Source organism: Cornus florida, unplaced genomic scaffold (assembly GCF_030987335.1).
Source record: "Cornus florida cultivar Cherokee Brave unplaced genomic scaffold, ASM3098733v1 CherokeeBrave_3.0.0_Hap2_Chr02, whole genome shotgun sequence".
Lineage (NCBI taxonomy): Eukaryota > Viridiplantae > Streptophyta > Magnoliopsida > Cornales > Cornaceae > Cornus > Cornus florida.
This window is the reverse complement of record NW_026775572.1, coordinates 103,388,999-103,677,356: the sequence shown is the minus strand read 5'-3', so window position 1 is coordinate 103,677,356 and position 288,358 is coordinate 103,388,999. Positions and strand designations below refer to the sequence as shown.

At 37.2% G+C, this 288,358-nt stretch overlaps 2 pseudogenes; one reads left to right on the top strand and one right to left on the bottom strand.

Moving 5' to 3' along the window:
- Window positions 1-65,292: 65,292 nt before the first annotated feature.
- On the bottom strand, window positions 65,293-65,391 carry LOC132298046 (small nucleolar RNA R71; annotated as a pseudogene).
- A 14,956-nt stretch (window positions 65,392-80,347) lies between these two features.
- LOC132296582 (uncharacterized) lies at window positions 80,348-254,553 on the top strand (annotated as a pseudogene).
- The last annotated feature ends 33,805 nt before the right edge of the window (window positions 254,554-288,358 follow it).

Sequence of the window (288,358 nt, the reverse complement as noted above, 5' to 3'; positions counted from 1 at the left end):
CTTCGAGCACTTGAAACTCCCATTTTTCATTTAAGAGACTACTGCCTCAAGTTCGAGTGCTCGAAGTACACACTTCGAGCGCTCAAAAGTCCATCGAAGCTCACTACCTCAACTTCAAGCGCTCGAAGTGCACACTTCGAGCGCTCGAAACTTACTGCCTCAAGTTCGAGCGCTCGAAGGCCTAACTTCGAGCGCTTAAACCCTCCTTCCCCACTTTTTAAATCTGAACTCTCTCTCTCCCGCGTCTTTCCAGCTCCTCAACCCACGACCTCCTCCCTCCATATCCAACTTCCTCTCTCCCATTACTTCTCTTCTACCCCCCCACTCCCTCCATAAACCCACAACCTCAACCTTTCCACCTTCCTCTCTTCCTCCATTAACTCCTACCCACATCCCACTTCTCTCCTTCATTTACCCACATCCCACTACTCTCTTTCCATAATTCATCCACCCATTTCACTCCTCTCCTTCTTCTTCATCCATCCCTATATATATGACCATCACCCCCACTATTCCTCCTCATTCCATCCGTGCTTCTCTCCACTCTTCTTCCAAGGTATGTCTTTTCCCTCTTTCTCTTCAATCTTTGTGTTATTTATATTACATTTGAGGAGTATGGGCATCAAATCCTTGGAGTTTAATTATGCTTGTTGCTATGCTCTATCATAGAGAGCATCGTGTCTGAAATTTTTTGGGTTTCTTCATAGATTCCTTTCATTCTCACATCCTTTCTTTCTTTATGCATACCAGGTGCTCGCTGAAATTCCCCAACCAAGTTTGCCTCTCCAAATGTCTTGTGCCAGCCCTTCCCATCGTCCTAGACCCTCTGAGGATGTTCCCGTCATTCCTTATGAACAGCCCCGAGCCCCTTGGCTCGACAAAAAGCTCAATTATGAGCTTCTCTTCCCGCTCACGGGTGTCTTTGACACTCTTCCCACCACTTCATGGGCTGTCGCGGAGCTAGTTAACCGGCGTCTTCAGCACATTTGCCAACCCGTTGCCAAGGTCACCTACCCCCGTGTGGTGCGGCGGTTCTTCTTCCAGAATCTTAATTGCCCCGAAGAGCCGCCGGTCACTCTCACCACATCCATTGATGGCATCCCTTTTTCCTTCACTCTTGCTGACATGGTAGCGGTCTCTGGCTGTCCTCTGGAGTGCCCCGATGACATTGTCAATCGTGAGAATCTCCCTTTATATGAGGAGCCGGATACTTTAACTGTGGAACAGGTTGTCGCTGCCATTTGCAACGTGGATGACCCTCATTGACCTCGGAGCTTTACCCTCAAATCCACCCTTCCGGAGCGAGTTTCATTCCTTGACTCCATTCTCAAGCATAAAGTTTACCCCTTGGCGCACAGCACCGAGCGCCGAGGCCTGATATTGCAAGCCTTGTATGCCATGGACCAAGGCAAATGGTTCTCTGTCCCAGAACTCATTTGGGACACATTTATGCTGTTTTGGGACGAGTGTATCAACGCACGGCAGTAGCGTCTTAAAAATCGGCCTTTGCCATTACCATTCTTTGTTATCCAGCTCTTGAAGTATAAGGGCTTCATTGTTCCTCCTCATGAACCAAGGGGCAAAAAGATTCAAACTTTTACTCTCCGCCGGTGGACCAATGTTCTAAGCCATTCTTGGAACCCTCGGCTCGCTGCTCCTCCTTTGCCCCACTCTCTATCTCCTCCTTTTTCTGAGGATGACCCCATGGCGGAGGACGCTGAAAGGGACGAGCCTCCTGTTGATCTTCCACCAGACCAAGCCTTCATCCGGGCTAGTCTTGCCCGTCTTCATGAGCGGATGGATCGTTTTGAGATTTCTTTGGCCGACTACATGAGCGGATGAATCGTTTTGAGATTTCTTTGGCCGACTACACTCGGACTGTGCGTGAGGACTACTTCCGTGCCGAAGAAGACCGTCCAGACCAAGCCTTCATCCGGGCTAGTCTTGCCCGTCTTCATGAGTGGATGGATCGTTTTGAGATTTCTTTGGCCTACTACACTCGGACTGTGCGTGAGGACTACTTCCGTGCCGAAGAAGACCATCGCCTTACTGCCGACGACCGCCGTGTTGCGGCGGAGGACCGTCGCGTGGCACAGGAGGACCGGCGTGAGACTCAATCCCTCCTCAATGCCATCTTCACCCGTTTTCCCCCGGCCCCGTAGATGGTTGCCAGTGTTGAACTTTATCATTTTGTTTCGTATTTGTGTATGTTTCCTTTCTGTTTTTCTTTTACTTTTCAACTTTAGGATTGTGCTATGCGCAAGTTGCTCTGGTTTAACATGATTGACTTTCAGTTCCTTTTGTAATCATGTTATTATGAATAAAAATCCTTTAGCATTTCTGTTATCTTCTTTTCAAAAATTTTCTGTCCATATTTTACTGTTTGTTACTATTTTTGTCGTTGTTCTGCCTTTTCTTCGTGTCCCATTACAGGTGGCACATTTCAAGTTTGGGGGACGCACTTTGCGCTTTTATATAGCTGGAAACCTTTGCCTTCGTCACTCCACTTGGTATTTTTGTACCTTTTATCCCCTATGCCCTTTATTTTTCCCTCTTTGTCTCCCACATTGAGGACAATGTGTACTTCTAGTTTGGGGGTGCAACTTGCATTGTTGGTTCCATATTTTTGCTAAGCAATGACAGTATAATTTGAAACTTGTCGGAGATAAAGCATATGTTTAATACCGTGGATATAGAAGCAATTGTGAATTTTTGAAAATAAAGAAAAATGTGAATTTAAAGTGATCATGTGGATTCAAATTAGTCTGTATAAATGTCTCAATTAGATTCTCGCTGGATTTTCCACTCTTTTATGCTTCACAATGCACAGATGCACATTGGAAACTTAACCGTGAGGCATGTAACTTGATTAACTGTGATCTTGACCTAGTTAATCTGAATTGATGAACCTAATAGATGGATACCTTTGGTGTGAAAAAAAAAAAAAAATTTGACCAGTTTGAGTTTGTAGCCTTTCCAACTTGAGTTATTAAGCCCTAGGAGTGTCTCTACACTCAACACCCTAAAGCCATCTGGTTTGGGAGTTGTTGGCCTAACGCTTGCTATATGGGTTGGTCAGAAAGCTTAAAAGACTTAGACATTGCACGGTCATTCAAAAATATTTTTATAAACATGGTTCGTTGGAGTTCGTAGCCTTGCCAATTCGAGCTATTAAGCCCTAGGAGTGTCTCTACACTCAGCACCCTAAAGCCATCTGGTTTGGGAGTTGTTGGCCTAACGCTTGCTATATGGGTTGGTTAGAAAGCTTAAAGGATTTCAGCATTGCACAACCATTTTATGTATCATTTTTGAGTTAAAATAAACTGTCAACAAGCAACAAAGTTGTTTGTAAATTAATTCATGCCTTAGGGACTTCATTTAAAATGGAATTCAATGATTTGAAGACTTGTGTCTTAAAACTGGAAAAAGAAAGTAAAAGCCGCATGTTGTGAATCCAATCCACTTTCACTGAAGCTAGAGTTGATTTCCAGTCAAGAGATGACAATTGAGTTATTTATATAGACTAGGATGTTGATGCGTGTATATTGAAATGTGTTTAACCATTTTTTTTTGTATCAATACTTCATATATGCATGGTCGTCCCCTCAATGACCTCGTCTCCAGTCCTGTGTCTGTTTCGAGTTATATTCGAGTTATGTATATATTTCATTTTGCCATAGTTGATTTTGTGATAGCATTCCCATTGTTGTCATTTCATTGAGTTTTTCATTTTAGTTTTGCTAAGGGACTAGCAAAATGTAAGTTTGGGGGTGTGATAAGCGCCGAATATTGCATATTCAAGCGCCCTTAGCTGCATTAGTTAAATCCATTATTTGATTATTCTTTATAAATTATCTTTATTTGCACGTTTTTATATATTTTCAGGTTCATTGGCCAAAAAGGAGCAAAAATGGTGTTTTATTCAATCTTTGAATAGCAATGTGCTCAAGGCTAAGTTCTGGCAGTAGTGGAATCTGACTTTGCTTGCCATTTTTGACCGATCAAACTCGAGAACTGGACTTTCATTAAAACATGACATATTTAGAACTTCAAATTAACTTTCCAAATCTTCAAACGGTTTGTCATTTGGAGTTTGGAGCAGAAAGTTATGGCTGTTCTACCAAAGTAGTGCAAAGCAGGTCAAGAGGAAGGAGTTCACTGGTCCAACTTCGAGTGCTCGAAGTGCTAGTTCGAGCGCTCGAAGTGCTTAGTTCGAGCGCTTGAAGTGCTTAGTTCGAGCGCTCGAACTATGGGCAGATTCCTCTTTGGGAACCATCACTTCATCCCACTTGCACCTTGTTTCCCTCATCTCTGATTTCCATCTTTATGGGTTGGTTGGAGATGTTTTTTGGTGGTTTTTTGTGCCTTGTTTGGTGGAGAGGAATGTCTACAAAGGAGGGGAACCACACAAACAATATCATATATCATCTTAGCAAAATTGGTGGAGAGAGAAAGAGGGGAAAAAGATAGAGTTCTTGAAGCCAAGGAAAGGGAGCTCGAAAATGGAGGTTGCAACCAAGCTTCTTCCTTCTTCTAAAGCTTCCATGGGTAACTAAACCTCCATCTAGGGAGGTGATGAGGCCCCTCCCTTGTAAGCATGTTCTAATTTAGGCTATATTTTGGGGATTACAATGTATATTCTTTGGTCTTTTCATAGTCTTGAGCATTTTGCCTTTTGTAATGGATCTTTATGTATTTAAATGATTAATGTTGAGTCAATTATCTATCTTTGATGGTTTATTCTTTTAATCATGTTGCTTGCACTCTCATGGTGACAATGGTAGTGAGATCATGGAATTGTTTTAATGGCATAGAGTTGGAGGACTTTGATAGATCATTGCTTAGGTGAAACCTTTGATGATTTATGCTTATTTCTTACCTTCATGTGCTTCATCATTTTATCTAGGGCTTGATAGTTTTTAATTCAAGTAAATGTGGTTAAGCTATACCTTAGTTAGGTAGTCTAAACATGTTAACCTTTGATGGATTATGCTTGCTTCAGATTTAATGAATTTCTTGAGGATATTATAGCAACCAAGTGTGCTATGTATCATGACCATATATATATATTGTTTTCCCCCAATTTAGCTCTAATCTAGCATGTGTATAGGGATGGAAGCGGATTCACTTCCCTAGTCCTCTTTACTTGTATTTAATCTCCCTTCAACTCTTGCAAACTTTTACTTTATGCACTTTAATTTCATAGCTTAAGTGACAACCAACAAATCCTCTATGAACACCTCTATCATTCTAAAAAGACTCTAGACACTTAGGTTGCCATAGATTAGCGCAGTCCCAGTGGTTCGACTTACCCGACCAATAGCCCTATTTTACAATGATTCGTGCTATTGCGAAGGTTGATTTATAATATTAATCGACTCAACCGATCATGAACCGAGAGGCAAAAAGATTCAAACTTTTACTCTCCGCCGGTGGACTAATGTTCTAAGCCATTCTCGGCACCCTCGGCTCGTTGCTCCTCCATTGCCCCACTCTCTATCTCCTCCTTTTTTTGAGGATGACCCCATGGCGGAGGACGCTGAATAGAACGAGCCTCCTGTTGATCTTCCGCCGGACAAGGCCTTCATCCGGGCTAGTCTTGCCCATATTCATGAGCGGATGGATCATTTTGAGATTTCTTTGGCAGACTACACTCGGACTGTGTGCGAGGACTACTTCCGTGCCGAAGAAGACCGTCGTCTTGCTGCAGACGACCGCCGTGTTGCGGCGGAGGACTGTCGCGTGGCACAGGAGGAACGGCGTGAGACTCAATCTCTCCTCAATGCCATCTTCGCCCGTTTTCCCCCGGCCCCGTAGATAGTTGCCAGTGTTGGACTTTATCATTTTGTTTCGCATATGTATATTTTTCCTTTCGGTTTTTGTTTTACTTTTAAACTTTAGGACTATGCTATGCACAAGTTACTCTGGTTAGACATGATTGACTTTCAGTTCCTTTTGTAATCGTGTCATTTTGAATGAAAATTCTCTAGCTTTTCTGTTATCTTCTGTTCAGCATTTTTCCTTCCATGTTTTACTGTTTATTATTATTATTATTATTATTATTATTATTATTTTTATTTTTGTTTTTTTTATTTTTTTATTTTTGTAGTTGTTTCTGCCTTTTCTTCGTGTCCCATTTCAGGTGGCACATTTCAAGTTTGGGGGAAACATTTGAGCATTCACATAGATGGAAACCCTTGCCTTTATTAGTCCACCTGGTATTATTGTTCCTTTTATCCCCTATGCTCTTTATTTATACATCTTTGTCTCACACATTGAGGACAATGTGTACTTCAAGTTTGGGGGCGCAATTTTGCATTGTTGGTTCCATATTTTTGCTAAGCAATGATAGTATAATTTGAAACTTGTCGGAGATGAAGCATATGTTTAATACCTTGTATATAGAAGCAATTGTGAATTTTTGAAAATAAAGAAAAATATGAATTTGAAATGATCATGTGGATGCAATTTAGTCTTTATAAATGTTTCAATTAAATTCTCATTGGATCTTATACTCTTTTATGCTTCACAATGCACAGATGCACATTGGAAACTTAACCGTGAGGCATGTAACTTGATTAACCTTGATCTTGACCTAGTTAATCTGAATTGATGAACCTAATAGATGGATACCTTTGGCATGATATTTAAAAAAAAAAAAAAAAAAGGAGAATGAAAAAGAAAATAATGACCAATTTGAGTTTGTAGCCTTTCCAACTCGAGTCATTAAGCCCTAGGAGTATCTCTACACTCAGCACCCTAAAGCCATCTGGTTTGGGAGTTGTTGGCCTAACGCTTGCTACATGGGTTGGTTAGAAAGCTTAAAAGACTTAGACATTGCACGGTCATTCAATATATATATATATATATATATATATATATATATATATATATATATTGTAATAAACATGGTTCGTTGGAGTTCGTAGCCTTGCTAATTCGAGCTATTAAGCCCTAGGAGTGTCTCTACACTCAGCACCCTAAAGCCATCTAGTTTGGGAGTTGTTGGCCTAACGTTTGCTACATGGGTTGGTTAGAAAGCTTAAAGGATTTCAGCATTGCACAACCATTTTATGTATCATTTTTGAGTTATAATAAATTGTCAACAAGTAACAAAAGTTGTTTTGTAAATAAATTCATGCCTTAGGGACTTCATTCAAAAGGGAATTCAATGATTTGAAGACTTGTGTCTTGAAATTGGAAAAAGAAAGTAAAAGCCGCATGTTATGAATCCAATCCACTTTCACTAAAGCTAGAGTTGATTTCCATTCAAGAGATGACAATTGAGTTATTTATATGGACTAGGATGTTGATGCATGTATATTGAAATGTGTTTAGCTAATTTTTGTATCAATGCTTCATATATGCATGGTAGTCTATTTAATGACCCCGTCTCCAGTCCTTTGTTTGTTCGAGTTGTATTTGAGCTATGTATATATTTGATTTTCCCATGGGTGATATTTTTGTGGTAGCATTCCCATTGTTGTCATTTCATTGAGTTTTTCATTTTAGTTTTGCTAAGGGACTAGCAAAATGTAAGTTTGGGGGAGTGATAAGCGCCGAATATTGCATATTCAAGCGCCCTTAGCTGCATTATTTAAGTCCATTATTTGATTATTCTATATAGATTATCTTCATTGCATGTTTTTATATATTTTCAGGTTCATTGGCCAAAAAGGAGCAAAAATGATGTTTTATTCAATCTTTGAATAACAATGTGCTCAAGGCTAAAGTTCTGGCAGCAGTGGAGTCTGAATTTGCTTGCCATTTTTGATCTATCAAACTCGAGAACTGGACGTCCATTAAAACATGGCGTATTTAAAGCTTTGAATTTTCTTTCCAAATCTTCAAACGGTTTGTCATTTGGAGTTTGGAGCAGAAAGTTATGGCTATTTTATCAAAGTAGTGCAAAGTAGGTCAAGAGAAAGGAGCATACTGGTCTAATTTCGAGCGCTCGAAGTGCTTATTTAGAGCGCTTGAACTTTGAGCAGAATGCTCTCCGGGATCTATCACTTCAGCCCACTTGCACCTTGATTCCCTCATTTTTGATTTCCATCTTTATTGGTTGGTTGGAGATGTCTTTTGGTGGGGAGTTGAGCCTTGTTTGGTGGGAGAGGATGTCTACAAGGTGAGGGGAACCGGAAAACAATATCATATCTCATCTTAGCAAGATTTTTAGAGAGAAAAAAAGGAGGAGAAGATAGAGTTCTTGAAGCTGCAACAAGGAGCTCAAAAATGGGGATGGAGACCAAGCTGCTTCCTTCCTTTAGAGCTTCCATGGGTAACTAAACCTCCATCTAGGGAGGTGATGAGACCCCTCCCTTGTAAGCATGTTCTAATTTAGGCTATATTTTAGGGATTACAATGTATATTCTACGGTCTTTTGATAACCAAGAGCACTTCATTTGTTATAATAAATGTTGGATATATGTATGGATGATTTCTTTAAGTTGATTATCTTGTTTTAGATGATGTCTTATATTAATTATATTGCTTGAGTTTTCATGGTGAGAATGGAGACAAGGTTATGAAATGGTTTAATGGCATGTTGATAAGTACTTTGATAGATCATTGCTTAGGTGAAGCCTTTGATGGTTTATGCTTATTTCTTACCTTCATGTGCTTCATCATTTTATCTAGGGCTTGATAATCTTTCATTCAAGTTAATGTGGTTTAGCTACACCTTAGTTAGGTAGTCTAAACATGTTAACCTTTGATGGATCATGCTTGCTTGAGATTTAATGAACTTCTTGAGGATATTATAGCAACCAAGTGTTGCTATGTATCATGACCATAATATATATTGTTTTCTCCCCCAGTTTAGCACTAATCTAGCATGTGTATAGGGATGGAGGCGGATTCACTTCCTTAGTCCTCTTTACTTGTATTTCATCTCCTTTAAGTTCTTGCAAGCTTTTATTTTATGCACCTTAATTTCATAGCTTAAGTGACAACCAACAAATCCTCTATGAACACCCCGTATCATTCTAAAAAGACTCTAGACACTTAGGTTGCCATAGATTAGCGCAGTCCCAGTGGTTCGACTTACCCGACCAATAGCCCTATTTTACAATGATTCGTGCTATTGCGAAGGTTGATTTATTATAGATCGAATTCTCAACCAATCATTGCCAAGCACGGTTTTGAGAGATTTGTTTTGTGACCTTAGTTGTTAGGATTTTGATATAAGTGCCACTTAGTTGTAACGATCCGGTCATTTGCCTCCCTTTCCTTTCTCTTGAAATTTTACAAATGAATTTTTTTCGTTTAATTTTCTTTTCTGAGCTCTGTTTCGTGTCGCTTAGTGTCATTTCGAGTGCTCAGAATTGGTTTCTGAGACACTTTCATGTGAATTGACAACTTCCTTTGAGGACCGAGTCATTTCCGCATTTTTCGTTTTTCGGACACTATGCGCTATTTCGTCTTTTCCCAATTCTGTCATTTTCCCTATTTCGTCTTATCTCAGTTTGTCAGTTTTTGGCACAACCTCACTTCTCATGCTCGGAGTTGGTTTTTGACTTCACGTGCCTTCATCTTGAGTGGTTTTCTCGAAATACGTATCTTTACTTTTGTAAGAAAGTACTCTGGTTGCTCCCGGTGTCCATAGGGGCATGGATGCAAAGTTCTTTGAAATTATTTTCTTTTCTTAGGGTATTTTTTGTAAATATCTTTTGAAGATATTTTATTTTAAGGGTTTTTAAGAAAATATTTTTGGAAGATATTTTCATTCTGGGCCATAAGTGCAGTTTTTACTTTTTGGAGGGGCCATTGTGCAATTAATGAAAGTTACTACAAAATGTCTTGTTTTAAGCCTGGATCCTCGTACAAGATTCATTTTCACATTTTGTCGAGTTGTATACTCTTGGAATTTCCTCCTGGACGATGTTTTCCAGTTTCAGGGTTTCTGGCCCTAGTTAACGCTAAACTTGTTTTGGGCATAACTTTTTGCTCAGGACTCGGTTTTTGACGCCGTTTCTTCCGTTATTCATATTTTATTATTTTGAATCTTTTTCGTTCACAAAGTTTTTCCATTTGAGCACGTCTGCTCAAATTTTACTTTTTCGGACCCGGCGGGGCCCGTTCGGGGCACTTTTTGAGATTTCTATAAAAGGGGGTGAGATATTTCATTTTTCATCTTCTCCCCTCTTCATGCACGACCTGGAGCTCGCATGGCAGCCCAAGGGGTGTTTCCATCTTCTCTCTCCTCTTTTGGTTCACTTTTCCTTGATGGAAAGTCTTCGGCCTTAATGTTTGTTGTTCCCCTCGCCGTGCTCTACCTTTCCCCTTTATTAGAATTCAGTTTTGACCATTTCTTGAGTTTGGTTTTGAGGTCAAGTTATGATTTTGATGGGGCTTTGATGGGGGTTTTGTTCACGGCGTTGTCCCCGATAAAACCTAGTAGTTTCGTCGGATTCTTTCGCGTTCCATTTTGATGGCATTTGAGATTTTCATCTCAAATTGAGGTAGGGGATGCTTTAGGTTTAAATTCTTGTTATATAGCACGCTTGTGATGCTTATACTACTTGTTTGCATGATTAAATATAAAATCTAGAGATTTTATTATTTATTTTTCTTATACGGGATCTAATTTTTCCAGTTACTCATGACTTAGTTTAAACATGTAGCATGATATTATATTGCCCCTTGATATGCTCATTGTCGTGTATTAAAATTGGAACATTTGAATAAGTATTAAAGATTTTATTTAATATTTATCTTAGGTGAAAGATTAATTCACATGGCCTTAACTAGCTTAAAATCAATATGTGTTAGCATATTAAATTAGGCCTTTGCATGCTCTCCAACATAGTTGAATTTGAAAGTAATTGGAGGTGTTTTGAAAATTAGTAATTATTAATTAATTTGATTAATTAATTTGCCCCGAGTGCCCTATTCACTCTATTTAAATTCCGACTTGATATTCTTGACTTACATGCCATATGGCTTCACATATGTTTGATTTAGAATATTCGGTTAGGTTTTCAAACCTTTCATTTAATTAAATTCCTTGTTTAAGATTTAATCCTCATGATGATATACAACTTGGAATTGAATTGTGGCATGCTAGAAAATTAAGTTTTGGTGTGGTTATTCACATATATTAAATTGGGATTAATTGCATGAGAATTGCAACTTTTAATTTATATTTAACTTTAGTTAAACGTTAAGTCACATGGTCATAAATTGAATGAAATAAACTTGTAATGTGATGTTACATTAGTCCTTGGCATGCTCTCTAAGATATGTTAAATTAAGAACATTTGGTTAAGTTTGAAAATCTAGAGATCATAATTAAAAGTATTATTTAAAATCTATTTTGTGGTCCCAATAGCTTAATTAAGGTTTTAACTTGATATTTGTATTGGCCATGACTTGTTTACTAGTATATTTTAAATTGGGACTATCTGAAGTTGTTTTAGAACCTTGGGATTTAAATTAGCACGATTTAATTAAAGTTCTACTTTGTTGTTCTAACAACCTAATTGAGTTTTAGAATGGATATAGGTGATGACCTTGCCATGCCCTTTAACATTTACTAAATTGCGGTTAATTGAAATTGAATCGGAAATCTACAGAATTTAAATGTGTTTATCTATTTAAATTCTATCAATTTGCTCCATGATCTAGTTGTGTTTTAGAAGTGGTTTCTATATTCAAATCATGGACTTGAACTTGTTGTATATTCATTTGGTTATGTTTTGAACATTGGATAACATAGTTGCTATGTGTGTATTCATGAGAATATGTTTTCCTTATTGAATATATTTGTTGCCTTGTGTAATGATTTGTACACTTCGTGTTTAACATCTTTCATGCATAGCGTGTAACGAATCGCACACTGAAGATTCGACATTCATCATATCATATTAGTTGTGGATATAAAGCATGTATTGTATAGGTTTCCAAATTTGGTTGTGCTTTGTAGATTGTTAATTATCTTTCATATTCCTGTTGATATATGCGTTGTTGTACAACTTGCTGATTTTGGAAACTTGGGGATGTCGTTGTTTGACTATGGCTAGGACGTGGTTCTAGTACGGGGGATAGCCCCTCTATATATAGTCTAGTGCGCATATAGGGAGGTTACCCATGGGCTAGTAACCTGAAAGTAACTATGTTGTCGGTCTGATCCGGCATGATGTCTGAGTATCCACTTTGTTTGATTTCGCATTTCATTTTCAAGTTGATAACTAGATGATGTTGTAACTTGTTGTTTCTTATTTGTCGTTCCATTTGAAGTTACAGGATGTTAACTTTGCGAAATTGTGCTTTATGCGTTGTATTGGAAGTTCCAATATTGGTTAAATTGCATCGATATTGAAAATCGTGTTTTGACGTTCTAATAAAGCTTAGGATTGATCCTATTGATTCATTTATAACATAAACGTTAGGTGGCATGAACCACTACTGTTATTTTGTACTTTAGATTCTAAGTTGATGGCTTTGAGAACTTAAACCTTGTTGCATTGTATAACATGCTCTTTTGTTGTTGAATTGCATGGATAATGTGATTCTTGTTAACTTGTATTCAAATATGCTTTTGTTATGTTGTATGGATTACTCTAGACCTAGTTCAATTGTATTGAAAATGCAATTCATGTTAATATATGCTCAAGCATTCTTCTTGTCGTGTTCTTTAGATTATCCCAACCATGATTCATTTCATACACGTATGTATATCATGATTCTTGTTGCTTAGGCTCTAAGGTAGCTTAGGATGCTCCCCGAGTCTCACTTGGACAATGACGTTAGGTGGCATGAGCCCTTTAACATATTTTACCTTAAGGTGATAAATTTGTAAAATGCAAGGTCGATGCATGCTCATCTCCTACGAGTAGCTTTATGTTTCTCACCCCTACGATACTGGGGCATATTTCAGGTACGAAGACTTGGTTCGTGAAGCCTAGCATTCCTTGGATGTCGAGTAGCTTTTAAGTTTCCATTTCATGCAAATGTTAGCATGAACTGTCATTTTGTAGACTTTTGTAATATGTACTTAAGTACATTCCTTTCAATGTATTTGATATGTATGAGATGAGGCCGGAGGCCAATGACATGTATATTGTATTCTATGCAACTTTTTAACTTCATGAAATGTTATGAAAAACTTGAAAAATCGCAAGTCATTGCTTCACCACGGTTGCATCGGGTGTGGAAATTCCATTTTCATTCTTTTATAGGGTCTTATTAATCTTGTATGAAGTGTGGCAAGGGCCAAACGGTCATTTGATCCCGTTTTGCATTTTGGATTCTATGTTTTCCGTTCCAAGTCCACTTTTGCCTTTTTGCCCGTTGGGGGGTCGGATTTTACATCGGCTATATTTTTAAGCCATGGACCATTGTAGCACCTCTAAATAGGTAAGTTACGTTTGTGTGCATAGTCGTTTCTGGGCAAAACCTCATCGTTTGTGTTTTGAGCCTCTTGTGAATTCATTTCGCATTTTTTTTGCATATTCTGATCTAGGGGAATTATGGACCTTTCACCTTAGTTTTATCTTCTTTTTTCGACATGGTCACCTAGAAAACGTGATTTTAGGGGGGGTTTATTTTTCGTGTTTTTCCAGAAAAGGTCGTCTTAGTGCTGGAAATCGATCGCAAAATTCAGTTTTCTGTTATGCATATAGCAGCTTTTTAATCCTCTTGCCCTTTTCTGATCTAGGGGCATTCTGGGTACTTCATAGTATTTATTTTTCATTTTCATCCGTATTCCGGGTAGAAAACGTGATTTTAGGGGGGGTTTCTTGTTTGTATTTTTTCAAAAAAAATCATCTTAATGCTGAAAACAACTCGCAGATCTGGAAAATCTGGTCGTTCCAGGTTTTTTCGGAAAAAGTGCTGATCTAAGGGACATTTCGGGTATTTCACTTGTAAAATAAAATCTTCTCTTGACATGGTCATGTAGAAAACATGATTTTTGGGGCGGGAGGGGGGGGGGGGGGGGTGGTTTGTTCACAACTTTTTGCCAAAAAATGTGATTTAAGCCCTCAAACCATATTTGAAGTCCAAAAATCTGGGTAGGTCCTGCCTAAATTTGAACCTAGAAAATTATTTTTTTTGAAACTTTGAGGCTTCATATCTTCTTCGTCCTGACTCCAAATCAAGTGATTTTTGAGTCTAAGTTTATTAGTTTTTGCTGGTCTATATAACGGTATACACGATTGCATCAAATTATATCTTAAAAGACCATTTTACCCCTTGTAAAGTACCCTTGCCGCACTGATTTTAAACCCAAAAGTAGGTTTTTATGAAACTTTGACGTTTCATATTTTCTTCGTCCGGACTCCGAATCAAGTGATTCTTGAGTCTAGATTCATTAAATTTTCCCGGTATATCTAACGGTATGCTCAGTTGCATCCAAATTTGTCTGAAAGACCTTTTTACCCCTTGCGAAGTACCCTTTCTGCATTGATTTCAAACCCAAAAATGTGATTTTTATGAAACTTTGGAGTTTCATATTTTCCTCATCTGGACTCCAAATCAAGTGATTCTTGAGTCTATCTGGATTAGGTTTTCGTTGTCCTTCTAGTGGTGTGCTCGGTGGCACCTGAGTCCACAGTTTTTAGAAATGACTATTTTGCCCCTGGGGGCTTATTCGTCATATTTTTGGTCTTTTGCTTCCGCGTCGGTTCTCATTGAGTTCTACGACCTCATGGAAGGTCATTTTGATTTCTTAGAGTCTTGTTTTTTGTTTTTGCTTCCGCATATTGGATCCGTTATCGGGTCAATCTTCGGTTCATCAAAGGACACGCTGGCCTAAAAACCAGGGTCGTCACAAGTGGTATCAGAGCGTCCGGGTTCGAATACCTTGGATGATGGGTTTTGGGTGCATATCATGCTCACATTGTTTTGCTTTGATGTGTCATTTATATCTTGATAACATGCCTTCTTTGATAACATGTCTTGCATGATAACATGTTCACATGCCTACGTGTTTTGAGACATCTATTATTTGTTAAGCATACTTTATGTGTATATATTCTCTTGATAACATGTTTTGATTTGATAACATGTCTGTTTGCTTATGTGGCACCTTGAGTAGATAGTCCATTGCTATGATGCATGCTAGCTGTCTTCTTTTATGTCTGTTTTTGGCATTGTCTCTTAGGATCTATCGTCTCCCTTAGATGCATTCTTGTTTCATGAGTTTCTTCCTTAGATAGGAGAAATTCATTCTGTAAGGACCTATGTCGGGAACCTTCTTATCTGTTCTGTCGATCGATGCAAGTAAGGCTTATGCGAGCGTAGAGGATGATCGGTTGGTCAATTAACATCAACCTTCGCAATAGCACGAATCATTGTAAAATAGGGCTATTGGTCGGGTAAGTCGAACCACAGGGACTGCGCTAGTCTAATACAACCTAAATGTCTAGAATCATTCTTAGAATGATGAAGGGTTTATAGAGGTTTTGTTGGATGTCACTTAAGCTAAGAAATTAAAAGTGCATAAAACAATAATTTGCAAGAATTCAAGGGAGTGAAGTACAAGTAAAGAAGGCTAGGGAAATGAATCCACCTCCATCCCTATACACATGCTAGGTTAAGATTAATTTAAGGGGAAAACAACATATATGATAGTCATGATACATAACAATACTAGGTTGCTATAATATCCTTAAGAAGTTCATTTAAATAGAAAGGCAAGAATAAACCATCAAAGGTTCACATGATCAACTACCTAAACTAAAATGTAGCTTAGAACATGCTTACTAAGCCAAGGATTATCAAGCCCTAATTTAAATGGTGAATGCACATAAAGCTAAGAATCAAGTATAGCCCATCAAAGGGAAACCCTAAGCCATGAACTATCTAGGTTCTCCAACTCCATGCCATTAAAACCATTCCATGATCTAACTTCCATTGTCACCATGGAAGTGCAAGCAATATGATTAAGAAAAGCAACCATCCAAGACAAGATGAATAACTCACAATAATCATTTAAAACATTCAACATTTATTACAACAAAAATGAGGCTCTTGATCATGGAAAGACTATCAAAAATACATTGTAATCCCCAAAAATAAACTATACTAACACATGCTTACAAGGGAGGGGTTTCATCACCTCCCTAGATGAGGTTTAGTTGCCCATTAGTGAGCTAGAAGAAGGAAGAAGCATCATCCTCATCTCCATTTTCGAGCTCCTACTGTAGCACTCAAGAACACCCTTCTCCTTGCTCTCTTCTCTCTCCTCTATCTTGCTAAAGATGAAGCTTCCTCTATTGTGTGGCTCTTATCCCTCTTATCTACCACCCAAAAGGCCACCAACCAACATCTCCAACCACTTCATTAAAGAGGAAAACAAAATGAAGAAACCAAGGTGCAAGTGGGCTGAAATGAGCCATTTCCGAAGGGCATTCTGCCCAAAATTCGAGCATTCTAAGCAAGGCTTCGAGCACTCGAATTTAGTGTAAAAAGCTCCATGCTTCACTTGCTCCGCCCAGACCTACTTTGGTTAAACAGCCATAACTTTGCGTTCCGAACTCCGAATGATGAACCATTTGAAGATTTAGAAAGCTAATTCAGAGCTATAAATATTTCATGTTTTGGTGGAGATCCAATTCTCAAGGATGGTTGGTCGAAAATGAAGATCAAGACAGAATTTCATTGCTGCCAGGCAGTTCTGCGCACCTCTGGTAACAAGGCCATAACTCTCTGTTCCAAGCTCCGAATGACAAACTGTTTGAAGATTTGGAAAGATAATTCAGAGCTCTAAATCTTTCATGTTATGAGGGAAGTCCAGTTCTCGAGTTTGGAAGGTCAAAATGGCGAGCAAAGTCCAGGTTCTACTGCTGCCAGAATTCAGCATTGGCACCTTTTGTTGCTCAAGATTCCACAAGGCCTTATTCTTGTTCCATTTTGGTCAATGAACCTGAAAATGCATAAAAACATAGAAATGAAGATAATCTACATAAATTAACATACAACAGACTTTACTAATGCAATTTAGGGCGCTTGAATATACAATATTCGGCGCTTATCACACCCCCAAACTTACATTTTGCTAGTCCCTTAGCAAAACTACAATGAAAAACTTAATGAAAAGACAACCATGGGCTTGCTACTACAAAAATATCGTCCATGGTAAAATAAGATATATACATTGCTCAAAAATAACTTGAAATAGAAAAAGAGCTGGAGATGGAGTCATTGGGAAGACTACCTTGCATATATGAAGCATTGATACAAAAATTGGCTAAATACATTTCCACATACATGCATCAACATCAAAGTCTATATAAATAACTCAATTATCATCTCTTGAATGGAAATCAACTCTAGCTTCAGTGAAAGTGAATTGGATTCTCAACATGTGGCTTTTACTTTCTTTTCCAATTCCAAAGCACAAGTTTTCAAATCATTGAATTCCCCTTTAAATGAGGTCCCTAAGGCATGATTTTATTTACAAGACAACTTTTGTTGCTTATTGACAATTTATTGTAACTCATAAGCGAAACATAGAATGGTTGTGCAATTCTGAAGTCCCTTAAGCTTTCTAACCAACTTATGTAGCAAGCGTTAGGCCAACAACTCCCAAACCAGATGGCTTTAGGGTGTTAAGTGTAGAGACACTCTAAAGGGCTTAATAGCTCAAGTTGGAAAGGCTACGAACTCTAGCAAACCATGTTTATTACCAGTTTATTTTTTGAATGACCGTACAATGTTTAAGTCCCTTAAGCTTTCTAACCAACCCTTGTAGCAAGCGTTAGGCCAACAACTCCCAAACCAGACGGCTTTAGGGTGCTAAGTGTAGAGACACTCCTAGGGCTTAATAGCTCGAGTTGGAAAGGCTACGAACGTCAACTGGTCATTATTTTCTTTCCTTCTCAGTTTTTTTTTTTTTTTTTTGTTAGATTCATGCCAAAAGTATTCATCCATTAGGTTCATCAAATTAGATTAACTAGGCCAAGATCAAGGTCAATCAAGTTGCATGCCTCACAGTTAAGTTTCCAATGTGCATCTGTGCATTGTGAAGCTTAAAAGAGTGTCAAATCCGGCGAGAATCTAATTGAGACATTTATACAGACTAATTTGAATCTACATGATCATTTCAACTCAAATTTTTCTTTATTTTCAAAAATGTCACAATTGCTTCTATACACAAGGTATTAAACATATGCTTCATCTCCAACAGGTTTCAAATTACAATATCATTGCTTAGCAAAAATGCAAAACCAAAAATGCATAAATGCACCCCCAAACTTGAATGTCACATTGTCCTCAATGGGAGAAGACAAGTAAATGAAAATAAGAACAGAGAGGGTTAAAGAACAATAATACCAAGCGGAGTGAGGAAGGCAAAGGTTTCCATCTATGTGAATGTGGAAGTGCTTCCCCCAAACTTGGACATGAAGACCTAGCAAAACACAACTAATATACAAATGTAAAAGCATAGGCTCTTAAGGAAAAGCAAAACAAAATTAAAAACACTAACCTGAATTGTAGTGCAAGATAAAAATCCAAACAAAACACAAATGCAGACATTAGCCACAAGTGTAAAATGGATAGCAAAAGAATGCCAAAAGTGTGCCATTTTTTTTTTTTTTGAATGGCATGCATGAGGGTGTTGTGGAGGAATTGAGGATGGGGTTGATTGAGTGTGAAGGGTGGTGGGTGGTTAGGGAGTGAAGGTGCCGATAGAGAGATGGTGGCATGCATGGTGGGGTGAGGTGAGGAAGTTTGGTGAGGTTGGTTGGATGGTTGGGAAAAAAAAGGATGCCGAGAGGGGCATGCATGGGGGTTGCATGGTGTTGGTGTGTGTAGATGCCGAGAGAAAGAAGGCTTGTGTGAGGGTTGGTTGGTGAATGAGAGAGGGGTGAAGTTTGGGGTGGTGGTCGGTTTGGTTGGTGTGTGCATGGTGTTGATGTGAATGGTTGGGATTGTGTTGGGAGGGTGGCCGTGGAAGGCATGCATGGTTGAGGATGATGAGGGGTTGCCGAGAGGTTAGTTTGTGGGTTGAGGTGGTGGAAGTTGATGGTGCATGCAAGATGCCAAGAGGGTGGGGTTGGTGTTGTGTGAGGTGGTTTAGGAAGGTTGGCATGCATGTTTGGATGGTGCCGATGGTGGTTGGTTTCATAGTTGGATGCCTTGGGTGAGAAAGAGATTTCGAGCACTCGAAATGGGATTTCGAGTGCTCGATTTGAAGACAGAGAGTTCGGTATGTTGGGTTGCAGTGGGATAGCAGCTGCGAGCACTCGAAGCTTGGCCTTCGAGTGCTCGAATTGGAGACAGTGGTTGCGGGATGTTGGGCTGAAAATTTAGAGCACTCTAAATGGAAGCTAGAGTGCTCTAAATGAAGGCAGTGAGCTTGGGATTGATGGTTCACATTTAGAGTGCTCCAAATATTAGCTAGAGTGCTCTAAATGAAGGCAGTAGCTTGGGATGAGATTGGTTCACATTTAGAGCACTCTAAAATGGAATTAGAGTGCTCTAAATACAAGTAGCCTTGGAATGATGGTGGAGAAGTTTGGAGCAATCCAAATGGAAGCTAGAGCGCTCCAAACTTGGGCAGTGAGCATGCAAAATTGGTGTGGTAATTTGGAGTAATCTGAATGGGATTTGGAGGGCACGAAATTGGCTCAGTAGGCTAGGGGGTGAGCTCGGCTGTGAGGACTGAAACAAGGAGTGAAAGGGAAAACATGCAAGACAGTGAGCACCATGGAAGTTGAATTTGTTGCAATGGAATATGGAATGTGAGCAACATGGAAATGGAAGCTGTTCAAAATGGAGTCCATGCATGGAAATTCCATGCATTTGCATTTGCAATCTCATTCCATGGGAGACAGTGAGCACTATTGCATGCACTTTCATGCATTTTGATGCATTTGCAACATCATTCCAGGAATTTTGCAAGTTGGCGACTTGGAAACAAAAAATTTTGCATGTCATTCCCATGGAATGGAAGAATTTCTGAAAATTTTCAAATTGTCTCATAATGCTTGAATGAACTGAAGAAAATTTTCAAATTGCATCATCTTTGGAAAATTTCCAGACTTTGAATGAATTTAAAATTTTGGAATTTTTGAATATCTCTTCAATGCAACATCACACAATTCATGGAAAATTTTTAAAACTTGCAATGTCAATCCAATGCATGGATTAATTTTTTTGAAAATTCTTCAAACTTTGCAATTGTGCACCAATGCTTGGATGAATGTAGAAAATTTTTAAACTTGGCAACTTTTCTCTAATGCATGAAATTTTTTTAAAAAAAAAAAAAAAACTTGTCAACCTCAATCCAATGCATGGATGGAGCTTCTTCCTTCTTCTCAACATCTCCAATGCATGGAAATTTTCAAACTTTGCAACAATTTGGGAAAATTTTCAAACCATTCCACATTACTTTAAGCTTTTGCAACCTCACACGATTCATTGAAAATTTTTGAGAATTTATTTTTTTTTTTATTTTTATTTTTTAAGAATGCAATAAATTTGAGAGTTTATGCACATGAGTAGCATTCCAAAGCCAATGAAATTGCCGGATAGAGCTGAAAATTTCCAGGAGTGAAAGAAAAAGTTTCAGAAGGTCTAGGAAAGCCTAATGTGATGTTTGGAACGCAATTAGAGACACTTCCGAAGGAGGTCAAATTTTTGGCTTTCCTTAGCGAATTTCCAGAAAACTCAAGGCTCAGGTAATTTTATTGGGAGAGGGAAGCTTGAACATCGAAAGAATTTCTTCCCTTGCTTTGCTAAATTTAATGTCGATAGCTAGACGAAGTTAGAGCAGGCACTAATCCTCAAAAATCTCGATAGCTAGACACACCGAGATCAGGTTAGTCCTCCTTACCCTATACCATGTCTCTCTAGAGATTCAAGCTTCCCTAAGTAAGAAAGTTCGTTTGGAAACGGAAGAAAAAGAGCTTGAAGACAAAAGTTGGAAAGAGGTAATGGAAAGACCTCAATCCACTCTTCATCCTCAATGAAGAACTTTGGACTATGGGGCTGATTTGGATTATAGGAAGATGGATTAGGTGAACGTGCACCAAGCAACGACTTATGAAGGGTCATATTGAGCACGGGAATGCTCAACAAGTTATCCTTTAGACTTTCAACATCCTTCTCACACTTATCCGGCGGTTCGGGCTCAATAGCTTGAGATAACTCAGGAGAAGGAATGAGATGAGATGCAAGCTCCCAAGAAAGAGATACATTTGATGTTGACCAAGGAAGAGAATGAATAGGTGGATGAATATTAAGCAAAGAATTCACCTCCGAAATGGAATTATCAACATTAAAATCCTCACAATTAAAATGAGCCAAACAAGCTTTTAGAGGATCCTCCATTGAAGGAGGTGCATCAAGCAAAGGATTATTTAGGGGTTGTTCTGGAGTTTTAAAGGATGCAATCTCATCATCTTTTTCCTCATTTTTAACCACAAATTCTTCCATTTTATGAGTGGCAACAATTTGATCTTCAAGCACTATTTCATCATTTTCATATATGATGACCACTTGATCATTCTCATGATGAAAGTTACTAGGAGTAATCTCATCATTCATAGAATTTTCTTTTGGAATGGCCATAAATTCAAATGAAAATGTTTCCTCCTCTTCATGATTTTTAGCATTAATCCTTCGTTGAATTTGAGATATTTGGTCATCTATCATTGCACTAACTTGGGAATGAGAATGAGTAGTGGATTGCATGCCAACAATGTCATCCAACATTTGCTTGTTGGACTCCATCATTTGCGTGTGGAAAGACTCCATCATTTGTTCATTGGCAGCAATTAGCTCATCCAATGGAGACGGTGGAAAAGGAGAAGAGGGCGGGAAAGGATGATCATTGGGTTGAAAAGGTTGCATATGAGATTGTGGGGTTGAATTTCCTATGTCATGCCACAAGAAGTTTTGTTGGTCTCCCCAACCCGAGTTATAACCGTCGAAGTATGGATCACTACCCGGTTCAAGGAAATTTTCATTTGGTTGCTCTAGATAGAAGTCCGAGAATTGTCTCGTTGGAAGACAATCTCTTGTATGATGTGTATTACTAGAGCAAAAAGCACAAAACGCATGTGGTGTGTAGAATTGAGTTGGAAGATAACTACCCTCCATCTAGGACTTAAATATCAACAACACACAACATAATTAACACAACAATTCTTTATCATCAACTCCATATACAACAATCCCTTTCTCCTCAATTATCAACAAGATAGGAAATAAATGGTCACGACAAGGACCGATGCTTGGAATTGAAAATACACAATTGAAAAAGCCTCGACAAGGGCTTGCAATTTATCTACTTCTAAGCTTAACACATGCACGATATTCATAATTTGAAACTAGAAGTCACGAGACTTACCTGGGGTCCTCTAGACTTACAATTTGCTAGCAATTTTCCTCGGCAAGCCTTGAGTTTCTAGAATCTCACTTACAACACAAAAATGGTTAAACCACACAAGAAATATTCACAAAACACAGTATTCACAATCCAACTAAATTTAACCCTAGTACTTTGGTCGCTAAACCGTTTGCAGTTCCCCGGCAACGGCGCCAAAAATTGATCGGTTGGTCAATTAACATCAACCTTCGCAATAGCACGAATCATTGTAAAATAGGGCTATTGGTCGGGTAAGTCGAACCACAGGGACTGCGCTAGTCTTATACAACCTAAATGTCTAGAATCATTCTTAGAATGATGAAGGGTTTATAGAGGTTTTGTTGGATGTCACTTAAGCTAGGAAATTAAAAGTGCATAAAACAATAATTTGCAAGAATTCAAGGGAGTGAAGTATAAGTAAAGAAGGCTAGGGAAATGAATCCACCTCCATCCCTATACATATGCTAGGTTAAGATTAATTTAAGGGGAAAACAACATATATGATAGTCATGATACATAACAATACTAGGTTGCTATAATATCCTTAAGAAGTTCATTTAAATAGAAAGGCAAGAATAAACCATCAAAGGTTCACATGATCAACTACCTAAACTAAAATGTAGCTTAGAACATGCTTACTAAGCCAAGGATTATCAAGCCCTAATTTAAATGGTGAATGCACATAAAGCTAAGAATCAAGTATAGCCCATCAAAGGGAAACCCTAAGCCATGAACTATCTAGGTTCTCCAACTCCATGCCATTAAAACCATTCCATGATCTAACTTCCATTGTCACCATGGAAGTGCAAGCAATATGATTAAGAAAAGCAACCATCCAAGACAAGATGAATAACTCACAATAATCATTTAAAACATTCAACATTTATTACAACAAAAATGAGGCTCTTGATCATGGAAAGACTATCAAAAATACATTGTAATCCCCAAAAATAAACTATACTAACACATGCTTACAAGGGAGGGGTTTCATCACCTCCCTAGATGAGGTTTAGTTGCCCATTGGTGAGCTAGAAGAAGGAAGAAGCATCATCCTCATCTCCATTTTCGAGCTCCTACTGTAGCACTCAAGAACACCCTTCTCCTTGCTCTCTTCTCTATCCTCTATCTTGCTAAAGATGAAGCTTCCTCTATTGTGTGGCTCTTATCCCTCTTATCTACCACCCAAAAGGCCACCAACCAACATCTCCAACCACTTCATTAAATAGGAAAACAAAATGAAGAAACCAAGGTGCAAGTGGGCTAAAATGAGCCATTTCCGAAGGGCATTCTGCCCAAAATTCGAGCACTCTAAGCAAGGCTTCGAGCACTCGAATTTAGTGTAAAAAGCTCCATGCTTCACTTGCTCCGCCCAGACCTACTTTGGTTAAACAGCCATAACTTTGCGCTCCGAACTCCGAATGATGAACCGTTTGAAGATTTAGAAAGCTAATTCAGAGCTCTAAATATTTCATGTTTTGGTGGAGATCCAATTCTCAAGGATGTTTGGTCGAAAATGAAGATCAAGACAGAATTTCATTGCTGCCAGGCAGTTCTGCGCACCTCTGGTAACAAGGCCATAACTCTCTGCTCCAAGCTCCGAATGATAAACCGTTTGAAGATTTGGGAAGATAATTCAGAGCTCTAAATCTTTTATGTTATGAGGGAAGTCCAGTTCTTGAGTTTGGAAGGTCAAAATGGCGAGCAAAGTCCAGGTTCTACTGCTGCCAGAATTCAGCATTGGCACCTTTTGTTGCTCAAGATTCCACAAGGCCTTATTCTTGTTCCATTTTGGTCAATGAACCTGAAAATGCATAAAAACATAGAAATGAAGATAATATACATAAATTAACATACAACGGACTTTACTAATGCAATTTAGGGCGCTTGAATATACAATATTCGGCGCTTATCAGAGGACTGCGATTCACTTTTTTTTCCTTGTCGGGTGGATTGAGACGTAGGCCAGGGAGGCACCGTTTCATTTCTTTTTTCTTCGTGCCTTCTATGTCTAAGGCCTTAAGCGTGATGGTGCAAGTGTCATTATTGTCAAAGTTTTGGGATTAGCTACCCCAACTCTCGCAGATGCCTGGTTTCCGTAGTGCCTTTGGTAATGACCATTTTCGACATTGATGTCATTGGTATCGAAAAGTTCCTTTCTGGGGCATGTTACGAACTAGTGCCATATACTGTCAAGCTACATTGCTGACGAGTAAGTGTGGGCGGGTTCTGGTCACTATTCGTACTACCTTGTCACTTTTTTCTTCTATCATGTTTCAACGTTTCCTTGTCTTGGGATTCTCTCGGTAGTTGACGTTGAGTTAACATGCCGATTCGTATGAGGTGTTTCCTTTTTCTTGAAATTTTACGAATGAATTTTTTTTGTTTAATTTTCTTTTTTGAGCTCTGTTTCGTGTCCCTTAGTGTCATCTCGAGTGCTCAGAATTGGTTTCTGAGACTCTTTTATGTGAATTGACAACTTCCTTTGAGGACCGAGTCATTTTCGCATTTTTCGTTTTTCGGACACTATGCGCTATTTCGTCTTTTCCCTATTATGTCATTTTCCCTATTTCGTCTTATCTCTGTTTGTCAGTTTTGGCACAACCTCACTTCTCATGCTCAGAGTTGGTTTTTGACTTCACGTGCCTTCATCTTGAGTGGTTTCCTCGAAATACGTATCTTTACTTTTGCAAGAAAGTACTCTGGTTGCTCCCGGTGTCCGTAGGGGCATAGATGCAAAGTTCTTTGAAATTATTTTCTTTTCTTGGGTTGTTTTTTGTAAATATCTTTTGAAGATATTTTATTTCAGGGGTTTTTAAGAAAATATTTTTGGAAGATATTTTCATTCTGGCCTAAGTGCAGTTTTCACTTTTTAGAGGGGCCATTGTGCAATTAATGAAAGTTATTGCAAAATGTCTTGTTTTGAGCCTGGATCCTCGTACAAGATTCATATTCATATTTCGTCGAGTTGTGTACTCTTGAAATTTCCTCCTGGACGATGTTTTCCAATTTCAGGGTTTCTGGCCCTAGTTAACGCCAAAGTTGTTTTGGGTATAACTTTTTGGTCGGGACTCGGTTTTTGACGCCGTTTCTTCCGTTATTCATATTTTATCATTTTAAATCTTTTTTGTTCACAAAGTTTTGCCATTTGAGCGCGTCTGCTCAAATTTTACTTTTTCGGACCCGGCGGGGCCCGTTCGGGGTACTTTTTGAGATTTCTATAAAAGAGGGGTGAGATATTTCATTTTTCATCTTCTCCCCTCTTCATGCACGACCTGGAGCTCCCATGGCTGCCCAAGGGGTGCTGCCCTCTTCTCTCTCCTCTTTTGGCTCACTTTTCCTTTATGGAAAGTCTTCGGCCTTAATGTTTGTTGTTCCCCTCGCCGTGCTCTACCTTTCCCCCTTATTAGAATTCAGTTTTGACCATTTCTTGAGTTTGGTTTTGAGATCAAGTTATGATTTTGATGGGGCTTTCATGAGGGTTATGTTCATGGCGTTGTCCCCGACAAAACCTAGTAGTTTCGTCGGATTCTTTCGCGTTCCATTTTGATGGCATTTGAGATTTTCATCTCAAATTGAGGTAGGGGATGTTTTAGGTTTAAATTCTTGTTATATAGCACCCTTGTGATGCTTATACTACTTGTTTGCATGATTAAATATAAAATCTAAAGATTTTATTATTTATTTTTCTTATACGGGATCTAATTTTCCCGGTTGCTCATGACTTGGTTTAAACATGTAGCATGATATTATATTGCCCCTTGATATGCTCATTGTCGTGTATTAAAATTGGAACATTTGAATAAGTATTAAAGATTTTATTTAATATTTATCTTAGGCAAAAGATTAATTCACATGGCCTTAACTAGCTTAAAATCAATATGTGTTAGCATATTAAATTAGGCCTTTGCATGCTCTCCAACATAGTTGAATTTGAAAGTAATTGGAGGTGTTTTGAAAATTAGTAATTATTAATTTATTTGATTAATTAATTTGCCCCGAGTGCCCTATTCACTCTATTTAAATTCCGACTTGATATTCTTGACTTACATGCCATATGGCTTCACATATGTTTGATTTAGAATATTCGGTTAGGTTTTCAAACCTTTCATTTAATTAAATTCCTTGTTTAAAATTTAATCCTCATGATGATATACAACTTGGAATTGAATTGTGGCATGCTAGAAAATTAAGCTTTGGTGTGGTTATTCACATATAATAAATTGGGTTTAATTGCATGAGAATTGCAACTTTTAATTTATATTTAACTTTAGTGAAACGTTAAGTCACATGGTCTTAAATTGAATGAAATAAACTTGTAATGTGATGTTATATTAGTCCTTGGCATATTCTCTATGATATGTTAAATTGAGAGCATTTGGTTAAGTTTGAAAATCTAGAGATCATAATTAAAAGAATTAATTAAAATCTATTTTGTGGTCCCAATAGCTTAATTAAGGTTTTAACTTGATATTTGTATTGGCCATGACTTGTTTACTAGTATATATTAAATTGGGACTATCTGAAGTTGTTTTAGAACCTTGGGATTTAAATTAGCACGATTTAATTAAAGTTCTACTTTGTTGTTCTAACAACCTAATTGAGTTTTAGAATGGATATAGGTGATGACCTTGCCATGCCCTTTAACATTTATTAAATTGAGGTTAATTGAAATTGAATCGGAAATCTACAGAATTTAAATGTGTTTATCTATTTAAATTCTATCAATTTGCTGCATGATCTAGTTGTGTTTTAGAAGTGGTTTCTATATTCAAATCATGGACTTGGACTTGTTGTATATTCATTTGGTTATGTTTTGAACATTGGATAACATAGTTGCTATGTGTGTATTCATGAGAATATGTTTTCCTTATTGAATATTTTTGTTGCCTTGTGTAATGATTTGTACACTTCGTGTTTAACATCTTTCAAGCATAGCGTGTAACGAATCGCACACTGAAGATTCGACATTATTCATATCATATTAGTTGTGGATTTAGAGCATGTATTGTATAGGTTTCCAAATTTGGTTGTGCTTAATAGATAGTTGATTATCTTGCATATTCCTGTTGATATATGCGTTGTTGCACAACTTGTTGATTTTGGAAACTTGGGGATGTCGTTGTTTGACTATGGCTAGGACATGGTTCTAGTACGGGGGATAGTCCCTCTATATATAGTCTAGTGCGCACATAGGGAGGTTACCCATGGGCTAGTAACCCGAAAGTAACTATGTTGTCGGTCTGATCCGGCGTGATGTCCGAGTATCCACTTTGTTTGATTTCGCATTTCATTTTCAAGTTGATAACTAGATGATGTTGTAACTTGTTGTTTCTTATTTGTCGTTCCATTTTAAGTTACAGGATGTTAACTTTGCGAAATTGTGCTTTATGCGTTGTATTGGAAGTTCTAATGTTGGTTAAATTGCATCGATATTGAAAATCGTGTTTTGACGTTCTAATAAAGCTTAGGATTGATCCTATTGATTCATTTATAACATAGACGTTAAGTGGCATGAACCACTACTGTTATTTTGTGCTTTAGATTCTAAGTTGATGGCTTTGAGAACTCAAACTTTGTTGCATTGTATAACATGCTCTTTTGTTGTTCAATTGCATGGATAATGTGATTCTTGTTAACTTGTATTCAAATATGCTTTTGTTATGTTGTATGGATTACTCTAGACCTAGTTCAATTGTACTGAAAATGCAATTCATGTTAATATATGCTCAAGCATTCTTCTTGTCGTGTTCTTTAGATTATCCCAACCGTGATTCATTTCATACACGTATGTATATCATGATTCTTGTTGCTTAGACTCTAAGGTAGCTTAGGATGCTGCCCGAGTCTCACTTGGACGTGGACGTTAGGTGGCATGAGCCCTTTAACATGTTTTACCTTAAGGTGATAAATTTGTAAAATGCTAGGTCGATGCATGCTTATCTCCTACGAGTAGCTTTATGTTACTCAACCCTACGATACTGGGGCATATTTCAGGTACGAAGACGTGGTTCGTGAAGCCTAGCATTCCTTGGATGTTGAGTAGGTTTCAAGTTTCCATTTCATGCAAATGTTAGCATGAAATGTCATTTTGTAGACTTGTATGTCAAAATATGTATGTTTGATTCCATGTATGTAATGTGTACTTAAGTACATTCCTTTCAATGTATTTGATATGTATGAGATGAGGCCGGAGGCCAATGACATGTATATTGTATTCTATGCAACTTTTTAACTTCATGAAATGTTATGAAAAACTTGGAAAATCGCAAGTCATTGCTTCACCACGGTTGCATCGGGTGTGGGAATTCCATTTTCATTATTTTATAGGGTCTTATTAATCTTGTATGAAGTGTGGCCAAGGGCCAAATGGTCATTTGATCCCGTTTTGCATTTTGGATTCCATGTTTTCCATTCCAAGTCCATTTTTTATTTTTTGCCCCATTGGGGGGTCGGAATTTACATCGGCTATATTTTTAAGCCATGGACCATTGTAGCGCGTCGAAATAGGTAAGTGACATTTGTGTGCATAGCCGTTTCCGTGCAAAACCTCATCAGTTGTGTTTTGAGTCTCTTGTGAATTCATTTCGAATTTTTTTTGCATATTCTGATTTAGGGGCATTATGGACCTTTCACCTTAGTTTTGTTTTCTTCTTTCAACATGGTCACTTAGAAAACGTGAATTTAGGGGGGGTTTCTTTTTCGTGTTTTTCCAGAAAAGGTCGTCTTAGTGCCGGAAAGTGATCGCAATGTTCAGTTTTCTGTTATGCATATAGCAGCTTTTTAATCCTCTTGCCCTTTTCTGATCTAGGGGCATTCTGGGTAATTCATAGTATTTATTTTTCATTTTCGTCCACAATCCGGGTAGAAAACGTGATTTTAGGGGGGGTTTCTTCTTCGTGTTTTTACAAAAAAAAATCATCTTGATGCCGAAAATAACTCGCAGATCTGGAAAATCTGGTCGTTCCAGGTTTTTCCGGAAAAAGTGCTGATCTAAGGGGCATTTCGGGTATTTCACTTGTAAAATAAAATCTTCTCTTGACATGGTCATGTAGAAAACATGATTTTGGGGAGGGGGGGGGGTGTTTGTTCAGAACTTTTTGCCAAAAAATGTGGTTTAAGCCCTCAAAACCACACTTGAAGTCCAAAAATCTGGGTAGGTCCTGCCCAAATTTGAACCCAGAAAATTGTTTTTTTTGAAACTTTGAGGCTTCATATCTTCTTCGTCCCGACTCCAAATCAAGTGATTTTTGAGTCTAAGTTTATTAGTTTTTGCTGGTCTATATAACGGTATGCACGATTGCATTAAATTATATCTTAAAAGACCATTTTACCCCTTGTAAAGTACCCTTGCCGCACTGAATTTAAACCCAAAAGTTGGTTTTTATGAAACTTTGACGTTTCATATCTTCTTCGTCCGGACTCCGAATCAAGTGATTTTTGAGTCTAGATTCATTAAATTTTTCCGGTATATCTAACGGTATACTCAGTTGCATCCAATTTTGTCAGAAAGACCTTTTTACCCCTTGCGAAGTACCCTTGCTGCATTAATTTCAAACCCAAAAATGTGATTTTTATTAAACTTTGGAGTTTCATATTTTCCTCATCTGGACTCCGAATCAAGTGATTCTTGAGTCCTTCTAGATTATTTTTTTGTTGTCCTTCTAGTGGTGTGCTCGGTGGCACCCGAGTCCACAGTTTTCAGAAATGACTATTTTGCCCCTAGGGGCTTATTTGTCATATTTTTGGTCTTTTGCTTCCGCGTCAGTTCTCATTGAGTTCTATGACCTCATGGAAGGTCATTTTGATTTCTTAGAGTCTTGTTTTCTATTTTTGCTTCTGCATATCGGATCCGTTATCAGGTCAATCTTCGGTTCATCACAGGACACGCTGGCCTAAAAACCAGGGTCGTCACAGGTGGTATTAGAGCGTCCGGGTTCGAATACCTTGGACGACGGGTTTTGGGTGCATATCATGCTCACGTTGTTTTGCTTTGATGTGTCATTTATATCTTGATAACATGCCTTCTTTGATAACATGTCTTATATGATAACATGTTCACATGCTTAGGTGCTTTAAGACATATATTAATTTTTAAGCATACTTTATGTGTATATATTCTCTTGATAACATGTTTTGATTTGATAACATGTCTATTTGCTTATGTGGCACCTTGAGTAGATAGTCCATTGCTATGATGCATGCTAGCTGTCCCCTTTTATGTCTGTTTTTGGCATTGTTTCTTAGGATCTATCGTATCCCTTGGATGCATTCTTGTTTCACGAGTTTCTTCCTTAGATAGGAGAAATTCATTCTGTAAGGACCTATGTCGGGAACCTTCTTATCTGTTCTGTTGATTGATGCGAGTAAGGCTCATGCGAGCGTAGAGGACTGCGATTCACTTTTTTTTCCTTGTCTGGTGGATTGAGACGTAGGCCAGGGAGGCACCGTTTCATTTCTTTTTTCTTTGTACCTTCTATATCTAAGGCCTTAAGCGTAATGGTGCAAGTGTCATTATTGTCAGAGTTTTGGGATTAGCTACCCCAACTCTCGCAGATGCCTAGTTTCCGTAGTGCCTTTGGTAATGACCATTTTCGACATTGATGTCATTGGTATCAAAAAGTTCCCTTTTGGGGCATGTTACGAACTAGTGCCTTATACTGTTATGCTACATTGCTGATGAGTAAGTGTGGGCGGGTTCTGGTCACTATTCGTACTGCCTTGTCACTCTTTTCTTCTATCATGTTTCAACGTTTCGTTGTCTTGGGATTCTCTCGGTAGTTGACGTTGAGTTAACGTGCCAATTCGTATGAGGTGTTGCCTCAGTTCTTGGTTTCGCGTTCCTTCAATTGATCTGTAGACTTCGGGATTTGTCCTTCAGTGCGTTGTGAGTTGTCTTTTGATTTGACCTTTTGTTAGGTCATTATTCTGTTCTCTCTGGTAGGTTCCTAATTTCAGGGACGAAATTCCTTTAAGGAGGGTAGGTTGTAACGACCCGGTCATTTGCCTCCCTTTCCTTTTTCTTGAAATTTTACGAATGAATTTTTTTCGTTTAATTTTCTTTTCTGAGCTCTGTTTCGTGTTGCTTAGTGTCGTCTTGAGTGCTCAGAATTGGTTTCTGAGACTCTTTCATGTGATTTGACAACTTCCTTTGAGGACCGAGTCATTTTCACATTTTTCGTTTTTCGGACACTATGCGCTATTTCGTCTTTTCCTTATTCTGTCATTTTCCTTATTTCGTCGTATCTCTGTTTGTCAGTTTTTGGCACAACCTCACTTCTCATGCTCGGAGTTGGTTTTTGACTTCACGTGCCTTCATCTTGAGTGGTTTCCTCGAAATACGTATCTTTACTTTTGCAAGAAAGAACTCTGGTTGCTCTCGGTATCCATAGGGGCATGGATGCAAAGTTCTTTGAAATTATTTTCTTTTCTTGGGGTGTTTTTCGTAAATATCTTTTGAAGATATTTTATTTCAGGGGTTTTTAAGAAAATATTTTTGGAAGATATTTTCATTCTGGGCCATAAGTGCAGTTTTCACTTTTTGGAGGGGCCATTGTGCAATTAATGAAAGTTATTGCAAAATGTCTTATTTTAAGCCTAGATCCTCATACAAGATTCATTTTCACATTTTGTCGAGTTGTGTACTCTTGGAATTTCCTCCTGGACGATGTTTTCCAGTTTCAGGGTTTTTGGCCCTAGTTAACGCCAAACTTGTTTTGGGCATAACTTTTTGGTCGGGACTCGGTTTTTGACGCCGTTTCTTCCGTTGTTTATATTTTATCATTTTGAATCTTTTTTGTTCACAAAGTTTTGCCATTTGAGCGTGTCTGCTCAAATTTTATTTTTTCGGACCCGACAAGGCCCATTCGGGGCACTTTTTGAGATTTCTATAAAAGGGGGGTGAGATATTACATTTTTCATCTTCTCCCCTCTTCATGCACGACTTGGAGCTCCCATGGCAACCCAAGGGGTGCTGCCATCTTCTCTCTCCTCTTTTGGTTCACTTTTCCTTGATGGAAAGTCTTCGGTCTTAACGTTTGTTGTTCCCCTCGCCGTGCTCTACCTTTCCCCCTTATTAGAATTCAGTTTTGACCATTTCTTGAGTTTGGTTTTGAGGTCAAGTTATGATTTTGATGGGGCTTTCATGGGGGTTATGTTCATGGCGTTGTCCCCGACAAAACCTAGTAGTTTCGTCGGATTCTTTCGCGTTCCATTTTGATGGCATTTGAGATTTTCATCTCAAATATAGGTAGGGGATGCTTTAGGTTTAAATTCTTGTTATATAGCACGCTTGTGATGCTTATTCTATTTGTTTACATGATTAAATATAAAATCTAGAGATTTTATTATTTATTTTTCTTCTACGGGATCTAATTTTCCCGGTTGCACATGACTTGGTTTAAACATGTAGCATGATTTTATATTGCCCCTTGATATGCTCATTGTCGTGTATTAAAATTGGAACATTTGAATAAGTATTAAAGATTTTATTTAATATTTATCTTAGGTGAAAGATTAATTCACATGGCCTTAACTAGCTTAAAATCAATATGTGTTAGCATATTAAATAAGGCCTTTCCATGCTTTCCAACATAGTTGAATTTAAAAGCAATTGGAGGTGTTTTGAAAATTAGTAATTATTAATTACTTTGTCCCGAGTGCACTATTCACTCTATTTAAATTCCAACTTGATATTCTTGACTTACATGCCATATAGCTTCACATATGTTTGATTTAGAATATTCGGTTAGGTTTTCAAACCTTTCATTTAATTAAATTCCTTGTTTAAGATTTAATCCTCATGGTGATATACAACTTGGAATTGAATTCTAGCATGCTAGAAAATTAAGCTTTGGTGTGGTTGTTCATATATATTAATTTGGGATTAATTGCATGAGAATTGTAACTTTTAGTTTATATTTAACGTTAGTGAAATGTTAAGTCACATGGTCTTAAATTGAATGAAATAAACTTCTAATGTGATATTACATTAGTTCTTGGCATATTCTCTATGATATGTTAAATTGAGAGCATTTGGTTAAGTTTAAAAATCTAGAGATCTTAATTAAAAGAATTAATTAAAATCTATTTTGTGGTCCCAATAGCTTAATTAAGGTTTTAACTTGATATTTGTATTGGCCATGACTTGTTTACTAGTATATATTAAATTGGGACTATCTAAAGTTGTTTTAGAACCTTGGGATTTAAATTAGCAAGATTTAATTAAAGTTCTACTTTGTTGTTCTAACAACCTAATTGAGTTTTAGAATGGATATAGGTGATGACCTTGCCATGCCCTTTAACAAGTATTAAATTGAGGTTAATTGAAATTGAATCGAAAATCTACAGAATTTAATTGTGTTTATCTATTTAAATTCTTTCAATTTGCTCTATGATCTAGTTGTGTTTTAGAAGTGGTTTCTATATTCAAATCATGGACTTGGACTTGTTGTATATTCATTTGGTCATGTTTTAAACATTGGATAACATAGTTGCTATGTTTATATTCATCAGAATATGTTTTCCTTATTGAATATATTTGTTGCCTTGTGTAATGATTTGCACACTTCGTGTTTAACATATTTCATGCATAGCGTGTAACGAATCGCACACTGAAGATTCGACATTCATCATATCATATTAGTTGTAGATTTAGAGCATGTATTGTATAGGTTTCCAAATTTGGTTGTGCTTAGTAGATAGTTGATTATCTTGCATATTCCTGTTGATATATGCGTTGTTGCACAACTTATTGATTTTGGAAACTTGGGGATGTCGTTGTTTGACTATAGCTAGGACGTGGTTCTAGTACGGGGGATAGTCCTTCTATATATAGTCTAGTGCTCACATAGGGAGGTTACCCATGGGCTAGTAACCCTAAAGTAACTATGTTGTCGATCTGATCCGGCGTGATGTCCGAGTATCCACTTTGTTTGATTTCGCATTTCATTTTCAAGTTGATAACTAGATGATGTTGTAACTTTTTGTTTCCTATTTGTCGTTCCATTTTAAGTTACAGGATGTTAACTTTGCGAAATTGTGCTTTATGCGTTGTATTGGAAGTTCTAATGTTGGTTAAATTGCATCGATATTGAAAATCGTGTTTTGACGTTCTAATAAAGCTTAGGATTGATCCTATTGATTCATTTATAACATAGACGTTAGGTGGCATGAACCACTACTGTTATTTTGTTCTTTAGATTCTAAGTTGATGGCTTTGAGAACTTAAACCTTGTTTCATTGTATAACATGCTCTTTTGTTGTTGAATTGCATGGATAATGTGATTTTTGTTAACTTGTATTCAAATATGCTTTTGTTATATTGTATGGATTACTCTAGACCTAGTTCAATTGTATTGAAAATGAAATTCATGTTAATATATGCTCAAGCATTCTTCTTGTCGTGTTCTTTAGATTATCCCAACCGTGATTCATTTCATACACGTATGTACATCATGATGCTTGTTGCTTAGACTCTAAGGTAGCTTAGGATGCTCCCCGAGTCTCACTTGGACATAGACGTTAGGTGGCATGAGCCCCTTTAACATGTTTCACCTTAAGGTGATAAATTTGTAAAATGCTAGGTCGATGCATGTTCATCTCGTACGAGTAGCTTTATGTTACTCAACCCTACGATACTGGGGCATATTTCAGGTACGAAGACTTGGTTCGTGAAGCCTAGCATTCCTTGGATGTCGAGTAGCTTTCAAGTTTCCATTTCATGCAAATATTAGCATGAAATGTTATTTTGTAGACTTGTATGTCAAAATATGTATGTTTGATTCCATGTATGTAATGTGTACTTAAGTATATTCCTTCAATGTATTTGATATGTATGAGATGAGGCCGGAGGCCAATGACATGTATATTGTATTCTATGCAACTTTTTAACTTCATGAAATGTTATGAAAAACTTGAAAAATCGCAAGTCATTGCTTCACCACGGTTGCATCGGGTGTGGGTATTCCATTTTCATTTTTTTATAGGGTCTTATTAATCTTGTATGAAGTGTGGCCTAGGTTCAAACGGTCATTTGATCCCGTTTTGCATTTTGGATTCCATGTTTTCCATTCCAAGTCCATTTTTGCCTTTTTGCCCGTTGGGGGGTCGGATTTTGCATCGGCTATATTTTTAAGCCATGGACCATTGTAGCACGTCTAAATAGGTAAGTTACGTTTGCGTGCATAGTTATTTTTGGGCAAAACCTCATCATTTGTGTTTTGAGCCTCTTGTGAATTCATTTCGCATTTTTTTTTTGCATATTCTGATCTAGGGGCATTATGGACCTTTCACCTCAGTTTTATTTTCTTCTTTCAACATGGTCGCTTAGCCAACGTGAATTTAGGGGGGGTTTCTTTTTCATGTTTTTCCAGAAAAGGTCGTCTTGGTGCCGGAAATCGATCGTAAATTTCAGTTTTCTGTTATGCATATAGCAGCTTTTTAATCCTCTTGCCCTTTTCTGATCTGGGGGCATTCTGGGTACTTTATTGTGTTTATTTTTCATTTTTGTCCCCAAACCGGGTAGAAAACGTGATTTTAGGGGGGGTTTCTTCTTCGTGTTTTTACAAAAAAAATCATCTTGATGCCGAAAACGACTCGCAGATCTGGAAAATCTGGTCGTTCCAGGTTTTTTCGGAAAAAGTGCTGATCTAAGGGGCATTTCGGGTATTTCACTTGTAAAATAAAATCTTCTCTTGACATGGTCATGTAGAAAACATGATTTGGGGGGGGGGGGGGGGGGTTTGTTCATAACTTTTTGCCAAAAAATGTGGTTTAAGCCCCTCAGAACCACATTTGAAGTCCAAAAATCTGTGTAGGTCCTGCCCAAATTTGAACCCAGAAAATTGTTTTTTTTGAAACTTTGAGGCTTCATATCTTCTTCGTCCCGACTCCAAATCAAGTGATTTTTGAGTCTAAGTTTATTTGTTTTTGCTGGTCTATATAACGGTATGCACGATTGCATCAAATTATATCTTAAAAGACCATTTTACCCCTTGTAAAGTACCCTTGCCGCACTGATTTTAAACCCAAAAGTTGGTTTTTATGAAACTTTGACGTTTCATATCTTCTTCGTCCGGACTCCGAATCAAGTGATTCTTGAGTCTAGATTCATTAAATTTTCCCGGTATATCTAACGGTATGCTCAGTTGCATCCAATTTTGTCTAAAAAGACCTTTTTACCCCTTGCGAAGTACCCTTGCTGCATTGATTTCAAACCCAAAAATGTGATTTTTATGAAACTTTGGAGTTTCATATTTTCCTCATCCGGACTCCGAATCAAGTGATTCTTGAGTCCATCTTGATTAGTTTTTCATGTCCTTCCAGTGGTATGCTCGGTGGCACCTGCGTCCACAATTTTCAGAAATAACTATTTTGCCCCTGGGGGCTTGTTTGTCATATTTTTGGTCTTTTGCTTCCACGTCAGTTCTCATTGAGTTCCACGACCTCATGGAAGGTCATTTTGATTTCTTAGAGTCTTGTTTTCTATTTTTGCTTTCGCATATCAAATCCGTTATCGGGTCAATCTTCGGTTCATCACAGGACACGCTGGCTTAAAAACCAGGGTCGTCACATTAGTGGACTTGGATTTCGAGGATTAGTTATCCACGATAGGAATGCGGATCTGATGTTAGATTATAGTGTAGTCTTGTAGTTGATCTGTTTCAGGGAGATATGAAGGACTTTCGATGAAATGTCTTATCGTGATGTTCGTTTTGATTTCTGTAGGTGTTGATTTGCTTTTCAGGTTTTGGATTCCTGATTAGTGTTGTTAATAGGGGTATTTTGAGACATTGGAGATGTTGGTTTTGCTGTATTGAGGATTTGGGGCCTTAAGCATAGCGGTACCTATAACATTGTTGTCAGAGTTTTGGGATTGGCCAGCATGGTCCGGCCGGACATCTTTGGACTATATCTCAACTCTCACAAAATGTTGGTCTCCGTAGTGCTTTTGGCAATGATCATTTTTTTGACATTGATGTCATTTGTATCTAGAGGTTTCATTGGTAGACTTAGTGGGGGGCAGGTTATGAACTAGTGCCTTATACTGTCATGCTACCGTATAAAGTTGTGTGTTGTGGGCGAGTACTAGTTGCCGTCGATGCTACCTTACTGACGAGTAAGTGTGGGCGGGCACTAGGCACTGTCATTACTACCACACATTTGAGTACGTCATGGGCGGGTTCTGGTCGCTATTTGTACTGCCATGTCATCTTTATTCAGTACCTTGATTTGATACGTAGATATCTTGGAGTTCTTTTGGTGGTTGTTTTGGATCCGTTTGATAGTTCGTTAAGAGGGATGCTTACGGTTGTGGTCTTCCGTTCCTTTGTTTGACTTTGGGTTCTGTGTGTGACCTTTGACTTGTTGTGTGGCCATATAGTCACTTTTCCTTTGAGAGGTTGTCTTGTCATAAGCACGTGGGTGCAAATGACACTGGGTTGTGGGGTTCCTTTCAGCTTTGGGGTCGCTTGTGTAGCGTGTTATGTGGGATACTTAGAGATGTACTCTGTGATTTTCCTGGTTTCGCCTTTTAAGGTGGGAAGGTTGTAATGACCCGGTCATTTTCACTCCTTTCCTTTTCTCGGATTTTCACGGATATTTTTTTTTCCATTGATCTTTTCCTTTCTGAGTTCGGTTTCTCTTCCATGGATTGATGACTACCTTTGAGGACTGAGTCATTTTCACATTTTCACTTTGTAACACTATTCACCTTTCTTCTTTTTCTCGGTTGTCACTTGTTGGCATAACCTCACTTTTTGTGTTCGGATTTGATTCCAGTTTTGCATGCATCCATGATATTTAAATTCCATCCTATGTACATTTTCACTTTTGTAGAAAAGCATGCTAAGTGCTTACTTTTCTTGTAAAGGGTATAGATGCGTGACCTTTTTGTAATTTTCCAAACTTTAGGGGTTTTTGTGTAATTACTGTAAAGTAATTATTTTTCGTCTTAGGGACCATTTTGCAATTTAATTTGGAAAATATTTTCAAAAAGGACTTTTTTGTAATTTTCAGAAAGTGTGACAAGTGTCACATTCTCATTGGTCCACTTGTTGACATGTGTGTGGAAACACTTTGAGTCCTTGGATAAGGACATGTGGATGGTGGAGATTTAACCACTTGTTGGCCTAGGATTAGTGCACTTGTTAGCTTAGATGGTTGACAAGTGTAGGCTTAGGATTAAGCCTACAATGGATGCTTGGATGAGTGACAAGTGTAGGCTCACAATTTGATGTTGCATTAGTGTGTGTGTGAGAGGTAGTGTAAGAGCACATAGTCAGTGGAGGATCTCTATCCCCTCCACTCATATTTCATCATCATCATTTTTCATTTCCTTCCTCTCTTGTAAAGAAAACCCTAGCCTCCATGGATGGAGCCTAAAGCCTTAAGCTTTGACCTTGATTTTTGAGAGCCTTCCATTGATTTCCAAGACTGAACTTGGGAAACATTTTGTTCCCCTCATCTTCCTCTTCATAACCCTAGAAGGGTTTGCCATTTTGTGTTAATTTTGCCTTGGATTCTAGAGAGACACTTCTCTAGTGAGGTAGGGGATGTTTTAGGGTTGTATTTTTTGGTTATCTTGCATGCTATTGATACTTATATAAGTTGTATGCATGTCTTTTGTTAATTTGATAAATTAGTGATTTATCATATCTTACATATAACTCATTTTAGACTTGGTAAATGGCATGACCATGAGTTGATCTTTGATATATATTAATTTGGGATGATTTAGATGAGTTTTCAAGGTTAGAGATTAAATGGATTTAATTTGATTTAAATTCTAGTAAATTGTATTTTACTTGTATCCCATTTTGGACTTGAGATATGGTATGACCATGAGTTGGTGCTTGATATATGTTAATTTGGAATCATTTGAATAACCTTTGAAATTTAGAGATTTGATTAATTTAAATTAATTAAATTCTATATGATGCTATCTTGCTCATTTGATACTTTTGATTTGATATATGTAATGAGCATGTTATGTTGTTTAATATATATTAATTTGATGTTATTCGAATTTGATTTGCAATCTTGAGAATTTAACTATCTTGTTTAATTAAATTCTATCTAATGGCTCCATGGATCTAGTGGTATTTTAGAAGTTGTTTCTATATTCAAATCATGGACTTGAACTTCTTATGTATTCACTTTGTTGTGTTTTGAGCATTGGACAACTTTGTTGTTATATTTATATTCATGAGAACATGTTTTCTTTATGGAATATATTGATGCCATGTGTAGTGAATTGTACACTTTCTAATTGACATTATGTATGTCATTTTAGAATTGAACCTCTAAGGCATGGATTGTGTGGTTTCAACCTACTTGTGCATGGAAGGTGTTTTCATGCATTATATAAATTATGTATAAGTTGTGAAGTTATTTGGTTTAATTTTGGAATCTTGGAACATTGTTGAGTTGAGATGGCTAGGGTTTGTCTTTAGCACGGGGACGTGAGCCCTCTAAGTCATTGAGCTAGTGCGCACTTACGGTGGTCTTCCCTGCGGGTTAGTGCCCGGAAATGTCCAAGACTTCCACTATTTGTTTTTGCATTCAATTCCAAGTTAACAATCATGTTTATATTATAACTTGTGGTTTTGGTTATTGGCGATTTTGATGTTGTTAAGTACATCCATGTTTATGATTTTAATAAATCATTTTGATGTTGTTAAGTACATCTATGTTTTATGATTTTTGTGAATCATTTTGATGTTGTAAAGTACATCCACACTAAATTGCTATATTTAGTTGATTACACACTTTTAGATTTCTAGTAGATAACTTAGAGAACCTATGTCTTGATGTGTGATATTAGATATTCTAATTATGTTAAATTGTTATATTTAGTTGATGTTGCATTTTAGACTTCAAGTTGATTACCTTGAGAATCTATATGTTGTTGCTATGTGAAAGCATGCTCCTATGTTGTTGCCTTGTGTAAGCATGACCCTATGTTGCTAAAATTGCATGAATGAGGTGATTGATGCTAGAAATAATCTTAGGTAGCTAGGATGCTCCTCGAGTCTCACCTTTGACATAGACGTTAGGTGGAATGAACCACAATAATTAAATCATGCAAACTTGTAAAACGTAGGTCGATGCATGCTCATTTCCTACGAGTACCTTTATGTTACTCACCCCTATGATACTGGGGTATATTTCAGGTACAAGAATTAAAGTTGAGACTCCCATTATGCTTGGATGACTTGTGGAGTTGAAGACTTCCATCTTTGTGAAGGTAGGCTCGGAATGTCAATTGTAGTCTTATTTGACAAAACTGTATATTTGATTCCATATATGTAATGTGTACATGAGTACACTCCTTGCAATCTATTTGACATGTATGAGATAAGGCTGGAGGCCAATAACATGTATTTGTTTTCTATGTAGTTTTGACTTTATGAAATATTATGAAAATATTGAAAAATGTTAAGTTATTATCTCACTATGTTTGCATCGGGTGTGGGAATTCCGTTTTGATTCTTTCGTAGGATCTCATTAATCATGCATGAAGTGTGGCCAAGGGCCAAGGATTCTTTTGTAGGATCTCATTAATCATGCATGAAGTGTGGCCAAGGGCCAAATGGTAATTTCCAATCATTTGCTAATTTTGGTTTTCAAAATACCCATTTCAAATTCATTTTCGCCTCTTTGGCCGTTGGGGGGTCGGATTTTGACTCGACCATTTCTAGGAGCCGCAGACCATTCTCGCACGCTCAAAATCACTTATTACGTTTGCATGCATATTCGTTTCAGCCTAGAAGTGCATTTGGGGTTAAATGTATGTTTGCTGCAAATTCACATTTTTGCTGTTTTAAGCCTAAACTGAGCATAAGGGCATTTTGGGATTTTCACTTGAAAAATAAAGTTTTCTTTTGGCATGGTTGGGTAGAAAACATGATTTTGAGGGTAGTTTCTTCTTTGTGTTTTTCTCAAAAAGGCCTAGAAAGTCCTCAAAATTGCATTTCAAGTTGGCATTTCAGGCGCAACCTACAGTAGTTTGAGCCCTCTAAAGGGGGAGTTCGAGCGCTCTAACTTCAGGCAGAACTCTTAGGGCAATTTTTGAGTGCTTAAAGTCCTTGTTCGAGCGCTCAAGGTACTGTTCATGGGTGTATGTGTGTCTTGGTTCAGCACTGCACCTCCGACTTCAAATCATCATATCTTCTTCGTTTTAACTCCAAATTGGTCTGTTCTTAAGTCTAAATTGACCGCGTTGAAATAAGCTTTCCAATTGTACTAATTAGAGCTTCAGATTCTTCTTATGCCTCAAGTTATTCAAGTTTTAGTAAGGTTGTGTCTGTTTTTGGTTTGAACTGGGATATGGTTTCCCTTCCTTCGACTTCAGAACTTGATATTTTTGTCATCCGGACTCCGAATCATGCGATTCTTGAGTCTATTCTTGTTGATTTTTTGTTGTCTTTCCAATGGTGTACACTGTGGTACCCATTTTAGTAAGGAATGACCACTTTTGCCCTAGGTTCATTCTTATCCGTTTTTGAAACGTTGCTTCCGCATTTACTTCCTTTGGGTTTTGTGACCTTGTTGAGGGTCACATTAGTGTTTTAGAGGAGTGTTATATCTCTAGAGACCATTGTTCTGTATTTTGGATCCGTATTGGGTCATCACAGGACACACTGGGTTGATAAATCTAGGGTCGTCACAGAGTTGGTCTCAATGAATAACGCCCATACATTCACGATACAAAACACAACAAACACAAAGAATAACAAACACTATGCCTTCACAACAATGTAATTAGACTTCTTCCATAAACATTAAATTCATACTCCCATACTTTAACAATAATGATGCAAGACAATCAAAAAATAAGCCTTCACGCGGGCCGACGATTTGACTAAGGGATTGAGTAAAGAAAATCTCACAAAGGTCCTTTAGCACTTCAACTCCAAATTTTAATGCTTGGCTTAGCAATTTTAGAATTTTTAACTTTTTGCTTTCTTTGCTTGCTTAAATTGAATGCTCAATGGTTCCTTTGCTTGCTTCCTCTCCAACAATGCACCTAGTTAAGTAAGAACAACACAATAAGTAACCAAAAAGAAAAATAAAAATAAAGTAAAGACACGATCAAAATAGTACTAATCCTAATTAATCCCATAATCCGACGTTGCCAAATCTAATAAACAAATCCCCGGCAACGGCGCCAAAAATTTGACGAGTCAATCACCGTTCTTACACGCCAAAATTGATGTAGTGAATGTGCGGTTCAAGAAAAGCCTTTTGGGTCAAATTTAAATTTATAAAAACCACTACCAACACTATTGCTAACGTAGCAAGAGTGAGTAGGGATCGTCCCAAGGGATTATAAGGATCGAGCAATGTCGTGGAATCACAATTAGGGCTAGTAGGTCGAGTGATCAAACAATTGGTTAGTTGGTTGATTAAAGAGCAACTAAATTAAACTAAGTAATAACAAAAGAGTGAAATTAAGAGTAAGTAAGAGAGAGAGAGAGAGAGAGAGATCTTGGGGTTTAGAGATCACCACCAAGCAATGCATTTCTATATCATTGACAAGTGATTAATGAGGGCAAATAGTGGGTTGCAATATTGGTGTGTGTGTATTTGGTTGATTCAACAAGCAAGGATGACTAGTTAAGCATGTATTCTCTAAACATCATGTGAAAGGCACAATATATCTAAGCAATGAAGCATATATTGTCTAAACAACATGTGAAAGGCACAATAAATCAAAACAAGTCATTAATCCTTTCATTAAGCTCACAATCCAAATACAACCCAAGGATAGAGACATATGCTAATTGCATTCAAAAGCTTGGATCATCAAACAACAAGCATAGATTGTTCTCCCATTTTACACTACACTACAACTACATTACATCTACACTACTAGCATGAAAATAAACTAAGGGAGAGGCACAATCCATCAAGAGATAAGCATGAACTATCAAGAGAATCACAAAAGCATTCTTTTAAGCACAATATTTTGACAATCTCCAAATCTATAGCATCAATACACATAGACATGCATCAATAACACAAAATCTAGAGATAAGCACATGAACATCTATTCTAGCATATATAGACATATGGATAGAATGAAATGACCAATTGGAAGCATTAAACCACATAAATCATCGAATAAACAAGATCTATATATATCAAAGTGTCAAAACATCAATTACAACACTAATCCCTCAATAATGCACAAGATTAAGATATAGAAAGCATGCTTGGGGCTAATTCTAGCCCCAAGAGGGTGTCTAACCACTCATGGTGATGATGCTCTAACCCTCAAGGGCTAATTCCATGGTTGAAATCTGCTCCTTGTTGATGAAGAGTCTCCAATGGTGTCTCTAGCCTTCTCCTCCTCTAAACTTCCTCTCCAAGAGATGATATGAAAATAATGTTGGCTCTCTTTGTAAAAACAATCCTTATCCTTATATAGGTAGGTCCAAATGACACCCAAAATGAGCTAGGGTCATCCACACAATATTCCCTAATGATTGGATAAAGGACAACTTTCAATGAGATGGAATTTTAACTTTTTCGCACTGGAGGAAGTTCGATCGATCGAACCTCGAACTTGGATCGATCGAAGGTAAGTGAGATCGATCGAACTTAGGCTGGATCGATCCAATTGGCTGAGCTTTTTGGAAAACGACAAATCCGAGATATTTATGGGAGATATTTATGGGAAAAGGACAAAAGTGGTTAGTAGGTGGTACAACTGTGGATAAGATCAATCATTTGAATAAGGACAAAAGTGTTCGATCGATTGAAGGATGGTGTTGGATCAATCAAACTTTTGGAACTTTATGCTTTTGGGTCAAGGCTTGGATCTATCTTGAAGTGCTGAGATCGATCATTGTTCGATCGATCGAACTTTAAACTTGGATCGATCGAACTTTGCTGCTTGCCACCTTTGGCTTCATTTGCTTCCTTCTTTCTCCACTTTGCTCCTTTCTTTGATTAATCCCAGAATTGCTTCAATTAAGCTTTTATTTGGCTGAGTTAGCTTATTTTCAGGATAAGTGCCTGAAAAAGGAAATAATACGAAATCAATCTAAAATGGTAAAGTAAGATAGATAAAGGTACTAGAATGCCTAAGCTTAAGGGGTTTAAATCCTCACTTTTCAATGCTCTTCAATAAGCATCAATAGTATGAAATACATTAAGAATATAAAACTATAACATCCCCTACCTCAATTTGAGATGAAATCTCAAATTCCCACTGAAAGAAAAGTGCTCCGAATCTGACGATACTTCTAGGTTATATCGGGGACAACGAGGGAAAGAACTTTAACCTTTGAGGTACCATGAAAATCCAAACCCGAAATCGAAACCCGAACTCAAAAATGGTCAGAAATGGATTATAATAAGGGGGAAAGGTAAAGCACGACGAGGCCTACAATAAACATTAAGGCGGAAGACAAAATACAAATGAAATCAAGTGAGAAGAAGAAGAAGAGGTGGCAGCCCAAGGGGCAGCCATGGCTGCCAGCCAAAGAGGGGAGGAAGATGATGAAAAAGTGATTTTTCACTTTAAGACACTTTATTTATAGCAAAACTCGTTGGGTCCCGAAAAGTGAAATTTGAGCAGATGCACTTAAATGGTGAAACTCCGTAAACAAAAAGGAACTGAAATGAGAAAAGATGAGCAACAGAAGAAATGGCGTCAAAAACCGAGTCACGAGTAGAGAGATATGCCCTAAATAAGTTCGGCGGCAACCGGGTCGTAAATCCCTAAAATTGGGGAAAACGACCAGAAAGAAGTTCTAAGAGTCCATGACTCGACGAAAAGTGAAAATGAATCCCGCACAAAGATCCAGGCTCAAAACAAGACGTTTTGTAATAACTTTTGTTAATTGCACAACAACCCTTCCAAAAAGGGTTAACTGTACTGATGATCCAGAATGAAAATATCTTCCAAAAATATTTTCTTAAAAAATCCTGAAATAAAATATCTTCAAAAGATATTTACGCAAAACACCCCAAGAAAAAAGAAAGTTTCTAAAGAACTATGCATCTATGCCCTTATGGACACCGAGAGCAACCAGAGTACTTTTCTACAAAAGTAAAGATACGTATTTTGTGGAAACCACCTAGAATGAAGGTACATGAAGTTGGAAATCAACTTCGAGCACGAAAAGTGAGGTTGTACCAAAAAGTGACAAACGGGAAAAAAGACAAAAAGTGAATAGTGTCCAAAAAATGAAAATGTGAAAATGACTCGGTCCTTAAAGAAAGTTGTCAATCCAAACGAAAGAGTCTCGGAATCCATTTCCAAGCACTCGAGATGACACCCAATGACGAGAAACCGAACTCGAAAAAGAAAATTAAATGAAAAAAATTTATCCGTAAAATTTGAGAAAAAGGAAAAGAAGGAAAATGATCGGGTCATTACAACCTACCCTCCTTAAATGAATTTCGTCCCTGAAATTAGGAACATATCGGAATAGAATAGACTAAGGACTGAACACAAGGTCAAACCAAAGGACAACTCATAAAGCATTGAAGGACTACTCCAGAGTCTTAAGATCAACTGAAGGAACACGAAACCACGAATTGGGACAACACCTCATACGAATCAACACGTTAAGTCAATGTCAGCCACTGGGAGAATCCCAAGACAACGAAACGTTGAAACACAACAAAAGAAGAGAGCAACAAGGTAGTACGAATTGCGACCAGAACCCACCCACGACATACTTAAATGTGTGGTAGCAATGACAGTGCCTAGTGGTCGCCCACACTTACTCATCAGTAAGGTAGTATCGACGGCAACAAGCACCCGCCCATAACACACAACTTGGTATGGTAGCATGACAGTACGAGGCATTAGTTCATAATGTGCCCCCAACTAAGTCAGCTCGGAAAAACCCATCGATACAGATGACATCAATGTCGGAAACGATCATTACCAAAAGCACTACGGAAACAAGGCATTTTGTGAGAGTGGGGTATGGTCCAATGATGTCCGACCAGACCATATTGGCCAATCCCAAAACTCTGACAACAATGTCATAGGCACCGCTACGTTTAAGGCCTTAAATCCTCAATACTAGGAAAAAAAAAAAAAAAAAAAAAAAAAACTGACAACCCCAAGTTTTAAAACATCCAACTAACAAAACAGACAAGAAGGTTCCCGATATGGGTCCTTATAGAATGAATTTCTCCTATCCAAGAAAGAACTTCGTGAAACAAGAATGTATCCATAGAATGCGACAGATCCTAAGAGATGAGCTGGGACAACATGCAATGTCGAAACTAGACATAAGAAGAAACAGCTAGCATGCAACATAGCAATGGACTATCTACTAACACAAGTAATAAGATCACATAAAGCATGTCAGTGTATACAGGAGAAGAACGTAAAGCATGACGATATGCCGTATATAATCATGTTAAGAGGAACAAGCGTATACAATGTACTCAAGCAGACAAACATATACTATATGATAAAATAACTATCAGGTACCATGTGCTAAGGCAAACGAGTATATATCATATGCTAAGACAGTCAAGGTAAGCTCCTAAACAAGTTTCCACATAAGTAAACAGACGTGTTATCAAATCAAAATATGTTATCAAGAAACACGTAAGTACATGGTATGACAATACACGTGAATGAAAAGCATAAGGTATCTAGATATACGTCGCATACGGTCATACTAACATAAGCATGCAGACATGATATCACACTAGGACATGATAGCAACCCAGACCATGTTATTCTGGAAGTATATATACACATAAAGCATGCTTAACAAATAATAGATGTCTCAAAACACCTGAGCATGTGAACATGTTATCAAGATACAAATGACATATCAAAGCAAAACAACGTGAGTATAATATGTGCCTAAAACCCGTCGTCCAAGGTATTCGAACCCGAACGCTCTGATACCACCTATGACGACCCTGGATTTTTCAACCCAGTGTGCCCTATGATGACCGGAAACGGATCTAAGATACGAAAGCAAAAGATAAAATAACAGTTTCTAGAGATACAACACATCTCTAAGACACCAATGTGACCCTTAATGAGATCATGAAACCCAAAGAAAACAAATGCGGAAACGACGATTCAAAAACAGACAAGAGTGAACCTAGGGGCAAAATAGTTATTCCAAACTAAAATGGGTGCCACCGTGCACACCATTGGAAAGACAACGGAAAATGAACGAAGTTAGACTCAAGAATCACTTGATTCGGATTCCAAACGGAAAAGATATGAGAATAGAACAAAGAGGCATCTTCCAGTTAAGAGATACCATGCCCTTATTTCACTAAAAATGCAATAACTCTCATTACAGTTGGAGTTTTGGAGTGTAGTTGGTACCGTTGGAAAGCTAACTTCAAGCTCTTGAATATATAATCAAGAATGATCTGATTTGGATTAAAAATGAGTAAGATATGACCTTATGAAATTAGTGCAAGGAAATTATCCAAGAGAAACTGAAAAGAAAGGGTTCCAGGGAGGATCGGTCGACCGACGGCAAAGATTAGCCGACAAAAAATGCATCATCAGCTGATTGAACCCTAATCATCAGCCGGCCGAAACGATGATTTTCACTGAAAGGCTACTAGAATTGGTCTCGAGGGCTTGTCAACCAGTTGATGGCTCTCATTAGCCGACTGACACATATACTACAGCAGAAAAAGCTGCTGCAATGTGTGTGAAAGGTGCTCGGTCCTTCTTTAAGGCTATACATGCATTCTACATAATCTAAACAAGTTTAAAAACATTCGCTAGCCTCATTCAAGCATCCATAACATGCCAAAACAGTGAGGAACTTCAAATGATACCCCAATGCATGAATTTTTCATAAAAATTCATAAAAATCGTCCAAAAAATAGTTCCAAAGTTGAAACTTAAGAGTTCTTTGAAATGTGAACATGCACGCAAATGTTAAAAGACATTTAAGATGCGTCCCAATGGTCCGCGGCCTCAAAATAACTCCAATGCAAAATATGACCTTTCAAACCTCATTTTTGCATAAAATTCCTTAAAATGCAATAAATGAAACCAAAATGCAAAACCAAGAACAAAATGGTGTTTAGCCCTTGGCCACACCTCATACATGATCATAGAGACCCTATGAAAGAAAAAGAATGGAATTCCCACACCCGATGCAAACATGGTGAAGCAATGACTTGCGATTTTTTAATATTTTCATAATATTTTATGAAGTTAAAAGTTACATAGGATACAAGATATAAGTCATTGGCCTCTGGCTTTATCTCATACATGTCAAATACATTACAAAAGGTGTACTTATGTACACATTTCATATATGGGATCAAAGATATAAGTTTTGACATATAAGGCTACAAAATGACATTTCATGCTAACATTTGCATGAAATGGAAACTTAAAAGCTACAAGTCATCCAAGGAATGATGAGTATCACGAACCAAGTCTTCGTACCAGAAAAATGTCCCCGGTAACTTTGGGGTGAGTAACATAAAGCTACTCGTAGGAAATAAACATGCATCGACCTAGCATTTTACAATTATATCACCTTAAGATGAAACATGTTAAAGGGGCTCATGCCACCTAATGTCTATGTTAAAATGAGACTCAAGGAGCATCCTAAGCTATTTTAGAGTATAAATCAACAAGAATCGTGATATATATATATATATATATATATATACACACACACATATATGAAACGAATCAAGGTTGGGATAATCCAAGGAACGCGACAAGTTTATAATTTAACATGAATCACATTATTAGTGTAATTGAACAAGGTTTGGAATAATCCATACAACATGACAAGAAAGATAATTAGATACAAGAATCACATTATCAATGCAATTAACATAATTGGAACATTCCAATTTACACGACAAAAATAATACATGAAATCAAGGATATGGCATAATATCTATGCAATTAACAAGATTGGAGTATTCCACATAACACGACAAGTTTTAAATCTTCAAGGAATAGCAACTTGAAATTTAAAGAGTGAAATTAACCAATGTGGATACTTGGATATCGCCCGGATTAAAACCATACTCTTGGGATCACTTTAGGGCTACTAACCCATAGGTACCTTCCCCTAGGGCTCACCATAGTGTAGGGAGCTCTCTATCTTCCATACTAGAACCAAGTCCTAGCCATGTCAATTATTGATCGATATCCCAAGTTCCAAAATCAACAAGTTGTGTAACCAAGAGTGTATCAAGATACAAGTAACACATTAAACCACATTCCATGCACAACTAAGATTTTGGAACACATAAGTCATGCCCTAAGTCCTCAACTATGATGGCATGTGAAATGTCAAGAAATCATAGTATGCATCTACATAGACTACAACCAAGATATATAGCACATGGAGTCCATTGATGTAAATATTCCACAAGTATAAGATTAATGATTTAATTATATACTAAATAACACATGAGTAATTAAACCATTCTAAGATAATTGTGCAAGTTCATTAAGTACATTAATGAAACCAAGATACAAGGGGTCATGATGCTTGATAGAAGGATAAAAGTCCATGAAATAGAAGTCCGATTCATAAGTTTGACAAAAGTTCAATATCAAGGCATGATTAACTTGATGGAAGCATAAAAGGGAGTTTAATCTACTTAAGAGATTAAATTATCAAAATTACAAGGCAAGTCCAAATATTCTACAAACAAGAAATGTCAAGGATCATGTCAAGGACAAGTTCAATGTCAAGTTACAAGTTCATTTCATACGAGACACAACCATGTGAATTAAGTTCCATACAAAGGAAATAAATAAATATTAGTCCCAAAACTTATCCGATCATTCTCAATTTGATACACGTGAAGGAACTTGTCAAGGAAATCATGAATACCAAGTTAGAAACTTAATCAAGCTCATGGAACCACTAAATGGATTTTAATTAATTCACTTAATTAAAATCTCTAGATTTTGAAACTCATCCAATGATCTCAAATTAGTGTATGTTATATAACATGCCAAGACTTGATTTAATAACATGATACAAGTGAATTCCATGCAAGTTACAACCATGAGTATTAGACTTTAATACAAGAAAATAATTAAATGAAATGTTTCAAAACTTAATAAAATTTTCTTGATTTAATATATGTGAAAGTATATGGCATGCACATCAATAATATCAAGTCAGAAATCCAATGAAGTGAATAGTAAACTTGAATAAATTAATTAATCGAATTAATTAATTATCTCTAGATTTTAAAACATCTCCGATTACTCTCAAATTCACATATGTTAAAGAGTATGCTAGGGCCTAATATAATACGCCCTTACATTTTAATTTCAAGCTAGATAAGGCCACATGAATTAAATTTTCATTCAAGAAAAATATTAAATAAAAACTTCTATACTTGTCCAAATGCTCTCAATTTAATATATGTCAATGAGCATATCAAGGTGTGATATAATATCATGCCATATGTTTAAACCAAGTTATAACCAACCGAGAGAATCAAATCTCATAAAATAATTAACATAAAGTTTCTAGATTTGATACAAAGACATATAAATGAGTTGTATAAGCATCAATAACATGCAATACATCAACAATATAAAACTATAACATCCCCTACCTTAATTTGAGATGAAATCTCAAATCCCTACCGAAAGAAAAGTGTTCCGAATCCGACGATACTCCTAGGTTTTGTCGGGGACAACGAGGGAAGCAACTTTAACCTTTGAGGTACCATGAAAATCCAAACCCGAACTAAAAAATGGTCAGAAATGGATTCTAATAAGGCGGAAAGGTAGAGCATGACGAGGCCTATAATAAACGTTAAGATGGAAGACAAAATACAAAGGCAATCAGGTGGAGAAGAAGAAGAAAAGGTGGCAGCCTAAGGGGCTGCCATGGCTGCCAGCCAAAGAGGGGAGGAAGATGATGAAAAAGTGATTTTTCACTTTAAGACATTTTATTTAGAGCAAAACCCTAAGTGCCCCGAAAGGACCCCGCTCGGTCCGAAAAAGTAGAATTTGAGCAAATGCGCTCAAACGGTGAAACTCCATGAACAAAAAGGAACCAAAATAAGAAAAGATGAACAACAAAAGAAATGGCGTCGAAAACTAAGTCCCGAGTAGAGATATATGCCCCAAACAAGTTCGGTAGCAACTAGGGTCAGAAATCCTTAAAACTGGGGAAAACGACCAGAAAGAAGTTCTAAGAGTTCACAACTCGATAAAAAGTGAAAATGAATCCCGCACAAGGATCCAGGCTCAAAACGAAACGTTTTGCAATAACTTTCATTAATTGCACAATGGCCCTTCCAAAAAGGGTTAACTGCACTAATGACCCAGAATGAAAATATCTTAGAAAAATATTTTCTTAAAAACCCCTGAAATAAAATATCTTCAAAAGATATTTATGAAAAACACCCCAAGAAAAGAAAAAGTTTCCAATGAACTATGCATTCATGCCCCTATGGACACCGGAAGCAATTCGAGTACTTATCTACAAAGGTAAATATACGTATTTCGTGGAAACCACCTAGAATGAAGGTACATGAAGTCAAAAATCAACTTTGAGCACGAAAAGTGAGGTTATGCCAAAAAGTGACAAACGGGGAAAAAGACGAAAATTGAATAGTGTCCAAAAAGTGAAAATGTAGAAATGACTCAGTCTTTAAAGGAAGTTGTCAATCTAAACGAAAGAGTGTCAGAAACCAGTTCCAAGAACTCGAGATGACACCCAATGACGAGAAACAAAACTCGGAAAAGAAAATTAAATGGAAAAAATTTATCCATAAAATATGAGGAAAAGGAAATGAAGGAAAATGACTGGGTTATTACATGTTATACCTGTTGTGAACTAACAATGCTTATTTTTGTTGTGTTACTTATCCTCTACACTCATCTAAGGGTAGTCTACCTATTGAAGATTGGGGGTAATCAATCCTGAACTCAGAGGACAGCAACATTCTTATATGATGTGTTCAACCTCAGTCTTATTTATATTTCTATGAAGAGAGCCTTGCATTTATTTACTCTCAGTGTTGGTCCCTTAACCCTTTTGACTTTCAATATCAAAAAAGGGGAGAATTCTAGGGGTTTTAACATTAAAAGGCAAAATGGGGAGATTGTTGGTCCTAAGTGAGGTTTGCCCTATTAATGTTAAATGCATGTCAAAAGGGAATATATCTATACATTTTGATATTAGTATCTATCACATTGGTATTTTTGTCTTTACATTTATGTGTGTGAATGTATTACACTTCCTCAAGGTGCTGTAATACACCACAGTATTCATATACACAGACACATATCCTTTGTGAGGACATTCCTAGTATTTCAATTATATTTCTGGTGTAATGAAGGACTAGCAAAATTGTGCCACGTGCACAGTGGTCCTAATGAGAGAGGCAAATGACATAAATACAATCTCTTGACTGTATATATCAACATTGCACATTATCCTTTGAGGGCTACAAAAAGGGTGTATGCTAGTGTCAAGCTGAGAGCTGTACAGGGGAAGTTTAATCCATTCACAGTTTATAATGTCAGAATATTTCCCTATCTATGATTGACTAATGATGGAATATACTTATCCATTCTAGGGCAGCAATAAGGCTCATATATAAATGCTGTTATAGCAGCCGGGCAACAATGAGACTCATATATAAATGCTGTTATAGTAGCCTGCAGAAAAGTGTGCACAAGAGTGAGCCTAAAAGGAACCTTTGAGCTGAAATGAGCAAGTGAATGTAAGGGCCTCGAGAATTAAAAGTCTAAAATGATTTCAAAGAGATTCCTTAAGGATTTGAGCAGTATTTGATCATTATAATCAACATGAAAAAGGTGCAGATTCATTAAAGAAGTCAGCCTATAGTTGACGAGGCCGCTTGTATACGCCAAAATAATGTAGTGAATGTGCGGTTCAAGAAAAGCCTTTTTGGTCAAGTTTAAATTTATAAAAGCCACCACCACTACTACTACCAACGTAGCAAGAGTGAGTAGGGATCGTCCCAAGGGATTATACGTTTTAGAATTTAACTTTAACTCTAATGTATCACAAGATTGCAAAAATATTTGATGAGATGATTAAACTACTTCAATTAATGAAAATGCAATTAAAATAAAACTAAATTGAGATAGGGATTTAAGAGATATGAAGAGAGGTCTTAGGGTGTTGGAATCACCACTAAGCTCATGTAATTAACCACTTGCTTTCCATTAATGGGGAATACATTGTTGTGAACAAAATGCGACTACCAATTGTAATATTAAGCATGAACCATCAAATTCATGTATGAATTGTCTACCTAACCAGCAAATAAACTAAGTGTAGCACAACCCATCAATTCTAAGTATGACCCATCAAATTAGTAACAATTGTAGCACACATCAATCTAGAAAATCATAGAATTTGCAATAATAAGCCAAGGAATATCAAATCAAGTATAGATTGTCTACCTACCTACAAGCATGAATTAAATTGTAAAACAACCCATCAAGTATAAGAATAATCCATCAAATTAATCTACAAACCTATTCAATGAAAACCCATACTTAGCCATCACTAAATCCTTAATTAATCACACATAGACATGCAACCAACATAGAGAATCTAGTGTAGAGATTAATTCCCGAATAATCACACATAAGACAACATGTAATCAAATAGAGAATCAATAGAAAGAATTAATCCATATGAATCATGTAAGAAATAATTCCTAATTTAATCACACATAGACATGTAAATAAACTAGAGAATTAATAGGAAGAATTAAACCATAGAAATTATAGAAATATACCAAGATTCATTAAATTCACAAGGCTAGAACACTAATCACAACAATATATATAAATCCCCAAAAATAGAAATACAAGGGTTTAGATTACACAAGACTTAGGGCTCATCCAAGCCCTAAGTGTAGATCTAGCCAATCATGGAAGAGGTGGATGTGGTCATGAAACCCTCAAGAGCAAGCTCCAAACATGGCTCCGTCTTCTTCTTCCTCTTCTTCTTCTTTGAAGCTCTAGAGAGAGAGTGTGTGTGGATCTAGAGATAGGTTCTTGAGATGTGCCTACACTTCCCTCTTTTCTTTTAACCCTAATCTCTAACTTTTCTAGAGAGAGAAAGTGAAATTACAATGTAAAAATAAACTGATAAAAAGCTCATTTACAAAATGGGTTACTTCACTTTAAATGGAAGGTCCTTTTCTTTGTCATTAAGTCAGAAATATAGCCCAAAAATATCTAATCCCGTACTATGTTATAGGTGGAAATTAGGGCATTCGGGAATTAAACAGCTCACTGCCAGCACATTTTCGATCGATCAGACTTTTCTTCGATCGATCAGAGTTTGTTCAATCGATCCAACTTTTGATTGATCTGGGTTCGATCGATCCAACTCTGATCGATCTCACTTTTCTCAGATTTATCAGACTTTTCTCAGATCTATCCAAATTGGCAGTTTTTCAGCATCAGCCTCCTTTTGCTCCAAATTCTCACAAAGACTTAGTTTGACTCCAAAAGGGCCTTAAGAAACCAGTTTTAGCTCGTTTTAACTTTATTGACCTAAAAAGGGAAATAACACGAAATTAGTCTAAAACGGGAAAATAAGATAGATAAAGGTCCTAGAACACTTAAGCTTAAGGGGTTTAAATGCGCACTTTTTAGCGCTCATCACACCCCCAAACTTAAGTATTGCTAGTCCCTAGCAATGAACTACAAGTAAAGGAATGAAATAAACAACTAATTAACTATGAACTAGAAAGCAATAAATGGATAACGCCACTTTCGTAGGGAACACGATTGCATTTAGCATATGTAACAAGCCTTTGAAACCCATAGGTTTTCCCTAGTGGACGAGTGAAGTCTTGTGAGGGTTTCCAGAAATGATACCCATAAACATTAAGCTCGTTATTTCTAAAGAGGCATTAATGTTGCAAACAAGCATTGGGAGAAAACTACCTCAAGTATGCAATTTTTCAACCCTTTCCAAGCAATATCTCAAAATCTCAACATCAAGCAAACAAGTATGGTCCTCCACACATCAAGAAAATGATCATGTAAATCAAAACAACTCTAGAATCCTTTTTGAGTGGATCGGCATCAAATATGTTGCTATCTAAGCTAACTAAATAAATAATCACATCCTTACCCTCAAACTAGCACACAAATCTAGTACCAATCATCAAAATAAAGAGTCGACCTTTTATTAAAGCTTTATTGTTCTAGGTACACTTATTCTTTTTACTCTTTTTTTTTTTTTTTTTTTTCTTTTTAATCTATCCCTAAGGATCAAAGATGGAAGCATGGTGCAATGTGTTGATCTATTAAACTTTCTAGCGATCCATGAGGTCGAGCGTTAGGTCAATGACTCCCAAATCGGATGACTTTAGGGCATTAGGTGTTCAAACACCCCTAAGGACTTACAAACTCAAATCAACTAGGCTACAAATCAAAACAACCTCCGTCTAATCATTTCCCACTTCTCACCTTTTGGGAGAAGTCCTCACCTTTTTTTATTGTTTTTGCTACTTTTTTTTTTCTTTTTTTTTATTTATTTTTTATTTTTTATCAAGTTTAATTATTAACCTAGAGTTTGGGCTTTTAACCTTTCGGCGCGAGAAATTCAGTGCTTGATGAGGCTAGAATCCCGGCTACTCAATGAAAATGGTTTGTTATCCACCTTTATCAAAATGAAAGCTTTCAATGCACTACTAGTCCAATTGGGATATAACCAATTCAATAGTCAACAAAGCATGTACCCCACAAATGAATGCTAGTGTACACTTGTGCTAGTGTAGGATCCTAGAGTGAATCTTGAAATAATCACAAAATCAGGATGATGTAGACCACAAATGTAAGCAAGATATCAATCTTTCAAAAAATTTACTCTTAAATGACCTCCACAAGGCATACAAGGAGTATTGGACTGTTAAGTCAAGCAATTTTTAAATTTTAAGCAATATAGTCCTCAAAAGATCAAAATCATAGCTAACATCAATCTTAAATCTCAATCATGCATTTAAAGCTCAACTTTAAGTAGAATGCAACGAAGACACCTTACCCCCAACCTTAAACCGCACATTGTCCTTAATGTGCAATGAGAACAATGGAAAAGATGGAAAGAGTATACCGTGGTGGTGAAAGCTTAAAGCCCGGCAATGATCTAATATGAAAAGGGTCTCCCCCAAACTTGGAATCAACAACCTAGTTGAATAACCACACTAGCAAACTCACATCAAATATCAAATGGGATAAGAATAACCAAGGCATGCAATCTAAGGCAATATAACACAAGATGCAAGAGAGATATGAGATCAAGCCCTAACTAAAGCATAAAGTATACATGACGACATATAAGGGCACAATGGTGAAATTTTTTTATATTTTTCATTTAATGAAGCAAGTATATACAAAATGCAAGAAATAAAATGCAAAGATGTATAAACATCATGAAAAAAAAATAATAATAAAGAAGGTAAAAGGATGCAAGAACAAAATAATAAAAAATGAAAATAATAATAATAATAATTATTATTATTATTATTATTATTATTATTGACATAACAAGTATGTACACACACAAAAATAAAAAGGCAAGTAAATAAAAATGAAAGAAGTAAAAATGTAAGGAAATAAAGAATACAAAGAAATAATAATTTTTTTTTTTTTTTTTAGGTTGGATCAATCATAGAAAACTTGGATCGATCAAGGGAATGTTAGATCGATTATAGAAAAATTCAAACGATGGGACCGAGAGCATGCATTTTATGTTTCTAAAATTTTCATAACTTTCGATCGATCCAACATTATTTATTTTTATTTTTATTTTTATTTTTTTTGAAATTTAAGATTCAAAATAAAGTCTAAGTAAAAGTCAACCAAAAAAATAGAGATTGATCAATCCTAAATCAATCTAGAAGAGGCTCAGATCGATCGAACATGCAAAAACCTACATACAAGTTCAAACGATGCAACAAAAAGGGCTTTTTTAGGGGGTTCAAAATTTTTTCTAAGTGTTGGAACTAAAGATCGATCCAAGAGGGGGTTGGATTGATCTTGGAACTTAAGATCAATCAGATAGGAACTTCGCATGATGGGACAGAGAGTTGTTTTATGCAGGAAATCTTCGCACAATTAAACAGAGAGGTGATTTGGATGCAGGGTGGAAGTTCGATTGATCGAACCTCTTTTGAGATCGATCAAACAGACACAAAATGCCTATTTTCAACATGAAAGTGTATGCAATCCTAAACCACAGTTCCTAGCAGTGTGTATGAACCCCAAATAAATATCTAGACAGTGCAAGAAATGAAAGATAAAAAGAAATGGGAGAGGAATAGAGTTAAAAAACTCTACGAATACTAGTGTTTAACGTCTCTAGTAAGACGTTGGGACAACTCACTAATCAAAAGAATCAAAAACCGGATATGAAACATCCTTATTGACTCTCTTTTCACTTTTCTCATTTAATGTCCCACTTACAACAATGAAATCATTCTCCAAAATAATGACTTGAAAAGAAATGAAAGAGATGATATTGTTCCTTTCATCCACGGTCTCAATGGATTGGCCACTAACTCATTTGCCACTTCCTCCTCTATACAAGATAGAGTCCTAGGCATTAGCTCACTTGTCACTTCTTCTTCTTCACTCTCCTCATTCTCATCTATATACATTGAAAGTTCTTGCCATTTTTTTATTTGCCTCTTCCTTCTCCTCTTGACGAGAAAGAGTACTTGCAATTTGCTCAACTTGAGCTTCTAACTTGGCTAACATTTGAGAATGAGAATGAATAAGTGGATTTTGTGAAATATGCACATCAAGTAAAGCTAAAACTTTTTCTTCAAATCCGGGTGAGTACCTAGAAGGTGGTGGATTTGGTTCTTCATAAAATGGTGGGGGAGGGTAATAGTCATAAGAAGGATTAAAAGAGTGATTAAGTCCATGATAAAATGATACATGTTGAAATGAATTAGACTCAACCTCATAAGTATAAAAACATGGTGGAGGGACATAAGGTGAAGGAAAGTAATTTTCCCCCAAACTTGGATCAAACAATGACTCTATCTACATTCAAAATCCAAATGCAACAAAAAATTTTGGCCTCCACACAGGTCGATGCTTGGACAAAAATTTAAGCAATAAAATGAGCCTCAACAAAGGCTATCACAAGCATGCAAAGAAATGCACAATTAAAATACAAGAGTTCCAAGAATTACTCACAACGGTCCTTAAGCAACTTCAAATTCTAATGCTAGCTTTAAGCTCCAATGATTGCTTTAAGATCCAATGTTTGCCTTCTTTGTAGTCAAGTACCTAATTGACAAATAATAATGAGAACAAGAGATAAGAATATACAATAGAAAATAAAATAAAAATAGAAGCAATCAAATGAACACTATTGTCTAGTCTAATTCTAACAAAACCGTTAATCCCCGGCAATGGCGGAAAAATTTGACGAGGCCGCTTGTAAATGCCAAAATAATGTAGTGAATGTGCGGTTCAAAATAAGCCTTTTTGGTCAAGTTTAAATTTATAAAAACCACTACCACCACTACTATTAACGTTGCAAGAGTGAGTAGGGATAGTCCCAAGGGATTATATGTGTTAGAATTTAACTTTGACTCTAACGTATCACAAGATTGCAAAGAGATTTGATGAGATGATTAAACTACTTTAATTAATGAAAATGCAATTAAAATAAAATTAAGTTGAGATAGGGATTTAAGAGATATGAAGAGAGGTCTTAAGGTGTTAGAATCACCACTAAGCTCATGTAATTAACTACTTGTTTTCCATTAATTGGGAATACATTGTTGTGAACAAAATGTGACTACCAATTGTAATATTAAACATGGACCATCAAATTCATGTATGAATTGTCTACCTAACGAACAAATAAATTAAGTGTAGTACAACCCATCAATTCTAAGTATGACCCATCAAATTAGTAACAATTGTAGCACACTTTAATCTAGAGAATCATGGAATTTACAATAATAAGCCATGGAATTTCAAATCAAGTATAGATTGTCTACCTACCTACAAGCATGAATTAAATTGTAGAACAACCCATCAAGTATAAGAATAATTCATCAAATTAATCTACAAACCCATTCAATGAAAACCCATGCTTAGCCATCACTAAATCCTTAATTAATCACACATAGATATGCAACCAACATAAAGAATTTAGCGTAGAGATTAATTTCCAAATAATCACACATAAGACAACATGTAATCAAATAGAGAATCAATAGAAATAATTAATCCATATGAATCATGTAAGAAATAATTCCTAATTTAATCACACATAGACATGTAAATAAACTAGAGAATTAATAGGAAGAATTAAACCACAGAAATATTAGAAATATACCAAGATTCATTAAATTCACAACGTTAGAACACTAATCACAACAATATATATAAATCCCCAAAGTGTAGATCTAGCCAATCATGGAGGAGGTGGATGTGGTCATGAAACCCTCAAGATCAAGCTCCAAACATGGTTCCATCTTCTTCTTCTTCCTCTTCTTCTTCTTCTTCTTTGAAGCTCTAGAGAGAGAGTGTGTGTGGATCTAGAGATAGGTTCTTGAGATGTGCCTCCATTTCCCTCTTTTCTTCTAACCCTAATCTCTAACTTTTCTAGAGAGAAAGTGAAATTACAATGTAAAAATAAACTGATAAAAAGCTCCTTTACAAAATGGGTCACTTCCCTTTAAATAGAAGGTCATTTTCTTAGTCATTAAGTCAGAAATATAGCCCAAAAATATCAAATCCCATACTATGTGGTTAGTGGAAATCAGCGCGTTCGGGAATTAGACAGCTCACTGCCAGCACATTTTCGATCGATCAGACTTTTCTTCAATCGATCAGAGTTTGTTCAATCGATCCAACTTTTGATCGATCTGGGTTCGATCGATCCAACTCTGATCGATCTCACTTTTCTCAGATCTATCAGACTTTTCTCAGATCTATCTAACTTGGCAGTTTTTCAGCATTAGCCTCATTTTGCTCCAAATCAGCCTCCTTTTGCTCCAAATTCTCACAAAGACTTAGTTTGACTCCAAAAAGGCCTTAAGAAACCATTTTTAGCTCGTTTTAACTTTATTGACCCAAAAAGGGAAATAACATGAAATTAGTCTAAAACAGAAAAATAAGATAGATAAAGGTCCTAGAACACTCAAGCTTAAGGGGTTTAAATGCGCACTTTTTAGCGCTCATCAGTAGTTTTATGGTGCAAGAAGTAGGTTGTGGAGGTCCAAAATAGTTGTAGTTGTTTTTGGGGTTAGAACAGCGCTCAAGCAAGTGTGATTGGTGTTTTTACATCAACTGAAGAGGTTCACAGGTCAAGATTTAAGCTGGTGTAAGTATTCATATCTCAAGCTCATTCAATTCAGATTTTCTGGTGCATAGTTACTGTTATGAGCTTGTAGCTGAAATATCTTTATCCTATATGAACTACCAATTGATGAGCATACTTACAATGTTAAATTAAGTCTGTATAATCTAATGTTTAAGACCAAAAAGTGGTCTTAAGTGTATTGAGCTTCTAAACTCGTGTGAACTAGGGTTTTAAGCCTAAATAGGCTGGCCATGTGAAGTGGGTGTGTGTTAACTTGCTATTATTGTGTTGATAATCACTTAAGAAAGTTACACTATGTTAATCAAGGTTGAGGGAAACAACTATAGATCAGAGCATCCTTGAATTTAAATATTTGCCCTCAGTTTACTTGTGTCTGTAGAAATTTAGCTGAGACATGTTTTAAGTGGCTGAACCTTTTATTATAATGTTTACATCATTATGTTTGACATCTGAGCTTCTTTGTAAAGATGATTCAAGATTTTGATAGCATAGTTTAGGCCTGAGACACTGTAGAATTATGTTTATACCCTCAGTGTAGAGACTTGCCTGTTGCAACAAACCAAAACCTATAGTGAGTTGTTTGGCTATTGTGTTTAAGCTACATTGTTCTATCCTTGGTTGTATTACTTGATTATCCAATTAAGCAAGTTTTCTATATTGAGTTAAAGATGTGGGAGTCATTGGTTGAGCGAGAAGTTGAACTATTCTGAGCTTTGGTTGTTATACCTTTGAAAGCTGTGTTTAGCTTATAATTTGCTGAATTGAACATGAAATGTCTATATCTTGCTATATTTGTGTATATCATCTATTGAACAAGATTGGCTAGCTCTTTCAAGACCGTGGGAAGCCAGTTCAAACTTAGGTTCATGTGGGATTACAGTTTTACCCTTAAAAGGCTAAAACTAGGGTTTTGAAGATAACAAGGTTGTTGTATACTTACATTGCTATACCTTGCTGGTTTCACTGAGTTTATCTCTTAAGCAAGTATATATTAGCTATATGGAGCTCTGGAAGATAATTACAGTTCATTCCTGAAGCTACATTATGAAGTGACCTTTTTACTCTTGAATATAGGGTTTAAGCCTATTGGGAGCTGTTCTTGTGTTACCTTGCTTATCTAATTGAGTATTCCATACAATCAAGTGTATTTAGTTGAGACAAGGTTATGGGAACCTAGTTTGATCATCAAGTGAAGCTACATTATGTTTTGATAGATGTATCCTATTGATTGCAGAGAAGTGTGTACTAAGGTTTCTTTTATTGTGCACTTAGAGCTGTGTATCCATTCTTATATTGTGTAACAGCTTAAGTAAATTGTAATTGGCATGTTGAAACCTCCATTCTTTTGTTGAGAGATCTGTAAGAGCTCATTAAGACCAACCAAGGGTGCTTAGGACGGGGGAGTGTATGAGTGCACTGTGTTGAGCTAGTGTGTGTGTAGAGGCTATGAAAACTAGTGTCTTTACTAGTATAACGTGTGTATAGAGAGTGAGATAGCTGAGTGTGTAACTACTTGATGAGCGCTGAAAAGTGCACATTAAAACCCCTTAAGCTTAGGTATTCTAGAACCTTTATCTATCTTATTTTTCCGTTTTCCATTGATTTTGTGTTATTTCCATTTTCAGGTACTTATCCCTAAAATAAGCTAACTCAGCCAAATAAGAGCAGAAATGAAGCAATTCTGGGATGAATAAAAAAAAGGAGCAAAGTAGAGCAAAAGGAAGCAAAGGGTGGAATTTCAGCAACTTCGATCGATCTCAAGAAAAATTCGATCGATCCAACTTTCATCGATCTCAGCACTTCAAGATGGATCTGAGCTATGTTTGTCCCTATTCAAAGATCTCAAAGTTTGATCAATCCAACTTCATTCTCTGATCTATCGAACTATCTTGTCCTTATCAAAATGATTGATCTTATCCAGCTGTACCACCCTGCCAACCGCTTTTGTTCTTTTCCTAAAAATATCTTCAAAATATCTCAGATTTGTTTTTATCCGAAAAGGCACCGCCATAGAGGATCGATCCACCTTCAGTTCGATAGATCTCAGCCATGTTTGATCAATCCAAGGTCAATGTTCGATCGATCGAACTTTCTCTAGTGCGAAAAAGTTATATTGCCAGCTCATAAAAAGTTGTCCTCTATCCAATCATTGGGAGAATATTGGAGTACGTGCTAGATCATTTTTGGGTGTCACTTAACCTACCAAAAAGGAATATTTGAGCAACTTTTGAGAGGGGGGTTTACACACAACCATAGAGGGAGAATTTTAAAGAATTTTAGTGAGGAAGCAAAGGAGAAGAGGAGGCTAGAGACACCATTGGAAGCTCTTTATCAACCAAGGAGCAGATTTCTTCCACGGAGCTTGCCCTTGAGGGTTGGACGACATCATCCATGAGTGGCTAGACAACCTCTTGGGGCTAGAGTTAGCCCTAAACATGCTTTCTACATCTTGATTTATGTATTTTTGAGGGGATTTGTATTGTGATACATTTTTTGACACTTTTATATATATAGATCTTGTTTATTCAATGATTTATATGGTTTAATGCTTCCAATTGATCATTTTATTCTATCCATATGTCTATGTATGCTAGAATAGATGTTCATGTGTTTGTCTCTATTTCTTGTGTTATTGATGCATGTCTATGTGTATTAATGCTATAGATCTAGAGATTGTCAAGACATAGTGCTTAATGGAATGTTCTTGTGGTTTATTTGATGTTTCATACTCATTTCTTGATGGATTGTACTTCTCCCTTAGTTTAATTAGTTTAATTTCATGTCATTAGCTAAATTGTAGTGTAGTTGTAGCTTAGATGTTAAATTGGAGGATAATCCATGCTTATTGTTTGACGTCCCATACTTATGAGAGCAGGTAGCATATATCTCTAACCTTGTGATGTGTTTGGTTGTGAGCTTAAAGAAAGGATTAATGGCTTAATTTGATATGTTGTACTGTCCACCATGTTGCTTAGACAATATATACTTAATTTGTCATCCATGCTTGTTGAAACAACCACACACACACACTTTGTTGCAATACATGTTTTCCCCCTCATTAATTATTTATTAAAGGTGTAGAAAGCTATGCTTAGTGGTGATCTCTAAACCGCAAAATCTTTCTCTTATTTTCTCTCCATTACATTTAATTGCTTACTTTAGTTTAATTTGCATCTAGTGTAATTCAACCCACCAACCAATCTTTTGATCACTCGACCTACTAACCCTAATCTTGATTCCTCGACAGTGTATGACCCACTAATCCCTTTGGACGATCCCTACTTGCCTTAGTTATATTTTTAGTGAAAGGTAGTTGTGGCAATTTCTAAATGTAAAACTTGGCCACATTCATCATAGCTTTATACCACTATCTTTTGGTATCACACAAACTGTTGGGTTTCGGGGTTGACGACCCGGGACACACCAAGTTTTTAGCGCCATTGCCGGGGATTGATTGATTGGCAACGTCGTATTTGTGGAATCAATTAGGAATTAGTACTCTTTTGATTGTGTCTTTACTTTGTTTTCATTTTGATTACTTATTGTGTTGGTTCTTGTTTGACTAGGAGCATTGAGTTAAGAAGGTAAGCAAAGGAGCATTCAAGCAAAGCAGCTAAGCAAAAGAAGGAAAAAGCTAAAAATCTAAAAATTTGCAAGGCTAAAATTTTTTTTAGAGTTGAAGTGCTAAAGGACCTTTGTGAGCTTTTTCCTACTCAATCTCTAGTTAAATCGTCGACCCGCGTAAAGGCTTGTATTTCAATTCTTAGATAAATCGTGAACCCGCGTGGAGGCATTTTATTGTTCTTTGCATATTTTTTAAAGCATGGGAGTATGGGAACATTGTATGTGGAGGAAGTTTGTTGTTGATTGATTTGTTATGAAGGTGAAGTGTTTGTTTATTGCTTGTTGCTTGTTGTGTCTTTTTATGCATGCATGGTCGTAGGTCATTAAATCCTACTCTTGTCCCTCTTAATTTGAATTTAGAATCCATTGTTCGTACACCTAGGGGAAGGGGTAATTTTGATCATTTTACTTCCACAATGGAAGTAAACAATGAGGACCATGTGGAGGACCTTGGTCATATAGACCAACAAGGTATCCTCCATCCCAATGTGCATCATGATAACATGCAAGTACCATTAGGCATGCCAAGACCATTCATTCACCAACCATAACAACAAGGCCAAGTTCCATTAGGAATACCTAGGCCAATGTATGCTCCACAACCACCCATCATCCAAGGAAATCAAGGTGCCCGTGTTGCACCTCCAATTGTTAATCCTCCCCTTGATTTAAGAGATTACTACGTGCTTAATGATAATATAATGCACCCACATGCATTCAATTGCCACCATTTAGAGCACATCACTATGAGATCAAACCACAAACCCTTCAAATGCTTCCTAATTATCATGAACTTCCAAGTGAAGAACCTTACAAGCATTTGGATGAGTTTCTTGAAGTATGTTCCATCATAAGATATACGGACATGCTGGAAGAGGTTTTAAGGCTTAAAATTTTTCCATTCACCCTCAAAGACAAGGCAAAATATTGGTTTAACAATCTTAAGCCTTTTTCAATAACTTCTTGGGCAGAAATGCAACAAGAGTTCTTGAAGAAGTACTATCCGGTTTCAAAGACCAATGCCATGAGAACTTCAATTAGGGAATTTTCACATGGTTATGGGGAAAAATTTCATGAGGTATGGGAACACTTTAATGAATTACTTAGGAAGTGTCCATATCATGACATACTCAAATGGCAATTAGTTCAATATTTCTTTGAGAGCTTATCGGATAATTACAAGGGCATGGTTGATGCTTCCATGGGTGGCTTTTACATTGATAGGCATGAGGATGACGTGTGGCGTCTTTATGAAAGCATGAGTGAAAATTCTTTGCATCGAACTTTATCTTCTAAGAATAGTAGGAATTCAAGTGGAAGGAAGAGTGTTGGCTTACATCAAGTCGACCACTCCAATGAAATTGCCGCCGAGATGAACTCATTATCTCAAAGGTTTGATCAATTCTTGATCAACCAAAACTCGGCAAATCAAGTATCTTCCTTCCCTAACCATTCTCGTCATGCATCTAATGAGACATGTATGACTTGTTCAAGTGTTTTACATTTTACTTCCAATTGTCCCCATGGACATGTGCAAAATGAGCATCATGAACAAGTAAATGCAACATTTGTGAATCAAGGGAACAATCCTTATGGCAATCACTATAATCCTAGTTGGAGAAATCACCTGAACTTCTCTTGAAAAAACCAAGGGGAAGGCTCAAACCTTTCCCAAGGTGGTTTTCAAGGAAAGTACATTCCACCTCCAATGCAAGGCCAAGGTTCCCAAGGTTTTAGATCATCATACCAATCATAAGGAAACCAATTTTCAAATTCTCATTTTCCCAATCAATTATATTCCCAAGGAAATGTTAGAAGTCCTATTTTTGAAGTGAAAGTTTTGACCGCTTTGGGCACTCTAGAGGCTAACGTACAATTACTTCATTCTCACTCTCAATCCATTGCAAAGCTAGAAACCTAAGTAGGGCAAATAGCTAGCACATTAAATGCAAGAGAGAAAGAAAAAATGCCTATGAATGCCCCACAAAAGCAACAATGTGGTGTGAAGACTCATTCATCATCGGAAGGTCACACAATAGAGCATGTCAATGCGGTGACTACCTTGAGAAGTGGGAAGATTGTGGACAACCAAGTGTGTATGTCCAATGAAGAGAGTGAACCGGTGCAACCACAAGTTGACACCCGTCTCGTTTCAGACCCTATTCCTCCTTCATTGCACATGCATGATTTTTCAAACGAGAATATCTTGAAAAGTGATTTTGAAAAGAGAAATTTGTAAAATGATTTAAAAACTTCTTGTGTTGAAGAGACTTCAAAGAAAAATTCTGAAAAGGTTTTTGAACAAAAAGCTCCATTTCCGGATGCCTTAAAATGATCCATTTCAATTGACAAGTAAAAGGCCAAAACAAATGAAATTATGGATGTGTTTAGGCAAGTAAAAGTTAATCTTCTACTTTTGGATGCAATCAAGCAAATTCCGGCTTATGCCAAGTTTTTAAAAGACTTGTGCACCCAAAAGAGGAAGAATAAAAGCCAAGCACCTAGAAAAGTGGTCTTAACTGAGCAAGTAAGCTCAATTTTGCAACATAACACTCTTCCGAAGTTTAAGGACCCCGGTTCACCTACCACTTCATGCATCATTGGTGATCATATCATTAATCGGGCTTTTTTTGACCTAGGAGTAAGTGTTAACTTTCTTCCATACTTGGTATATGTCAAATTAGGCTTAGGAGACTTGAAAGCGACGTCGGTGGTTTTGTAACTTGCCGACCGATCCATCAAAAAGCCTAGGGGTATCATTGAGGATGGCTTGATTAAAATTGATAAATTCTTCTTTCCCATTGATTTCATTGTCATTGACACGGAACCGATCCCATATTCTAAGAGCCAAATTCCCATTATCCTTGGCCGTCCTTTCTTGGCAACTGCAAATGCCAACATTAATTGTAGGACAGGGATAATGAAGATCTCATTTGGCCACATGAAGGTGAAGTTGAATATTTTCAATCCAACCCCCAACTCATTTAACAAGCATGAAGAGGTTAATGTTGTAGAAAAATGTCATAATTATGAATGTGAAGGAATAGAGTCTTTGCTTGAAACCAAAATTCCAAAAAGCTCATCTTTAACCTTGAAACCAATGAAAATTGTTTTGAAGTCTTGTTTTGAAAGGGCATGGAAGCCCAAAGATTGCATTGACCAAGGACCAAAAACATCTTTTGAGCTTAATCCAACAAGTTCCTTAAAGAACTATTTGTTGGGTGGATTTCAACACACTTATCACCCCATCAAGGAGGGGATGCATTATAAGATTTTTGATCCGGGCTAAAAGAGCCCAACGTCTTGCTAGAGACCTTAAAGACTAGCAAGACATTTCGTAAGGTGTCAAAACCCTATTCCTCCCTCATTTCTATCTTTAATTTCATTTCTTGCGAAGTCTAGATATTGGCTTTGGGTTCATATGCATTGCTAGGAACTGTGATTAGGATTGCATGCACTTTTATGTTGAAATTGAGCATATTGCATAAGTTTGTTTGATCCTAAAATGAGTTCGATCGATCAAACTTCCCACCTGCATCAAACCTGCATCCAAATCACTCTCTGTCCAATCGTTCGAACAAAACCTACATATTTTAGCTCTCTGTCCCATCGTTCGAACTTGTTCCTAGATTGATCTTTAGTTCTTCAATCAATCCAACTTTATCTTGGATCGATCTACAGTTCCAACACTTAGAAAATTTTAGAACCTGCATCACCTGCATCCAAAAGCCTTTCTGTCTCATCGATCGAACATTTCTTCAAATCTTTGCATTCTCGATAGATCGATCTTGGGGAGATCAATCTTTGTTCTTTGTTTTTCAATTTTGACTTTGTTTTAAATTCTTAATTTCAAAAATTCCAAAAAAATATTTTATTATTTTTATTGTCATTTTTATTTTCCAAAAAAAAATATACAAAAATAATATATATATATATATATATATATATATAAATTATTTAAATAAATAAATATTTTTCAAAAAATCCTAAAAATATTTTTACTTTTTTATTTTATTTTATTTTTACTTTTTATTTTTCAAAAATCTCAAAAATATTTTGTTACTTAAGAGGAGAGATCGATGTCAGTTTGATCGATCTAAGGATTCAGTTCGATCGATCGAACTGGCAAGGGAATGTTTTTAAAAATCGAATTAGGGTCATTCGATTGATTCCACAAGAATCAAACTTAAACCCTCGTTTCACCCTTCGCCGCTGCATCCCAACTCTTCTCTATCTCAGGCGAGACTCCGATGACCATCCCAGGCATTGATCCTATCTCTTCCATAGTAGATCTCATTCACATCTCACCCCCTTCGCATCTCCACTTCTCTCTCGATTCCGGTAAGATCCGAGACCTCACCTCTTTGATTCAAGCTTCGATTTGATAAATACATGGTCTAAATGTTAGATCTATATTGTTTTCATGATGCCTATTGCCATGGATGAAGCTTCAACCTCTGTGTATATATATGTATATATGTTTTTGAATTGTTTTTGATTTGATTTGATTTTGGGAGTTATGGGCCTAACCAAGTGACCCATTATGTTGATTTGTTGTGTAGATGGGCCTACGACCATGTTCGTGAAGGCTCCGTGCCATCCACGTCACAGATCTGTGACTTTTCGAGTTTCACTCCACAGTTCGATCGATCGAACTTTTTACTCGATTGATCTATAACAGATCGATCTCACTTATTCTTGATCGATCGAACTTGAATCGATCCCACATTTTTATGATCAATCGAACTTCACAGATATACTTCACACATATCACACACCATCTCTTGTGTCTCATGCTATCTCATACATGCCCAATGCCTATGTTTTCCACATTGGATGCATTCCATACTTATATTGTCTAGCATGCTTCGCATCATGTCACTTATTCCTTGTCATTTGCATAGATTCATGTTCCTTATTTGTTTTGTCCATCCTATTTGACATGCATGATTCTATAAACTGTGTTTTAATTCTTTATACCGGCACTGACTCCCATTTTGCAAGTTTTCCTTTTTTTTGCAGGCCATGGGTAGGGTCAAGACTACAGCTCGCGGACACTATCACCACAGGGGTAGGTAGAGTTTGGATGGCGAGGTAGGTCCATCTCATGCTGAGGACCCATTTAGGAGGAGCCAGCAGAGCCCACTCTACCTCAGTCTCTAGCTGACAGTTGACTACAGTCTTCTACCGAAGCATCTTCTTCCCAAGCTGACGCTGAGGCTGAGCACATACCATCTCTATCACCACCGCCAGCTCAGCCAGCCCAGCACTTAGACCGGCCATTACATAGATACTCACGCCTTCGAGTGGCGCACGAGTCGGTCTTTGATACAAACTTCTTTTCCGGATCGGTACTTATCCGATCAACATATAATAATATATTACGAAGGGGCCTTATAGCCATTTTTGCCCCTGTCACATACCCGGTGTACTCGCGGCTAGTACGAATGTTCTTCCAGAACCTCCGACCTGCCCCGAGTAACCTGGCGGAGCTGAGGACCACCATTGATGGTCATTTGATCTCTATTATAATGGATACATTGTCCAAATCATGCCACTGTCCACATGTCTACCCTCCAGAGCTACAGGACACATATCCCACTCTCTACAGGCCATCATATGCAGACATGGCCGTTTTACTCACAGTTCACTATGCCGGTGGCAAGACCTTTGCCACCCACACCTATCTTCTAGATGACCTGTGGTTTTTCGACTCTGTCTTGTTCTGTAACATGTTTATGGCCGGCCACAAGACACAGAGGCGCGACGACTATCTTACAGCTCTATACGTCTTCTATATAGGGCACTGGCTGTCCATTCCTGTGCTCATCTGGAGCGTCATGATGAAGCTGTATGTCGACCACATCAGCAAAGCCAAGCCCAAAAGGGCTAAGTATCTCCCATTCGGCCATCTCATCACATAGATTCTGAGAGACCAGTGTTATCCTTTCCAGCCACGGGAGCAGACTGAGTCTAGGGCCTGTTCATTTAAGAAGAAGGATTGGGATAAGAGCTACAGTGCTCTTATTAAGAGTCTCCGGGACGACGCTGTCGAGGCAGTTGAGGAGCTAGAGAGAGAGGAGATGGAGCAGGCAGCAGCAGACCTGGCAGCGGACAATGTCCCAGTCGATCTAGCTGCTGTACACATAGACATTGATTTGGAGCAACCTGCAAAGGACCCAGAGCAACACTCTCCAGTTGGGTCACCCGTTCACGATGAGGAGCAGGCTTAGGATCATCATTCTCCCGATCCAGCCACACCTGAGGCTCCTGTTCACATACCCGACTTCGGAGAGTGACTTCAAACTCTGGAGGACACTGTGGTATCTATCCACGCAGAGACTGTTTCCATTAAAGCTGACATTGCTTCCCTCCACACGGATGTCATGACCGCATTCAGAGATCTATCCAGAGACATCCGTGGAGCGCGCCCTGCCCGTCCTACCTCCTCCACTTGATCTTTCCATTCTTCTTATTCTTCTTATATATCTGTGATATCTACATATTTTTGATACTATTATATTATTTTTGCAGCCGTGTCTGTCGGCTTTGATACTGGATGTACTGTACTTTATTTTTGGTTTATATATGCTTTCATTATGGATGTCCTATTTTCATATTCTTATATATATCTATTTGACTTCATCAGGTGTATCTCAGTGACTTCAGTGAGAGAGAGTACTGCCCAAAATTTTTAGGACCACCCTTATACCTCTCTCTATTTTTAGTTGCAATCCCATTTACACTTGCATGTCCACTGTGCACTGTTATTATCCCTTTTGTTATCTGATGAGTTTTATCCAAGTGCCAAAATTTCAGGACCACAGTTAATCCCAAGTTTGGGAGGGCTATGCCACCTACTTTGGATACTTCTGTCCCGGCCATTCTTTGATATAGTTGCACTGGTATACTATTTCCCTTTTGTTCTCTTTGCACATTGAGGACACTGTGCCATTTAAGTTTGGGGGCAATGGTGCTTTGCAGTATTGGTTTTTAAATTCAAAATTTTGAGCATGACTTGTGTATTTGAGGGATTTTCTATGATTGGTCCATAACTAGCTAAGATTTTGATCTTTTGAGGACTATATTGCTTAAAATTTAAAAATTGCTTGACTTGAGAGTCCAATACTCCTTGTATGCCTTGTGGATGCCATTTAGGAGTAAATTTTTCGAAAGATTGATATCTTGCTTGCACTTGTGGTCCACATCATCCTGATTTTGTTATTATTTTGAGATCCACTCTAGGATTCTACACTAGCACAGGCACATACTAGCATTCATTTGTGGGGTACATGCTTTGTTGATTATTGAATTGGTTATATCCCAATTGAGCTAGTAGTGCATTGAAAACTATCACTCTTGATAAAGGTAGATAACAAACCCTTTTCGTTGAGTAGCCGGGATTCTAGCCTCATCAAGCACTGAATTTCTCGCGCCGAAAGGTGGAGGGTCCAAACTCTAGGTTAATAATTAAATCCTAAAAAAAAAAAAAAGTTACGAAAGTAATAAAAAAGTGAGGACTTCTCCCAAAAGGTGAGAAGAAAGAAATGATTAGATGGAGGTTTTCTTGATTTATAGCCTAGTTGATTTGAGCTTAGTCCTTAGGGGTGTTTAAACACCTAGTGCCCTAAAGCCGTCTGGTTTAGGAGTCATTGACCTAACGCTCGACCTCATGGATCGCTAGAAAGCTTAATAGATCAACGCATTGCACCATGCTTCCATCTTTGATCCTAAAAATAAAATAAAATAAAATAAAGAAATTAAGTGAAAAGAATATGCGCACCTAGAATAATAAAGCTTTAATAAAAGGTCCACTTTTTGTCTTGATGATCGGTACTAGATTTGTGTGCTAGTTTGAGGGTAAGGATTTGATCATTTCTTTAGTTGGCTAAGATAGCAACATATTTGATGCCGGTCCACTCAAAAAGGATTCTAGAGTTGTTTTGATTTTCATGATCATTTTCTTGATGTGTGGAGGACCATATTTGCTTGCTTGATGTTGAGATTTTGGGAGATTGCTTGGAAAGGGTTGAAAATTTGCATACTTGGGGCAATATTGGTGCCTCTTTTGAAAGAATGAGCTTAATGTTTGTGGGTATCATTTCTGGAAACCCTCACGAGACTGCACTCGTCCACTAGAGGTAACCTAGGGGTTTAAAAGGTTTGTTGCATACCCTAAATGTAATCGTGTTCCCTACGAAAGTGGCATTATCCATTTATTTCTTTCTAGTTCATAGTTGTATAATTATTCATTTCATTCCTTTACTTTATAGTTTATTGCTAGGGACTAGCAATATTTAAGTTTGGGGGTGTGATGAGTGCTGAAAAGTACGCATTTAAACCCCTTAAGCTTAGGTATTCTAGAACCTTTATCTATCTTATTTTTCCACTTTACATTTATTTCGTGTTATTTCCATTTTTAGGTACTTATCCCTAAAATAAGCTAACCCAGCCAAATAAGAGCAGAAATGAAGCAATTCTGGGATGAATCAAAGAAAAGAGCAAAGTAGAGCAACTTCGATCGATCTTAAGAAAAGTTCGATCGATCCAACTTTCATCGATCTCAGCACTTCAAGATGGATTTGAGCCATGTTTGTCCCTATTCAAAGATCTCAAAGTTTGATCAATCTAACTTCATTCTCTGATTGATCGAACTATCTTATCCTTATCCAAATGATTGATCTTATCCAGCTGTACCACCCTGCCAACTGCTTTTGTCCTTTTCCCAAAAATATCGTCAAAATATCTCAGATTTGTTTTTATCCAAAAAGGCACCGCCAAAGTGGATCGATCCAGTTTCAGTTCGATAGATCTCAGCCATGTTCGATCGATCCAAGGTCAAGGTTCGATCAATCGAACTTTCGTCAGTGGGAAAAAGTTATATTGCCAGCACATAAAAAGTTGTCCTCTATCCAATCATTGAGAGAATATTGGAGTACATGCCAGATCATTTTTGGGTGTCACCTAACCTACCAAAAAGGAGGATTTGAGTAACTTTTGAGAGGGGGGTTCAAACACAACCATAGAGGGAGACTTTTAGAGAATTCTTAGTGAGGAAGCAAAGGAGAAGAGGAGGCTAGAGACACCATTGGAGGCTCTTCATCAACCCAGGAGCAGATTTCTTCCATGGAGCTTACCCTTAAGGGTTGGAAGACATCATCCATGAGGGGCTAGACAACCTTTTGGGGCTAAAGTTAGCCCTAAGCATGCTTTCTACATCTTGATTTATGTATTTTTGAGGGGATTTGTATTGTGATACATGTTTTGACACTTTTATATATATAGATCTTGTTTATTCAATGATTTATATGGTTTGATGCTTCTAATTGATCATTTTATTCTATCCATATGTCTATGTATGCTAGAATAGATGTTCATGTGTTTGTCTCTATTTCTTGTGTTATTGATGCATGTCTATGTGTATTAATACTATAGATCTAGAGATTGTCAAGACATAGTGCTTAATGGAATGTTCTTGTGGTTTATTTGATGGTTCATACTCATTTCTTGATAGATTGTACCTCCCCGTTAGTTTAATTAGTTTAATTTCATGTCATTAGCTTAATTGTAGTGTAATTGTTGCTTAGATGTTAAATGGGGGGATAATCCATGCTTGTTGTTTGATGTCCCATACTTATGAAAGCAAGTAGCATATATCTCTAACCTTGTGATGTGTTTGGTTGTAAGCTTAAAGAAAGGATTAATGGCTTAATTTGATATGTTGTGCTATCCACCATGTTGCTTAGACAATATATGCTTAATTTGTCATTCATACTTGTTGAAACAACCACACACACACACACTTTGTTGCAATACATGCTTTCCCCCTCATTAATTATTTATTAAGGGTGTAGAAATGCTATGCTTAGTGGTGATCTCTAAACCCCAAGATCTTTTTCTTATTTTCTCTCCATTACATTTAATTGCTTACTTTAGTTTAATTTGTATCTAGTGTAATTCAACCCACCAACCAATCTTTTGATCACTCGACCTACTAACCCTAATCTTTATTCCTCAACCGTGTACGACCCACTAATCCCTTGGGACGATCCCTACTGACCCTAGCCATATTTTTAGTGAAAGGTAGTAGTAGAAATTTCTAAATGTAAAACTTGGCCACATTCATCATAGCTCTATACCACTATCTTTTGGTATCACACAAATTGTTGGGTTTCGGGGTTGACGACCTTGGACACACCAAGTTTTACTTAGGGCCTCAAACAGTTCCCAAGCGTCATATAGGCTCTTATGAAGAAAACCACCATTACTAGAAGCATCTACCATGTTCCTATGTGGATCATGTAATCCATCATAGAAGATTTACACCCAATGCCATTTACCAATATCATGGTGTGGACACTTTCTCATAAGATCATTGATAAGTGCCGAATATTGCATATTCTAGCGCCCTTTCTTGCATTAGTTAAGTCCATGAATGGAGTATAATGTATAGTTTAACTCCGTTTGTGTATGTATTTCTGAGTTTAGGTATTCTACCCGAGAATGATCAATGAACCGATTTTGACATCATTTGTGTTGAAATACGTGCGCCGTTCGGGGAGTCGTTTTGGATCGAGTCTCTTCTGTTGCTGTTATTGCGCCCCTCGTGGCTTAGTGTTCATGGTGGAGCTCGCATCAATGGTCCGGCTAGGGAAGGCTTACAAAATAAAGCCTGGATTGAAATGCAGCTGCAGGCCCTCGCGGGCGCCCGCCGCACCTCCTCGGGTGCCCGCCGAACCCCTTAACTCTTTGGCCTCTTTCGCGAAGCCTTGCTGAAGCCCCCGCCGAAGCCCCCACAGGCCCCCGCGAGCACCAGCCGCGCCTTCGCGGGCGCCCAACGCGCCTTCGCGGGCACCCGCCATTCACTCCAGTAGCATCCCCTCGAAGCAAAGCCTCCGCGGGTGCCCGCTGGCGCCTCGCAGGCACCCGCCAACCTGCAGAAGGCAGTTAAACTACTCCTATTTTTCAGCATTTTTGTCCCCTTATCATTCTTTTGTGTGGTCCATCTTCATGCAGAGAAAAAGGCTCGGGATTAGGAGTATGGGGAGTAGGTTTTGCGAGGATAAGAAGGGGGTATGGTGATACATATCATGATCTCATGGATTGAAGAGCTAGAGGAGAGGTGGAGAGATTTTTGGGGTGTTCTTGGAGCTCAAGGTGCAACAATGGAGTCTTCTTCTTCTTCCTTCTCTCTACTCCTTGCATTAATGGGTAACTAAACCTCCATCTAGGGAGGTGATGATGCCTTCCCTTATAATCATGTTTTAGATTAGGCTCTATTTTGCGGATAAATATGTATAATTTTTGGTCTTTTTGTAATCTAGAGCATATTACTTTTTGTAATGAATTTCAATGTTTATAAATGATTGATGTAAGTTAATTATCTTGTCTTTGATGATCCTTATATTAATCTTAATGCTTATATTTTCATGGTGACAATGGAAATAAGATTATGAGTGGTTTTCATGGCATGTTGATAGAGAAACTTGACAGTCCATTGCTTAGGTATTCCCTTTGATGGTTTATACTTGATTCCTAGCTTCATATACTTTATCATTTGATTAATGGCTTGATGTTCTTTTGCTCAAGGTAGTAGGTTTGATGCTACACCCTAGTTTAGGTAGTTCAAATGTATGAACTTTTGATGGATCATTCTTGTTTTGATTTAATGAACTTCTTGATGATTATAGGGTAACCATGCGTTGTTATATAATTCTTGACCATTATATATATATTATCCATCCCCAATTTATTCTTGATCTAGCATGTGTTTAGGGTTTAGTGCGGATTCACTTCCCTAGTTCTTTTTAATTGTTTTTGCCTTTTTATTTCGTAGCATTACTATTTTATGCATTTCTCAATTCATAGTTTTAGTGACAAACCAACAAATCCTCTATAAACCCCCCTTGTCATTCTAAATGATGATTCTAGACACTTAGGTTGCCATAGACTAGCAGTCCCAGTGGTTCGACTTACCCGACCAATAGCCCAATTTTACAGTGATTTGTGCTATTGCAAAATGGGTTGATTTATAATTATAATCGATCCATCGATCAATTTTTGGCGCCGTTGCCGGGGGCTGCAAACGGTTTTTGCACCTAAAGTTCTAGGGTTAATTTTGGATTGATTGTTAATATTGTGATTTGTGAATATTTCTTGTGTGGTTTTGACTATCTTGGTGTTGTAAGTTGTTTGTGAGATTCTAGGGACTTGATGCTTGCCGAGGGAACACTAGCAAATTTGTAAGTCTAGAGGACTCCAAGTAAGTCTCTCGACCTTCTAGTTTCAAAATTGTTAATATCGTGCATGTGTTAAAATTAATGATACTTAAACTGTGAAGCCCTTGTCGAGGCTACTTATTGTGAATTTGCATTACAAAGCATCGGTCGTTGTCGTGACCATTTAATTCCTGTCTTGATAATTGAGGAGAAAGGGAACATCGTATGTGGAGTTGATGATGATAAATTGTTGTGATGATTGTGTTGTGAGTCGTTGATGTTTGGCCGTAAATCACTCTCCCTACCAACTCTTGAATCTCCAGTTGATATAAATTCTCTTGAAAGAACTCTTAGACGAACCCTTAGGGAATCTTCTAGCATAAGAGAGCTTGAAACTGAATTTAACACAATGGATGAAAATGTAGGAAATGTCGGAAACGAGGGAATTAATAATGATAGGGCCGAAATTCCAAATTTGGTTCCCATGACTCTTAGGGACCATTTCATCCCTACCACTTATGCTTCTCCCTCTTGCATAGTGATGCCAAACATTGATGCAGCTCAATATGAAATCAAATTCAGTACCATTCAAATGCTTCCATCCTTTCATGGCTTTGATAATGAAGATCCTTATAAGCATCTTGATGAATTCCTTGAAATCTGTTCAACCATCAGGTTGAGAGGTTTCCCTGAGAATGCACTCCATCTACATCTTTTCCCACTTTCTTTAAAATATAGGGCAAAGCATTGGTTGAACCCACTCGCTCCAAATTCCATCACTTCTTGGGCTCAATTACAGCAAGAATTCCTTAAGAAGTATTATCCGGTGAGTAAAACCAACCAAATGAGGCGTTCCATTCTTAGCTTTTCTCAAACGGATGGAGAACAACTCCACGAGACTTGGGAAAGGTTACAAGATCTTCTTAGAAAATGTCCGCATCATTTGATTCCAAAATGACAATTAGTGCAAGCTTTCTATGCTGGCTTGACCAAACCCCTTAGATTCATGGTTGACTTTTCTTGTGGTGGGATGTTTATGTCTAAGAATGTGGATGAGGCTTAGACCCTACTAGAGAATTTAAGTGAAAATTCACTTTAACATAATTCTCGTAGGGCCCCGACCTCAACCAATGCAAAGAACACCAACCCTTGTCAACCAAAATCAATAAGGGAGGAATCATCTCAAGTGGATGCCATAGCTCATAAATTCTATCAATTGATGGCACCATATCTCTCTCCTTCATTATCTCAAAATTTGGCAAGTTCGGTATGCTCATCATGTACTAGTCCATTCCATCTCACGGAAGATTGCCCCACACCGGAGCAATTTTCCAATCCAAATCAAGAGCAATCTAATGCCATGTTCTCAAGATCCGGGAATAATCCATATTCCAATACCTATAATCCGGGTTGGAGAGATCATCCAAATTTTTCGTGGAGGCAACAAGCCCCATAAAATTCCCAATTCCAACATCAAGGGTATCAAAATCAACCCTCTTCACAATATCAAGGTTGACAATTTCAAGCCTCTTCAAGCTACCGACCTCCGTACAATCCAAATGTCTCCAATCAACCTCCGGTGTACCCAACTGATGAAATTGTGGCTGCAAAAAAGTAAATGATGGAATCATTAAACAAGCCAATTATGGATTCCAACAAGGAACTCTTGACATCTTTGTAGCTTACTCTTCAAATGGTTCACTCTCATACTCAATCCATAGCTAAGCTCGAAAATCAAGTGGGCCAAATAGCTAACTCTGTGAACCAATTGCTTTAAAAGGACAAAGGTAAGCTTCTCGCTCAACCATTTGAAAATCCTAGAGGGATGCATGCGATTGATGAAACCCCTCCATCGAGTGGGCCGAGTCATGAGCATATTCAAGCAATCACCACCCTTAGGAGTGGTAGAGTGGTTGACAACAAGGTTGATCGAGACAAAAATGAAAAAGAACCTCCTTTGTAAAATCCAAATTCAAGCTCTTCCAATCAAATTCCAAGCTCTTCTCATCCAAATACCATTCAAGGAAATCTCACACATGTTAACCCAAATGTGGAAAATACTTATGAGCCAAAAGCTCCGTTTCTTCGACGTCTTCAAGAGTCAACACATATTGGGAACAAGAATTGTAAAATTCAAGACATGTGGGAAGTTTTTAAGCAAGTAAAGATCAACTTGCCCCTCTTGGATGCTATCAAGCAAATCCCTCCTTATGCAAAATTTCTCAAAGACTTGTGCACTCAAAAGCGCACTTCTGAAAATCATTTGCCAAAGAAAGTGAGGTTAACTGAAAATGTTAGTGCTATCATTCAGCACAGCACTCCTCCAAAGTATAAGGATCTGGGTGCCCCCACAATCTCTTGTGTCATTGGTGACAACAAAATCGAGAGGGCCCTCCTTGACTTAGGAGCTAGTGTGAATTTAATTCCATACTCAGTTTACTTACAACTTGGTTTGGGAGATCTAAAGTCGACTTCCGTGGTTTTGCAACTTACCGATAGATCGGTCAAGCATCCACGAGGCATTCTTGAGGATGTTATCATTAAAGTGGACAAATTCTACTTCTCGGTAGACTTTGTGGTTCTTGACACGGAACCAGTCCATGATCCAAAAAAGCACATTCCCGTGATGCTTGGTAGGCCATTCTTAGCTAAGGCTAATGCATCAATTAATTGCCGAACCGGGGTGATGGACATTGCTTTTGGAAACATGTAAGTCAAACTCCACATCTTTCTTGGAACTCAACATCCTTCCAATAAGGATGATTGTTTCCTTGTTGATGTCATTGATGAAGTGGTAGAAGAATCTCTCCCCTTCATTCTAAGCAAAGACCCCCTTGAAACTTGCATGCCTCATTTCGACTTCTCAAACTTTGACATTGATCAATCCATCCAAGAAGTTAATTCTCTGCTTAATGTTGATGCTATCATGGACATTCCCCCTTGGAAAATTCCAAAAGAGCCGCTTCCTCAGCTCTCCACTACTCCTCCGGTTCCATCTCTGAAATCTCCACCTTGAGCTTAAGCCACTCCCGGCCCATCTCAAGTATGTATTCCTTGGTTCAAATCAAACTTTCCTGGTCATCATTGCATCGGACCTTCTAAAGGACCAAGAAACCAACCTTTTAGTGGTGCTACAAGAGCACAAAGAAGATATTGGTTGGGCAGTGGCTGACTTGAAAGGAATTGACCCCTTCATTTGTATGCACCGCATTCATATGGAGGAGGATGCAAATCCCACTAGAGAGGTTCAGCGCCAGTTAAATCCTAACATGAAGGAAGTGGTAATAAAGGAAGTAATAAAATTGCTAGATGCGGGAATCATTTACCCCATCTCTGATAGCAAATGGGTGAGTCCCACTCAAGTTGTTCCTAAGAAATCCGGCCTCACCGTCATTGAAAATTCCGCGGGAGAGCTCGTGCCACAACGCACCACCACCAGTTGGCATGTGTGCATTGACTACCGGAAACTTAACTCCACCACTAGGAAGGATCATTTTCCACTCCCATTCATTGATCAAATCCTAGTAAGGTTAGCCGGCCAAAGCTTCTATTGTTTCCTTGATGGTTATTCCGGCTATAACCAAGTGGCAATTGATCCGCAAGATCAAGAGAAGACCACATTCACATACCCCTTCGGAACCTTTGTGTATAGATGCATGCCTTTTGGGCTATGCAATGCTCCGGCCACGTTCCAAAGATGCATGATGCCCATATTTTCGGATATGGTTGAAAAATTCTTAGAGGTGTTCATGGACAATTTTTCTGTCTTTGGATCCTCCTTTGACTCGTGTCTCCACAATCTATCCCTTGTGCTTCAAAGGTGCAAGGAAACAAATCTCATTCTAAGTTGGGAGAAAAGTCACTTCATGGTCGAAGAAGGCATTGTTCTAGGACATGTCATTTCTAAATGGAGAATTGAGGTGGACAAGGTAAAAGTTGAGTTAATCTCTAATCTTCTTCCTCCGAATTCTATCCGTCAAATCCGTTCCTTTCTTGGCCGTGCTAGATTTTATCGTCACTTCATCAAGGACTTTAGCAAAATTTCTTGGCCCTTGTGTAATCTTCTTGCCAAGGATGTTCCATTCAATTTTGATGAAGCCTGCATAGAAGCTTTCATTAAACTTTGTACTCTTCTTTCATCCGCTCCAATCATGAAACCGCCTAATTGGATTCTCCCCTTTGAGATCATGTGTGATGCATCGGATTATGCATTAGGTGCAGTTTTGGGCCAGCATGTGGACAAGCTTCCACATGCCATCTATTATGCGAGCAAGACTCTCTCTGATGCTCAGTTAAATTACACCACCACTGAAAAAGAATTGCTAGCTGTGGTGTATGCCTTGGATAAATTCTGCTCTCACCTTCTTGGTTCCAAGGTCATAGTCTTCTCGGATCATGCCGCTCTGCGGCACTTGTTAGCGAAAAAAGAGACCAAACCTCGCCTAATTCGATGGATACTCTTACTTTAAGAGTTTGACATCGAAATCTGGGACAAAAAAGGGACTGCCAATGTTGTCGCCGATCATCTCTCTCGCTTACTCATTAAAAAATCCTCGGAATTTGCTGCCTCCATGATTCCTTTCCGGATGAGCAACTTTTCCAGATTTCCTATTCAAGTCTCCCTTGCTTTGTAGATATTGTCAACTACCTTGCGGTAGGCAAAATTCCCTCCAATTGGTCCAAACAGGAAAGGGACCGTTTCTTCTCCCAAGTTAAGCATTTCTTTTAGGAAGATCCGAAACTATTCAAGTATTGCCCGGACCAAATCATCCGGCGATGCATTCCCGAAACTGAGACCACTAGCATTCTAAATTTCTGTCATACTCTTGCTTATGGCGGCCATTTTAGTGCCAAAAAGACAGCCGATAAAGTCTTTCAAAGTGGATTTTATTGGCCATCCTTGTTTCGGGATGCTTACAACTTCTGTAAATCTTGTGATCGCTGCCAAAAGCTTGGATCCATGTCTAGGAGAGGCATGATGCCTCTCACTCCAATCCTAATTATCAAAATTTTTGATGTATGGGGGATCGACTTCATGGGACCATTTCCATCTTCTTATGGCTATGAGTATATCCTTGTAGCAGCGGATTATGTTTCCAAATGGGTTGAAGCCAAGGCTACCAGAATCGATGATCATAAAGTCGTGATCCAATTCATTCAATCAAACATTTTCAGTCGTTTTGGTACGCCCCGAGCAATCATCAGTGACGACGGATCTCATTTCCGAGACCATTATCTTAAATCTGTCCTCTCCAAGTACTCCATCCTCCACAAGGTTGCCACACCTTACCATCCTCAAACGAGTGGTCAAGTGGAAGTATTCGATCGGGAGATTAAGCACATCTTGGAAAAAATGATTCGACCAGACCACAAAGATTGGTCATTAAGACTAAACGATGCGCTTTAGGCTTACCGAACGGCTTACAAGACACCCATTGGTATATCGCCATATTGATTTGTCTTTGGAAAAGCTTGTCATCTCCCAGTTGAACTAGAGCACCGTGCTTATTGGGCCATAAAAAGACTCTACTTTGATCTCAAATAAGCTGGCTTTACTCATAAATTGCAACTCAATGAACTTGAGAAACTTCGAAATGATGTGTATGAAAGCGCCAAAATCTATAAGGCAAAGACTAAAGCTTTTCATGACAAGCACATTGTCAAAAAGTCTTTTACCCCAGGACAAAAAGTTTAGCTTTTTAATTCTAGATTAAGACACTTTCCCTGTAAACTCCGTTCACAGTGGGATGGTCCATATGTTAACACCGCCGTCTTCGCTCATGGTGCAGTCGAACTCTAAGATACTACCAATGGATCTCTCTTCAAGGTTAAGGGCCAACGCCTTAAGCCTTATGTCGATGGCATAGTCCCTATCCAGAAAGTTGAGAAAGTCCTATTGACGGACCTAATTTATGAGGACTAGTGCGCCATGCTAAGCCTGGTTCATCTAGCTATCGACATTAAATTTAGCATTCATGAGAAGCAATTCTTCGAATTCTTAGCTTCCGTCTTCTATACGTCCAGTGCCAAGACTTTCCCGGGAAGTTGCGAAGTCGGTAATGTGCATGTTTCCTGAATTGGTACGTTGGGCATTCCGGCAATTCCATTTGGTTTTATTCATTATATCCAAATCTTCGTTCCACTTCGGGAAATATTCGAAGATATTGGGCATATTCTCCGTTCCATTCAAAGCTTTTATAGTGTTTTCATCTCTTGGCCATAGCTTATGAATTCATTCGCTCCATCTCCCTTTATGCGGTGATCAAGATCTCCGTCATACTCCATGTCATGTTGAGAGTTCACCTGATTCACTCACGGCCTTGAGAGATTTGAGGTTGTTGCGTAAGGCATCAGTTCAAGAGCCTCCGCGGGCGCCCGCCACGCTACTGCGGGTGCCCGCAAATCATGCCAGTGTACTTAGCCGAACCGCGAGGCCCCGCCAAGCCTTCGCGGGCCCCCGCAAAACCTTGCAGTAGCATTCGTCACCCCGCGGGCACCCGTCGCGCGTCCGCGGGCGCCCGTGGATTCCCTCCGCTGGAAATTAAATAGGCTTAAAAGTCCATTTGTGCTCTTATAACCCCCCTCTCTTCTCTTGTCCCACCCCTATCAAACCCTACAACCATGCCTCTCTCTCTCCCACTTTCATCTTCCAATCTCCAATCTCCATCATCATCATCCAATCTCCAATCTCCATCCTCATCCTCCATTATTCAAGCTTGAGGAGGCTTTGTTCCTCCACATTGGGTAAGTTCTCTTCTTTTTTTATTTCTTTGATTTCATGATCAATGGAGGATGGGATTGATGTGGTGAAGGTTGTAGAATTTGTTGGGATTGTGCATGGTTGATTTTAGATGCAAATTTTTGGAATTTTCACCTTTCTAACCTCATTTTGCTCTCTTCTAATTTCTGCTGCATACCAGGTGTTTGACAAAAGTCCTGAACCAATTTTCTTCATTCCGATGGCTCCTAGGGTTATTTCCAAGCATGCTAGGTCATCCAAGGGCCCTTCTAATGCTCCTCCGCCCCCAAATTGGGCTGAATGGCCAATTGAAACCGAAGCTCGTTTCGACATTGCACCTACTTTCAAGAGGAATGTGGAGACCGCATGGTCCGTCCTTAAATTAAGGGCTCATGGCCTAGCCTCTATTTTCAAACCGCGCGCTTATTCTTACTTCCTGCATGTGGTTCGTCTGTTCTATGCTAACATGGTCCACTCATGTGAGGAACCAGACAAAATCAAAACCACTATTGATGACTATGATTATGAATTCGACTTCGATGACCTTGCTATGGCTATGGATTGCCCCTTGATTTTGCCAGTGGATGAGGCGGGCCTCCCCCTTTATGTTGAAGGTCCCAATCAGCCTACCTTAGCGGACATTGTGGGAGAAATTTCTCATGGTCAATTCACTAGAAATAGAACCACAAGCACCAATAAATCATTCTTACCTTACTGGCTATGGTTTCTCGATTCGGTCCTGGCCAAGAACGTCCTACCCGTACCAGGCCATTCCGAGCGAAAGGGGAAATTTCTGAAAACCCTCTACTATGCTGAAAAGGAGTGTTGGTTTTGTATCCCACAACTTGTCTGGGACCAATTGCTAAAAATCTATAAGGAATTAATCTTGGTTCGGTCGCGCACCACCACAACCTGGGCATTCCCATTTCCATACCTTATTACAAGGCTGCTCAAAAATATGGGGTTCCAAGCTCCCCATGGTGAACAGAAAGAGAAAGATATGTTGAACTTCAACCTTAGGGTCTAGAAGTCCAGCACAGCTCAACTTCAGACGTCCCGTCAGGCCCTATTGGTGACGAGTTAGATTGGGGTGCTCCGGCCCCCCCTATGGCTCCTGTTCCTCCTCCTCCTAATGCCCCCGTTTCTCCAGCTGCCACTTTTGTCCCGCCGCCGGATGTCATGACTAGCGCTGACTATCTCGCCTTGGATGCTCGTCTCGATGCGTTTTCCTTGCGCTTTGATGCTATAGAGGGTGCCGTCCAGAAAATCCAGGAGCATCAAAAGATTTTGCAGGCTATGCTCCAGTCATTGATTGACCGAGCGCCAGGCGCACCTGGTGCTTTCTCCTCCACGCCGATGGAGGATTGATTTCCTGTTTCTCATTTTATTTCTCTTTTGCAGTAGTACTACTTTTAGACATTTTTTGGGCCGCGTTTGGCATTTCTTTTCCAGTTCTTTTAAACTTGTAACTACATCTCTTTTGTTATTTTGCATGGATTTTAGCTTTGAAAAAAATTACAGTTATCGTTAGTAATTTTTGGATTCATTTGATTCTTGCTCTGTATAGATGCTTTTGACAGGTTTTTGATTTCAAGTTTGGGGGTATGCTCTTGGAATTCACAAAGTGGCTTATTTTTGCACCGCCACTCTATTCCTCCTCAACTTGGTACTATTGTTCTTCACACTCTCCAGTTTTCTTTCTAATTCTCTTATCCTTTGTCTTCTCACATTGAGGACAATGTGACATTCAAGTTTGGGGGTGCATGTGCTTTCATTCGTATGATTTTTGCTTATTTTTTATGCTTATAAGTTAATAAAATCATGTTGTTGAAAGCAATGATAGTGTAACCATGGAACTAGTTGAAGGTTGAAGCATGTACTTAATACTTTGTATATAGAAGCCAAGATAATTTTTGAAAATAAAGAAACTTTTGAAATAAGTATGTTGATTCATAGTTGGTTTGTATAAAGTCTTCAATTAAATTTTTATCGGATTTCATACTCTTTTATGCTTCACATTGCACATTTGCACACCGAAAACCTAATTGTGAGGCATGCAACCCAAATTGACCTTGATCGGGACTCAGTGATCTGAATTAATGACCCTAGTGAATGGATACCCTTGGCATTTGATTAAAAAAAAAAAAAAAAACAAAAAAAAGGAAAAAAGGAAAAAAAGAGAGCAATCAATGACCAGTCGAAGTTCGTAGCCCTTCCAGCTCGAGTTATTAAGCCCTAGGAGTGTTTCTATACTTAGCACCCTAAAACCATCTGGTTTGGGAGTTGTTGGCCTAACACTTGTTATATGGGTTGGTTAGAAAGCTTAAAGAACCTAGACATTGCACGGTTATTCAAAAAAATAAAAAAATAAATTTGGTTCGTCAAAGTTCGTAGCCTTTCCAGCTCAAGTTATTAAGCCCTAGGAGTGTTTCTACACTTAGCACCCTAAAGCCATCTGGTTTGGGAGTTGTTGGCCTAACGATTGCTACATGGGTTGGTTAAAAAGCTTAAGGGATTTTGGCATTGCACAACCAATAGTATGCTTCCTTTTGTGTTGAACAATAGAATTCTCAATAAGCAACAACAGTTCATTGTGAATAAAATTATGCCATAGGGACCTCATTTTGAAGGAGATTTAAGGATGTGAAAATGTGTTCTTGGGATTGGAAAAAGAGGGTAAAAGCCACATATTGGGAATTCAACTCACTTTCACTGAGGTTAGAGTTCATGTTATTCAAGAGATGTTAATTGAAGTTTTTATATAGAGCTTAATGATTGATGCATTTAAGATTGAACTCATTTTTGCCATTTTCATTATTAAGGCTTCATATATGCAAGGTAGTCTATTTAATGGAACTTCCTCCAATTTTTTGTCATTCCATGTTACATTTGAGCTTCATAGATAAATTTCTTGCTTAATGATTGATGCATGTTGCCATTTTTGCTAGATTCTATATTTTGTTTTGCTAAGGGACTAGCAAAATGTAAGTTTGGGGGTGTGATAAGCGCCAAATATTGCATATTCAAGCGCCCTTTCTTGCACTAGTTAAGTCCATGAATGGAGTATAATGTACAGTTTAACTCCATTTGTGTATCTATTTCTGATTTCAGGTATTCTGCCCGAGAATGATCAATGAAGCGATTTTGACATAATTTGTGTTGAAATACGTGCGCCGTTCGGGGAGTCGTTTTGGATCAAGTCTCTTCTGTTGCCGTTATTGTGCCCCTCGTGGCTTAGTGTTCATGGTGGAGTTCACATCAATGCTCCGGCTCAGGAAGGCTTACAAAAATAAAGCATGGATTGAAATACAGCTGCAAGCCCTCGCGGGCGCCTGCCGAACCCCTCAACTCTCTGGCCTCTTTCGCGGAGCCTTGCTGAAACCCCCGCCGAAGCCCCCGCAGGCCTCCGAGGGTGCCCGCCACGCCTCCGCGGGCACCTGCCATTCACTCCAATAGCATCCCCTCGAAGCCAAGCCTCCGTGGGTGCCCGCCGGTGCCTCGCAGGCGCCTGCCAACCTGCAGAAGGCAGTTCAACTACTCCTATTTTTTAGCATTTTTCTCCCCTTATCATTCTTTTATGTGGTCTAGCTTCATGCAGAGAAAAAGGCTCGGGATTAGGAGTATGGGGAGTAGGTTTTTGGGGGATAAGAAGGGGGTATGGTGATACATATCATGATCTCATGGATTGAAGAGCTAGAGGAGAGGTGGAGAGATTTTTAGGGTGTTCTTGGAGCTCAAGGTGCAACAATAGATTCTTCTTCTTCTTCCTTCTCTCCACTCCTTGCATTAATGGGTAACTAAACCTCCATCTAGGGAGGTGATGATGCCTTCCCTTGTAATCATGTTTTAGATTAGGCTCTATTTTAGGGATAAATATGTATAATTTTTGGTCTTTTCATAATCTAGAGCATATTACTTTTGTAATGAATTTCAATGTTTATAAATGATTGATGTAAGTTAATTATCTTGTCTTTGATGATCCTTATATTAATCTTAATGCTTATATTTTCATGGTGATAATGGAAATAAGATTATAAGTGGTTTTCATGGCATGTTGATAGAGAAACTTGATAGTCCATTGCTTAGGTATTCCCTTTGATGGTTTATACTTGATTCCCAGCTTCATGTGCTTTATCATTTGATTAATGGCTTGATGGTCTTTTGCTCAAGGTAGTAGGTTTGATGCTACACCCTAGTTTAGGTAGTTCAAATGTATGAACTTTTGATGGATCATTCTTGTTTTGATTTAATGAACTTCTTGATGATTATAGGGTAACCATGTGTTGCTATATAATTCTTGACCATTATATATATATTATCTATCCCCAATTTAGTCTTGATCTAGCATGTGTTTAGGGTTTAGTGCGAATTCACTTCCCTTATTCTTTTTAATTGTCTTTGCCTATTTATTTCGTAGCATTACCATTTTATGCATTTCTCAATTCATAGTTTTAGTGACAAACCAACAAATCCTCTATAAACCCCCTTGTCATTCTAAAAGATTATTCTAGACATTTAGGTTTCCATAGACTAGCAGTCCCAGTGGTTCAACTTACCCGACCAATAGCCCTATTTTACAGTGATTTGTGCTATTGCAAAATGGGTTGATTTATAATTGTAATCGATCCGTCGATCAATCATTGTATCTCTTCCAAGCATAATGGAACTGTTCACCCGAGATTTGGGAGAACGCCATGATCTCTCTTCTTATTTTTGTGGTTTAACCCACAGTGTAATATTTTTTTAAGAACTCTTATTGCAACTTATCCTATGTGCTTCTTTAATTATTAGGTAGGGAGTGCAACCAAGTTCTGGCTTTGCCCTTGAGAGAAAATTGGAAGAGTCTCATCCTAAAAGCATCATTAGAAACAGTGGTCAACTTGGTAGTTGAACACAATTCCATAAATTTATCTATGTGCTTATAGGGATCTTCAGTAGCAAACCTGTGGATAATTGGAAGCATTTAGATCATAGCTAGCTTGATCTCAAAGTGGGTTGCATCGGATTGTGAAAATTGAAAGCAACAAGGGGATGTATATGAGGTGGAAATAATGTGATCCTTCAATTGTGGTTGTGGTGGAGGACTAGGTACTTATGGCATATGTGTTCCATTTGTATTATCACCATTATTAGACATATCTGATTTAGAGAATTCTCTTAACAATTTAGGCTAAGTTCAATGGTAACAAGTAAAAAAGAAAAATTTCAAACAAAGAAATAAATTGAAAAGAACTCACAAAAGGTCATGAAATCGTAGCTTCTTCTCCTTAAGCTTCACCGCCCTTTCTCCTTAATTCTTGTACTTGAAAAGAAAAATAAATAAGGTGAGATATCAGAAAGTCGTAAAGCTATAAATTAAACTAGAATTAATCTCAAACTCAACAAATCTGTGACAGAGTCCCCGGAAGTAGTGCAAAAAATTGATGCATGTTTTTATCTGCCAATAATAAAATACCACTCGCAATAGAACGAATCCTTATAGGATAGGGCTATGTTGAGGGTGTCGAACCTCAAGGACTGTGGTGGTTTATCGAATTTTCAATTAATTTCTATTTAAATTTAGAAGGAAGATTTGATTTGTTGTGTTGTGATGCAATTCAATAACGTAAAAGAAAATAAATGAAATAAAAGGATTGAGATCAAGAGAATAAAAACTTAAGGATTGACTTCACCACGATCCGCCTACTATGGTTAACTGTTCAACCTTGGGATTTCAAAAATTTATATACCATATGAATTAAACTCAATAACATTCATTTAATTCGGTTTTAAAGAAAGATATTTCGTTGAACTTAGCTAACTATAACCTATCAAAAGTTGGCACGAATTATCCGCCTATCTACTTTTAACTAATGTTGCACTATAACTCATCTTCCCTAAGCATAGATTATGAAAGAGTTCATCCAAGAAAAACATTTTGTCTTCTCCTCTTCTTTTATAGTGGAGAACAAGTCCTAATCCCCTTTGGATTGGTTTTACAGATTTTGGTAACAATTAGGCCCATAACAAAATAAAGAAGAGTCAAAATATATAATTCCTACATGTATTTTTAATAGGGCTGCAACTCGGGCGGGTTGGGTGGGCTGGAGACTAAATTCGGGCTCAGTCCATGTACAAAATCTTTTGCCCAAGCCCAGCCCGAGCCCGCCTAAAGCCCAATCCCAGCCACCCAAGCCCAGCCCATAATTAACTTATCCTGCCCAAGCCCGCCCATGAGCCCATGCCTCTGTATTCAGAATGTAAAAAATAAAAAATTTGTGCAGCTACAAGGACTCGAACAACATTCCTCCAATGGAAATCCCAAACACACTACCAACTAAGCTATTATACACTTGTGAAATAATATAGTTTTAAAATAAATATTCCCTTTCCGGGCTCAGGCTAGGCTTCGAGCTTTATATAATATCAACCCAAGCCCAACCCGAATTTAATTCGGGCTCAAAATATCTAGCCCAAGCCCAGACCTAGAACAGAAAAACACTGCCCAAGCCCTGAAAATTTCGGGCTGGGCTCGGTTAAATTCGGGCCCAGTCCAAGTTACAACCCTAATTTTTAACCTCCAGGACGTCAGAGCTTAAGCTCTGGAGTCATGGCTCGAGCTTAACCTATCAGTAACTTGTTCTGACGTTGTAATGCGATTTTGACACATTTAGGGCATGAATATTGAGATGACTAATAAAACAAAAACATCGAGTTTCGAGTCTTCTTTCCAGAGCTGTTAAGTTTGCTCAATTTAGAGTTTTGAGTTAAAAGTTATGCCCAAAATACTGAAGCAGGTCCAGAGTTTTCAACAATGCTCGAGCCCTAAGTGGTTGTGCTCGAGCTTTCTGAGTTAGGCTCGAGCTTTGAAGGTTGTGCTCAAGCTCTGAAAGCAAAATTTATCTAAAACATCTTTTTATTGATGGTGCTCGATCCTCTCTTCATAGTGCTCGATCCCAAGGTGTTGGGCTCGAGCTCTAAGTGTCAGTGCTCGATCCCTTGAGGTCTGGCACGAGGTCCTGGGACTTGGATCAACTCTTCAAATTTTGACGCATCATGTGCTCGAGCTCTTAAGCAAAGGCTTGAGCACTCTGTAGTTGGGCTCAAGCTCTAAGGGTCAGGGCTTAAGCTTTCTTGCCTTTGGAATTTCTTGTCTTTTTCTGCTAAGCTCGAGCCATAGAACTGGGGCTCGAGCTTTTGAACTTGAAACTTTCCAAAATTCATTATTTTGACTCTCGGCTTGCTGTGAATGACCGACAATGACTCGTTAAACTTTTTTATCATTCTTTTCATCATAAAAACCCAGTTTAACCGTTTCTTTGGGAAAGTACCTAAAAACACGAAATACACAGAAATCAGTCTAACAATGGATAGAAGTATCACTTTAGGTGTTAACATACGTGTATTTAGGGGCTCAAATATGCAATATTCAGTGCTTATCAGACCCATCCCATCAACTCCAAGCTACATCTCTATTAATTCATCTCTCTCAAGAATAACCTATGCAACTATTTCTAAAGTCCAAAATTCGACCTTAGAATCTAATGCTACATTTGGTGTACAAGAATGGAATGCGTATTCCAACCATTCCTTTGTTTGGTATGCAATTTAAAGTGAGAATGGCTATTCCACTGAAATGAAAATCCATTCTACAACTAAATCTCTGGAATAACCATTCCATTCCCAAGTAAATTTTTATAAAAAAAATTAACTTTCCAAAAAAACCTCATGTTCCAAGTCCAAAAATCACCACTACCTTCCACCATAACCATCTCCACCTTTCACCACCACCGACTTCCACCACCACCAATGCCATCAATTTTCGCCACTGTCCACCGCTTTCCACCACCACTACCACCACCATCACCACTGCCACCGCCTTTCACCACAGCCACCACCTTCCACCACCACCGCCTTTCACCACCACTACCTTCCGCCATCGCCATAGCCTTCCATTGCCACCACCACCACCGCCGCCGCCGTCTTCTACCACCACCGTTTACCACCACTGCCACCGCCACCACCACCGCCTTCCACCACCACCTTTTACCACCGCCACCACCACCGCCACCGCCACCGCCTTCCACCACCACTGCCACTGCTTTCCTCCACCACCACAGTCACCTCCATTGGCTTCCACCATTGTCACCTACACTATTATCTCCTTCCATCACCACCACCACATTACTGCCACTGCCTTCCACCAGTACCACTGCCGCTTTCCACCATTGCCACCACCGTTGCCGTCCAACACCACCACCTACACCACTACAGCTTTCTACTTCCACCACCATCCACCACTGCCACTGCCACCATTTTATTTTTTAAAAATTATAGAAGAATTCTATTTTGTTAATTTAATTTATTTGTTACTAAAAGGGATATTTTGGAAAACTCAATTTGAAATTTATTCCATTCTAAATTTTAAATTGGTCCAACCAAACACTAGAATGATTATTATCTTTCCATTCCAACAAATTTCATATTTACAATCAAACAAATGAGAATGGCCATGCCATTCCATTTCCATTCTTATTCCATTCCCATTTGCATTGCATTCCATTCTTGCATACCAAACACAACATAAGAGTTCTCAAACAAGATATTACCATATAAATTGCAACTCTTAAATAGAAACTTAGTTAGAATTGAAATATGAGCCACAACAATTCATTGCAGCTTCAATCTTCACGATCCTCATGCAAAACTTTGAATCCCTACTGTATATTGCTCGGGTAGTCAAATCTATGAGGTTCCAGCTTGACTACTCAAGCTCTATGCAATGCAACCAATCATGATTTTTTGATTGTCGCGACCAAATAAGTCGATTCATTAACTCTACTTGCAAATGAAACTCGTTGCAAAACCTATTGAAACTCCTTGTGTTTTCTAAATCTTTTTCACATAGAATGTTTCAAGACAAACCATTAAGCTCTCATACCACTTTATGGGTACCCAACGAAAATGAACAGTAAATAAACAAAGATCAATCACAACCATAATAGTTTTTAGTAACTTATTTTGAGAATTAATAAATTATTTCAAGGCTCAATTTAATACAGTGACTCTCAAAATAAGTTAATGACATTAATAAATTATTTTAATTTCAAGGATTGACATTTTGAAATAATTGTTACGTCAACAATTTATTTTGAGAATCTAACAAATTAAATCTAGCTTTGAAATAATGTAATGACTTTCAATATAAGTTATTGAATGTGTTATATAATGCTATGTTATGCATATCCAAACTCATACATATAGGGACAAAGTGAGAAAAACATCCTTATGGTTTTAATTTTGGGCAAATAATAACCATATCCTTTATTATGGGTATATAACTCCATTAAGTTTGAAAAATGAGTAAAAAAAGGCTCCAAGTCACTATTAAGATATAAATTTTGAAAACACCCTTATCTCTTTCGATAATACCCTTATAAGGGCAAAGTGAGAAAAACACCCTTAATGTTTATATTTTGGGCAAATAACTCCCCTATCATTTATTTTGAGTATATAAATCTGTTAAGTTTGAAAAAATGTGATAAAGAAGGGCTTGAAGTCATTGTTTCGTTAAAAATTTACGTTTTTAAGATATAAAATTTCAAAAATACCCTTGCCTCTTCCGATGTGTGTCAATAATAAAGACCACTCGCGATAAAATGAATCCTTGTAGGATATGGCTATTTAGAGGGTGTCAAATCTCAAGGACCGTGCTGGTATTGTTAAGTGTAAAATTATTCCCAATTTGATTCAAGATGAAAGATAATTTTTGGTATTTTTCTTCTTTTAAATTGCAATAAATTGAAATTAAACTAAGTTAATAAGAATAGGTATCAAGAGAATAGGGACTTAGGGGATTGATTTTGTCACTAGCTTCATAACATGGTCAATTGTCTCAATTATGGAGAGTTCATACTTATGTATATTCGGGAACCAAATGGTGACAATCACACTTTAATTCAATTAAAAAGGTATATATGAACAAGCACTAAGTCATAACTCATCTTCTGTTGGCAAGAATTGTATACCTAACTACTTTAATTTACTATGCAGTACAACTTGTCTTCCTTAGGTATGAATTATCAAAACATTCATTTATACATTCGTTAAGTACCATTGCATGATCACTACTCCTATAATCACAAAAAATAAGAGAAATTTGAATTCAATTATAATAAAATCAATTCTAAGATAAGAGATTAATTTCATTAAAACTGATTATTATCATTAAAACCCAATTGCTTAGTACAACTTAATCAATTGGTCACAATCATGCAAATTTTTTTTCCTAAATGTCATAATCATACAATTAATATACATAATCCAGAAAAATCCCCAAAGTTAAGAACAGTCAAATCAAGCTACTCGGCTAAGGTTACATAATGCCCTAAGAAGGGATTTAGCTAGTCATGGAGAAGGTATAAATCTTCAATGATGTGATGAACGCTATCTTCATGGACTGCAAATCTGATTGGGGTCACCTTTTGGTGTGGATCGTCGTCAAACCCAAAAAGTTTATGCAATGTGGCCAAGTTTTACATTTAGAAATTACCACTACTACTTTTCACTAAAAATATAGCTAGGGTGAGTATGGATCGTCCCAAGGGATTGAGGGTCGCACTAGGTTGAGGAATTAAAATTAGGGTTAGTAGGTCGAGTGATCAAGGTAGTGGTTGGTTGGTTGAATTAAACTAGACTCAATTTAAATTAAAGTAAACAATAATGCAATAGAGAGAATAAAAGAGAGAGAGATCTTGGGGTTTAGAGATCACCACTAAGCATAGCTTTTCTACACCTTTAATGAATGATTAATGAGGAGAAGAACATCTATTGCAACAAAGTGTGTATGTGTGGTTGTTCCAACAAGCATGGATGACAAATTAAGAATATATTGTCTAAACAACATGGTGAATAGCACAATATATCAAATTAAGCCATTAATCCTTTCTTTAAGCTCACAACCAAACACATCACAAGGTTAGAGATATATGTTACTTGCTTTCATAAGTATGGAACATCAACAACAAGCATGGATTGTCCTCCCATTTAACAACTACACTACAACTAAGCGAATGACATGAAATTAAACTAATTAAACTAAGGGAGAGGTACAATCCATCAAGAAAGAAGTATGAACCATCAAATAAACCACATGAACATGATATTAAGCATTATGTCTTGACAATCTCTAGATCTATAGCATCAATACACATAGACATGCATCAATAACACAAGAAATAGAGACAAACACATGAACATCTATTCTAGCATACATAGACATATGGATAGAATGAAATGATCAATTAGAAGTATTAAACCATATAAATCATTAAATAAACAATATATATATATATATATATATATATATATATAAGAGTGTCAAGACATGAATCACAATACAAATCCCCTCAAAAATACATAAATCAAGAAGTAGAAAGCATGTTTAGGGCTAACTCTAGCCCCAAGAGGATGTCTAACCACTCATGGATGATATCCTTCAACCTTCAAGGGCAAGCTCCATGGAAGAAATCTACTCCTTGGTTGATGAAAAGTCTCCAATGGTGTCTCTAGCCTCCTCCTTTCCTTTTCTTCCTTTCTAAGTATGAGTATCAAAGTATATCAAAAAGGCTCTCTCAAAAAGTGGTTCATATTTCTTATATAGGTAGGTCAAAAATCACCCCAAATGAGCTGAGCTCATACACCAATAATCCTCTAATGATTGGATATAAGACAACTTTTAATGAGCTGAAAGTTTGATTTTTCTCGGGATTTGGGAGGTTCGATCGATCGAACTTGAGGTACGATCGATCGAACATGGCTGAGATCTATCTAATTTAAGTTGGATCGATCCTCAATGGCGGCGCCTTTTTGGATAAAAACAAATCTGAGATATTTTGAAGATATTTTTGGGAAAAGGACAAAAGTGGTTGGTAGGGTGGTACAACTGGATAAGATCAATCATTTGGATAAGGACAAGATGGTTCGATCAATCAGAGAATGAGGTTGGATCGATCGAATTTTGAGATTTTTGAATAGGAACAAACATGGCTCAGATCCATCTTGAAGTGCTGAGATCGATGAAAGTTAGATCGATCGAACTTTTCTTGAGATCGATCGAACTTGCTAAAATTCCACCATTTGCTTCCTTTTTGCTCTACTTTGCTCCTTTCTTTGATTCATCCCAGAATTACTTCAATTATGCTCTTATTTGACAGAGTTAGCTTATTTTGGGGATAAGTACCTGAAAATGGAAATAACACGAAATCAATACAAAATAGTAAAATAAGATAGATAAAGGTTCTAGAATACCTACGCTTAAGGGGTTTAAATACGCACTTTTCAGCGCTCATCACACCCCCAAACTTAAATATTGCTAGTCCCTAGCAATGAACTAGAAAGTAAATGAATGAAATGAACAACTATACAACTATGAACTAGAAAGCAATAAATGGATAATGCCACTTTTGTAGGGAACACGATTGCACTTAGCATATGCAACAAGCCTTTTAAACCACTAGGTTACCCCTAGGAGTAGGTTATTTGGGTGTAGGAATTCTCTTGCTATGATTCAGCAATCATTGAATAATGACCATCTAAATGATGAGTTGATTGAGCTTGAAAAGGAGAGTAGGATGAATCTAGAGACTGCTATCTCTAATGAGACTATTTTACTTGCTCAGAAATCTAGAATTCGCTGGACAAAGGATCAAGATAGATGTTCTAAGTATTTTTTCCAGAAAATAAAGCAGCATAGATCGAATAATAACATCTTGGTGTTACATGATGAGGGTGAGGTGATTACTGATACTAACAGAATCAAAGATAAGTTTGTGGAGTATTATAAGTTTGCGTATGCAAATGCCCATCCTGTGCAATGTAATCCTGATGATAAGTTTATTAGGAGAACCTTGTCTATAGAGGAAAGTGAGAGTCTTGAAGCTCCTATATCTAGAGAGGAAGTGAAAAATATTGTTTTTGCAATAGGGCCTGATCGTGCACCTGGTCCGGATGGTTTTACTACCAGATTTTTTCAAAAATTCTAGAATATTGTGGGTAAGCAATTTACTGAGGCCATTATATTTTTCTTTGATCATGCTGATATGGGAAGAGGTATTAATAGTACTTTATTACTTTGATCCAGAAGAAAACAAAGGCTCTAAAGGTTGGAGATTATCGTCTAATTTCTTTATTTAACACATTCCATAAGGTTATTGCAAAGATTCTTTCCAATAGATTGGCAATGGTGTTGGGTAGAATTGTTGGTAATGAACAAACAGCTTTTGTTCAGGGAAGAAGAATTCAGGATAACATCATTATGGCTCATGAACTTCTAAAAGGTTTTGGTTCAAAATTTACTAAACATAAGTTGGCTTGGAAGATAGATTTGAGGAAGGCATAGGACACGGTTCAGTGGTATTTTCTCTTGAAAATTATGGATTTGTTTGGCTTTGGCTCTAAATGGATTTATAAGTGTATCTCTTCAGTTTGGTTTTCAGTAATTGTTAATGGATCACCTTATGGGTTTTTGCAATCTCAGCGAGGTTTAAGACAGGGTTGTCCTCTTTCCCCCTTGCTTTTTACTTTAGTCACAAAGTTATTTTCTGGAATGATTGCAAGTGCAGTGTGGTATGATTATTCCTACTCAGGCTGCAATACAAGCTGGTATTCCTTTCACTCATCAGTTTTTTGCTAATGATTTGTTGATGGTGGTGAGAGCAAATATGGGTACTGTCCTTACCTTGAAGAAAGCTTTGATTTTGTTTGAAAATACTACAGGTTTAGCTGTTAGTAAGGAGAAATTAGAGGTGTTCCTCACTGATTCTGTTCGATGAAGGGCTGGAATTATTAGAAGTCTTGGTTGTAAAGTTGGAAAATTTCCTTTTACATACCTTGGGTTCTCTATTTCATACAAAATGTTGCGTACCAGAGATTGCAATGCTTTAATTGATAAAGTGATTTCTCTTACAACTAAGTGGAATGGTATTCATCTTTCTATGGCTGGTAGCGTGGAATTGGCTACTCTTCCATCTGTGGTGATTAACTTGATAAAGAGAAGAATGAGGAATTATATTTGGGGCCATGTGGAAGAGAAGAAGATGCATGGTCTTGGAGGCTATGCCTAAGGAGGAAGGAGGTTTGGGGCTGAGATGGCTGGCTGATATTGATAAAGCTTCAAAATGTTGCCTTGCATGGGATCTCTTGCTTTCGAAAGATAGAATTTGGGTGCATTGGTTTTAGAGTAGGTATTTGGAAAAATCATCTTTTTGGTCTGTTATTCAAAAGAATGTTGATTCTTCAATATGGAAAAGTATGTTAGCAGTCCGAGATATGATCAAAGGGAATTGCAGATACAATATAGGGACTGGTTAGAATATTAAAACTTTTTTGGACCCATGGTGTGATGGTAAATGCTTAGGTGATCTTTTCAGCCACAGATTATTGAGGTTTCTTAGTAGAGACAAACAATGTCTATTGCAGGAATTCATGATTGATGGTCATTGGGATGACGACAGATTGTTAAATACAACTCAAGAGCTTAAACAGGTTTTCTATAATCATAGAATTATTGGTGGAGAGGACCAGCTTTGTTGGAAGACTCCATTCAGCTTCAAAGCTGCTTGGGAGGCTTGTCGAACACCAGGTCAAGTTGTTGTTTGGGCAGGTTTGTGTTGGAGTGGAGGGAGGCCGAGATGGTCTTCACACTCAGTGCTTGTTTTACAAAAGGCTATATTTACTCACTGCTATTTGAACTACAAAGGTTTCTCTCTTGCTTCTAGATGTTATATGTGTTACCAAAATATTGAAAACTTGGATCATTTGTTTTGTAGTTGCAGTTATTCTTGGGAGGTGTGGTCTATTCTTTCTGGAATTCTTGCTTGGGATTTACAGGAGAAGTATGAAGTGCAGGAGCTGGTTGATGTGTTTAGTCAAAGCTTTAATGGAAAGAAGTATAAATTGAGTCGTATTGTTTTCACAGTTGTTCTCTATTTTATTTGGAAAGAAATGAATGAGAGGATGCATAATGATCTATGTAGAGATGCATTGGAATTAGCAAAGAGTATTCTTTGGGAGGTTCTTGATGTAACGGGGGTTACCCTTCAGGATGTTTTGTAACCTTTTTTGTTTGCTTTGTGGTTTAATTGACCTGTGTTTGATAGGTTTTTCTTTGTAAAGCAAGGGTATGCCCTTGTTTTTTTCTCCACGTACTATATTGTTAATATTTTATAAAATCCTTCATTTAGGAAAAAAATATATATATATGTTAAAGAACAGATCAAGACATTATTTAAAATCAAGTTACAAGTTAATTCTACACTAGGTACAACTAGGTGAATTAAATTTCATACAAGAAAATAATTAAATAAAGTTTTCTAAACTCATTCAAATATTTTCAATTTAATATATGTTAAAGAACATACCACACTCATTACATATATCAAGTCAAATATCAATTTAAATGAATGTAACACTTGAATATAAATTAATTAAACTAACTAATTAATTTCTTTAGAATTTAAATCAATTTCAAATGACTCTAAATAATTATATGCCAATGGTACTATCATGGTAATCATATATATCAACTCAAAACTTAATTAAGTAAGTGGAACAATTAAATAGAAATTAATTAATTTTAAATAATTAAATCTCTAGATTCTAAAACCACTCCAAATGACTTTATACTAATACAAGTTATAGATCAAGTCATGGCCTTTAAGAATATCATATTCTAGCTTATTTTCATGCAAGATACTACAACCTATTAATTTAAAAATTAAGTATAAGACATGTAAACAATTTATTGTAAGCGATAAAAACAATTAAAACACTTAGATTAAAAACCTAAATTACCCCCTACCTTACAAGAGGATTGTTCCTCTTGAATCCAAAGCAAACAAAGGAATTTTACAATTTCCTTCAAGGGTTATATACAGGAAGGTGATGCAAGTATTTTGTGTTCCAAGCTTTTGAGTCTAAGGTGAGTGGAAGGAGGTCAAAACCAAGGTTTTAAGCCTAGGTTAATGGTTTCCTTCAATGGTGGCTAAGGTTTTATGTGAGGAAGATGATGAAATAAAAACCATGTAAAATGAAATATTAAACCAAGTCACTTACACCTAGTCCTGCACCATGACTACACATACACAAAAGCTAGACTTTAATTAGGAGCCTACACTTGTCATTAATCCAATGGTTCATTCTGGGCTTAATCTAAAGCTTACACTTGTCAACAATCCAAGCCAATAAGAGTACCAATGCTAGGCTAACAAGTGGGTGAATCTCCACCCTCCACATGTCATCATCTAAGGCTTCAAAGTATTAACCAATGAAATGCTTACAAGTGGCCCAATAAGAGCGCGACACTTGTCACACTTTTTGGTAATTACAAATAGGTCCTTTTTGAAAATATCTACCAAAATAAATTGCAAAAAGGTCCCTAAAAAGAAAAATAATTATTTTTCATAATTACAAAAAAAACCCCAAAACAAATAATGTTTCCGAAGAAACTATGCATCCATACCCTTTTAGGTAAAAGTAAGCAACTAGCATACTTTTCTAGAAAAGTAAAAATACACAAAGCATGTAATTCAAATATCATGGATGCATGCAAAATTGGAACCAAATCCGAGCACAAAAAGTGAGGTTACGCAAAGAAAATCATTCTCGGGAAAAAGACGAAAAGTGAATAGTGTCAAAAAGATGAAAATGTGGAAATGACTCAGTCCTTAAAGGAAGTTATCAATCAAAAGGAAAGAGTCTCAGAAATGATTTTCGAGCACTCGAGATGACACTAAGTGATTAGTAATCGACTCAGAAAGGAAAATTTAACGGAAAAAATTTATCTGTAAAATTTCAGAAAAAGGAAAGGAAGGAAAATGACCGGCATAAGGTCATTACAACTTTCTTGTCTTGTTTATCCCCGACACTCTCTTATGCCTTAGAAAATTTCTTTGCTCTTCGGACTCTTTGAGGCCCAAGGCTACTTTTTGTTCCTCGGCACTTTACTGTGCCTTGGAGAAAAATTTTGTTTCTAGTTGCCTTCGGATTCTTTTAGGTCTGAGGCTACTTTTTATTCCTTGGCATTCTTCTGTGCCTTGGAGGAATTTCTGCTTTGGATGTCTTCGGATTCTTTGCGGTCTCAATCTATTTTTTGTTTCTCAGTACTCTTTTGTGCCTTAGAGGAAACTTTTGTTTTGGCACCTTCGGATTCTTTGATGTCTTAGGTTATTTTTTGTTCCTCGGCACTTTTCTATGCCTTAGAGAAAACTTTGTTTTTTGGTTCCTTCGGATCTTTTGAGGTCCGAGGTTATTTTTGTTCTTCAGCACTCTTTTGTGCCTTTGAGGGATTTCTTATTTTTGGTGACTTTAGACTCTTGAGGTTCGAGGATATTTTTTGTGCCTTGGCAGTCTTTTGTGCTTTAGAGAGATTTCTGATTTTTTGGTACCTTCAGATCCTTTGAGGTCTGAGGTCATTTTTGTTCTTAGGCACTCTTTTATGCCTTAGAGGGATTTCTTGTTTTTGGTGCCTTCGGACTCTTGAGGTCCGAGGATAGTTTTTGTTCCTTGGCACTTTTTATGCCTTCGAAAGATTTCTTGTTTTTTGGTACCTTCGGATTATTTGAGGTCCGAAGTTATTTTTGTTCCTCGGCACTCTTTTGTGCCTTAGAGGGATTATTTTATTCTATTTTTTTTGCTGCCTTTGGACTCTTGAGGTCCTAGAATACATCTAAAAAGGGTTATAAGAAGGAGCATCCCCTGATATATAGGTTGCCAGCTGGATAGTCGGATTGCCACCTGGTGACCTCTTATCAGGGGATGCTTTTCTTGGCGCTTTCCTATAATGAGATGTGGTTATATTAACCGCTCCTTTGTTTTATTTGTTTTTGATGTGGGACAAGGTACACAGTGTGATTAACTTATTGGGACAATGTTCTAGGCCTGAAAATTCTCGAAAAAGAGGGTGATTATAAGGAGTGCCCACTAACATGAGGGCCTGGGCCTATCTTTCGCTGGGCTGCCCTTAGTGCCAGCAGGCCCTCCTTACAATTCACTTGTATAGTTAAGTGCTCCCTTATATAAAACGGTTATACATACTATTTTTGCATGAGGGATAAAAGAGCTTTATGTACAATGGGCCTCAAGCCTAAAAAATAGAGGATTACTATAAAAAGTGCCTTTTGGTTGCTGGGCTTGGGCCTAGCTTTTATTAGTCTACCTTTAGTGCCAATGGGCCCTTTTAACGATATGTTAATGTAATAAAGTACTCCTTAAAATAAAGGAGGTTTAAGTGCTATTTTTGTTTAATGTGGGACAAAAGAGCGTAATACTTGGGACAAAAAAGGAAGTAACATTTTCTATTCATAATTCATAATACTAAACTTTAGGGTTCTGATCCTTTCCCCGATTATGAAAAAATGTAATTTTCTTATGAAAATGATTTGTGGCTTTACTTTCTTTTGTAGCTATTTTTATGGATAGAATGAGTACTTGTAAAAGAAACAATTTCTGTCTCGCATTGATTAAAAAAGTCATGTGAACATGAATTTATGTTTGTGAGGGAAATGCTCTTCCTATTGTAATAGGGACCATCGCATACATGGGATTTGAGATCTTAACATGTATCCGATGCTTTCCATTTTGTTAAATTAAGTTTGTGGAACACCCTACATATGTGTCATATCATACTTGCATGTATACAGACGTAGGCATGTAATAAGCTACAATAAATCTTTGTAACATATTTTATAAGAAGGGCCATAAGTGATCTGATTCTCTTGAAAGAAAACAAAAAGAATTGACTTATCAATCTTTATTTACTGGTAGTACCTTTTGAGATGTATTACATTGTACAGCCATGAAAATGCTTGCCTGTTTCCTTCGGCTAGCCTATAGGCTGCTTTTCCCACTACCTCAATAACCCTATAGGGTCCGGTTCAGTTGGGCTGTAACCTCTTCATGTGTGTTGTCTATTGCTTCAGCATCCAATCATCCACTACAAAACTTTTGGGTTTGACCCGCTTATTGGAGCAGCTTCGTAGCTGCTGTTGGTATGAGGCGAGTCTTATTGTTATGGCATCTCTCTTCTCCTCTAGGAGGTCAAGGCTGTACTCCAACTATTGATCATTGCCCTTAGCTATCAACAAGTAGGTTCAAAGGGTTGGTATCTTTGACTCTTTTGGAATTATGGCTTTGGAGCCGTAAGCTATTACCGAGGGGCTCTCCCTAGTGATCCTTCATAGAGTGGTTTAATAGGCCCTCAATAGATTTGGGAGATTTTCGTACCGTGCTGCTAGAGCTTTTTCAAGCAATCGAAGATAGTTCGGTCGGTTATCTTAGCCTGTCCATTTCCTTATGGATAACTCATTGCAGCAACTTCTGATTGATCTCGTGTTCTTTGAAGAACTTCCATGTATACCTGTTGTCTAAATTCTTGCCGTTGTCTATGACGATGAATTTTGGCACTTCAAATAGATATATTATGTTATTCCACAAAAAACTTTTAACTTAGTCGTGGGTCATGTTTGAGTGAGCCTCAACCTCTATCCATTTAGTGGCTAGTAGCACATATTCCTATTGTTTAAAAGTTTTAGGTAATAGACCCATCACATAAATTCCCCATTGAGCAAATGGCCAAGGATTTTCCATCACATGCAAGTCTTCAGCCGGTTAGTGCTTTATTGGGCCATAGCACTTACACATGTCACATCTTCTGGTGTACTCTTCGGCATTCCTGGACAGGTATGGCTAAAAATAACCTGAAGTCAATACTTTGTGAGCAAGGGATCTCTAACCGGAATGGTTGTCGTAGTCCCTTTCATGCATTTTCTTCAGTATCTCAAGGGCCTCTGTAGGTGCCAAGCACTTCAAGTATGGTCTTGAGAATGACCTTCGGTACAAGTGGTAATTAACAATTGAGTACTTGGCCGCTGCATACCTTACTCTCCTAGCTTCTTCTTTTTGATTTAGAGGATTCCATTTCTGCGGTAATTCTGCAGTAGGTCCATCCAGCATGGTTTTCCTGGGACCTCAGGGATAGCCATTACCTTTAATTGGGGGATTAAGCTTGGCTCTTCAAGAATATTGATTAGCACAATTCGAGTTAAACCCTCGGCTGATTGTGATGACCTTGTCATTTTTCTTTTTCTGGCATTTTTAATTTTCTTTTATTTATTTATCTGTTTAATTCTTTTTCGTGTAACCTTAGGGTTTTGGAGACTCGAGGTAGCATTTTGTGTTCAGAAACGTTTTCCGACCTTGCATGCATTCACCTCACCTTGTTTTAATGAAATGCGTAGTTTAACTTTTGTAGGAAAGCATGCTAGCTTGTTTTCAATTTTAAGCGGTATGGATGCGTAGTTTCTTTGGAAACATTTTCACATTTTGGGGTGCTTTGTATAATTAACTTTTTGAGATATTTTTCTTTAGGGACCTTTTGTAATTATTTTTGTGAGATATTTTGGGGAAGGACCATTTTGCAATTTTTGGAAAGTGTGACAAATGTCACACTCCCATTGAACCTCTTGTTGACTTTGTGGTGGAAACACCTGGAAGCTTTGTTTGGTGACAAGTGTGGGGTGTAGATTCACCCACTTGTTGGCCTTTGGTTAGGACACTTGGAGGTATGAGATGATACCAAGTGTAGGCTTGAGATTAAGCCTTGTGAGGAAGCCTAGGATTTTGACAATTGTAGGCTTGGGATTTAACCTTAGGAAAGTGAATAGGATTGTGACAAGTGGAGGGTGAAGATTGGTGTGTGTGTGTGTGAGGTAGTGTTAGACTTGGTGAGTTGCTTTGTATCACATATTGTGAGTGGAGAAAGATGTATTCTTCCACTCACTTCATCTTCCTCCTCACATCTCTCCTTGGCCACCACTAACCCTAAGCTTATACCTTCATTTTAACCACCTTCCCCTCACAATTTCACTTCACCATAGAAGGCATTTAGCTCCCTTGGATCATCATCTATAAGGCCTTGTTCTTGGAATCCCCTTTGCACACTTTTCCTTGGAATCTAGAGAATCACATCTCTAGTGAGGTAGGGGTTGTATTATGTTTATATCCTTAGTGTTTTAATGTATTATTTGAGGTTAATATACATTGTATGCATGCTATATGAGTTTTAGGGTTACATATAGATGAATTTTGTTTATAACTAACCTAGCATTTCATTGTATTTAAGGCATGTTTATGATATTGTACTTGTACTGAGGTAGTTCATTTAAAGGTATAACTAACCAAGATTTTCTAGTTGTTGAAACTATGAGATTCTTGTGTAACGATCCGGGTTTTTCAACCCTAGAGCGTCAATGATGAACTGAAGATTGACCCGATAATGGATCCAGATGCGGAAGTAAAAGAAATAAGACAATGGTCTCTTAAGGCACAACACACCTCTAAGACCCTAAGATGACTTTCATGAGGTCACGAAACCCAAAGGAATAACCGAAAACGAAAGCTAGAATGAAAAGGGTCACTTGGTACCCTATGGCACCAATGACAACCAGAGGAGCAAGATCTAGTTCAAACTAGACCATGTATGCCATTAAATGGCTCAAGCAAGATCAACAAGGTTAAGTGGAAGTAAATCAATTGGTACAAGCTTGAAGGAGCAACAACCAAACAAAATCAACAAAGCAGCTGAAAGTGGGCTATTTCGGTTGACCGAAATGGAGTTTCGGTCAACCGAAACTCACAGAATCATTTCTGAAGTCTAAATTTTGAGGCAAGGCTGGTTTGGTAGACCAACTTGAGCCATCGGTTGACCGAAATTCCTTAAAGGGCTGCTGAAAGTCCTGTTATGAACAAAATTTGTTGAGGCTTCACCCAAGCCCAAACCCCAACATGAATGTGGACCAAAAACATGATTTTAAGCTATACAAGCATGCTCGCAAGTGTACATTATACATTGAAACATGTTACAATGGCCCATGTCCTCATTACATCTCATTTAGAAAATTTGACATGCTAAACCTCCAAAGGTTATAAAAATACATTTTCAAACAAAATAAAGCACCAAATGAGTACAAGTGCAACTATGAACATACTTGGCCCTGGGACTCATGTCATATATATCGATTACATTACAAATGAGTGTACTTATGTACACATTTCATAAATGAAATCAAAGAATATAAGTTTTGTCAAACAAAACTACAAATAGGATTTCACGCCAACATTTTCATGAAAGTGATACTTCAAGTCTACGAACTTCCATGGCTTAGTGTGCATCCCAAATCAAGGTCCCTGTACCTAAAAAATGTCCCCACTACGTGGGTGAGTAACATAAAGCTACTCGTAAGAGATGAGCATGCATCGACCTGACATTTTATAATTATATCACCTTAAGGTGAAACATGTCAAAGGGCTCATGACACCTAATGTCTATGTCAAAATAAGACTCAGGGAGCATCCTAAGCTACTCATGCAATTGAATTGAACAACGGCATACAAGTATACAACCTCAAATACACTAAACCGTAATAAAACATGATACATGACATACAAACATACATGTTCAAGTACCCTAAATCATGTTAAACAAGATAAGCAATATCTAACATATATACACAAGTATCCAATATAAATATAGAGTACTCATGAATCAAGCATACAAGCACAAGTATACTAAGCTAAACAAGTATGCATAAAACAAGTACACATAGTACAAGTATACTAAAATGAGATCCGAATACACAAAACAAGCATACTAAGCGTAAGTATACTAGATAGAGTTTAGACACTCCAACAAGGATACAAGTTCAAGTATACTAAATGAGGTCTGAAAACACATAGCAAGTATATAGTTTCAAGGACACTAAATAATATCCAAATACACAAGGCATACACCAATTTGCAAGTTACAAGTAATCCATGATTAACAACTTGGAATGGAATGCGAAATCAAATAGTGGAAAGACTAGGATCCTTGGCTACAGACCAATCGAGTCATTCTGGGTTATTAGGCCGTAAGGTACTACTTAGTGTGCACGTGTATAAGTTATTCCAGGTAATTATGACCCACAAGGTAGTACCTACTACACACTTCATATGACTTAGGAAACTCATAAATCCGTACTAGGGCCAGACCCTAGCCATTACATGAACATGATCCTTACAAGCCTCCAAAAATAATAAGTTCAAAACTTATGCAAAATCAATAAGTTAAACAAAACTTATACATCTCAAATAATGTCTAGGAATCAATTTACATGCACAAGTAAGGTTGAATCCACACAAACCATGTCCTAGAGTTCAAGTCTATAATGACATTCACAATGTCGAATCTTCAATGTGCAATTTGTTACACGTTATAACAATTTCATTTCAACATTAAAATGCAATCTCATCTAAACGATCCCTAATTCAATTATGTTAAACAACATGGTATGGTCACTACACAAACCAACTCAAAAACTAAATTGGATCATTGAGACAACAAAATAGAGTTTAATTGAAACATGGTAATTAAATCTCTAGATTTTCTAAAACAACCCCAAATGGCCCCAAATGGATATATACAAGTGAACAAGCCCAAGTCATTACCAGTATCAAGTTAAAACTCAATTAAACTAGTGGAATCATTAATTAGATTTTAATTAATTCATTTAATTCATAATCTCTAGATTTATAAACTTATCCAAATGCTCTCAATTTAACATATGTTAAAGAAATCACCAAGGCCTACTTTAATATTACAATACAAGTTGATTTCATGCTTGTTTCAACTATGTAATTTAATCTTTCACAAACAATAAATATTAAATAAATTTTGCAATTCTTATTCAAATGCCCCAAATTTAATATATGTTACACAACTCATCAAGGTCTAATCTACTAGCATGCCACAATTTAATTCTAAACTATATACCATCATTAGAATTAAATCCTAAACAAAGAAAATAAATAAATTAAATTCTAAAAACTTGAAAAAGGCATGGTCACAAGTTATATATGCTCATATAACAATTAATATAACATTAATATAAACCTAAGACATCCCCTACCTCAATTTGAGATGAAAATCTCAAAAGCCAACAAAATGAAACCGCTCTGAATTCGATGAAACTCCTAGGTTTTGTCGGGGACAACACGATCTACATGAATCTCCAAGAAGCCTCATTAAAATCACAACTTGACTTCAAAACCGAACTCAAGATTTGGCCAAAAACGGGTTCTAATAAGGGTGAAAGATGCGCGCCGTCAAGACAAACACAAAACGCGAAGGCACTATAACTTTATAACAAAAGGAATGAGGTTTACTTGAGAGAAGAAGGGTGGCAGCCCCCTTTGGACAGCCATGGGAGCTGTTGGTCGTGCTTGATGAGAGGAGAAGATGGCTATTCAATTTTATAACCTCTTATTTATAGAAAATCTCAAAAAGTGCCCCGAACGGGGCCCCGCCGGGTCCGGAAAATTGAAATTTGAGCAAACGCGCTCAAACGGCAAGACTCCGTGAACGAAAAAGATTCAAAATAAGAAAATATGAACAACGGAAGAAACAACGTCAAAATTTGAGTCTTGAGCAGAGAGTTATGCCCCGAACAAGTTTGGCGGCAATTGGGGCCAGAAACCCTAAAATTGGAGGAAAACGACCAGAAGGAAATTCTAAGAGTACGCGACTCGACGAAATTTGAAAATGAATCCCGTACAAGGATCCAGGCTCCAGACAAGATATTTTACAATAACTTTCGTTAATTACACAATGGCCCCTATAAAAAGGGTTAACTGCGAAACTGCCGCAAAATGAAAATATCTTCCAAAAGATATTTTCTTAGATACCCCTCAAATACAATATCTTCAAAAGATATTTATTAAAAACACTCCAAGAAAGGAAAAAGATTATGAAAAATTGTGCATCCATGCCCCTATGGACACCGGGAGCAACCAAAGTACTTTCTTACAAAAGTAAAGATACGTATTTCGTGGAAACCACTTAAAATGAAGATACGTGAAGTTAAAAACCAATTCCGAACACAAAGAGTGAGGTTATGCCAACAAAGTGACAAACGGGGAAAAGACAAAATAGGGAAAAGGACAAAAAGTGAATAGTGTCGAAAAACGAAAAATGTGGAAATGACTCAGTCTTCAAAGGAAGTTGTCAATCCAAAGGAAAGAGTCTTAGAAACCATTTCTGAGCACTCGAGACAACACTAAGTGATGAGAAACTGAACTCAGAAAAGAAATTTCAACGAAAAAAATTCATCCGTGAAATTCTAAGGAAAAAGAAGAGGAAGAAAATGACCGGGTCATTACAACCTACCCTCCTTAAAGAGATTTCGTCCCCGAAATCAGGAACATTCCCAGAAAAATCGATGAAGGACCATACACAAGGTCACACCAAGGAATAGATCATAAAGTACCCTAGGACAACTCCATAGGTCTCAAGATCAACGAAGAGACACGAAATTGCAACCGTGAGACACCTCTCCAACGAATTGACATACCAACCCAATGTCAACCACCCAAAGGAGATCAAGGCAACTACATAACTAAACAAGGAACACAACCAAAAGCAACATGGCAGCACGAATACTGACTAGAACCCACCCACAACGTACCCAAGGTGCGGTAGCATTAACAGCATCAAGTGCCCTCCTACACTTACATTACTAGCTAGGTAATGCAAGGTAGCATCGACGACAACCAGCAATCGCCCACCACACATAACTTGTACGGTAGCATGACAGTATAAAGCCCTAATTCATCACCTGCCCTCAACAAGCTTACCCGTGAAACCTATCGATACAAATGACATCAATGTCAAACAATCATTACCAAAAGTACCACAGAAACCAAGCATTTTGTGAGAGTTGAGATATGGTCCAAAGATGTCCGGCCGGACCATCCTGGCCAATCCCAAAACTCTGACAACAATACCATAGGTACCACTACGCTTAAGGCCTTAAATCCTCAATACTGGAAAATCTGACAACCCCAAGTCTCAAAACACCGTTGTTAACCACACCAGTCACGAATCCAAAGCCTGACGAGTCTATGCCCTCAAGCAAATGGATCGAACTTTACAAAATCAAATGATATCATCATCGCCCTAGCCACAATGACTCCCAACAAGACAATGCACCCAAAATCCTCCACATCATCCTAAAGCTGACCTACTACAAGGCTACACCTAGGAATCAAGACATCGGATCAAGCTCACACACATAATCCTGACAACCAAGGTCATACAACCCCAAGCACAGTGCGGAATGATAAATGAAATGAACTAATAAAGCAATTAGTCATGAAACATACACGTATATATATCTATGCAAGCATACATTCACAAGTATACTAAGAAATATCGATATGGAAATACAATATATATGTACATGTACAAGTATACATTCGCAAGTATATTAAGTAGTACTAAATCCATGGTAGACAAGTTTATAGGCTCAAGTATACTAAACCAAAATGAAATGAAATAAACAATGCTCAAGCATGCTAGGTATAAGTATACTAAACGTTAACAAAAATCCATGCACCATACAACTAAACACATAGTGTATAAGGGCAATCAAATATGCTGCCTATCACATAGGGGTTAAGCGTCAGAGACATATTACACATCACCTATGACGCTAGTATGACAAACAAATATAGTAAATGAAAGATGCATCATCTACACCAGTACAAAACCATCAAATAGTCACATCCCCTAACATGTTTTTAAGGCATGCTCAAAACAACAAGGCATATAAACATGTAGGAATCACTATGCAAATAACAATCTCGCAAAATCACAAGCAAGAATGGATGAAATGCCTCTCAGAAGGACAACTCACAAAAAAGAATCTGAAAACCTGGATGAGTCCGATCTCTCTTCGTAAGGAAATGAATCATCTCCCCAAAATGAACACTAAGGTTCCTAAAACAAAGAGTCTACAAGTCTTTCCCAAAACCGGCTCAAACACAAAATGGAATCCTAACACCACACAAAACAAACAACGATGTAATGGATAGTCCCAATACTAACCATTACGAGGCACCAACAAAAGAACTTAACTCAAGACACCGATGAGTTTGATAGGAACTCTACAGGATCCTATTGAAACCTTCAACACAACCCCAAGACTCTAATGACGAGGGAGAGTAATTGATTGCACCAATGCAATTAATTACACGAAACCATTCACACCCCAACCTTAGCTCATATGAGTCGTCCAAGGCAAGACAAGAAGAATTACAGGTCAATGCCCCTATTAAATCCCTAACCATCATTCAAAGAAGAAAAGACACAAGGACCCCGCCGTTAAGGCTTAAGAAAATAAACCTCCCAATCCCCAAGGAAGGACCCGAGTCAATCCAACTCATCGTCCCATGACGTTAGAAACAAGACCCCAATGATGTCATCACATCAAGGTCACCACGAAACTCCAAGAGATAATGCCATAGCATCAATCTCAACCAACCAAGCTAGGACAACCCACAATGCCTAAACAAGACATAAAAGTAAGCAGTTAACACGTAACACAACAATTGACCACGTACTCACACAAGTAGAAAAGAATCACATAAGGCATGTCAATGTAAGTGTCATACGATCATGCTAAGAATAATAAGCACATGCAATACGCTAAAGCAAATAAGCATTACCATCATGCTAAGCATACAAGCGTAAATCAATATGTTAAAACAGACAAGCACATATAATGTACTAAGACTTACAACTATATACAATGTACTAAGACAGACTAGCATATACAATATACTAAAGCAAACAACCATATATATCATGCTGAGACAGTTAAAGAAAACTTCTAAACATACGTCCACATAAGCACGTAAATATGTGTTCACATTCAACATGTTATCAAAAGTAGTTAAACACATAGAGCATGGCAACACAAGCATGATATGCACCCAAAACCCGTCGTTCTAAGGTTTTCGAACCTAAGAGTCTGATACCACTTATAACGACCCGAGTTTTTCAACCCTAGAGCGTCAGTGATGAACCGAAGATTGACCCGATAACGGATCCAGATGCGGAAGCAAAAGAAACAAGACAATGGTCTCTTAAGGCATAAAACACCTCTGAGAAACTAAGATGACATTCCATGAGATCACAAAACCCAAAGGAATAACCGGAAGCGAAAGCTAGAATGAAAAGGGTCACTTGGTACCCTATGGCACCAATGGGAACCAAAGGAGCAAGATCTAGTTCAAACTAGACCATGTACACCGTTAAATGGCTCAAGCAAGATCAACAAGGTCAAGTGGAAGTAATTCAATTGGTACAAGCTTGAAGGAACAACAACCAAACAAAATCAACAAAGCAGCTGAAATTAGGCTATTTCAGCCGACTTAAATAGAGTTTTGATCGATCGAAACTCACAGAAACATTTCTAAAGTCTAAATTTTGAGGCAAGGCTGGTTTAGTAGACCGACTTGAGCCATCGGTCGACCGAAACTCCATTTCAATTGAATTGAACAACGGCATACAAGTATACATGCTCAAATACACTAAACCATAATAAATAATGATACATGACATACAAACATACATGTTCAAGTACCCTAAATCATGTTAAACAAGATAAGCAATATCTAACATACATACACAAGTATCCAATATAAATATAAAGTACTCATAAATCAAGCATACAAGCACAAGTATACTAAGCTAAACAAGTACGCATAAGACAAGTATACATGGTACAAGTATACTAAAATGAGATCCGAATATACAGAACAAGCATACCAAGCATAAGTATACTAGATAGAGTTTAGACACTCCAACAAGGATACAAGCTCCAGTATACTAAATGAGGTCTGAAAACACGTAGCAAGTATACAGTTTCAAGTATACTAAATAATATCCAAATACACAAGGCGTACACCAATTCACAAGTTACAAGTAATCCATGATTAACAACTTCGAATGGAATGCGAAATCAAATAGTGGAAAGACTAGGATCCATGGCTGCAGACCAATCGAGTTATTCTGGGTTACTAGCCCGCAAAGTACTACCTAGTACGTACGTGTATAAGTTATTCCGGATAATTACGACCCACAAGGTACTACCTACTGCGCACTTCATATGACTTAGGAAACTCACGAATCTGTACTAGGGCCAAACCCTAGTCATCACATGAATATGATCCTTACAAGCCTCCAAAAACAATAAGTTCAAAACTTATGCAAAATCAATAAGTTAAACCAAACTTATACATTTCAAATAATGTCTAGGAATCAATTTACATGTACAAGTAAGGTTGAATCCACACAAACCATGTCCTAGAGTTCAAGTCTACAATGACATTCACAATGTCGAATCTTCAATGTGCGATTCGTTACACGCTATGACAATTTCATTTCAACATTAAAATGCAATCTTATCCAAACGATCCTTAATTCAATTATGTTAAACAACATGGTTTGATCACTACACATACCAACTCAAAAACTAAATTGGATCATTGAGACAACAAAATAGAGTTTAATTGAAACATGCTAATTAAATCTCTAGATTTTCTAAAACAACCCCAAATGGAACCATTAATTAAAACTCAATCAAACTAGTGGAACCATTAATTAGATTTTAAGTAATTCATTTAATTCAAAACCTCTAGATTTATAAACTTATCCAAATGCTTTCAATTTAACATATGTTAAAGAACTCACCAAGGCCTACTTTAATATTACAATACAAGTTGATTTCATGTTTGCTTCAACTATGTAATTTAATCTTTCACAAAAGATAAATATTAAATAAATTTTGCAATTCTTATTCAAATGACCCAAATTTAATATACGTTACACAACTCACTAAGGCCTAATCTACTAGCATGCCACAATTTAATTCTAAACTATATACCATCATTAAAATTAAATCCTAAACAAAGAAAATAAATAAATTAAATTCTAAAAACTTGAACAAGGCATGCTCACAAGTTATATATGCTCATATAACAATCAATACAACATTAATATAAATCTAAAGCATTCCCTACCTCAATTTGAAATGAAAATCTCAAAAGCCGCCAAAATGAAACCGCTCCGAATTCGACGAAACTCTTAGGTTTTGTCGGGGACAACAAGATCTACATGAATCTCTAAGAAGCCCCATCAAAATCACAACATGACTTCAAACCCGAACTCAAGATTTGGCAAAAAATGGGTTCTAATAAGGGTGAAAGATGGCGCGGTCAAGACAAGCACAAAACGCAAACGCACTATAACTTTATAACAAATTGAAGGAGGTTTACTTGAGAGAAGAAGGGTGGAAGCCCCCTTTGGGCAGCCATGGGAGCTGCTGGTCATGCTTGATGAGAGGAGAAGATTGCTTTTCAATTTTATAACCTCCTATTTATAGAAAATCTCAAAAAGTGCCCCGAACTGGTCCTGCCGGGTCTGAAAAAGTAAAATTTGAGCAAACATGCTCAAACAAAAAAGATTCAAAAGAAACGGCATCAAAAACTGAGTCTCGAGCAAAGAGTTATGCCCTGAACAAGTTCGGCGGCAACCGGGGCCAGAAACCCTAAAATTAGAAGAAAATGACCGGAAGGAAATTCTAAGAGTACGCGACTCGAAGAAATGTGAAAATGAATCCCGTACGAGGATCCAGGCTCCAAACGAGATATTTTGCAATAAATTTCGTTAATTGCCCAATGGCCCCTACAAAATGGGTTAACTGCGAAACTACCGCAGAATGAAAATATCTTTCAAAAGATATTTTCTTAGATACTCCTGAAATAAAATATCTTCAAAAGATATTTATGAAAACACTCCAAGAAAAGAAAAAGATTCTGAAGAATTGTGCATCCATGCCCCTTTGGACACCGGGAGCAACCAGAGTACTTTCTTGCAAAAGTAAAGATACGTATTTCGTAGAAACCACTTAGAATGAAAATACGTGAAGTCAAAAACCAACTCCGAACACAAGGAGTGAGGTTATGCCAACAAAGTGACAAATAGGGAAAAGACAAAATAGGGAAAAGGAAAAAATAGGGAAAATGACGAAAAGTGAATAGTGTCAAAAAACGAAAAATGTGAAAATGACTCGGTCCTCAAACGAAGTTGTCAATCCAAAGGAAAGAGTCTCAGAAACCATTTCTAAGCACTCGAGATGACACTAAGTGACGAGAAACTGAACTCAGAAAAGAAATTTCAACGAAAAAAAATTTATCCGCGAAATTCTGAGGAAAAAGAAGAGGAAGGAAATGACCAGGTCATTACACTTGTTTATATCTTATCAATGTGTTGTTGTGAGATTGATCTTATGTAGATGTTCAATTAAGGACTTGAAACTTGCTATGTAGTGGAATGAATATATTTCATAAATTGACAAGGTTGTAGTAGCTTAATTGATTCACATTGTGGACTTACATTCTTTACAAATGCCATTGTAGTTGAGGACTTAGGGCATGGATTGTATGGTTTCCAAATTCATTTGTGCATGGAAGGTGGTGTAACACATTGTTTACTTATGTGTACCTTGTTGTGTTAATTATTGATTTTGGAGACTTAGGGCATTAATCTTGTGATATGGCTAGAGTACGGCTCTAGTACGAGAGGTGCGAGTTCTCCCCATATAGTGCACACTAGGTGGTTCCTTGTGGGTTAGAAACCCTTGATAACTAATTGCATTTGGTTTTATCCGACGAAGATGTCCAAATGTTTTCATTTTATTTGATTTCGTATTCATTTTTCAAGTTGATGTTACTTTGAAGTTGTAACTTGTAGTATTTACCTTGTTGTGAATTGTATTTATCATGTTCCAAAGGTAGCTTTAGGATGTTCACTAGCTCCACTTTGAACTTAGACGTTAGGTGGTATGATCCGTGTGTTTTCAGTTTATATTACACTTGCAAATCCATTACAACTTTAGGGTATACGAATGCTCATCTTCCTACGGAGTAATCTAGATTACTCACCATAGTTGACATTATATTTTTAGGTAAAAAAGTTATTTTCTTGGATGGACATCACTCTTAGTCCTTTAGTAGCTTTAGTGTCATAGACACTCTTGGTTTTGTATGCATGTACTTGTTTAGCATGCCTCTTTTAGATGCATTTTGTAAACTATAGATGTATGATATTTGAAACTTATGTAGCTTCCTTTGAAAGATGTAATAAGTGCACTAACACTTCTTTTGTTTCAAGTTCACATGTATGTAATGAAGCCAAGGGCCACTTCTTTTTAAATGTATATCAATGTACCTTTTGTATCCAAATGTATAATTGTGGTATCTTATGTTATTTAAGGTGTTTTTACATCATTCTATGCTTTATTTCACTTGGTATGGACCTTAGAGGCATCAGGGTTAAATTTCATTTTTTTTTTTACTTCAGGCCAAAATCACTATTCATCAATAAGTTGGAATTTTGGCGACTGGTCACCCAATCTAGTGACCGGTTACCACTTATCAGGGCATGCATTGGGCATACATGGGTGTGTACCTAGGTGCTGGGCGACCGGTCTCCCAAACGGGCGACTGGTCGTACCCCTTTCTATTTTTTTTTTTTTTTTGACCATTTTCTTCAACCATTTTGTAACGAACCATATCTATTTCATCCTAACTCCAAATCAAGTGATTTTTGAGTCAAAATTTAATAACTTTTCATTGGCTATCCAATAGTATGATTGGTGGTATCCAGTTTTGTTTGAAATAACCATTTTACACATAGTTCATTACCTTGTCCCTTTTAAACCCTAGCTTCCGCATTTGTCTTTTTTTAAGTCTCGTGACTTCTCGGGAAGTCACTTTGGTGTCTTAAAGATGGTAATTATCTCTAGAAACTTCTTCTCTTTTATTCCTTCCGCATTTAGGATCCGTTATCGGGTTAGTTTTTGGGTAACTCAATAACGCACCAGGTTCTGAGAACCTGGGCCGTCACACTGATGATGAGGCTGTTGAAGCCAACTTGTCTACCTCGAAATGTTTTTCCCTTGGCACTTGATGAAATTCAATTTGGTCAAACCTACAGGAAGTGGATTCGACTGCTTCTTTGTAAGCCTTTATTATCTCCACTTTTGGCTGGTATTTCTCTGTCACCTGATTTACAATAAGTTGTGAGTCACTGTAAACTTTTAGACATTTTACCTAAAGTTATGTTACCAAACGAATAGGGCCTTATATTCAGCTTGTTTGTTAGTGGCGGGGAAATCTAGGCGGATTGATTGTCGTAGTTTGGTTCCTTCGGGTGTTTTGATGACAACTCCTGTTCCCGCACCTGTTAGTTTTAAGGAGCCATCAACATAAAGTTCCTAATTCTGTTCTGGGGGTTTTGGCTCTTCAGCCTTGTCCACGTATTTTTTATGCAATACCTTCGGCCCATATATGATGTCGAATGAGCTGAGCTTAATATCCCACTTCGTGATTCTTCCACATAAATCTAGTTTAGATAAGATGACCCGTATTAGGTAACTGGTAAGGACCACAATTCATTGAGAATCGAAGTAATGCTGAAGCTCTCTCTTAGCAGATACTAAGGCTATTATGACTTTTTTTGGCTTGCTGTATCTTGTTTCGGCATCTGTCATTGTCTTGCTTGTGTAGAAGACCGGGTGCTACTTTCCTCCCTCTTCCTGAGTCAAGGCTACGCTTGTAGCAATGCTGGAGATTGCCCAACAGATGGTGAGAGTTTCATCGGGCCTTGACACAGATAGGATCAGAGGCTTAGTTATGTAGTATTCCAGCTTTACGAGGGCCTCTTGCTGCTGGGGTCTCCACGCGCTTTTGTTTTTTGACCTCATAGCATCGAAGAATGGTTTGTAGTTGTCTGACAGTTGAGAGATGAAACAGTTGAGTGCCACTATCCTGCCTATTAGGACTTATACGTCTTTCTGGGTCTTTGGTTCCTGGCTCTGAATTAGGGCTTGGGCCTGAGCCGAACTTACCTCTATTCCTCTTTAGTTAATAATGTGGCTAGGGAATTGGCTCGAGGATACCATAAAGGAGCACTTAGAGGGGTTCGACCTCATGTTAAACTTTCTCAGAGTGTCGAATGATGACCCTTAAGCTCGAGCATAAGGTGTCGAAATTTGAAGGAATTGATTTCCAAGCTCCCAGACCTCGTTCCAAGCCTCAAGGATCGAGCACTAACACCTAAAGCTCAAACCTATAGCCCGAAAGCTCGAGCCCAACACCTTAGGATCAAGCACCATGAAGAGATGATCGAGCACCATTAATAAAAAGATGTTCTAGATAATTTTTGCTCCTAGAGCTCGAGCCTCAGCTTTAAGGCTCGAGCACGAATCAAAAGGATCGAGCATCAACACTTCAGTCTCGAGCATGGTTGAAAAATCTGCACCCTCTTTAGTATTTTGACCATAACTTTTGACTTGGAACTCTAAATTAAGTAAACTTAGCCACTATGGAAAGAAGACTCGAAGCCTAATGTTTTTAACTCTAATAGCCATCTCCAAATTCGCACTCTAAATGGGTCAAAATCGTATTGTAAAGTCAAAAAAAAGTTGCTAGCAGGTGATGCTCGAGCCTGAACTCAAATACTCGAGCCTGAACCTTAAAGCTCGAGCCTGAGACTCTGAAGCTCGAGCCTGGACGTCTTGGAAGTCCTAAATACATGCGGGAATGACCAAAAATCATATTTCTTTGATTCCTTATGGAGATTACCCTAGAAGACCTAAAAGCCCATCCAACCCTTATTAGAAGTTAATTCTTCTATCAAAAAAGGCACAAGGCCATCAGATCCGATCTCTCATCTCTCATCTCTCTCATATCTCTCTTTCACGATGGCTTTTAGGGTTTTGAAAGGAAGTCCCCAAGAGATAAGTGCAGACCTTGATGATGAAGACTACACCAACACAGATGATATCTAGCAACGTCATGAGTGGCTAATTCCTCTCTTAGGGCATTGATGTAACCCAATCTAATTACTATGGTTTGATTGTTTATACTTTGGGAATTTAATAATTTATATACTTTGATTATATAATTTTGAGCAATTAAGCCAACTCAATTGGTGTTTTAATGAATTAATAGTTTCTTAATAGTTATTACCTTATCTTAGATATAACTGCTCATAAATTATTCTCAACCCATTCTTATTGGACGATATCTGGTGGAGCCTTATTGAACATAAGAATGGAGATCATGTAATAGTATTCAAAAGTTTTTCTTAAATGAACTCTTTCATAATCTATGCTTAGGGAAGATGAGTTATACTGCAACATGAGTTAGAAGTAGGTAGACAGATAATTCGTGCCAACTTTTGATAGGTTATAGTTAGATAGGTTCAATGAAACATCTTTCTTTAAAACTAAATTAAATGAATGTTATTGAGTTTAATTCATATGATATATAAATTGTTGAAATCCCAAGGTTGAACGGTTGAATAGTTGACCATAGTATGAGGTTCGTAGTGAAGTCAATCCCTAAGTATTTCTTCTCTTGATCGCAATCCTTTTATTCCATTTATTTTCTTTTACTTTATTAATTTTTTGTTTATGTTATTGCACAACATAACAAATCAAATCTTCCTTCTAAATTAAAATAGTAATTAATTGAAGACTCGATGAACCACTACAGTCCTTGAGGTTCGACACCCTCAACATAGCCTTATCCTACAAGGATTCGTTCTATTGCGAGTGGTATTTTATTATTGATTAATAAAAACACACATCATCGAATACCTCTTGAAGATGTTTGGGGTGATCCTACTTCTTCTCATTCTTGACCACCACATTTGAAAGCCATTGGGGGTATTATACTTCTCTAATGAAGCCTACCTAAAATAACTTGTCTACCTCTTTGGTGATTATCCAGTTTCTTTCAAGGACAAATCTCCTCTATTTCTGTCTTATAGGTTTGAATGAAGGATCCATGCCGAGGCTGTGGCATGTTACCAAAGGGTGGATCTATTAATCAACATCTACCTTTCTTCTGGCAGGTAAGAGGACCCAATATAAGTGACTTTTTCTAGATCACCTAGGATAACCTCGATAGTTTCGAGTGGATCTTCGGTAGGCTTATGTTCTTCCTTCTCTACCACCAAGTGTCTGGGCAAAGAGTTCTATGATTGCCATTTTGCGATGTCCTCGGAGGCTGTATCCAATTTGGGTGGTGTCTGGATTAGTGCTAAGTTCTCATCCCTAAAATTGATTCTGGTCGTAACTTGGTTAACGGTATTGACCTCACCCAGTTTCCTTAGTTTATAAACTTGCCTAACTTTGGACCTGTTATTATCTCCAGATTCTATTTCTCCCTCGGGCTTGCCGTGTATGACATTGATTATCCGCACGGGGTTCCCCTCAGTGGTGTTCGTCTTCGGTATTGTAACTGTTTCCCACACTTTCGATTGGTCTTTGCCCAATATGTACTCTGCTAGGTCCCCCCTCATAATTAATGACTCCACCTGTCGCTTGAGAGTTTTGCATTCGTTGGTGGAGTGGCCGTATTCCCTGTGAAAAGTGCAATGCTTGCTTTTATCCCTCTATTCCAAAGGTTGCTTGAGTGTTTTCTTGGAAAAGCCTGGCCATTGTTGTTCTTATGGGCATGATCTTTTCTTTGGTCTTCTACTTTTTATCCGAAGCCAGAAAGGCTAAAGATGAAGATGGCCGTGGGGTTTTGCTTTTGGCGCTTTTCATTTTAGACTTCTCTTCCACTGAAATTAAGATTGACTGCATTTTTTAGTGGGCTTCATTTTCTTCTATTCTGATATAGCTCTAGAGGAATATACTTGAGTAATGAATTATGAAATTTTGATCCCTGAAGGACGACAATTTTAAAGGCTTCCATGGCCAATGGCTAATGGCAAACGAGTGTGCCTGCTGCCTCTAAATTAAATCTCGTGTGAAATGTTTGCAGGCTCTCACCCTCTATTTGTTTTGGGGAAAAAAGGGTGAAAATGGTCATCTTCTGCTTTTTATTTTGCGTAAGACTTTTGAGCCCGGGCAAAAGGTTTGGTTGTTTAATACATGACTGAAACTTTTTCCTGGAAAGCTTAAGTCAGGTTAGGAGGGTCCATATGTGATTATTTCTGTTACGCCCCATGGCGCGGTAAAGATACAAGATTGCAAAACTGGACAATCGTCCAAAGTCAATGGACAAAGACTAAAACCCTATATAGAGGGTAGTGTGCAGAGAAGTACAGTGGAGACCATAGAACTTCATGATCCTATTTACTTGGACTAGAGAGGTCACTTATCGTCGAGCTATCGACGTTAAACTTAGCATTCTGTCGAGCTATCGACATTAAACTTAGCATTTATATGTTATACTTTAGTTTCGTGTGTTTTTGTTTTTGTTTTTATTTTGTTTCTGTTTTTAATTTTCTAGGATTTTGCTTTATTTTCTAGGTTTTTTGTTTCATTCCAGTAATTTTGTTTTTTATTTTTATTTTTAGACTAAGATTAGTTTAGGAAAATAAAAATTAAAAAATATAAAAATTTGTTCTTCAGAGCTCGAGCTTTATTTCTAGAGTTCGAGCTTTAAGTCTTAGGCTCGAGCTTCAGCTATCCAAAGCTTGAGCTCACTACTGCTGAGCTCGAGCCATACTTTATCGCTAACTTTAGGGTTTTTAGCTGCAAAGCTCGAGCTCCAGTCCTAGGGCTCGAGCTCTATGTTTTAAAATATAAAGAAACCCTCGTGCCGAGCTTTAAACCCTCGTGCCTTCAATCGTTCTAAGCTTTCTCTCTTTCTCAATCTCTTGAACTTCTTCAGATTCATCTTCCTCATCATCTTAAGCATCAAATCATACACTAAGGTAAGATCAAAACCTCTCTTCCTTTCGGTTTATATATATATATATATATATATGTATATGTGTAAATATATATATATTTTGTATATAAATTACCGAATTGACCACCAACCCCTTCCAATATTCACCTAAATCATATATAAATCATCGAAATCATTTAATCTAACCTTAAAATCATACTATAAATTGCAGATATTCCGGATCTATATTGGGTTCAATGAACACAATTTTGGATTTTGATTGAGGTTATGATTGGGTTATTGCTTAAAAGGGGTGTTGTTAGGAGGTGTGGGGGATATTGAGAAGGCTTTGGGGTTGGATTTGGAGTCGTTTGGTGTGCTTTTAGATGAGTTTGGCCATGGGCTCAACCTAGAAAGCTCAAGTTTTGCCATTAGAGCTCGAGCTATTGCTTACAGGAAGCTCGAGCTATTGCATATTAAACTCGAGTTATAGAGTGCAGAGAGCTTGAGCCATAGTCCTTTAGGCTCGAGCCTTGGGTTGCAGAGTAAGCTTGTAGGAGGTAGTGTTCTTGTTGATTGTACTCTATTCGAGGATATATATAGCGACGGAACAAGGACCATAGAGGAAAGCCGGCTGCGGCATTAACAGATGCTTGGAGATTCAATATCATATAGCCGGAGATAGAATTTGTAGTTGTTGATTTTGAGCATCATATGCATACATTCTGGGCGGTGGAGGCCCTACAAACTCATTAGTTGATAGGATTTTTTATAGCCACTTTTGAGGGGACGGAGCTGACAGTGGATTGTGCAGCTATAACGAGAGCTATAGGCTGCCATCACAAGTGTCCCCCTGCTGTACAGAGGCAATTTGCACTTATTCCCCCTAGGCTAACTAGAGTTGACATAGTTAGATCATTAGCTCAAGGGCGACATGCATCTACGCTGGAGTCCGTGAGGAAGTCCCAACTGCCCCATAGATTTTGGTTCCTTGATACGGTCTTAGTGACCAATGCTCGCCCTATCGGACATAAGATAGGGCGATGTGCAGAGATGGTGGATGCTCTCTATGCCTTTCATACAGGCCATTGGGTATCTATTCCTAGGTTTATGTTCATTTAGATGGAGAGGCTATATGATGAGATGGGTGAGACTAGATGGCCCCCTGACCACCCTCTCTTATTCCCTAGGCTTATTACACATGTGATGGAGATCGTGGGAGTACAGTTGCCTCAGGGTGAGGCGATGATGCCTGTTGTTACTATCTATCATTCCATGCAGTGGAACCTAAAGTACGAAAACATGAGTGGGGGTTGGACGATGAGATTGGTGAGGATCGACAGCAGCTCAACGCAGAGGCTCGGGGCATGCCGTATGTTATATATGGCCCACCTTTTTCACCTGCCCCCACTATGATTATAGTCGATCATACAGAGGCAACAACTAGTGATGATGAAGTCCCTCTTGCAGATGATGCTGAGGATGAGGATGATGAGGATGGCTCCGATGAGGAGGAGGATGAGATGGATACCTTTGATAGCCAAGCCTAGAGGAGAGATGTAACCCCTACAGCGCAGTCTAAGAGTTCTTCTTAGTCTGAGATTCTTACGCTACATGCCAGGGTGGCAGAGCTACAGGCTAGGCCGAGTTGCTACAGGAGATGCTGACTAAGCAGCGGTGCATACTTGATGAACTGTTATGCCGCATTCCATCTGTTGCTTTTACATCTACTGATCTTCCACCATCCTATACAGATTAGCTGTTTAGGGCTAGTTTGTATTTCCTTTTATATATAGGCATACTCTTGTTGACTAGGGCAGTATTTTTTATGTATTTCATTCTCTATGTTGTATATCTGCCCTAAGTCTTTTCTTTAAAGCATTGTACTGACCTTGATTATATATACATGTTTTTTGCTTATTATACGTTTGTGTTGATATTTTTGCCATATATGTCATATATGATGATCTTTCTCTATTTTTTCTCCATATACTTGTTACTCTAATGTGCGTTGGAGTGTGATAATTTTGCCAGGTACTAAGGACTAAGTTTAGGGGTGTTTTCCTATTTTGCCCTTTTGAGCCACATATTGATATATCTTTGCTAGTCTGGTGTAGTATGGTAAAAAATTTCTAACTCTGCTTTGTTTTCACACATTGAGGACAATGTGCATACTAAGTTTGGGGGTAAGGGAAATTTTGAATTTTTGTTAATGATATATTGAACACAAGGGAATGAATGTTGATGTTCATGTATGTAGTTGAGTCTGTTGATTGTTGTGATATCTCTTTTTAGTCTGATGTTGGTTAAAGATGGCTTGTATGCCAAATTTATGTTGAAAATGAATTTTTAAAATTTTTTGAAATCAGTTGGTGGCCTATCCACTTTGCTAGGATGATTACTGTTTGATGATTTTGATCTCTGAAATACTTCACTTTGCACATGTTCACACTTGCATGAATTCTGTAGGATATAAACTTTAAGTCTTGTTCTATTTTATGCTAAACTAAGATGAGTAGGTGAATTTAATAATTTTGAGGACCAAAGTATAAAAAAATAGAAAGAAAAAAAAATAGTATGTATGCAATAAATGAAAAAAAAAAAAATCTTCACCAATGTGAAAGAAGTAAGAGGAAAAGAAAAAATAAAAGGGTCAAGTTCAGGTTTATACCTAGATTGCTTAAGCAATTAGGTCCTTAGGGGTGCTTCAACACCTAATGCCCTAAAACCATCTAGTTTGGGAGTCATTGACTGAAAGTTCGTTACATAAGAAGTATATGTTGCCTAGATTACTTTAGTAATTAGGTCCTTAGCGGTGCTTCAACACCTAATGCCTTAAAACCATCTGGTTTGGGAGTTATTGGTTGAAAACTCATTACATAAGTGATTTAGAAAGCTTAATAGACCTGAGCATTGCACAGTACCCTTTTGAAAAAAAGTGATGAATGAAAAGAATGCATACCTGTAAAGTAGGAAAAATAGCTTGGGAATTGGAATTTGAAAAGTTTGCATGTGAATTGAGGGATAACATGGAATAGATATAAGTATGGAGAGTACGCCACATGTTTAAAATTGTCAGTTCACTTTTAAAAAGGATTTTGAAGATTGAGATTATTGAGTAAGTGATTAAACTGATATATGGGGACCATGGTGGATAAATTGAAATTGGAAGTTTGAAATTTTTCCTAATTGATGTAGTTTATTATACTTGTTGTATTTGACTGATTAATGAACTATTGGGACATTATGACATGAAAACAGCCTTGAATGAGCTTATTGTGTAATTAAGGCATAGTTGAGATGTTTATGGGTACCATCACTAAAAACCTTATGAGACTACAACTTGTCTACGAGGGGTAACCTAAGAATTTAAAGGCTTGTTGCATAGGCTAAATGCAACCGTGACTCCCACGAAAGCGGCTTTTTAGTTCTGTTTTGCTAAGGGACTAGAAATATGTAAGTTTGAGGGTGTGATAAGCTCTGAATATTATATATTCAAATCCCTAAATATACGTATGTTAAGACATTAAGTGATACTTTTATCCAGTTTTATACTGATTTATGTTTATTTTGTGTTTATAGGTACTTTCCAAAAGAAACGGTTAAAACTGAGACTTTATGATGAAAAGAGTGATAAATGTGTCAAGAGGTATGCACTCATTGAATATGAGACCTTTGGAGTTGTACATAGCCATTGCTGGTCATTTAAAGCAAGCCGAGAGTTAAAATGCTGAAGTTTGGAGTCATTCAAGTGCTAAAACTCAAGCCTTAGAACTGAGGCTCGAGCCTTGTAGAAAAGCTAAAAATTCAACTAAGGCAGCAAAGCTTGAGCCTTGACATTCAGAGCTCGAGCTCTACCTAAGGGTGCTCGAGTCTTTGCCTAAAAGCTCGAACCTTTGAGGCATCGGAATTCAAAGAGTTGATTTCAGAAAACCATGCTCCCAAGACCTCGTGCCAAGATCAAAAGGATCGAGCACTGTTCCACAAAGCTCAAGCCCTGAGCCAAAAGCTCGAGCACCATGAAGAGAAGATCGAGCACTGTTAAAAATGAAAAACCCAGAAATATTCTAAGTGTTGATGGAAAAGACGCTTCGGAAAATAGTTGAAGAAATTTGGCTAAGTATAAAAGTAAAGCTCGAGAACCATTTCATGAAGCTCGAGCCATGTTCCAGAAAGCTCGAGCCCATGCTAAAAAGCTTGAGCTTAAGCTTTTAAAGCTCGAGCCCTCTATGACAAATTAGAATTATAAGCTGCGGGATTTGTCCTTTTCAAGTCTAAATTTCATCCAAGATGGGCTAGAAGACATCAGAAGACCTAAAAGCCCATCAGAACCTTAATTCTTCTATAAAAGAAGGCACAAGGTCACAGAAGAATTGTTTTTTTCTCTCGTATTATTTAGAATTCTTTCATATTATAGTGGCGGCTTTTAGGGTTTCCATAGACTTAGAAGGTGAAGATCCTGAGAAGAAAAGTGCCGTCCATGACAATGAAGACCAGAATAGCATAGATGATAACTTGCGTCGTCATGAGTAGCTAATTTCTCTCTTAGGGCATTGATGTAACCCGATCTAAGTACTATGGTTTGATTGTTCTAACTTTGGGTATTTTAATAAATTATATATTTTGATTGAATGATTTTGAGCAATTGAGTCACATCAATTGGATTTTAATGTTTAAATAGTTTTGAATATTTAATACCTTGTCTTAGATTTAAGTATTCATTAATTATTCTCAACCCATTCTTATTGAACGATATCTGGTGGAGGCCTATCGGACAAAAGAATGAAGATCATGCAATGGTGCTCCAATGTTTTTTATAAATGAATATTTTCATAGTCTATGCTTAGGAAAGATGGATTATACTTCAAAATTAGTTAAAGTAGTTAGAAGTAGGTAGGTGGGTAGTCCATGCTAACCGCAGATAGGTTATAGTTAATTAAAATTTATAAAATATCTTTCTTTAAAACTGAATTAAATGAATGTTATTGAGTTTACTTCATTTAATATATAAATTGTTGAAATCCCAAGGTTGAACAGTTGACCATAGCATAAGGTTCGTGGTGAAGTTAATCCCTAAGAATCTTTCTCTCTCTGATCTCTTAATTTTAATTTTGATTTAATTTTATTTTATGTTCATGACAACAAATCAATCAAATCAAATCAGTTACCTTTAAACCAGAAAAATTAGATTAATTAGAAATATAACAAAGAACACTCATCTTCCTGTGGGATCGACACCCTCTATATAGTCCTATCCCACAAAGATTCGTGCTATTGCGAGTGGTATACATTTAACACACATTAGTCTCCAGTTTCATCAAATGGAGTGAAAGTTGGTACCCTAAATTTCTCCGGGATGTCCATTAGCTCAATAACATCAGTGAATAAAGTCTTGGTAATCGAAGCAGTGAATTCTCTCGCCATCTCTTCTGGGGTCTAAATTCTGAAACCTTTAAACAATACTCCTGTTGCACCCATAATTAAGGTTGGGTTGGGCTCATAAATGTTTCTCCGGTTTGACTCAGCCTGATTCTACATTTTTTTTTTTTTTTTTTTTAGCGCTATTATGAACTTACCAGTATAGAGGCCTCTATCCAAGGGTAGATCCTGAGGCTTCCCTTGGGATCCTCCGGATGTTGCTAATCGACTTGGAGCCTTGGCTCCTGTGTGGTGTTAGGAGGGACTCCTTGGCCTCCATTTAGGAAGTTGACAACGGCTGGCCATGGTTGTGCTCCCATCTATCCTACGGCTGTTTACAGGTTGTCATTCCATTGCTAAAGCAATGTGATCTAAGTCGTACTGGCTTCGTTTGCTTGTTGGGGTGTCTCAAATTTTTGTAGGAATTCTTTACGCATCTTCTGCATTAATTCCATATGTTGATCAGTTGCAGCTCCTCCTATCGACATTCCAGAACGTAGTTGCATAAAAATAATAATCACTCGTGGGGGTATATTTTTATACGTTTCCCACAGACAGTGCCAAAGTGTATGTGTAAAAGTTAGTTCAACTTTGAAAAGTTAACGAGTTATCACACAAAACTCAAGAATATAATTTAACAAAGAAAAAGAACGATTAACTTAAAGCTAAGATTGATAAAACAAAGCTTGTATATCCTTTATTCGAAGTCTTGGCTTCTATTTATAATGAATTATAGGTGGTTGAGTCTTTTTAAGACTCGCATTGCTTGTCCCTCAAATATCTTAATTACATTACACTTCCTTTTGATAAGGACTTACATGATTCAGTTTCCTTGGATAATCATCCTTCTTCTAATAAAACTGTTATAAAAAATGGGTTTTAGAATGTTCATTCGTAATTGGGCTTGAAGTCCTATTTGCTAGGGCCTTCTTAGTGAGTTTAGCCTACCATGCTTGGTGAACCCGACGTACAATTCATATGGAAGCCTAAGTTGGAAGTTAAAAAGTCTTCACATTTTTGGTGGTCCCCTCTTATGCTGATATGTCAACCTTTTATTGGTGGGGGAGTATTTTCCCTCCACAGGGGACCTTAAATTTTCATTTACAAAATCACCATTAACAACAATAAATAAGCACCATTAATAGAGCTTGGGAAAAGTTTAGGGGGTAGTTTTACTTTTCCTATACAAAATTAATAAGAATAAATATCACCATTAATAAATTTTGAGATTTTTCTTTCTCTTTTTTTTGGGGGGGGGGGGGGAGGGGGGGGGGGTTGAGGTAGATTTATTTTTCCTATAAAAAAATCACTATTAAAATCAATAAATAAGCACTATTTATAGAGTAAGAGAAAATCATGGTCTTTCAAGTAAAAATCCAGGTGTAAAACATGCTCATATAAAACTAATATGTTTTGTTTTCATTGAGTTGTGATAAGCGCTGAAAAGTGCGCATTTAAACCCCTTAAGCTTGAACATTCTCAGACCTTATTATATCTTATTTTCCCGTTTTAGTCTAATTTCATGTTATTTCCCTTTTCAGGCACTTATCCCCAAAATAAGTCAATTCGGCTGAATTAGAGCATAAAAGATGCAATCTCAAGCTTAGTGGAAGAAAAGAGCAAAGTGGAAGCAAATTGGTGAAAGGAAGCCTTCTTCGATCGATCACACAGTGATCGTTCCAACCATGCCAAGATGAATCGAGCGTTTTGTCCTTATCCTAAAAAAATTTCCTTTTCAATTGATCCAACATTCCTTCGATCAATCAAACATTTTTGATCTTATCCCTACTTACCACTTTTGTCCTTTTCCCAAAATATCCCGAAAATATCTCAGTTTTGTCATTATTCCAAAAAGGCAACGCCATAGTTCGATCGATCGAAGCACCCTTGTGATCGATCGAACTGCCTCAAGTGCGAGAAAAACAGAGTTCCAGCCAATTAAAAGGTGTGCTCGTGGTACAATCATTGGGAGGTCCTAGTGCTCGAGGTATGACCTTTGGGTGTGACATTTGAGCTACCTATATAAGGATTTTGGCCATTTGGAGGAAAGGAGAGAACGATAAATACAATTAGAAAGGAACCACATTCAACATAGAGGTTGGGGGGAGTCTAGAGAAAAAGAGAGAAATACACACCATTTGGGGAAAGTTCTTCCACTCATCTAGGGTTTTCACCAAGGAGAAGAAGATCATTTCTACCATGGAGATAGCCCTTGAGGATTGGATGATAACATTAATGAGTGGCTAAACCATTCTCTTGCGACTAGAGATAGCCTTAAGCATGCCTCCTAGACTTTGATGTTTTTGTAATTAAAGGTGATTTGTGTTGTAATTCTTGTCTTGACATCTTATATATATAAATCTTGTTTCTACAATGATTTGTGTGGTTTAATATTTTCAATTAATCATTTAATTCTATCCATATGTCTATATATGATAGGATGAATGTTCATGTGTTTGTTTCTAGATTTTGTGCTATTGATGCATGTCTATGTGTGTTGATACTATGAATCTAGTGATGGTCAAGGCATGATGCTCAAATAGATTATTCTTGTGGTTTATTTTATGGTTCATACTTATTTCTTGATGCATTGTGCCTCCTCCTTAGTTTAAATAGTTTAATTTTCATGTCACTAGCTTAGTTGTAGTGTAGTTACCTTAGTTGTAGTGTAGTTGTAGTGTAGTTTGATGTTCCATGCTTATGAATACAAGTAGTATATTTCTCTAATTTGATGATGTGCATTGATTGTGGGCTTATGGAAGGAATAGTGGCTTAATTTGATATGTTGTGTTATTCACTAGTTTGGCCAGACAATATATGCTTACTTGGCCATCCATGCTTGAGAATTCAATTATTGGAACATACTCTCCTTTGCAACATATAATCCACCTAATCCATCAAAAATTGAATGTCTAGGCAGGTGGTGCTTAGTGGTGAACTCTAAGTTCCAAGACCTTTCTTTTATATTCTCTACACCTCACTTTACTTTAATTGTCTTACATTGCATTCATTTAGTTTAAATTGTAGTCTAAATCAACCACCAAACTATCATTGATCATTCGACCTACTAATCCGACATTGATTTCCCAGCAAAAATACACATCATTTCCCTTAAGACGATCCCTGCTTACTCTAGCTACATTAATAGTTAGTAGTGGTAGTGGCATTCTATAAATTCAAACTTGGCCACACTACACACTTTTCTTGCAACTAGTACGAGACACACCAAGTTTTGGCACCGTTGCCAGGGATTGGCACCGTCGTATTTTGGAAACAATTAAGAATTAGTACTCTTTTGATCGTGTCTTTATTTTATTTCATTTTGGTTACTTATTGTGTTTGTTCTTGATAGGCTAGGTGCATTGAGCCAAGAGAAGTGTAGCAAGGGAACTTCTAGAGCAAAAAAGCAAGCAAGCTAAGTTAAATACTACTTTTATCCCACTTAATTTTCATCTTGAATCGGTTGTTCGTAATCCTAAGGGAATGGGTAAGTCTTGTAACTCTATTTCATCAATGAAGGAGCAAAATGAAGACTGTGTGGAGGACCTTGGTCATATCGACCAACAAGGCATTCTTCACCTTAATGTGCATCATTACAACATTCAAGTACCATTAGGCATGCTAAGACCATTCGTTCCACAACAACAAGGGCATGTTCCATTGGGAATGCCTTGGCCAATTTTTGTTCCACCACAACCTCCCATTATTCAAGGAAATCATGGTGCTCGCGTCGAGCCATCAATTGTGAATCCCCCTATTGTCTTGAGAGATCATTATGTGCTAAATGAGTACAATGCACCGATATGCATTCAATTACCTCCATTTAGAGCACACCATTATGAGATTAAACCACAAACAATTCAAATGCTTCCCAATTACCATGGCTACCAAGTGAAGAACCTTACAAGCATTTGGATGAGTTTCTTAAAGTGTGTTCCATCGTGAAATACACTGACATGCTAGAAGAGGTTTTGAGACTCAAACTCTTTCCTTTCACCCTTAAAGATAAAGCAAAATATTGGTTCAACAATCTAAGACTTTTTTAGATAACTTCTTGGGTAGAAATGCAACAAGAGTTCTTGAAAAAGTATTATCCGGTTTTAAAGACCAATGCATTGAGAAACTCAATTCGAGAGTTTTCTCAAGGGGATAGGGAATTGTTTCACGAGGCATGGGAGCGCCTAAATGACTTGCTTAGGAAGTGTCCACATAACGACATTCCTAAATGGCAATTGGTCCAATTTTTCTTTGAAAGTTTATTGGATAATTATAGAGGAATGGTAGATGCTTATATGGGTGGTTCTTATCTTGATAGGCATAAGGACGATGTATGGCATCTATATGAGAGCATGAGTGAGAATTCAATGTATCAGTCTTTATCTTCTAAAAATGGTAGAAATCTAGGAGGAAGGAAGAATGTCGGCTTGTATCAAGTTGACAATTCCAATGACATAGCTGCCGAAGTCAAGTCTTTATCTCAAAGGTTTGATAAATTTTTTATCAACCAAAATTTGTTGACTCAAGTGTCTTCCTCCCTTAGCCATTCTCATCATAATTCCAATGAAACTTGCATGACTTGTTCTAGTGTCTTACATTCTACTTCCAATTATCCCCATGGACATGTGCAAAGTGAGCATCATGAATAAGTGAATGCCGCATTTGTCAACTAAGGGAATAATCCCTATGGCACCCATTACAATGCCGAGTGGAGGAACCATCCAAACTTCTCTTGGAAAAGCCAAGGGGAAGGCTCAAACCCTCCCCAAAGTGGTTTTTAAGGAAAGTATGTTCCGCCCGCATTGCAAAGCCAAAGTTCCAAAGGTTATAGATCATCATACCAAGCACCACATGGAAACTAATTTTCAAACACTCACTTTCCAAATCAATCTTCACATTCTCAAGGAAACTCAAGAAGTCCCGCATTTGAGGAAAAAATGTTGACAGCTTTGGGTACTTTAGAGGCAAACACCTAATTACTTCATTCTCGTTCCCAATCCATTGTGAAGCTAGAAACCCTAGTTGGGCAAATAGCTAGTACATTGAATGCTATGGAAAAGGGGAAGATGCCTTTGAATCCACCACCAAAGCAACAATTTGTTGTGGAGACCAATTCCTCTTCGGAAGGTTACACAATTGAACATGTTAATGCGGTGACAACTTTGAGAAGTGAAAGGATTGTCGATAATCAAGTTGGTATTCAAAATGAAGAGAATGAACCGGTGCAACCAAAAGTTAACACCTGTCCTGTCTCACATCCTATTCCTCCTTCATTGCATTTGAAAGATTCTTTTGTTGAGAATAATTTGAAAAATGATTTGAAAAATTCTTGTGTTGATAATGTTTTGACAAAGTTTTTGAGCCAAAGGCTCTATTTTTGGATGCCTTAAAAGGATTCAATTCTCTTGAAAAGCAACAAGGAAAAGTAAATGCGATAATCGATGTGTTTAGGTAAGAGAAGATCAATCTTCCTCTCTTGGATGCAATTAGACAAATTCTAGCTTATGCCAAGTTTTTGAAAGATCTTTGCACCCTTAAGAGGAAGAACAAGAGCTAAGCACCAAAAAAGGTTGTTTTTACCGAGCAAGTAAGCTCCATTTTGCAACATAACACACTTCCAAAATTTAAAGACCCCGGTTCACCTACTACTTCTTGATTCATTGGTGACCATGTCATTAATCGAGCTCTTCTTAATTTAGTAGCAAGTGTGAACCTTCTTCCATACTCGGTGTATGTTCAATTAGGCTTAGGAGATTTAAAATCGATGTCGCTAGTATTGCAACTAGCCAACCGATCCATTAAAAAGCCCTTGGGTGTTATTGAGGATGTGTTGATAAAAATTGATAAGTTCTTCTTCTCGGTTGATTTTGTAGTCATTAATATGGAACCGCTCACAAATCCCAAGAGCCAAATTCCTGTTATCCTTGGTTGTCCCTTCTTGGCAACCACTAATGCCAACATAAATTGTAGGATAAGGATAATGAAAATTTTATTTGGGCATATGAAGGTGAAGTTGAACATTTTCAATCCAACCCCTAATTCTTTGGACAAGCATGAAACTTCAAAGGGGTTATCTTTTAAAAAGTTTAAAATATGATATTTTTAAACCAAGTGTTGCAAGGGCCTGGAAGCCTAAGGATTTGTTTGACAAAGGGCCATCAACTCCATTTGAATCAAATCCAACAAGTTCCCTAGGAAATAGTTTGTTGGGTGGGGTTTAAAGTTCATTTCACCCTATTAAGGATGGGATGCATACCAAGATTTTTTATCCGGGCTAAAAGAGCCCAACGTCTTGCTAGATACGTTAAACACTAGTGATTCGTAGAGTTTACAACCTTATTCCTCCCTCATTTCTATTTTATTTTCATTCCTTGTGTCGTCTAGATATATTGTGGGATCATAAACATTGTTTCGGACTTTAATAGGGAATGCTTGCACTTCCATCTTTGAATTAAGCATTTAGTGCTTGTTCGATCGATCACAAAAGAAGTTTGATCGATTGAACATCATCTCTGCATATTCCCATCTCTCTGTTCCATCGTGCGAAGATTTTCTGCATATTTCATCTCTATGTGTATCGTGTGAACTTTCTTTCCGATTGATCCAAGAATCCCTTGATCGATCCAGTTTTTCCTTGGATCGATCTCAATTCTATACTTAGAAAATTTTTTGAAACTCTGAAAAATCACTTCTTTGTGTATTATTCAAAGATTTCTATAGGTTTTCACCTGTTAGATCGATCGATCGATCATTGTCTGATCGATCTGTGTTCTCCCGTTTGACTTTGACTTTTTCAATTTCAAATTTCAAAAATTTTAAAATATTTTTCAATTTATAGGAAAAGTATATTTTTCAAAAATCCAAAAATATTTTAAATTTTCAAAATTCAAAAATTCTCAAAAATATTTTGTCGTTTTGTGGGTTCGATCGATTTGATCACCTTCATAATCGATTTATATTCGATCGATCCATTAACCCACGTGATCGATCGAACATGTCGGGATCAATTTTTAAACAATGACCCAAGGGTCATTTGGATCGATTCTTACATCAATCCAAAGCCCTTTCTCTCTCCCGGTGTCTCTCCTTCGTCTTCTCTACATCCGGCGAAACTCCGTCGAGTTCCAAGGCTTGATTTCTTCCATCCCTGCTCTCGATCTACTCTTCTTTCTCTTAGTCCTCTTCTCTCATCCCTTTTTGGTAAGTTTTTCATTTTGTTTCCATTTTTGATGTTCAATCAAGTGTTATATGTTGCCATGCTTCGATTTTGAGCTTCCATGTTTGATTTCATTGCCATATTTAAACTTGCAAGCATGAGTATATATATGTATATATATAAATTTTATTTCTAAATTTGATTTTGGGGGTCACGTGCCGTTTCAAGTGACCATTGTTGCATTGTTGAGGTGTATAGGGGGTCACAAGCCTTAAAGTGACCATTTGGCCTCGCCCCATGTCTTCCACGTAACGAACGGGTGATTTTTCATTTCTCAGTAGGTTCAATTGATCACACCAGTGCTCTGATCGATCAGAGCACGATCGATCCAATACATATCATGATCGATCCAACTTGGATCGATCACATTTTTCTATGATCGATCAAACTTCACTGTTTTTGTATATTGATGCCCTTGTACCCTCATTTGTGTCTATGTTATTATGTTTATGCCCGATACCTGTGTTTTCCACATTGGTTGCATTCCATACTTATCACGTCTAGCATGTTTCACATATTTAACCATTCACTGTCTATATTTGGCTGCATTACCACTTGCATAGATAGGTTCATATGCTTATATACTGAGTTGTCTATCTTAATTTGACAAACATTTTTCTATCTGTTGTGCTTTCAATTCTGTATCTCGTATACTATTTCTTGTTACTGACTACATTTGCAAATGTTTCTTTATTTTTGCAGACCATGACTCGGTTCAAGACCACGGCCCACCGGGCATATAACCACCGAGTTCGGCAGTGAGTAGAGGAGCCTACAGAGCCAACTCCTGCTTAGTTCGAGCTCTCCTCATCTTCTGCATCTGCCTCTTCATCTTCATCATCTTAGGAGGCCGAGCACACGCCACCTCCTTCACCTATTCCAGTTTCACCACCGGCATAGCCCGACATGGTCTATGATTGGGTTGAGAGCAGATATTCACGCCATTCAGTGGTGCACGAGTCATTTTTTTATGAGACATTCTTTGCTCGATCGGCCATGACCAAGTGGGCCTATGACGAGATTTACCGGCGTAACATCTTTCCTATCTTAGCCCTAGTGGCTAATCCAGTTTATCCGAGGCTCATCTGATTGTTTTACCAGAACCTCCGGCTGGCCTTGAGTAACCTGGCGAAATTGCAGACCATTATAGATAGGTATCTCATCCGCATCACAGTTGAGACATTAACTATAGCCTCCCAGTGCCCACATGTCTGCCCTCCAGGTGTAAACTATCCGATTCTTTAGAGGCCCTCAGACGTAGACATGGCTATAGTTCTTAATGGCCCTGCCAGTGCCGACGATACTTTTGCCACCAGAACCTACTCGCCTGACAGACTATGGTTCTTTGATTCGGTTTTATACCGAAATATTTTTATGGCGGGGCACAAGATTCAGAGGCGGGCAGAATTTTTGGCAGCCCTTTATGCTTTCTACACTGGCCATTGATTCTCAATTCCAACACTCTACTGGAGTGTAATGATAAAGCTATACACAGACTATATCAGCAAGAGCAAGCCCAAGTGGGCCAAATTCATCCCCTTCACACACTTGATCACTCAGATCCTCCGGGACCAGCATTATCCTTTTCACACGGAGGAGCATCCTAAGACTGGGCTTGCCACTATGGCAAGAAAGACTGGAATAAGAGCTACACTGCTCTTATAAAGAGTCTAGAGGAAAAGGCAATCCTGGCAGCCGAAGAGGCCGTAACAGCAGTAGCAGTGACGGATGAGAGTGCATTTATGGATATTGACTTGGAGCAGTAGCCTCCAAGGGGGTCACCACATCACTCTACAACAGGGTCACCACTTCATTCTTAGGAGCAGATTCAAGGTAAGCATTAGTTTCCCGATCCTGCCATTCTTGATGCTCCAGCTCAGACACCTAGCTTAGGGGAGCGTAGCCAGACACTAGAGGATGTAGTCGTCTCCCTCTGAGCGGATGTGGCCTCTCTCAGCACCGATGTGACTACTCTACGCACAGATGTGCTGACTGCGCTGTAGAGTATTTCCAGAGATATCCAGGGTTCACACCCCGCTAGACCGACTTCATCTGCTTGACCTCTCTCTTTCTCATTATCATCTTTATAACTGTGTTTTTGACTGATACTTTGATACTGTGATCCTATATTTTTGCGGCCAGTATGTTGGCCCGGCTACTGTGATGTACATTACACTATTCTTATGTATGATATTTTGGATATCAGATTATTATATTGATATATCTATTATTGAAAAAAACTCCATTATCAAGTGCATCCCAATGACTTCAGTGAGAGAGTGCAGTCCATACTTTTTCAGGATGACCCTTATCTCTCTCTATATTTCATTTACTATCCCACTTACACTTGCATGTCCACTATGCACCATTATTATCCCCTTTGTTATCTGATGAGGTTTTATCAAAGTGCCATCTTTTCAGGACCATAATTAATCTCAAGTTTGGGGGGGTTATACTACCCACTTTGGATACTTGTGTCCCGACCATTCATCACCATAGTTACACTGGAATACTCTTTCCTCTTCATTCTGTTCTCTTTGCACATTGAGGGCACTGTGCCATTTATGTTTAGGGGTACTGTGTGTTCTTTGCAGTATTTGCATTCAATTCAAGATTTTGAGCATGACTTATGTATTTGAGGGATTTTCTATGATTGGTCCATAACTAGCTATGCTTTTGATCTTTTGAGGACTATATTGCTTAGAATTTAAAAATTAATTGAGTTGAGAGTCCAATACTCCTTGTATGCCTTGTGGATGCCATTTAGGAGTAAATTTTTTGAAAGATTGATATTTTGCTTGCATTTGTGGTCCACATCATCTTGATTTTGTGATTGTTTTGAGATTCACAATAGGATTCTACACTAGCACAGGCACACACTAGCATTCATTTGTGGGGTACATGCTTTGTTGATTATTGATTTGGTTATATCTCAATTGAGCTAGTAGTGCATTGAAAGCTTTCATTCTTGATAAAGGTAGATAGTCGGGATTCTCGCCTCATCAAGCACTGAATTTCTAGACCAAAAGATAGAAGGCCCAAACTCTAGGTTAATAATTGTTAAAAAATAATAATAATAAATAAATAAAATAAAATAAAAAAGTGAGGACTTCTCCTAAAAAGGTGAGAAGTGAGAAATGATTAGATAGAGATAGTTTTGATTTGTAGCCTAGTCGATTTGAGCTTGTAAGTCCTTAGGGGTGTTTAAACACCTAATGCCCTAAAGCCATCCGGTTTGGAAGTCATTGACCAAACGCTCGACCTCATGGATCACTAGAAAGCTTAATCGATCAACACATTGCACTATGCTTCCATTTTTTATCCTTAGGGATAGAAAAAAAAAATTGAGTGAAAAGAATAAGTACACAAAGATCAATAAAGCTTTAATAAAAGGTCCACTTTTTATCTTGATGATCGGTACTAGATTTGTGTGCTAGTTTGAGGGTAAAAGTGTAATCATTTCTTTAGTTGGCTTAGGTAACAACATATTTGATGCCGATTCAGTTAAAAAGAATTCTAGAGTTGTTTTGATTTGCATGAGCATTGTCTTGATGTATGGAGGGCCATACTTTCTTGCATGTTGTTAAGATTTTGGGAGATTACATACTTGAGGTAGTTTTCTCCCAATGTTTGTTTGTGCAATACCCCTAATTTTAAAAGGATAGTCTCAGCATTTTAATTTTTTTTTTCTTTTATTGCATTTTTATTTATGTGCTTGTTTAAATGGTTATTTGTTTACTTATTGAATTATTATTTTAATTATCTGAATTATTGAATTATTGTTTTAATTATCTAAATTATTGAATTGTGGTTAATTATCTGAATTATTGAATTGTGGTTTTAATTATCTGAATTATTGAATTAAGTGTTTTAAATGATTGTTTTTTTTACCTATGGGTATTAATTACACTAATGGATTTAAGTTGGTAATTTAGTTATATAAATAAGTTAAGAGGAGGATGTATGTTTTTAGGTTTCATGGTTGGGCCGACTAGAGTTTTAGTTAGATTCTCTAGTTATACACAAATTAGGATTTATTATTCTGAGCCTATAAATATGACATTTTTGTGGTTTAGGGTTGGAGATAACTTAAACCGTAATTTCTGTAAAACAGAGAGACAGTGAGATACAAAGAGAAACTGAGAGAGATAGAAGAGGAAGGCTAGGTTGGACCAAGGAGGAGGAAGGTGAGATTGTTCGAAGGTGAAACCAAGAGCAACAGAGGTGGAACATCAGTAGGGGATTTCATCAAAAAATTCAGAGACGGTGGATTAGAGTTTCAAAACTGAAACTCAAAGCAAGTCTCTATTCTACTCTTTCCCTTTAATATGTGTTCTGTGCATGCCTAGGGAAACTCCAGGAAATTTAAGTTATTAAAATCAACCATGTATACATATTAAAACTTGAATTGCAGTATGTTAATTCTATATGTAGATGTTTGATTTATGTTTAAAGTTTATTGCATGTTTTATGATTTTAACTTGCTTAAATTATGTATAAAGAACCAAAATAATGTTTAGCGTTGATTGGGACGTAAACTGTACCATTAGTAACCTTAATAGAGGAGAACAGAGTCATCAGAATCGGAGAAGAGACAAATTACGAGGCTTCACATTGACGTTTATAGACTAGATGTCAACCGATTTAGAGAAACCAGTTGACATCTGAAATTTTACATCAACCGGTTTGTGTAGACCGGTTGACACTTGGTAATTTTACATCAACCGGTTTGTGTAAACCGGTTGACACTTGGAAACTTTACATCAACCGGTTTGGGTAAACCGATTGACACTTGGAAACTTTACATCAACCGGTTTGTGTAAACCGGTTGACACCTAGAGAGAAAACATCAACTGGTTTGGGAAATTTGTCAACAGTTTGATCCAGTGTTGTGTTGTTCATGTAGAATGCGTTTGGGGTTATTTTATTAACATCAGAGTATGTAAATTAGCCCAATAACTTACTTGATTACATAGTATACCTAGATATGCTAAGTATGGGATTTAATTAACTAAAAAGTTAGTTAGTGGATGTGTACTAAACTGTTTTAAGTTTAAAAAAAAAACTTGAGGTTAAATAGTTTAATTTTGCTATGGAGATTAAATCAATCTTTTTGATGTGCATAATTAAAGTCTTTATGCTAACGGATGTATCAATAGGGAAGTTTAAACAACTTTGCATGCTGTTAACGGATGGAAGGAAATTAGTTGCTTAATTTTAATTTGGCGATTTAACGGATTATAGCATGATTATAAATCTTGTTTTGGATGCATAATAGGGTCATTTATTTGTCAGACTTGATCTATGCATACTCTGGATTAATTGTTGAACTATTAAACTCTGTTCTGCAATTGCATGGATTATTGTTTTGGTTATTAATTCCTGAACTATTAAACCATGTTCTGTCAATTACATGGATTTATGTGTTAGATTTTAATTACTGAATTATGATATTAAATTCTGTCAATTATATGGATGTTGTGGATTGTATGCACCGGTATGGGACGGTGGCATACTAGGGAAGGATTAGTTCAATTACTAAGTCCCACCTAATTTGGATTAGGGTATGGATTAACCTCAAAGGTTAAATCCTACTCATATTTGTGTCATGTCAATAAAATAATTGAATGACCTACCTTGGTTTCAGGATGGATTGTTTTACATATATCAGACCACTATACAGATGGATGATATTTTTTATTAGGAGTATGCAGACTTTATATATTTATGATATGGTGCCATGGTATGAGCTTGAGTCCTAGGACCATGGTTAGGGTGCGTATATCGCCTAGAATGGATAACTAGACAGTAGTTGATGTTTCCTGGTAGGTCTAGGTACACATAACCACATTATGTGCGATTTGTATGGTATCTCTACACAAGCTGAGACAGACGTATTGGACTAGTGAATGTCCTATAGTGCGTACTTATACATATATGTTCTACTTTAGATATTGTTGAGTCTATCTCAGATGTATCTGCGTATCGGATTCCTATTTGGATAGTAACAGAATTGGACTTGCATGTGGGCCTGACCCACTCTCTCTTTTTTTCAGGTGCTCGTCAGTTCCAGGGTTAGAGCTTAATCGTGCAGAGCAGATACAGACTTCCATTCCACCAACTACATAAGACTGCTTCCTTATTAGCTTTGGATTTTAATTACAGTTATTTTATTTTACAGTTGGGATTTTTATTAGGGGTCCACTAGATGGATTCCCGAGTTGTTAAATGATTGGAGGTTTTGGATTAATGGATTTGAACAATTATATTTTAAGGATTTTCAATTAGAATTCTTTCCAGCCATTTATTATCATTTCTTAATAATCCATTTTGTTTTCTGTATTTTTAAATATTAATTGTTTGATATTTCCCTCGGGTTCAGGCCTGGGCCTAATCAACCCGTGTCTCGGATCCGAGGGGTATCACAGTTTGGAATATTGGTGCCTCTTTTGTGAGAATGAGCTTAATGTTTATGGGTATCATTTCTGAAAACCCTCATGAGACTTCACTCATCCACTAGGGGTAACCTAGGGGTTTAAAAGGCTTGTTGCATGTGCTAAATGCAACTGTGTTCTCTACGAAAGTGGCATTATTCATTTATTGTTTTCTAGTTCATAGTTGTTTAGTTGTTCATTTCATTTCTTTACCTTGTAGTTCATTGCTAGGGACTAGCAATATTGAAGTTTAGGGGTGTGATAAGCGCTGAAAAGTGCGCATTTAAACCCCTTAAGCTTGAACGTTCTAGGACCTTATTCTATCTTATTTTCCCATTTTAGTCTAATTTTATGTTATTTCCCTTTTCAGGCACTTATCCCCAAAATAAGTCAATTCAGCTGAATTAGAGCGAAAAGATACAATCTCAAGCTTAGTGGAAGAAATGAGCAAAGTGGAAGCAAATTGATGAAAGGAAGCCTTCTTCGATCGATCGAAACAAGCTTCGATCGATCACACAGTGATCGTTCCAACCATTCCAAGATGAATCGAGCCTTTTGTCCTTTTCCTCAAAAAAAATTTCCTTTTCGATTAATCCAACATTCCTTCAATCAATCGAACATTTTTGATCTTATCTCCACCTACCACTTTTGTCCTTTTCCCAAAATATCCCAAAAAAATCTCAGTTATGTCATTATTCTAAAAAGGCGCCGCCATAGTTCGATCGATCGAAGCACCCTTGTGATCGATCGAACTGCCTTAAGTGCGAGAAAAATAGAGTTCTAGCCAATTAAAAGGTGTGCTCGTGGTGCAATCATTGGGAGGCCCTAGTGCACGAGGTATGACCATTAGGTGTGAGATTTTAGCTACATATATAAAGATTTTGGCCATTTGGAGGAAAGGAAAGAACAATAGATACAATTAGAAAGGAACCATATTCAACATAGAGGTTGGGGGGAGTCTAGAGAAAAAGAGAGATACACACCATTTGGGGAAATTTCTTCCACTCATCTAGGGTTTCCACAAATGAAAAGAAGATCATTTCTACCATGGAGATAGTCCTTGAAGGTTGGATGACAACATCAATGAGTGGCTAAACCATTCTCTTGGGACTAGAGATAGCCTTAAGCATGCCTCCTAGACTTTGATGTTTTGTAATTAAAGGGGATTTGTGTTGAAATTCTTGTCTTCACAACTTTTATATATAAATCTTGTTTCTACAATGATTTGTGTGGTTTAATACTTTCAATTGATCATTTAATTCTATCAATATGTCTATGTATGCTAAGATGAATGTTCAAGTGTTTGTTTCTAGATTTTGTGCTATTGATGCATACCTATTTGTGTTGATACTATGAATCTAGTGATGGTCAAGGCATGGTGCTTAAATAGATTACTCTTGTGTTTTATTTGATGGTTCATACTTATTTCTTGATGGATTGTGCCTCCTCCTTAGTTTAATTTTCATATCACTAGCTTAGTTGTAATGTAGTTGCCTTACCTTCTTAGATAGGAGGATAATCCATGCTTGTTATTTGATATTCCATGCTTATAAATACAAGTATTATATTTCTCTAATTTAATGATGTACATTAATTGTAGGCTTATGGAAGGAACAATGGCTTAATTTGATATGTTGTGTTATTCACTAGTTTGGATAGACAATGCATGCTTACTTGACCATCCATGCTTGAGAATTTAGTTATTGGCACACACTCTCCTTTGCAACATATAATCCCCCTAATCCATCAAAAATTGAATGTCTAGAAAGGTGGTGCTTAGTGGTGAACTCTAAGTCCCAAGACATTTCTCTTATATTCTCTACACCTCATTTTACTTTAATTGCCTTACATTGCATTCATTTAGTTTAATTTGTAGTCTAAGTTAACCACCAAGCCATCTTTGATCATTCGACCTACTAATCTGACATTGATTTCCAAGAAAAAATACACCTCTTTTCCATTGGGACGATCCCTGCTTACTCTAGCTACATTAATAGTTAGTAGTGGTAGTGGCATTCTATAAATTCAAACTTGGTCATACTACACACTTTTCTTGTAACTGTTATGAGACACACCAAGTTGGTATATTAATAATGTGAGAATCATAATAGGGATTACGAGTTAAGTCCAATTATATTGATGTGAGTAGTGAGTGTGAGGTCTAACATTGTCAACTTACATCAAAATAGTCTGACTTTAAGGCCCAGTTTGGTTGGACGGTAATGAAATGTTGTGTTTTGTATGAATTTTTAAAAGAATAGAAAGGAAACAGAGGGATTCGGAACGAAACAAATTATATATGATATGTTGATTTTGTTCTTTGGGAGGAAATGGAAGGAAAGGGAATAAAAGGCTAACTTTTTTAATAAAATTTTGTTAATACTTTTCTATAAATTTTATTTTTAGGAAAAACAAAATTTATAGAAAAAGGTATGGTAGTAAAAATTCATTAAAATACTTTCCTTTCATTCTCATTATTTCTGTCATTATCCTTATTTTCCTTTACTTTCTCTTTTCCAAAAAATTTGTTTGTCACCATTCCTTTCTTCTTTTTTTTCCTTGGATCTTTAGCTGTGAATTCATCATTATGCAAATTCACGCCCTGTGATCCAAAATAAAGAAAGAAAAGAGGTTCATTCAATAAATTGACTGCAAGTGTTTCACATCTAAATCATGTGACCATGTTTAATTGTGTAAAAAAAAAAAAAAAAAAAAAAAAAAAAAAAAAAACCCACCCTTCATCATGTTCATTAGCAAAATCAATTTCTCTCTCTCTTAATATCTCTCTCTCTCTAACTGGACAGGCTTTGGAAGGGTCTCATGGATGCCTTTATCTATTCAATTGGTCTGTAAAGAAAGACTAGCATCCATAGATTTATGTCACTTGCACTTCCAAATTTTACAAGTTGTTTATGATTCCACATCAAGGTGGTTATTTGCCATGCCATCATCTATTTGGTTGGTCTTCCATATTTTCTGGTAATCATTCCACAATCTTGTATCCAATTTTTCTCTTTTTTTTTTTTAATTTTTAAATCATTTGTTTAACCCACCAAATTGTTCATGATGCTAAAGGTGGTTATATCTTAAAATAGGGGTCACGGGTTTGAAACAACAAAATAGTCCTTTTTGCATACGAAAATAAAGTTGTGTACATCTCACCATTCTAGACCCTATAATGCGGAGATTACAAGTTTGGAAATTTTTTTATTTTCTAAACATTTTGGTTAGGAAAGTAATATACACTAAGGGTGCACACGGTTCTGACCGGAACCGGAATCGTTCACAACGATTCCGTAAAAATGGAACCAGAACTGGAACCGTATAGGCATGGAACCGAACTTCTGGTTCTGTTCCATAGAACCGTTCACTGGCTATTTTGTAACTTCAGAGGCTTGACTGAGGAAGATGATGAAGCCAGAAAAGCCGTGTCACGACTGAGATGGTGTGCGGGTGTAGATCGGAGAAGTCGTGTGACCATGTCGCACTTTTCTGTCACTGACTAATGAGAAGATGAGAGGATAAGGTGGGATGATGAGGAAGCTTTAAGCCTTTGATATGGGAGATGGCGATGAGGAACAGAGGAAGCCTTGAAATGAGGAGGGGCGATGAAAAAGCTTTGAGACTTTGAGATGGGGAGGGGCGACTTAGGTTTAGGTTTTGATTGAGAATGACTGATGAGATGAGGGTGATGAGATTTAGCCACTTAGGTTTGTTTTGTGGTTTAGTATGGGACCACGTGGCTGCCTCTACCTCACCAACTTTAGATTGTTTAAGTGTTTGGTACCTTTAGACTTTAGTTAGTATTGGACTAAGCTGAAAGCTGTAAGTAATTAATAATATATATAATTATATATATATATATATATATACACGATTTCGGTTCTTATCGGTTCCAATGGGTCTAGAACAAGAACCAGAACCGTACACTCATAGTTTTGAAATTAGGAACCGGAACCGGAACCAAAGCCCACAGTTTGGTTTGGTTCTCATGGTTCCATGATTCCACAGTTCTTTTGTGCAAATCTAATATGCACAAAACTTATATTATTATTATTTTATTGGGTAAAGTACAGCAACACCCTCTAAAGTTTGCAAAAAAAGATACTTAGAAGAAAGTTACTTTTTTTTGGGACAATTACACCCCTTGAAGATTGAAAAGTGGACTAAGGCACCCCTTGAAACCAACTGGCATGAAAATTTGACCAAATTACCCTTTGACCATTTACTTGACCTTTTTAACTTTAAAAGTTAATAAATTGGATGAAACTACCCCTTATGAGCAATTTATAGACTATATATATATATATATATATATATATATATATATATTCCTAGTTGGTACTCACATACACATGCCTCCATTGAGGCTTGAACCCCTGACCTCTCTTAGTTGGTACTCACATACACATGCCTCCATTGAGGCTCGAACCCCTGACCTCTCTTTATATATATATACACACACACACACACACACACACACACACACACATCCCTAAAACAAATTAATAAATTGGACGAAAGTACCCATGTGTGAATTAATAACAAATTTTTTGGTAAAAAAAAAAAAAAATACCATTTGTTTTTATTCCGCCACAATTTCTCAAAATAACAAAATTGATAACCCACAATTTCTAAAAATAACAAAATTGCATATTTCTTTCATTGTAATAAATTTTAAATTTCTTACAAAAAGATGAAAGTTTGGCCAATTTAAAAGGGTGTCTGTGGTGCTACTTATATCTGTCAATGTTATTCAGTTTTGCCTGAAAAAAATTGTGAGAGATTATGAATGTGTTATCCAACTTCTGAATGATGTCTTTTATGAGCTAATTGATGCTACTGGTTGCGTAACCCACACTTGATTCACTATTTTAGTTATTTAGTTATTTTCCATTTTGTTTTTATAGTAATAACAAAATTGATAACCCCTATTTGTTAAACAAAAATTTAATTTCATTCATATTTAGAAAATCGCATAAAGAAAACTCCATATTTTCTTTACAATATTTTTTTGTAAAGAAACCCTGTTTTAGTAATGAAAACAGGAATGAAATTTTTTATTAAAAAAAAAAAAAAAAACCTATATTTTTTTTTTAAAAATTAATAGATAATATAGTAAATAAAACAGGAACAAAATTTTGGTAAAAAAAAAAAAAAATTACGCGTTTGATATTTTGCAATTCACGGGTTGTTAATCTAGCGCCAAGTAGTGTTAATTTGTGGCCCTAAACTTGCAGGGGTAATTGCATCATTTTGACAGGTCAGATATTTTGCAAAAAAAATCTAAATTTAATATTAAGGGGTAATTTTGTCTTTTCATATGACTTAAAGCCTTATTTGGATGGAATTTCTTTAAGGGGGTGTCATTGTCCCAAAAATAGGTAACTTTTATCTGAGTGTCCTTTTGGCAAACCTCAATAGGTGTTCCTCTACTTTACTATATTTTATTTTATTTTTTCCTGGCAAAGAGAGCACGAAACTTGTATTAGAGGGACTCCTTTTTGAGTTAATAATTTATAGAAAATGTTATGATTTTATAATTTTATTAATGAAAGTCTTTCTCATAAATAAGGAACTAAAAATGCTAAAAATTACAAATTATTATATCACAAAAATAATTTGAATTAGGTGGCAAATGACCGTGGTTAATGATTTGATAACTTATGTATTGTGAAAGCAATTTATATGGTGGGTGTGTGTATATATATATATATATATATATATTTATTTATTTATTTATACACTATTTTTTATTCAACATCCACAAAATTCATGTTAATAATGATTAAGTTTCCCATAATTTCATCTTCAATGCTGGTTGTACCCAATTTCTCTTCAACATTGACATTTCTGATGAGGGGATAGTAACCTAATTTCCTTTCCCTTGCGAATTGTTACAAATTCCACCTAAAAGTTTTCATTCAGTTTTAAATCACTATTACAGTAAACACGGATTTAAAACTGAAACATAAAATTATAAAGAAGTGATTATATATCCTGTAAAAATGGTGGAAAGACAGAAAGAGAGACTAATTAAAATCCATGGAAGGCATATAGATGAAAGCATTTTTTTTCCTTGAACTAGCACTGATCTTGTTGATTGTAGGGATATGTTCGCCCTTCCAGCAATTCGAGACATCTAGCATCGCTCATAAGGAATTACTAGCACAAAAAGAGCAGTCTTGCACATATCGAATTTTAATTCGAAAACCCGAGATGTGATATTGAATCTAACATGGTAATAACAAAAAAGATATTAATATTTTCTATTTTAATACATATTACACTTTATTATTTTATGCATGAGCACTGTTATTCCACACGACTCTAAAAAACTAACTCCAAATTATTGTACAAGTGTCATGCGACTAGTGGAGCCCAATTTAGAAACGTACATGCAATCTCTCTCTTCTTCGCCTCCAATCTCTCTCTTTTCGCCCCTGCAAATCACACACCACCGCCACTCGTCACTTTTCGCGGCTCTGGCTTAACGTCGATTACGTGACCGTTTGTATGGTGACCTTGTGGGTTGGTGTGTGAGCGTGTGCAGGTGGTACCAGTAGACTACCACATTGAACGAACTACAGGTGCACAATCCCACATTGCCTGGGCGTGGATGGGGCAAGTGCTATATATAGATTCAACACCCTTCTATGACACAATGCGTTTTAAAGTCGTAATAGCCGTGAACCCACCAGAATTCCAAAGTTAAGCATGCTTAACCTGCAGTAGTAATAGGATGGATGACCCCTTGGTAAATATCTCACCTGGGTGAGCCAAAAGCAGACAATATTGTGTCTAGTTAGGGCGTATGTCTTTACAAATGGCATCAGAGCCTGACCCAACCGAAATTGTGGCCAACAGGGAGGTGATTAGGGCGACCTGAGCGTGTACAGGTGACATCAGTAAGCTACCAAATTAGGCGAGCTACAGGTGGTGGCACTAGTAAGTACGATACCTCGCGATCCCGGAACACGGGTTGATCAGATCTACATACGAAACCAAGGGAAATCAAAATAATAAATATTTTAAAATGACCACAAAATACAAAAAGATAACCAATAAAGAAATAATATCGTTGAAGGGAAATCGAATTAATAAATAATTAAATAATAAATCCTTTGAATAAATCCATTTATTTCCAAATATAAATAATCCTCTGAAGAAAATTCCACAAATTCCCAAATATAATTAATTCACTAAAAATACAACTTGGGAATCCTCAACGTGGACCCCTAATAAAAATCTCATATTTTCTAGGAGGGACTTTTGTACAATTAAGAAAAAGTTGTGCAAGGTGTCACTTGTTGATTGGGACATGTGTTAGCATTTGATTAGAGACATGTGGGGATGTAGGATGGTGACAAGTGTAAGGCTTGGATTGAAGTATATGTGTAAGAGATGGTGTTGGTGTTTTGTAAGTGATATGTATCACCCTTGTCTTTCATCTTTGCAAGACAATTTTTCTCTAAACTTCATCTTCTTCCTCTCCCAAACCCTCCACCATTGTTAGCCAAGCTTAGAGCTTGATTTACCACACATTCTACTCATTTTCTTGACTTGCCATAAGAGGGAGTATTGTTGGGGACGCTAAGGGCTACATAACCCTTGTCCCTATTTTCATTTTCGAATACCTTTGAGTGTGGGGTAGCCTTGACCTCTGATTCATCTCTTGTTATGGAAAGGTTTTATGTCAGCCTTGCCAAGGGCCATCTTTCCATCCTTTTTTATTTTCATTTGGAGCATTTTTAAAATCTAGAGATTTGCTCGGGGTTGGATTCTTAAGTTTCCGGAAAGGATTTGTTGTTCTACTTGTTGTCCCCGACGTAACTCCGAAGTTGCGTCACTTTTGGAGTGGTTTCCTTTGGGGTCTTTGAGGTTTTCACCTCAATGTGAGGTAGGGGTGGCTTATGCTTGTAATTTACATTTTTTAGGGGTCTTTTAGGATGTGGAGAATTGTAAAGCATGTATATTTGTTAAATGGAAATGTTAGCCTAATTATTTACTTAGTGTATGTTTGATGTTTATAATGTTTAAGTGTGGAATTATTATTATCTTGCCTTGGGCTTACATTGGATTTTAGAAATGCCAAACATGATAAGAAGAAGTAAATTTTGAGTATTTGATTGATATATATATATATATATGTGTGTGTGTCTGTCTGTGTGTGTGTGTGTGTGCGCGCGCGCGCGCGTGCGCCTAATTATGCTTTATGTGTAAATGATATCATTGTGGATATTTGTGTGCATATGTGTTTATATGCATTTAGAGGATTCGGTTAACTGTCTACTTGTGTAGTTTAGACATCCTTATTATATTTGAGATTTTTTTCATCATGTGTGTCATGGTGTGTGTGTCACTTTGGCCATGGGTTTATTGTAGTTATTGATGCACACCTTAGGTGTCTATCAAAAATCAGATGTTTATATGTGGCAAATGGGACATCAACTTTTATATTTATAGAACCACTAAATAACTATACGTTAATATAGTTAGAAGGGATCGTCCAGGGATTATTGACTTAGAATTTAACTTAACATCAATGAGCGTGAGACTGAAAAGATAGTGATTGGTTTGATTACACTAATGATGATTTTACTATGTAGAGCATGCAAATGAAATAAAGTTAAAGTAAACTTGGATTAAAGTAATAAGGAGAGAGGCTTAGGGCATGGATTACACCACTAAACTCATGCAATTATAACAAATGCTTTCAATTAATGGGGAAAATACATTATAATAGAAATGTGGCTACAAACGCACATCAATAATCAAGAAGTGTGACGACCCTGGATTTTACAAACTAGTGCGTCCTGTGATAACCCGAAGGTTGATCCGAAACGGATCCGAAATGCAGAAGCGAAAACATAAGCAAGGTCTCTAGGGGTGTACATCGTCCCTAAGACACCTAAGCGACCTTCCATGAGGCCACGGAACTCAACGAGAACGTAAACGAAAGTAAGGGTTGAAAATAGACCAAGTATGGCCCCAAGGTCAAAATGGTTCTTTCAAAAAAGATGTGGGTGCTACCGAGTACACTATTGGATAGACAACGAAAAATTAATAAAGATAGATTCAAGAATTGCCTGATTCGAAGTCCGGACGAAGGAGATATGACCATTTGAAAACGGAGCATCAAGGCTGGCCAAACGGGGGCACCATGGGTGCACACAGTGCACGCTGCCCGAGCGCGGGCACTGCGGCCCCCTTGACAGTGAAATACCCAAAATGTCCCTTAAATTAGACTTTTCCCTAGAAAAAAACGCGCACACCAGAAAATCCAGATCTGTGACTGATTTCGGACACTCAAACGATTTTTTTTGAAAAAACACAAAGAATAAACCACCCTTAAAATCACATTTTCTATATGACCATGTCAAGGCTGGAATTTATTTTCTATAGTAAAAACCCCGAAATACCCCTAAACCAGATTTTGCAAAAAAAAAAATGCAAAATGAGTCCATAGAAGACTCATTTCACCCAGATGGGGTTTTGTGCAAAAACGAACATGCACGCAAATGTAATATGGATATTTTAGTGCGCTAGAATGGTCCACGACTTCAAAATACCCCTAATACAAAATATGACCTATCAAACCTCAAATTTGCAAAATAAGTCATTTAAATGCAAAACTTGCAACCAACGAATATAGATGCATTCAAAAGACCATTTGGCCCTTGGCCACACGTCATACATATTAAAAGAGTCCTGAAGAGTGTGCTCATGCAGACTTTGCACAACCCGAATTGAAAATAACATGCTAAAACCTCGAATTTCTTAATATTGCCTTCAAAAGCAATTTACAAATCCAAAGTGCATAAATGAAAACAAAGTAGTGTTTGGCCCTTGGCCACACCTCATACATATTAAATGAAGTAAATTTACATACACAATGCATACTCCGAAGTAAAAACGACATGTCAAAACCCTTAATTTCATAAAATTCCCTTTAGAGGCAAATTTTTACTTTAAGTGCATACATATAATTTCAAATAAAGTTTGGCCCTTGGCCACATATCATACATACAAAATAAGTGCAAAAAAATGTACTTAGGTACACGTTACATGTTTCAAGGCAAAAGTGACATTTTAAGCTTAACTATGAATTACAACTTAAAAAGGCAAAACGATACATGCTAACACTTGCATGCTCGTTAAAATGCATCAAAGTACTCCAAAATAAACAAGGTGACCAAGGGATGTTGTGCATCCCAAACCAAGGTATCCATACCTGAAAAATATCCCAATAATTAGGATGAGTAAACAAGTTACTCGTAGGAAGAAGTGCATGCGTATACCCTAAAATTTCAAGTGTCATGCAAGTTCAATATAGATCATTACAAGTGATCATTCCTCTTAACGTCTATGTTCCAAGGTGAATTATGGGATCATTTCAAGCTACACAAGCAATTGAAATGAAAGACAATATACAAGTATACATGCTTAAGTATATAAGGCAATATTGAAACGCAATGCACCACATATGAGTATAAACTTACAAGTATACTAAACAATATTGGAACAAGATATTCAATATACAAGTATACATACACAAGTATACATTTAATATTGAAATACACGTAAATTAAGTATACAAGGCACAAATATACAAAGTTAAAACGAAATAGGCACGAAACAAGTATACAAGACACAAGTATACTAAACAATATTGAAACTAAATACTCAATATAAACAAGTATACACCCACAAGTATACTAAGCAATATTGATACTAAATATTCAATATATGCAAGTATACGTCCATAAATATACTAAACAATATTGAAATGAAAACGCAATATATATACAAATATACATCCACAAGTATACTATGCAATATTGACATACATGGCATATAGGTATACAAAATCAAGTATACTAAACCAAAAATGAAATCTCATGCACCAAATCACAAGCTATAAGTAATCCATGATTAACAACTTGGAATTTAATGCAAAAACATGTGGTCACTAGACCAAATAAGTGTTTCCGGGTAATTACCACCCACAATGCACTACCTAGTGTGCACATGTATAAGTTATTCCAGGTAATTACGACCACAAGGTACTACCTAATGTACACTTATGACATAGGGAAACTCTTGTCTCCCGTACTAGAGCCAAACCCTAGCCATCACATATTTTATGTCCTCACGAGCTTTCCAAAATCAACAAGTTCAAAACTCGTACACAAATAAATAATGCAAGAAATCACGTTCCAAACACAAGTAAGGTTGAAGCCACACAAACTATGTCCTAAAGTTCTAAGTCTAAATGGCATATAAAATGTCACAACTTTAATAGGCAATTTATACATAAACAAGAATATTGTATAACAACTAAATCAAGTTACCATCATAAGCCACAAGTATTAAATGTGCTACAATGTAGTAATAACCTTTTAAGGTAAATATTAGTGATATTCTAAATAAACAATATACCTATACAATATATATTATACAAGCTATACAAGATAATGATATCATGTATCATGCTAACCCAAATTACCATCATACGAAGCCACAAGTACTAATTTTACCACAAGTTAGTTAAGCCCATTATTTGATCTATGAGTCAGCTTACCAAATCATTAAACCATTTATCAATTGGATTTATAACCAGAGAAATATTGTCAAAACACCACAGGGGTGCAAAGCTGAGTTTTGCCACCTAGCAGCATGTTGATATCCTCTTGCTCTTTATTTTTGACATCTGAAATGTGAGAATTAGACTTCCATTAAAGCATACCAAATATAGAGCTCTAAGTTCTCTTTCTATAGAATCAAACGATTTGTCATTTGGAGTTCGGAGTAGAGAGTCATGGCCTTTTTACCGAAGGTGCACAGAGTTGATGACATGTGCGTGCGCGAGACAAGGCTTCGCGTCAGGACGCAAGAACTCGCATTGGGATGCCAGAACTCACATTGGGACACCAAAATGGCTAGAGGCTAGAATTTCATAATTGCCAAACTTATAAAAATGGACTAAGATATGCAATTTAGGGTGCTTGAATATAAAATATTCAGCGCTTATCACACCCCCAAACTTACATTTTGCTAGTCCCTTAGCAAAACAAAATAGAACACATAATGAAATAACACATTTCTCCTCTTTCATGGGAGTGACGATTGCATTTAGTATATGCAATAAGCCTTTAAAACCCCTAAGTATCCCTAGAGGACGAGTGAAGTCTCGCGAGGGTTTACCAGAAATGATACCCATAAACATTAAGTAACAAGACTCATTCTAGTATAAACTAAAACATATGACTTTGGGGAAAGACTTTATCATGAAAACTACAAGTATGTATACACTGATATCTCAAAACAATATTCAATTACCAACATTCATACATCAACAAAATAGTACACATAAATGATCTTTAACATCTCATTTATAATAAAATTTCATCTCAAGTCCCTTAGAAGTGAGCCGGAATTTAATTTTCTTTTTATAATGCACTTTTAACGCTTTTATGGCTCATACAATATCTTCCACATCCTTAATTCATCTTTTGAAATAAAAATCCAAGGCATGAATTTATTTGAACACATTTTGTGTGGTTTTATTTTTTATTTTTTTTACATGACCATGTGCAATGTCTAAGTTCCTTAAACTTTCTAATCACCCCATGTAACAAGCGTTGAGCCAACGACTCCCAAACCAGATGGTCTTAGGGCGTGACATGTTGAAAGAATGCTGTTTTACTCATTTTTTTTTTCAATGCCAAGGACCATTTCATTCATCCGACTTACTAATTCAGGGAGCCAATTAAATAAGATCACAAGGAAGGGAATGCAATTTTTGGTGTGCTCAATGTGCATTGTGAAGTCACTTAGAGATGAAAAACTCCAAATTAAAACATTTAAATCGTGCAATGGACCTTTTTCATTTGAACAATCATGCTAGCAACTTTCAATCATTTCTTGATGTTATATATAAACATACAAGTTGTATTAATCACATAAATTCCCCCCAAGCTTAGTTCCAACAACACCAAAAATTATTTACCTAAACATACAATATTTGTTTTTTTTTTTTTTTAGACATATCCACAATAGAAACACATCTAACAATGACAATATGCGTATGAATAGTTAACTCTCAACACCCCTAAACTTAAATGATACACTGTCCAGAATGTATGAAAACAAGTATAGAAACTAAGCATGAATAGAAGTGTAAAAAGAGAGAAACTACTGAGTGCGAAACAGTGACTCCATTGCATCCAATCGCATTCAAAATGCCAAAGTTTTTCCCCTAAACTTGTACCTGATAATCTGTCCACATAAACTAGGTACCAAGCATAAAAGCATAGACATAGATAAGTATATAAATCTGAAATAACATGTCATGCTTTATTAAAACCGGGAAAGAAATCAAAATTTGTGCACATTAAAAAGTGCACCCACAATTATTGATGAGCGCTGAAAAGTGCGCATTTAAACCCCTTAAGCTTGAACATTCTAGTACCTTATCCTATCTTATTTTCCCATTTTAGTCTAATTTCTTGTTATTTTCCTTTTCAGGCACTTATCCCCAAAATAAGTTAATTCAGCTGAATTAGAGCATAAAAGATGTAATCTCAAGCTCAATGGAAAAAATGAGCAAAGTGGAAGCAAGTTGATGAAAGGAAGCCTCTTCAATCGATCGACCCAAGCTCAAATCGAACTCGCAGTGATCGTTCCAACAATGCCAAGATGGATCGAGTCTTTTATCCTTATCCTTAGCAAAATACCTTCTTCGATCGATCCAACATTTCTTCGATCGATCGAACTTCTGTGATCGTATCCTCACCTACCACTTTTGTCCTTTTCCCAAAATATCTAGTGTGGTCGTCTATGCAACAAGCTAAATGTGTGTAAAGTGGCCAAGTTTGAATTTGTAGAATGCCACTACTACCTCTAACTACTAATATAGCTAGGGTAAGTAGGGATCGTCCCAAGGGAAAAAAAGCAGTATTGATATGGAAACAATGTTGGATTAATAGGTCAAGTGATCAAAAGATGGTTTGTTGGTTGAGTTAAAGTACAAATTAAACTAAACAAGTTCAATATAAAACAATTACAGTAAGTAAAGTGTATAGAATAGAAGAGAGGAGTCTTGGGTCATAGAGTTCACCACTAAGCACCACCTTCCTAGACATTCAACTTTTGATGGATTAAAAGGGAAATTGTGTTGTAAGTGAGAGTGTGTGCCATTGATTGAAACATTAGCATGGATGGCCAAGTAAGTATATATTGTCAATCTAGTGAATAGCACAACATATCAAATTAAACCATTAATCCTTCCATAAGACCATAATCAATGCATATCATCAAATTACAAAAATATACTACTTGCATTCATAAACATGGAATATCAAATAACAAGAATGGATTGTCCACCTATCTAAGAAAGTAAAGCAACTACACTATAACTAAGCTAGTGACATATAAGTTAAACTAATTAAACTAAGGTTGTGGCACAATCCATCAAGAAATGAGTATGAACTATCAAATAAACCACAAGAGTGTTCTATTTAAACACCATGACTTGACCATCACTAGATTCACAATATTAACACACATAGACATGCATCAATGTAATAAAATCTAGAGATAAACACATAAACATTCATTCTAGCGTACATAGACATATGAATAGAATTAAATAATCAATTAGAAGTATTAAACTACACAAATCAAGGTAAAAACAAGATTTATATATATCAAAGGTTAACACAAAAATTACAACACTAATCCCCATTAATTACAAAACATCAAGGTCTAGGAGGTATGTTTAAGGCTAACTCTAACTCCAAGAAGATGTTTAGCCACTCATTAATGTTGTCATCCAACCCTCATGGGCTATCTCTATGCTAGAAATGGTCTCCCTCCTCCTTGGTGGAAACCTTAGAAGAGAGGAAGAACTATCCCTTTTATGTATGCTCTCCCTAATCTCTAGCCAAGTCTCTTACTAACTAATCTCCCCCTTTACTCCAAATAGCCAAAATCCTTATATAGGTAACTCAAATGTCACACCCAATAATTGGACCTCGTGCACTAGGGCCTTCAAAAGATTACACCACGAGCACACCTTTAAATTGATTAGAACTCTATTTTTCTCGGACTAGAGGAGGTTCAATCGATTGAACTATGGTGGCGGCTTTTTGAAATAATGACAAATCTGGGATATTTTGGAGATATTTTGGGAAAAGGACAAAAGTTGTAGGTGGGGATAAGATCAAAGAAGTATAATTGATCGAAGTAATGTTGGATCGATCAAAGATGGAAATTTCCTAAGGATAAGGACAATAGGCTCAATCCATCTTGGCATGGTTGGAACGATCACTGTGAGATCGATTTAAGCTTGGTCTAATCGATCGAAGATTGTTGTTTTCCACCACTTTGCTTCCACTTTGCTCCTTCCTTTCACTAAAGCTTGAAATTGTATCTTTTATGCTCTAATTTAGCTGAATTGCCTTTTTTTGGGGATAAGTGCCTGAAAAGGGAAATAACATGAAATTAGACTAAAACGGGAAAATAAGGTAGGATAAAGTCCTAGAATGATAAAGCTTAAGGGGTTTAAATGCACACTTTTCAGCACTCATCACACCCCCAAACTTAAATATTGCTAGTCCCTAGTAATGAACTACGAAGTAAAGAAATGAAATGAACAACTAAACAACTATGAACTAGAAAACAATAAAAGGATTGTACCACTTTCGTAGGGAACACGATTGCATTTCGCATATGCAACAAGCCTTTTAAACCCCTAGGTTACCCCTAGTGGACAAGTGAAGTCTCATGAGGGTTTCCAAAAATGATACCCACAAACATTAAGCTCATTCTCACAAAAACAGCACCAATATTGCAAACAAGCATTGGGTGAAAACTACCTCAAGTATGAAATTTTTTAACCATTTGTAAGCAATCTCCCAAAATTTCTACATCAAGCAATCAAGTATGGTCCTCCACACATCAAGAAAATGATCATGAAAATCAAAATAACTTTAGAATTCTTTTTAAGTGGACCGGCATCAAATATGTTGCTATCTAAGCCAACTAAATAAATGATCACATCCTTACCCTAAAACTAGCACACAAATCAAGATAAATAGTGGACCTTTTATTAAAACTTTATTGATCTAGGTGCGATTATTCTTTTAACTTGATATATATATATATATATATATATATATATATATATATATATATATATGTTTTTTTTCCCGTCCCTAAGGATCAAAGATGGAAGCATAGTGCAATGTGTTGATCTATTAAGCTTTCTAGCGACCCATAAGGTCGAGCATTAGGTCAATAACTCCCAAACCGGACGGCTTTAGGGCATTAAGTGTTTAAACACCCCTGAGGACTTACAAGCTCAAATCAACTAGGCTACAAATCAAGACAACCTCTATCTAATCATTTCCCACTTCTTACCTTTTGGGAGAAGTCCTCACTTTTATTTGCTTTTTGCAAACTTTTTTTTTTTTTTTTGTTATCAAGTTATTAACCTAGAAGTTTGGGCCCTCCACCTTTCGGCGCGAGAAATTTAGTGCTTGATAAGGCTAGAATCCCGCTACTTAGTGAAAAGGGGTTGTTATCCACCTTTATCAAGAATGAAAGCTTTTAATGCACTACTAACTCAATTGAAATATAACCAATTCAATAATCAACAAAGCATGTACCCAACAAATGAATGCTAGAGTGCACCTGTGCTAGTGTAGAATCCTAGAATGAATCTCAAAACAATCATTAAATCAGGATAATGTGGACCACAAATGCAAGCAAGATATTAATCTTTTGAAAAATTTACTCCTAAATGGCATCCACAAAGTATACAAGGAATATTGGACTCTTAAGTCAAGTTTTTTAAAAATTCTAAGTAATATAGTCCTCAAAAGATCAAAATCATAGCTGACATAGATCTCCAATCTCAATCATGCATTTAAAGCTCAATTTTAAGTAGAATGTAACAAAGTCACCTTACCCCAAACTTAAACTGCACATTGTCCTCAATGTGCAATGAGAACAATGAAAAAGATGGAAAGAATATACCGTGGTGGTAAAGACATGAAGCCCGACAATGATCCATTGGGATAAAATACACCCCCAAACTTGGAATTAATAACCTACTTGAATAACCACACTAGCAAACTCACATCAAATATCAAATGGGATTAGAGGTAAATGAAATGATACACTCTGAGGCAATATAGCACAAGATGGAAGAAATAAGAGAGCAAGCCCTACACCAAGCATGGAAGCATGAATACATATGAGGGCACAATGGTAAAAAGTTTCTAAGTTTTATTTTATTTTATTATTATTATTATTATTTTTTATAACACATGAAAAGAAAAACGAAAAATATAAGAGATATGCAAAATAAGTGCTAAGTTTAACGTCTCTAGCAAGACGGAATGCCATTTTTGAAACAAAATAAATTTAATCTCTTTTTTTTACACAATCCTGATCGATCTAAGAATGATCGATCAAACTTTGATCGATCCAAACTCTGAAATTCTGCAAAAAGCTTCGAACGAAAGACAGAAAGATGAAGTATGCAGGGATCCAAAAATTTTCTAAGTATAGAACTCCGATAAATCCAAGGGAAACTAGATCGATCTAAGAAAACTTTGATCGATCTGGAAGAAAGTTCGCACGATACACAGAGAGATGAAGTATGCAGGAAAATGTTTGATTGTTGGAACTGAGAGATGAAAGTATGCAGAAATATGTTCAATCGATCGAGCTTCTTTTGAGATTGATCGAACATGCAAGGATTTTTTCATTTTGCATTGTACAACTACTCCAAGCAAGTTGATGATGATGGAAACAAAGGGGATGAATTACACCAAAGGAGAAACAAATTGAACTGCCCTTGATAACATTGAGTGCATCACTATATCTCTTCATAGATAGGGTCCACCAAAAGGGCAGCTTCCATATGTCTTTGAAAAACTTGCCCTTCAATGTAGGGTTTCAACCTTTGTCCATTCACCTTAAATGTAGTTCCATCTTTTAAGCTTTGTATTTCAACCGCCCCATGAGGCGCAACAAAAATGATCTCATATGGACCTTCCTATTTGGTTCGTAACTTCCCAGGAAAGAGTTTTAATCTAGAGTTGAAGAGCTTCTCAGGAAAGAGTTTTAATCTAGAGTTGAAGAGCCAGGCTTTTTGACTGGGTTCCAAAGATTTCTTCATAATGTGTTTATCATGAAAAGCTTTAGTTCTTTCTTTGTAGAGTTTGTCATTATCATAAGCATTATGTCTCAACTCTTCCAACTCATTCAATTTAAGTGAATGGTTCTCTCTGACTTTATCAAGGTCAAGATTGAGCTTTTTAACCGCCCACATAGCTTTGTGTTCTAACTCAACTGGAAGGTGGCAAGACTTTCCATATATAAGTCTATAAGGAGACATACCAATAGGAGTCTTATATGCCATCCGGTAAGCCCACAAGGCCTCATCTAATTTTCGTGACCAATCTTTCCGGGTTGTGTTCACTGTTTTCTCAAGTATATGCTTAATTTCCCGGTTTGAAACCTCTACTTGCCCACTTGTTTTAGGATGATAAGGGGTGGCGACTTTATGTGATACAGAGTATTTAAGAAATAGTTTCTTCAAGAATTGATTGCAAAAGTGCTTTCCCCCATCACTAATCATTGCTCTTGGTATACCAAAATGAGTAAAAATGTTGGATTTAATGAATTGAACAACCACGGAGTAGTCATTAGTTTTGATAGCACAAGCCTTCACCCACTTAGAAACATAGTCAACGGCAAGTAAGATGTATTGAAATCCATAGGACATAGGAAAAGGACCTATGAAATCAATGCCAAAAGATCAAAGATCTCAACAACAAGAATATTTGTTATAGGCATCATGTCTCTTCTTGACATCGATCCCATCTTTTGACATCTCCCATGTGACGACCCTGATTTTTAAGCCAGCGTGTCCTGTGATGAACCGTATGGATGATCCGATAACGGATACAAAATGTGGAAGCGAAAACAGAAAATAAGACTCTAAAAAGTCAAAGTGACCTTCCATGAGGTTGTGGAACTCAATGAGAACTGATGCGGAAGCAAAAGATAAAAAATATGACAAATAAGCCCCAAGGGGCAAAATAGTCATTTTTTAAAAATGTGGATTTGGGTGCCACCGGGCACATCGCTGAAAGACAACAAAAAAAAAAATAATCAGGATGGACTTAAGAGTCGCATGATTCAGAGTCCGGACGAAGGAAAAACGGCCTGACGAAGAAAAACGAGCACTTAAGGCTAAAAGGGTAAACTGATAATTATCTAGGAAGATCCAAGTGCAACTGAGCACACCGTTGGAAAGATAGCAAAAAATTAGTCAAGCTAAAAAAAAAGTTCACTCGATTTGGAGTCCGAACGAGGGAGAAACGAGGGTTTGAAGTTGAGACGTCGCGGCGGCCCGACGAAGGCCAGGCGCCCATGCACGAGCCCACCGGTGCCCATGCCGACACCCGATGGCATGCACATGCCGACACCCGATGGCATGCACATGCCGACAGCAATAGAAAAAAAATGAGCTACTAGAACTAAGGCTTGAAACGGAGGTCAAGACGAGTTTTTCTGGAAAAACACAAAGAAGAAACCCCCCCTAAAATCGAGTTTTCTACGTGACTCTCAAGAGAATTCAAAAAAAAAACTCACTGTAAAATGCCCCTAAATCGGAACTGGTCAAGAGAGGTAAAAAACTGCTAAAATGCAAACTGAAAGCTGAAACTTCACGAGGGATTTTCGGTACTAAGATGACATTTTCTGAAAAAATACGAAGAAGAAACCCCCCCTAAAATAACATTTTCTATTAGAGCATGTCGAAAGAAGAAATTAAAATTGATGTGAAAGGTCTACAATGCCCCTAGATCAGATTATACAATAAAATTTCAAAATGAGTCCATAGGAGGCTCATTTCACCAAAGAAGAAGGTTTGCCCGGAAACAACCATGCACGCAAATGTAACTTACCAATTTGGACGCGCTACGGTCCATGACTTAAAAATACCACCGCTATAAAATACGACCCCCCAACGGGCAAAAAGGCAAAAATGGAACTTGGAATGAAAACTCGGAATCCAAAAATATAAAACGGAGTCAAATGACCATTTGGCCCTTGGCCACACTTCAAACATGATTTATAAGACCCTATGAAAGAATGAAAACGGAATTCCCACACCCGATGCAATCATGGTGAGACAATGACTTGGCGTTTTTCATTATTTTCATAATATTTCATGAAGTTAAAAGTTACATAGGATACAAATTAGATATCATTGGCCTATGGCCTCATCTCATACATGTCAAATACATTGTAAAGAGTGTACTTAAGTATACATTACAAAAATAGAATCAAATTTACACATTTTGACATATAAAGCTATAAATGGCATTTCAAGCCAACATTTACATGAAATGAGAACTTCAAGTCTACAAATCATCCAAGCATGATGTGAATCCCAAATCTTGATCCCGGTACCTGAAAAATGTCCCCACTACGTGGGTGAGTAACATAAAGCTAATCGTAGGAGTTGAGCATGCATCGAACTAGCATTTTACAATTATATCACCTTAAGGTGAAACATGTCAAAGGGGCTCATGCCACCTAACGTCTATATCAAAATGAGACTTAGGGAGCATCCTTAGCTACTCATGCAATTTAAAGTGAACAACGGCATACAAGTATACATGCTCAAGTATACTAAACAATGTTAAACACGTTATACAACATACAAGCATACATTTCCAAGTATACTAAACCACATTAAGACAAGTCATGCAATGTCTAAGCATATTTACACAAGTATGCATTTTATATGAAAATCTCGCAAATCAAGTATACGAACACAAGTATACTAAGCTAAAAGAGATATGCCTAAGACAAGTATACACGGCACAAGCATACTAAATGAAATCTAAACTCACAAAGCAAGCATACAAGTTTAAGTACACTATATGAGATCTAAATGCACAAAACAAGTATATAGTTTCAAGTATACTAAGTAAGATTCAAATATCTAAAGCAAGCATTAATTCTCAAGCTACAAGTAATCCATGATTAACAACTTGAAATTGAATGCGAAATCAAAGTAGAAAGACTAGGACATGTGGTCACTAGATCAAGCAAGTGTTTCCGGATAATTACGACCCACAAGGCACTACCTAGTGCGCACATGCATAAGTTATTCCGGACAATTACAACCCATAAGGTACTACCTAGTGCGCACTTATGACTTAGAAGACTCTTGTCTCCGTACTAGAGCCAAACCCTAGCCATCACGTGAAATATATTCTTACAAGCTTTCCAAAATCAATAAGTCCAAAACTTATACAAAAATCAATAAGTTAGACCAAACTTATACCAACTCCACTAATGCATAAAGCCATCTTCCATGCACAAATAAGGTTGAATCCACACAAACCATGTCCTAGAATTCAAGTCTAGATAGCATATGACATGTCAAGCTTCCAATATGCAATTTATACACCAAAACAAAAATATTTTACAATAATTGAACCACATTACCACACTAAGCCACAAGTACTAAATAAGTCCCAATTTAGTAACTAGCTTCCAAGGTAAACAATTGTAATATTCTAACAAGCTATACACCCACACAAGATATATCTAAACAAGCTATGCAAGTCAATGATATTCTATATCTTGCTAAGTCCAATTACCATTTCGAGATACCTCAAGTACTAATTCTACATCAAATTTGTAATATGCTCACAAGGTGATTAAACGGACTACGTTTCAAGGGATTAATAACCTATTACCTCCGATATCAATTTAAGTGACCAACACACTTAAAATAAAATTCATTAAGCTCATTAATTAATTTTTCTCTAGATTTTCAAACATATCCAAATGTCCTCAATTTAATATATGTTAAAGAACTCACTAAGGCCTACTTTAATATCACATTATAAGTTGATTCCATGCTTCATACAACTTGGTGAATTAAACTTTTACAAAATATGAATATTAAATAAAATTTGCAATTCTTATTCAAATAACCCCATTTTAATATATATCAACCACCATACCAAGGCCTAAATTTCTAGCATGCCACAATTTAATTCTAAGTCGCCTAGCATCATGAGAATTAAATCTTAAACAAAGAAAATAATTAAATTAAATTCTATAACATGAACAAGGCATGCTCACAAGTTGTATATGCTCATATAACAATCAATACAACATTAATATAATCCTAAAACATCCCCTACCTCAATTTGAGATGAAAATTTCAAATCCCCACCGAATTGAAACGGCTCCGAATCCGACGAAACTCCTAGGTTTTGTCGGGGACAACACGATCTATATGAATCCCCAAGAAGCCCCATGAAAATCCAAACTTGACCTCAATCTTGAACTCGAAATTTGGTCAAAAATGGTTTCTAATAAGGGGTAATGGTGCGTGTAGTCAACACGAACACAAAACGTAAAGGCACTTCAACTTTTTAACAAAGGAATGAAGTTCAAAAGAGGAGAGAGGTGGTGGCAGCCTCCCTTGGGCTGCCATGGGAGCTCTGGTCGTGTAAGGTGAGTGGGGAAGATGAAAAATGAAATATTTCACCCCCCCCCCTTTTAAAGAAATCTCAAAAAGTGCCCCGAACGGGCCCCGCCGGGTCCGGAAAAGTGGAATTTGAGCAAACGTGCTCAAATGGCAAAACTCTATGAACAAAAAAGATTCAAAATGAGAAAATATGAATAATGGAAGAAATGGCGTCAAAAACTGAGTTCCGAGCAAAGAGATATGCCCCGAACAAGTTCGGAGGCAACCGGGGCCAAAAAGCCTAAAATTGAAGAAAAACGACCAGAAGGAAATTCCAAGAATTTACGAGTCGACAAAAAGTGAAAATGAATCCCTTACGAGGATCTTGGCTCCAGACGAAGTATTTTACAATAACTTTCATAAATTACAAAATGGCCCCTCTAAAAAGGGTTATTTGCACTAATAAATGAAAATATTTTCCAAAAATATTTTCTTAAAAACCCCTGAAATAAAATATCTTCAAAAGATATTTATGAAAAACACCCCAAGAAAAGAAAATAATTTCAAAGAACTTTGCATCCATGCCCCTATGGACACCGGGAGCAACCAGAGTACTTTCTTGCAAAAGCAAAGATACGTATTTCATGGAAACCACTTAGAATGAAGACACGTGAAGCCAAAAACCAACTCCGAACACAAGGAGTGAGGTTACGCCAACAAAGTGACAAACGGGGAAAAGATAAAATAGGAAAAATAACAAAATAGGGAAAAGAACGAAAAGTGAATAGTGTCAAAAAATAAAAAATATGGAAATGACTCGGTCCTCAAAGGAAATTGTTAATCCAAAGGAAAAAGTCTCAAAAACCATTTCCGAGCACTTGAGACGACACTAAGCGACGAGAAACTGAACTCAGATAAGGAATTTCAACGAAAAAAATTCATTCGTGAAATTCTGAGGAAAAAAAAAAGGAAGGAAATGACCGGGTCATTACAACCTACCCCCGAAATCAGGAACATTCCTAGAAGAACCGAAGAAGGACCGTACACAAGGTTACATGAAAGGACAGATCATAAAGTACCTAAGGACAACTCCGAAGGTCTCAAAATCAACAAAGAGACACGAAACCGCGAATAGTGAGACACCTCTCCAACGAATTGACATACTAACCCAATGTCAACCACTCAAAAGAGATCAAGGCAACTACATAACTAAACAAGGAACACAACTAGAAGCAATATGGCAGTACGAATACTGACTAGAACCCGCCCACAATGCACCCAAGGTGTGGTAGCATCCACAATTTCAAGTGCCCGCCCACATTCACATTACTAGCTAGGTAATGCAAGGTAGCATCGACGGCAACTAACACTCGCCCACACACAACCTATACGGTAGCATGACAGTATAAAGCCCTAATTCATCACCTACCCCCAACAAGCTCACCCATGAAACCTATCAATACAAATGACATCAATGTCAAACAATCATTACCAAAAGCACCATGGAAACCAAGCATTCTGTGAGAGTTGCGATATGGTCCAAAATGTCCGGCCGGACCATTCTGGCCAATCCAAAACTCTGACAACAATGTCATAGGCACCGCTACGCTTAAGGCCTTAAATCCTTAATACTGAAAAAACTGACAACCCCAAATCCCAAAACACTATTGTCAACCACACCAGTCACGAATCCAAAGCATGACAAGTCTATGCCTTCAAGCCAATGGATCAGACTTTACAAATCAAACAACATCATCATCACCTTAGTCACAATGACTCCCAACAAGATAATGCACCCAAAATCCTCCACGTCATGCTAAAGCTGACCTACTACAAGGTTACGCTTAAGAGTCAAGACATCGGATCAAGCTCACACACACAATCCTGACAACCAAGGTTATACAACTCCAAGTACAGTATAGGAATAATTAAAGAAATGAACTAATTAGGCAATCAGTCATGCAACATACACGTATATATACACAAGTATAGATACACAAGTATACTAAACAATACTAAATCCATGGTGAACAAGTATACAGGCTCAAGTATACTAAATCAAAGTGAAATGAAATAAACAACGCGCAAGTATGCTAGGTACAAGTATATTAAACGTAAATGAAATTCTACGAATAATTTCACAGAAACAATATCGCACCATACAACTAAACACATAGTGTACAAGGGTAATCAAATATGCTACATATCACATAGGGGTCAAGCATCAGAGACATACTATACATCAACTATGACGCTACCATGACAAACAGATATAGTAAATGGAAAACACACCATCTATACCAGCACATAACCATCAAATGGTCACATCCCCTAACATGTTTCTAAGGCATGCTCAAAACAACAAGGCTTATAAACATATAAGAATGACTATGCCAATAACAATCCCACAAAATTAAAAGCAAGAAGGGATGAAATGCCTCTCAGAAGGACAAACTCACTGAAAGTGAATCCCAAAAACCCGGATGAGTCCAATCCCTCACCGTAAGGAAGTGAATCATCTCCTAGAATGAACACTAGGGTTCCCGAAACAAAGAGTCTACAAGTCTTTCCCAAGACTGGCTCAAATACAAGGTGGAATCCTGTAACGACCCGGATTTCTCAACCCGGTGCGTTAGTGATGAACCGGAAGTTGACCTGATAATGGATCCAAAATGCGGAAGCAAAAGAAGCCAAATGACCTCAAGAGATATATGTTATCCCTAAGGCCCCAAAGTGACTCTCCATGAAGCCACGGAACTCAAATGAGCCAAGCAAATGAACCAAGAATGCTTAACCCGAAAAGAGATGAACTAAGGGCAAAATGGTCATTTCTCATTGAAAAGGGTGCCACCGTGCACACCATTGGAAGGACAACGAAAAATGAATGAAATTAGACTCAAGAATCGTCTGATTCTGAGTCCGAGCAGAAAAGATATGAAATTCCAACACCCGATACGAAAGTTATGAAGCAATGACTTAACATTTTTCAATATTTTCATAATAAACTTTGAAAACAAAAGTGCATAGAAAATAAGATACATGTCATTGGCCTCCGGCCTCATCTCATACATGTTAAATACATTGAAAAGAGTGTACTTACGTACACTTTACATATACAAATCAATGAATACAAGTTTAAACAAATAGGGCTACAAAGAGGCATCTTATGCTAACACTTGCATAAAATAGAAACTTAGAAACTGTATGCCATCCAAGGAGCAACGGAATCTTCAAATCCTGAATCCTGTACCTGAAATATGCCCCAGTATCATAGGGGTGAGTAACATAAAGCTACTCGTAGGAGATGAGCATGCATCGACCTAGCATTTTACAATTTTATCACCTTATGGTGAAACATGTTAAAGGGGCTCATGCCACCTAACGTCTATGCCCAGGGAGTATCCTAAGCTACCTAGATCATTTATATCATAATCACATTGTTCATGTAATTCAAACAACATGGAAACATGTTATACAAGGCAACAAGATATAGATTCTCAAAGTCTTCAACTTGAAATCCAAAATACGAAAACAACAAGTGTGGGTCATGCCACCTAACGTCTATGTTCAAAATGAATCTATAAGGTCATTCCTAAACTACATTTGAACATCAAAACACAAATTATGATATCAATGCAATTTAACCAATAATGGAACTTCCAATACGACGCATGAAGCATGCTTTCACAAAGCTACATCTTAAGCTCAAAATAGGACATCAAATAAGGAACAATAAGTTACGATATCATCTAGTTATCAACTTGAAATGAAATACGAAATTAAACAAAGTGGATACTCGGACGTCACGCCGGATCAGACCGACAACATAGTTACTTTAGGTTTACTAACCCATGGGTAACCTCCCTATGTGCCCACTAGACTATATAGAGGGACAATCCCCCGTACTAGAACCAAGTCCTAGCCGTAGCCAAACAACGACATCCCCAAGTTCCCAAAATCAACAAATTGTGCAACAACGTATATATATCAACATGTATATACAAGATATCAACTATTTACCAAGCACAATCCAAATTTTGAAAACTTATACAATACATGCTCAAAATTCACAACTACTATGGCATGTAAGATGTCAAATATAAAGTGTGTAATTGCTTACACATAGCAACAATATATTCAATAAGAAAAACATATTCTCATGAATATAAAAGTAACAACTATGTTATCTAATGCTCAAAAGTAATCAAGTGAACATACATCAAATCCAAATCCATGATTTAAATATAGAAACAACTTCCAAAATGCAATTAAATCCATGGAGTAATAAAGTATAATTTAATTAAACATAAATAGTTAAATTCTCTAAATTCCAAGTTAATCCAAATAACCTCAATTTAATATATATTAAAAGACATGTCATGGTCATCATATATATAACATCAAATAACAAATTAAGTGATTAAAACACTTAAAACAAAATTAATCAAGCTAATTAATTAATTTCCTCTAGATTTTTAAATAATTCCAAATACCCTTAATTTAATCTATGTTAGAGAACATGCCAAGGCCTATTTAAATACCACATTACAACTTGATTTAATGCTTGATACAACCATATGAATTAAACTTTCACTAAAGATAAATATTAAATAAAAGTTGTAATTCTTAATCAAATGATCCAAATTTAATATATGTTAACCAACATATCTAAGCATAATTTCCTATCATGTTACAATTTAAATCAAAGTTATACATCATCATAAATTTTAAATCTTATACAAAGAAATAAAAATCACTAACTTTCTAGATTTGATACAAGGCATACATAGATGTTGTATAATCATGGCAAACACACAATACAACACACAAACAATCCTAAAACATTCCCTACCTCAATTGGAATGAAAATCCCAATTACCACCGAAATGAAATCGCCCCAAATTTCGGTCTGCAAAACAGATTTTTCAGCTTGCTACCTTCAACTTGTAAAATTCATAAAAAAATTCAATTCTAACCTAAATTGAATGAATGCAAAGCCCAATGAAAGCTTAAACACTGTAATTTGATAATATCAATTTAGTTTAACAAAATATTTTCCCAATTGAAACAGTTTTGACCCACAACTTTGAAACAAATTCTGCCCAGAAAACACATTTTCAGCCTGTAGCTTCCAACTTTGAAAATTCATGAAAAATTCATTTGACATCCAAATTGGGAAAACCTAATTTATTTTGGAACTAAACATATGAGAGTGTAAAACTTGAAATTTAAGCCAGGATCCAATTTCAAAAGGTTAGTGAAATAAATCATCTAAAAATATGTTTTCCAGCCGCAATAAAAACATGGACAACAGATAGTTTCGAATTTTTAAAAAAATTTAGAAATGCTCTAAAATCGTGAAAATATTCTGAGTAGTGTAAAACCCATGGAGGAAGTTCTAGTAAAAATTTTGAAGGTAATTGAAGCACCACAGCTCCATATAAAATTTCATTTCCGGACCAAAAAGGAAAAGCTTCAAATTTCCAGCAACTAGTTTGCAACTTCAAAAATTCATAACTAATTCATTTTAAATCCAAATTACATGAAACCAAAACTAAATGAAAGCTAATTGAGTATATTTTCATATTCTATATTTAATTTGACAAGATTAATTTTAAGTTAAAACAGTTTAAGGGCAAAATACAAGTCCTTCTCTTCCATGCATGTAAAATACTCAATAATGACATAAAAATACTTCAAAATAATAGATCAATACTTCACTAGAGAATTGAATCTCTAGATACCAAAGCAAAACTAGGAGTTAGGCTAGATCCTTCAAGGGTTTTGAAGAGGAGGATGAGGGGAACAAAAAGTATTCCAATCTTTATGGTCTAAAGTAAGTGGAAGGGCCTCAAAGATCAAGGTCAATGCCTAAAGCTTCAAGCTCCATCCATGGAGGCTAGGGTTTTCTTGTAAGGAAGAGAATGAAATAATGTGGTTAAGTGTGAGTGGAGGAAATAGAAATCCTCCACTCACTATGTGCTCTTACACCATGGTCAACACACACATCTATGGTTAATGTAACACCCCCACATTTTCCACGAATAAGTTGATCAGGCTTATACACGAAAAACGAGGGATATCAAAAACAATTGGCAATATACAAGCATGGAATACAAAATGATGGAAATAAAAGAATTTAGACAGGAAAGAAACATTAAATAATACAACATCCATCCATCCTTTATTTAAATACAGTCCTCCATTACAACTTGGAAATCCTATGTCAAGGATCCCTAAATATAAACCTGAGAGTTCGACGTCAAAAGTAAACAAAAACTGAAACTGAAGTAATACGTAAAACTTCTACCCTGAACTGGATCGTAAGAGTAGATGAGTTCGGATGGTGGTCCCACACTGCCAACCTCAACCTTGGAACGGGTACTGACCGTATCCTGAAATAACAACAATGGTGGGTCAACCCCACGAGCAAGTCCTCTCTACTATGACCCAAATCAGAGAATCAAATAAATTAATCATTATGAATCGGTTGAGTACTATATCTGTATACATCCTAAGGGAACTATCCAATGTATAACATGACCTCAACCAGAATAGACGGTGATCACTTAGACTCACACTAGGTGGTTAAGTGTCGCCTTTCCCTACCCGGGAAATCAGCTATTATACATGGTGCACGTTACTGACAACACAGACTATAACGAACTACACCGTGATAACACCTCGCAAAGTACTGATGAATATACTGAGCATATAAAGTAGACAACACATGCCATCAATATTAATAAATATACCGAGTATGTCAATTAGGCAACACATGCCAATAATATTAAACCACATACCCCGACAGCCACACATCTGTCTATTGCAACGAATGCATAAGGTATAAATGAGTCTAAACTTATTAGCCAGCTCACATGGTTCTATATGGCAACACATCCATATAATATAAATGCGACATAATTTGAACAGTCCATTTATTCTCTGAAATGCACACAGCATAATAATCATGGTTGATATATGGTTAACAGTATAAATATCCCATAATATATGATGGATAATTTATATGACGATAACCGTGACATTATTATATTTGAACAGTAATAATGAATACCATAAAATAATAACGCCATCTATGGTAATGTTGATAAATAAATCACATTCATATCCGTACGGTAAACGGGCCAATTAAGGTTTAGAAATATTAATCGGCCATAATAATACTTAACGGGTATTACAATAATAATTTCGTGGCCCGTTAAACCCGTAAATACCAACACAGTACCTAAAAATCCAAGTTTAAGGTTCTGGAATTTACAAAACAGTCCCTAGGGGTATTCTGGACTTTTCCAGTCGCTGTAGAGACCCCACACGCGCCCTCACGCGCCTCCCAGAGCCTCCTCACACGCGCCGCCACTTTTCTCACACGCGCACGTGCTTACACGCGCCTTCACGCGCGTCTAGAACCTCCCACGCGCCTCCACGCGCGTCTGGCATCAGCCACGCGCGCGCACGCACTGCCACGCGCGCACTAATGGTTCCTGCTGACGTGGCGTATGCTGGTTGGTCGGTTGCACCGATTCTCCGTGGGCATGCTGCATTGGATTAATCTACTTAATCCAAAGGTTCTTGATCCGGGTGTACTGCAGTATCATGGACTGCAATGCAACGGATCAATCAGACTCTACCAATGGCCAGGATGCACGCGCGCACTAACCTACCATGCGCCGCAGCACACCGGATCACTCCGGTCATCTTCTTCACTGCCGGTGGCCGGAATCCTCGCCGGAGGCTCGCCGAAAATTGCAGAAAAGCCCCGGAAAAATCTAGAAAATTCTAGAAAAATCCCTAAAGCCTTATTTAATTATTTTCAGCTATATTTTAATTACATAGGCTAATAAATAAATAACTAACCTCTTTAATAATTAAAACACATTATTTTAATAAACTAAAAATAATTTATTGAAACTCCTAGCATGGTTTCTAGTCTCTAAAAACCCGAAATAAATTAAATGAATAATTTATGGATTCAAAGGGGAAAAGTAGATAATAACTTGCCTTTTTGGATTTAAAATAAATCCGCCGGTTGCGCGTAGTCGGGTAAATTCCCTACACCGGTCCAAGCTCCTTTCTTTCTCTCTAAGGTAGGCTAGCTAATTTATATACAAATTATATAATATAAATATTACAAATATCTATTTTTGCATTTAATTAACCACATTTCCAACCATAAGGATTTAAGGCTAGCAAGCCAAGTCAAGCAAGATGTCCTAAGGTAAATCCTATCCTAAGATTTAATTTTTCATCATTACATTGATTTAATACTAATATTATTATTAATAAAACTTTTATAATTATTATTATTATATTATTATTATTATTATATTATTAAACTATTATTATTATTATTATTATTATTACTTAAGAATACATTATAACATTATAATACTTTATAACACAAATATAATACTTTAATTAACCAATAATGATTAATATAAGCATAACCAACAAATAAAATTATTAATAATAATACATGCATAATTAAATGAATAAATTTACTATTTTAACATACACAATTAATTTACATGCACATTTAAATGAACTTAATATAATAATGTAGCATGCACAATAATAAGTAAAGAAATCCTCACATAAATGAATTTTTTTTTTTAAATAAACTAAACTCTGAAATAAAATACGGGGTATTACATTCTCCCCTCCTAATAACGGAATTTCGTCCCCGAAATTCACTACATACCTGTATTAAAAAGCTCTGGATACTTGGCACGGATAATATCTTCCCGTTCCCAAGTAGACTCTGTAGCATTATGATGACTCCACTGTACACGTACCAATGGAATAGTCTTCGTGCGCAGTATCTGATTCCTACGATCGAGAATACAGTAAGGTTGTTCCAAATAGGTTGTATCGGGTTGCAACTCAATCTCACCCACATCAATGTGTTGATATCGATCTTCTTCCCGTAGAAATTTTCGCAGCATAGATACATGAAAAACATTATGTACCCTATGAAGATTATCTGGTAGAGCCAGACGATAAGCTACTGCCCCAATCCGATCTGTAATCATAAAAGGACCCACAAACCGAGGCGATAACTTACCCTTTGACCCAAACCGCATTACTCCCTTCATAGGAGAAACCTTAAGCAAAACCTGATCTCCAACCTTAAACTCGAAAGCACGAGTTCGACGGTCAGCATAACTTTTCTGTCTGCTTTGAGCTGTACGCATCCGATCCCTAATGATAGCGATCTTTTCTGACGTGTCCTTAATAAATTCAGGACCCAAAAAGCTGTTCTCACAAACTCCAAGCCAACAGACAGGAGACCTACACGGTCTACCATACAAAGCCTCAAATGGTGCCATACCAATAGTTTTCTGATAACTATTGTTATAAGCAAACTCTGAAAGCGGCAAATATTCCTCCCAATTGCCCTTAAAATCAAGAACACATGCCCGCGACATGTCTTCTAAAATCTGATTAACTCGCTCAGTCTGTCCATCTATTTGAGGACGATAAGCAGTGCTAAGATAAAGTTCTGTACCCAAAGCCTGCTGAAAGCTCCTCCAAAATCCTGATACAAACTTCGGATCTCTATCTGATACGATGGACAATGGTACTCCATGAAGTTTCACCATTTCTGCAATATACAGCTTAGCATACTGTTCTGACGTAAAGTTTGACCGAACAGGCAGAAAGTGAGCGGACTTGGTCAATCTATCAACAATGACCCAAATAGAGTTGTGATTATGCTGTGAAGTAGGTAATCCCTTTATGAAGTCCATGGAAATACTCTCCCATTTCCACTCTGGTATGGGAAGTGGCTGTAACGATCCTGGCGGTCTCTGATGATCAATCTTAATCATCTGACAGGTGCTACATTTAGAGACAAAGATAGCTATGTCTCTCTTCATGCCGGCCCACCAAAACTGGCGTTTCATGTCCTGATACATCTTGTCTCCCCCTGGATGTACAGAGAACTGAGAAGTGTGTGTCTCTCTCATCACAACATTTCTCAAATTGTCAGCTGAAGGCACAATTAAACGTCCCTTGTACCTCAATCCTCCATCAGTCCCTATAGAATAACAAGGAACATCTCCGGAGGCTAACTCCGAAACCCGATCAATACACTGTTGATCTGAGAGTTGCGCTTGAATGACCTGATGAATGATAGAAGAAGTTACTACCACACATGCCATAAAAGCGTCTGCTAACTCATCAACAGTCTTCAAAGCATCCCACTCTGTTGCAAACAAAGCTGAAAGGCTGACATAGGGTCGACGGCTGAGTGCGTCTGTTACAACATTCGCTTTCCCTGGATGATACTGAATAGAGAAGTGATAGTCTTTCACGAACTCCAACCATCTGCGCTGTCTCATATTCAGTTCCCTCTATGTGAACAAATACTGTAGACTCTTATGATCGCTAAACAATCAAAAAGTCTCCCCCAAAAGATAATGCCTCCAAATACGCAAGGCAAAAACCACTGCTGCGAGCTCTAGATCGTGTGTCGGGTAATTAAGCTCATGAGGCTTAAGCTTCCTAGACCCATAAGAAACTGGTCGCTCTTCTTGCATCAACACACAACCCAAACCCTTCAGAGAAGCGTCAGTAAATACTAAATACTCGATTCCACTCTGAGGTGTGGCTAAGACAGGTGCAGAAGTTAACTTACTTTTCAACTCAGCAAAAGCAGTTTGACAAGAATCATCCCATACAAATGGTACATTCTTCTTAGTCAGATGAGTAAGTGGACCCGAAATTTTGGAAAATCCCTGGATGAACCTGCGATAATACCCCGCCAATCCCAGAAAACTGCGAATCTCTGTCGGTGAGGTAGGCTGTCCCCACTCCATAACGGCCGCAACCTTGGCTGGATCTACTGCTAACCCTTCTTCTGACACTACATGTCCCAGAAATTTGACCTCTTTCCGCCAAAATTCACACTTCTCAAACTTCGCAAACAACTGATGTTCTCGAAGTGTCTGCAATACTGTGCGTAAATGTCTGGCATGGTCCTTCTCCGACTTAGAGTAAACCAGAATATCATCAATGAAAAGAATGACAAACTGATCTAAGTATTCTCTGAATACTCTATTCATCAAGTCCATAAAGACAGCTGGAGCGTTCGTTAAACCGAACGGCATAACACGAAACTCATAAGATCCGTACCTTGTGAGAAATGCTGTCTTTGGAACATCTTGTTCTCTGACTCGTAGCTGATGATAACCAGACCTCAAATCGATCTTTGAGAAGTAAGTAGCTCCCTTCAACTGATCAAACAGGTCATCAATTCTGGGCAATGGGTACTTGTTGCGAACAGTGACCTTGTTCAGTTCTCTGTAATCAATACAAAGACGAAGAGATCCATCCTTCTTCTTTATAAACAGTACTGGTGCTCCCCATGGTGAAGTACTCCTACAAATAAATCCCTGGCTGAGCAACTGCTGAATTTGATCCTTCAACTCTCGCATCTCCACTGGTGCCATTCTGTACGGTGCCTTAGCAATAGGCGTAGTGCCTGGAGCTAAATCAATGACGAAGTCTATGATAAGCGCCGAATAATGTATATTCAAGCGCCCTAAATTACATTAACAAAGTCCAGTTATTAATTATTTTATGTAGATTAACTCCAATTCTATGTTTTTATGCATTTTCAGGTTCATTGGCCAAAATGGAACAAGAATAAGGCCTTGTGGAATCTTGAGCAACAAAAGGTGCCAATGCTGAATTCTGGCAGCAGTAGAGCCTGGACTTTTCTTGCCATTTTGACCTTCCAAACTCGAGAACTGGACTTCCCTCATAACATGAAAGATTTAGAGCTCTGAATCAGCTTTCCAAATCTTCAAGTGGTTCATCATTCGGAGTTCGGAGCAGAGAGTTATGATCTTCACAACAGAGGTGCGCAGAACTGCCTAGCAGCACTGATGTACTGCCTTTCTCCCCATTTTCGACCAACCAGACTTGAGAATTGGGTCTTCATCAAAACATGAAGTTTTTAAAGCATTGAATCAGATCTCCAAAGCTTCAAACAGATCGTCATTCGGAGTTCGGGGCACAAAGTTATAGCAGTTTTCCCAAAATAGGTCAGCACTGAGCAAGAGGAGCATGTTGCACATTGCACTAAGTTAGAGTGCTCGAAGTCACCAAGCGTGTGCTCGAAAATCAGGCAGAATGCCCTTCGGAAATGGCTCATTTCAGCCCACTTGCACATTGGTTTCCTCAATGCCATCTTCCTTCTTTATGAAGTGGTTGGAGGTGTTCCTTGGAGGAGAGAGGGTATTGTTGGAGCATAAAAGGCTACCCAAAGGCCACATATATGATCAAGCTTTATCTTGAGCAAGAGAAAGGAGAGAGAAGAGAGCAAGGAGAAGGGTGTTCTTGAGTGCTACAGTAGGAGCTCGAAAATGGAGATGAGGATGATGTTTCTTCCTTCTTCTAGCTCACCAATGGGTAACTAAACCTCATCTAGGGAGGTGATGAAACCCCTCCCTTGTAAGCATGTGTTAGTATAGTTTATTTTTGGGGATTACATTGTATTTTTGATAGTCTTTCCATGGTCAAGAGCCTCATTTTTGTTGTAATGAATGTTGAATGTTTTAAATGATTATTGTGAGTTATTCATCTTGTCTTGGATGGTTGCTTTTCTTAATCATATTGCTTGCACTTCCATGGTGACAATGGAAGTTAGATCATGGAATGGTTTTAATGGCATGGAGTTGGAGAACCTAGATAGTTCATGGCTTAGGGTTTCCCTTTGATGGGCTATACTTGATTCTTAGCTTTATGTGCATTCACCATTTAAATTAGGGCTTGATAATCCTTGGCTTAGTAAGCATGTTCTAAGCTACATTTTAGTTTAGGTAGTTGATCATGTGAACCTTTGATGGTTTATTCTTGCCTTTCTAATTAAATGAACTTCTTAAGGATATTATAGCAACCTAGTATTGTTATGTATCATGACTATCATATATGTTGTTTTCCCCTTAAATTAATCTTAACCTAGCATGTGTATAGGGATGGAGGTGGATTCATTTCCCTAGCCTTCTTTACTTGTACTTCACTCCCTTGAATTCTTGCAATTTATTGTTTTATGCACTTTTAATTTCCTAGCTTAAGTGACATCCAACAAAACCTCTATACACCCTTCATCATTCTAAGAATGATTCTAGACATTTAGGTTGTATTAGACTAGCGTAGTCCCTGTGGTTCGACTTACCCGACCAATAGCCCTATTGTACAATGATTCGTGCTATTGCGAAGGTTGATGTTAATTGACCAACCGATCAATTTTTGGCGCCGTTGCCGGGGACTGCAAACGGTTTAGCAACCAAAGTTTAGGGTTAAATTTAGTTTGATTGTGAATATTGTGTCTTGTGAATACTCCTTGTGTGTTTTGACCACCTTTGTGTTTTAAGTGTTGTAAGATTCTAGGGACTCGAAGCTCGCCGTGGGAATGCTAGCAAATTGTAAGTCTAGAGGACCCCAGGTAAGTCTCGTGACTTCTAGTTTCGAGTTGTGAATATTGTGCATGTGTTAAATTTAGTTTTAGTTTAGTTGTGAAGCCCTTGTTGAGGCTCTTATCCTGTTTAAATTTTGTGTTAAAGCATCGGTCCTTGTCGTGGCCATTTACATTTTCCGTCTTGATAATTGAGGAGAAAGGGAACATCGTATGTGGAGTTGTGGTTGATGAATTGCTTTGTTGAGTATATGCTTTGTTGTTGATGTTCGGTCGTAGGTCACTTTCCTTACCCACAATCGATTCGCCCATTGATATCAATTCTCTTGAAAGAACTCTTAGACGGAACCTTAGGGAACCCACTCTTACAAGGGACCTTGAAACTGAATTCAATATAATGGGGGATAACGTAGGAAATCCGGGGAATGAAAGGGCTGAAATTCCTAATATCGAGCCAATGACTCTTAGAGATCATTTCATCCCTACCACCTATGCTTCTCCATCTTGCATAGTGATGCCAAACATCGATGCAGCTCAATATGAGATCAAGTCTAGTACCATTCAAATGCTTCCATCATTTCATGGCTTTGATAATGAAGATCCATACAAGCATCTTGATGAGTTCCTTGAAATCTGTTCAACCATCCGGTTGAGAGGTTTTCCGGACAATGCACTTCATCTCCATCTCTTCCCATTCTCCCTAAAGGATAGGGCAAAATATTGGTTGAACTCCCTCGCTCCCAACTCTATTACTTCTTGGGCTCAATTGCAACAAGAATTTCTTAAGAAGTATTATCCGGTGAGTAAAACCAACCAAATGAGGCGTTCCATTCTAAGCTTTTCTCAAGTTGATGGAGAACAACTCCACGAGACTTGGGAAAGGTTACAAGATCTTCTTCGGAAGTGTCCTCATCATTTGATCCCAAAATGGCAATTAGTGCAAGCTTTCTATGCCGGCTTGACCGAAACCCATAGATTCATGGTTGATTCTTCTTGTGGTGGGATGTTCATGTCCAAGAATGCGGATGAGGCTTGGACCTTACTTGAGAATTTGAGTGAAAATTCACTTCAACACAATTCTCGTAGGGCTCCGACCGCGACCACTCCAAACAACACCAACCCTTGTCAACCAAAGTCAATAAGGGAGGAATCATCTCAAGTGGATGCCATCGCTCATAAATTCTATCAATTGATGGCACCACATCTTCCTCCTTCATTGTCTCAAAATTCGGCAAGTTCAGTTTGTGCTTCATGTACTAGTCCATTCCATCTCTCGGAAGATTGCCCCACATCGGAGCAATTTCCTAGTCCCAACCAAGAGCAAGCTAATGCCATGTTCTCGCGGCCCGGGAACAATCCATATTCCAACACCTACAATCCGGGTTGGCGTGATCATCCGAATTTCTCATGGCGGCAACAAGCCCCACAGAATTCCCAATTCCAAAACCAAGGGCAGCAAAATCAGCCCTCTTCTCAATATCAAGGTAGACCTTTCCAAGCCTCTTCAAGCTACCGTCCTCCTTACAATCCAAATGTCTCCAATCAACCTCCTGTGTGTCCAACTGACGAGATAGTAGCTGCAAACAAGCAAATGATGGAATCATTAAATAAGCAAATAATGGATGCCAACAAGCAACTCTTGACATCCTTGCAGCCTACTCTCCAAATGGTTCACTCTCATACTCAATCCATAGCTAATCTCGAAAATCAAGTGGGCCAAATAGCTAACTCGGTGAATCAATTGCTTCAAAAGGACAAGGGCAAGCTTCCCTCTCAACCTTTTGAAAATCCTAGAGGAATGCATGTGATTGACGAAACCCCTCCTCCGAGTGGGCCGACTCATGAACAAGTTCAAGCTATCACCACCCTTCGGAGTGGTAGAGTGGTGGACAACAAGGTCGATGGAGACAAAAGTGAAGAAGTTTCGCCGTTGAAAAATCCAAATTCAAGCTCTTCTAATCCAAATTCTTGTCCCAATACCATTCACGGATATCCCACACATGTCTCCCCAAATGTGGAAACTACTTATGAGCCAAAAGCTCCGTTTCCTCAACGTCTTCAAGAGTCGACACACTTTGGGAACAAGAATTGTAAAATTCAAGACATGTGGGAAGTCTTCAAGCAAGTGAAGATTAACTTGCCCCTGTTGGATGCTATCAAGCAAATCCCCCCCTATGCAAAATTTCTCAAAGATTTGTGCACTCAAAAGCGCACTTCTAAAAATCATTTGCCAAAAAAAGTGAGGTTGACTGAAAATGTTAGTGCTATTATTCAGCACAGCACTCCCCCGAAGTATAAGGATCCGGGTGCCCCCACAATCTCGTGCGTCATTGGTGACAGCAAAATCGAGAGGGCCCTCCTTGACTTAGGAGCTAGTGTGAATTTAATTCCATACTCGGTCTACCTACAACTCGGTTTGGGCGATCTTAAGCCGACTTCCGTGGTTTTGCAACTTGCCGATAGATCGGTCAAGCATCCACGAGGTATTCTTGAGGACGTCATCATCAAGGTGGACAAATTCTACTTCCCGGTAGATTTTGTGGTTCTTGATACGGAACCAGTCCATGACCCAAAAAAGCACATTCCCGTGATCCTTGGTAGACCATTTTTAGCTACGGCTAATGCATCGATTAATTGCTGAACCGGGGTGATAGACATTGCTTTTGGAAACATGCAAGTCAAACTCCATATCTTTCATGCAACTCAACATCCCTCCAATGAGGATGATTGTTTTCTTGTGGATGTCATTGATGAAGTGGTCGAAGAATCTCTCCCCTTCATCCTAAGCAAAGATCCCCTTGAAACTTGCATGTCTCATTTTGACTTCTCAAACTTTGATGTTGATCAAGCCATTCAAGAAGTCAATTCCTTGCTTGATATTAATGCTATCATGGATGTACCTCCTTGGAAAATTCCAAAAGAACCACTTCCCCAACTTTCCACCACTCCTCCGGTCCCATCATTGTTATCTCCGCCACAACTTGAGCTTAAGCCGCTCCCGGCCCATCTCAAGTATGTGTTCCTTGGTCCAAAGCAAACCCTTCCGATCATTATTGCCTCGGACCTTCAAAAAGACCAAGAGACCAACCTTTTAGCGGTGCTCCAAGAGCATAAAGAAGCTATTGGTTGGACAGTGGCAGATTTGAAAGGAATTGACCCCTCCATTTGTATGCACCGCATTCATATGGAGGATGACGCAAAGCCTACTAGAGAGGTCCAGCGCCGGTTAAATCCAAACATGAAGGAAGTGGTCATGAAAGAGGTGATCAAATTGCTAGATGCGGGAATCATCTATCCTATCTCTGATAGCAAGTGGGTGAGCCCCACACAAGTTGTCCCCAAGAAATCCGGGCTCACCGTTGTTGAAAATTCAGCGGGCGAGCTCGTGCCACAACGAACCACCACCGGGTGGCGTGTGTGCATTGACTATCGTAAACTCAACTCATCAACTAGGAAGGATCATTTCCCACTCCCATTTATTGATCAAATCCTAGAAAGGTTAGCCGGCCAAAGCTTCTATTGTTTTCTTGATGGTTATTCCGGCTATAACCAAGTGGCCATCGCCCCCCAAGATCAAGAGAAAACAACATTCACATGTCCCTTTGGTACTTTTGCCTATCGACGCATGCCTTTTGGTCTATGCAATGCACCGGCAACGTTCCAAAGGTGCATGATGTCCATATTCTCCGATATGGTTGAAAGGTTCTTGGAAGTTTTCATGGATGACTTTTCCGTATTTGGCTCCTCCTTTGACTCGTGTCTCAAAAATTTATCTCTTGTGCTCCAAAGATGCAAAGAGACGAATCTCATTCTAAGTTGGGAGAAAAGCCACTTTATGGTCCAAGAAGGCATTGTTTTAGGACATGTCATTTCTAAGCGGGGAATCGAGGTAGACAAGGCAAAAGTTGAGTTAATCTCTAATCCTCCTCCTCCGAATTCCGTCCGTCAAATCCGTTCTTTTCTTGGCCATGCCGGATTCTATCGTCGCTTCATCAAAGATTTTAGCAAAATCTCACGGCCTTTGTGTAATCTCTTAGCCAAGGATGTTCCGTTCAATTTTGATGATGCTTGCATGGAAGCTTTCATCAAACTTCGCATTCTCCTCTCCTCTGCCCCGATCATGAAACCCCCTAATTGGTCTCTTCCCTTTGAGATCATGTGTGATGCATCCGATTATGCATTAGGGGTGGTTTTGGGCCAACGTGTGGATAAACTTCCGCATGTCATTTATTATGCTAGCAAAACTCTCTGCGATGCCCAATTGAACTACACCACCACTGAAAAAGAATTGCTAGCTGTGGTGTACGCCTTGGATAAATTTCGCTCCTATCTTCTTGGCTCCAAGGTCATCGTCTTTTCAGATCATGCCGCTCTTAGGCATTTGTTAGCGAAAAAAGAGACAAAACCCCGCTTAATTCGATGGATCCTCTTACTTCAAGAGTTTGACATTGACATCCGGGACAAAAAAGGGACCGACAATGTTGTCGCCGATCATCTCTCTCGCTTACTTATTGAGAAATCTTCAGAATTTGCAGCCATCCGTGATTCTTTTCCGGATGAGCAACTTCTTCAAGTTTCACATTCTACTCTTCCGTGATTTGCGGATATTGTCAATTATCTTGCGGTTGGCAAAATTCCAGCTCATTGGTCCAAACAAGAGAGGGACCGGTTTTTCTCCCAAGTCAAGCATTTCTTTTGGGAAGATCCGGAATTATTCAAGTATTGCCCGGACCAAATCATCCGGCGATGTATTCCTGAAACCGAGGCCACAAGCATTTTAAATTTTTGCCATACTCTTGCTTGTGGAGGCCATTTCAGTGCCAAAAAAACCGCTAACAAAATCCTTCAAAGCGGATTCTTTTGGCCTACCTTGTTCCGGGATGCATACAATTTTTGCAAATCGTGTGAACGATGTCAAAAACTTGGATCCATGTCCCGAAGAGACATGATGCCCCTCACCAACATTTTAATTGTTGAAATTTTTGATGTGTGGGGGATTGACTTCATGGGACCATTTCCATCTTCTTATGGCTATGAGTACATCCTTGTAGCGGTGGATTATGTGTCTAAATGGGTTGAAGCCGCGGCTACCAAAACCGATGATCATAAAGTCGTGATCCATTTCATTCAATCTCACATCTTTAGTCGTTTTGGTACACCCCAAGCAATCATTAGTGATGGCGGATCTCATTTCCGAAATCGTTATCTCAAATCCGTCCTTGCTAAGTATTCAGTCATTCATAAGCTTGCTACACCTTACCACCCTCAAACGAGTGGTCAAGTAGAGATTTCTAACCGGGAGATTAAGCACATTTTAGAAAAAACGGTTAGACCGGACCGCAAAGATTGGTCATTACGGCTAAACGATGCACTTTGGGCTTACCGGACAGCTTATAAGACACCCATTGGCATGTCACCATATCGACTTGTCTTTGGCAAAGCATGTCATCTCCCGGTAGAATTAGATCACCGTGCTTATTGGGCCGTAAAAAGGTTCAATTTTGATCTCAAACAAGCCGGCTCTAATCGTGCGTTGCAATTAAATGAACTTGAGGAATTGCGTAATGACGCGTATGAAAATGCAAAAATTTACAAGGCAAAGACTAAAGCTTTTCATGACAAACACATCGTCAAAAAGTCTTTTGCCCCGGGACAAAAGGTCTGGCTTTTCAATTCCCGCTTGAAGCTCTTTCCCGGTAAACTCCGGTCAAGATGGGATGGTCCATACATTGTCACTACCGTCTTTCCTCATGGAGCAATCGAACTTCATGATCCTGCAAGTGGATCACTCTTCAAGGTAAATGGCCAAAGGCTTAAGCCTTGCATTGACAGCACAATTCTAACCCGAAAAGTTGAGGAAGTCCCCTTGACGGATCCCATTTATGAGGAGTAGTGCCTGCTCTAGCTTGGTCTAGCTATCGACATTAAATTTAGCAAAGCAAGGGAATAAATTCTTTCGATGTTCCAAGCTTCCTTCTCTTTGAAATTGCTCGTGCCTTACAAAAAAATTTTTTTCTGGGAAACGGTTTAGATAAGCCAAAAATTTGATTTTTTTCTGAAATGGTCTTCAGTTGTGTTTCGCAATTTTAGACTGGCCTCTTAGACCTTCTCAGCTCTAATTTTCATTCCCGGAAATTTCCATCGCTTTCGAGCAATTTCATAGGATCTTTGGCATGCAACTCATGTGCAATCTCTCATTTTTAATGCATTTCTGAAATGTTCTTAATCTCATCCATGCATTGACGAGATGTTCCAAAGCTTGAAAATTTTCTCAAAATCATCCATGCATTATGTGAGGTTGCAAAAGTTGGGAACTCTTCTTGAAATCATCCATACACTCATTGAAAAAAAAAAAAAAAAAAAAAAAAAAAAAAAATATCTCAAAACAAAAAAATAATAATAAAAAAAAAAATTTTTTTGCACCATTTGAATTTTTTTTTTTTTTTTTTTCTAAATTTCCATGCATTGTATTGAAGCTTTGAGCTTGGCGATTTTTCCATCCCTGCATTGCATTAGAATAGTGTGCCAAGTTTCATAATTTTCCATGCCAAGTTTCACTTTCTATCCATGCATGCAAGGTGCAGCTATTCTATCCATGCATTGATTTGGAAGCATATTTCAAAGTTGTATCAATTCTTCAGCTCTCAGTTGATCATATTCACATTCACAATGCATAAGAATGAAGCACATAATGTTCCAAGGCTTTAACCAAGCTTCCATGTGCCTACTGCCTTCAGTTAGAGCACTCTAACTTCCAATTTGAGTGCTCCAAATTCTTCAACCCATACTGCCGACCCTGCTGCTCTCATTTCGAGCACTCTCAATTCTAAGAATGAGTGCTCGAATTCTATGCACCATCCAACCCTCACTCTCTGCCACAATGTCGAGCCCTCGAGAAGGCCATTTCGAGTGCTCCAACATCCACCCTCTCGGCCATGCAACACATCACCACCCTGCATGCATGCATGCACGCCCATGCATGCATGCCACCCCTCACACCCTCACCACCCCTCTCACCTCATCACCCCTCCAACACCATCAACCTTCCTGCATCCACATGCATGCACGCCCATGCATACATGCCACCCCTCACACCCTCACCACCCAGCTCACCACCCACCCACCAACCCTCTCAATCCAACTTTCCTATCTCTCGGCAACCTCAACAACAAACCACCCAACCCAAACCATGCAACCCCACTTCTCGGTTCCTCTCTCTTCCATACACCAACCATAACCACCTTCCATGCAACACCCTCACCACCCCTCCACCTTCACCCCCTCACACCACCCAGCTCTCGGCACCCCTCACCCTTCCCTGCAACCCACTGCTCAAATTTCGAGCACTCGAAGACCAAGCTTCGAGTGCTCGAACTCCTCATGCCCACACCCTATGCCAAACCCAACTCTCTGCCACAATTTCGAGCACTCGAAGTGGGCCTTCGAGTGCTCGAACCAAACTCTCTTTTCTCTCTTTTAAAACCCCTTCTCTCCCTCGCAGCTCCCTCCCTCTCAACCCACAAAACCACCACCAACCCCTCTTCCACCTCACAACCACCTCTCTCTCTCTCGGCTCCTTCCCTTCCCCAAACCAACCAACCAACCTCCCCACTCCATCTCCCTCTCAACCCACCAAACTCCCACACCCTCACCCCCTCACACCACCCAGCTCTCGGCACCCCACCCACCAACCCCTCCATGCACCAAATGCATGCAACCACTTCCTCTCTCTACCCAAACCACCCAATCCATCTCTCATCCACCACCAGCCCACCCACATTGCCACCACCCCTACATCTCTGCAGTTCCCATTTCCTATTCTGTCCCAAGGTATGTGAGCTTCCTATTTTTCTCATTTCCTTGTCTTTATTTCATCATAAGGAGGATGGGATTGCATGTCGGTGATTTTGTTGATGCTTGGGTTGCTTGTTGTTGATGTTGCTCTATGCTAGAGCTTGTTATCTTGCCAAATTTTTTGGGTTTGCTCCTCCATCCCACTCACTTCCATCTTCTCCTTTTTGTGGTGCACGCCAGGTGTTCGCTGAAATTCCTCAACCAAGTCCACCTCTCTAAATGTCTCGTGCCGGTCCTTCTCGCCCTCCTCGACCCTCTTCAGGTGCCCGTGCTGTCACTCGTGAGCGACCACGTGATCCTTGGGATCGCAAACAACTCAACTACGAACTCTCATTTCCGCTCACGGATGCCTTTGACATTCTACCCACAACTTCGTGGGCTGTAGCCGAATTGACTAACCGGCGTCTGCAACACATTTGCGCACCCCTTGCCAGGGTTGCCTACCCCCGTGTAGTGCGCCTCTTCTACCAGAATCTCCAATGCCCTGAAGAGCCACCCATTTCTCTCACTACATCTATTGATGGCACCGCCTATGCTTTCACTATGACCGACATCATTCAGGTTTCTGGTTGCCCCATTGAGTGCCCCGATGACATTGTCAATCGTGAGAATCTCCCTTTATATGAGGAGCCGGATACATTAACTGTGGCGCAGATTGCCGCTGCCATTTGCCCTATTGACGATCCTACTCGGCCCCGGTCTTTTATCCGCAAAACCAATCTTCCGGAACGCCTATGGTTCATTGACACTGTCTTCAAGCACAATGTTTGCCCTTTGGTGCACAGCACCGAGCGTCGGGGCCTCTTTCTGCAAGCCTTATATGCCATGGACCAAAGCCAATGGTTCTCCATCCCAGAGCTCATTTGGTCCACCTTTATGAAGTTTTGGCATGATGCTCATAATGCACGGGCTCCGCGAGTTGAAAATCGGAAATTGCCTTTGCCGTTTTTCATCACTCGACTCCTTCAGCACAAGGGTTTCGTTGTTCCTCCCCACGAACCAAAAGGCGACAAAATTAAAATTTTTACCCAGCGCCGGTGGATCAATGTTCTGAGCCATTCTAGTACCCCTCCGCCTCCTGCCCCCCTGTTCATCCACGCTCCACCTCCTCCTCCTTCTGAGGCAGTTTCCACCGCCGCAGCCACTGCGAGGGTAGAGCCTTCGGTCGACTCTCACCAGGACCAGGCTTTCATCCGGGCTTCCATTGCCGGTATTCATGCGCGACTAGATCGTTTTGAGCATTCTTTGTCCGCGTGCACTCAGGCTCTGTGTGAGTCTTCTTCACGTGCTGAAGAAGATCGTCGTCTTGCTGCTGAAGACCGCCGTGTTGCTGCTGAGGACCGTCGTTTGGCTTCCGCTGAACGGCGTAAGACTCAATCTCTCCTCCATTCCATCCTCGCCCGTTTACCTTCTGGCCAGTAGCTTGTTGCGCGTGTGGACCTTCTCTTTTGTTTCCTCTATAACTATTTCTCTTGTATATTTTATTTTCCTTTTATACTGTAAGAATTTGCTATGTATAGGTTGCTCTGGTCGACATGATCCCTGTACAGCTCTTTTTGTCATCATGTAAACTCTTTTTGCAATGCAAATTCTTTATGTTCTGTTAACTTTCGATACATTCGTTTTCTGTCTTTATGCTTGTGCTATTAATGCTGTTTGTGCTTGTTTCTTTTGGTTCTTCATGTTGCTTTCCAGGTTGCGCAGTCCAATTCAAGTTTGGGGGTTTTTGTCTCAAAATGCCGTTCCCTCCCCCTGGGTATTGTTGTTCCTTTTATACTCGTTGTCATTTTTGTCTCTCACTTGCATCCATGTCCACATTGAGGACACTGTGTCGTTTAAGTTTGGGGGTGCATCAAGCATTCTTGGCATATTTTTGGTTCCATAATTTTTGCTAAGCAATGATAGTATAACTTGACACTTGTCGGAGATGAAACATATGTTTAATACCTTGTGTATAGAAGCAATTGAAAATTTTGAAAATAAAGAAAAATTTGAGTTGAAATGATCATGTAAATACAATGTAGTCTGTATAAATGCCTCAATTAGATTCTTGCTGGATTTACACTCTTATAAGCTTCACAATGCACAGATGCACATTGGAAACTTAACTGTGAGGCATGCAACTTGATTGACCTTGACCTTGGCCTAGTTAATCTGATTTGATGAACCTGATAGATGGATACCTTTGGCATGTATCATCTAAAAAAAAAAAAAATGACCAGTTGACGTTCGTAGCCTTTCCAACTCGAGCTATTAAGCCCTAGGAGTGTCTCTACACTTAGCACCCTAAAGCCATCTGGTTTGGGAGTTGTTGGCCTAACGCTTGCTACAAGGGTTGGTTAGAAAGCTTAAGTGACTTAAACATTGCACGGTCATTCAAAAAAAAATTAAACTAGTAATAAACATGGTTCGTTGGAGTTCGTAGCCTTTCCAACTTGAGCTATTAAGCCCTATGGAGTGTCTCTACACTTAGCACCCTAAAGCCATCTGGTTTGGGAGTTGTTGGCCTAACGCTTGCTACAAGGGTTGGTTAGAAAGCTTAAGGGACTTCAGCATTGCACAACCATTCTATGTTTCGCTTATGTGTTGAAATAAATTATTAACAAGCAACAAAAGTTGTCTTGAAAATAAAATCATGCCTTAGGGACTTCATGTAAAAGGGAATTCATTGACTTGAAAACTTGTGCCTTGGAATTGGAAAAGAAAGTAAAAGCCGCATGTTGAGAATCCAATTCACTTTCACTGAAGCTAGAGTTGATTTCCATTCAAGAGATGATAATTGAGTTATTTATATAGACTTTGATGTTGATGCATGTATGTAGAAATGTATTTAGCCAATTTTTGTATCAATGCTTCATATATGCAAGGTAGTTTTCCCAATGACCCCATCTCCAGTTTTTGTCTGTTTCAAGTTGTATTTGAGCTATGTTTCTATCTCATTTTACCATGGAGGATATTTTTGTAGTAGCATGCCCATGGTTGTCTTTTCTTTATGTTTTTCATTGTAATTTTGCTAAGGGACTAGCAAAATGTAAGTTTGGGGGTGTGATAAGCGCCGAATAATGTATATTCAAGCGCCCTAAATTACATTAACAAAGTCCAGTTATTAATTATTTTATGTAGATTAACTCCAATTGTATGTTTTTATGCATTTTCAGGTTCATTGGTCAAAATGGAACAAGAATAAGGCCTTGTGGAATCTTGAGCAACAAAAGGTGCCAATGCTGAATTCTGGCAGCAGTAGAGCCTGGACTTTGCTTGCCATTTTGACCTTCCAAACTCGAGAACTGGACTTCTCTCATAACATGAAAGATTTAGAGCTCTGAATCAGCTTTCCAAATCTTCAAGTGGTTCATCATTCGGAGTTCGGAGCAGAGAGTTATGATCTTCACAACAGAGGTGCGCAGAACTGCCTAGCAGCACTGATGTACTGCTTTTCTCCCCATTTTCGACCAACCATACTTGAGAATTGGGTCTTCATCAAAACATGAAGTTTTTAAAGCACTGAATTAGCTCTCCAAATCTTCAAACAGATCGTCATTCGGAGTTCGGGGCACAAAGTTATAGCAGTTTTCCCAAAATAGGTCAGCACTGAGCAAGAGGAGCATGTTGCACATTGCACTAAGTTAGAGTGCTCGAAGTCACCAAGCGTGTGCTCGAAAATCAGGCAGAATGCCCTTCGGAAATGGCTCATTTCAGCCCACTTGCACATTGGTTTCCTCAATGCCATCTTTCTTCTTTATGAAGTGGTTGGAGGTGTTCCTTGGAGGAGAGAGGGTATTGTTGGAGCATAAAAGGCTACCCAAAGGCCACATATATGATCAAGCTTTATCTTGAGCAAGAGAAAGGAGAGAGAAGAGAGCAAGGAGAAGGGTGTTCTTGAGTGCTACAGTAGGAGCTCGAAAATGGAGATGAGGATGATGCTTCTTCCTTCTTCTAGCTCACCAATGGGTAACTAAACCTCATCTAGGGAGGTGATGAAACCCCTCCCTTGTAAGCATGTGTTAGTATAGTTTATTTTTGGGGATTACATTGTATTTTTGATAGTCTTTCCATGGTCAAGAGCCTCATTTTTGTTGTAATGAATGTTGAATGTTTTAAATGATTATTGTGAGTTATTCATCTTGTCTTGGATGGTTGCTTTTCTTAATCATATTGCTTGCACTTCCATGGTGACAATGGAAGTTAGATCATGGAATGGTTTTAATGGCATGGAGTTGGAGAACCTAGATAGTTCATGGCTTAGGGTTTCCCTTTGATGGGCTATACTTGATTCTTAGCTTTATGTGCATTCACCATTTAAATTAGGGCTTGATAATCCTTGGCTTAGTAAGCATGTTCTAAGCTACATTTTAGTTTAGGTAGTTGATCATGTGAACCTTTGATGGTTTATTCTTGCCTTTCTAATTAAATGAACTTCTTAAGGATATTATAGCAACCTAGTATTGTTATGTATCATGACTATCATATATGTTGTTTTCCCCTTAAATTAATCTTAACCTAGCATGTGTATAGGGATGGAGGTGGATTCATTTCCCTAGCCTTCTTTACTTGTACTTCACTCCCTTGAATTCTTGCAATTTATTGTTTTATGCACTTTTAATTTCCTAGCTTAAGTGACATCCAACAAAACCTCTATACACCCTTCATCATTCTAAGAATGATTCTAGACATTTAGGTTGTATTAGACTAGCGTAGTCCCTGTGGTTCGACTTACCCGACCAATAGCCCTATTTTACAATGATTCGTGCTATTGCGAAGGTTGATGTTAATTGACCAACCGATCAGTCTATCTCTCGACTTGGTGGCAAGCCTGGAATTTCCTGGAATACATCCTGGAATTCCTGTACTACCGGGATACTGTCCCTAGATACCGCAGCCGCTTCCTGTGAGTCCTCCTCAAGAACGAATAAATAAGTGCTAGGCCCTCTATCAGGTTATGGTACAACAAGAAGATACATCTCCTGTCCTGGTATAGAAAATACAATAGACTTTTCGTAACAGTTAACCTGAGCATGGTACTGAGATAACCAGTCCATCCCAAGTATAACATCATACGAATGCATATCTAACACTAACAAATTTGCAAGAAATCGAAGCCGGCCCATATCTATAAGGATATCACCGCTACACTCTCATAAAATTGCGCCAACTCCCAATGGTGTATAAATATTAAGAGGTTGGTCACATAACTGAGTCGTCATACCAGATAAGATAACAAAAGATCTAGACACAAAAGAATGTGATGCACCAGTGTCAAACAGTATACGAGCAGTTCTACCATGTATAGAAAACATACCCTCAATAGCCTGAGGAGCCTGCGCATTATGTGGCATGAAGTTATAAACTCTGCTGTGATGCAACTGCTGTGGAGGTTGTCCCGGAGGAAATGGTGGTGCTGGAAGTGCCGGAACATTTTGAACTTGCCCACGTGGCATCGGTGGGGTCGGTAGAGGTAACGGCTGATTAGGTCTTGGCTGCCCATACTGTCCCTGCTTAGCTTTGGGACACATCTTGGCCGGATGCCCAATCTCTCTACAGTGATAACAACGTCCCGTAAAAGGACTTGCCTGCCTTCTCTGTTGATTTCCCGACCACTGTTCCTGTCCGGTCTGAGGTATCCCACCTTGTCTACCCTGATTAGGGACTCCATCCCTCTGCACATCTGGGTTTCCTTTGTTTTTCTTCCAAGGTTGATGTCCTTGAAATCTGCCCCGATCATTGGACTTGGCACCACTGCTGCTTCCTTTCTCCACTGTCTGGTAGTCTCGGTTAGTCCGCTTATCTCCCTTGGACTTCCGGTAATCACTCCTCATCTGGCAGTGCTGTAAAGCGGCATTAACCACCTGGATATAAGTAGTATATGCAGGACTCCCTATGATCACCACTTTAATCGGCCATATCAACCCCTTCACAAAGCGGTCTCGCTTCTTTTCTTCCGTATTGACCTCCTCTGGTGCAAATAATGACAAATTAATGAACTTCTGTTCATACTCAGCCACAGTCATATCCTCCTGTTGCAGATCCAGAAATTCAGTCTTCATCGCTGATCTTATTGACATAGGAAAATACTTGTCGTCAAAGCGAGTCTGAAATTCAGCATACGTCAATCTGGTCCTCTCTTCGACAGTAGTAATAGACTCCCACCACTGTAATGCATTGCCTATCAGCATAAACGTAGCTAGCATCTGTTTCTGCACTTCGGTACAGATTACCATTCGAAGATGACGCTCGCTCTCCTGTTTCCACTGATATGCTAACAGGACATCTGTGGACCCTGCAAATGTCGGTGGATTCCCCCTGATAAACGAGTGACGAGTTTTGTCCCATGACATTGGCTGCGCCACTGGTTCAAGAACAGGTACTATCGGAGGAGGTTGCTGGTTTCGTAGAGCAGATGCTACTCCTGCTGCCACAGCTCGTGCAATGATATCAGCAACTTGAGGGGAAAATTCCTGATTCTCATTTTGAGTTGGGGAAATACTGCGATGCTGGTTCGCATTCCTTGTCCCACGCCGAGACATCCTTCTTTTAAATTCAGAAAAATCTAACGTCAGTACATTATAATGGACCGACTAAAAGAATACAAAGAACCCTAATACTTAGGCTCTAATTATCAGAATACACAACGCGGAAGTATAGTAATCACAGATCCCTAAGACACTCGAACCTGGAATGCTCTGATACCAACTGTAACACTCCCACATTTTCCACGCATAAGTTGATCAGGCTTATACACGAAAAATGAGGGATATCAAAAACAATTGGCAATATACAAGCATGGAATACAAAATGATGGAAATAAAAGAATTTAGACAGGTAAGAAACATTAAATAATACAACATCCATCCATCCTTTATTTAAATACAGTCCTCCATTACAACTTGGAAATCCTATGTCAAGGATCCCTAAATATAAACCTGAGAGTTCGACGTCAAAAGTAAATAAAAACTGAAACTGAAGTAATACGTAAAACTTCTACCCTGAACTGGATCGTAAGAGTAGATGAGTTCGGATGGTGGTCCCACACTGCCAACCTCAACCTTGGAACGGGTACTGACCGTATCCTGAAATAACAACAATGGTGGGTCAACCCCACGAGCAAGTCCTCTCTACTATGACCCAAATCAGAGAATCAAATAAATTAATCATTATGAATCGGTTGAGTACTATATATGTATACATCCTAAGGGAACTATCCAATGTATAACATGACCTCAACCAGAATAGACGGTGATCACTTAGACTCACACTAGGTGGTTAAGTGTCGCCTTTCCCTACCCGGGAAATCAGCTATTATACATGGTGCACGGTACTGACAACACAGACTATAACGAACTACACCGTGATAACACCTCGCAAAGTACTGATGAATATACTGAGCATATAAAGTAGACAACACATGCCATCAATATTAATAAATATACCGAGTATGTCAATTAGGCAACACATGCCAATAATATTAAACCACATACCCCGACAGCCACACATCTGTCTATCGCAACGAATGCATAAGGTATAAATGAGTCTAAACTTATTAGCCAGCTCACATGGTTCTATATGGCAACACATCCATATAATATAAATGCGACATAATTTGAACAGTCCATTTATTCTCTGAAATGCACACAGCATAAAAATCATGATTGATATATGGTTAACAGTATAAATATCCCATAATATATGATGGATAATTTATATGACGATAACCGTGACATTATTATATTTGAACAGTAATAATGAATACCATAAAATAATAACGCCATCTATGGTAATGTTGATAAATAAATCACATTCATATCCGTATGGTAAACGGGCCAATTAAGGTTTAGAAATATTAATCGGCCATAATAATACTTAACGGGTATTACAATAATAATTTCGTGGCCCGTTAAACCCGTAAATACCAACACAGTACCTAAAAATCCAAGTTTAAGGTTCTGGAATTTACAAAACAGTCCCTAGGGGTATTCTGGACTTTTCCAGTAGCTGTAGAGACCCCACACGCGCCCTCACGCGCCTCCCAGAGCCTCCCCACACGCGCCGCCACTTTTCTCACACGCGCACGCGCTTACACGCGCCTTCACGCGCGTCTAGAACCTCCCACGCGCCTCCAAGCACGTCTGGCATCAGCCACGCGCGCGCACGCGCTGCCACGCGCGCACTAATTGTTCCTGCTGACGTGGCATGTGCTGGTTGGTCGGTTGTACCGATTCTCCGTGGGCATGCTGCATTGGATTAATCTACTTAATCCAAAGGTTCTTGATCCGGGTGTACTGTAGTATCATGGACTGTAATGCACCGGATCAATCAGACTCTACCAATGGCCAGGATGCACACGCGCACTAACCTACCATGCGCCGCAGCACACCGGATCACTCCGGTCATCTTCTTCACTGCCGGTGGCCGGAATCCTCGCCGGAGGCTTGCCGGAAATTGCAGAAAAGCCCCGGAAAAATCTAGAAAATTCTAGAAAAATCCCTAAAGCCTTATTTAATTATTTTCAGCTATATTTTAATTACATAGGCTAATAAATAAATAACTAACCTCTTTAATAATTAAAACACATTATTTTAATAAACTAAAAATAATTTATTGAAACTCCTAGCATGGTTTCTAGTCTCTAAAAACCCAAAATAAATTAAATGAATAATTTATGGATTCAAAGGGGAAAAGTAGATAATAACTTGCCTTTTTGGATTTAAAATAAATCCGCCGGTTGCGCGTAGTCGGGTAAATTCCCTACACCGGTCCAAGCTCCTTTCTTTCTCTCTAAGGTAGGCTAGCTAATTTATATACAAATTATATAATATAAATATTACAAATATCTATTTTTGCATTTAATTAACCACATTTCCAACCATAAGGCTTTAAGGCTAGCAAGCCAAGTCAAGCAAGATGTCCTAAGGTAAATCCTATCCTAAGATTTAATTTTTCATCATTACATTGATTTAATACTAATATTATTATTAATAAAACTTTTATAATTATTATTATTATATTATTATTATTATTATATTATTAAACTATTATTATTATTATTATTATTACATAAGAATACATTATAACATTATAATACTTTATAACACAAATATAATACTTTAATTAACTAATAATGATTAATATAAGCATAACCAACAAATAAAATTATTAATAATAATACATGCATAATTAAATGAATAAATTTACTATTTTAACATACACAATTAATTTACATGCAAATTTAAATGAACTTAATATAATAATGTAGCATGCACAATAATAAGTAAAGAAATCCTCATATAAATGAATTTTTTTTTTAAAATAAACTAAACTCTGAAATAAAATACGGGGTATTACAGTTAATTGCATAAAAACCCTCCTTTAAAATCATAATCCCAAAGTGGCCCAAAGATATTTGCAAGACTAAATTGTGAACCTACACTTGTCACCAATTCATGGCTCCTTCCTAGGCTTAACCCACACCTACATTTGTCAACCATCCAAGCCAACAAGTGCACCAATCCTAGGCCAACAAGTGGGTGAATCTTTACCCTCCAAATGTCATCATCCAATGCATTAAAGTGTTTCCACACAAATGTTAACAAGTGGACCAATAAGAGTGTGACACTTGTCACACTTTTCAAAAATTGCAAAAAGGTCCTTTTTGAAAATATCTTCCAAATTTAATTACAAAATGGTCCCCAAGATGAAAAATAATTACTTTATTTAATTACACTAAAACCCCACAAGTTAAGAATAATTACACTAAAGTATGCATTAATGCCCCTTTATGAAAGAAGTAAGCAATCAACATGCTTTTCTAGAAAAGTAAAAATACCACTATCATGGAAATCAAATATCATGAATGCATACAAAACCAGAATCAAATCCGAGCACAAAAAGTAAGGTTGTGCAAGGAAAAAGGATAAACGAGAAAAAGACAAAATGTGAATAATGTTTGGAAAAATAAAATATAAAAATGACACAATCCCCAAAGGAAGTTGTCAATCCAAGGAAAAGAGTCTCGGAAATCATTCCAGAGCACTCGAGACAACATCAAGTGATGAAAAACCGAACCCAAAAAGGAAAAGACAACGGAAAAAAAATATCCGTTAAAATCTGAGAAAAAGAAAAGGAAGAAAAATGACCGGGTCATTACAAATCCTAACGCCACACAAGATAAAACCACCACTCTAAGAAGAAAGGGCACGGGAACCTCATCGTTAAGGCCTACAAAGACAAAACTTCCAATCCCTAAGGAAGGACTTGAGCCAATTCGACTCGTTGTCCCACGACGTTAGAAACAAGACCCCAATGACGTCACCACATCAAGGTTACCACGAAACCCCAAGAGATGATGCCCTAGCATCAATCTCAACCAACCAAGCTGGAATAACCCACAATGCCTAAACAAGACATAAAAGTAAGCAGTTGACATGTAACATAGCAATAGACTACATACTCACACAAGTAGTAAGGTCATATAAGGCATGTCAATGTATGTATCATACTATCATACTAAGAATAACAAGTGTATGCAATACGCTAAAGTAGACAAGCATAACCAACACGCTAAGCAGACAAGCGTAAGTCAATATGCTAAAACAAACAAACATATACAATGTACAGAAGCCGACAAACATATACCGTATGCGAAGGCAGACAAGCACATACAACATGCTGAGATCTACAAGTATATACAATGTACTAAAGTAAACAAGCATATGTATCATACTGTGATAGATAAGGTAAACTTCTAAACATACGTCCACGTAAGCACGTAAATAAGTTATCAAGAAGCAACTAAACACATAGTGCATGGCAACACAAGCATGATATGCACCCAAAACCCGTCGCCCTAAGGTTTTCGAACCTAGAAGCTCTGATACCACCTGTGACGACCCTGGTTTTTAGGCCAGCGTGTCCTATGATGAACTGTAAGGATGATCCGATAACGAATCTGAAATGAGGAAGCGAAAATAGAAAACAAGACTCTAAGAAGTCAAAGTGACCTTCCATGAGGTCGTGGAACTCAATGAGAACTGATGCGGAAGCAAAAGATAAAAAAATATGACAAATAAACCCCTAGGGGCAAAATAGTCATTTTTAAAAAATGTGGATTCAGGTACCACCGGGCACACCGCTTGAAAGACAACAAAAAAAATAATCAGGATGGACTCAAGAATCGCATGATTCGGAGTCCGGATGAAAGAAAAACGGCCTCACGAAGAAAAACAAGCACTTAAGGCTAAAAGGGTAAACTGGTAATTATCTAGGAAGATCCAGGTGTAACCGAGCACATTGTTGGAAAGCCAGCAAAAAATTAGACAAGTTTAAAAAAAAGTTCACTCGATTTGGAGTCCGGACGAGGGAGAAACGAGGGTTTGAAGTTGAGACGTCGCGGCGGCCCAACGAAGGCCATGGTGCACGCGGCACCCATGCATGAGCCCACCGGCACCTGATGGCATGCACATGCTGACAACAATAGAAAAAAAATGAGCTACCAAAACTGAGGCTTGAAACGGAGGTCAAGACGAGTTTTCCTAAAAAAACACGAAGAAGAAACCCCCCCTAAAATCGAGTTTTCTACGTGAATCTCGAGAGAATTAAAAAAAACTCACTGTAAAATTCCCAAAATGCCCCTAGATCAGAACTGGACAAGAGGCAAAAAGTTGCTAAAATGTAAACTGGAAGCTGAAACTTCACGAGGGATTTTCGGTACCAAGAGGACATTTTCTGAAAAAACACGAAGAAGAAACCCCCCCTAAAATCACATTTTCTATTCGACTACGTTGAAAGAAGAAATTAAAACTGATATGAAAGGTCTAGAATGCCCCTAGATCATATTATGCAACAAAATTTCAAAATGAGTCCATAGGAGGCTCATTTCACCAAAGAAGAAGGTTTTCCCAGAAACGACCATGCACGCAAACATAACTTACCTATTTGGACATGCTACGATGGTCCACAGCATAAAAATACCACCGCTACAAAATTCGACCCCCCAACGGGCAAAAAGGCAAAAATGGAACTTGGAATGAAAACTCAGAATCCAAAAATACAAAACGGGGTCAAATGACCATTTGGCCCTCGGCCACACTTCAAACATGATTTATAAGACCCTATGAAAGAATGAAAACGGAATTCCCACACCCGATGCAATCATGGTGAGACAATGACTTGGCATTTTTCAAGATTTTCATAATATTTCATGAAGTTAAAAGTTACATAGGATACAAATTAGATGTCATTGGCCTATGACCTCATCTCATACATGTCAAATATATTGTAAAGAGTGTACTTATGTACACATTACAAAAATAGAATCAAATTTACACATTTTGATATATAAAGCTATAAATGGTATTTCAAGCCAACATTTACATGAAATGAGAACTTCAAGTCTACAAATCATCCAAGCAGGATGTGAATCCCAAATCTTGATCCCGGTACCTGAAAAATGTCCCCACTACGTAGGTGAGTAACATAAAGCTACTCCTAGGAGATGAGCATGCATCGACCTAGCATTTTACAATTATATCACCTTAAGTTGAAACATATCAAAGTAGCTCATGCCACCTAACGTCTATATCAAAATGAGACTCAGGGAGCATCCTTAGCTACTCATGCAATTTAAAGTGAACAACGGCATACAAGTATACATGCTCAAGTATACTAAACAATGTTAAACACGTTATACAACATACAAGCATACATTTCCAAGTATACTAAACCACATTAAGACAAGTCATGCAATGTCTAAGCATATTTACACAAGTATGCATTTTATATGAAAATCTCGTAAATCAAGTATACGAACACAAGTATACTAAGCTAAAAGAGATATGCCTAAAACAAGTATACACGGCATAAGCATACTAAATGAAATCTAAACTCACAGAGCAAGCATACAAATTCAAGTACACTATATGAGATCTAAATGCACAAAACAAGTATATAGTTTCAAGTATACTAAGTAAGATTCAAATATCCAAAGCAAGCATTAATTCTCAAGCTACAAGTAATCCATGATTAACAACTTGAAATTGAATGCGAAATCAAAGTAGAAAGACTAGGACATGTGGTCACTAGATCAAGGAAGTGTTTCCGGATAATTACGACCCACAAGGCACTACCTAGTGCGCACATGCATAAGTTATTCCGGACAATTACAACCCATAAGGTACTACCTAGTGCCCACTTATGACTTAGAAGACTCTTGTCTCTGTACTAGATCCAAAACCTAGCCATCACGTGAAATATGTTCTTACAAGCTTTCCAAAATCAATAAGTCCAAAACTTATACAAAAATCAATAAGTTAGACCAAACTTATACCAAATCCACTAATGCATAAAGCCATCTTCCATGCACAAATAAGGTTGAATCCACACAAACCATGTCCTAGAATTCAAGTCTAGATAGCATATGACATGTCAAGCTTCCAATATGCAATTTATACACCAAAACAAGAATATTTTACAATAATTGAACCACATTACCACACTAAGCCACAAGTACTAAATAAGTCCCAATTTAGTAACTAGCTTCCAAGGTAAACAATTGTAATATTCTAACAAGCTATACACCCACACAAGATATATCTAAACAAGCTATGCAAGTCAATGATATTCTATATCATGCTAAGTCCAATTACCATTTCGAGATGCCTCAAGTACTAATTCTACATCAAATTTGTAATATGCTCACAAAGTGATTAAACGGACTACGTTTCAAGGGATTAATAACCTATTACCTCCGATATCAATTTAAGTGACCAACACACTTAAAATAAAATTAATTAAGCTCATTAATTAATTTTTCTCTAGATTTTCAAACATATCCAAATGTCCTTAATTTAATATATGTTAAAGAACTCACCAATGCCTACTTTAATATCACATTACAAGTTAATTCTATGCTTCATACAACTTGGTGAATTAAACTTTCACAAAAGATAAATATTAAATAAAATTTACAATTCTTATTCAAATAACCCCAATTTAATATATATCAACCACCATACCAAGGCCTCAATTTCTAGCATGCCACAATTTAATTCTAAGTCGCCTAGCATCATGAGAATTAAATCTTAAACAAAGAAAATAATTAAATTAAATTCTATAACTTGAACAAGGCATGCTCACAATTTGTATATCCTCATATAACAATCAATACAACATTAATATAACCCTAAAACATCCCCTACCTCAATTTGAGATGAAAATTTCAAATCCCCACCGAATTGAAACGGCTCCGAATCCGACGAAACTCCTAGGTTTTGTCGGGGACAACACGATCTATATGAATCCCCAAGAAGCCCCATGAAAATCCAAACTTGACCTCAATCTCGAACTCAAAATTTGGTCAAAAATGGTTTCTAATAAGGGGTAATGGTGCGTGTAGTCAACACGAACACAAAACGTAAAGGCACTTCAACTTTTTAACAAACGAATGAAGTTCAAAAGAGGAGAGAGGTGGTGGCAGCCTCCCTTGGGCTGCCATGGGAGCTCTGGTCGTGCAAGGTGAGTGGGGAAGATGAAAAATGAAATATTTCACCCTCCCTTTTAAAGAAATCTTAAAAAGTACCCCGAACGGGCCCCGCCGGGTCCAGATAAGTGGAATTTGAGCAAACACGCTCAAATGGCAAAACTCAGTGAACAAAAAAGATTCAAAATAAGAAAATATGAACAACGGAGGAAACGACATCAAAAACCGAGTTCCGAGCAGAGAGATATACCCTGAACAAGTTCGGCGGCAACCGGGGCGAGAAACCCTAAAACTGAAGAAAAACGACCAGAAGGAAATTCCAAGAATTTATGAGTCAATGAAAAGTGAAAATAAATCCCGTACTAGGATCCAGGCTCCAGACGAAGTATTTTACAATAACTTTCATTAATTGCAAAATGGCCCCTCCAAAAAGGGTTAATTACACTAATACCCCAGAATGAAAATATCTTCCAAAAATATTTTCTTAAAAACCCCTGAAATAAAATATCTTCAAAAGATATTTATGAAAAATACCCCAAAAAAAGAAAATAATTCCTAAGAACTTTGCATCCATGCCCCTATGGACACCGGGAGCAACCAGAGTACTTTCTTACAAAAGTAAAGATACGTATTTCGTGGAAACCACTTAGAATAAAGACTCGTGAAGTCAAAAACCAACTCCGAACACAAGGAGTGAGGTTATGCCAACAAAGTGACAAACGGGGAAAAGACAGAATAGGGAAAATGACAAAACAGAGAAAAGAACGAAAAGTGAATAGTGTCGAAAAACAAAAAAATATGGAAATGACTCGGTCCTCAAAGGAAGTTGTCAATCCAAAGGAAAGAGTCTCAGAAACCATTTCCTAGCACTCGAGACGACACTAAGCGACAAGAAAATGAACTCAGACAAGAAATTTCAACGAAAAAAATTCATTCGTGAAATTCTGAGGAAAAAGAAAAAGAAGGAAATGACCGGGTCATTACATCTCACATCTCACACTCCTTGCAAAAATTGTAGGCATCTATGGATGGTGGGCCAAAATAGCCCACTTTGAAGCACCTTCAAAACGGTCTTCTTTATACTAAAATGCCCACCACATGCAAGGGTATGACAAAACATAAGGACATTAGGAATTTCACTCTCTGGGATGCATCTTCTCACAATTTGATCTGAGCAATATTGATACAAGATAGGATCTTCCCAATAGTAATTCCGGATGTTGGCAAAGAAATAGTTCTTTTCGTTCCTTGACTAATTAGTTGGAAGCTTGCCAATTGCCAGAAAATTCACAATATCGGCAAACCACAGCATTTGTCCATTAGAAATTTGGAAGAGTTGTTCATCCGGAAATGAATCATGAATTGATAGATTTAGGGAAGATTCCACCGTTAACCTCGAAAGGTAATTGGCAACCACATTTTCGGTGTCTTTCTTATCTTTTATCTCAAAGACAAATTTCTGAAGAAGCAAAATCCATCTTATCAAATGAGGTTTTGTTTCCTTCTTGGTTAAAAGATGCCTTAAAGCAGCATGATCAGAATAGACAATGACTTTAGACCTTAAAAGATAGGACCAAAATTTATCGAGAGCATACACTACGGCAAGTAATTCTTTCTCGGTAGTGGAGTAATTCAATTAAGCTCCTGGGAAAGTCTTGCTTGCATAGTATATAGCACATAGAAGTTTTCCTACTCTTTATCCCAAAACTGCTCCCATGGCATAATCAGAGGCATCACATATGATTTCAAACAGTAATGACCAATTGGGAGGTTGTATAAGAGGTGATGAGTGCTCAAATGTGACGCATTTTATCACCTAAGTGAGGGTATTTTAGTCTATTCGTCTATCTTACTTTCATGTCTTAGATACTTATTTGTGTTTTTGTCTATTTTAGGTCAATAAGGTTCAAACGGGCTAAAAATGGTCTATTACAACCTTTTTGGAGTGAAACAAAAGTTCCTAGAAGATTTTAGAAAAATCCGAAAAAGGTCAAAAATGCTGAAAATTTGAATGGATCGAAGATTTCTTCGATCGATCAAAGATATTTTGGATCAATCAAAAATGTACTGGGAGCGAGCTGTTTTATTCCCGCTCTCCCGAACTCCACCTACTACATAGTTACGGGATTAGATATTCTTTGGGCTATATTTCTGACTTAGTGACTAAGAAAAGGACCTTGTATTTAAAGGGAATTGAATCATGTTGTAATATATCAAGCTATATCTTTAGTCTTCAATTTTATTTCATTGTAATTTTTATTTTCTCTCTCTAGAAAAGTTAAAGATTAGGGTTAGAAGAAAAGAGAATAGTGAAGGCACCAAGAATACATCTTAAGATCTACACACTCTCTCTCTCTAGAATTCAACAAAGAAGAAAGGGAAGAAGATGGAACCATGTTTGGAGATTACCCTTATGAGTTCCAAGATCACACCCACCTCCTCCATGATTGGCTAGACTTCTCCTTGGGGCTTGGATGAGCCCCAAGTTTATAATCTAAACCTCTATCTCTTTCATACTTTTTGGGGAATACTATCTTATGATTAATGCTATAGCCTTGTGAATAAAATGAATCTTAGTATATTTCTATGATTTCTATGGTTTAATTCTTCCTATTAATTCTCTAGTCTATTTACATGTCTATGTGTGATTAAATTAGGAATTATGTCTTACATGATTCATATGGTTTAATTCTTCCTATTGATTCTCTTTGTGATTACATGTTGTCTTATCTGTGATTATTTTGGAATTGATCTCTACACTAGTTTCTCTATGTTGGTTTCATGTCTATGTGTAATTAATTAAGGATCTAGTGATGGCTATGCATGGTATTCATTGAATGGGTTTGTCAATTAATTTAATGGATTATTCTTATGCTTGATGGGTTGCTTTACAATTTAATTCATGCTTGTAGGTAGGTAGACAAACTTTACTTGATTTAATATTCCATAGCTTATTATTGCAAATTCTATGATTCTCTAGATTGATGTGTGTTACAATTGTGACTTGTTTGATGGGTCATGCTTAGAATTGATGGGTTATTCTACACTTAGTTTAATTTTTGATTAGGTAAATGATTCATTATTGAATTTGATGTTCCATGCTTATTATTGCAATTGGTAGTCGCATTTTGTTCACAAGAATGTTTTTCCCAAATTAGTTGAAAGTATGTGGTTTGGTGAACGAGCTTGGTGGCAATTCCAATACACCCCAAGACCTCACTTCTAATCTCTTAAATCCCTATCTTAACTTAGTTTGTTTTAATTGTATTTTAATTTCCTTACATCTTAGTTTAATCAACCAATCTATCTCTTTGCAATCATTTGGTACATTAGAGTCGAAATTAAATTCCAACACGTATAATATCTTGGGACGATCCCTACTCACTTTTGCTACATTAGTAGTAGTGGTGGTAGTGGTTTTTATAAATTTAAACTTGACCTAAAAGGCTTTTCTTGAACCGCACATTCACTACATTATTTTGGCGTATACAAGCGACCATCGTCAATAGGGGCAGATGACAATAAACTATGCAGTTTATGGAAAGCATCAAGGCATGCTTAATCAAAGATGAATGGTGTCTCCTTGGTAAGAAGATTGCACAAGGGTCTAGCAATTTTGATAAAGCCTTTGATGAAACGGCGATAGAAGCCGGCATGACCTAAAAAGGAGTAACCTCTCTCACCGTAGAAGGTGGAGGCAATTCAGAAATGAGCTTAACTTTTACTTTATCAACTTCAATACCCCTTTTTGAGATGATATGATCCAAAACAATACCTTCTTGAACCATGAAATGGCTCTTTTCCCAACTAAGAATGAGGTTTCTTTCATAACATCTTTTAAGCACCAAAGATAGATTTTTAAGGTATGTATTGAATGAAGACCCAAAGATTGAAAAATCATTCATAAAAACCTCTAGATACTCTTCCACTATGTCTGAGAAAATTGACATCATACATATTTGGAATGTGGCGGAGGCATTGCACAAACCAAATGGCATCTGTCTTTAGGCGAATGTGCCAAAAGGACAAGTAAAGGTGGTTTTCTCTTGGTCGAAGGGGTCAATGGGTACTTGATTGTAACCCGAATAGCCATCAAGGAAACAATAATACTATTGCTAGGCCAATCTCTCTAGAATTTGATCAATAAATAGCAAAAGGAAGTGATCTTTCCTAATGGCAGCATTTAACTTTCGATAATCAATGTATACACACCATGAATTGGTGGTAAGCTTAGAATTTGCCTTACGTTTCGAATTCTCAACCACCGTAACCCACTACTTCTTGGGAACTACTTGAGTTGGACTCACCCATTTGTTATCAGAGATTGGATAAATTATACCAACATCTAAAAGTTTTACAACTTTTTTTTTAACCATTTCTTTCATGTTTGGGTTCAATCTTCTTTGGGCATCTTTAAAGGTTTTTCATCTTCTTCCATAATAATGCGATGCATACAAATGGAAGGGTCAATCCCCTTTAGGTCGGCTACACTCCAACTAATAGCTTCCTTATTTTCTTTAAGCACATTCAAAAGATCATTCTCATGGTCTTTTTTGAGACGTGAAGAAATGATGACCGGAAGAATCCCTTTCGGGCCTAAGAAGGGATACTTAAGATTAGAAGGTAGAGTTTTAAGTTCAAGAGTTGGTGGAGAGATTAGAGACGGAACTGGTAGAGTGCTAGAAAATGGAGGAAGAGGTTCTTTAAAGTTTTCCAAGGTGAAAAATCCAAGCTTGCAACAAATTCCATTAGATTGCTCACTTCACTCATTGATCCCTCATCATCAAACCCACAATTACCATACATTTCAAGAAGACAAGATACAAGAGGATCATCGGATAGGAGAGATGAAAGATTTTCCTCTGTTGGCTTTTTCATAATCATGGAAGGAATGGATTCCTCAACAACTTCATCTAATACATCTATAAGACAACACTCGTCTTCATGGAAACGATGTCAACTTGCATTGAAAACATTGAGTTTAACTATCATGTTACCAAAAGAAAGGTCCATAACACCGGATCTACAGTTAATGGTTGCATTTGCGGTGGCAAAGAATGGCCTTCCTAAGATGATTGGGATGTGATTTGTAATAACCCGGTCATTTTATTTCCTTTCCTTTTCTCAGATTTTCACGGATATTTTTTTTCGTTGATCTTTTCCTTTCTGAGTTCGGTTTCTCGTCACTTAATGTCATCTTGAGTGCTCAGGGATGGTTTTCGAGACTCTTTTCCTTGGGTTGACGACTTCCTTTGAGGACTGAGTCATTTTCACATTTTTACTTTTGTGACACTATTCACCTTTCGTCTTTTTCTCGGTTGTCACCTTATTGGCATAACCTCACTTTTGGTGTTCGAATTTGATTCCGGTTTTGCATGCATCCACGATATTTAAATTCCATGCTATAGGTATTTTCACTTTTGTAGAAAAGCATACTAAGTGTTTACTTTTCTTGTAAAAGGTATAGATGCATAACCTTTTTGTAATATTCTAAACTTTTGGGGTTTTGTGTAATTACTGTAAAGTAATTATTTTTCATCTTAGGGACCATTTTGCAATTTAATTTGGAAGATATTTTCAAAAATAACCTTTTTGCAATTTTTGAAAAGTGTGACAAGTGTCACACTCTCATTGGTCCACTTGTTGACATTTGTGTGGGGACACTTTGATACTTTGGATGATGACATGTGGAGGGTGGAGATTCACCCACTTGTTGGCCTAGGATTGGTGCACTTGTTGGCTTGGATGGTTGACAAGTGTAGGCTTAAGATTAAGCCTAGGATGGAGCCTTGGATTTGTGACAAGTGTATGCTCCAAATTAAGTCTTGCAATTGTTTTTGGGCCACTTTGGGATTATGGTTTTAAGGAAGGGTTTTTGTGCAATTGACCATAGATGTGTGTGTTAACCATGGTGTAAGAGCACATAGTGAGTGGAGGATTTCTATTTCCTCCACTCACACATTTTCTCATTATTTCATTCCTTCCTCACCAAAAACCCTAGCCTCCATGGATGGAGCTTGAAGCCTTAAGCTTTGACCTTGATTTTTGAGAGCCTTCCATTAATTTCCAAGCTTGAACTTGGGAATACTTTTTATTCCCCTTATCCTCCTCTACATAACCCTTGAAGGGTTTGCCATTTTGTGTTGATTTGCCTTGGATTCTAGAGAGACACTTCTCTAGTGAGGTAGGGGATGTTATAGGGTTATATATTTTTTTGTTTCTTGCATGTTATTGATGATTTTATAAGTTATATGCATGTCTTTTGTTAATTTGAGAAATTAGTGATTTATCATATTTTATATATAACTCATTTTAAACTTGGTAAATGGCATGGCCATGAGTTGATCTTTAATATATATTAATTTGGGATGATTTAGATGAGTTTTCAAATCTAGAGATTAAATGGATTTAATTTGATTTAAATTCTAGTAAATTGTATTTTACTTGTATTCCATTTTAGACTTGAGATATGGTATGACCATGATTTGGTGCTTGATATATGTTAATTTGGGATCATTTGAATAACTTTTGAAATCTAGAGATTTGATTAATTTAAATTAATTAAATTCTATATGATGCTATCTTGCTCATTTGACACTTTTGATTTGATATATGTAATGAGCATGCTATGTTGTTTAACATATATTAATTTGAGGTTATTTGAATTTGATTTAAAATCTAGAGAATTTGATTATCTTGTTTAATTAAATTCTATTTAATGGCTCCATGGATCTATTGGTATTTTAGAAGTTGTTTCTATATTCAAATCATGGACTTGAACTTGTTATGTATTCATTTGATTGTGTTTTGAGCATTAGACAACTTTGTTGTTATATTTATGTTCATGAGAACATGTTTTCTTTATGGAATATATTGATGTCATGTGTAATGAATTGCACACTTTGTAATTGACATTATATATGCCATTTTAGAATTGAAACTCTAAGGCATGGATTGTGTGGTTTCAATCTACTTGTGCATGGAAGGTGTTTTTCGTGCATTATATAAATTATATATAAGTTGTGAACTTATTTGATTATTTTGGAGTCTTGGGAAATTGTTACAAGTGACATGGCTAGAGTTTAGTTCTAGTGCGGGGGGTATGAGTTCTCCCTAATTGAGATAGTGCGTATTAGGGTGGTCTTCCCAGCGGGTTAATGCCCGGAATAACTATTTAGTTCTCAGCAGAAATCCGAGACGTGATGTCCAAGTCTTCCACTATTTGATTTCGCATTCAATTCCAAGTTGACAATCATATTTAATTGTGACTTGTGGTTTTGGCTATTAGCAATTGATGTTGTTAAGTACATCCATACTAAATTGTTATATTTAGTTGTTTTCACACTTTTAGATTTCAAGTTGATAACTTAGAAAATCTATGTCTTGATGTGTGGTATTAGAAATTCTAATTGTACTAAATTGTTATATTTAGTTGTTGTTGCATTTTAGATTTCAAGATGGTAACCTTGAGAATCTATATCCTGATACTTGTGTAGCATACTTCTATGTTGGTTAATTGTGTAGATATTGTGATTTGTGCCTTGTTGTTCAAATGTGACTTTGGAATGATCCTATAGATTTATTTGGAACATAGACTTTAGGTGGCATGATCCACTATAGTTGTTTTAGCATTTTAGATTTCAAGTTAGTGACCTTGAGAATCTACATCTTGTTGCTTTGTATAGCATGCTTCCATGTTACTTGAATTGCACGAATGATGTGATTTGTGTTAGAAATGATCTTAGGTAGCTTAGGATGCTCCCTGGGTCACACTTTAACATAGACGTTATGTGGCATGAGCCCCTTTAACATATTTCACCTTAAGGTGATAAAATTATAAAAAGTTAAGTCGATGCATACTCATCTCCTACAAGTAGCTTTATGTTACCCACCCACGTTGTGGGGACATTTTTCAGGTACAGGAATTAAAGTTGAGACTCACATTATGCTTGGAGGTTTCCATCTTGGTGAAGGTTGGCTTGGAATGCCATTTGTAACCTTATTTGTCAAATGTGTGTATTTGATTCTAAACTTGTAGTGTGTGCCTAAGCACACTTTTTTATTCTCATTTTATATATATGATATAAGGCCAAGGGCTTAACTTCTTTTGAAATCACATATATGTCATGGATGTTAAATTTTCCCTTTAATGAGAATATATGAAAATTTTGCATTTTAGTATGTTATTTTACACCAGAGTGTGCATTGTGTATGAGATTCATCCATTAGCATTCATTAATCATGTATGAAGTGTGGCCAAGGGCCAAATGGTAATTTTAAATCATTTGTAAATTTTGGTTTTCAAAATTTTCATTTCAAGTTCATTTTCGCCTTCTTGGCCGTCGGGGGGTCAGATTTTGTATCGGCCATTTTCGGGAGCCGCGGACCATCCCCGTGCGCTCAAAATCACTTATTATGTTTGTGTGCATATTCGTTTCAGCCTAGAAGTGCATTTGGGGTCAAATGTATGTTTGGTGCAAATTCACATTTTTGCCGTTTTGAGCCTAAACTGAGCATAAGGGCATTTTGGGGTATTATCATGAAAAATAAAATTTTATTTTGGCATGGTTGGATAGAAATCAGGATTTTGAGGGGGGTTTCTTCTTTGTGTTTTTTTCAAAAAGGCCTAGAAAGTCCTCAAAATTGCATTTCAAGTTGGTATTTCAAGTGCAGCCTACAGCAGTTCGAGCACTCCAAGGGGGCTACGAAAGCTCAAAGATGGGGCAGAGAGTTTTAGCCCTTGGTTGTGTGCCGTTCGAGCACTTGAAGACCTTGCACGAGCGCTTGAGGTATTGTTCGTGTGTGTGTGTGTTTGTGTCTTGGTTCAGCATTGCACCGCCAACTTCAAACTATCATATCTCCTTCGTTTTAACTCCGAATTAGTCCGTTCTTGAGTCTAAATTGACCACGTCGAAATAATATTTCCAATGGTATCAATTAGAGCTTCATATTGTTTTTGTAGCTCAAGATATACAAGTTTTAGTAAGGTAGTGTCTGTTCTTTGTTTGAACTGGGATAGGGTTTCCCTTCCTTCGACTTTAGAACTTCATATCTTTGTCGTCCGGACTCCGAATCATGCAATTCTTGAGTCTATTCTTGTTGATTTTTCATTGTCTTTCCAATGGTGTGCACGGTGGCACCCATTTTAGTGTGAAATGACCATTTTGCCCTTGGTTCATTTATTTTTGGGTTTGGCATTCTTGCTTCATTTCTTGGCTCATTTGAGTTTCATGGCTTCATATGGAGTCATTTTGGTGCCTTAGGGATGACGTACATCTCTAGAGGTCACCTTTCTTCTTTTACTTCCGCATTTTGGATCCGTTTCGGGTCATCATAGGACACACTGGGTTGAAAATCCAGGGTCGTCACATGATTAGTAAGGTTGGCAATCGATTTGGTGTCAAGAACCACAAAATCAACTGGGAAATAGAACTTGTCAACCTTGATGAATATGTCCTCAACCATGCCCCTAGGTGTTTTGATGGATCTATCGGCCAATTAAAGCACCACCGAGGCTGGCTTCAAGTCATTCAAACCTAGTTGGACATACACGGAGTAAGGAATCAAATTAGCACTCGCCCCTAAGTCAAGAAGAGCTCTACGAACTTTATGGTTTCCAATCACACATGAGATGGTCGGAGCACTGGGATCTTTGAACTTAGGTGGAGTGTTATGTTAAATGATGGAGCTCACTTGCTCTGTTAGAAACACTTTTCTAGGGCCTTGTCCCTTACTTTTCCTCTTTTGTGTGCAAAGGTCTCTCAAAAATTTTGCGTAAGGCGGAATTTGTCTAATTGCATCCAAGAGAGGAAGATTTATGTTAACTTGTTTAAAAACCTCTATCATATCATGGATTTTTCCTTCTTGCCTCCCGAAAGGCGAAGTCTCTTTTAAAACATATAAATGAAGCTTTTGGCTCATGAGACCTTACAACTTGAGGAGATGATGAAAAGGGATGAAAATTCTTGAAGGTGACATTTTCATCCAAGGAAGTAGGAGTAGGATCGGAGACGGGACGGGTGTCAACTTTGGGTTGCACCGGTTCACTATCTTCACTTGGTTGTTCAACCCTATTGTCAACTTGCCTACCATTTCTAAAAGTAGTAATTGCTTGTACTTGCTCTTGGGAAGGGCACCTCGATGTAGGGTTTGCTTCCACAAAGTATTAGGCTTTTGGGTTCCTTTCGGGTCGGCTAGGTAGTTTACTAAGTTCTCTCGCATTTAATGAATTAGCTATCATCCCAAATTGGGATTCAAGCTTTGATATCGATTGAGAATTAGAATGCAACAATTTTGCATTCACTTCCAAACTACCCAAAGCCACCAAGACCTTATCTTCCAATGTGGAATTACTAGAAAGTGCATGAGGATGATGAGAGCAAGCTTGAGAGTTATAAGCATGAGGATTGGTGTGACCAAGTGTGTGCACAAAATAATGTACAACACTTAAGGTTTTGAAAAAATGTCAAGTGGGCACCATATTTTATAATTTATAAAACCATTAAACACTTATACTATGGAGTATGAAGCGAGTAGGGATCGTCCCAAGAGATCTAAACAATTATTGGTTTTCATAATTGAATTCTACTTTAGTGCATATGTGACTGTTAAAAAGGGTTTTGTTTGTGATTAAAACTAATATTAAACTAAATGATTTCAATAAAGAAATAGAGTTTAAAAGATTGGAAAGAGACTTAGGGTGTAGGATTCACCGCTAAACACATTCCCTAACTCACTAACTTTCAACTAATTGGGGAAATAATACTATATAATCTATATGTGGCTAACAATTGCAATGAGAAGTGTAAACCATCAATTTCAAGCATGAATCAATTACCTAATGACAATTAAACTAAGTGTAGTGCAATTCATCAATTCAAAGCATGATTCATCAATTAAAATTACAAATTTAAACACATTAATCTAGAGGATATGTAATTGTAACAATAAGTATGGATTTCATACAATTGTATGGATTGTCTACTTACCTAATAATTAAATTGCAATTAACAAATTTACTTTAAATTAAACTAATCAAACCTAAAATTAAACTATTTAAATTAGACATTAACCTAATTGTGTAGTCCAACCCATCTAATATAAGCAATTTCCATTAAATTAGAACACAATTACATCAAATTAATACAATGCATAGCCATCACATGATTCAATTCACAAAAAAATCAAGTGTAAAGATCAATTATCATTCAAAAACATATAAGACAATATGAGATTGACAAAGATAATCAATTGAAAGAATTATTATATATATATCAAGGCTATAACAAAAATTACATAAATTAAATCCCCAAAATAGTAAAAGAGAGAAAAGTTGGGTTACATGCGTAGGGTTTATCCAACCCTAAGTTGAAGAATTAGTCGCTCATGGTTGATGGATGCAAGATATCAACAAGCCCCATTCTTTGATTCATCTGGCTCCTCTTCTTCTTCTCTGAACTTTTCTCTAGATTCCTAGCTTTTCTCCTCTTCGTGTTTTCCAGAGAGAACGTAATATCCCGATACAAAAAAATAAAACCTAATAAAAAAATAACTCTCTCAAAACTAATGAAAAACTAACCCTAAAAATAATGGGCTTATTTCCCTTGAGTAACAAACTCTATTAAAGCCCATAAGTTACAAAAATAAGCCCAAAAGACAAAATCCCGTATCCATCAAAACATAAATCCCATAAGGCTGCCAAAGGCTGGGGGATCGATCCCCCAAGGGCATTTTTAGTTCTGTGAATAGTGGGGGATCGATCCCCCACTCTGGGGAATCGATCCCCCAGAGTTGGAAATTTCCTTTAAGCCTTATTTAGCTCCATTTTGACCTCGGGCTAATTGGTTTCCTTCTTGATCTTTGGGAACATCATCAAAGGTCCGAAAAAGATAGAATTGACCGCTTTTGAAGGATGAGCACACTATACGAACAATGGGTTGCGACCTCTTTTTGCCATTTTCTGAACTTTTTCTGAATGTCTTTGCTTGTCTCTAAAAAGGCTTTAGTGAACCGAAATTAGTCCATTTGAACCTTATTGACATGAAATTAACAAAAACATAAATTAGAACTAAAATATGAAAATAAGATAGATGCAATGACTAAAATACCCTAGTTTAGGTGCTGAAATGTGCAACATTTAAGCACTTATCACGCCCCCAAACTTAGATATTGTTAGTCCTTAGCAATGCACCACAGTATATGAGAATGAAACAAACATATATACAACTATGAACTAATAAAGCAAATAAAGATAACACCACTTTCGTAGGGATCACGATTACATTTAGCATATGCAACAAGCCTTTTAAACCCCTAAGTTACCCATAGTGGACGAGTGAAGTCTCGTGAGGGTTTTCAGAAATGGTACCCACAAACATCAACAGCTCTTTCTTACTTGAGAAGTAACGACACATATCAAATAAGTGTTGAAACTAGACTACTTCAAGTATGCAAATTTCTGCCAGTTCTAAGTTATTCTCAACATTTCAATATCATGTAAGTAAAAATGGTCCTCCACACATCAAGGAAGTTAATCATGTAAATTGAATCAATTCTATCATCCTTTTTGAGTGAACCGGTATCAAAATGTGTTGCTATCCTAGCAAATCAAAGTAATGGCATAGCCTTACCCTTAAACTAGCATACAAATATAGTACCAGACATCAAGACATTGAATGAACCTTGTTATTCAATCAAACATTCTTTTTTTATTGATTTCATTTTTTTTTTTTTATTTTATTTTATGTATGACCATGTGCAATGTTCAAGTTCCTTAAGCTCTCTAATCACCCTATGTAACAAGCGTTGAGCCAACAACTACCAAACCAAATGGTCTTAGGGCGTTAAGTGTAAAAACACTTCTAAGGGCGTAATGACTCGGAATGGCTAGGCTACAAACTCAAACTAATCATACATGTTACATTCTTTCCTTGTCTTCCTTTTTAATCAGTTGATATGTTGAAAGAATGCAGTTTTTTTTTTTTTTTTTCTTTTTTTTCTCACCTTTGGTGAGTGCTTTTATTTCTTTTCTTTGCAAGGTCATTTTATCAAAAATGAAAACTTTCAAAGCATGCTAGCTCAATTGGGATAAACAAAGACAATAATCAACTAAGCATGTACCCCACAAATTGAATGCTAGTGTGTGCGCAAGTGTAGAATTCTAGAATCAACTCTCAAAGCATTTTCAACCAACAAGATGATGTGTACCACAAGAGCAAACATGATATCAAAAATTAAAAATTTACTCCTAAATGGCATTCTAGAGCATACAAGAAGTATTAGACTCTAACAACTTACTTTTCAAAGGTACTATGCTTCAAAAGTTTAAAATCATTGCCAAACACATCTTAAATCCAATCATTGTAGTGACCCGAGTTTTTCAACCCGGTGCGTCAGTGATAAACCGAAAGTTGATCCAATAACGGATCCGAAATGTGGAAGCAAAAGATAAAACCAAAGCCTATAGAGATATAAATCATCCCTAAGACACCAATGTGACCTTCCATGAAGTCATGGAACTCAAAGGAAACGAAAGCGAAAACAAAGGTCAAAACGGGCAAAAACTATTAACCAAGGGTAAAATGGTAAATTCACAAATAAAAAGAGAAACTTGACTCTAAACAAGTCAAACAAGGTGAATACAACCTAATCTAATCATTTCACAATATTTCAAAAGGTTCTAAGAACTTTGGACAAGAATCCCACAAAATACCCTTTTCCGGTTTAAGCGAAAACTGACACTATCTCACTAAAACATGAATAACTCCAACTTTGATTGGAATCTGAGAATAGCATTGGTACCATTGGAAAGCTGACTCAAAATTCATAAATTTAGGCTTAAGAATCACCCCAATTGGATTAGGAATGAAGGAGATATGACCATTTGAAGTCGGAACAACAGTGTTGAAAGAGAACTGAAGAAGCTGGAGTGTGGAAGTTATTTAGGTCGACCGAAATGGCATTTCGGCTGGAGTGTGGAAGTTATTTAGGTTGACCAAAATGGCATTTCGGTCAACTAAAATGACCAGAAATTTTCTTGAAATCCTGAAAGTGAAGAAAATTCACTTAGGTTGACCGAAATGATGAATTGGTCGACCGAAATAAACCTGAAACTTGATTTTGGCTATTGGAATACATGTTTTACTGTACAAATGAAGTCCCGAAAGGCTTTGGTCGACCAAAATGGCATTTTGGTTGGCCGAAATGACTCGAGAAAGAACTGAAACACTTGCTAAATGCCAAAACTTAATTTAATAGCATATCACAAGTTAATTTCATGTAAGGCACGTCCATGAGAATTAAACTTTCACAAAAGAAAATTATTAAATAAAAAGTGCAATTCTTATTCAAGTTATCCTAATTTAATATATGTTAACAAACACATCAAAACTTAATATCCTAGCATGCCACAATTTAATTTTAAGTTGAATACCATCATGAGAATTAAATCTTAATCATAGAAAATAATTAAATTAAATTCTAGATTCTTAACAAAAGTATGTATACAAGTTGTATAAGCATCAAAAACATGAAAAACAACAAAAATATAAAATTATAACACCCCCTACCTCCATTTGAGATGAAATCTCAAATTCCTACCAAAACGAAACCGCTCCGAATCCGACAAAACTTCTAGGTTTTGTCGGGGACAACACAATGAACAAGAATCCCAAGGAAGCCCCATCAAACTCACGACTTGACCTCAAACCCAAACTCAAGAAATAGCCAAAAACGGATTCTAATAAGGGGGAAAGGTAGATCACGGCAAGGTGAGCATAAAACATTAAAATACTACACCTTTTTACCTAAGGGAAGTGGCCAGAAAAGAAGAGAGAAGGGTGACAGCCCCTTGGCTGCCATGGCTGCCTTCCAAGAGAGAGGAGAGAGAGAGAGAGAAAAATCTGATTTTTCTTCTTAAGACCTCCTATTTATAGAAAAACCCTAAAAGTGTCCCAAACGGGCACCGCCGGGTCCGGAAAAGTGGAATTTGAGCAGACACGCTCAAACGAAAAAACTTTGTGAACAAAAAAGAAGCAAAATGAGAAAATATAAACAACGGAAGAAACAGTGTCGAAAACCAAGTCCCGAGCCGAAAGATATACACCAAACAAGTTTGGCGCAAATCGGGTTTAGAAACCCTAAAACTGGAGAAAAACAACCAGAAGGGAAATCCATGAGTACACGACTTGATGAAAAGTAAAAATGAATCTCGTACGAGGATTCAGGCTCAAAACAAGGCATTTAGTAATAACTTTCATTAATTGCACAATGGCCCCTCTAGAAAGTGAAAACCGCACAACTGGCCTAGAATGGAAATATCTTCCAAAAATATTTTCTTAAAAACCCCTGAAATAAAATATCTTCAAAAGATATTTACGAAAAATACTCCAAGAAAAGGAAATGTTTCTGAAGAACTGTGCATCCATACCCCTATGGACACCGGAAGCAACCAGAGTACTTTTCTGCAAAAGTAAAGATACGTATTTCATGAAAATCACTTAGAATGAGGATACGTGAAGTCAAAAACCAACTCCGAACACAAGAAGTGAGGTTATGCCAACAAAGTGACAAACGGGGAAAAGACAAAATTGGAAAAAGGACGAAAAAGTGAATAGTGTCCAAAAAGTTAAAATATAGAAATGACTGCGTCCTCAAAGAAAATTGTCAATCCAAAGAAAAGAGTCCCGAAAACCATCCCCGAGCACTCAAGATGACACTAAGTGATGAGAAACTGAATTCAGAAAGGAAAAGATCAACGGAAAAAAAAAATATCCATGAAAATATGAGAAAAAGGAAATGAAGGAAAATGACCGGGTCATTACAATCATCCATTTAAAGCTCAACTTAAAATAGAATGAATCATGATGACCTTACATTGTCCTTGTGACGGCCCAAGTTTTGTAAACCCGGTGCGTCAGTGATGACCAAAAGATGACCCGATAATGGATCTGAGATGCAGAAGCGAAAGGTGAAACAACGGTTTCTAGAAATACAATGCGTCTCTAAGACACCAATGTGACCCTCAATGAGATCACGGAACCCAAAAGAAACAAATGCAGAAGTGTCGTTTCAAAAACGGACAAAAAGAACCTAGGGGCAAAATGGTCATTTTGCAAAAAGTGGATTCAAGTGCTATCGAGCACACCGCTAGAAAGACAATAAAAAATTAATCATAATGGACTCAAGAATTTCATCATTCAGAGTCCGAACGAAGGAGAAAGATCAAAAACAAAAATTATGTCGTGGCGGCCCGACGAGGACAACCCACCATTGCTGCAACTGAGAGTAAAAACGGGCTTCTAAACGGACTTTTTTGGAACCCCTAAAATCAAGTTTTCTACCCCGATTTCAGATGGAAACAAAAAAAATGCATTGTAAAATGCCTAGAATGCCCCCAAGAAAATCAGGTCAAGAGGAAAAAAACTAATCCGAGCTACTGCCCAAGTTTTGGAAATAGGGCTTCAGGAGGTTTTTAAATTACCTAAATTGAAAATGCAATCTTAAAATACACCCACAAGACCTCTGGAAGTTTTGGATCGGTCGTGACGATTTTCAAAAAAAAGTCGATGAATAGTACTAACTACATTTGTACTAAAAATTTGCAAAATCTAGCAGCAAGGATTTTCTGGAAAAATATGGATTTTTGAGGGCCAAGATGATGTTTTCTGGAAAAACACAAAAAAGAAACCCCCCTCAAAATCAAGTTTTCTATGTAACTTGTGGGAAAAATGAAAAAAAAAAACTCATTATGAAATACCCAAAATGCCCCTATAACAGAATAGGGTCAAACTCAAAAATATGCAACTTTAGGTTTTTGTTTCATCAAGGAAGGTATTGTTTGCCAAAGTGCGCATGCAAGTGTATATAATATGATAAAATAGATGTGCTACAATAGCCTATGGCCTCATTACAATACATTTACAACATTTGACATGTCAAACCTCCAAGTTAGAAAAATTACATTTCATAGACAAATCATGAACATGCTAACACTTGCATGTGAACAAGAATGCTTCTAAAGAAGCTCAACTCAGCAAATCACCCAAGCAATTGCAATCTCCAATCTTGTATCCTGTACCTGAAATATGCCCCAGTATCGTAGGGGTGAGTAACATAAAGCTACTCGTAGGAAATGAGCATGCATGGACCTAAAGTTTTACAAGTTGCATGATTTAATTATTGTGGTTCATTCCACCTAGGGTCTATGTCAACGGTGAGACTCAGGGAGCATCCTAGCTACCTAAGATCATTTCTAACATAAAACACATCCTTTATGCAATTTCAAGAACACAAGAGCATGCTACACATAGCAACAAGAGATAACATGCTTACACAAAGCAACTAGTTAGAAACATGCTTACACAAAGCAACCAGATAGAAACATGCTTGCACAAAGCAACTAGATATAGATCCTCAAAGTTATCAACGTGAAATCTAAATGCTAAATCAACTAAATATAGCAATTTAGTATGGATGTACTTAACAACATCAAATCGCCAATAGCCAAAACCACAGTCACAATATAAACATGATTGATAACTTGGAATTGAATGCGAAAACAAATAGTGGAAGACTTGGACATCACGTCTCGGACTAAACCAAGAACAAATTGGTTATTCCGGGCATTAACCCGCTGGGAAGACCACCCTAGTGCGCAGTATCTCAATTGGGAAGAACTCATACCTCCCGCACTAAAGCCGAACTTTAGCCATATCACAGTAACAATGTCCCAAGACTCCAAAATAAATAAGTTAACAACTTATATACATATTAAACAGTACACGAAACTACCTTCATGCACAAGTAGGTTGTAACCACACAACACATACTCTAAATCCACAACAGCTATTGGATGACAATGTCGAATCTTCAGAGCGCGATTCGTTACGCGCTATAATAACAGTACATGTCGAATCTTCAGAGCGCGATTCGTTACGCGCTATAACAATATAATCCAATATTGAAACATAACTCATAAATCCATTATAAGTCAAAAGTCATGCTTTAAATATACTATCAATGTCAAATACATGAGTTAATCAATAATACAATAGAAACGGAATTTAATCAATAAACTAATTAAATTCCCTAGGTTTCAAATCTCAATCAAATGACCCCCAATTAATACATGATAAACAATATAGCATGATCATTACATACACCACATCAAAACTCGATTAAGCCATAAGAACAATAAAGTGGAATTTAATTAAATCATGATAATCAAATCCCTAACTTCTAAAACAACATCAAATGGTTCCAAATTAACATATGCTAGAACATAAGTCATAGTTATCACAAATATCAAGTTAAACACTTAATTAGGCCAATGGAACCCTTAATTAGATTTTAATTAATCATTTTAATTAAAATCTCTAGATTTTCATACTTGTCCAAATGCTCTCAAATTAAAGTATGTTAAACAATATGCCAAGGCATAATTTAAAAGCATATCACAAGTCAATTTCATGCAAGGTACGGCCATGGGATTTAATCTTTCACAAAAGATAAATATTAAATAAAATATGCAATTTTTATTCAATCAATACCAATTTAATATATGTTAACAAACATATTAAAACATGATTTTCTAGCATGCCACAATTCAAATCAAAGTTATATATCATCATGAATTTTAAATCTTATACAAAGAAATAAAAATTACTAACTTTCTAAATTTGATACAAGGCATACATATAAGTTGTATAATCATGAGAAACACTCAATAAAACACATATAAAATCCTATAACATTTCTTACCTCAATTTGAGATGAAAATCTCAAAAGCCATCAAAATGGAACGGCTCCGAATCCGACAAAACTACTAGGTTTTGTCGGGGACAACGCCGTGAACATAACCCCTATGAAAGCCCCATCAAAATCACAACTTGACCTCAAAACCAAACTCAAGAAATGGTCAACTAAATTCTAATAGGGGGGAAAGGTAGAGCACGGCGAGGGGAACAACAAACGTTTAGGCCGAAGACTTTCCATCAAGGAAAAGTGAACCAAAAGAGGAGAGAGAAGATGGCAGCACCCCTTGGGCTGCCATGGGAGCTCCAGGTCGTGCATGAAGAGGGGAGAAGATGAAAAATGAAATATCTCACCCCCCTTTTATAGAAATCTCAAAAAGTGCCCCGAACGGGCCCCGCCGGGTCCGAAAAAGTAAAATTTGAGCAGACGCGCTCAAATGGCAAAACTTTGTGATCAAAAAAGATTCAAAATGATAAAATATGAACAACGGAAGAAACGGCGTCAAAAACCGAGTCCCGAGCAGAAAGTTATGCCGAAAATAAGTTTGGCGCAAACCACCGCCAAAAATCCTGAAACTAGAAGACATCGACCAAGAGGAAATTCCAAGAGTACACAACTCGACAAAATGTGAAAATGAATCCCGTACGAGGATCCAGGCTCAAAACAAGACATTTTGCAATAACTTTCATTAATTGCACAATGGACCCTCCAAAAAGTGAAAACTACACTTATAGCTCAGAATGAAAATATCTTCCAAAAATATTTTCTTAAAAATCCCTAAAATAAAATATCTTCAAAAGATATTTATGAAAAACACCCCAACAAAATAAAATAATGTCAAAAAACTTTGCATCCATGCCCCTATGGACACCGGGAGCAACCAGAGTACTTTCTTGCAAAAGTAAAGATACGTATTTCATGGAAACCACTTAAGATGGAGATACATGAAGTCAAAAACCAAGTCCGAACACAAGAAGGGTGGTTATGCCAACGAAGTGTCAAACGAGAAAAAGACAAAATAGGGAAAAGGACGAAATAGGGAAAATAACGAAAAGTAAATAGTGTCAAAAAATGAAAAATGCGGAAACAACTCGGTCCTCAAAGGAAGTTGTCAATCCACAGAAAAAGTCTCGGAAATCACTCCAGAGCACTCGAGACGACACTAAGCGAAGAGGAACTGAACTCAGAAAGGAAAGACAACGAAAAAAAAAAAATCCGTGAAAATCCGGGTCATTATAACCTTCCCACCTTAAAGGGATTTCGTCCCCGAAATCCAGCCTAACCAAAACAAAAAGGCAAAACCAGGATAACTACGGAGTACATCTCCAAGTATCCCACACAACGCCATACAAAAGCAATCCCAAAGCTGAAAGACAACGCACAGACAATTGTTATTCGCACCCACGTGCTAATGACAGGACAACCTCTCAAAAGGAAAGTGACTAAATGGCCACCCAACAAGTCGGAACTCACTCACAGAACCCAATGTTAGACAAAGGAATGGAAGACAACAACCATAAACATCCCTCTAGATGAACCATCATACCGATCCAACAACGACCACCAAAACATCTCCAAGATAACCACGTATCATATCAGGGTACCGAACAAGATGATGCGGCAGTACGAATAGCGACCAGAACCCGCCCACGACGTACTCAAATGTGTGGTAGCAATAACAGTACCTAGTGCCCGCCCACACTTACTCGTCAGTAAGGTAGCATCGATGGCAACTAGTACTCGCCCATAACACACAACTTTGTATGGTAGCATGGCAACATAAGGCACTAATTCATAACCTGCCCCCCCACTAGGTCTACCCAAGAAACCTCTCGATACAAATGACATCAATGTCAAAAATGATCATTGCCAAAACCACTACGGAGACCAACATTTTGTGAGAGTTGAGATATGGTCCAAAGTCTGGCCAGACCATCCTAGCCAATCCCAAAATTCTGACAACAATGCCATAGGTACCACTATGCTTAAGGACTTAAATCCTCAATACGACAAAGCCAACATCTCCAATGTCATAAAATACCCCTATTAACAACATTAATCAGGAATCCAAAACCTGACAAGCAAATCAACGCTTACAAAAATCAAAACGAACCTCACAATAAGACATTTCATCGAAAGTCCTTCACATCTCCCTGAAACAGATCAACTACAAGAATATACCGTAATCAAACATCAGATCCACATCCCTATCATGGATAACTAAATCCTCAAAATACAAATCCACCAAGTGGCACACACATCAAAATGCCAACAACTAAGGTCACAAGATGAATCTCTCAAAACCATGCTTGGCAACACCAAGCTAAATCAAAATTCCTCAATTTCTATCGATCCATAAACAACCACTGGAACTACGATTCCTCAAAACCATGCCTAGTTAGAACTAAGACGAGAAAATCCACAACAAGCCATATCCAACAGGGATCCTCCAAAACTCCTCCTAAAAGTTAACCACATCCAGACCTCCAAAATGGAAGCAAGTCTCTAAAAGACATTCTCAAAAGAGCATCGAGGTCACCTCACAATTAAACAAATCCTCAATGATATGGACACAAGTCCCCAAAAAAATGATCTCACACCAATCAACTCACTCCGAGCACCACAATTCCGTCAACAACCACAGCAAAAACTCCCCAAGGAAGACACGAAAGAAAGGGAACCACCAGTCCTAAAAAGACAACACCACAACCCATCTCTGAAATGAAAGACAATAAGGTCAAAGACTTCACCCCCTACATGGAAGTAAGTCGACCAAAATCCATCAAATCCTCACCAAGGACTCAAAACAACAATGGTGATCCTCACGGACCAACCAATCAAGAACTGTGTAGAACGCAACGAAAAGAAAAGACTCACTCCTTGTGAAGTCCTTAACACGAACAAAGAAAAGAGAAGAAACCCTATCCTCCTACAAGTGTCGATATGACAAACATGAAAATGAAGCATCCTTCCCACCTTAGGGAAGTGGACAGCTCAAGATGGAACAAATGTGACAATTCCTCTACAAGGATTCTCACAACGAAACTCTTACGGAAACCCACATACACACTACGTGCGACTAAGGAGAAACAAAAGGGAACCCAAACCTGGAAGTCATGCATATGACAAGGAATGCAACTACCAGAAAGAAATCTACTCACATAGATAAAAATCAAAGGTACATGCAACACGTCTCCACGTAAGCACAAAAGCATGTCATTAAAGTGTAATAACAGTATGGCATCTCTAAGCATATAAGGAAGGCATGCTAATGCCACACAACAAGAAGGCAAATGTGGATACACCTCCATCTACTTATACATCACAACATCATAAATCATACTACTAACATGGTAGTAAACGAAACTGCAAAAGACAAAATGATGCAACAATGAACCCTATGGACATCGTGTCCTAGAGTGTCTAAGTAAAAGGACGGACCAGTCCTAGCCATAAACTGTCTCAAAAACCAATATGACATCAACCTGTCTCAAAACAAATGTGAGCCCTTACCACAATGGTAAGACTCTAACAATCTAACTCCAAATCTAGAGGTGACACTACAAGTGACGCTAACAATGCAATGCTCTCTCTACCCGAAACATCAATCAATCAACTTGATCCCAAAAACGTCATCACTCAAGGAGAACTCCAAAGAAAATGGCAACTATAGCCATGCCAACAACAACCAAATCAATCACCACGACTGATCCCCAAAACAAACACCATCATCATCGATCAAAAGGACAACGCCTATCAAAACAAAATCGATGCTGATTCCATCCGAACTGCACATGTAGCATGCCGGTACGGTAGTATGACAGTGCCATGCACCCGCCCACAACGTACCCATCCACGAAAAACGCAAGTTCTAGAGGAATCACCCTGAACAATTAAGGATCCTAAGAGGTCCATAACCTCATAATGGCCCCAAACCAACAAATCCAGCACCATGGTAATGCCAAACAACTCATCTCACGAGAGCCTAAACAAAAGGTGACCATCCACCTACCTTAAAACCAATACTAGGTCGACAATAACTTATATTACCATGAAACTGTGACTACAATCACCATCAACCTCAACTCGTGCCTCAATGACCAATCTCGTGTCATGCAAAATATGCAACATAATTATCTATATACAATTCTAATCTAGCATACGTCACATGTCATGCTCTTTACATTAGAATAAAACAATGCTAAACGAACGGAATACAACATGTAGCACGTAAGCACATAAACATGTTATTAACCAAAACATGTTATCATAAAGCATATAAACACATAGAGCATGGCAACAAAAGCATGATATATACCCAAAACCCGTCATCCTAAGGTTTTTGAACCTAAGAGCTCTGATACCACCTGTGACGGCCCAAGTTTTGTAAACCCAGTGCGTCAGTGATGACCAAAAGATGACCCGATAATGGATCCGAAATGTGGAAGTGAAAGGTGAAACAACGGTTTCTAGAGATACAATGCATCTCTAAGACACCAATATGACCCTCAATGAGGTCACGGAACCCAAAGGAAACAAATGCAGAAGTGTCGTTTCAAAAACGGACAAAAAGAACCTAGGGGCAAAATGGTCATTTAACAAAAACTGGATTCAAGTGCTATCGAGCACACCGCTAGAAAGACAATAAAAAATTAATCATAATGGACTCAAGAATTTCATCATTCAGAGTCCGAACGAAGGAGAAACATCAAAAACAAAAATGATGTCGTGGCGGCACGACGAGGACAACGCACCATTGCTGCAACTGAGAGTAAAAACGGGCTTCTAAACGGACTTTTTTGGAAAAACTCAAAGAAGAAACCCCCCCTAAAATCAAGTTTTCTACCCCGATTTCAGATGGAAACAAAAAAAAATGCATTGTAAAATGCCTAGAATGCCCCCAATAAAATCAGGTCAAGAGGAAAAAAACTAATCCGAGCTACTGCCCAAGTTTTGGAAATAGAGCTTCGGGAGGTTTTTAAATTGCCTAAATTGAAAATGCAATCTTAAAATACATCCACAAGACCTCCAGAAGTTTTGGATCGGTCGTGACGATTTTCAAAAAAAGTCGATGAATAGTACCAACTATATTTGTACTAAAAATTTGCAAAACCTAGCAGCAAGGATTTTCTGGAAAAATATGGATTTTTGAGGGCCAAGATGATGTTTTCTGGAAAAACACAAAAAAGAAACCCCCCTCAAAATCAAGTTTTCTATGTGACTTATGGGAAAAATGAAAAAAAAAACTCATTATGAAATACCCAAAATGCCCCTGTAACAGAATAGGGTCAAACTCAAAAATATGCAACTTTAGGTTTTTGTTTCATCAAGGAAGGTATTGTTTGCCAAAGTGCGCATGCAAGTGTATATACTATGATAAAATAGATGTGCTACAATAGCCTATGGCCTCATTACAATACATTTACAACATTTGACATGTCAAACCTCCAAGTTAGAAAAATTACATTTCATAGACAAATCATGAACATGCTAACACTTGCATGTGAACAAGAATGCTTCTAAAGAAGCTCAACTCAGCAAATCACCCAAGCAATTGCAATCTCCAATCTTGTATCCTGTACCTGAAATATGCCCCAGTATCGTAGGGGTGAGTAACATAAAGCTACTCGTAGGAAATGAGCATGCATGGACCTAAAGTTTTACAAGTTGCATGATTTAATTATTATGGTTCATTCCACCTAGCGTCTATGTCAAAGGTGAGACTCAGGGAACATCCTAGCTACCTAAGATCATTTCTAACATAAAACACATCCTTTATGCAATTTCAACAACACAAGAGCATGCTACACATAGCAACAAGAGATAACATGCTTACACAAAGCAACTAGTTAGAAACATGCTTACACAAAGCAACCAGATCGAAACAATGTTACACAAAGCAACTAGATATAGATTCTCAAAGTTATCAACTTGAAATCTAAATGCTAAATCAACTAAATATAGCAATTTAGTATGGATGTACTTAACAACATCAAATCGCCAATAGCCAAAACCACAGTCACAATATAAGCATGAGTGATAACTTGGAATTGAATGCGAAAACAAATAGTGGAAGACTTGGACATCACGTCTTGGACTAAACCAAGAACAAATTGGTTATTCCGGGCATTAACCCACTGGGAAGACCACCCTAGTGTGCACTATCTCAATAAGGGAGAACTCATACCTCCCGCACTAAAGCCGAACTTTAGCCATATCACAGTAACAATGTCCCAAGACTCCAAAATAAATAAGTTAACAACTTATATACGTATTAAACAGTACACGAAACTACCTTCATGCACAAGTAGGTTGTAACCACACAACACATGCTCTAAATCCACAACAACTATAGGATGACAATGTCGAATCTTCAGAGCGCGATTCATTACTCGCTATAATAACATCACATATCCAATCTTCAGAGCGCGATTCGTTACGCGCTATAACATTATAATCCAATATTGAAACATAACTCATAAATCCATTATAAGTCAAAAGTCATGCTTTAAATATACTATCAATGTCAAATACATGAGTTAATCAATAATACAATAGAAACGGAATTTAATCAATAAACTAATTAAATTCCCTAGGATTCAAATCTCAATCAAATGGTCTCCAATTAATACAAGATAAACAATATAGCATGATCATTACAGACACCACATCAAAACTCAATTAAGCCATAAGAACAATAAAGTGGAATTTAATTAAATCATGATAATCAAATCCCTAACTTCTAAAACAACATCAAATGGTTCCAAATTAACATATGCTAGAACATAAGTCATAGTTATCACAAATATCAAGTTAAACACTTAATTTGGGCAACGGAACCCTTAATTAGATTTTAATTAAAATCTCTAGATTTTCATACTTGTCCAAATGCTCTCAAATTAAAGTATATTAAACAATATGCCAAGACATAATTTAAAAGCATATCACAAGTCAATTTCATGCAAGGTACGGCCATAGGATTTAATCTTTCACAAAAGATAAATATTAAATAAAATATGAAATTTTTATTCAATCAATACCAATTTAATATATGTTTACAAACATATTAAAACATGATTTTCTAGCATGCCACAATTCAAATCAAAGTTATATATCATCATGAATTTTAAATCTTATAAAAGAAATAAAAATTACTAACTTTCTAAATTTGATACAAGGCATACATATAAGTTGTATAATCATGAAAAACACTCAATAAAACACATATAAAATCCTAAAACATTTCTTACCTCAATTTGAGATGAAAATCTCAAAAGCCGTCAAAATGGAGCAGCTCCGAATCCAACGAAACTACTAGGTTTTGTCGGGGACAACTCCGTGAACATAAGCCCCATGAAATCCCCATCAAAATCACAACTTGACCTCAAAACCAAACTCAAGAAATGATCAAATGAATTCTAATAGAGGGGAAAGGTAGAGCACGGCGAGGGGAACAACAAACGTTAAGGCCGAAGACTTTCCATCAAGGAAAAGTGAACCAAAAGAGGAAAGAGAAGATGGCAGCACCCCTTGGGCTGCCATGGGAGCTCCAGGTCGTGCATGAAGAGGGGAGAAGATGAAAAATGAAATATCTCACCCCCCTTTTATAGAAATCTCAAAAAGTGCCCCGAACGGGCCCCGCCGGGTCCGAAAAAGTAAAATTTGAGTAGACGCACTCAAATGGCAAAACTTTGTGAACAAAAAAGATTCAAAATGATAAAATATGAACAACGGAAGAAACGGCATCAAAAACCGAGTCCTGAGCAGAAAGTTATACCCAAAACAAGTTTGGCTCAAACTGGGGCCAAAAACCCTGAAACTGGAAGACATCGACCAGGAGGAAATTCCAAGAGTACACAACTCGATGAAATGTGAAAATGAATCGTGTACGAGGATCCAGGCTCGAAACAAGACATTTTGCAATAACCCTCATGGGCAATCCCCAGACATGGCTCCATCTTCTTCCCCTTCTTCTTTGATGAATTCTAAAGAGAGGGAGTTTGTAGATGTTAAGATGTGTTCTTAGAGCCTCCACTCTTCTCTTTTCTTCTAACCCTAATCTCTAACTTTTCTAGAGAGAGAAAATAAAATTACAATCTAAAAATAAAATGATAAAAAGCTCTCTTACAAAATTGTTCAATTCCCTTTAAATACAAGGTCATTTTCTTAGTCACTAAGTCAAAAATATAACCAAAAAAATATCTAATCCCGCAACTATGTAGTAAGTGGAATTCAAGCGCTCGGGAATAAGACAGCTCGCTGCTAGCACATATTCGATCGATCAGACTTTTCTTCGATCGATCAGAGTTTGTTCGATCGATCCAACTTTTGATCGATCTAGGTTCGATCGATCCAACTTTGATCGATCTCACTTTTCTGCGATTTATCTCACTTGGCAGTTTTTCAGCATCAGCCTCCTTTTGCTCCAAATCAGCTTCCTTTTGCTCCAAATTCTCACAAAGACTTAGTTTGACTCCAAAAAGACCTTAAGAAACTATTTTTAGCTCGTTTTAACTTTATCGACCTAAAAAGGGAAATAACATGTAATTAGTCTAAAACAGAAAAATAAGTAGATAAAGGTCCTAGAATACTCAAAGTTAAGGGGTTTAAATGTCTACCTTTCAGTACTTATCACACCCACAAATTTAAATATTGATAGTCCCTAGCAATGAACTACGAAGTAAATGAATGAAATGAACAAATATACAAGTATGAACTAGAAGGCAATAAATGGATAACGCCACTTTCGTAGGGAACACGATTGCATTTAGCACATGCAACGAGTCTTTTAAACCCCAAGGTTACCCTTAATGGACGAGTGAAGTCTCGTGAGGGTTTCCAGAAATGATACTTATAAACATTAAGCTCATTCTCACAAAAGAGCCACCAATACTACAAACAAGCATTGAGAAAAAACTACCTCAAGTATGCAATTTTTCAACCATTTCCAAGCAATCTCGCAAAATTTCAACATCAAGCAAACAAGTATGGTCCTCCACACATCAAGAAAATGATCATGCAAATCAAAACAACTTTAGAATCCTTTTTGAGTGGATCGGCATCAAATATGTTGCTATCTTAGCCAACTAAAGAAATAATCACATCCTTACCCTCAAACTAGCACACAAATCTAGTCCCGATCATCAAAACAAAGAGTGGACATTTTATTAAAGCTTTATTGATTTAGGTGCATTTATTCTTTTCACTCGAATTTTATTTTATTTTATTTTTTTTAAAGGATCAAAGATGGAAGCATAGTGCAATGTAGTGATCTATTAAACTTTCTAGTGATCCATGAGGTCAACCGTTTAGTTAACGACTCCCAAACCAGACGGCTTTAGGGCACTAGGTGTTCAAACACCCCTATGGACTTATAAACTCAAATCAACTAGGTTACAAATCAAAACAACCTCCATCTAATCATTTCTCACTTCTCACCTTTTGGGAGAAGTCCTCACTTTTTATTACTTTTGCAACTTCTTCTTCTTTTCTTCTTCTTCTTCTTCTTTTTTTTTTTTTTCAAGTAGTTCAATTATTAACCTAAAGTTTGGGCCCTCTACCTTTCGGCACGAGAAATTCAGTGCTTGATGAGGTTAAAATCCCAACTACTCAATGAAAAGGGATTGTTATTCACTTTTGTCAAAATGAAAGCTTTCAATGCACTACTAGCCCAATTGGGATATAACCAATTCAATAATCAACAAAGCATGTACCCCACAAATGAATGCTAGTGTGCGCTTGTGCTAGTGTAGAATCCTAGAGTGAATCTCAAAATAATCAAAAAATCATGATGATGTGGACCACAAGTGCAAGCAAGATATCAATTTTTCAAAAAATTTACTCCTAAATGGCATCCATAAGGCATACAAGGAGTATTGGACTCTCAAGTCAAGTAATTTTTACATTTTAAGCAATATAGTCTTTAAATGATCAAAATAATAGCTAACATGGATCTCCAATCTCAATCATGCATTTAAATCTCAATTTTAAGTAGAATGCAACAAAGACACCTTACCCCCAAACTTAAACCGGACATTGTCCTCAATGTGCAATGAGAACAATGGAAAAGATGGAAAGAGTATACTGTGATGGCAAAAGCATGAAGCCTGGTAATGATCCAATATGAAAAGGGTCTCCCCCAAACTTGGAATCAACAACCTATTTGAATAACCACACTAGCAAACTCACATCAAATATTAAATGGGATAAGATAAGTAAATGAAGCATTCTAAGGCAATATAGCACAAGATGCAATAGAGATATGAGATAAAGCCCTAACTAAAGCATAAAGGTAGCATGATTACACATAAGGGCACAACGGTGAACAGTTTTTATATTTTTCATTTAATAAAAGCAAGTATATACAAAAAGCAAGAAAAACAAAGAATAAAATGCATGAACAAAATGCAAAAAGAAAAATAAAGAAGGTAAAATGTAATAAAAGAATATGTACAATGCATGAAATGAAAAACAAAAACTAAGAAAGGATGCAAGAACAAAATAATAAAAATAAAAACTATCCCCCCCCCCCCCCCCCTTTTTTTTAATGAAAGTATGTACAATGAAACAAAATGTAAGAAAAATAAAAAAATAAGAATGAATATGAACATGTATGATACAAGAGCTAAATGACACAATGTGTCATGTGGGTGCTAAGTTTAACGTCTCTAGCAAGACGGAATGCTACTTTGAAAAGCCGTCTTCTTCCTTTTTTTATTTATTTAATTTTTTTTTTTTAGACAAAACAAATATGTACATAAACAAAAACAAAAATAAAAAGACAAGGGGCAAAATTGTGATTGATCTTGATTTAGATCGATCGCACCATGATCGATCTCAATGCTTGCACAATGGGATAAAGGGCATGAAATTTACAGAGCTTTGAAAATTTTTCTAAGTATAAAAGTGAGATCGATCACAAGGGTATCCCGATCAATCGAAGAGTGTTGGTTCGATCGGAGAAAAAGTTCAATCGATACACAGAGACCTGAAATATGCAGAGAATCTTCGAACGATGGAATAAAGAGATGAGAACATGCAGAGATGGTGTACGATCGATTGAATGTCTCTTGTGATCGATCGAACTAGCACCAAATGCCTCATTTTGAGATGAAAGTGCAGAAAATCCTATGCTAAGCCCCAATGATGGTAACAAGAATAAAAATTGAAAATTGGATGTAAGAATGTACACAAGAATGAAAAATAAAAAGAAATGAGGGAAGAATAGAGTTTTAAAACTCTACGAATACTAGTGTTTAACGTCTCTAGTAAGGCGTTGGTTCGACTTACTAGTCGAATGTATCAAAAACTGGATATGAAACATCCTTATTGACCCTCTTTTCCATTTTCTCATTTAATGCCTCACTTACAACTATATAAACATCCTCCAAAAGAATGACTTGAAAAGAAATTATGAAAGATGCAATTTGATTCCTTTCATCCACGGTCTTGAAAATGAAATCAATAATGGGCGGCCTTGCACTTGGCAAGGCAAAGTCTTTCAAAGACTCAATTGGATTAATAAGAATTGCACTCTCTTCATCCCCTTTCTCTTCCTCAATTATCACCATCTCCTCACCATCCAAGTTAGCTAAAGAGTCCATCAGAGAGTTCACTTCATTTTTGGAGCTTTCAAGGTCAAAACCACAAATTTTATACATTTCAAAAAGGTATGTCTCAAGAGGGTCCTTGGAGATAATAGAAGGAAGGCCCTCTTCAACAAGTTCCTCCTCCTCCTCTCCTACCTCAAGTGTGGTCAACATCTCCTCACTCTCTAAAGTAGTAATGACATAGATAAAATCATGATCAAAACAAGGAAAGTCCTCACTAATCATGTTGTGCTCTATTGAATTAGCCATTGGTGGACTCATTAATTCCTCAAATTGTTCACTTATCTCATCCTCCTCTTCACTCTCATCATCCTCATCTATATAAATTGAAGTTCTTGCCATTTTTTCATTTGCCTCTTCCTCATCCTCTTTACGAGAAAGAGTACTTGCAATTTTCTCAACTTGAGTTTCAACCTTGGCTAAAATTTGAGAATGAGAATTAATAAGTGGAGTTTGTGAAATATACACATCAAGTAAAGCTAACATTTTCTCTTCAAATCTGGGTGAGTACCTAGAAGGTAATGGAGTTGGTTCATCATTAAATGGTGAGGGAGGGTAATAGTCACAAGGAAGATAATGAGAATAGTTAAGTCCATAATAAGATGATGTATGTTGAAATGAATTGGACTCAACCTCATAAGGATCAAAATATGGTGGAGGGACAAAAGGTGAAGGGATATAATTTCCCCCCAAACTTGGATCAAACAATTCCTCTATTCACAATTAAAATCCAAATGCAAGAAAATATTGGCCTTCACACGGGCCGATGCTTAGACAAAAAATTTAAACAATATAATGAGCCTCAACAAGGGCTATCACAAGCATGCAAAGAAGTGCACAATTAAAATTCAAAAGTTCCAAGAATTGCTCACAACGGTCCTTAAGCAACTTCAAATTTTAATATTAGCTTTAAGCTCCAACGATTGCTTCAAGTTCCAAAGTTTACCTTTCTTGTAGTCAAGTGCCTAATTGACAAATAATAATGAGAACAAGAGAAAAGAATATACAATAGAAAATAAAATAAAAATAGAAGTAATCAAATGAACACTATTGTCTAGTTTAATTCCAACAAAATCGTTAATCCCCGGCAACGGCGCCAAAATTTGACGAGCCCCTTTCCAAGCGTTTAGAAAAATGACTTTTTAATGCGAGAGATCGCTTCGTAAGGTCAAAATATGAATGTGGTTTAGGAAGTCTTTTTAGTCAAATTTACATTTATAAAAACCACTACTACAACTAATGAAGTATAGCGAGTAGGGATCGTCCACAGAGATTATACGTGTTGGAATTCAACTTCGACTCTAGCGTATCAAAAGATTGCAAAGAAAGGGTTGGGTTGGTTGATTACACTAGAAAATAATTAAATTAAAATGCAATTAAAGTAAACTAGTGAGAGATAGGGATTCAAGAGATGAGAAGTGAGGTCTTGGGGTGTATTGGAATTGCCACCAAGCTTGTTCACCAAACCACATACTTTCAACTAATTTGGGGAAAACATTCTTGTGAACAAAATGCGACTACCAATTGCAATATTAAGCATGGATCATCAAATTAAAGAATGAATTGCCTACCTAACTGACAAATAAACTGAGTGTAGCATAACCCATCAATTCTAAGTATGACCCATCAAACTAGTCACAATTGTAGCACACATCAATTTAGAGAATCATGGAATTTGCAACAATAAGCTATGGAATATCAAAGCAAGTAAAGATTGTCTACCTACCTACAAGCATGAATTAAATTGTAGAACAACCCATCAAGTATAAGAATAATCCATCAAATTAATTGATAAACCCATCTAATAAAAATCATGTCTAGTTATCACTAGATTCTGAATCAACTACACATAGATATGCAATTAATATAGAAAAATTATTGTAGAGTTCAATTCCCAAATAATCACACATAAGACAACATGTAATGATATAGAGAATCAATTGAAAGAATTAAACTGGTGTTCGTCAAGCACCAAAGCCTAAAGATGTGTAAAAGATAGTGAATGTGTAATGTAGCCAAGTTTCACATTTATAAATGCCACTACTACCATTAACTAAAAATATAGCAAGGGTGAGTAGGGATCGTCCCAAGGGATTGAAAGGCTACTAGTAATGGAACAATGCTTAGGGTTAGTAGGTCGAGTAATCAAAGGTAGGTTGTTTAGTTGATTAAACTACAATTAAGATTAAATAAGATCAATGTAAAACAAGTAATTAAAGGATAGAGAAAACAAGAGAGAGATTTTGGGACTTAGAGATCACTACTAAGCATCACCTTTCTATAAACTCAATTCATAATTAATAAGGGGGAAAACATATGTTGCAACAATAGTGAGTGTGTGTGGTTGTTTTTACAAGAATTGATGACCAATTAAGTATATATCGTCTAAACAACACAATAAATAGCACAATACACCAAACTAAGTCATTAATCATTCTTTAAGCTCACAATCCAAACACATCACATAATTAGAGAAATATACTACTTGCATTCATAAGTATGGAACATCAAACAACAAGCATGGATTGTCCTCTTATTTAACAACTAGGGTACCTACACTACATCTAAGCTAATAACATGGAAATTAAACTAAGGGAGAGGCACAATCCATTAAGAAATGAGTATGAACCATCAAATAAACCACAAGAGCATTCTTTTAAGCACTATGTCTTGACAATCTCTAGATCTAGAGCATCAACATACATAGATATGCATCAACAACACAAGAGATAGAAATAAACACATGAACATCTATCCTAGCATACATAGACATATGGATAGAATGAAATGATCAATTGGAAGAATTAAACCACACAAATCATTGAATAAACAAGATCTATGTATATAAATATGTCAAAACATGTATTACAACACAAATCCCCTCAAAAATATATAAATTAAGGTAAAGAAAGCATGTTTAGGGCTAACTCTAGCCCCAAAAGGATGTTTAGCCACTCATGAATGGTGTCCTCCAACCCTCAAGGGCTATCTCCATGGTACAAGTGCTCTGCTTCTTGAAGAAGATGGAAAACATCTCAAGAATGTCTCTAGCCTCATCTTCTCTTTTCTTCCTCTCTAAGAATTGTATCTAAGACTATTAAAAACTATTTATCTATAAAAGTGGCTTATATTCCATATATAGGTAGCTCAAATGTCACACCCAATGGTCCAGGCTCGTACACAAGGGCTCCTCCAATGATTGCACAATGCGACAACTTTTAATGAGCTAGAGATATATTTTTTTCGGATTTGAGAGGGTTCGATCAATCAAACCTGTGCTATGATCGATCAAACATGGCTGAGATCTATCAAACTTTGGCTGGATTGATCTTCCCATGGCGGCGCCTTTTTGGATAAGGACAGATCTAAGATATTTTGGGGAATGAGACAAAAGTGGTAGGTAGGGTGGTACAATAGGATAAGATGGAATCTTTTCGATCTATCTGAGAATTTTTGGATCGATCAAACTTTGTGGGATCTTTGGATAAGGACAAAAGAGCTTGGATCCATCTTGGAGAGTCTAGATCGATGAACTTTCGATCGATCGAAGTATTGGTAGGTAGGGTGGTACAATAGGATAAGATGGAATCTTTTCGATCTATCTGAGAATTTTTGGATCGATCAAACTTTGTGGGATCTTTGGATAAGGACAAAAGAGCTTGGATCCATCTTGGAGAGTCTAGATCGATGAACTTTCGATCGATCGAAGTATTCTTGAGATCGATCGAACCTGCTGAATTTCCACACTTTGCTTCAATCTGCTTCCACTTTACTCCTTTTTCCATCTAGCTTGAGTTAGCTTCTTTTAAGCTCTTATTTGGCTGAATTAGCTTATTTTGGAGATAAGCACCTAAAAAGGGCAATAACACGAAATTAGTCTAAAATAAGAAAGTAAGATAGATAAAGGTTCTAGAATACCTAAGCTTAAGGAGTTTAAATGCGCACTTTTCAGCACTCATCACACCCCCAAACTTAAATATTGCTAGTCCCTAGCAATGAACTACTAAGTAAAGGAATGAAATGAACAACTATACAAGAATGAACTAAAAAGCAATAAATGGATAACGCCGGAACACGATTGCATTTAGCGTATGCAACAAGCCTTTTAAACCCCTAAGTTACCCCTAGTGGAAGAGTGAAGTCTCGTGAGGGTTTCCAGAAATGATACCCACAAACATTAAGCTCATTTTCACTAAAGAGACACCAATATTGCAAACAAGCATTGGGAGAAAACTACCTCAAGTATACAATTTTTCAACCATTTCTGAACAATCTCCCAAAATTTTAACATCAAGCAAGCAAGTATGATCCTCCACACATCAAGAAGATGATCATGCAAATCAAAACAACACTAGAATCCTTTTTGAGTGGATTAGCATCAAGTGTGTTGCTATCTAAGCCAACTAAAGAAATGATCACATCTTTACCCTTAAACTAGTACACAAATCTAGTACCGATCATCAAGACAAAGAGTGGACCTTTTATTAAAGCTTTATTGATCTAGGTGCGCTTATTCTTTTCACTCAAATTTTTTTTTTTAATCCTAAGGATCAAAGATGGAAGCATAGTGCAATGTGTTGATCTATTAAGCTTTCTAGCGATCCATCAGGTCGAGCGTTCCCAAACCGGACGACTTTAGGGCATTAGGCGTTCAAATACCCCTAAGGACTTACAAGCTCAAATCAACTAGGCTACAAATCAAAACAACTTACATCTAATCATTTCCTACTTCTCACCTTTTGGGAGAAATCCGCACTTTTTTTTTTTTCTGTATTCAATTATTAACCTAGAGTTTGGGCCTTCCACCTTTCAGCGTGAGAAGTTCAGTCCTTGATGAGGCTAGAATCCCAGCTACTCAATAAAAAGGGTTTATTATCCACTTTTATCAAGAATGAAAGTTTTCAATGCACTATTAGCCTAATTGGGATATAACCAATTCAATAGTCAACAAAGCATGTACCCCACAAATGAATGCTAGTGTGCACCTGTGCTAGTGTAGAATCCTAGAGTGAATCTCAAAACAATCACAAAATCAGGATGATGTGGGCCACAAATGCAAGCAAGACATCAATTTTTTGAGAAATTTACTTCTAAATGGCATCCACAAGGCATACAAGGAGTATTGGACTCTCAAGTCAAGCAATTTTTAAATTCTAAGCAATATAGTCCTCAAAAGATGAAAGTCATCACTAATTATGGACCAATCATAGACAATCCCTCAAATATACAAGTCATGCTTAATATTTGGAATTGAAAGCAAATACTGCAATTAACACCATTACCCCTAAACTTAAATAGCACAATGTCCTTAATGTGCAAAGAAAACAAAGAAAAGAGTATACCAGTGTAGCTATAGCAAAGAATGACCGGGACATAAGTATCCAAAGTGGGTGGTATAACACTCTCAAACTTGGGATTAAATGTGGTCCTGAAAAGATGGCACTGGATAAAAGCTCATTAGATAACAAAGGGGAATAATAACAGTGCACAGTGGATATATGGTGGTGTCGGGACCAAAGCTTGCAAAAAGATGAGATATTGGACTAAGATAAGTGTGGCCAAGTTTTACATTTATAATATGCTACTACTACCTTTCACTAAAAATATAGTTAGGGCGAGTAGGGATCATCCCAAGGGATTAGTGGGTCGTATTAGGTTGTGGAATCGAGATTAGGGTTAGTAGGTTGAGTGATCAAAAGATTGGTTGGTGGTTGAATTACACTAAGATGAAATTTAAACTAAAGTAAACAATTAAATGCAATAGGGAGAAAATAAGAGAGAGAGATCTTGGGGTTTAGAGATCACCACTAAGCATAGCTTTTCTACACCCTTAATGAATGATTAATGAGGGGGGAAAAATGTATTACAACAATAGTGTGTGTGTGTGTGGTTGTTTCAACAAGCATGGATGACTAATTAAGTATATATTGTCTAAGTAATATGGTGGATAGCACAATATATCAAACTAAGCCGTTAATCCTTTCTTTAAGCTCATAATCCAAACACATCACAAAGTTAGAGACATATGCTACTTGTTTTCATAAGTATGGAACATCAAACAACAAGCATGGATTGTCCTCCCATTTAACATCTAAACTACAACTACACTACAATTAAACTAATGACATGAAATTAAACTAATTAAACTAAGGGAGAGGCACAATCCATCAAGAAATGAGAATAAACCATCAAATAAACCACAAGAGCATTCTATTAAGCACTATTTCTTGACAATCTCTAGATCTATAGCATTAATACATATAGACAAGTATCAATAACACAAAATCTAGAGACAAACACATGAACATCTATTCTAGCATACATAGACATATGGATAGAATGAAATGATCAATTGGAAGCATTAAACCACATAAATCATTGAATAAACAAGATCTATGTAAATAATTAAATCAAAACATGTATCACAATACAAATCCCCTCAAAAATACATAAATCAAGATGTAGAAAGCATGCTTAGGGCTAACTCTAGCCCCAAGAGGATGTCTAGCCACTCATAGATGGTGTCCTCTAACCCTCAAGGGCTAACTCCATGGTAGAGATTGCTCTTTTTCTTGGTTGATGGAAGAACTCCAAGCTTATGTCTCTAGCCTCCTCTCTTTTTTTCTTCCTCACTAAGAATATGATATATCAATTGTGTCTCTAGTGTATGTATGTCTCCTATCTCAAGAATGGCTCATATTCCTTATATAGGTAGGTTAAATGTCACCCCCAATGAGTTGGGCTCGTACACCAATATTCCTTCCAATGATTGGATATGAGACAACTTTTAATAAGCTGGAAATTAAATTTTCTTGGGCTTGAGGAAGTTCGATCGATCGAACTTGTGGTGAGATCGATCAAACATAACTGAGATCTATCGAACTTAAGCTGGATCGATCCTCTATGGCGGCGCCTTTTTGGATAAAGAAAAAATCTGAGATATTTTGGGGAATGAGACAAAAGTGGTAGGTGTAGTGGTACAACTGGATAAGATGGAATCTTTTCGATCGATCGGAAGAAAGTTGGATCGATCAAACTTTGTGGGATCTTTGGATAAGGACAAAAGAGCTTGGATCCATCTTGAAATGTTTAGATCGATGAACTTTCGATCGATCGAATACTTCCTAAGATCGATCAAACTTGCTGAATTTCCACCACTTGCTTCCTTTTGCTCCCACTTTTCTTCAATTATGCTCTTATTTAGTTGAGTTAGCTTATTTTGGGGATAAGTACCTGAAAACGAAAATAATACAAAATCAATCTAAAGCGAAAAAATAAGATAGATAAAGGTTCTAGAATACCTAAGCTTAAGGGGTTTAAATGTGCACTTTTCAGCCCTTATCAGACCCCATGAAATGAACAACTATACAACTATGAATTAGAAAGCAATAAATGGATAGCGCCACTTTCGTAGGGAACACGATTACATTTAGCATATGCAACAAGCCTTTTAAACCCCTAAGTTACCCCTAGTGGGCAAGTGAAGTCTCATGAGGGTTTCCAGAAATGATACCCACAAACATTAAGCTCATTCTCACAAAAGAGGCACCAATATTGCAAACAAGCGTTGGGAGAAAACTACCTCAAGTATGTAATTTTTCAACCCTTTCCAAGCAATCTCCCAAAATTTTAACATCAAGCAAGCAAGTATGGTCCTCCACACATCAAGAAAATGATAATGAAGATCAAAACAACTCTAGAATTCTTTTTGAGTGGACCGGCATTAAGTATGTTGATATCTTAGCCAACTAAAGAAATGATCACATCCTTACTCTCAAACTAGCTCACAAATCTAGTACCAATCAACAAGACAAAGAGTGGACCTTTTATAAAAGCTTTATTCATCTAGGTGCGCTTATTCTTTTCACTCGTTTTTTTTATTTTTTTTTATTTTTTTTTATCCCTAAGGATCAAAGATGGAAGCATGGTGCAATATGTTGATCTATTAAGCTTTCTAGCGATCCATAAGGCCGAGCGTTAGGTCAATGACTCTCAAACCAGACGGCTTTAGGGCACTAGGTGTTCAAACACCCCTAAGGACTTACAAGCTCAAATCAACTAGGCTATAAATCAAGACAACCTCCATCTAATCATTTCCCACTTCTCACCTTTTGGGAGAAGTCCTTACTTTTTTTATTACTTTTGCAACTTTTTTTTTTTTTTTTTGAATAAACAAGTTCAATTATTAACCTAGAGTTTGGGCCCTCCACTTTTTAGCGCAAGAAGTTCAGTGCTTGATGAGGCTAGAATCCCGGCTACTTAGTGAAAAGGGGTTGTTATCCACCTTTATCAAAATGAAAGCTTTCAATGCACTATTAGCTCAATTAGGATATAACCAATTTAATAATCAACAAAGCATGTACCCCATAAATGAATGCTAGTGTGCGCCTGTGCTAGTGTAGAATCCCAGAGTGAATCTTATAACAATCACAAAATCAGGATGATGTGGACCACAAGTGCAAGCATGATATCAATCTTTCAAAAAATTTACTCCTAAATGGCATCCACAAGGCATACAAGGAGTATTGGACTCTCAAGTCAAGCAATTTTTAAATTTTAAGCAATATAGTCCTCAAAAGATCAAAATCAAAGCTAAAATGGACCAATCATAGAAAATTCCTCAAATACACTAGTCATGCTTAAAATTTTGAAGTTAAAGCAAATACTGTAATTAACACCATTACCCCCCCCCCCCTAAACTTAAATGGCACAATGTCCTCAATATATAAAGAGAACAAAGGAAAAAGTATACCAGTGCAACTAGCAAAAATGACCGGGACAGAAGTATCCAAAGTAGGTGGCATAGCCCCCCCAAACTTGGGATTAACTGTGGTCCTGAAAAGATGGCACTGGATAAAAGTTCATTAGATAACAAAGGGGATAATAACAGTGCACAGTGGACATGCAAGTGTAAATGGGATAAGAAATTGAAGTAAAGAGAGAGGAAAAAGGGTGGTCCTGAAAAATTTAAGCAGTACTCTCTCTCACTAAAGTCACTGGGATGCACCTGATGGAGTCAATCACAGACAGATATATCAATACGCATATATGACATCCAAAAACAAAGTATGCATGAAAGAGAAATAAAGCATAGTATAGTACATCCAGTGTCTAGGCCAACAGACTGGCCATAAGTATATAACAGTAGCAAAAATATGGCAGATATCACAGATATATAATAGGAGAAGAAGATATGGAAATATCAAGTGGAGGAGGAAGGACAAGCAGGGCGTGCTCCGCGGATGTCTCTGGATAGATCACATAATGCAGCTATGACATCCGTACGGAGTGAAGCAATATCAGCCCAGATGGAAACCATGCCATCCTCCAGAGTCTGAAGACGCTCTCCGAAGCTGGGTATCTGAACTGGAGCCTCAAGTGCTGCTGGATCGGGAGAATGATGATCCTGAGCCTGCTCTTCATTATGAACGGGCGACCCAACCGGAGAGTGATGCTCTGGGTCCTCTGCAGGCTGTTCCAAATCAATGTCCATATGCATGGCAGCCGGATCGACTGGTACATCGTCCGCCGGCTACTCTGCTGCTGCTTGCTCCAACTCATCTCTCTCAAGCTCCTCAGCTGCCTCTACAGCGTCGTCCTGTAGACTATTGATAAGAGCCTTGTAGCTCTTATCCCAATCCTTCTTCTGGAACAAGCAGGCCCTAAACTCAGTACGCTCCCGTAGATGGAAGGGATAGCGTTGGTCTCTCAGAATCTGTGTGATGAGATAGCCGAATGGGAGATACTTAGCCCGTTTGGGCTTGGCCTTGCTGATATGATTAACATATAACTTCATCATAACACTCCAGATGAGCGCAGGAATGGATAGCCAATGCCCTATATAGAAGGTGTACAGAGCTGTCAGATAGTCTCCGCGCCTCTGTATCTTGTGGCCGGCAATGAAAACATTTCGAAATAGCATCGAATCAAAGAACCAAAGGTCGTCTGGCAAATAAGTGTGAGTGGCGAAAGTCTCGCCACCTGTATAGTGACCTGTGAGTGCCATGACCATGTCTACATAAAAAGGCCTCTACAGAGTAGGATATGTAGTCTGGAGATCGGGAGGGCAAACGTGTGGACATCGGCCTGATCTGAATAGAGTGTCCACAGTAATACTGATGGGGTAGCCGTCAATGGTAGTCCGCAGCTCCGCCAGGTTACTCGGGGTAGGTTGGAGGTTCTGGAAGAACATCCGAACCAACCTCGGGTACACTGGATAAGTAACATGGGCTAATATGGCTGAAATGCCCCTCCGATCTATGTCGTCATATGCTGCTCTGGTAAGAACAAACTGGGAGAAAAAGTCTGTATCGAAGACCAACTCATGCGCCACCTGAAGGCGTGAGTATCTCAGTAATGGCAGGTCTAAGTCCTGGGCTAGCTGAGCTGGTGGTGGTTATAGAGATGGTATATGCTCAGCCTTAGCGTCAGCCTGTGAAGAAGATGCCTCAGCTGAAGATTATAGTCTACTATCAGCGGATGGAGACTGAGGTGCATCTGCCTCTGGCTGGTCCTGTATCTGATCTGGCTCTAGCTCGGGAATGAGGTCTTGGACGTGAGATAGACCTGCCTGGTCGTCTAATCTCCGCCTGACTCTACGGTGATAATGTCCACGAGCAACAGTCTTGACCCTAGCCATGGCATACAAAATAAAAAGGAAAACTCAAAAAGGAAGTCAGTGCTGGTATAAAGAATTAAAGCACAGTTTATATAATCATGTATGTCAAGTAAGATAGACAAAACAGATAAAGAACATGAATTTATGCAAGTGACAAAAAATAAGTGACATGATGTGAAGCATGCTTGACAGTATAAGTATGGAATGCATCCAATGTGGAAAACACAGGCATTAGGCATATATGAGATAGCATGAAACACAAGAGAAGGTGTGTGAAGTGTGTGAAGCAAATCTGTGAAGTTTGATCGATCACAAAAATGTGAGATCGATGCAAGCTCGATCGATCTTGAATAAGTGAGATCGATTATAGATCAATCTGAGAAAAAGTTCAACCGATCGAACTATGAGGTGAAATTTGAAAATTCGTAGATCTGTGACGTGGATGGCACGGGGGCCTCACAAACAAGCTTGTGGGCCCCTCTACACAACAAATCAACAATCTTAGTCACTTTCCTTGGCCCGTGACCCCCAAAATCAAAAATTAAAATAAAAAATATAAAACGATATATATACACATATATACATAGCTTCAAAGCTTCATCAATGGCAAGATTCATCAACAAAACATCATAGATCTAGCATATAAAGCATAAATTCATGAAGATAAAGCTTGAATCAAAAGAAGGATCTCGGATCTTCCCCAAAACCGAGAGATGAAATGAGAGGGAGATGAAATATGAGATCCGAGATGAGGGAGAGAGATTTGAGATGAGATGGAGTTGCCGGAGGGTTCGTCGGAGGTGGGGAAGTGAGTTTGCAGCGGCGAGGGACGAAGACGAGGGTGTTAGATCGATCTGTGGTATCGATCTAATAACCTTAGGTTTGATTTTTAAAAACATTCCGTTACCAGTTCGATTGATCGAACTGAAATCTCAGATCGATCGAACTTGAATCAATCTCTTCTCACTAAAAGACAAAATTATTATTATTTTTTTTTTGAAGCTTTTGAATTTTTGAAAATTAGAAATCAAAAATTAAAAATTAAAAATGAAAAATATTTTATTAATTTTTTTTTTTTTTGGATTTTTGAAGAATAAAACTAAATAAAATAAAAATAAACAATAATAATATAAAATAAAATAATTTTGGAATATAAAATAATATATATATATATATATATATATATATTTAAAATTCAAATCAAAAGTCAAACTTCAATCAAAACAGTAAATCAAAGAGCATAGATCGATCTCTCCAAGATCGATCTCAGAAGAACTCTGATTGATCGAACATGTAAAAACCTACAGATAGGTTCGATCAATGGGACAAAGAGGCCTTTTGCAGAGGGTGGATGCAGGTTCAAAATTTTTTTAAGTGTTGAGACTGCAGATCGATCCAAGATGAAGTTGGATCAATCCAAGAACTAAAGATCGATCTAGGAACAAGTTTGAACGATGGGACAGAGAGCTGAAATATGTAGGTTTTCTTCGAATGATTGGACAGAAAGGTGATTGGATGCAGGTTGGATGCAGGTATGGAGTTCGATCGATCGAACCTCCTTGGAGATCGATCGAACTAATGCAAAATGTCCATTTTCAACATGAAAATGCATACAATCCTAATCACAGTTTCTAGCAATGCATATGAACCTAAAGCAAATATCTAGACTTCGCAAGAAATGAAATTTAAAATAGAAATGAGAGAGGAATAGGGTTGTGACACCCTATGAAATGTACTAGTCTTTACCGTCTCTAGCAAAACGTTGGGCTCTTTTAGCCCGGATCAAACATCTTGTAGTGTATCCTTTCCTTGATGGGGTGATAAGTACTTTGAACTCCACCCAACAAATAGTTCCCTAGAGAACTTATTGGATTAGGCTCAAAAGAAATTTTTGGTCTTTGGTCACAATGATCTTTGGGCTTCCATGCCCTTTCAAAATAAGATTTTGAAACAACTTTCTTGGAATTTAGGGTTGAAGATAAACTTTTTGAAATTTTGGTTTCAAACAAAGACTCTATTCCTTCCCATTCATGGTCATGATATTTCTTTACAACATTCACTTCTTCATGCTTGTCAAATGAATTGGGGGTTGGATTGAAGATATTCAACTTTACCTTCATGTGACCAAATGAGATCTTCATTATCCCCATCCTATAATTAATGTTGGCATTCGCGGTTGCCAAGAAAGGACGGCCAAGAATAACGGGAATTTGGCTCTTAGGATTCAGGACCGGTTCCGTGTCAATGACAACGAAATCAACGGGGAAGAAAAATTTATCAATCTTAATCAATACGTCCTCAATGATACCCCTAGGCTTTTTGATGGATCGGTTGGCAAGTTGCAAAACCACCGACATTGGTTTCAAGTCTACTAAGCCTAATTTGACATATACCGAATATGGAAAAAGATTAACACTTGCTCCTAAGTCTAGGAAAGCTCGATTAATGACATGGTCACCAATGATGCATGAAGTAGTAGGTGAACCGGGGTCCTTGAATTTTGGAAGAGTGTTATGTTGCAAAATTGAGCTTACTTGCTCGGTCAAGACCACCTTCCTAGGTGCTTGGCTTTTGTTCTTCTTCTTTTGGGTGTAAAGATATTTTAAAAACTTGGCATAAGCCGGAATTTGCTTGATTGCATCCAAAAGTGGAAGATTGACTTTCACTTGCCTAAACACATCCATAATTTCATTTGTTTTGGCCTTTTGCTAGTCAATTGAAATGGATCCTTTTAAGGCATCCAGAAATGGAGCTTTTGGTTCAAAAACCTTTTCAGAAATTTTCTTTAAAGTCTTTTTAACGCAAGAAGTTTTGAAATTTTTTTGCAAATCACTTTTCATCAAATCAGTTTTCAAATCGCTTTGTAACACTTTCTCACTTGAATGATGATGCGTATGCAATGAAGGAGGAATATGATAAGAAATGTGACTGGTGTTAACTTTGGGTTGCACCAGTTCATTTTCTTTATTGGACATGCCCACTTGGTTGTCCACAATCTTCCCATTTCTCAAGGTAGTCACTACATTGACATGCTCAATTGTGTGACCTTCCAATGAGGAATGAGTCTCCATAACACATTGTCGCTTTGGTGGGGCATTCAAAGGCATTTTCCCTTTATCTCTAGCATTTAAAGTATTAGCTATTTGCCCTACTTGGGTTTCTAGCTTAGCAATGGATTGAGAATGAGAATGAAGCAATTGAGTGTTCGCCTCTAGAGTGCCTAGAGCAGTCAAAACTTTCTCTTCAAAAGCGGGACTCCTAGAATTTCCTTGAGAATATAATGGTTGATTAGGAAAATGAGAATTAGAAAATTGATTTCCTTGTGATTGAAATGATGATCTAAAACCTTAGGAACCTTGGCTTTGCATTAGAGGTGGAACATACTTCCCTTGAAAACCACCTTGGGGAGGGTCTGAGCCTTCCCCTTGGTTTCTCCAAGTGAAATTCGGGTGATTCCTCCAACTAGAATTATAATGATTGCCATAAGGATTGTTCCCTTGATTAACAAAAGCTGCATTGACTTGTTCATGATGCTCACTTTGCACATGTCCATGGGGACAATTGGAAGTAGAATTTAAAACACTTGAACAAGTCATATGATTCATTAGATGCATGATGGGAATGGTTAGGGATGAAAGATACTTGATTTGCCGAGTTTTGGTTGATTAAGAATTGATCAAACCTTTGAGATAAGGATTTCATCTCAGCGGCTATTTCATTAGAATGGTCAACTTGATGTAAGCCAACACTCTTCCTTCCACTTGAATTCCTACCATTCTTAGAAGATAAAGTTCGATACAAAGAATTTTCACTCATGCTCTCATAACGACGCCACACGTCATCCTCATGCCTATCAATGTAAGAGCCACCCATGGAAGCATCAACTATACCCTTGTAATTATCGAATAAACTCTTAAAGAAATATTGAACTAATTGCCATTTGGGCATGTCATGATTGTTTTGTGCATCTGGTGTTAAGACGGTGATTGATGGTCATTTTGGGGATGATTTTGGAGATTGATTTGATTGTTCTATTGTATGGCTAGAGTAGCCATATCATTTGAGTTCTCCTTGCGTGATGACGCTTTTGGGATCAAGTCGATTGATTGATGTTTCGGGTTAGTGAGAGTATTGCATTGTTAGTGTCACTTATAGTGTCACCTTTAGATTCAGAGATGGATTGTTAGAGTCTTACCATTGTGGTAAGGGCTCACGATTGTTTTGAGACAGGTTGTTGCCACATTAGTTTTTGGAGTCAGATTATGGCTAGGACTAGTCTTCCTTTTACCTATACACTCTAGGACATAATGTCCATAAGGTTCATTATTACATCATTTTCATTTTTATTTTCTGCAGTTTCGTTTACTACCATGTTAGTAGTATGATTTATGATATTGTAATGCATGAGTAGGTGGAAGTGTGTCCACATTTGCTTTCTTATTGTGTGGCATTAGTATGCATTCTCTATATGCTTAGAGATGCCATGTTGTTACTGTATTTTAATGACATACTTTTGTGCTTACGTGGAGACGTGATGCATGTACCTTTGATTTTATCTATGTGAGTAGATTTGCCTTCATGGTAGTTGCATTTCCTTGTTATTTGCATGACTTCCATGTTTCGTTTTTCCTTTTTGCTCCCTTTTTGCTCCATTTTCCTATGTGTCGTGTTAACATTTGTGGGAGAATATGGTTCCTTTTCTTTTCTTGGTTTGAGTAAGGGACTTCACAAGGAGCGAGTCTCTTTTCTTCGTTGCGTTGTGCACAGCTTTGGGGTTAGCTGGTCTGTGAGGATCACCATTGTTGTTTTGAGTCCTTGGTGAGGATTTGGTTGATTTTGGTCAACTTACTTCCATGCAGGGGGTGAAGTCTTTGACCTTATTGTCTTTCGTTTCAGAGACAGATTCGTGGTGTTGTTCTTCTTAGGATTGGTGGTTTCATTTATGTCGTGTCTTCCCTTGGGGAGTTTTTATTGTGGTTGTTGATGGAGTTGTGGTGCTTAGAGTGAGTTGATTGGTGTGAGATCAATTTCAGGGACTTGTATCTATTTGATTGAGGATTTGGTTAACTCGTTGTGTGAGCTTGACGCTGTTTAAGGATGTCTTTTGGAGACTTGTTTTAGTTTTGGAGACCTTGTTGTGGTTGACTCTTAGGAAGAGTTTTGAAGGATTGTTGTTGGATCTGGCTTGTTTGTGGAGTCGTCTTATCCTAGTTGTGAGTAGGTATAGTTTTGAGGAATCGTAGTTCCAGTGGTTGTTTATGGATCGATGGAAAATTGAGAAATTTTTATTTAGCTTGGTGTTGCCAAGCACGGTTTAGAGATATTCATTTTGTGACTTTAGTTGTCAGGATTTTGATGTGGGTACCACTTGGTGGACTTGTATTTTGATGAGCACTGAAAAATGCATATTTAAACCCCTTAAGCTTAGGCATTCTAATACCTTTATCGATCTTACTTTACCGTTTTAGATTGATTTCGTATTATTTCTTTTTTCAGGCACTTATTCCAAAAATAAGCTAACTTAGCCAAATAAGAGCTTAATTGAAGCAATTCTGGGATTAATCAAAGAAAGGAACAAAGTGGAGAAAGAAGGAAGCAAATGAAGCCAAAGGTGGCAAGCAACAAAGTTTGATCGATCCAAGTTCAAGGTTCGATCGATCGAACAATGATCGATCGAAGCACTTCAAGATAGATCCAAGCCTTGACCCAAAGGCATAAAGTTCCAAAAGTTTGATCGATCCAACACCATCCTTCGATCGATCGAACACTTTTGTCCTTATTCAAATGATTGATCCTATCCACAGCTGTACCACCCACTAACCATTTTTATCCTTTTTCCCATAAATATCTCAGATTTGTCTTTTTCCAAAAAGCTCAGCCAGTTGGATCGATCCAGCCTAAGTTCGATCGATCTCACTTACTTTCGATCGATCCAAGTTCAAGGTTCGATCGATCGAACTTCCTTCAGTGCAAAAAAGTTAAAATTCCATCTCATTGAAAGTTGTCCTTTATCCAATCTTTAGGGAATATTTTGTGCACGACCCCAGCTCATTTTGGATGTCATTTTGACCTACCTATATAAGGATAAGGATTGCTTTTACAAAGGAAGAGCCAATTTTAATTTCATATCATCTGTTGGAGAGGAAGCTTAGAGGAGGAGGAGGCTAGAGACACCATTGGAGACTCTTCATCAACAAGGAGCAGATTTCAACCATGGAATTAGCCCTTGAGGGTTGGAGCATCATCACCATGAGTGGCTAGACATCCTCTTGGGGCTAAAGTTAGCCCCAAGCATGCTTTCTATATCTTAATCTTGTGTATTATTGAGGGATTAGTGTTGTAATTAATGTTTTGACACTTTTATACATATAGATCTTATTTATTCAATGATTTATGTGGTTTAATGCTTCTAGTCAATCATTTCATTCTATCCATATGTTTATGTATGCTAGAATAGATGTTCATGTGTTTACCTCTATTTCTTATGTAATTGATACATGTCATGTGTATTAATGTTATGGATTTAGGGATTATCAAACATTGTGCTTAAAAGAATGCTCTTGTGATTTTCTAGATGGTCCATGCTTACTCCTTGATGGATTATGCCTCTGCCTTAGCTTAGTTAGTTTAATTTTATGCCACTAGTTTAATTGTAGTGTAGTGATAGCATAATTGTTAGATGAGAGGACAATCCATGCTAGTTGTTTGATGTTCCATAATTTTGAATGCAAGTAACATATGTCTCTAACCTTGTGGTGTGTTTGGCTTGTGAGCTTAATGAAAGGATTAATGACTTGTTAGATATGTTGTGCTTCTCACATGCTATTTAGACAATATATACTTAATTGCTAAATATATTGTGCTTTTTACATGTTGATTAGACAATGTATGCTTAAATTGGTCACCCTTGCTAATTAAATCAACCAAGCACACACACACAAATATTGCAACACACTTTACCCTCATTAGTCACTAGTTGGAAGTGTAGAAAAACATTGCTTGGTGGTGACCTCTAAACCCCAAGATCTCTCCCTCTCTCTTGCTTACTCTTGTTACATTCAATCACTTAGTTTAATTTAGTTGCTCTCTAGTGTACTTAACCAACCAACCATTTGTGTATCACTCGACCTACTGACCCCAGTTGCATTTTCACATTCAAGTACGACTTCAATCCCTTGGGACGACCCCTTCTCACTCATACTACATAGTATAGGTGTTAAGCGGTTTATAAATTAAACTATGATGCCCACTTGACACTAATTTCCAAACTCAAGGTGTTGTGCATTATTTTGTGCACACCTAGGGTTGAGACACCATAGTTTTTGGCGCCATTGCCAGGGATTAGGTAACATTGTATTTATGGAATCAATTAGGAATTAGTACTCTTTTGATCATGTCTTTACTTTGTTTTTCCTTTAGATTACTTATTGTGTTTGTTCATCTTTGACAAGGAGTATTGAGCTAGGAGGCAAGTAAAGGAGCCGTCAAGTAAAAGAGCTAGGCAAGCAAGGAAAAGTGCTAAAATAAAAAATAAAAAAATTTGCTAAGCTAAGCTTTAAATTTGGAGTTGAAGTGCTAAAGGACCTTTGTGAGACTTTCTTACTCAACCCCTTAGTTAAATTGTCGGCCCGCGTGGAGGCTTGTTTTTGAATTCTTAGATAAATCGTAAGCCCGCGTGGAGGCTATTTACTTTACTTTGCATTGTTATCAAAGCATGGGAGTATGGGAACATTGTATGTGAAGGAAGTTTGTTGATTGTTGATTGTTGATTGTTGATTTGTTGTGAAAGAGGAGTGCTTGCTTGTTTTGTGGTGATTTGTGTGTCAATTGTAGCCTTGTATAAACCTTGTCCTATCATACATTCTAGGCATTCACATGGAAAATCTAGAGGGTAATCGTGGCTACTTAGACCCACGTTTCATGCATAACCTACCTCTTAATCAACATGACCCCGGAGTTCAAGCTCCAATTCCCCCAATGGTCCTTCGTGATCATTATAATCTTCATGCATACCATGCACCTACTTGCATTGTGTTGCCTAATTTTGAGGCTAATCAATATGAAATCAAGCCCGAGACCATTCAAATGTGTCCACTCTTTTATGGCTTGGATGAAGAGGAACCATATAGGCATCTCAATGAATTTCTTGAACTATGTTCCACCGTGAGGTACATGGATGTCCCGGAGGAAGTTCTTAAATTACTCCTCTTCCCTTTTACACTTAAAAATAAAGCAAAGCATTGGTTCAATACTTTAGGGGTGAATTCAATAACATCTTGGGCACAAATGCAAAATGAGTTTTTAAAAAAATTTAACCTCGTAAGTTTGACCAATGTAATGTGTGCTTTAATTAGAGAATTTTCTCAAAGGGAAGGAGAGTTGTTGCATGAGGTGTGGGAGAGATTGAATGACTTGCTAAGAAAGTGTCCACACCATGGTATCCCAAAATCGCAAGTTGTCCAATACTTCTATGAAAGCCTATCCAACATGCAAAAGGACATAGTTGATACCTCATGTGGGGGTTCATATTTTGGAAAACATGAAGATGACATTTGACACCTCTTTGAAAAAATGAGTGAAAATTCTTTGCACAAATATTACACTTCTCGGCTTGACCATGGTTTTACTAAAAAAGAGGAAAGTGTAACAGTGTGTCAAATTGATAATTCAAGGGAAATTATAGCCGAGGTTAAAACTCTTTCTCAAAAACTTGATCAATTCTTATTGAATCAAAAACCGGCTACCAATGTGTCTCTTTTTCATCATACAACTCATCTTTGTGAGCCTTGCATGACATGTTCAAGTGTTTTGCATACTACTTTCAATTGTCCCCATGGACATGTTGTTAATGAACGCTTTGAACAAGTTAATGCCACATTTGCTCACCCTTATTCAAAAGCATATGTTCCATTATGGAATGAAAACCCTTACCAAGCTAAAAATCTTCAAAGAAAATACATTCCACCTCATAAAAGAAATGGAGGTTCGTAATCATCAAAGAATAAATGACTTCTCACATCCTCAAATGTATGATTCCCAAGTTGGCTTTCATTATCCTCAAGCACTTTCTAGTAATTCCACGTTTGAATATAAGGTCTTGATGGCTTTGGATAACTTAGAAAGGGATACCAACTTGTTGTGTTCCCACTCTCATTCTATATCAAAGCTTGAATCCCAAATTGGGACCATAGCTAATGCATTGAATGCAAGAAAAATTGGAAAATTGCCTAGTCAACTCGAGAGGAATCCAAAGGCCCAATTTTGTTTGGAAGCAAACCCTACATCGAGGTATTCTTCCCAAGCTTAAGCGCAAGCCATAACCACCTTGAGACATGGTAGAATAGTGGATAATAGGGTTGAGCTACCAAAGGAAGATAGTGAATCGGTGCAACCTAAAGTTGTCACCCATCTAATTTCCAATTCTACTCCTACTCCTTTGAATGAAAATGATCCTAATTGAAATTCTCAATCTTCTCCATCATCCTCTCAAATTACAAAGTCTTGTGAGCCAAAAGCTCCATTCCCTTATGCTTTAAAGGAAACTTCGCCTCATGGGAGGCAAGAAGGGAAAACACATGACATGATGGAAGTTTTTAAGCAAGTCAATATCAATCTTCCTCTTTTGGATGCCATTAAGCAAATTCCACCTTATGCAAAATTCTTGAAAGATCTTTGCACACAAAAGAGGAAGAGCAAGGGACCAAGCCCTAAAAAAGTGTTCCTCACGGAGCAAGTGAGCTCTATTCTTCAACAAAACACTCCACTGAAGTTCAAAGATCCCGGTGCTCCGACTATTTCTTGTGTGATTGGAACTCATGAAATTCATAGAGCTCTTCTTGACTTAGGTGCAAGTGTCAACTTGATTCCTTACTCCGTATATGTCCAATTAGGGTTGAATGAATTGAAGCCAACCTCGGTGGTGCTTCAAATGGCCGATAGATCCGTCAAAACACCTAGGGGCATGGTTGAGGACATTCTTGTCAAGGTAGATAAATTCTACTTTCCGGTTGATTTCGTAGTTCTTGATACCGAACCAGTTACTAACCCCTCTAACCACATCCTAATCATTTTGGGAAGACCATTCCTTGCCACCGCAAATGCAACAATTAATTGTAGATCTGGGATAATGGACCTCTCTTTTGGCAATTTGATGATCAAACTTAATGTTTTCCATGCAAGTCGACATCCCATGGATGAGGAGGAGTGTTGCCTTGTAGATGTGTTAGATGAGGTTGTCGAGGAAGTAATTCCAACAATGGTAATGAAACAACCAATTGAGGATAGTCTTTCATCTCTTTTATCCGATGATCCTCTAGCCTCTTGCCTTCTTGAAATGTATGGAAGTTGTGGATTTGATAATAAAAATTCAATTAATGAGGTAAGCAATCTCATGGAATCTGTTGCAAGCTTAGATTTTCCATCTTGGAAAACTCTAATAGAACCTCTTCCTCCACTCTCTAGCACTCCACCAGTCTCATCTTTAGTCTCTCCACCAATTCTTGAGCTTAAAACTCTACCTTTTAATCTCAAGTATGTATTCTTAGGACCAAAAGAAACTCTTCTGGTTATCATTTCTTCAAGTCTCGAAAAAGACCAAGAAGATGCTCTCTTAAGTGTGCTTAAAGAAAATAAGGAAGCCATAGGATGGAGTGTGGCGGATCTTAAGGGAATTGACCCCTTTATTTGTATACATCGCATACTTATGGAGGATGATGTAAAACCCTTTAGGGATGCCCAAAGGGGACTTAATCCAAGCATGAAAGAAGTAGTTAAGAAGGAAGTTGTCAAACTCTTGGATGCGGGAATCATTTACCCAATCTCCGATAGCAAATGGGTGAGTCCAACTCAAGTAGTTCCCAAAAAATCGGGGATTACGGTGGTTGAGAATGCAAAGGGTGAGGAAATCTCTAAGCGTACCACCAATTCATGGTGTGTATGCATTGATTACCATAAATTAAATGCCGCCACTAGAACGGATCACTTCCCTTTGCCATTCATTGATCAAATTCTAGAGAGATTGGCCGGGCAACAATATTATTGCTTCCTTGATGGCTATTCGGGGTACAATCAAGTAGACCTCGACCCATTAGACCAAGAGAAAACCACTTTTACATGTCCATTCGGCACATTTGCTTATAGACAGATGCCTTTTGGTTTGTACAATGCACCCGCCACATTCCAAAGGTGTATGATGTCAATTTTTTCGGATATGGAGGAAGAGTATATAGAGGTCTTCATGGATGATTTTTCTGTTTTTGGATCTTCATTTGATGCATGCCTCAAAAACTTAGATCTAGCGCTTAAGAGATGTCGTGAAACCAACCTTGTACTTAGTTGGGAAAAGAGCCATTTCATGGTTCAAGAAGGTATTGTTTTGGGTCACGTTATCTCAAGGAGAGGAATAGAGGTAGATAAAGCGAAGGTCGAGCTTATTTCTGAATTGCCTCCACCTTCAACGGTGAGAGAGGTTCGCTCTTTTCTAGGTCATGCTGGCTTTTACCATCGTTTTATCAAAGACTTTAGCAAAATTGCTCGACCCTTGTGCAATCTTCTTGCCAAGGAAACTCCTTTCGTCTTTAATCAAGCATGCCTAGACGCTTTTCATAAATTGCGTGAATTATTGTCATCTGCTCCTATCATGCAACCTCCCAATTGGTCATTGCCATTTGAAATCATGTGTGATGCTTCTGATTATACCATAGGGGCAGTTTTGGGACAAAGAGTGGGTAAGCTTCCTTGTGCCATATACTATGCAAGTAAAACTTTCTCGGGAGCTCAATTGAATTACTCCACTACCGAGAAAGAATTACTTGTTGTAGTATATGCCCTTGATAAATTTCGTTCCTATCTCTTAGGGTCCAAGGTTATCGTTTATTCTGATCATGCCACCTTGAGGCATCTATTGACAAAAAGGGAAACAAAACCTAGGCTAATTAGATGGATTTTGCTTCTTCAAGAATTCAATTTTGAAATCAAGGACAAGAAAGGCTCCGAAAATGTCGTTGCCGATCATCTTTCTAGGTTATCGATAGAGCCTTTCCCCAGTCTACCAATCTGTGACTCTTTTCTGGATGAACAACTCTTCCAAATTTCTAATGAAAAAATGCCTTGGTTTACCGACATTGTGAATTATTTGGCAGTAGGCAAGCTACCAACTTTTTAGTCGAAGAACGAAAAGAATCATTTCTTTGCCAATATCCGGAATTACTATTGGGAAGACCCTGTCTTATACCGATATTGTCCGGATCAAATTGTGAGAAGATGCATTCCAGAGAGTGAGATTCTAAGTGTCCTAGTATTTTGTCACACTCTTGCATGTGGTGGGCATTTTAGTGCAAAGAAGACTGCCTTGAAGGTTCTTCAAAGTGGGCTCTTTTGGCCCACTATTCATAGAGATGCCTACAATTTTTGCAAATCATGTGAGAGATGTCAAAAGATAGGAACAATGTCTAGAAGAGATATGATGCCCTTGACCAATATACTTGTTGTTGAGATCTTTGATGTATGGGGCATTGATTTTATGAGTCCATTTCCTATGTCCTATGGTTTTCAATACATTCTTCTTGCCGTTGCTTATGTTTCCAAGTGGGTGGAAGCATGTGCTACCAAAATGAATGACCACTCCGTGGTCATTCAATTCATCAAATCCAATATCTTTGCTCGTTTTGGTATGCCAAGGGCTATAATAAGTGATGGAGGAAAACATTTCTGTAATCGAATCTTGAGGCACTTATTCCTTAAGTACTCCGTCACTCATAAGGTAGCCACTCCCTACCATCCTTAAACAAGCAGGCAAGTTGAAGTGTCTAATTGGGAAATTAAGCATATTCTTGAGAAAACAGTTAACACCACCGGGAAGGATTGGTCAAGAAAGCTAAATGATGCTTTGTGGGCCTATCGGACGGCATACAAGACTCCCATTGGCATGTCTCCTTATAGACTTGTATATGGAAAGCCTTACCATCTTCCGGTTGAGCTAGAGTATAGAGCCTTATAGGCAGTCAAAAAACTCAATTTTGACCTTGATAAAGCCGGAGAGAATAAGTTACTCCAATTGAGTAAGTTAGAAGAGTTGAGACACAATGCTTATGATAATGCCAAAATATACAAAGAACGAACCAAAGCCTTTCATGATAAGCATATTGTGAAAAAGTCTTTGGAACCCAGTCAAAAAGCTTGGCTTTTCAACTCTAGACTGAAACTTTTTCCTGGGAAATTGAGAACCAAATGGGAAGGCCCTTATGAAATCATCTCGGTTGCACCTCATGGGGCGGTTGAAATCAAAAACTTAAAGAAGGGCAACATTTTCAAAGTTAATGGTCAAAGATTGAAACCTTACATAGAGGGTCAAGTCTTTCAAAGACATTTTGAAGCTGCACATCTAATTGACCCGGTGTCTGAACACATAGAAGATTGCATTGACAAGGAACTAAGAGCTCCTTTTGAGCTTAAACCAACAAGTTCTTCAAAGAACCATTCATCACCCCAATAAGGAGGGGATGCATAACAAGATCTTTGATCCGGGCTAAAAGAGTCCAACGTCTTGCTAAAGACGTTAAAGACTAGCAAAGGCATTTGTAGGGTGTCAAAACCCTATTCCTCCCTCATTTCTATCTTTCATTTCATTTCATGCAAAGTCTAGATACTTGTTTTTGGTTCTCATATGCATTGAAAGGAACTTTGGTGAGGATTGCATGAGCTTTCATGTCATTATTGAGCATTCTGCAAAGTTCGATCGATCTCAAACTTGAGTTCGATCGATCGAACTCCTCTCTGCATCCAACACTTAGAAAATTTTTTGACCTGCAGAAACCAGCATCCAAATCACCTATCTGTCCCATCATTCGAACCAACTTTTAGATCGATCAAGAGTCTTTCGATCGATCCAACTTCCAAGTTCGATCGATCTCATGATTTAACACTTAAAAAATTTTTGAGCCTGTATCCACCTGCATATTTCAGCTCTCTGTCTGATCGTTCGAAACATTCCAAGATCAATCTAAAAGTTCTTCGATCAATCCAACTTCCAAGTTCGATCGATCTTATGTTCCAACACTTAGCCAAATTTTTGAACCAAAAACCTGCATAGTTTTGCTCTCTGTCTGATCGATCAAACTCTTGTTCTGATCAATCTCAATTCTCAATTTTATTGTTTGACTTTGTTTTAACTTTTTAATTTTCAAAAATCCAAAAATATTTTCATTCTATCCAAAAAAAAAAAAAAAAGATGAAGCAGTTTCGATCGATCTAAAATTCTAGTTCTATCGATCGAACTCTTGTGCGACAGTTTTTAAATAGAGGATAAGATCCCATTCTCCCTCATTTCCAAACCCTAGTTCCTATGCCACCGTACCCTGGCCCATCTCCTCCATCTCCTGCGAGATCTCCATAGTGAGCCAGGTGTCGATCTCTCCCTCTTCTCGGATCTTCTTCCTCTTCACATTTCATTTTATCTCTCCTTTCTTTACCTCAAGGTAAGATCCGACACCCCATTATTGATTTCACACCATGATTTGTTAACAGTATGCTTTGAGTGTTTGATCCACTCCCATATTCATGATGATTGTTGGCCATGGATGAAGTTTCAAGCTTTTCATGTTTATATGTCCATTTTCATCTTTATGCCATATCCATTGTAATGAGTTGCTTTGATTTTTGGGAGTGTGCGCCATTATAGGTAATTGTGATTGATGACTGTTGCAATTGATTGGCCCACGAACATGTTTGTGTGGGTCCCGTGCTTTCATAGTCCCAGATCTGTGACTTCTCATTTTTCATAGAACATAGTTCGATCGATCAAACTTGTGCCCAAGATCGATCGAAGTTGTGAGATTGATCTCACTTACTTTCAATCGATCTAACTTTTGTGATCGATCTCACTCCTTTTTCTGATCGATCGAATTTCACAGATCTCACACACACGCTTCATTCATCTTGTATTCACTTCATGTTATCATATCTATGCCCAATGCCTGTGCTATCCCACATTAGATGTATTTCATTCTTATATTGCTTGGCATACCTCACATCCTATCACTTGCATGGATTTATGTCATATATGTTTTGTCTATCCTATTAGACAAATATGTTACTATTGTGCCTTTAATTCATTATTCTAGCACTTAATCCCATTGCAAGATTTCCTTTTTGCAGACCATGACTAAGAATGATAATTTTTCCACTTCAGCCACACCTGAGGCTCATGATCAAATATGTCGCTTAGAGGAGCACCTTCAGAGTTTGGAGGATATGTTGGTTGCTCTTAGAGCTGACATTAGTACCCTTCATCTGAATGTGATGGCTGCCATTCGAGCTGACATTTCTCACCTCTGTACGGAGATCTTGATTGCCATTGATGACTTAGCCAGGGAGATCCGCGGAGCTCCCTCTGCCTGAGACTTCCAGTCTCTTTGTCTTTTTATGCTCTCTATCTATGTTATGTGTTTGTTACACTTGTGATACTATTATTTTTGCAGCCGGGTCTGTCGGCTTTGACACTGGATGTATTACACTTTATTGTTGTTTTTATCTATGATGGATGTCGTATGCTTTTATTGATACATCTGCCCTTTTAACTCCATCAGGTGCATCACAGTGACTTCAGTGAGAGAGTGCTATCCAATTTCCAGGACCACCTTTATACCTCTCCCATTTCTTTATCTGTTTATCCCATTTACACTTGCATGTCCACTATGCACTGATTATCCCATTTTGTTATCTAATAAGTTTATCCAAGTGCCAATTTTCAGGACCACAGTTCATCCCAAGTTTGAGGGGGCCATGCCACCCACTTCGGATACTTTAGTCCCGATCATTCTTGCTTAGTTGCACTGGTATACTCTTTCCTTTGTTCTCTTTGTATATTGAGGACATTGTGCAATTTAAGTTTGGGGAGAATGGTGCTCTACAGTGTTAGTTTTAAATTCAAATTTTTAGCATGACTTGTGTATTTGAGGGATATTTCTATGATTGGTCCATATCTAGCTATGATTTTGATCTTTTAAGGACTATATTGCTTAAAATTTAAAAATTGCTTGACTTGAGAGTCCAATACTCCTTGTATGCCTTATAAATGCTATTTAGGAGTAAATTTTTCGAAAGATTGATATTTTGCTTGCCCTTGTGGTCCACATCATCTTGATTTTGTGATTGTTTTGAGATTCACTCTAGTCTTCTACACTAGCACCGGCGCACACTAGCATTCATTTGTGGGGTGCATGCTTTGTTAATTACTGAATTGGTTATATCCCAATTGAGCTAGTAGTGCATTGAAAACTTTCATTCTTGATAAAGGTGGGTAACAACCCCTTTTCACTAAGTAGCCGGGATTCTAGCCTCATCAAGCACTGAACTTCTCGTGCCAAAAGGTGGAAGGCCCAAATTCTAGGTTAATAATTATATTAAAAAAAAAAAAAAAAAAAAAAAAAAAAGGAAGCAAAAGCAATAAAAGTGAGGACTTCTCCCAAAAAGGTGAGAAGTAGGAAATGATTAGATGGTTGTTGTCTTGATTTGTAGCCTAGTTTATTTGAGCTTGTAAGTCCGTAGGGGTATTTGAATACCTAATACCCTAAAGCCGTCTGGTTTGGGAGTCATTGACCTAACGCTCGACCTCATGAATATCTAGAAAGCTTAATAGATCAACACATTGCACTATACTTCCGTCTTTGATCCATTCAAAAAAAAAAAAAAAAAAAATGAGTGAAAAGAATAAGCGTACCTAGAATAATAAAGCTTTAAAAAAAGGTCCACTTTTTGTCTTGATGATCGGTACTAGATTTGTGTGCTAGTTTAAGGGTAATGATGTGATTAATTCTTTAGTTGGCTTAGATAGCAACACATTTGATGCCGGTCCACTCAAAAGGATTCTAGAGTTGTTTTGATTTGCATGATCATTTTCTTGATGTGTGGAGGACCATACTTGCTTGCTTGATGTTGAAATTTTGGGAGATTGCTTAGAAAGGGCTGAAAAATTGCATACTTGAGGTAGTTTTTTCCCAATGCTTGTGTTGCAATATTGGTGCCTCTTTTGAAAGAATGAGCTTAATGTTTATGGGTACTATTTCTGGAAACCCTCACGAGACTTCACTCGTCCACTAGGGGTAACCTAGGGGATTAAAAGGCTTGTAGCATATGCTAAATGCAATCGTGTTCCCTACGAAAGTGGCGTTATCCATTTATTGTTTTCTAGATTCTTACTTGTATAGTTGTTTATTTCATTCCTTTTCTTTCTAGTTCATTGCTAGGGACTAGCAATATTTAAGTTTGGGGGTGTGATGAGTACTGAAAAGTGCGTATTTAAACCCATTAAGCTTAGGCATTCTAGTACTTTATCAATCTTACTTTACTGTTTTAGATTGATTTCGTATTATTCCTTTTTCAAGCATTTATCCTAAAAATAAGCTAACTCAGCCAAATAAGAGCTTAATTGAAGCAATTCTAGGATTAATCAAAGAAAAGAGCAAAGTAGAGAAAGAAGGAAGCAAATGAAGCCAAAGGTGGCAAGCAACAAAGTTCGATCGATCCAAGTTTAAGGTTCGATCGATCGAACAATGATCGATCTCAGCACTTCAAGATAGATCCAAGCCTTAACCCAAAAGCATAAAGTTCCAAAAGTTCGATCAATCCAACACCATCCTTCGATCGATCGAACACTTTTGTCCTTATTCAAATGATTGATCCTATCCACAGCTGTACCACCCACTAACCACTTTTGTCCTTTTCCCATAAATATCTCGGATTTGTCTTTTTCCAAAAAGCTCAGCCAGTTCGATCGATCCAGCATAAGTTCGATCCATCTCACTTACTTTCGATCGATCTAAGTTCAAGGTTCGATCGATTGAACTTCCTCCAGTACGAAAAAGTTAAAATTCCATCTCATTGAAAGTTGTCCTTTATCCAATCATTAGGGAATATTGTGTGCATGACCCCAGCTTATTTTGGATGTCATTTTGACCTACCTATATATGGATAAGGATTGCTTTTAGAAAGGGAGAGCCAATTTTAATTTCATATCATCTCTTGGAGATTAAGCTTAGAGGAGGAGGAGGCTAAAGACACCATTGGAGACTCTTCATCAACAAGGAGCAAATTTTAACCATGGAATTAGCCCTTGAGGGTTGGAGCATCATCACCATGAGTGGCTAGACATCTTCTTGGGGCTAGAGTTAGCCCCAAGCATGCTTTCTATATCTTAATCTTGTGTATTATTGAGGGATTAGTGTTGTAATTAATATTTTGACACTTTTATACATATAGATCTTATTTATTCAATGATTTATGTGGTTTAATGCTTCTAGTCAATCATTTCATTCTATCCATATGTCTATGTATGCTAGAATAGATGTTCATGTGTTTACCTCTATTTCTTATGTAATTGATGCATGTCTATGTGTATTAATGCTATAGATTTAGGGATTGTCAAACATTGTGCTTAAAAGAATACTCTTATGATTTTCTAGATGGTCCATGCTCACTCTTGATAGATTATGCCTCTCCCTTAGCTTAGTTAGTTTAATTTCATGCCACTAGTTTAATTGTAGTGTAGTGATAACGCAATTGTTAGATGAGAGGACAATCCATGCTAGTTGTTTGATGTTTCATACTTTTGAATGCAAGTAGCATATGTCTCTAACCTTGTGGTGTGTTTGGCTTGTGAGCTTAATGAAAGGATTAATGACTTGATAGATATGTTGTGCTTCTCACATGCTATTTAGACAATATATACTTAATTGCTAGATATATTGTGTTTTTCACATGTTAATTAGACAATGTATGCTTAAATTGGTCATCCTTGCTAATTGAATCAACCAAGCACACATACACAAATATTGCAACACTTTTTACCCTCATTAGTCACTAGTTGGAAGTGTAGAAAAGCATTGCTTGGTGGTGACCTCTAAACCCCAAGATTTCTCTCTCTCTCTCTTGCTTACTCTTGTTACATTCAATCACTTAGGTTAATTTAGTTGCTCTCTAGTTTACTTAACCAACCAACCATTTGTTGATCACTCGACCTACTGACCCTAGTTGTATTTTCACATTCAAGTACGACTCCAATCCCTTGGGATGACCCCTTCTCACTCATACTACATAGTATAGGTGTTAAGTGGTTTATAAATTAAACTATGATGCCCACTTGACACTAATTTCCAAAGTCAATGTGTTGTACATTATTTTGTGCACACCTAGGGTTGAGACACCATATTTTGAGGATTTAGTTATCCATGAAAGGGATGTGGATTTGATGTTTGATTATGGTATGATCTTGTAGTTGATCTGTTTCAGGGAGACATGAAGGACTTTCGATGAAATGTCTTGTAGTAAGGTTCATTTTGAATTCTAGAGGTTTCTATTTGCTTTCCAGGCTTTGGATTCTTAATTGATGTTATTGGTAGTAGTATTTTGAGACGTTAGAGATGTTGGTTTTGCTGTATTGAGGATTTAAGGCATTAAGCATAATGGTGCCTATGACATTGTTGTCAGACTTTGGGATTGGCTGGGATGGTCTAGAATGTCTTTGGACCATATTCCAACTCTCATAGATGCCTGGTTCCCACATTGCTTTTGGCCATGATTGTTTTGCAATATTGATGTCATTGGTATCGAAAGGTTTCATGGGTAGACCTAGTGGGGGGCAGGTTATGAATTAGTGTCTTATATTGTCATGCTACCATACAAAGTTATGTGTTGTGGGCAAGTGCTAGTTACCGTTGATGCTACCTTACTAACGAGTAAGTGTGGGCGGGCGCTAGGTACTATCATTGCTACCACACATTTGAGTACGTCGTGGGCGGGTTCTGGTCACTATTCGTACTGCCATGTCGTCTTTGTTCTATACCCTGACTTGATACGTGGATATCTTGGAGTTCTTTTGGTGGTTGTTTTTGGTTCCTTGTGGTGGTTCTTCAGGAGGGATGCTTTCGATTGTTGTCTTCCGTTCCCTCGTATGACTTTAGTTTCTGTGTATGTGTTCTGACTTGTTGTGTGGCTGCATGATCACTTTCCTTTTGAGAGGTTGTCCTGTCATGAGCATGTGGGTGCAAATGACATTGGTTTGTACTTTGTCTTTCAGTTTTGGGATTGCTTTTGTATCATGTTGTATGGGATACTCGGAGATGTACTCCGTAGTTACCCTGGTTTCGCCTTTTATTTTGCTGGGGCTAGATTTCGGGGACGAAATCCCTTTAAGGTGGGAAGGTTGTAATGACCCGGTTATTTTCTTTCATTTCCTTTTCTCATATTTTCACGGATATTTTTTTTCCGCTGATATTTTCCTTTTTGAGTTTGGTTTCTCACCACTTAATGTCATTTTGAGTGCTCGGGAATGGTTTCCGATACTCTTTCCTTTGGTTTGACGACTTCCTTTGAGGACCAAGTCATTTTCACATTTTCACTTTGTGACACTATTCACTTTGTTGGAATAACCTCATTTTTCGTGTTCGGATTTGATTCCGATTTAACATACATCCACGATATTTAAATTCCATGCTATGTGTATTTTTACTTTTCTGAGTTCAGTTTTTCGTTACTTAGTGTCATCTTAAGTGCTTGGGGATGGTTTTCAAGACTCTTTTCCTTGGTTTGATGACTTCCTTTGAGGACCGAGTCATTTTCACATTTTCACTTTTTGACACTATTCACTTTCATCTCTTTCTCGTTTGTCACTTTGTTGGCATAACCTCACTTTTTGCCCTCGGATTTGACTCCGGCTTTGCATGCATCCATGATATTTATTTCCATGATATCTACATTTTCACTTTTGTAGAAAAACGTGTTAAATATTTACTTTTCTTGTAAAGGGCATGAATGCATAACTTTTTGATAATTTTCTTTATTTTTGGGGTTTTAGTGTAATTATGAAAAATAATTATTTTTTATTTTTCATCTTAGGGACCTTTTTGCAATTAAATTTGGAAGATATTTTTAAAAAGGACCTTTTTGCAATTTTTGAAAAGTATGACAAGTGTCACACTCCTATGGACCACTTGTTGACATTTTGGTGGAACCACTTAGAAGCTTAATCTCTTGACAGATGGAGGGTGGAGAATCACCCATTTGTTGGCCTAGGATTGGACCATTTGTTGGCTTGGATGAGTGACAATTGTATGCTCCAAATTAAGTCTTCCAATTATTTTTGGGCCAATTTGGGATTATGGTTTTAAAGAAGGGTTTTTGTGTAATTGACCAAGACTTGTGTGTGTTGACTATGGTGCAGGATCACATAATGAGTGGAGGATTTCTATTTTTTCCACTCACACTTTATCATATTGTATCATCATCTTCCTCACCATAAAACCTAGCCACCATTAGAGAAGCTTGATGTTTAGGCTTTGAAAGTAATTTTTGAGGCCTTTCCACTCACCTTAGACCATAAAGCTTGGAATACTTTTTGTTCTCCTCATCCTCCTTTACATAACCCCTGAAGGGTTTGCCATTTTATGTTGATTTGCCTTGGATTCAAGAGGAACAATCCTCTTATGAGGTAGGGGGTGTTATAATTTATTTTTCTAAGTGACTTTACTTGCTTTTGTATGAGATATAAGTTGTATGCATGTCTTTTGTAAATTTAAGAAATTAATGATGTATCATAGCTTGCATATAACTCATATTAGACTTGGTATATGGCATGGCCATGACTTGATCTTTGATATATATTAAATTGAGATGATTTGAATGAGTTTTCAAATCTAGAGATTAAATGGATTTAATTTGATTTAAATTCTAGTAAATTCTATTTTTGCTTGTATTCCATTTTAGACTTGATATATGGTATGACCATGACTTAGTGCTTGATATATATTAATTTGGGATCATTTGAACAACTTTTGAAAATTAGAGATTTAATTAATTTAATTTAATTTAATTCTATATGATGATGTCTTGCTCATTTTGCCCTTTTGATTTGATTTATGTAATGAGCATGCTATGTTGTTTAACATATATTAATTTGAGGTTATTTGAAATTGATTTGAAATCTAGAGAATTTAATTGTTTTTGTTTAATTAAATTCTATCTAATAGCTCCACGGATCTAAGTGTGTTTTATAAATTGTTTCTATGTTTAAATCATGGACTTGGACTTGTTGTATGTAATGATCTAGATTTTTTCGGATAAATTTTTTCCGTTGTCTTCTCCCTTCTGAGTTTGGTTTCTTGTCAAGTAGTGTCATCTCGACTACTCTGGAGTGATTTCCGAGACTCTTTTTTGTGAATTGACAACTTCCTTTGAGGACCGAGTCATTCCCACATTTTTCATTTTTCGACACTATTCACTTTTTGTCTTTTTTCCTATTTCGTCTTTTCCTCATTTGTCACTCTGTTTGGGTAACCACACTTCTTGTGTTCAGAGTTGGTTTCTGACTTCACGTATCTTCATTCTCAGTGGTTTCCATGAGATACGTATCTTTACTTTCGTGAGAAAGTACTCTGGTTGCTCCCGGTGCCCAAAGGGGTATAAATGCAAAGTTCTTTGGAAACTTTTTCTTTTCTTGGGGTGTTTTTTATAAATATCTTTTGAAGATATTTAATTTCAGGGGTATCTAAGAAAATACCTTTTGGAAGATATTTTCATTCTGGGGCAGTTTTGCAGTTTTCACTTTTTGGAGGGGCAATTGTGCAATTAATGAAAGTTATTGCTCAATGCCTTGTTTTGAGCCTGGATCCTCATATGGGATTCATTTTCACATTTCGTTGAGTCGTGGACTCTTAGAATTTCCTCCTGGACAATGGTTTACAGTTTCAGGGTTTCTGGCCCCGGTTTGCGCCAAACTTATTTTGGGCATAACTCTCTGCTCAGGACTCAGTTTTCAACGCCTTTTCTTCCTTTGTTTATATTTTCTCATTTGGAATCTTTTTTGTTCACTGAGTTTTTCCATTTGAGCGCGTCTGCTCAAATTTCACTTTTCGGACCCGGCGGGGCCTGTTCGGGGCACTTTTTAAGTTTTTCTATAAATAGGGGCTCTTTAAGTGAAAAATCAGATGTCACTCTCTCTCTCCCCTCTCTTGGCTGGATCTCATGGCAGCCATGGCTGCCACCTTCTCTCTCCACTTTTGAGCTTCTTCCCTTCAATGAAATACCTTAGTGCCTTAGTGATTAATGTTCCCCTCAGCGAGGCCTTCGATTCCAACCGATTGGAATCTCGTTTTGGCCATTTCTTGAGTTCGGGTTCGAAGTCAAGTTGTGTTTTTGATGGGGCTTCCTTGGGATTCATGTTCGTGGTGTTGTCCCCGACAAAACCTAGGAGTTTCATCGGATTCAGAGCCGATTTATTTTGGTGGGGATTTGAGATTTCATCTCAAATGAAGGTAGGGAATGTTTTAGGATTATTTGTGTGTTGCATTGTGTATTTTCCATGATTATATAACATATATGTATGCCTTGTATCAAATCTAGAAAGTTAGTAATTTTTATTTCTTTATATAAGATTCAAAATTCATGATGATGTGTAACTTTGATTTGAATTGTGGCATGGTAGAAAATCTTGTTTTAATATGTTGGTTAACATGTATAAAATTTAGATTAATTAAATAAGAATTGCTTTTTTTAATTAATATTCATCTTTTGTGAAAGATTAAAGTTCATGGCCGTACCTTGCTTGAAATTGAGTTGTATTATGATTCTAAATTAAGTTTTGGCATGTTTGTTAACATACTTTAATTTGAGAGCATTTGGTTGAGTTTGAAAATTTAGAGACTTTAATTAAGAGAATTAATTAAAATCTAATTTTGTTGTTTCATGGGCCTAATTAAGCTTTTGTGTGAATATATGTAATGACCATGATATGTTTATTAGCATATATTAAATTGGGGCCAATTGGAAATGATTTGAAATCTAGGGAGTTTAATTATTTTGATGTAATTAGATTCTATCTTGTTTATCCATGGATTTAATCATGTTTTAGAAGGTGCTTCTATTTTAAGATCATGGATTTAGACTTGTGAAGTACTCACTGGATTGTGTTATATGCATTGAAGGGCATTGTTGTTAAATTTATATTCATGAGAGTATGTTTCTAATATGAATATATTGTTGGCTTGTGATTTTGTAGCATTATGGATATGAAATGCTTATTATGCACAATTGAGAGTTATATTGCTAACTTGTTACTATGTAGTAGTAATATGTATAAGTTATGAACTTATTTGGCTTATTTTGGAATCTTAGAACATTGTTGAGTTGAGATGGCTAGGGTTTGGCTCTAGTACGGGGACATGAGTCCTCTAAGTCATTGAGATAGTGCGCACTTAGGGTGGTCTTCCCTGCGGGTTAGTACCCGGAATAACCATTGAGGTCTCGGCAGAATTCCGAGCGTGATGTCCAAGTCTTCCACTATTTGTTTTCGCATTCAATTCCAAGTTGACAATCATGTTTACCTTGTTGACTTGTGGTTTTGGCTATTGGCGATTTTGATGTTGTTAAGTACATCTATACTAAATTGACATATTTAGTTGATTTCACACTTTTAGATTTCTAGTTAATAACCTAGAGAATCTATGTCTTGATGTGTGGTATTAGATATTCTAATTATGCTAAATTGTTATATTTAGTTGATGTTGCATTTTAGACTTCAAGTTGATAACCTTGAGAATCTATGTGTTGTGGCTTTGTGTAAGCATACTCCTATGTTGTTGTTTTGTGTAAGCATGCTCCTATGTTATTGCTTTGTGTAAGCATGACCCTATGTTGCTAAAATTGCATGAATGAGGTGATTGATGCTAGAAATGATCTTAGGTAGCTAGGATGCTCCTTGAGTTCACCCTTGACATAAACGTTAGGTGGAATGAACCACAATAATTAAATCATGCAAACTTGTAAAACATCGGTCGATGCATGCTCATTTCCTACGAGTAGCTTTATGTTACTTACCCCTATGATACTGGGGCATATTTCAGGTACAAGAATTAAAGTTGAGACTTCCATTATGCTTGGATGACTTGTGGACTTGAAGACTTCCATTTTTGTGAAGGTTGGCTCGGAATGCCAATTGTAGTCTTAATTGTCAAATGTGTATATTTGATTCGAAACTTGTAATGTGTGCCTAAGCACACTTTTGATCCTCATTTTATGTATATGACATGAGGCTAAGGGCCAAACTTATTTTAGAATCACATTTATGTCATGGATGTTGATTTTTGCCTTTAATGAGATTATATGAAATTCATGCGTTTTAGTATGCTATTTTGCACTGGAGCTTGTGTTGTGTATGAAATTCATTATCTAGAATTCATTTAACATGTATGAGGTATGGCCAAAGGCCAAACTATATTTTGTAGTCATTTCATAGTTTTGAATTCCAAGTTTTCATTCCAAATTACATTTTTGGCATTTTAGCCGTTGGGGGGTCATATTTTGTATCGGCCATATTTTTGGGCCATGGACCATTGTAGCACATCTTACTAGATAAGTTACGTTTGCGTGCATGGTCATTTCCTGGCAAAGCTTCTTCTTTGGGGAATGAGGCTCCTACGGACTCATTTTACACTTTTGTTGCATATTCTGATCTAAAGATATTTTGGAAATTTTCTTTGGGAAATAAATTCCGTTCTCTACATATTCACTTAGAAAATGTTAATTTAGGGGGGTTTCTTTTTCATGTTTTTCCAGAAAATGTCGTCTTGGCATCGGAAATCGATCCCGAAGTTCAGCTTCTGTTTTTCCATTTAGCAGCTTTTTGGACCCTCTGGACCAGTTTTCTTGGGAGGGCATTTTGGGCATTCCACAGTTTGTATTTTTCAATTTTTCTCACAATTCACATAGAAAACTCAATTTTGAGGGGGTTTTATTCTTTAAGTTTTTCCAGAAAATGTCATCTAGACCCTCAAAAATCCACTTTTTTCAGAAAAACCCCTGTTGCTAGGTTTTTAGGTCGCGACTGCCCCTTCACATCTAAACGTTTAGATGGGGTCTTGTAACCGGTTACATGAGTGTGGGCAGCCTTTTTGTCACTGTTTTTGGCCTTCTAACCGGTTAGATAGGCCATCTAACCGGTTAGATGTTCTTGGTTGTCACATTTTTTACCGTTTTGCCCCTTCTTCTTCCGTTAGCCATATCTTCTTCATCCGGACTCCGAATCAAGTGATTCTTGAGTCAAAATTCATTAATTTTTTATTGTCTTTCCAATGGTGCGCTTGGTGGCACCCACTTTTAAGCTGGAAATGATGATTTTGCCCCTAGGTTCATTCTTGTTTGTTTTTGAAACGTTACTTCCGCATTTGATTCCTTTGGGTTTCGTGATCTCATTGAGGGTCATAATGGTGTCTTAGAGCCATGTTGTATCTTTAGAGACCGTTATTTTGTTTTTTGCTTCCGCATTTTGGATCTATTTTCGGGTTATCTTTCGGTTCATCACTGACGCACCGGGTTGAAAAACTTGGGCCGTCACAAATGGTATCAGAGCTCCTAGGTTCGAAAATGTAACGACCCAGATTTCTCAACCCGGTGCGTTAGTGATGAACCGGAAGTTGACCCGATAACGGACCCGAAATGCAAATGCGAAAGAAGCCAAATGACCTCAAGAGATGTACGTCATCCCTAAGGCCCCAAAGTGACTCTCCATGAAGCCACGGAACTCAAATGAGCTAAGCAAATGAAGCAAGAATGCCTAACCCGAAAAGAGATGAACTAAGGGCAAAATGGTCATTTCTCACCGAAAAGGGTGCCACCGTGCACACCATTGGAAGGACAACGAAAAATGAACAAAATTAGACTCAAGAATCGTCTGATTCTGAGTCTGGGCAGAAAAGATATGAAATTCCAACACCCGATGCGAAAGTTATGAAGCAATGACTTAACATTTTCCAATATTTTCATAATAAACTTTGAAAACAAAAGTGCATAGAAAATGAGATACATATTATTGGCCTCCGGCCTCATCTCATACTTGTTAAATACATTGAAAAGAGTGCACTTACGTACACTTTACATTTACGAATCAACGAATACAAGTTTAAACAAATAGGACTACAAAAAGGCATCTTATGCTAACACTTGCATAAAATAGAAACTTAGAAACTATAAGCCATCCAAGGAGCAATGGAATCTTCAAATCCTGAGTCCTGTACTTGAAATATGCCCCAGTATCGTAGGGGTGAGTAACATAAAGCTACTCGTATGAGATGAGCATGCATCGACTTAGCATTTTACAATTTTATCACCTTATGGTGAAACATGTTAAAAGGGCTCATGCCACCTAACGTCTATATCAAGATGAGACCAGGGAGCATCCTAAGCTACCTAGATCATTTCTATCATAATCATATTGTTCATGCAATTCAAACAACATGGAAACATGTTCTACAAGGCAACAAGATATAGATTCTCAAAGTCTTTAACTTGAAATCCAAAATACAAAAACAACAAGTATGGGTCATGCCACCTAACGTCTATGTTCAAAACGAATCTAAAAGGTCATTCTTAAACTACATTTGAACATCAAAACACAAATTATGATATCGATGCAATTTAACCAACAATGGAACTTCCAATACAATGCATGAAGCATGCTTTCACAAAGCTACATCTTAAGCTCAAAATAGGAAATCAAATAAGGAACAACAAGTTACGATATCATCTAGTTATCAACTTGAAATGAAATACGAAATCAAACAAAGTGGATACTCGGACGTCACACCGGATCAGACCGACAACATAGTTACTTTAGGGTTACTGGCCCATGGGTAACCTCCCTATATGCGCACTAGACTATATAAAGGGACAATCCCCAGTACTAGAACAAAGTCCTAGCCGTACCCAAACAATGACATCCCCAAGTTTCCAAAATCAACAAATTGTGCAACAACGTATATATATCAACATGTATATATAAGATATCAACTATTTACCAAGCACAATCCAAATTTTGGAAACTTGTACAATACATGCTCAAAATTCAAAACTACTATGGCATGTAAGACGTCAAATATAAAGTGTGCAATTCCTTACACATAGCAACAACATATTCAATAAGGAAAAACATATTCTCATGAATATAAAAGTAACAACTATGTTATCCAATGCTCAAAAGTAATCAAGTGAACATACATCAAATCCAAATCCATGATTTAAATATAGAAACAACTTCCAAAATGCAATTAAATCCATGGAGTAATAAAGTATAATTTAATTAAACATAAATAGTTAAATTCTCTAAATTCCAAGTTAATCCAAATAACCTCAATTTAATATATATTGAAAGACATGTCATGGTCATCATATATATAACATTCAATGACAAGTTAAGTGATTAAAACACTTAAATCAAAATTAATCAAGCTAATTAATTAATTTCCTCTAGATTTTTAAACAATTCCAAATGCCCTCAATTTAATCTATGTTAGAGAACATGCCAAAGCCTATTTAAATACCACATTACAACTTGATTTAATGCTTGATACAACCATGTAAATTAAACTTTCACTAAAGATAAATATTAAATAAAAGTTGTATTTTTTAATCAAATGATCCAAATTTAATATATGTTAACCAACATATCTAAGCATAATTTCCAAGCATCATCATAAATTTTAAATCTTATACAAAGAAATAAAAATTTCTAACTTTCTAGATTTGATACAGGGCATACATATATGTTGTATAATCGTGGCAAACACACAATACAACACACAAATAATCCTAAAACATTCCCTACCTCAATTGGAATGAAAATCCCAATTACCACCGAAATGAAATCGCCCCAAATTTTTGGTCTGCAAAACAGATTTTTCAGCTTGCTACCTTCAACTTGTAAAATTCATAAAAAAATTCAATTCTAATCCAAATTAAATGAATCCAAAGCCCAATGAAAGCTTAAACACTATAATTTGATAATATCAATTTACTTTAACAAAATATTTTCCCAATTGAAACAGTTTTGCCCCACAACTTTGAAACAAATTCTACTCAGAAAACACATTTTCAGCCTGTAGCTTCCAACTTTGAAAATTCATGAAAAATTCATTTGACATACAAATTGGGCAAACCTAATTTATTTTGGAAGTAAACATATGAGAGTATAAAATTGGAAATTTAAGCCATGATCCAATGTCAAAAGGTTAGTGAAATAAATCATCTAAAAATATGTTTTCCAGCTGCAATAAAAACATGGACAGCAGATAGTTTCAGATTTTTAAAAAAATTTAGAAATGCTCTAAAATTGTAAAAAAAATCTGAGTAGTGTAAAACCCATAGGGGAAGTTTCAATAAAAATTTCAAGGTAATTGAAGTAACAAAGCTCTATATAAAAAATTCATTTCCGGACTGAAAAGGAAAAGCTTCAAATTTCCAGCAACTAGCTTGCAACTTCAAAAATTCATAACTAATTCATTTTAAATCCAAATTACATGAAACCAAAACTAAATAAAAGCTAATTGAGTACATTTTCATATTCTATATTTAATTTGACAAGATTAATTTCAAGTTAAAACAGTTTAAGGGCAAAATACAAGTCCTTCTCTTCCATGCATGTAAAACACTTAATAATGACATAAAAATACTTCAAAATAATAGATCAATATCTCACTAGAGAATTAAATCTCTAGATACCAAAGCAAAACTAGGAGTTACGCTAGATCCTTCAAGAGTTTTGAAGAGGAGGATGAGGGGAATAAAAAGTATTCCAAGCTTTATGGTCTAAAGTAAGTGAAATGGTCTTAAAGATCAAGGTCAATGCCTAAGGCTTCAAGCTCCATCCATGGAGGCTAGGGTTTTCTAGTAAGGAAGAGAATGAAATAATATGGTTAAGTGTGAGTGGAGGAAATAGAAATCCTCCACTCACTATGTGCTCTTACACCATGGTCAACACACACATCTATGGTCAATTGCACAAAAACCCTCCTTTAAAACCATAATCCCAAATTGGCCCAAAGATATTTGCAAGACTAAATTGTGAACCTACACTTGTCACCAATCCATGGCTCCTTCCTAGGCTTAATCCCACACCTACACTTGTCAACCATCCAAGCCAACAAGTGCACCAATCCTAGGCCAACAAGTGGGTGAATCCTCACCCTCCAAATATCATCATCCAATGCATTAAAGTGTTTCCACACAAATGTCAACAAGTGGACCAATGAGAGTGTGACACTTGTCACACTTTTCAAAAATTGCAAAAAGGTCCTTTTTGAAAATATCTTCCAAATTTAATTACAAAATGGTTCCTAAGATGAAAAATAATTACTTTATTTAATTACACTAAAACCCCACAAGTTAAGAATAATTACACTAAAGTATGCATTAATGCCCATTTATGAAAGAAGTAAGCAATCAACATGCTTTTCTAGAAAAGTAAAAATACCACTATCATGGAAGTCAAATATCATGAATGCATGCAAAACCGGAATCAAATCCGAGCACAAAAAGTGAGGTTGTGCAAGGAAAAAGGATAAACGAGAAAAAGACAAAATGTGAATAGTGTTCAGAAAAATAAATATGGAAATGACACAATCCCCAAAGGAAGTTGTCAATCCAAGGAAAAGAGTCTCGGAAATCATTCCAGAGCACTCGAGACGATATCAAGTGATGAAAAACCGAACCCAAAAAGGAAAAGACAACGGAAAAAAAATATCCTTTAAAATCTGAGAAAAAGAAAAGGAAGAAAAATGACCGGGTCAGTACAGAAAACCTTAGAACGACAGGTTTTGGGTGCATATCATGCTTTTGTTGCCATGCTCTATGTGTTTATATGCTTTATGATAACATGTTTTAGTTGATAACATGTTTATGTGCTTACGTGCTACATGTTGTATGCCGTTTATTTAGCATTATTTTATTCTAATGTAAGAGCATGACATGTGATGTATGCTAGATTAAAATTATATATGCATAATTGTGTTACACATTTGGCATGACACGGGATTGGTCATTGAGGCACGAGTTGAGGTTGATGGTGATTGTAGTCACAGTTTCATGGTAGTATAGGTTGTTGTCGACCTAGTATTGGTTTTGAGGTAGGTGGATGGTCACCTTTTGTTTAGGCTCTTGTGAGATGAGTCATTTAGCGTTGCCATAGTGATGGATTTGTTCGTTTTGAGCCATGATAAGGTTATGGACCTCTTAGGATCCTTGATTGTTCAGGATGATTCCTCTAGAACTTGCATTTTTCGTGGGCGGGTACGTTTGTGGGCGGGTGCATGGCAATGTCATGCTACGGTGCTGGCTAGCTACAAGCGCAGTTTGGATGGAATCAGTGTTAGTTTTGTTTTGATAGGCGTTATCCTTTGATCGGTGATGATGATGGTTGTTTTGGGGATCAGTCGTGGTGATTGATTAGTTGTTATTGGTATGGCTGTAATTGCCATTTTCTTTGAGGAGTTCTTGGGTGATGACGCTTTTGGGATCAAGTCGATTGATTGATGTTTCGGGTAGTGAGAGCACTGCACTGTTAGTGTCACTTATAGTGTCACTTTTAGATTTGGAGTTAGATTGTTTGAGTCTTACCATTGTGGTAAGGGCTCACGTTTGTTTTGAGACAGGTTGTTGTCGCATTGGTTTTGGAGACAGCTTATGACTAGGAATTGTCCTTTCTTTTCTTAGATACTCTACGACACGATGTCCATTGGGTTCATTGTTGCATCATGTTGTCTTATGCAGTTTCATTTACTACCATGTTAGTAGTATGATTTATGATATTATGATGCATGAGTAGGTGGAGGTCTATCCACAATTGCCTTCTTGTGGCATTAGTATACCTTCTTTATATGCTTAGAGATGCCATGTTGTTATTGCGCTTTAGTGACATACTTTTGTGCTTACGTGGAGACGTGTTGCATGTACCTTTGATTTTTATCTATGTAAGTAGATTTTCTTTCTGGTAGTTGCATTCCTTGTCATATGCATGACTTCCAGGTTTGGTTTTCCCATTCGTTTCCCTCGGTCACACGTAGTGTGTATGTGGGTTTTCACAAGGGTTTTGTGTTGGTTCGTGTTAGGGACTTCACAAGGAGTGAATCTCTTCTTTCCGTTGTGTTATGCACTATTTTGGGGTTGGTTGGTCCATGAGAATCATCGTTGTTTTCTTGAGTCCTTGGTGAGGATTTGATGTATTTTGGTTGGCTTACTTCCATGTAAAGGGTGAAGTCTTTGACCTTGTTGTCTTTCGTTTCAAAGACAGAGTCGAGGTGTTGTCCTTTTTAGGACTGGTAGCTCCCTTTCTTTTGTGTCTTCCCTTGGGGAGTTTCTGCCCTAGTTGTTGATGGAGTTATAGTGCTCAGAGTGAGTTGATTGGTGTGAGATCATTTTATGGGGATTTGTGTCCATATCATTGAGGATTTATTTAATTGTAAGGTTTGTTCTGATTTCTGTAGGCGTTGATTTGCTTGTCAAGTTTTAGATTCGTGATTAATGTTGTTAATAGGGGTATTTTGAGACATTGGAGATGTTAGTTTTGCTGTATTGAGGATTTGGGACCTTAAGCATAGCGGTACCTATAGCATTGTTGTCAGAGTTTTGGGATTGGCCAGGATGGTCCGGCCGGACATCTTTGGACCATATCTCAACTCTCACAAAATGTTGGTCCCCGTAGTGCTTTTGGTAATGATCATTTTTGACATTGATGTCATTGGTATCGAGAGGTTTCACGGGTAGACCTAGTGGGGGGCAGGTTATGAACTAGTGCCTTATACTGTCATGCTACCGTACAAGTTGTGTGTTGTGGGCGAGTACTAGTTGCCGTCGATGCTACCTTACTGACGAGTAAGTGTGGGTGGGCACTAGATACTGTCATCGCTACCACACATTTGAGTACGTCGTGGGCGGGTTTTGGTCACTATTTGTACTGCCACGTTGTGTTTGTTCTGTACCCTGATTTGATATGTGGTTATCTTGGAGTTCTTTTGGTGGTTGTTTTTGGCTCCTTATGATGGTTTGTTAGGAGGGACGCTTACGGTTGTTGTTTTCAGTTCTTTTATCTGACCTTGGGTCCTCTGTGTGAGTTCAGACTTGTCATGTGGCCAATTGGTCACTTTTCCTTTGAGAGGTTGTCTTGTCGTGAGCACGTGGGTGCAAATGACATTGGTTTAGGGGTTTCCTTTCTGCTTTGAGGTCGTTGGTGTGGCGTGTTGTGTGGGGTACTCGGAGATGTACACCGTAGTTATCTTGGTTTCGCCTTTTTATTTTGTTTCGGCTGGATTTCGAGGACGAAATCCCTTTAAAATGGGAAGGATATAATGACCTGGATTTTTTCGGATAAATTTTTTCCGTTCTCTTTTCCTTTCTGAGTTTGGTTTCTTGTCAATTAGTGTCATCTCGAGTGCTCTGGAGTGATTTCTGAGACTCTTTTCTATGAATTGACAACTTCCTTTGAGGACCGAGTCATTCCCACATTTTTTATTTTTCGACACTATTCACTGTTTGTCTTTTTTCCTATTTTCGTCTTTTCCTCATTTGTCACTCTGTTTGCATAACCAAACTTCTTGTGTTCGAAGTTGGTTTCTGACTTCACGTATCTTCATTCTCAGTGGTTTCCATGAGATATGTATCTTTACTTTCGTGAGAAAGTACTCTAGTTGCTCCCGGTGCCCATAGGGGCATAAATGCAAAGTTCTTTGAAAACTTTTTCTTTTCTTGGGGTGTTTTTCATAAATATCTTTTGAAGATATTTTATTTCAGGGGTATCTAAGAAAATATCTTTTGGAAGATATTTTCATTCTGGGGTAGTTTCGCAGTTTTCACTTTTTGGAGGGGCAATTATGCAATTAATGAAAGTTATTGCTCAATGCCTTGTTTTGAGCCTGGATCCTCGTATGGGATTCATTTTCACATTTCGTAGAGTCGTGGACTCGTAGAATTTCCTCCTAGATAATGTTTTCCAGTTTCAGGGTTTCTGGCCCCAATTTGCGCCAAACTTGTTTTGGCCATAACTCTCTACTCGGGACTCAGTTTTCAACGCCGTTTCTTCCTTTGTTCATATTTTCTCATTTGAAATCTTTTTTGTTCATAGAGTTTTTCCGTTTGAGCACGTCTGCTTAAATTTCAATTTTCGGACCTGGCGGGGCCCATTAGGGGCACTTTTTAAGTTTTTCTATAAATAGGGGGTCTTTAAGTGAAAAATCAGATTTCAGTCTCTCTCTCCCCTCTCTTGGCCGGATCTCATGGTAGCTATGGCTGCCACCTTCTCTCTCCTCTTTTGAGCTTCTTCCCTTCAATGAAATACCTTAGTGCCTTAGTGTTTAATGTTCCCCTCGGCGAGGCCTTCGATTCCAACCGATTGGAATCTCGTTTTGGCCATTTCTTGAGTTCAGGTTTGAAGTCAAGTTGTGTTTTTGATGGGGCTTCCTTGGGATTCATGTTCGTGGTGTTGTCCCCGACAAAACCTAGAAGTTTTATCGGATTCAGAGCCGATTTATTTTGATGGGGATTTGAGATTTCATCTCAAATGGAGGTAGGGAATGTTTTAGGATTATTTATGTGTTGTATTGTGTATTTGCCATGATTATATAACATATATGTATGCCTTGTATCAAATCTAGAAAGTTAGTAATTTTTATTTCTTTGTATAAGATTTAAAATTCATGATGATGTGTAACTTTGATTTGAATTGTGGCATGGTAGAAAATCTTGTTTTAATATGTTGGTTAACATGTATTAAATTTGGATTAATAAAATAAGAATTGCTCTTTTTAATTAATATTCATCTTTTGTGAAAGATTAAAGTTCATGGCCGTACCTTGCTTGAAATTGAGTTGTATTATGCTTCTAAATTAAGTTTTGGCATGTTTGTTAACATACTTTAATTTGAGAGCATTTGGTTGAGTTTGAAAATTTAGAGACTTTAATTAAGATAATTAATTAAAATCTAATTTTGTGGTTTCAAGGGCCTAATTAAGCTTTTGTGTGAATATGTAATGACCATGATATCTCTATTAGCATATATTAAATTGGGGCCAATTGAAAATGATTTAAAATCTAGAGAGTTTAATTATTTTGATGTAATTAGATTCTATCTTGTTTATCCATTGATTTAATCATGTTTTAGAAGGTGCTTCTATTTTAAGATCATGGATTTAGATTTGTGAAGTATTCACTGGATTGTGTTATATGCATTGAAGGGCATTGTTGTTAAATTTATATTCATGAGAGTATGTTTCTAATATGAATATATTGTTGGCTTATGATTTCGTAGCATTATAGATATGAAATGCTTATTATGCACAATTGAGAGTTATATTGCTAACTTGTTACTATGTAGTAGTAATATGTATAAGTTATGAACTTATTTGGCTTATTTTGGATCGATCAAAGATATCTGATCGATCTAAGAATGAGTTCAAACAATGGGACAGAGAGCTGATTTTGGATACAGGTCAAAAAAAATTCTAAGTGTTGAGTGCAATCCACAATTCGATCAATCGAACTCCAATGTGAGATCGATCGAACTTTGTCAAATGCTCAATTATAACATAAAGCTCATGCAATCCTCACCAAAGTTCCTTGCAATGCGTGTGAGAACCAAAAACAGGTATCTAGACTTCACAAGGAATGGAATGAAAGATATAAATGGGGGAGGAATAGGGTTTTGACACCCTACGAATGTCTTTGCTAGTCTTTAACGTCTCTAGCAAGATGTTGGGCTCTCTTAGCCTGGATCAAAGATCTTGTGATGCATCCCCTCCTTGTTGGGGTGATAAATGCTTTTAACTTTTCCCAATAAACGGTTCTTTGAAGAACTCGTTGGATTAAGCTCAAAAGGAGTCTTTGGTTCCTTGTCAATGCAATGTTCTATGTGCTCATACACTGGGTCAACTAAATGTGCAGCTTCAAAATGTCTTTGAAAGATTTAACCCTCGATGTAAGGTTTCAACCTCTGCCCATTAACCTTAAAAATGTTTCCCTTTTTCAAATTTTTGATTTCAACCGCCCCATGAGGTGCAACAGAGATGATTTCATAAGGACCTTCCCATTTAGTTCTCAATTTCCCCAGAAAGAGTTTAAGTCTAGAGTTGAAAAGCCAAGCTTTTTGACCGGGTTCCAAAGTCTTTTTCACAATATGCTTGTCATGAAAGGTTTTGGTTCTCTCTTTGTAGAGTTTGCCATTGTCATAGGCATTGTGTCTCAATTCTTCTAACTCACTCAATTGAAGAAGCCTATTCTCTCCGGCTTTATCAAGGTCAAAATTGAGCTTTTTAACCTCCCAAAAGGCTTTGTGTTCTAACTCAACCAGGAGATGACAAGGCTTTCCATATACAAGCCTATAAGGAGATATGCCAATGGGGGTCTTATATGCCATCCGATAAGCCCACAAAGCATCATTTAACTTCCTTGACCAATCCTTTCGGGTAGTGTTAACCGTTTTCTCAAGAATATGCTTAATTTCTCGGTTAGACACTTCAACTTGCCCACTTATTTGAGGATGGTAGGGAGTGGCTACCTTATGAGTGACGGAGTACTTAAGAAATAAGTGCCTGAAAAATTGATTGCAAAAATGTTTTACCCCATCACTTATTATAGCCCTTGGCATACTAAAACGAGCAAAGATATTAGATTTGATGAATTGAATTACCACAGAGTGGTCATTTATTTTGGTAGCACATGCTTCCACCCATTTGGAAACATAATCAACGGCTAGAAGAATGTATTGAAAACCATAGGACATAGTAAATGGACCCATAAAATCAATGCCTATATATCAAATATCTCAACAACAAGTATATTGGTCAAGGGCATCATATCACTTCTAGACATTGTTCCTATCTTTTGACATCCTTCACATGATTTGCAAAAATTGTAGGCATCTCTATGAATAGTGGGCCAAAAGAGCCCACTTTGAAGAACCTTCATGTAATACCCCTAATTTTAAAAGAATAGTCTCGGTATTTATTTATTTATTTTTATTGTATTTTTTTTTAATTGTTTAATTGATTATTTGACTAATTGTCTATGTGTTTAATTGAATTAAGTGTTACTTGATTAATTGGCTACTTATATATGTGTTATTTGTATTTTGTCTAGGTGTTATTTGTATTATTTGTTTAATTAGACTGTGTGCTTAAATGATGTATTTGATTAATTGTAATTAATTGTAAATTAAATGATTAAATGTTTTATTTTATTTTATTTTATTTTATGGTTATGGTTAGTGGTAATGGGCTAATTAATTGGGTCTCATAAACTACTTGGATAGGAGGTTGGATGGGTATGGATAATTACCCATGGATAGTTGTATATGTATATATATAGATATATATGTATATACATATATATATAAAGGAAAGTAATTTATCAATATTATAGTAACTTTAGTATTAATAAATAATCTGATGTATATATTTTATATATTTATATAATAAGGATATACATATATTTTATACGTAACATGTTTGAAGTTACTTTTTTCATATTATGGTAACTTTAGTATAAATAAATAATCTGATGTATATATTTTATTTATTTAATGAGGATACAGATAGATTATATACGTAACATGTTTTAAGTTACTTTTTAATATTATGGTAACTTTAGTATAAATAAATAATCTGATGTATATATTTTATTTATTTAATGAGGATATAGATAGATTATATACGTAACATATTTTAAGTTACCTTTTAATATTATGGTAACTTTAGTATTAATAAATAATCTAATGTATATATTTTATTTAATTAATAAGGATATACATAGATTATATACGTAACATATTTTAAGTTACCTTTTAATATTTTTACTTTTTTATTTTTCTTTATTAAGTTGACTTGGATTGGAAAAAGGAATAGGGTTATTATTTAGCCTATAAATATACAACTATAGGTTGAAAAAGGAGTGAAAATATATCACGTAATATATTCTAGAGAGAAAAAGTTAGAGAAAGAAGGAGAAAGAGGAAGGAATGAGGAGATCAAGGAAGAAGAAGTTTAACTTTCAGTCCGAAAGCTTAAGGCAAGTTCTTCTTCTATCTCTTTCCCTTTGATTCGTGTTTCTGTACATGCCTAGAAAATTCCAGAATTTATTAAATACATAAAATTAAATAATTATGCATGTTTAATTGGGTTAAAACATAGGTTTTATGAAATTAGTTCATATCTGTTCTTGTGTTATGAATTGATAAAATGCATGATTTTGATTTGATTTCTTATTTGAATTTTTACATGTTTAAATTATGTATTTTTCATATCTGTGGAATGATGGAACGTAGAAACATGCTTAGGATTCCTGAACATTAAATAGGGACTAGGTTTGGGTTTTAATAAATTTAAATAGACTCAATCATAATGATGCTTGTTATTTGAATGTTTTAAACAAACGAATGGATTTAATATTTTAAAATATTTTAGCAATTGAGATTAAATGTGTAGGATGAATTGGATATAGAGAATCCTTATTTAACGGTATAATAAAATATCATCATGTATAAGATTCAGTTTGTATAGGACATATGATATAGGAAGTTTAAAGAAATAATAAGTCATTCATATTATGTGATAACTTGATATCAAATTTATCATAGTTATTTATGGAATGTTTGATGTATTTCCTTAATTATTACATCAATTGTTGGATTGTGTGGTTTAATGCACCGGTATGGGACGGTGGCATTCTAGGGATGGATTAACTTATCAGTTAAGTCCTACCTATTTTATATAAGGGAATGGATTAACAAAAATGTTAAGTCCTACTTATATTTAAGTCAGGTCAGCTGAACAAGTTGAATGACTTATGGAGGATTAATTTATTATATAAGGGAATGGATTAACTAAAATGTTAAGTCCTACTTATATTCAAGTCAGGTCAGCTGAACAAGTTGAATGACTTATGGAAGATTAATTTATACTGGATAGGATGGTTACTAAATTTTATATATATAAGTATGGTGCCATGATATGAGCTTGAGTCTCAGGATCAATGGTTAGGGCGCGTATATCGTCAGGGATGTGTAGCTAGATATAGTGTAGTAGTGTACCCTGGTAGGTCTAGGTACTCATGCCCACTATATGTTCGTTTTGCATGTTGCCTACTATTCAGGTTGAGACAACCCTATAGTCTAGTGAGGTTCCTTTAGTGTGTATATATATATATATATATATATATATATATATATATATATATATATATATACGGACTACTAGTTACTGTTGGATTGACTAGGATGTATACGTGTATCGGATCTCTGCTTGGACTGTAGTAGAGTAGAACTTGTTTGTGGGCCTGACCCACTATTATTTTTCAAGTGTTCGTCACGAGTAGAGGTTGTTCTTGCTGAGCGGAGATCAGTCTACTTCATTCTTCCGATGCTACACAGGAGTTCCTTTATAATTCAGTTTCCTGTTTTAGATTACTGTCATTTGTTTAGTTTGGATTTTCTAGGGGTCCACACAGTATGGATTCTCGAGTTGTATTTTAGAATATCAGTTGTATCAGAAGAGTTTATTAATTAATGGAAATATATTATGAGGTTTATTATTAGATTATCATTTTAGTTTCTTGTCAGCATTTTATTTATTCTTCTTTATTCTTTTGTACTCTGTGTTCGTTTATTATCAATTTATTTTGATATCCTCGGGTATTCGGGCGTGGGCCTGACCAACCCGTATTCGGAAATTCGGGGGTATCACAGTTGGTATCAGAGCACTCCAGGTTCAAGTGTCCTTAGGAGTGTCTTTCGTTATGTGACTTCCGTGTTGCGTCTCTTAAAACTTATAACCCATATTAGGATTCGTTATACTTTATTTACGGTTTGTTAGGAGGAGCTGATGTTAATTATATTCTGTAGTCATATAATGGTTGGCACTAGAAAAAGGATGGGTTCAAGGTGAAAGCAATAAAGACCCAAAGGAGTAGAGGAGTATGTTATCGATTTCGTTGCCAGAAGGCAGAGTTAAGGATTGACGATTTAGGTTCGTTTGGCATTACTTTAAAAGTATAAGCCAAGGAAGGATTTAGGTGTACGTGATAGGTCACCGCATATCGGGACCAACACGACTTCAGTTGATCTCAAAGAGGAGACAAGCAAGGAGTAGGAGCTGAAGAGGATCCTAATGGAGGAGATTTATGTGTATCCAATAGAGAGGGTACTAAATCTTGAAGAGGGATGATTGCGCGAGGTGATCTAAATTGCTAGTAGTATAGCGAATGTTATTAGTAGAATTGGGGTTGATCAATCTACAAATAATTAAATCTTTCTTATCATCTCTAAACGAGGTATATAAGAAGTATTGTTCAGGAGTTTGGAGATCGGATGTGTTCTTATCAGAACGAAATACATAATTTTTAAATCACATACAAAAAGGTATTGGTATTATGTTGTGACATTCTAATTCGATTTATAAAGTCAAGTTAGACAGTTTATATTCCGCATATAAGGAGGATGAGGATTAAGCCCTTGGTATTTGCTTAGGCAAACATTTGTGCTTTTAAGCGATGTTTTAAAGGATATGTTTCGAGGTTGAATGATTATTTACGAAACTATAAAAGGAAATTTTGAAACAATCTAGTAAGGTTGATTTCAAAGGAGACTTTCTTTTCTAGAAAGAACGATATCCTAAGTAGGAGTATATTTTGTTCTATTGTATTTATCATAAGTGTTTTATTTGTTTATTTTTGTTAATTACTCGGGATTTGGTATGTGGTTTAGTTGGGGACATAAGGGTGTGATCAGCTAATTATTGTTTTAATAACATGGTGTAATAGTGTTATTTACGCTAGATTTGTGAGCATACGGTCGTAGGATTTGGTAGATACACATAAATTTAGCCAATCTATTGGACCTGGTTGTGTGTCATTATGGTGTGTTTTGGGATGGGATAATTAAGTCATCACTACGAGTCAAACAATTTAGAACGATTAGTTTGATATACTTTACGTTAGGTATGGATTCGTATCATATTACAATGCCATGATATTGGTGATTGTTAATGTTTCGGTATGCGTGAGGTAGAGGTAAATAAAGGCCACTGTAACGCCATGATGATATATTAGAGGTGCTGGATTTACTGAACATCTTCTTGAAAATTTCAGAAGTTGTTACCAAGTCAGAAGGAGAATTTAGTATGGGATTAAGTACTTATTGGAATGACATCGAGTGAGGATAGGAGACTAAATAAATATTCATCAGTAAATTCTTAATCAAGAATTTATTCAAGAGGGTGTGTCATTAAGAGGAATTTACTGGTGTTGCACATGGAGGAGGAAATTAAGTCTCTTCATTTCCATAAATAATATGGAATTATTTTTTAGTCACAATTTGTAACAATTAGCTGTTGCAAGGAAATTAATGACTTATGTAGAGGATGGAAAGATTTCATATTCTTTTGAAGTTAGACAAAGAAGTTGGATTGTCATTAACTTGTTTTAAAGAAGCAAGGTGTGTCAAAGACAAGATGGTGAGACCAAACACCTTTATAAAGATGAGGTGTATGGTATGCATGGAAAGGTCGTAATTTGTTAACTTGTGTTGAATTAAAGTCATAGTTGACTATTGATAAATGGAATTACTGATTGATTTTCAATATCGGCAAATTTATCACCGATCAGTGGTGGATAGATTTAGTTACAGAATTCGCTTTTGAAGACGCTCCAATTTAAACGTTGGGTACAGACGAAAGCTGGTGGTACTGGACTAACGGTATTTTCTATAGATAAATTGGATGGAGGATGCACGGACTAAGTTTCACAACTTTTAGTTCTTCTAATATTTATTAGATAATAGAGATGGACCATCAAAGATCACTAAATCCTTTGCAGCCATTTCCTATACTAAAGTGGAAATGAGAAAGCATTTTACAGATTTAGTTGCGGGATTTCTGATTTTACACAAGGGTCAGGATTCTGGATGGGATATTGGTTGACTGATACATTAGGTCAACTTGATTCTTATCTATTTCGAACTGGTAGGACTTGAGTTCATATGAATAGAATGGATCACGAGACGGTTTAGATGGATTACAGTGGTGATTCACACTTTATATCAAGTTCCGTCTGGTGGAAGCAATGATATAAATGGATGCTCTCAACAAATGATAGAATATTTAAATCTTTCGGTTAGTTGTTAAATTATTAGATGCATTTATAGCAGGTGTAATAATAACACTTGTTATTACTACGGTAGTTGAGAAGGTCAACTTTGAATATTGGAACTGACCTTGGAGACGGTGTTACCTTACTCAGATGGAGTTTAAGGTACTCGAGGAGGATTTCGTAGTTTCTGTAAATAATGATATGACTGTCGGGCGACTGAGATGGAAATTTATAATTTTTCTTGGTACACCCAGACGGTTAGACAGTACATCACGACATCAAATGTCAGTTTTGGTGAACAGGTACGGATAAGGACGTGTATATAATTGCCCTAAGTGTAAAACCTGCTACAAATGTGGAAAGTTGATCATTAGATATCATAGGAATCTTTAGCCACTTCCTATAACAAATATGGAAGTTGAACTAAACAGGGGTGATAGTTAGTGGGAAGGATCGACATTGATTTGGAATTTCAATTTTCCATAAGGAATCCGAGTGGTGGATTGAGAAAGATCGCTTGAGGACATAAATTTGAGTTATGCTTATTTTAGAACTTCATAGTAATTATATAGTTTAGTGATAGTGATGTTATAGCATGTGGATGTCCATATTAGTGGATGCAAAGTGCTATTTCGAAGGAGCTTTATGAAGATTTTGGAGCAGTAGCTCTACTTCATATATATAGACGGAGGAATTAATCGAGAGATTAAATTAGACCATAAAAGATATGTTTGAGGCGTATATCCTAGGTTTTCATGGACTGTTGGAAGTGTTTACTTCACTTGTCAGAATTTTGTCTGTGATATTGTTGGCACAAGGAGGTTAGTGTGACAACTTTGGAGGTTTTGTATCTTTCACAATGCATACCTCTCATTTGTTGGTTGGAAATGGAAGTAAGGGTTGTACAATCAGACCTCAACTTCATTTAAAAATATGTCAGAAATAGATACTTCCCTTTATATTGAACTGCGCGCGGTTGGGAAGCAATAGTAGGATGTTGTAAATAGTTGAACTCGTATATTAGAGTTTTTCTATTAGGGAGTAGTTTGCTCGTTCTGTTTTCTATGTAGGAAGAAGGCAATTTTTGGAGAAAGGTAAATTTTACACATTACATTAACTTTTAGAAGATTGTGTTTCGCAATTGAGGCAGTCGCCTCTGAATTAGCATTACCAAAGTATTAGCTCTGGGTGCATAGGAGTTTGTGCGTATATTCTATGACACTTGGAGGTATGTAGATCATTCCCTTGTCGACATGGGAGGATTACGTTGTTATTTGATACAACCTACGCATCGTATGATTATTGTGTTTCTTAAAATATAGGAACCCTGTCTACCACTTGGTATATTGCAGTTAAGTGGAGCCCTTATAGTGAGGTTGCGTCTACTTGGGAATAGAAGGATGTTTTTCGCTCACAGTTTCCAAGCATAATGGAAGAATAATGGAAAGAAGTAAGGGCGAATTCCAAGGACGGAATTCCTTTTGTTAGGGGGGAAGAATGTAATACCCCTAATTTTAAAAGGATAGTCTCGGTATTTATTTATTTATTTTTATTGTATTTTTTTTAATTGTTTAATTGATTATTTGACTAATTGTTTATGTGTTTAATTGAATTAAGTGTTACTTGATTAATTGGCTACTTATCTATGTGTTATTTGTATTTTGTCTAGGTGTTATTTGTATTATTTGTTTAATTAGATTGTGTGCTTAAATGATGTATTTGATTAATTGTAATTAATTGTAAATTAAATGATTAAATGTTTTATTTTATTTTATTTTATGGTTATGGTTAGTGGTAATGAGCTAACTAATTGGGTCCCATAAACTACTTGGATAGGAGGTTGGATGGGTATGGATAATTACCTATGGATAGTTGTATATGTATATATATAGATATATATGTATATACATATATATAAAAAGGAAAGTAATTTATTAATATTATAGTAACTTAGTATTAATAAATAATCTGATGTATATATTTTATATATTTATATAATAAGGATATACATATATTTTATACGTAACATGTTTGAAGTTACCTTTTTAATATTATGCTAACTTTAGTATAAATAAATAATCTGATGTATATATTTTATTTCTTTAATGAGGATACAAATAGATTATATACGTAACATGTTTTAAGTTACTTTTTAATATTATGGTAACTTTAGTATAAATAAATAATCTGATGTATATATTTTATTTATTTAATGAGGATATAGATAGATTATATACGTAACATATTTTAAGTTACCTTTTAATATTATGGTAACTTTAGTATTAATAAATAATCTAATGTATATATTTTATTTAATTAATAAGGATATACATAGATTATATACGTAACATATTTTAAGTTACATTTTTAATATTTTTATTTTTTTATTTTTCTTTATTAAGTTGACTTGGATTGGAAAAAGGAATAGAGTTATTATTTAGCCTATAAATATACAACTATAAGTTGAAAAAGGAGTGAAAATATATCACGTAATATATTCTAGAGAGAAAGAGTTAGAGAGAGAAGGAGAAAGAGGAAGGAATGAGGAGAAAACCCTTTAGAGAGAAGATCAAGGAAGAAGAAGTTTAACTTTCAGTCCGAAAGTTTAAGGCAAGTTCTTCTTCTATCTCTTTCCCTTTGATTCGTGTTTCTGTACATGCCTAGAAAATTCCAGAATTTATTAAACACATAAAATTAAATAATTATGCATGTTTAATTAGGTTAGAACATAGGTTTTATGAAATTGGTTCATATCTGTTCTTGTGTTATGAATTGATAAAATGCATGATTTTGATTTGATTTCTTATGTGAATTTTTACATGTTTAAATTATGTATTTTTTATATCTATGGAATGATGGAACGTAGAAACATGCTTAGGATTCCTGAACATTAAATAGGGACTAGGTTTGGGTTTTAATAAATTTAAATAGACTCAATCATAATGATGCTTGCTATTTGAATGTTTTAAACAAACGAATGGATTTAATATTTTAAAATATTTTAGCAATTGAGATTAAATGTGTAGGATGAATTGGATATAGAGAATCCTTATTTAACGGTATAATAAAATATTATCATGTATAAGATTCAGTTTGTGTAGGACATATGATATAGGAAGTTTAAAGAAATAATAAGTCATTCATATTATGTGATAACTTGATATCATATTTATCGTAGTTATTTATAGAATGTTTGATGTATTTCCTTAATTGTTACAGCAATTGTTGGATTGTGTGGTTTAATGCACTGGTATGGGACGGTGGCATTCTAGGGATGGATTAACTTATCAGTTAAGTCCTACCTATTTTATATAAGGGAATGGATTAACAAAAATGTTAAGTCCTACTTATATTTAAGTCAGGTCAGCTGAACAGGTTGAATGACTTATGGAGGATTAATTTATTATATAAGGGAATGGATTAACTAAAATGTTAAGTCCTACTTATATTCAAGTCAGGTCAGCTGAACAAGTTGAATGACTTATGGAGGATTAATTTATACTGGATAGGATGGTTACTAGATTTTATATATATAAGTATGGTACCATGATATGAGCTTGAGTCTCAGGATCAATGGTTAGGGCGCGAATATCGCCAGGGATGTGTAGCTAGATATAGTATAGTAGTGTACCCTGGTAGGTCTAGGTACTCATGCCCACTATATGTGCGTTTTGCATGTTGCCTACTATTCAGGTTGAGACAACCCTATAGTCTAGTGAGGTTCCTTTAGTGTGTATATATATATATATATATATATATATATATGGACTGCTAGTTACTGTTGAATTGACTAGGATGTATACGTGTATCGGATCTCTGCTTGGACTGTAGTAGAGTAGAACTTGTTTGTGGGCCTGACCTACTATTATTTTTCAAGTGTTCGTCACGAGTAGAGGTTGTTCGTGCTGAGCAGGGATCAGTCTACTTCAATCTTCCGATGCTACACAGGAGTTCCTTTATGATTCAGTTTCCTGTTTTAGATTACTGTCATTTGTTTAGTTTGGATTTTCTAGGGGTCCACACAGTATGGATTCTCGAGTTGTATTTTAGAAGATCAGTTGTATCAGAAGAGTTTATTAATTAATGGAAATATATTATGAGGTTTATTATTAGATTATCATTTTAGTTTCTTGTCAGCATTTTATTTATTCTTCTTTATTCTTTTGTACTCTGTGTTCGTTTATTATCAATTTATTTTGATATCCTCGGGTATTCGGGCATGGGCCTGGCCAACCCGCATTCGGAAATTCGGGGGTATCACACTTCAAGTCGGTCTTCTTTGCACTAAAATGCCCACCACATGCGAGAGTGTGACAAAACACTAGGACACTTGGAATCTCACTCTCTGGAATGCATCTTCTCACAATTTGATCCGGACAATATCGGTATAAGACAGGGTCTTCCCAATAGTAATTCCGGATGTTGGCAAAGAAACGATTTTTCTCATTCTTCGACCAAGAAGTTGGTAGCTTGCCCACTGCCAAAAAATTCACAATGTCGGCAAACCAAGGTATTTTCCCATTGGAAATTTGAAAGAGTTGTTCATCCGGAAATGAGTCACAAATTGGTAGACTAGGGGAAGGCTCTATTGATAACCTAGAAAGATAATCGGCAACCACATTCTCGGTGCCTTTCTTGTCCTTGATTTCAAAGTCCAATTCCTGAAGAAGCATAATCCATCTAATCAACCTAGGTTTTGTTTCCCTTTTTGTCAAAAGATGCCTCAAAGCAGCATGATCAGAATAAACAACAACTTTTGACCCTAAGAGGTAGGATCAAAATTTATCAAGGGCATTTACCACGGCAAGTAACTCTTTCTCTGTAGTGGAGTAATTCAATTGAGCTCCCGAGAAAGTTTTACTTGCATAGTATATGGCACAAGGAAGCTTACCCACTCTTTGTCCCAAAACTGCCCCCATGGCATAATGAGAAGCATTACACATGATTTCAAATGGCAATGACCAATTGGGAGGTTGCATAATAGGAGTAGATGATAATAATTCATGCAATTTATGAAAAACGTCTAGGCATGCTTGATCAAAGATGAAAGGAGTTTCCTTGGCAAGAAGATTGCACTAGGGTTGAGCAATTTTGCTAAAGTCCTTGATGAAACGGCGATAGAAGCTGGCATAACCTAGAAATGAGCGAACTTCTCTCACCGTTGAAGGTGGAGGTAATTCAGAAATGAGCTCAACTTTCGCCTTATCTACCTCAATCCCCCTCTCAGAGATGACATGACCTAAAACAATGCCTTCTTGAACCATGAAATGACTCTTTTCTCAACTAAGAACAAGGTTTTTCTCTCGATATCTTTTAAGCACCAAATCTAGATTTTTAAGGCATGCATCAAATGAGGACCCAAAAACAGAAAAATCATCCATGAAGACCTCTAGATACTCTTCCACCATGTCCGAGAAAATTGACATTATACACCTTTGGAATGTGGCAGGTGCATTGCACAAACCAAAAGGCATCCGTTGATAAGCAAATGTGCCGAATGGACATGTAAATGTGGTTTTCTCCTGGTCTAATGGGTCAAGGGCTACTTGATTGTACCCCGAATAACCATCAAGGAAGCAATAATATTATTGCCCGGCCAATCTTTCTAGAATTTGATCAGTGAATGGCAAAGGAAAGTGATCCTTTCTAGTGGCGGCATTCCATTTACGGTAATCAATACATACACGCCATGAATTGGCAGTACGCTTAGAGATTTCCTCACCCTTTGCATTTTCAACCACCGTAATCCCCGATTTTTTAGGAACTACTTGAGTTGGACTCACCCACTTGCTATCAGAGATTAGATAAATGATTCTGGCATCTAAGAGTTTGACTACTTCCTTCTTAACTACCTCCTTCATGTTTGGATTAAGTCTCCTTTGGCCATCCCTAAAGGGTTTTGTCTCATCTTTCATAAGTATGCGATGCATGCAAATAAAAGGGTCAATTCCCTTAAGATCCGCCATACTCCATCCTATGGCTTCCTTATTTTCTTTAAGCACACTTAAGAGTGCCTCTTCTTGATCTTTTTCAAGACTTGAAGAAATGATAACCGGAAGAGTCTCTTTTGGACCTAAGAATGCATACTTGAGATTGGAAGGTAGAGTTTTAAGCTCAAGAGTTGGTGGAGAGATTAAAGATGAGACCGGTGGAGTGCTAGAGAGTGGAGGAAGGGGATTTATTGGAGTTCTCCAAGATGGACAATCTAAGCTTGCAACCGATTCCATGAGATTGCTTACTTCATTCATTGATTTTTCATCATCAAATCCACAATTTCCATACATTTCAAGAAGACAAGAAGCAAGAGGATCATCGGATAAAAGAGATGAAAGACTATCCTCAATTGGTTGCTTCATAATCATTATTGGAATTGACTCCGCAACAACCTCATCTAACACATCAACAAGACAACACTCTTCTTCATCTATGGGATCTCGACTTGCATGAAAAACATTGAGTTTGACCATCATATTGCCAAAAGAAAGATCCATGATCCCGGATCTATAATTAATTGTTGCATTTGCAGTGGTAAGGAATGGTCTTCCCAAGATGATTGGGATGTGGGTGGAAGGATTGGCAACCGACTCGGTATCAAGAACTACAAAATCAATCGGAAAGTAGAATTTATCCACTTTTACAAGGATGTCCTCTACCATGCCCCTAGGTGTTTTGATGGATCTATCGGCCATTTGAAGTACCACTGAGGTTGGCTACAAATCATTCAACCCTAATTGGACATATACGGAGTAAGGAATCAAGTTGACAATTGCACCTAAGTCAAGAAGAGCTCTACGAATTTCATGTGTTCCAATTACACAAGAAATAGTCGGAGCACCGGGATCTTTGAACTTAAGTGGAGTGTTTTGTTGAAGAATGGAGCTCACTTGCTCCGTGAGGAACACTTTTTTAGGGCTTGGACCCTTGCTCTTCCTCTTTTGTGTGCAAAGATCCTTCAAGAATTTTGCATAAGGTGGGATTTGCTTAATGGCATCCAAAAGAGGAAGATTGATGTTGACTTATTTAAAAACTTCCATCATGTTATGTGTTTTCCCTTCTTGCCTCCCTAAAGGTGAAGTTTCTTTTAAAGCATAAGGGAATGGAGCTTTTGGCTCACAAGACTTTGTAATTTGAGAGGACGATGGAGAAGATTGAGAATTCCAGTTAGGAACAGTTTCATCTAAGGAAGTAGGAGTGAGATTGGGAATTTGATGGGTGACAACTTTAGGTTGCACCGATTCACTATCTTCCTTCGGTAGTTCAA